The sequence below is a fragment of the Haliotis rubra genome, unplaced genomic scaffold (assembly GCF_003918875.1).
Source record: "Haliotis rubra isolate DU_JTF1 unplaced genomic scaffold, ASM391887v1 Scf525, whole genome shotgun sequence".
NCBI lineage: Eukaryota > Metazoa > Mollusca > Gastropoda > Lepetellida > Haliotidae > Haliotis > Haliotis rubra.
This window is the reverse complement of record NW_025767219.1, coordinates 388324-668882: the sequence shown is the minus strand read 5'-3', so window position 1 is coordinate 668882 and position 280559 is coordinate 388324. Positions and strand designations below refer to the sequence as shown.

At 39.2% G+C, this 280559-nt stretch overlaps 1 protein-coding gene across 1 annotated transcript; it reads left to right on the top strand.

Moving 5' to 3' along the window:
* The first annotated feature begins 79403 nt into the window (after positions 1-79403).
* LOC124252816 (calcitonin gene-related peptide type 1 receptor-like) lies at positions 79404-202755 on the top strand. Its single transcript, XM_046686494.1, has 13 exons — positions 79404-79812; positions 126038-126148; positions 127729-127835; positions 134383-134498; positions 171712-171838; positions 174537-174690; positions 192334-192400; positions 194437-194500; positions 195637-195716; positions 196172-196307; positions 196658-196699; positions 201957-202133; positions 202478-202755. The coding sequence occupies exons 1-13, from the start codon at positions 79689-79691 to the stop codon at positions 202535-202537; spliced, it is 1365 nt and encodes a 454-aa protein (XP_046542450.1). The 5' UTR covers positions 79404-79688; the 3' UTR covers positions 202538-202755.
* The last annotated feature ends 77804 nt before the right edge of the window (positions 202756-280559 follow it).

The following is a 280559-nucleotide window of genomic DNA, read 5'->3' as shown; positions in this document are numbered from 1 at the left end:
ATTGTTCTTCACACCAAATGGAAACTGAACAAAGTCCTCGAACTCACCACCCAATCCCGTTAGTCTCCTCTTTTGACAAATGTGAGTCAGAGAAGACCGATTCTAAACCAGATCATAGGTCATAGGTCTCGTTCCCGTTATTACTACGGGAGCGGTGGTGTAAAACGCTCGCTCGTCACAATGAAAACCCGGATCTCATATCCCACATGAGTAAACCATGCTTGTCGTAAGAGGCGACTAACGGGATCGGGTGGTCAGGCTCGCTGACTTGGTTGACACATGTCATCCTATCCCAACTGCGTAGATCGATGCTCATGCTGTTGACCACTGGATTGTCTGGTCAAAGACTCGATTATTTACAGACCGCCGCCATATACCAGGAATAATGCTGAGTGTGAAGTTAAACAACAAACCGACCAACCAACTCTGACACTGAGAATCCTCCCTCTGCACAATCGTGCCAGTAGCGTCTGTATATAATCAAATTTAGTTATCTGGAAAATGTCACAGAGACATCCGTGCGTTCAGTTCTGATGCTGTGAGACATGGGAACGGAGACAACGTTGTAGCTCGAGTGAGAGTGCCGCGGTTTGCTGGTTACAGATAAAAGATAATTCTTTATATTGATTTAAATCTATGTTTTGATTAAGGTTAGTACATATCCACTTTAGTTTCAAGCTTGTGATGAATAATGTAAAAAGGATATATGCAGATATGCATCAGCTAAACAATGCGAGAATTTCTTGACCTGCAGTGATGGAAGCAACTCCCTGACCCACAAACACAAACAGCATCATAGTGCGTATTTGCTTACGCACTGATGGACATTTCATCGAACCAACCTTGACTTTTTGAATAGAGGCAGGCAGTAGATCTCGTTACCAAAAACTGGCTCCGATAGATGATTTCGCGTGGGACGTGACCTTTCTTTTTTTTGGCGTTATAGGGAACATGCCCACTTCCATAAACTAGCGGCATCTCCCAACAGATTACACTCTTGACAAATTTACCATTGCGCACAGAAGAACAACATTCGATTCAACTTGATTTTTGAAATATGAGCCCATGAATGTATTCCTAGCAATAAAGCTTACATGATGTGCTATAACTGCAATAGTGCCTGAAGTGGAAAGAATAATTCACGCACTCTGTCAGAACATATAGGTGAGTGCCTCATAAGGAACATTTTAAAACAACAATTTCCAAGAGAGAATGATGGCACCAGATTTCCGCCGAGAATCGACTGATCGTGTCCAGTCTGTTCTCACAGGTAATATATGCAATTCTGATACTGACTCATGAAGATCCGGTTTTAAATGGTCTATTGGAACCCATACTTGTCGTGCTTGGTTAGTTTTGTGCTATCGACTCCTGATCGATTAGGGCAAAATTGATGATGCCATTCACTGGATTGTCAGATTTAGTATCCATTATTTACAAATAATTTTTATGTAGTTCAAATGCCATTGCGTGCAATTTAAAACAACAAATAATAGCCCTTGTCTCAAGACAAGAGTGCCAAAACTAACTCGACGCAAGTTATGCACACTTTATATAGCCATTCAGCACGTATACAGACTGCATACTCGTCTATGACGACATAGCTCTATTCGTCCTGCTTACCTTTGTAGACATTTCAGCACCACACCCATACGAAAGTGGTAAATGTCTCTCGGGCCTGCCGCCCACATTATGCTGAGAAACCGTGAGATAACTGAAATTTTGTTGAAAGTGGCATTAAATCCACGTCATTCACACATTCACTTAACAGATTAGATTTCGACTCCGACAGATCGATGCGGGTGCTAGTGCTTCCAATGATTCGGCAGTCCGACCATAGGTTGTTGATTATGTTTTTTTTTAAATTTCGCAGTATTTAGGAAACGTCAATTTGATATTCTAGGCAGGGACTGGCAAACATTATTTGTCTTCAGCATTTTCTGAAACTACCAATCCCCGAACATTATATGGTGGGTCTCTTGCTTGCTTTATGTAGAACAGACATAGAAAAAAATGAATAATCACGTAGTCTGTGGAGCCAAATAAGTTTATTCGTCCAGCTATGTATTGTTAGCGCTATGAGCATACCTGGTTTGGAGTTTGGCGCTGTGTAAATGGACACAATATTAGTATCATTGCATTGGCAAAGATATTCTGCATTTTGTATCAATTGTAGATTCTAGATTCGAATTATGTGTTTATCGTAATGACAATACTGAAAAATGAAAGTCTCCTTCTCTGATGATACGTCATTGTGTTCATTTCATTTTACAAACAAGCCAATAGTTAGATGATGGAAATGCAATCTATGCATTCTGGGCACAGTACTGGCAAACATTATTTGCCTTCAGCAAGTTCCGAAACTACAAATCCCCCCAAATTATATAGTGGGTCCCTTGCTTACTTAATGTAGAACAGACATAGAAAAACATGAATAATGTATCACGTAGTGTGTGTAGGCGAGTAAGTCTATTCATCCAGCTAATTATTGTTTTTTGCATAAAAAACACCGTGAACACGTAATCCATATAGTGCAGCTAGACGCTAGAACCGTACGTAAATAATCAGACATATTGTTGCGTTCGTGAAACATATCAGTGAGCTAAAAATCCAACCAAATTCTACCCTGGAAAATAACAATGAATGCTCTGATACTATCACCTTTTGTGTGAGAGGGCATGTATGTTAACATGGATTAACAATATGATAGCAAACAATACAATGTTAGCATCTCCCGTTACCAAAATAAAACTGCTTATCTCATTGTGGTTGCTAAGTATTTGATGTATCACACAAATAGACTAACACTGGAAAGATCAGTTTTACTGTAGCCCCATGAGGTAATCAACTGTTAGTATCAAAGTCTCCTAGTTGTCGGTGAGGCCATAGACATGTTAATCTGGCTCCCACCATCTAATGGCGGTCTTTGGAGTTTGACACAGATAATTTAATTGTGTCGATACCTAAAAATAGTACTAGTGGAATCATTTTTGAATGACAGTTGAAGGTTTTTGTTCGTATAATCCATCTTTTTATCTTTTCTTTTATTCCGGTCAGTTCTCTACGTTGCTGTGGTCTCAGACCACAGTTACCCCCCCTTAACTTGACCCGGAAGGAAAATAGGAGAATATAGTGCCTTGTTTAAATGGGCTGTTCTGTGTGTGCTATTTTTTTCAGAGTGACTTGTGATAGCAGGCCCATATTTTGCCAGTTAAGTGACAAGTGGCAGGTTGGTCAGCATGCGACAGGAGAACAGCCTACGACCGATATTAATTATGGTAGACTGGCATGTCTCTGTAGATAGCAAAGAAGGAAAATAATTGTGGTCTGAGGCCTTGTGTTGTTTCTTTGAAGGTTGTAATTGTCATTTTTCAATAAAACAGCTATGGCATGAATATGCGTGCTGCCACTGTGACATATTGTGCTTATGAAGACAAGAATTACATTCTATTATTACAAGATGTATTCATGTCAATAATGGTTGTCACCCCAGCCTATTAATAAAATTGAAGTGGGTGACAACCATAATTGGCATGAGTATAGTGTACATTTTGTATCAATTGTACTAGATTCGGATTGTTTTTCTATCGTAAAAATGGCAATACTGATAAAAAAATCTCTTTCTCTGATGATGCGTTAGATATTGTGTTCACTTCATGTTTTTAACAAGCCAATAATTAAAATAGTGAAAATGCTGTCTGCGCAGCCTGTGGAGCCGTCCGTAGGTATTACCTGTAATTTGCTCTTTGTGTTTGACATTAAACATCTCCATTGTTGTAGGCGAACTGTTACAATGGAGAAAATAACAATCTATAGTTTTATATTTCCAACCAAACATGCAGCCACAGTATATACTCATATTATACACTGAAAAATTATGGTATTTACTGGAATCCAAATAGAGTTACTCTATGTAATTATAGGAAGCAACAAATTTCCCATTAAATAACTACAAGTGGATTGCAATTTCAGTTGCATGTTTCCGTAAACATACTTGTAATAAAACTTTATCTGGTTTCATTATATTTCTATGAACGCTAGCAATTAAGACAAAGTCACCAATTCTTACAGTGTACCAGTCCTTCCTTATTCTTTAGGTGTTGATGATTGAACGAAAAAATTAAGGCCAACATTGTATTGTGCACCTTTGCACGTGTTTGTTTGTCTTATGATCCTCTACGGACGGAGGGAGGGAGGGAGGGACGGACGGATGGACGGACGGACGGACGGACGGAGGGAGGGACGGACGGACGGAGGGACGGACGGACGGACGGACAGACAGACAGACAGACAGACAGACAGACAGACAGACAGTAGCCTAGTAACATTTCCCACATAATTAATTTTTGACGCAATCCCTTTCTTTTGTTCATTTCTCGTATACTTGACGGTACAACGGAAAGGAGAATCCGGTTTGTTCTCAATGTCGGCACACATGCATTCTACGGCCTGAAGGGGAGAATGGAATATTCCGAAAACAGAACATGAATATAGTCGCTTTAAAGTTTGTTTGTATTTTTAATAATGTGCTGCTTATAAAAATTGGCGATACTTTCCAAAGGGAATCCAAATACTTTTGAGGAAGTATTGAACTTTTTTAAAACTTTGTTTTTGTTTTGAACAGACAGGTTCCCATACCAACAGACAAAGTTGAAACTAAGAACACTCTGAATAAAACTTCTATAAAAGAGCAGAATGGTTTGAGACACCAGTAATGGGTTTCACACACTGTACCCATGTGGGGAATGGAACCAAAGACGAGCGAACGCTTTAACCTACAGACTACCCCACCGTCCCCACAAATCAGAGTATGTAGAGGGCGTCTTAGAAAATGATAATTATGGAATCTTTGGTATTTTCCTTTTGACACGAGAGAGATTGGCAAGAATGAGGAAAGACAAGGAACAGCTGGTTTAGAAAATCTCACGCTTGCATCCCCATTGTTCCTAGTGCCTTAGGTGTGGCACCTTCCAATCTATTGAGGGACATTAAGAGAGTCCACTGAGTCCCTCTGAAACTGAATAATGCAGGAGGCTTAAGTTATTCACAGAAAGAAACTGCTTTGAGATACGTATGAAATGAATGAAGATCCAGCACCTTCAAAACAGACAAATGTTCAAAGGCTCAGTTTGGTAGTTCAGCGATATCGTTGTGACTCAGCAAGATGGCTGTGGTGTTCCTCGGTAGGCATGCTGGTACCTTTGTCAGGCCCTGGTATCACCATGGATCGGTTCAATGGATATAATTCAGCATCTCTTTCCTGGTGGTGTCACGATCAGAATTGTGTTGTTTGACAAGGAAGTTGATGCCACGAGGAAAATATAAAATTACCGGGGTCATGAGGTTTAGACTAACATACAAAGATTGAAAACATGAACACATTTAAAACATAACAAGCAAATTAAAATACCTTCGTAGTATCCGATCTTCATTCATTTCGATGAGGTTCAGCCAATATTTTACAGGATGACGCATGGATTTTACAAGAACTGAACGTTGACAGCACTCCACACACTAGTACTACAACCTTGTGCATCTGTCTAATAGCCTTTATTTATCTACATACAAAATTATATAATGAATGTGAGTTTCGAATATGTAAAAGAGAGCGAAAGTGTCATCAAAACCAATCTTTAGTCGAAGAACAATTTTATCAAAACTCGTCAGAGAATACCTTTGAGCATACAACCCAAATATATCAGCCAGAGATCATGCTTTACCGTAAGGGTTGATTTATATGATTGGCATTCGCTGGCAGAAGTCTGTGCTGTAATATTTCGCTCTTGTTCACAACAGTATAAGTCAGTGTGTGAGTTCAGTTTTACGCCGCGTTTGTCAAGAGTTCAGCAATATAACGGCTAGGGTCACCAGAAATGCGCTTCGCATATTGTACCCATGCATGTGGGTAATCAAACCCGAGTCTTCGGCGTGACGAGCGAACGCTTTAACCACTAGGCTACCCCACCGCCCACAACAGTATAACGATATATACCGACATGTATGATATATACACGAAGTTGTCATCCATCAATCATCTTCACTTTAAAGTGTAACTGCTACAGGATTGGTATCCTCATGTGTTGTAACTTTATCAATTGTACTGTGTACACAATAAAATGAATATATGGGCCGAGACAATAAAACTACTCCTAGCTCTGTGTTAAAAACGTATATTTCTGACGAATGTCAGCACTTATACATTTATTTTTAGTCTGTTGACTAATTGTATCTTGTACTATTAGCAGCTTGTTTCAGACTGTTACTGTTACTCTTTTAAAGACGATGACATTCTTAGTGCTGTAGGGGCGGTGGGGTAGCGTAGTGGTTAAAGCGTCCGCTCGTCAAGACCCGGGTTCGATTCCTACATGGATAGAGTATGTGAAACTCATTTTTGGTGTCCCCAGTAATGATATTGCTTGAATATTGATAAAGGCGGCTAAAAACCATACTCACTCACTTGTTCATGTATGTAATGTGTTGCATGTTTATATATGTTCATGCTTGGTGTTCATTCAAGATGTATCCAAATTGTACCAATGGAAAATATAGTATTATCTTATCTTATTCATACAATTTTACAACAATAAAGGCAACTAATTATTTCCTTTCTTATTTTCGATAATCCGGTTTAGTCAATTGCATTTAAATTGAATATGTTAACAGTGGTAGAATATCTCTGTCTGAAGCGTACTTGTGTCTTTTTCGTTAATCGTTCATATTTCCTAAGTTTTAAGGACTGGAGTTGAAGATACCTTGGTAACTGTATCAAATAGAGAACCCCTTTAAGGTTATCTGGATTACATGTGTGACCTTTCGCCCAGCTGCCGGAAACAACCCAGAATCAAATAGCCAGTGGAGCAAGTCTTGTAGGAAAGGAGGTGCTAGTTTAAAAAAAAATACACATTTCATTGATCATGGCGTCGTCGCCATGCTATATGCCATGAAACTTTGAATAAGTAATTACTTCAGAAATGGTAAACGGTGTCCTCAAATACAATGGTCAAGCTTATTTGTAAAATTCTAAATAATACTGAAATATGGCAACAGAATGTTATACATTTGCACACAAAGAGACTTTTGGGAAACGCCATATTAACTTTGACCCTAACCCTAAGTAATATGCACAGAATGCTAAATACCGCTTCCATGTTTGAAATATTCTTTGTATTGGTTTTAATATGAATCAGTACATAGGTCGCGCTACATGTATAAATATACCAGGTCCTGTTTGTTTAAAATGTGTTTCAGTAATTAACTACAATAATGTACGCTATCGAATCCCTCATGTATTCACAATCCTCATGAATTATTCGTTGCTCATGATGTCAGTCACTGGATTGACCTGTCTAGACTCAATCACATAGCTGGACTATTGCTTAGTGCGGCGTTGAAAAACAACAAACACTTTGTTTGAATACCGTTTTCTATACAGTGCATATTATTAATATATGATTGGAGATAATTTCGTATGCTGTATAATAGGTTGCAGTTGATATATGATCACTACCTTTCACTGTTATTTATATTTGTAGTTATGGTCATTAAAGGTTTTGCCCCTTAACTTGTTTTGAGTAGTATATATCAGCTGAAGAGTTACACAAAACAGTTTGAGTTTAAAAGCTCAGTCAAAACGTACTTCACCCTATTGACGGACAGAAAATGCCACAACCTGTTGATAAAACTGAGACAGGTGTTGTCATGTAATAAGTTTACAAGTTAACGAAGAGAGATGGTTTTGGATTGTTTTCAAGTTATCCTTGTAATCTAGGGATATAAAGCGAACATCATTTTACCTTTATATATACTGCCTGTAAGACTGACTGACTGACTGACTGAGTTTGGTTTTACGCTGCTTTTAGCAATATTTCAGCAACATCACGGCAGGGGACACCAGAAATGGGCTTCACACATTGTACCCATGTGGGGATTCGAACCCGGGTCTTCGGCGTGACGAGCGAACGCTTTAACCACTAGGCTACCCCACCGCCCCCTGCCTGTAAGAACACATGATACTCCTATTTAAAACTAAAGGTATCCCGAAAGAAAATCAGACTCATTTATATTCATTTAGATCTACAGCGTTATTGAAATACCTCGCATTATTATTTGCGTAAATAATATTTACTCTTGCTCAAAACTCATGTTCAGAGGTCTGCAAATGCATAAAAGTATGTTTACATCTATCATCACATAAGGTGCTACTTATTTTATCTTATGGTTTGTGTTTCTAACAGATCTCGGCCTCGGCGAACACATCATGGTCTCTGGCAGAGATCTAGAAGTTTTACATTTGCTCACATCACATGTTCAAATATGTTGAAACACCTGAAGGGATTATCTTAATCCAGACGCGGTCTTATAAATCGATAGTGCTAATAGATAATCTAGACTGTCTGTTCTGCTTTCCAGGGCAACAGATAAGATGAACAGAACCAGATCATCCGATCTTGTTCCTTCGTCGGCCTTTTTGACTGATGCAAATCTCTATCAACACGACTTTTACCAACCTTCATGGGACTGTTTTTACCGATCCCATCGGACATTGTAATTGTCTCCTCATCTCATAGTTCACATTTCTCAAACTGATAAATCCTTTAACTGATGAGGGACCACCTTAAGATCTCCAGTCAGCGTGTAATCTTACTTTACAAGTGTTGTGGTCACCTAAGGAATGGTAACAGCAAAGGTCAGCAACTCTCTCAGGAGGAAGGATGTCTTTTTTAAACAAAGAGACATTCCCACTCGTTAAATGAGAAACACAGGCAAGTATTAGCAGGCATTAGCACCGTTTCTCCGGGGACAGTAGAACAAGATGCTCAGTAGTCAGCATGTTTTATTGTGAGCTGTTGCTTGTAATTAGTCTTATTTTGGTCCGATTATACTATTAAAAAGGACCATGCGATTCATCGATAATATACTCAAAGGCAAAAGTTATTGTGCCACACAAATAACGAAATGAATCAGTGTTGAGCTAGTACAGCCGCGAATGAAATGTTATTACATGGAAAGACAAATCTTCCTAGGTTGATAAGGAACAGAGTTCCTTAAAACTGCAAACCTGGCATATACAAATGAACCACAACACAAGAGGTAGTTCACCAGCAAGTTCATAAGGACAGTCAGTAACGAGCGTGTCCACCTCGTGCAGTCACTTTCGCCTCATTGAGGCCACTAAACGTCAATTAAAAGTCCGGGGGAAGATCATTACATCTCCGAGGAAGGGCTTGGCGGAGTTTATGCAGCGCTGTTGAAGAATTGGGATGACATCGTAAACGTAAATTTAATCCAAGACGTGTTAATTGGGTGGCAAATCAGGGAATCTTACGAGCCAGGGTATCATAATGACGTTGTTCTGATTAAGATACTGCTGTACAGCACCAACAATGTCTGGTCTGGCGTTATCATGTTGACACGTCACTCCAGGGCCATTGTATTTTTAAAATATCGCTTAAGTGTCCATTTGCAAAATCTCGTCTCTGTGCCTCACAGCATTCAAGGTCCCCTCAATCACAATGATGTGATTCTTATCCCACCCCAGGTGATGTCGCCACCGCCTCCAAGACCATCTCCTTCAAGAACACATGGCCATAGTGTAACGTTCACCTGTATGCCTGTTGACAGGTGTTTTGCCGTAAGCTCAGTATAGAAATAAACGTGGGGGCTCATCGGTTAACAGGGCTCTTCTTCACTCACGTGTACATGTTGTCTGATCCACTGGAGACGTCGACGTCGATGTTATGGTGTCAAAATGGAAGTCAGGCACACGTCTTGCACGGGTACCGCAGACGCGTCGCCGAACCGGTCTTGCAGAGACATCTCTTCTGACAAGTGTGGGAGGTGCATGGTTCGAATCCATCGGTCTTGACGCTGGGTCGTAACTGTTGTACGACCACTATGGGGACCATCTATATCTTGAACGCTTTGCAGAAAACGTCCCCATAGATCTCCACTGGTGTGTTCTATGGACGTTGAATCTACTAGCAAATGCGAGGTACCTTACTTAAGAATACCATTAAATCCTCACCTGTCATTTTCCCCGAGACATGGCATGGCACAAATTCCGTGCTTATGTACGTTTCTTCGACCACATTAAGAGCCTCCCTGGGTCACTCTACCTAAGGTGATACAAGCATCCCAACATGGCGGCAGGTAAGATCGCTTGGCGATTATTCTCCTCGAATTAGCAGTCTTCCACCTGTATACAATCAACATTATTTAGCACACTGATCAAGACAATCAACAACTCTCCGGGGCACAAAAAAAGTTCCTCATACTGTTAATGTAGCAGCAGTACACATCTGTGTAAAACATAAGAACTGATATTAGTATCTCCTTTGGATTTAAACATTAATCGACAATTTCTGTTTACCGAATTAAGCAGGACAGTATGAGTTACCAGCATCATTCACAGCCTGTTACCGACATCCTCGATTATAAACATGCTTATTCTTCAACACATAGACGTTAATAAGCAAATTCAGTGCATTCAATGTATTTATACCATCAAAGTTTATCAGTGTGCTAAATACTGTTGATTGGATACGGTACCTTAGGTACAGTGTGGGTGGGTCAAACATTCATTCACAAGTTTAAGAATAAAAACCTTCCATTTCACAATAACTTTTGCCTTTGAGTACATATATCCTCAAAGTGTTATACAAGCGGTTCTTCTTTAAGTATGAGAAAATACTCTACTGTGTTACAACATAAAATTACCCCTAACCATTATGCTACTCCTACGACCCTATTCATGACTGGATTGGTAGAAATCAGTTGCAATCAATCAATCAATCATCCTTTTATATTACCATAAGTTTACAAATACATGCAAAGCATCATGGGGGTATTTAAAAAAAATATATCACTTTTAGACTTTGGATTGAAACAAATCCAGCAATTCTGTACAGATAGACTAATCATGTCATGTTGACAGACATTATGATGGAGAGAAATTTACATAGATTTCTTAATTGCTTTACATTATGAGTTTCAAATAGGGCTGACATTTTATAATAGTTAGGATTGTTTACAAAATAATTCTTTAAATACATATTTCTGGAGGCAGTTAATTTATTACATTGAAATAAGTAATGAAATTCACCTCCAATTTGGGAGGGACATGATGGACAAAATCGATTTCCCAGCGACCTGTTTCAAAAGGTACTTTATGGTTGGCGGTTTTAAATTTGATCAAAATATTACAGTGCTTTGTTCCTAATTTACGTTCCAGTAAAGATATATCATGAGATAATGAGATTTCCTACATTCATAGAAATTGTAAGTTTGACAGCATTTTTGAACCAAGAAAAGGAAACTGTATCTTAAGAATGCCATATATTGGACATACCAATGTTATCTAATATGGTTTTAATGTAGTTAAGCCATTTATAGGTGTGATTGTATTTCACTGAATTTGTTAATGATCGATATTTGATATAATGCTGTTTAGGTAGAATTACATTTTCCTGATACTATTCTGGACCAGAAACACAACATGCGCAGTTTGAGTTTATCAACAAGAGGTGATCTCCCTGTTTCACGATATAACATATATGTTGGGTTACTGCGTAATATTTTCTAAAGGCTCAGTTTCATCTGTAGAACAGTAGTATAATTATGAAATCAGTTGGTTTAAGTCACTGGCTCCTCTGAGATTTACAGATTAGCAGAGTAGCTAAAACCTAAACAAACAGCATCCAACTAACAACTAATATTTATACTTCAACTAGTAAAAAATTCGAAGGCATGAGATGCAAATGTTTTGAGAACACAAGACAGGCTGCAATAAAGTAAGCGTAAATGTACATTTACACTAAACGACTTAACAACAAATCACGTAAAAGACGAGAGAGAACCACATAAGACCAGACATATATTATGGTAAAATGGCACCCGACCGATGAACGAGTAGCTGATCCCGATGTATGTTGTAATTAAGTTTAATGTTGTGTCTTAACAACCGGTTAGTTTATTTTAAAAAGTATTTTATTGACACACGTGACTGGATTGGCCAACTGTCATCCATTTACGAGATGCTGTTGTGAGACAGTAACGCTACAAGGACAAGCGAGGAGAGGCAAGCTATTCCCGCAACATTTACAGGAGAATGTGGTCCTTTGATATATCAAGTTTTAGAAAACAACATATTTCGTAAAGCGAAAATCTGATGCAAAACACTAGTTTTAGCTTCATTTGACCCGTTGGTTTCTGAGGTGTATGTTGACGTCACCGATATTGCCAACACTGACGACTCTGCACAAAGGACGCCATTGACCTCATTCCTACACCTAAAACTTTGTCCGAAGTGACTTTCTTATGTTCCAGTGTGACTGTAAAACCCGTTAAGGAAACGTCAATAATCCTCTATATGGGTGATGAGGGTCATTATTAGGATTTAATGTTTGCTCCAACTCCAATAATACACTATTATTGACAATGACTTTAACTACAGAGGCCCCACGAGAGATGAATTTAAATCACTTTTTCATTAGTGGCCCTAATCCAGATCTTTTCAATTTTCTTCTAATTGCGCCTTTATCTTATGCTCATTATTTGTGTAGAACCTACAGCGACGTTGAGGCTGCTGATGTGAGGTGAAGACATCCCCGAGGAGTAGACTAATACTTGCTAATATTTCCATCTTTCACATTTAACCAGTGGAGATGCATCTTTGGTCTGGAGGGAGTAACTGACCTTTGCAGTGACCACTCGCTGAGTGACCACAAGCCTTGTGAAGTAGGATTACAGGTTGAATCGACATCTTGAAGCCGTTCCTTATCATGAGTCATTATTTAAGGGATTTCTCAATATAGGAAATTTGAACTGTAAGATGAGGATTTGCACTGTCCGGTGGGTGGTGTAAAATAGTTGGTGAACGGCGTTTTAAAAGTCTCACATGTGTTGATAGAGACTGGCATTAGTTTGGTCCAAATGGCTGGTTAAGGAGCAGGATCGGAGGGACTGGTTCGGTTCATCTTACCTATAGATCTGGATAGAACATTACCTTACACCTTACACGTACCGCTTCATGGCTGTGAGGGATTAACTTGGCGAACAGTCATGAGCGTATAAACAGATTTAATCTGGGTCGGTGGAATTGGCAAAACACAATTGCCTGATGACGGTTATCAAAAGTTTCTTAAAAGCCACCACATGTGTTGATGAAGCATCTGTGTGGTCCTTTAAGGCAGAAAAACCATTAAACGCACAAATATCAGTACTATCCCTTTTTCCCAATAATATTGATGATCAACCGTTTAATTCACCAGGGGAAAGAGCTCGGTGTAGTGGTTTTATGAAATAAGGACACTTTAATTCTTCAGAACAAGTTCTCAGGAGAGCAGCTAAATTTACAATTTCTACCGCCACGGATATTGCTTAAATAAAACAATACGAAACTTGCTCAAATAGTGTGCAGGGTAGGTTTCCTTTTATGAAGCTGTTTTTTGTGTGGTTTGATTTAAAACTGTCTTTCAACAAGACTGTGATGTGTGTGTACACATCTTTGAAAATGTCAACGTTTTCGCAATGAAGTTTCTGTTTTTTTATTTAAAAATCGAATGTTCTGTCACAACAAAGCGAAACGAATTAATACTATCATCTCGAAATGAAGTTAGATATGACTTATTGCTGATATGAGACAGTGGTATTTAGGTTTTGATCAGTTAAGTTATTTACTTGTCCGATTCCATGGAAGATATGTACATGCAAATATTCATTGTTGGTTAAATACCATATGACTATATACACTTGTCAAAATAAGTTTGAAAACGCCCCATGTTTTTATATCACTATAGTTACTACATGACATTAACCACAGCAATATGAAAAACATCGGATGTTATTTAATGGGACATAAGAAATGGTAAATTAAACCCGGTAGGAAGATAGTATATACATACACGTACTTGCTTGGGGTCAAGGCCAGTGACTCAAGGTCATGGGGCGCGTAAAAGTGTTCTGGAAACACTGGAAGACACTATATGAACAGTCAGTTGGTTCATTCACGGGCCACCTGCTCAGCTTCACATATCAACATCATTTTCAGCATCTATCTTGGATCATACGGAACAGGACTGCTGCCGAGTGGTCCGTGATTTTGTATTATGTCTACATCTACTCTTATAAACCTGGGCACCAGTTGTCTGAATTACATGACGCATTGAGGGCGCAAAGGGCACTGACTCTTAGTCTGAATACAAATATTTAATTCTACAGTTCTGTTGTAAGAACTCATTCTTACCAGACGTAATTACTGAATCGTTCCATTCGGTCACTGGAATAACTCGCGCCAGGAAATTAGAGGCTCGTCCGAGATCGCTTTTGGGAGTCATCTCGGAAACTGACAATGTAGAACAACAAGGTTAATTATGAGTCAACAGATAAAAGTAATTCCCATGCTCGATTGAAAGGGATCAAGCTTAAGGTGTAGGTCGTCCCAGAGTAGGAAAATCTATCTATAGTTTTCACGTCATCTTACATAGGTTTCTTGAAACCATCTTCCAAGCCCATTGAGCGTGGATCCTGTCCAACAAATATATATCGAAAGATCCAAGATGAATTATATGTGTGAGATTACAAATATTCAAAATATTCAAGAATAAAATGACACCTGTCAGTCTGTAATATGTACAGGAAGATAGGGTTATAACGACCTCACACGGACAACACTTTCAGTTCGTTATAACCGAAGTTCAATATTCGCATTTTGTCTTTGATGTAAAGTAAGTGACCTCGACCAAAAGCACCCAGTCCGTTTTATCATGCATAAGGATGTTCAATATAAACGTATTTTACTGAATATATGAACATGGCTGTTTAATCCACTTTTTTACAATTGTGAAAACTACAATGTATTTTAAACTAAACTAGAGCCACTACTTACTGACACTTAATTCAAACCTCAATAGAACCGGTCATTTTCTCTGAAATCTTCTGATGCCAAAACCACTCGAGTAGAACCGAACGAATGAAAATATGTTAAGTATGCAGATTATGTTTTTAGATGTTCATCTGTAATAGTCAATTAAATCCTATGTATGCGCGGACATTCTATTTGGAACCGACGGTGTTTGTCAGACTTATCAAGTCTGTAATTAAAATCCACAAGCATATCTTTTTTAAGGACATTATAAAAATTAATGCAAATGTGAACAAGGCATTTATCTTTAGCGCTATGCTATCATGAAGGGTGTATGCCATCTTGTGTTTCCGCCAGCTGGATCCCGATCGTCAAGCGTTAGACATGTTACGAGCTATCTGTATAGTTTGTCATCGGCTCAAGCATGACGTGGAGCTGCGAACGCTTGGTGGATCGCGCCCCTGGATAATAGAACGTAAAATACCTAACTCAATCGAAGTTTGCTGATACTGAACAAATTGAATTAATTTGAGATTGAACAAAATAAGATATTTATCCAGCAAGCCATAAGCAGTGATTGGCCTAGAAGATGCGGTGGTGGTGGAATAGCTTAATGGTTAAAGCGTTCGCTCGACCCAGGTTCGATTTCCCACATGGGTACAATGTGTGAAGCCAATTTCTGGTGCCGCAGGTGCCTACCTATCAGTGCATATCCGAAGCGAAGCAAGACATGGGATATCATAGGCGCAAAGGTTGCAACTGATGATAATACATTCTACAGGTGTTTCAAAGCAACATTTATTTTATTATATGATATTTATATAGCGCACATATCCAGGCAACTATTGCTTGCTCAAGGCGCTGGTATTTTTCCCCCCCCTTCGATCATTGGATGTCAGTCTCAACGGCACATCGTGTTATCAATCTCAACTCCCTGGGGAGCATACAACTGTTGCAGCCACTAGGCGCACCAAGTTATTGTGGCCTTCTCATCCTAACGAGGTACCCATTCATGGGATCCCAGCACTTTGTCAATGTTCACTGCACGTTGCTGTACCCGCAAGATGGTGTTTGCACGTATTCATGTGGCCACCATCTGGTCATATACCAACTGTACACTAGGGGTTGTGACAACACTGAAAGAGTCTGCACACAAAGTTGACTCCGAGGTTTTTTACACCCGGTCACAGGTGGGCTCGATCCCGACACCTAAAGCTCGCTGGATCACTAGCCTGGCACCTTAGCCAGCTCGCCCACCGCGCCCCACATTTCTGTATCGAGTGTCAACTGGCTACCATTACACAATAATCATCATGTTGGTAAGAAAACATAGTGTTACATAAAACGTTAGTGCAAAGGAACCACAAGGTTGGATTATCCTCAGAGACCATTTGTGTAAAAGCTGTGAAATTTGTATGAATGGATTACTGAAAATCAGTAGTTAGCTTTTGCAGTGGTTGGAAATTCAGTAATTTGCTTTTGAAGTGGTTGAAAAATCAGTAATCTGCTTTTGCAGTGGTTGGAAAATCAGTAATTTGCATTAGGAGTGGTGGAAAAATCAGTAATGTGCTTTTGTAGAGGGTGGTTGTTCAAACAAATCACATTTGTTTATTCAAGTTTTTATTAATTAAAGTAATGTTCCAGGTGTATGTTATCATTAATTTCCTGAACCAAACGGAATTGTCTCACTTCCTCTATTCTGACCATGAGTGGTCATCAATGGTACTCCGCTACGAAGTCATTTGGGAGGTCAGTGCTAGTTAATTGGGACAGACATAACTATTAGCACAACCCCTGGAGACAAGCTCAGTTGAGATCAGCAGTTTATCTGTCTCTTGTCTCGTGTCGTTAGAAGCCGAACGTTGTAAATTAAGATCATGAAGCGAACAGAAGTTGGATTTGGGAGGAGGGGGGCGTGGGAAGGGTTTGGTTTTAGCAATATTCCAGCAATGTCATGGCGGGGGACACCAGAAATGGGCTTCACAAAGTACACTGTGCCCATGTTGCAAATCGAACTCGGGCGTGATGAGGGAATGCTTGAACCATTAGGCTACCCAACCGCCCCTGACCTGTTAGAAATACGTGTATAACCATCAAACGTTAACGTTTATAAACATTGATCCATCACACTCAGCAACCGAGGCTTTATACGTAATACCTGACAACTGGTAGCTCAGAGCACTCACTCGTATTGTAACGTTTTGATTCTCAAGTTGAAACTAAATATCTAACCGGGAATCTGTCCAAAAGACAATTATGTGAAACCATCAAACTAACAAAAATGCGTTGCAACTACAACTTGTATTCCAGAATTAATTAGCTTCAAATAGAAATCAATACAGAGGTATCGATATGGCAGTACCAAATAGTTTGGCATTACACATTCCTAGATGGGACTCTTACAAGTTATAGAATCTGTGTCTTCATGAGAATGCGTAATCCCAAATGTAACTTATCGCGAGTTAAAGGTGAGGTGAGGTGAAATTGGATTTAACGTCGTGCTTGATAATATTTCGCTCATATGACGATGTGCATGCGTGTGTGTGTGTATGTGCGGCTGCTTGTACTAGCCCAGACTTAAGCTGGTTTTATAGTGCTAGCCCACTGAGATACCATGCCGCAGTGAAGCATGGATTCCCCAATCAGACACATTATACTGACTCCAAAGTCCTTGTTGTACCCATTAATGCCGAGCGCCAGGCAGGGACCAACAAGTACCATATTTTAACGTCTTTTGGTATGACTCAGTCGGGGATCGAACCCGCGACCTTCCGCTCTCCGGGCGGACGCTCTAACCACTTCACCACGGAGGCGGTCCGCGAGTGAAAGAGTGACTCTGACCATTAGCTATAATTCACAGAGTGAGTCTGTGAATCAGCTACAACATTATCATAGGACCGACAAACAGTGCGAGAAACTGCATTTTAATCAGAATGTTTAATCGCAATTGTAACTTATCTCGAGTGAAAGAGTGAGTCTGTCCACTAGCTATAACACTTTCATAGGACTCACACAAAGTACTTAATGAGAATGTGTAATCCCAATTGTAACTTAGCACGAGTGAAAGAGTGAGTCTGTGAATTAGCTATAACACAACCAGTCACTACAAATAAATTTACAACAATTTCTACAGCACACTCCAAAATTAAACTTAGCTTTCTTTCAAGCACATGCTTTACTACGGGTGACACTAAGACAAGGCTTCATACGTTATACTTATTTTACGGATTCGAACGCTGTCTTTTAATATGACGATTTAAGCACTTGGTGGGCTGGTACAAAGCAGCACCTACGTACTTAACGAAACCAAGTGTAATCTACCATGTTGTCAAGGCACCTGTACCGCCGAGGAACAAAGAGGAATATCTCTCTCATCTAGATGTTTCACGTCTTTCATAATACCTAAGTGTGATTTGAAAGTGGCATAATTTTTCTTTGAACATGACAATAACAGAGGACATGTTTTTATCCGATGTCAGCTCTGTAAAAACATACCATGTTTGATTTGCAAACTGGAATGTTTCAGAACTCCTTAACACGGTGCACGTACACATGAACCAAGGGTTTTAATTGCTTTGACCACGCCTCCGGCCAATATTACACAGTCTGCTAGAAGTTGACTTTGCAGTAAAAAAAAAGACGATTCCTGCTTGATTTAATTGGCAATTAGAGAATTCCGTTGAAAGATGGTGTGCTGATCCACATGGAAAGAAAAATATTATAACTTTAGAGTGGAATGTTTTTCTCAGGGTTCTTTCAAAATGGATACTAACATTTTGGTCACGTATTTTCACTACGCGTTTGAGGACAACGTAAGGACCGTTAGAATAGGTCTTCAGCATCCCATGCTTGTCGTAAGAGGCGACTTACGGCATCGGGTGGTCAGGCTCGCTGACTTGGCTGACACATGTCATCGTATCCCATTTGCGTAGATCGATGCTAATGCTGTTGATCACTGGATTGTCTGGTCCAGACTCGATTAATTACACACCGCTGAGACATAGCTTGAATATTGCTGAGTGCGACGTTAAACAACAAACAAGCAAGGCGAATACTGGATCGAAATGTGGCCGATCAAAACATTATCCAATTAAAATGGCGTGTGGAGTGGTTGAGTATGATTTTACGCCACTGCAATGTTTCTTCAATAGGGGAAAAGGAAAGATGTTTTACATATTGAACCATTAAGGGAACCAAACCCGGCGTGACGAGCAAATACTTTAACAACCTGGCTACCGTACATCCAAGCTGTTATACTTTAAATGTGACATTATCTACAGCTTGGTATGTATCGTGACGTTGCTTTGAAAGCCTGAATGCGTTGAAGTCACAAAAAACACTTCAATGAAATAGAATTTGATGTAAACGGAGGGGCAAAATACAATAAGAAAAGTACTAGACCTTTACTTTGATGTATGTTTAAACTTAAGGTTGCCATTTTTGACTTAACCTTACTCCACATCTGTGTCCGTGTATGTCTGTACCCTCCTGTGTCTATATTAGTGTACTCGACATCTGTGTCCGTGTATGTCTGTACCCTCCTGTGTCTATATTAGTGTATTCCACATCTGTGTCCGTGTATATCTGTACCCTCCTGTGTCTGTATTAGTGTACTCCACATCTGTGTCCGCGTATGTCTGTACCCTCCTGTGTCTATATTAGTGTACTCGACATCTGTGTCCGTGTATGTCTGTACCCTCCTGTGTCTATATTAGTGTATTCCACATCTGTGTCCGTGTATGTCTGTACCCTCCTGTGTCTGTATTAGTGTATTCCACATCTGTGTCCGTGTATGTCTGTACCCTCCTGTGTCTATATTAGTGTACATCTCCACATCTGTGTCCGTGTATGTCTGTACCCTCCTGTGTCTATATTAGTGTACTCCACATCTGTGTCCGTGTATGTGTCTGTACCCTCCTGTGTCTGTATTAGTGTACTCCACATCTGTGTCCGTGTATGTCTGTACCCTCCTGTGTCTGTATTAGTGTACTCCACATCTGTGTCCGTGTATGTCTGTACCCTCCTGTGTCTATATTAGTGTGTATATCTCCACATCTGTGTCCGTGTATGTCTGTACCCTCCTGTGTCTATATTAGTGTACTCCACATCTGTGTCCGTGTATGTCTGTACCCTCCTGTGTCTATATTAGTGTACTCCACATCTGTGTCCGTGTATGTCTGTACCCTCCTGTGTCTATATTAGTGTACTCCACATCTGTGTCCGTGTATGTCTGTACCCTCCTGTGTCTATATTAGTGTACTCCACATCTGTGTCCGTGTATGTCTGTACCCTCCTGTGTCTGTATTAGTGTACTCCACATCTGTGTCCGTGTATGTCTGTACCCTCCTGTGTCTATATTAGTGTACTCCACATCTGTGTCCGTGTATGTCTGTACCCTCCTGTGTCTATATTAGTGTACTCCACATCTGTGTCCGTGTATGTCTGTACCCTCCTGTGTCTATATTAGTGTACCCCACATCTGTGTCCGTGTGTCTGTACCCTCCTGTGTCTATATTAGTGTACTCCACATCTGTGTCCGTGTATGTCTGTACCACTCCACATCTGTGTCCGTGTATGTCTGTACCCTCCTGTGTCTATATTAGTGTACTCCACATCTGTGTCCGTGTATGTCTGTACCCTCCTGTGTCTCCACATTAGTGTACTCCACATCTGTGTCCGTGTATTAGTGTCTATATAGTGTACTCCCACATCTGTGTCCGTGTATGTCTGTACCCTCCTGTGTCTGTATTAGTGTACTCCACATCTGTGTCCGTGTATGTCTGTACCCTCCTGTGTCTGTATTAGTGTACTCCACATCTGTGTCCGTGTATGTCTGTACCCTCCTGTGTCTGTATTAGTGTACTCCACATCTGTGTCCGTGTATGTCTGTACCCTCCTGTGTCTATATTAGTGTACTCCACATCTGTGTCCGTGTATGTCTGTACCCTCCTGTGTCCGTGTATGTTGTAGTGTGTCTGTCCACATCTGTGTCCGTGTATGTCTGTACCCTCCTGTGTCTATATTAGTGTACTCCACATCTGTGTCCGTGTATGTCTGTACCCTCCTGTGTCTATATTAGTGTACTCCACATCTGTGTCAGTGTATGTCTGTACCCCCCTGTGTCTATATTAGTATACTCCACATCTGTGTCCGTCTACTTGCATCTGTATGCCTTTGTGTCTGCCACTTGCTCAGCATCTGGTTTCTGTACAAGCCTGTGTCTTTATGTTTGTGCCTGAATCTGTTTGTATCTGTCTGTCTTTGTATTTGTCTCCTGTTTTGTGTCTATGCCAGACAGTGTTATTTGCTCCTTTGATTGAAGTAATTGAACACTTACTGCACCGAGTGAATATTAGTAATAATGATAAAAAACACTCAAAAGATACATTCCTTTTTTCGATATCTGATGACACTGAATTCAGAATCCCATGTATATCGTTACGAATTCAGGAAAAAAGACCTACAACACTGTGGCTGCATGACCGGTTCCAGTTATTCACGTTGCAGCAGTTTATAGCAGATTTCAAACACAATATACAACGACGGTCATCATTACGGAATTGACGTGCTCAGAGAGGACAGCCGTGAAATGGTTAACGCCAGACAACCGTGAAATAGCCCTAGGTAACCAACAGAGGGAGAAATTACCGCAAGAAATGTTCGACCCATAAGCAGAGATATGACGGCTCAGAGAACACAGACAGTCCCGTCTATACCAGATGTACGATCGTCTACATATATATTTACCAATTATCGTAGGACTTTAGGAACCTCTATGGAACGCGTATTTGCATTGCAAGATATATGCAGTCAACTGTCAGTTTACGTATCTGAGTTATTGGAGCCAGTGTCCGGACCGGTTAAGTTGATAGCAATGCCACGCAAGTTTACAGTTCAGTATATTATTTGTAAGTGAAGTATTTTATTTGGTTTCATGTTGATAAACAACCCCCGCCCTGAACTTTGATTTAGTTTAGATGACGTCCTTGATCTTTGACATTGGTGACGTGTGTAAAGCGTTTGGGTGAACGGTATGTCTCAGAATTACGGAGTTTTATATCATATATGAGAAAAGTGGGCGTGCACAGGTTGTAGACATTTACCCCTTGGTGAAACAAGGAGCATGGATAGGATATTGAAAACATCTAAGATAATGATAATCAACCTGGGAATTCGAACCCTAAATCCTTGGAGACAACTGAGCACCACGTACTGTGTATATACTAGCTTCAATAAAAAGTTGTGAATGGATAATTATCAGTTAGTAAAGCACACAATTTCGTACAAAATGTTAACATACATTTTGTGATTAAATAATTTATCTATTTCATTTATTTGGATCCGTTTCGAAATATAGTCCACGAGGAAAAACATACAATCTGTCCGGTGAACAGGCTACTGGTTGCTGAAATATATTCTGTATACATCTAGAATCAAGGATCACCTGCACCGGCAATTGACTTGCCTTTTCGTGTGTTTGTGACGAAAGTGACGCTGAAGATGGGGCATACTATTTATCACAAAATGCATCTTTCCCATAAAGTCAATCACGAGTACGGGCGTCACGCTGTGTTACATGGCGAAGGTTGAAGTAAAGGCAAGGCAACATAATGCACAAATCACGTGTATCGTAAACTCTTTATGTTCACACATATCAGGAAATATAACCTATCAACACTGTATAAATAACTGCACTTATTTCACACTGAATGAAGGTAATCGGAATAGTAAACTGGACGTGAATGTGAAACAATGTGTTACATATAGGATTAACAAATGCTATTAGATATGGGTTAGTGAGTTTCGTTTTATAGCAATATTCCAGCTATATGGCGGCGGTCAGTAAATATTCGGATCTGGACCAGACGATCAACAGCATGAGCATCGATCTACGCAAATGGGATACGATGACATGTGTCAACCAAGTCAGCGAGCCTGACCGACCCTGTTAGTCGCCTCTTACAACAAGCATGAGTCACTGAAGATCAATTCTTGCCCGGATCTTCACGGGTATTATTTAATATGGTATATCAGACTACGGTTATAACGAACTGAAAGGAACATTTTAGTTCGTTATAACCGTCGTTCGTTATATGCATTTGGACTACAATATACAGCAATTACCGGGACTAGTATAGACAGTTCGGTATATCCGTCAGTTCGTTATAAACGTGATCGTAATAAGTGTAGTTCGTTATATGCATTTGGACTACCATATACAGCAATTGCCGGGACTAATATAGACAGTTCGGTATATCAGTCAGTTCGTTATATACGTGATCGTAATAAGTGTAGTTCGTTATACACATTTGGACTACCATATACAGCAATTGCCGGGACTAATATAGACAGTTGAGTATATCAGTCAGTTCGTTATATACGTGTTCGTAATAAGTGTAGTTCGTTATACACATTTGGACTACCATATATAGCAATTGTCCGGGACTAATATAGACAGTTGAGTATATCAGTCAGTTCGTTATAAACGTGTTCGTAATAAGTGTAGTTCGTTATACACATTTGGACTACCATATACAGCAATTGCCCGGGACTAATATAGACAGTTGAGTATATCAGTCAGTTCGTTATAAACGTGTTCGTAATAAGTGTAGTTCGTTATACACATTTGGACTACAATATACAGCAATTGCCCGGGACTAATATAGACAGTTGAGTATATCAGTCAGTTCGTTACAAACGTGATCGTAATAAGTGTAGTTCGTTATACACATTTGGACTACCATATACAGCAATTGCCCGGGACTAATATAGACAGTTGAGTATATCCGTCAGTTCGTTATAAACGTGATCGTAATAAGTGTAGTTCGTTATACACATTTGGACTACCATATACAGCTATTGCCGGGACTAATATAGACAGTTGAGTATATCAGTCAGTTCGTTATAAACGTGTTCGTAATAAGTGTAGTTCGTTATACACATTTGGACTACAATGTACAGCAATTGCCGGGACTAATATAGACAGTTGAGTATATCAGTCAGTTCGCTATATACGTGATAGTAATAAGTGTAGTTCGTTATACACATTTGGACTACAATATACAGCAATTGCCCGGGACTAATATAGACAGTTGAGTATATCAGTCTGTTTGCTATATACGTGATAGTAATAAGTGTAGTTCGTTATATGCATTTTGACTACAATATACAGCAATTGCCGGGACTAATATAGACAGTTGAGTATATCAGTCAGTTCGTTATAAACGTGATCGTAATAAGTGTAGTTCGTTATATGCATTTGGACTACCATATACAGCAATTGCCGGGACTAATATAGACAGTTGAGTATATCAGTCAGTTCGCTATATACGTGATCGTAATAAGTGTAGTTCGTTATACACATTTGGACTACCATATACAGCAATTGCCGGGACTAATATAGACAGTTGAGTATATCTGTCAGTTCGCTATATACGTGATCGTAATAAGTGTAGTTCGTTATATGCATTTGGACTACAATATCCAGCAATTGCCGGGACTAATAAAGACAGTTCGGCATATCCGTCAGTTCGTTATAAACGTGTTCTTAATAAGTGTAGTTCGTTATACGCATTTGGACTACAATATACAGCAATTGCCCGGGACTAATAAAGACAGTTGAGTATATCAGTCAGTTCGCGTTCTTAATAAGCGTTGTTTATTGAATAATGTAAGCGGTGTTTCACTTTCTTTCAGGTGGATATGTTTACAATGTTGAAGCTGTGAATCTGCGCGGTTTAAAAATTTTGAAGTAAACACTCAACTGCCACAGGAACAGATATGATTCAGAAATGACCTATTATTCCATCGGTCAATGCGCTGATTAATCACGCACATACTCGACAACTGACCTTATTTAAGCATAAAAGCTCGAGGAGCGAATATTGTCTCGGTGCATAAAGAAATCAAACGTGTTGATCATCTTTGGAATGCAAGAATATAGGACCGAGGTCTTCATTTCATTTAGAAGTGATATTTATAGATGCTGACCAATCGGAAGTGTATAATTTTACTCCCTTGACCAAATATGTCCATCTTGCAGCCCTGGAAGACACTTCCAAGCCTGAACCTAATCAACACTCTTTTGTCGCCAGCAAATTCGATCAAGCAAACATGAGTTACCTCCCTTTGCTTAATAACCCAACCATCCGCTCTGAATGACGGCATATGAAGAGGTTGAAGCTATCTAGGCCCAATTACATTTGCACTGAGTAACGTATACTTTTCTATACAAGGGACACATGTGATGGACCTTGACGGATATAGACAGGGGGATTTATCGATCAGGTTTTCCTATATTACTTTGATTGATATGTTGGTGCAGCAACAGGGATGATGGTAAATGGATTTGATAAGATCTGATCGGATTTACCGCTGAATATATTTCGTACAGATATGAGATTTTTCACGTAAACACATCCGACGAAATATTAAAACAGGGCTTATTGAATAAACTTATTATTTTGTTACGAAATATGTAATTTGATACTAACGCCATGTTTTATCTTTGTTAATACTGTTGGAATGTTGGACTCGGGGATGCCGTGTCTGAAACCAGTGGCCGAAGGTTCGAGTCCGTGATACATTCTGACTGCGTTTCAAGGTTTGTTATTACCCATTTTCGGGGTTTTCACCATTGGGTTTTGTGCGACCTGCATGACGTCGACCGTTCCCCGTATGGCTGATAGGCCAAAATACAACTGAAATACAGTTGAAAGTGGAGCAAACTGATTATAAGATAAATAATTCTGAATTTTCTTTACAATTTTAAGGATTAGGTTTTACTGTAGCGTATTTAGTTTATTTTGATATTCAAATCCTTTAATCATGCTACAAAGGTACATATATGTGCACTAAAACTTTAGGGGCGGTGGGGTAGCCTGGTGGTCAAAGCTATGGCTCGTCACGCCAAAGACCGGGGTTCGATTCCCCACATGGGTACAATGCGTGAAGCCCATTTCTGGTGTCCAGCGCCGTGATATTGCTTGAATATTGTTGAAACCATGCTCACACACTACTAAAGCTTAATACCATTGACATTTAAAGAAATGACTTTCATCGGGTGTAATGACATCGAACGAATGTCGTGCCAGGACACCGTGGGGCGTTGCCAACAATAATCATTGGTGTGTCTCTCATTAATTTACAGTGCGTTCGCCATGAACCTTAAATTCGTCTTTAATCAAAAAAATACAACCTCATTATGGGCTATGTTTCATGGCAGCGAGCACGACCGCTGAGACTTTGAAATTCTGTCATCTTACTGCACAAAGCGTTAACCTGTTTTGTTAAAGTCACGAGTAAGAAGCAGTTGAAAGGTGACTCATCTCGGATGACCTTCCATCTCTACCGACGTGTTAAAATGAACAATTTGTACAGATGTTATGAGCGAGAAATTCCTCGAAATGTCATGGTGATGATTGTGGGTGTGATGTTTGAATGTGATGGTGTGTATCGTTAGTGTCTGTCTAAATATATATATATATATATATATATGTGTATATATAGAGAGAGATATATATAGAGAGAGATATAGAGAGAGAAGATATAGAGAGAGGAATGAGAGAAGAATGAGAATGAGAGAAGAATGAGTGATTGAGTGCGTCCAAATTGTTGATCTCAGCAGATTGAGATAAGAGACCTAAAATGGCCGGGAGTATATGTTCCCACCCACAGCCATGAGAGATGTCCATGTTTACGTTCAATAGCTACATGCGAGTGAGAGTTCTATTCTAACGTCAGTGGTTCATTCATTGGGATCATCAATCTGTCTTTTAGATTAATCTACAAGCTGCGAGCGTGATCTATGTGCAAACCCGCCATCATCATAAACCTCAGCCTTTGAGGCCGAGTCAGTGTGTATGTACGGCAGAATATCCCGGAATTTCAACTGCCTGGATTTTAACCAATAGGCAACACAACCACCCAATGAGATTACGCAACTATAATTCATAATTCTATCTAAATTATATTTTGTGTTCCATTCCTGTTTCATTGAAAATATAATTCTGAGTATCTCGATGACAATTAAAATTACAGAAAATGTAGTAATGAGTGAGTGAGTGAGTTTAGTGTTACGCCGCCTATAGCAATATTCCAGCATTACAGTACGGACGCCAGAAATGGGCTTCATACGTTGTACTCATGGGGGAAATCGAAGCTTTGCTTTCGGAGTGATGACCACTAGGCTACCCCTCCACCCTAGAAAATTGAATAATAAAACTCCGACATCAATGCTCTCAGTATAGATTATGATCTTCTGGCAATGGCTATCAGCTGTGACGTAATGATTTTGACGTTATAACAGAAAATGATTCAAATCAATTTAAAAAGTTCACAAAATTAATATGGAATCAGCAAACATTCGTAACTGCAAAAATCCGAATTAACTTTATCTCGTCGCTGTATGGCTGAAATAATGCATATGAGACGTAAAATCTTAGCTCACCTAATAAACTTTATTTGTATTCTGATTTCATATAGGTGTTCTCGTCTTAACATCGGTCTGCCCAACGGGAATTATATACATTAAGATCATACAGATAATACCAGATACAGTACTTACAGGAAGTGAAGAGCATATCCTGTTCAAGTATGGCATTGTAGATCGAACTTTGCCACTTTCAATGAAATATTCACACGATCTAGGTTCGTACGTCTAGTGTTAACCATATTGAGTATACTTATTAGAACATTTCTTATTAGTTATTAGACAGGAAATTTGAATTGAATGTATTAACTGTATCGTTGGTAAGGTGAATAACTAAACTCACTCACTCACTCAAGGTGAATATATGCTGAGGATGTACAAGTCATGTATCTACTATTTTGTAGAAATGTTTTTCGAGAAATAAGTGTTTTACGCCGCATTTAGCAATATTGATCAACATCACACACTCGGCTACTACATATAAAATAAAACACAAACTAATATTGCAGCTCCTTAAAACACATGAATTTACGTAAACGTGCGTTTTTTAGGAAAATTTCTCTGATTTTAGCAGACATCCCTCATGATTATAAAAATGGTTGTGCTTCTTTTAGCTATTAGTACAAGCCTCTGTTTCGTGTACATATGACTTGTCCCTTAACAGGTTTGTCATATTTTCACCTCCTTGCGAACCTATGTTATGACCATTGTTGAATTGTGTTTTGTTTGTTTGTTGTTTGACGCCGCACTATTCCAGCTATATGGCGGCGGTCTGTAAACAATCGAATCTGGACCAGACAATCCAGTGATCAACAGTATGAGCATCGATGTACGCAGCTGAGAAACAATGGCATGTGTCAACCAAGTCAGTGAGCCTGACAACCCCGATCCAGTTAGTCGCCTTTTACGACAAGCATGGGTTACTGAAGACCAATTCAAACCCGGATCTTCACGGGTATATTTGATAGTGATTCACTTGCGCATGGTACAGCCAGAATCGTACAACATACTCTGCTCTGAACATTAATGGATAAGGAAAGGGATTAATAGCTTTTACTTCTGACTCGTATACACCATCGGTATTCCTTGGATTCACAGGATGTTGGTGGCAGGAGGATTAAGGTACTTGATAGAGCATTTTAACCGTTTTACAGTCATAATTGTCTAGTTGATACTAAGCATGATTAATTGTGAATTCAAAACGACTTTATTCCATCAACTTGTCATAACGTCACACTCAGTTTGTTGTGTAACATGTGATAATGACGTCACTATTTCCATGTAGTTGTTTTACACTTCATCTTCTATGTTTCATCTGTGGCAAATGCCAAGTGATATTATTGATTATTGATATTAAGATACGCTGCCCCATGGAGTACCATGGTGATAGCACAAAGTTACACGTAGAACATGACTGGACTGTCGTGTTGTTGAAGGACATCAAACGACTTCAACAAATTTTACGGATGGATGAGTCTACTCAAGACAACAAAATAAAGTATCGACTGGAGAGAAAAGTTCGTGACACTACATGTACTTTTCAGTGATCCATTCTTAAAAGTTTCACAACTATTTTCTCTTTAAAACAAACTTTACACTACCTGAGGAACGTTAAGCCTGGGACTTCTTAGCACTGACATTCAAGATTTGAAATGTCTGTCCAAGCCAGAAGCAGATTCTACTAAATGTGAAAATGGTAAGTGCTACTAAAAATGTATCTAACAGTATCATACAAGGATCAGTTACGCTAAATGTCCCACACAGTTTCAAATTTCAGGACCACCACAGTTTCGTCTTTCTCTCGTCTTCTCCAAGTCATTCTGTAAGCGACACGTTGCAAGAAACGTGGGTGGCAGATCACAATGAAACTTGAACTTTACGGAAGACTATAGCCAACTTTAGCATCATATTAATTAGCTTCTGGGCCAGGTTACACCAAATGATCACAGTGAGTGAGTGAGTTTAGTTTTACGCCGCACTCAGCAATATTCCACCTATATGGCAGCAGTCTGTAAATAATCGAGTCTGGACCAGACAATCTAGTGATCAACAGCATGAGCATCGACCTGCGCAATTGGGAACCGATGACATGCGTCAACCGAGTCAGCGAACCTGACCACCCGATCCCGTTAGTCGCCTCTTACGACAAGCATGGGTTACTGAAGGTTCATTCTAACCCGGACCTTCACGGGTCCAAAATGATCATAGTGTTAGTCCATGTTAGATCACCTCAGAGCCATGAACGGGACACTGTGGTACACAACATGTTCCGGAAACAGGACATTATGTTGAAGTAAAAGTCTTTTAGAAAGCAGGAAATGGTTGTTTTGGGTGGAAATCACGCTGCTTATTTCCTTCCTTATTTTGCTAAATGTGTAGTCCTGAACAGAGAAAATCCCGTACATTTAACGGTACATTTACACAAGGCTATGGATGATGTTGAAGTTTGTTGTCATTATTATCTCCATTATTTCATGTGCAATACATCGTAAATTACATCATGCCCAGCGGCAGCGGCATAATATAACCGTAAATGACAAGTTCGATTAACTGACAAATATTGCTGCTAGGCTTCCACTTTCTTCCATAATGAAATCATGGCGTTTATTTCACAATGTTGCCGTTTGTCAAAAGGAGGCGGATACCATTTTCTAACCGTTAATTTCACAGGCACATTTAAAGACTAACACAAAACAACACAATTGAAATGGGGGAAGCTAATACAGCTTATACAGTATAAGTAAATAAATAAATATGAATATAAATATTATACCAGTGGGATAGTGAGTGAGTGAGTTATTATGTACAGTCAAATCGGCATTATTTCAGCCATATCGTGACTAAAATATGTTTTAATTTTACCATAAATAATGTAAATTATAAAAAGCATATCAACGAAGGACAGTAAAACAACTAGAATATCACAGTTATGAATACAAAACTAGTATGTAAATATAAAATGATTTAACTACAAAAGACAATAGAATATAAAAACAGGCTATATAGATTGCCAACAGCTGAAGGTAGATCAGACAGACAGACAGACAGTTTTATTCAGTAAAAGGCCACTGGCCCATAATACAGTCAAATGCATGATCACACATCACATGAATGGTACACAATGATTTATAAAAATGTTCTGCTCTTAATTCTAATTTGTACATAATATAAAAATAAAGAAACATTCTTAATCACATCGACATTAGCAGATTGCATAATATGTATAAAGTTGTTTATCGTCGGCGGCTTACTTAAATATTTCACAATATATTTCTCTCGAACATCAGAGAAACATTCACAAATATACAAAATATGCCACTCATCTTCAACAACATTCATACCTTTGGATTTACAAAATAAACAAAATCTTACATTAGAAGCAATATTTTCATATCTCCCAGTCTCTATTGCTAAATGAAAGTTTCAACATCTAAATTTTGAAAGGGCAGATCTCAAATTTAGATAAATATTACAATTTAAGTATTTTTCTACATCTAACAGAGTTTTATACTGACAATAATAAACAGTTTTATGTGAATTTTCAATGGAAGAATACCAGGATTGCTTTAAATTATCGGTCAGTCTTTGTTTAAAAAGAAACAAAAAATACTTAACATTGCCAATATCCTGACTGACCCATGCATTGCCAAAACCATAAGTAAATAAAATATGTTTAACATTAGTTGCCCAAGTTACACGTCCAACATCATCTAATGATTTCAGCATTTTGTAACAGTGTTTTGGGAGTCTGTTTGGAGGTAAGTACAATAAATGACACCAATATTTGATAACCTTAGTCATATATACAATTTGTAATGGGAGGTTACCACATTCTCCAAGTACCACATTATTACAAGTTGATTTACCAACTTTTAAGAAATACTTACAAAATTAAATTTGTACAGACTCTATGAGTTTACAATAACTGGTGCCCCAAACTTCAGCTTCATAACATAATATAGGTGAGATCATACAATCAAATATTTTAAACAAATCTTTACAATTGACACCACCCAGTTTTCTTTGGAAGTTATTTACAGGAAATAATGCCTTATTGGCCTGAGAAACTAGATATGTCTGGGCTTTACTCCATACAAGTTTTGGTGTAAATACAAGTACTAAATATTTATAAAAAGATACAGATTCAATTTGTTTACCATTGTAACACCATTTTTCATAATCTCTTAGAGGCCTACCATTTCTAAAATCAAGAATCTTAGTCTTTTTAAGATTTACTGACATACCAGTGAATGTAAAAGATTTCTCAAGAACATTAATCTTTTTCTGTAATTGGTTACATGTATCAGACAGTGCCGAGACATCATCAGCAAACATAAGTCAACATACATTATTAAAATCTGATGAAACAGTTACACCTGAACCACCCTCCAGTTCCATTAAAGTACATAACTTGTTAATGAAGATAATAAATAATTGAGGGCTTAAAACACATCCCTGACGGGTACCAATATTGCAAAAAAAACAATGTTTAGACCAACCTTTTGATGTTCTAACACAAGCTGATAAATTCTGATACATTGGTTTTACAACATTAACAATTTTACCACATATACCAACTTCAGAGAGGGACTGAAGTAAAACATCATGCTTAATAGAGTCAAAGGCTTTGGAAAAATCAATAAAAAGACAGTAAAACCTACCCTTCTTTTTACAAGAATATTTCTGAATTAAAGCCTGGAGTGAAAATATATGATCAGTTGTAGAATAATTAGCTCTAAAACCTGCTTGGGACTCACGAATAATTTCATTAATATCGCACCATTTCTGAAGGCGTTTATTCAAAATAGAAGTAAATATTTTACAAATAGAGTCAATGAGGGATATACCTCTATAATTATTAGGGTCGCCATACTAGGGACCATGTAGACTTACAGTGTCTTTGTTCCTTCATGTACCCTAGCTGGATTTACACCATCCCATCAGATGTTAGCAATTTAGACAAATGTAGACATACATTAAAACACACATATTCTACGATGAAAAAAGTGGTCAGTTTAAATTTACTTTGAATGTTTTAGGACTTACGTACCCTCTGAGGAGGACACTAATTTTACAGTACATTTACCCCCTTTGAGGAACCATTGGAATAATAACAAGTGGATACAATTCACACCCATTAACTTCGTAGCTGTCTGAAACATATATATTTCATATCGAAACGGACTGGCAGACAATACCGTGGCTTATCTTTATGACGCTCCTGTACAAAGACACGAAAATACATCGCTTGACATACCAGCACAGGTATTTATATGATGAAATGTTTGCTATCATGAGATACAAATTTAATACTGCCAGGTAAAAAGAAATGTGATCATTAGATTACATGGTGATAAATAGAGTATAAGACGATGTTTGTCAATTGCATCTACCGGAATCTAATATGAGTAAGCAGTTGCGCATATACTTTTAATTCCGAAAACAAGTCATTTACGTACCATGTTCTACACTGACCGTTATATGAATTGTTGTGAACAATTCCGACCTCGATCCTCGAAATTCTGGTAATTGTTTCTTTTCAAAATTGGATACTTTTCCAAATGCCTTCAATACTGTTTGGAAAGGGGTCGAATTAAAATCAGCTGTATCAGATTCCAGATTCCCAATGTCGTTTTCCATACATTGTAAAATATCATCTTTACTGGATACTTTTTTGCTGTTTTAAACCTTTCTGGATTTTGCCAATGTCAGTGTAAATGACGTCAGTTAGTTTACTGTGTCAGGTTTAGTTGCACATTTGCAGATTGGTGTCCCACCTAACCAGTTTGATATGTATTATCTTTACTGTGAACATCAGAGTCAAGAAAAGATAGAGGAATGTTGTCACGTACCGGAAATGGAAAAACGTTGACATAGAGTCTCTCGGTGAAGATATATCAACAGCATGTGTCAGTTAAAAAGGCATGTCTGTTTCTGACGCTGTGGACATGTACGATTCACTGCTCCGACAGCTAGCGGACCAACATGCACCTGTCAAAACCTGTACCATCACAACCCATCCTGAGTCTCCGTGGTATAATGATAACATCCATGCATGCTGCAAAGAGGAAGCAAGCTGGAACGTCAGTATAGGAGAACTAAATTGACCATCCACAAACAGATGCATAGTGAACAGTGTAATGCATTAGCATCACTGATTGAGGCTGCAAAATCAGACTTCTATAAAGATGCCAGTAATACAGCTACTGGACAGAAGGAAGTGTTCAGAATTGCCAACAGCTTGTTGTTTAAACGGAACTCTCTTGTTCTCCCATCTCACACATCCATTGATGAAATGGCTAATCGGTTTTCGGGCTTCTTCACTGACAAGATCAACATCATACGCCAATCCTTCAAATATCACCATGATGCCGCGAAAGTTCCAGTAATCACGAACTCCCTTCCTTTGTCCTCATTTGGATCTGTGACGGAAGATGAAATGTCCAAACTTGTCTCCAAATGTCCAGCGAAATCATGTTTGCTTGACCCATTATCAACGTGGCTCTTGAAACAAACCATTCAATCTCTTCTTCCTATCTGGACGTATATCACCAACAGTTCGCTAAGCCAAGGTGTAATGCCTGCTCAACGGAAGACAGCAATTATCACTCTTCTCATAAAGAAGAAGAATCTCGATCACGAATTGTTAAAAAACTACAGACCAATATCCAATTTGACATTCATTTCTAAGCTGATTGAGCGCATTGTTGCTTCTCAATTCAGAGACCATATGAGCAGAAACAGCTTCTATGAAGAGTGCCAATCTGCCTACCGATCCTTCCACAGCACGGAAACTGCATTGCTGAAGGTTCAGAACGACATCCTAAGAGGCATAGACACCGATGGAGCGGTCATTCTTGTATTGCTGGATCTCTCAGCTGCTTTTGACACTGTCGACCATTCTGTGCTACTCTCTTCCCTTGAAAACAGGTTTAATGTCAAAGATCTTGCATTAAGGTGGTTTGTCTCCTACTTAACAGACCGGAAGCAGGCAGTTGTCATTCAGGGTGAAGGGTCAGAGGCAACGTACTTGAAGTTTGGAGTGCCTCAGGGCTCCGTCCTAGGGCCCCTACCTTTCACATGCTACACATCTTCCCTCGGTGATATTGTAAGGTCCTACAACTTAAGTATGCACCTCTATGCCGATGACACACAAGTCTAGTTATCCTTCAAGCCATCTGACGCATCTTTAACCAAGTTCTCCTTTTCAAGAGTAGAGAATGTGTTGATTGTATCAAGAATGGATGCCATCGAACTATCTTAAATTAAATGATGATAAAACTGAGCTCATTGTGTTCCACCCTCTTCGACTTCAGAAAACGCTTCTGCTTCCACAGTTTTGCATCGGTGAATCTGCAATAAAAATGCGCCCACATGTTCGCAATCTTGGTGTAATCTTTGACTCTGCCCTCAGCATGGACCCCCATGTTCGCAATGTCTGTCGCCAATGTTATTTCCATCTGCATCTATGATCCGTCGATACCTGGATGTGGAATCTGCACAAGCTCTAGTTCAAGCATATGAAACATACCGCTTGAACTATTGTAACTCTTTGCTGTCTGGTGTGCCAAAACAAGTCCTCTACAGGCTACAGAAGGCACACAATTCAGCCGCACGATTGATCTGTCAAATTAAAAGGACTGAACACATCTCTCCTGCCCTCAAAACTCTACATTGGCTTCCAATTCGCTTCAGAATCGACTACAAAATCCTGCTCTTTGTTTTCAAGTGTTTAAACGGTCTAGCTCCAAAATACCTCTCGGATCCCCTGACACCATATCACCTAACTAGATCACTCCGCTCAAGGGACCAGTCTCTCCTTGAAATACCACAAACTAGTACTAAGTCATATGGGGACAGGTCTTTCGCTAGAGCAGGACCCTTCCTCTGGAACAGTTTAACATCCATCTTTCGTTCCGAAACAGAACTGTCAAATTTTAAAAGTGGACTCAAGACGCACCTATTTACCTCTGCACATGGATAAAGTGGACTCAGATAGCGCTTTTGAGCAATTACATTGATAAAAAGCGCTTTACAAATATGTATGCATGTATGTATGTATGTATGTATGTATGTATGTATGTATGTATGTATGTATGTATGTATGTATGTATGTATGTATGTATGTATGTATGTATGTATGTATGTATGTATGTATGTATGTATGTATGTATGTATGTATGTATGTATGTATGTATGATTTTAAAACCGAAACGTCCAGATTAATGCATCAACCTTTGAGAACTATTAACATATTTCCCAGAAATATGTTATTTCCACTACATTATTTACATGACACTGTAACAGAATAACAGATACGAGGTATTTGAAAATAAAATGAAACCTGCTAATACGGACCTTTGGTTACCAGACAAGAAGTCGGATAACAAAATGTCTGGATTAACGGATTTGAGAGATGGCATTTCAGTGAAATTACCATCTGGGGAAAGACCTCGGGGAATAGTCAAGACTAACGAGGTTGTAATATACACACAACAACACCAATGACCACTGAATATATGCCCATCCCGATGCCACTCCTACTGGTGTAAGATAAATAACAGCGATTAGACATCTACACGCGCATGGTTCGAGAGTGCTGTGGACGGGGTCATCTTACTTCTGCTGCCATCTTGTTTGATTCGGTGAAAACATCCTGATTACTTTGCCATTTTAACTCACAACTAAATGTTAAACTTCATCATGAAACCATGTATCTGATAACCATCATCTGACAAGGGATTGAAATGGAACCACCTTCTCGCCTACATATCGTGATATAATCCAACAACATTAAAGGCTAAAATTTAAGACAAGACAGCTAGCACACCTGAGGAAATCTGCACCATGTGGTCTGATTACTATGGGGATCTGCTGTCACCTCTCGACAAGCCTGAGTTCGACAAGGACTTTTATGAGGAAACGAAATCAAAAGTGAGTGATATAGCAAAAAGTGGCATACTTGAGAACGATCCAAACAGATATTACATCCAATGAAGTGAAAGCAATTATTAAGAAGCTGAAAAAAAATGTCTCCGGGACCTGACTGTATTACTGCGGAGCATCTCCATTATGCCGGCACTCTTCTGTTTAAACACCTGGCGCACCTCTATAATATCATCGTCAGCTCCTGTCACACGCCTGTCATGATGAGAACTGGAACTATTATTCCAATACATAAAGGAAATAACAAAGACAAACGCAACCCAGCTAATTATCGCGGTATCACTCTCATATCAGTGATTGGAAAGGTGTTTGATAGACTGTTGCTTGACAGACTGGAATCCTACATCAAAATTGTAAATCCTGATTTCCCACATCGCCTCCAGTGTGGATTCCGGAAAGAGCATGGAGCCAGTGTAACCACATATGTATTAAAGGAGGCAATTTCATATTATCGAGATAGACACAGGCCATGCGCAGTAGTACTGGCAACAGTAGTATCATCAGCCAATAATACTGAGGGGATGTGCTCCTTACCAACGATTAGCCCGTATTGTAAATCATCAAGTTGGGATATCAGGTCATTGATATAGACTAGGAACATCCATGCTGAGAGCACACGACCTTGACCTACTCCTTCATGTCCCTTGCTGCTATCCACCAATATGCCCTCCGCTGGAGACTGACATATAACGCCAGTAAGAGCTGTGTCTTGTCTTTCATCAACGACAGAAGACAATGTAATAGATCTGTCTTCAAAATTGGAGCCGTGACATTGCCGATCCATACTAGCACGATTTATGCTGGCTCCCTGATACACACAGAGAAAGCAACTGGACGAACTACTCGAGCTTGTACTAAAGCAAGACAGAAAATCAACTCCCTAAGAGAAATTGGCCTCAGAGCTGGAGGATTTAGCCCAATATCTTCTTCGAATATCTGGCAAAGAGTAATCTTCCCATCTGCTTTCTATGCATGTGAACTCTGGCCAAATATCAGCAATTGTGAAATCAACGAAATGGAAACTTTGCAACGGTACTTTGCGCGGCGAGTCCAGAATCTCCACAAGAGGTCGTCTACAGGTGCTACAATCCAGGTCCTTGGATTATGGACAATGCTGGGCAGAATAGACAAGATGAAGCTTCTCTTCCTAGGACGACTCTGTAGAGCAGCCGGCACAACCATTGTGAAGCCGATCTTCTATCTGAGACTGTGCCAGTATGCCACCACTACCACACATAGTACCAGATCCATAACACATGATCTATTAAACGTAGCCAAGAAGTATTGGTTATCAGGCGTACTAGACAAATTTATCAAAACCGGAGAAATCCCATGTAAAAGTATATGGGAAAGCACAGTCCAACGAACCTTGAGTAGATTTGAAAATATTAAATGGAGAAACACTTTGCAACAACGTCCTGATATGCATAGGTTTAGTGATATTCACACCCAGCTTGCTCCACATCGTCTCTGGAATCTGTGTGTATGGTATGGTATCGCATCTCCTCCTGTTTATGCCCTGGTTAAGCTCGGCATATTACCTGTAACACCGGGACAATGTCTGCTCTGTGACTGCGAAAGTGAAGACATTGTTAAGCATCAATTGCTTTACTGTGAAAGCCTCATTGAACACAGAAATGTGCTAGGCGAGACGTTGTTTGATAACCTCAACCTTGACACCTATCTCAGACTCGAGGACACTGCTAGTGATGAAGTTAAGGTCCTGACATACCTCGGTGCCATTACGGATGTGGTCCATGATATGACACTTGACAGCTGGGCAACATTCATGAGCATCGTGGCTAAAAATGTCAGCTCATGGAACTTAAGGTGTATATTATATCTGTGAGATTATGTCACACACCATGTAAATACAGCTCTTTATATTTCTCTTTTGTTGTGGAAACCCTGTTGAATTGAATTGTAATATGTATTCTCTATTGTCAGTGCGACTGACAAGTAATATAATCTAATGTACTCTCCAAATCATTGGGGGAAATAAAGTGTATTCATTCATTAAAGAGTATTCATTCATGGCTCGAGAGTGCTGTGGACGGAGTCATCTTACTTCAGCTGCCATCTTGTTTGATTCGGTGAAAACATCCTGATTACTTTGCCATTTTAACTCACAACTAAATGTTAAACTTCATCATGAAACCATGTATCTGATAACCATCATCTGACAAGGGATTGAAATGGAACCACCTTCTCGCCTACATATCGTGATATAATCCAACAACATTAAAGGCTCAAATTTAAGGTGACAATGATTCGACATTCTTCGCTGTCACTACTTGAGATGATTCATCATTTCCACAATGTGTTGAGTGTTTCACTGAGTTACAAACTTTGGACGAAACAGCTATGTTATAACATGAACCCATTATGATTAAGACACGGAAGGCTATCAACAAAAGTAATCTACCTAAACCTTCTCAAGTAAAATTTACACCTGATCGGCTGACATACAGATGATCCGAATAATTGCGTGTTTAGGAGAGTTCTGTTTGCATCATTTAACACATTACTGATTTGTCATCTGAGAATATCCGAAAAGGAAACCAGAGATAGCGGGAATGCTACTGTGTGTATATTTACAAGACAATGCCTAAGTGGGTGGAATGACCTGTGATACGTGATGACTCCTTTAGATGTGTTATTTCTCCTAAGGAATTTTTATAAGCTCATCCTCCGCGTTGTTCTCAAACTGAGGATAACTCCCGATACTGACGACGCCATCATTGTCGTCATTGTCATATCACTATGGCTATCAGCAATTCGTGATTTCGTCATAACGTCACAATGACGTTTAGCTGTAGTTATTGCTACGTGTTCGTCGTAACGTCAGTATGATTTTATCAGTGTCGCGTAATTCAGGATATAGTTGTAGTATCACTATACGATCCTCGGACCCGTGAAGGTCCGGGTTAGAATGAACCTTTAGTAACCCACGCTTGTCGTAAGAGGCGACTAACGTGATCGGGTGGTCAGGTGGTCAGACACATGTCATCGGTTCCCAATTGCGCAGGTCGATGCTCATGCTGTTGATCACTGGATTGTCTGGTCCAGACTCGATTATTTACAGACCGCCGCCATAAAGCTGGAATACTGCTGAGTGCGGCGTAAAACTAAACTCACTCACTCACTATAAGATCCTCGTTATTACGTCACTGATGTATTATCATTGCCAAGGCACGGTGGCGTTTAGCTGTAGTTCGTGAATGTCCCTGTATTGAAATACTAATAAAATGTATGAATTTGTCAACTGCACGCCCAACGTATACGATTAATATTGTTACTAAACTGTGTATTAATGGGACTTATATAACGAACAGTAATCAAACGTGTTAATGCCCACGAAAAAAACGCTAACACAATAATGATATCAATTTTCTTTGAATGCTCCACTGCTCCTCTAAGTCTGAATATCTTGGATTTTGATGTTCTTAACATAAAATTAGGAACTTTAATATTGAAATTTGAAATCACAATGATGTGCTCAGTTAGGATCATCATATGCCAACGGCTTTAACAGTTTCAATTTTCCCAAATGGAAGATGAATTAATCCAACATTAAAAAGCAAAGGAAAGCGGAATCAACATTACCCTTCACTGTAAACTCATACTCTTTCACTCATGGTTAATCTTTCAGATATCCCGTACCACAGCGTTTATTCGATTCCTGACGTTTCATTGAGGAAATACGGTAGTAACAGCATTTAATTTAAAGTTTAGTTTTTTAAATAATTTATAGCTACAATAATGTCAAAATGAACATGTGAGAACGAGTGAGTATGTGGGTGGATGGGTGTGTTGGAATGTGGGTGACGGAATACGTTTAATAGTACAATGTGAATGACAAAAAGTAATCTAATGCCAAGGTGATAGAATGTTCCCAATGTTCATTGTTTGCCTCAGTGGGAAAATTGGATCCTGACGAGACTAGGATACTTAAATGAAAAAAATAACGCATTTAAATTGGGCTGTACTTTTACTCAGAAGCTGACATTTAGCGGGGATGTATCCATTTGAATATTTCCGATTTGTGACTCTTGTACATTCGTGCCAACATTGGCAATAGCTATTAATGGACAATGGACACTAAATTGGGGTAGGTGGTATTATTCACTCATTGAATTACTGTGAATATATTGTGCAATGCTATGTGCAAATGATGTTGATATTAGGATATGTGCTTCTTAATACAATTAGAGTGGATTTTCCAATTTGTAAACGAGTGATACATTCTCTGTGAAGCGTTCAACTGTTTTTTTTTACAATAATACTTGATATAGGTATTGGTTTGTTCTTCAGAAACCATTTTACAACATCACAACAAATATGAGCATGGTATCAACTTGCACTTGCAAAATATAGATTTAGGGTATCTGTTATCATCAGTATTTAAATTATCTATCTTTATAGAATACACATATGCATATATTTTTCCTGAAACTCAATATTCTGTGCTTCTTTAAATATTATATGTAAATGATTATGTGTAAATGTATCCGTTCACCCGAAGCTGTCTTTCAATTGTCTTCATCATTTTACGTGTAGTAAATTGCCTGTTTTATAAAAGGTATTTGAAACTTTACACCTCCGTTACTTTGGTTCCATGTTAACAGGAGTGGCAGACATGCTCTTGGCACACCAGTATCATAGGGATTGCTATTGTGGGCAATGTAGGAATCGTCATAAAAAATGTTTAATCTGCGAATTACATTTAATATTATTGTTGTCCTTACACAATCGGATATTAATTTATTTATTATAATTTAAGGCTTGGATACGACCAGATACCACAAGGAGTTCAGGGATGTGTGGAAGGGGTGCATTAACCTTTTTGCAACCAGTTAGGATAAAAAAACCTATCTATCTATTCTGCTCAGTGCTTTGGTTGTCCAGGGAACTGATTCGGAATCCGGAAGCATCTTCTCTCTTGACCCATGACCAGGAAGAATTAGTGAATGACATCCAAATATGTCAGAATAAGCTGATCTGATTTGATACTGCGCGTAACGGAAGTGACGAAAAACCCAACTCATTAAATTGAAACTCAAAATGATACTGAGTCCGTCTCAATCAACTACAACAAATTATGTTCAAATGTATATGTGTATACCCAACTATATAAATTACAGATTGAAATACTGGTCAAGTGACCTGAAACCCAACTCACCCAATTTCAAAACCGAAATAATGAACAATGTAAAGTTAACTACAATTCACGACAAAACCCTCGTAATACTGGTCAATGCGACTAACTGGTTCTAATATAAGAATGTCTTGCCATATGCCTGTGTTCTCTATACATGTACATGAAACCGGGAACTCGGTGTATATTTCCACCAATATACACGCTCAATAACTGTACATCCTGCGCCACATTTTACTTACCCATAAACAGGTTGACAGAAGACCACCTTCATCATGTTAGAGGAAAAGTCTCTAAATGAATTATATCTGTCAAGCAGGTTATTTTATATGAGAAAAAGTCCTGCATCACTAAGCTTTTATTTCACAGTGTGGTTAAGAGATTCTTAAATGTTTCCTTTCAATTTCTTTAAATTCAGTTCCAGAGTTCCACAGCGTAACTAAGGAAATCTTGGACATTTTACTTCTCGAATATTTAAGGCTACGGATGATGTTGTATCCTCATTGTCCTCTGTAAATAATACCCCATGTGCAATACATAGTAAATCAAATCATGCCCTACAGCAACAGCAGCATATAACCGTAAATGACAAGTTCCATTAACCGACAAACCTTGCTTCTAGGCTTCTACTTTCTTCCATTGTGAGTGTTTGTGTTTGTCAAAGAGAGAAGGAGGCCGAATTACTTTACAAACCGTCAGTCACACTGACAAAACAGAACGCAATTGAAATCAGGGAAGCTAATGAAGAAAGTGCATGAAATTCACAGCCATTTGCAGAATGCGTAGTTATTCATACACGTGTACGTGCTATTCTGCAACATTCTGGCACGTATTCAAATATCAAACGTAACATATCCTATTGTCAATCGTTTTACATATCCCTTCTTTGTTAAGACCTTTGTAACCATATCTTTTCAAAATTGTGTGCATATTTATCACCTTTCTTCAAATGCTGTTTTGAAAGGGGACTGATTTAAAATCAGCTGGTTGAATGTATCGATGACATCTTTCATGCCATTTTAATACCAAACCTGAACGCGATGCACTGGTAAATTTCAAAAGCATTATTGATTGAAAATATTTTGCAACGTGACGAACACTGCTGACAATATTGTTCACGTGACGTTGGACATACGTCAATGTGGCTTTATGTCAAAGAGAGACGGAGACAATCATAGCCGTCAGTTCTACAGAGACACAGTTCCAGAATGGGAAACGAGGAGAATCCACTCGAACGTCATTACGTAGGCATATGACATCAACAGATATGTTACCCTCAGAATAATTCTACATATGCGGACAGATCAGATGCAGTCATACTTCATTAATACTTTTAGTTACTTTGAACGCATTGTCTTGACTTTTTATTGATGCTATGACATTTTGTTACGATGCTTATACAGGTAACATAAGTAAACTATTATAACATCAGAAAAGGTTTAAATGTGTATTTTTGCTGTATAAAAAGATGTTTGTGCACATTATTATAGACACTAGTTATAATTATATTGGTGTGGGTGTGTGCTGAAGAAACTTCATGTGAGATGTGATACTTATATCTTATCTTAAATAGCCTATAACGTTGGAGGCGGTGTCATTACATCACAAAGACATCACTCGTTATCGCATATATCTGTAAGAAATATCAAAGTGTAAAGGTCCTTCGTTAGGAGTGGTTAGGTAGGAAAGTGGTGTTTCAGAATTGTACACATATCTGGATTTATGCAAAATTCAAGCGTACCTTGTCAATTATGTGAACTGTTTTGAACAATTGTGACAGGTCCTTTTCCTTGTATTATTCATTGCTTAAATTTTAATTTATTCTTAAATTATTCCAAATTTCGGCCCAGTCATTCCTGTAATCGAGGCGACTTGTTAAGATAGGGGATCAAGTTAAATTCAGTTGGATTCTTGAAACTTCCGCTGCTTATTACTGGGGTAACCCGATTGTATTACATAATTTATTCATATGAAGATTTGAACAGCAACAGCGTCTACAAAAGCATTGTAGACTCAAAAGAGTCACCACATGTGGACCCCCTAGTCCAGCTCGTGTTGTGTCTAGTGAAGCAATCCGAATACCAAAATGTTAGGTTTATTGAATAACGGTTTTGAGAAATGCTACTCCAATAAAAGACCGTTCGTCCACAGTAATGAGCGTCTACTATGTAGTAGACTAATGTCCCTCCTGATGCTCCCAGAATGACTCCACTGACCCAGCCCTGGAACCAACCCTGGCAGTACCATGATCTTTGAATCTGGTGATCTTAACGTTCATGCAGTCATCCTGTTTAATTCAGACAAATATAAATGATAACAATTAAAAAATCGAAATATCATCAACTACCCTCCTTCTCTCCCATTTTCCCCTCCTTCTCCTTTCGTCATAACCCTCACCATCCAGATCATCATGCACCTCCTTCACCGGCACCTCCTCAAAATCATTATCAAACACCCCTCCCCTCTCTCTCTCTCTCTCTCTCTCTCTCTCTCTCTCTCTCTCTCTCTCTCTCTCTCTCTCTCTCTCTCACACACACACACACACATACACAATGCTCATGATATCAGTCAATGGGTTGTGTATTCAAGTTTCCTCCAGAAACCATTTTATAAAATCACAACAGATATGAGCTTGGTATCGACTTTCACATGCAAATTGGATAAAATGCATTTGTTATCATCGAAGTGGTACATTAACAATAATGGTTCAGATACAGTTTTGACAAAAGTTATAGCTATAAATGGACAATGGACGTTTCGGTATATGGCAATATACTCCCACCAACCGTTAGTATATTATGCAGTGCTAACTGTTTGTAATCAAGATATCTATATGATTTCTTCATAAAATTACAGTTGATATTATGTCATTTGTGAACGGATATTAAATATCCCATGAAGCATTCAACATATGTTTTTTATAATTATACTTGATATATGTATTGTTTTTTGCTGACGGTGATATCTGATGCGATATTTCATATTTCCTGGAGAATAAGATGGGGATACAAAATCATGCAAAGCCATGAAGCTTCAAGCTTGCCTTGAATGTACAGGTTCAATTAGTGTTCACGTTTCTCCAGAAACCGTTTTAAATCACCACAACTATGAACACGGTATCAACTTTCACATGCGGATTTAGCTAAAGACCAACACGTGTGATCAACATGTTTTATTTCATATATGTTTTAAAATAAACTTGTGCATAGATGTACCCTGAAGTCAATTACCCTATACATGTTGTGATTCTTTACGTTACATATTGATTATATGGAAAGGTATCCGTTCAATCCAAACTCTCTATCAACTGTCTTCATCATTTTACTTGTCGTGAATTAGCAGTTTTAATCAAGATACCATAAACCTTTGTTTTAATAAAGATAAAATAAACTCCGCGACTCGCTCCAAGGGATTGCTACTGTGGGCATTTTTCATTTAATGTCATCAGTGGAGGAATCTTCATAGTTGTCCAGATATTCATGGAAACATTTCCAGTACATTTTACTAAATTCCATTTCATGAAGTCGGAATATTTATTCATAAATCATAGAGGCTCAAGAAGTCTTTCATCTAAACCATATACGTCAGATATTTCATGCTTACATGTACTTTAGGTCCCTGCCCGATTACGTCACAACGTCAGTCCACATTGGCGTATTGGACAAGAAAATGCTTATAATGTGCTCTTTCTTTAGATATGTGAACTGAAAAGTACGATATTTCAGGATCATTAAAACATTTAGATCTATCATCCTAAAGCCATCTTCTTTATTTGGCTGAATGAAATTAGTCCTCTTTATCTTTTAAGGTTTATTATTCCAAATTAAGTTATAAAAACAAGGATTTGATAAAGGCATGCACTATTGTTAACAATGCCTTTTTTATTATTATTTCAATTTAACCAATTAATGTAAAATTTCTTTCTTCTGATCGCCCACATTCTTTTCACATCTCAAAGTAAGTTTTATAGGCATTAATGAGCCAAGGCCTTCAGGGAGATTGAAGATATCCATAGTGCACCAAAATAACAATCTGTTTATCGAGGCACACGGCCATTTTTAAATCGTAATAATACGGTATATACAAAAACATCAGAAATATCAGCTTCAACACCATCCATCATATTAGAGAGAAACACAGTCTTGATAACCAGTTTTGTTAACACACAATGTTACAGAATCTTCTCAGAAACAAATAAATACAATTATACCATTTTGTGACAATCCATTACATTATCGTGTAACAATTATTCACATAAGTCAAGACTATGTCAGCTTTGAGGCTTGATTCTTTTCTAGTTAAGAATCAATTTGGTAGTTAGGATTCAGACTACTTTTGAAGTATATGTTCTGTATTATCTACCTTTTCTAATCATATTTCCAATAATTGTAATTATAGACTTGGAGATGTCAACCAAAATGTGAACTTCTAATACACGCATCACAAAAGATGTTCCCGTACATGAAACTGACACGTCGTTTTATGACTAATTCCGATGAAATATATTGTATTACAGCATCGAAATACTCTGCCAAGTAACGAAAACCCCACGTCACTAAACTGAATACCCAGCTATGTCTATTACAGATCTGAAATACTTTGCCAAATGACTTGAAATCCAACTCACCCAATGACAACACCGAAATAACTTTGAAAGTGAAGTTAATCCTAAGCCACACAAAACCCCGTAATACTGTTCAAAGAGATTCACTGGTTGTAATGTAATGTTATGTCTTGCCATATGCCTATGTTCAGTAGATAGAACACGGAACTTGGTATACGTTTCCACCAATATACGCACTCAGTAACCGACCCTTTGGTCTTCAGGTTGTTTTATCACAGCTGGATTAGTAACTTGATGTGTTCAACGTCTCCTCTTCCGCGCCCACACTAAGATTAGTCCTTTTGGCTTCTTCTACAAGACTCTGAGTCCATTTCTCTACGAATCATGCTACAATACACACGCACATGTACTAACCGTTTTTAATAATACCATCAAAATCCAAAGAATTGGGCCAACCATTAATAGACCCTTTGTATCCGGTTTAATAACATCAATTCGAAGTTATGTTTTCATTGATTTGGAACAAACGTTGGTGGTTCATTGACTGGGAATTTATGAATCTGTCTTTTAGATTAAGCTAATAGTTGAGAGCGTGATCTATGTGCAAGCCGCGCCATCATCATAAACCTCAGCCTTTGAGGCTCAGTCAGTGGTACTTCAGGTGAGAGGGTTTTAACCACCAGCCTACCCCGCCGTCCAATGAGAATACACAGCTACAATTATATCTTTCTGTTTGTTTAAAAGAATGATTGTGACTATCTTGATGATATTGACAAAGTACAGTCAATTTGATAAATAAATTCCGACACTGATGTGCTCAGTATGGATCCTGATCCTCTGACAATGGCTGTTAATTGTATCATTTTGACTTGATAATACAACATGACTTTATCCAAAATTAAAAGTTAAAACACAAAAAGAATGTGGACTCAGCCTTACCCTTCCATGCGAACAGCCTATAAACTTTATCTCGTCGATACATGGCTGAATTAATGCTAATGCGACGTAAAATTTGAACTCAAATAAAATGCATCTTATTTTTGATCTGATTTTATATACGTGGGCTCGTCTTTACATCGGTCTGCGCTATTGGGATATTTCTACTAACATGAAACAGATGATAACGGAGAGTTTGAGTAAAGCAAATGAAGAACCTATCCTGTTAAAAAATGACACTGAGGATAGAATTTTGCTACTTTCAATGAAATGTTCACACAATCCAGATTTGTACTTCTAGTATATTAAACGTATTGAGAATTATCATTGAAATATTTCTTGTTAGTATCAGAAGTAAAACTTGAAATGCATCCAAATACTGTGTCATTTGTAACGTGTATCACTGGTAAGAATAGGTGTTGATGTAGCTAATAGTTAGGGGGAAATGTTCTATGTCTGAGCATATGTTACGCCACATTTAGCAATCACACACACAGCTACTGCATATAAAATAAAACACAAAACATTACATTACAAAATATGAATTTACATATACGTGTCTGTTTAAGATATATATAGGTTATCACGCGAGTGTGTTTTGGGATGGTTAATATCCTGCATTAGGAATAATCATTGTATTTAGCGAGCCTTGGCGAGAGTTTATTCCTAATGCAGGATATTAACCATCCCAAAACACACGAGTGTGATAACCTATTTATCATACAATGTCATTTTTGCTTTATAATTTAAAAAAAATGCGATTTCAAATGCCACAAATCATGAAACTAAACTTCGTAGAATGTCTATGACGTCACAAATATGTGCGGAGTAATACGTTACGTCACAAGCCCGGTGACATAATTTTCATCTAGTTCCCAGTAAGCTTTTATGCTAAAGCACGTATTGTTGTCAACAAATCTTAGCTTACGTTTGAAAAATAACAACAAACTCACGCGGAACTTCAGAAACCTTCAATTAACCTTTTGAACAACCATATACGCTTTAATGTTAGCGTGACACTGTGCACCGTTCTCTCGCTAACACTGACAGTCAGTCGGGGAATTGATGTTGGTATCTTCGTAAGCCTAAGAATTTCTATCTTCCCTTTGTAATCTACTCCATCTATCAAAACCAGGCATGAATTTTCTGGGATCAAAGCACTGACAGTACCGTAACCACGGCCGTTAATCCGGACACGACCGCCGACCCTTGACGCCATGTTTGTTTACACTGTGAAAGTAGTCCCTGAAAATTGCATATGACCTCTCTAATTTGCATCGATATCGTATATGACCCAACGGATACCGACAATATCCGTTGGCTTTATCCTGCCGAGAACACTATCCATTGTGTGATAAAGGTTGATATTATAATAATAATATTATTAATTACATTTATCTGATTTTGTTGCTTTTATTTCATTAGTACATTAGTGTTCGTGACCTGTACCCTGAACAGGCTCTTCATCTTTTCACTTCTTAGAGAACGTCTGGTATACGTATCACCCCTTCTTGATAGTGATTGACTGACAAATAGTATAGTCGAAATTGTATAATCGAGTATGCTCTGAGATGTCTTACTGATAAGGAAAGCGTTTATTTGCTATATTTCCAACTAATATACATCATCAGTATTCACCCTTTGATATAGAGAATGATGATGGAAGCGGTACTAATTTACTTCATTGAACATTTTTAGCGTTTCACAATCCTGATTGTCTGGTTGAAGGTATGCATGCTTAATTGTTGACGTCAACACGACTTGATTCCATTAATTTCTCATGACGTCACATATTGTTAACTTAACGTCGCAGGACAGTAAGCTGTGATGATGATGATTCTTTAGTATTTTCACATAGTTTTGACATTTCATAGTTTATTCTTCAACTGTGATGAATGCCAAATGTCACAATTGATTTGGATATTTCACAGCCTCTTTCAGCACCATTACAATTGCGTTCAGTTAGAACGTTATCTGACTTCAGCAACGTTTGCTCTTTAAAAAGTCAACAAACAGTAACAGCAAAGATGAGTATCGACAGGAGGGTGTTTGTTCGTGACATAACTATCGCAATTATTGGTACTTTTGTCATTATTGTCATTATTGAGACTTTTTCCAGCTATTTTCCCTTTACAACAAAGTTTATACCATCTGAGGATAGTCACGACTGAGTATTCCTTTGCACTGATGTTTAACATTTGTGATGTTTGTCGAAGCCAGAAGCAGATTCCACTAAATGTGAAACTGGGAAGCGTTGCTTTAGATGCAAGTAACATTCTCATACAAAAATGAGTTGGGCTGAATGGGGTATTGTTATACTTACCATTTTGCCAGAACCAAAGAGAACATGCACAGCTACATACATACATACATACATACATACATACATACATACATACATACATACATACATACATACATACATACATACATACATACATACATACATACATACATACATACATACATACATACATACATACATACATACATACATACATACATACATACATACATACATACATACATACATACATACATACATACATACATACATACATACATACATACATACATACATACATACATACATACATACATACATACATACATACATACATACATACATACATCCGATATCCAACTCAGCTCAGCTGCTCAAAGGCGCTTTTGTTTTTCCCTCGTTCACTGGATGTCAATCTCAACGGCACATCGTATTGTCAATCTCAACTCCCTAGGGAGCATACAACTCTTGCAGCCACTAGGCGCACCGAGTTATTGTGGCATTCCCATCCTCACGAGGTGTTTGCACGTATTCATGTGGCCACCATCTGGTCATATACCAACGGATTCGTGGGTTCTTTTAAGTGCACAGGGTTGTGTACTGTACACTAGGGGTTGTGACAACACTGAAAGAGTCTACACACAAAGTTGACTCCAAGGTTTTTACACCCGGACACAGGTGGGGTCGATCCCGTCACCTCAAGCTCGCTGGATCACTAGCCTGGCGCTTAAGCCAGTTCGCCCACAGCTGCGTTTATGTTTATGTCAAAAATGTCCACAAAGGAGATATTAGGTTTGGGTGAAAATCACGTTTTTAAGATCCTTCCCTCTTCGCTAAATTTGAATTTGTGAACAGAGAAAATCATGTACAATTAACGTAACATTTACTCAAGGCTACGGATGATGTTGAAGATTGTAGTCATCATCTCTATTACTCAATGTGCAATACATAGTAAATCAAATCATGCCCTACAGCAGCAGCATCACATAACCGTAAATGACAAGTTGTATTAACTGACAAACATTGCTTCTAGGCTTCTACTTTCTTCCATAATGAAATCATAAGGTTTGTTTCACCATGTTGCCGTTTGTCAAAAAGAGAAGGGGGTAGAATTGATTCCTTACCGTCGTAACGTTTCAGGACGAACACTAAAACACACAGTTGAAAATAGGGAAACTAAGACACTGCACATATAACAACATTGGGATAATTACAGGAGTATAAACTTCACAGCCATGACCTCAGCAGGTGTTCGAAACATATTTATTTGATTGGATTAGCATACCACCCCTGGCGCATCTTAATGCCGTCCCAATACATAGGCATGAAAATAGATTGCATGACATACCAAATACATGAATTTATATTATGAAATATTTAATACAAATTAAATACTGCCAGTTAAGAAGAACTGTGATCATTCGATTTCAAGGTGATAAGTAAAATACTATAGTACAAGGCTGGTCAATTACATCTACCGGATACTAATGTGAATAAGCAGTTGTGCGTTTACTTGCACGTTACAATTTGAAAGCATGCCATTAACATGTCATATTTTACACTGTGACCGTTCTGTTAATTGATGTGAAAAATTCCGACCTACTTTCCTGTATTTTGTCCTCGAAATCATGGTAATTTCTTTTTTTGGACACTTTTTCAAATGACTCCAATCATTTGTCATCGAAATTCTATTTGAAAAGGGGTCGAGTTGTTACGCGATGACGGTTACCACACATTGTAAAATAACACATTGCTTGAAACCGGCATGCATACATATCTACACTAAAAAATGTCGTTATTGTACAATAAAGAAGTTGATAATCCATAAAGACTTGCCGTTCCTATTACTTACAACTTCTAGAATGCCTCTCAGACAGTTCCTTGTAAAATAGGATACATATTGTAATTTTGATGCTTTATTGATTATGACCATGTAAGTGAAAATAACGTCAGTTACTTTAGTTGATCAGGTTTATTTGCAAATTTGGATATGTTCGCCTTTACATATCAATATAATTCCAGAAACGTGTTAATACCTTCAGTTCAACACTTTCATTCACTTGGCAATGTGACAGAATAATTGAAATAACTCCATAGATACGAGGTACTTTAAAGTACAATGCAACCTGTTAATACAGACCTTTGATTACGAGGCAAATAGCCGGACAACAAAATGTCTGGATTATCTGGATATTTTTGGGTGGTGCAACTGTAATCTGTAGGAAGGCTGCAGGGAATAACCTGGTCCAGACTAACGAAGTTTTGGCACACAGACAACAACACTAATGTCCACTAAGTATGTCCTTCCTGATGTTACTCATACACGTGTAAGATATCTATCCCATAGGGGATATCTCATCTAATGTATATTTTATACGTGTAAATATTGTATATATGTTATTCTTGTATGAGGTGAGACTGTAATAAAACATATGTCTGTCTGTCTGTCTGTCTGTCTGTCTAACAGCGATCGCGACATCTACATGGAAATATACCCGAGGAAAAGCTTACTTCTGCTGCCATCTTGATTGATTCGGTAAAAACATCCTGATGACTTTTGCCATTGAAACTCATAACTAATGTTAAATTCATCACCAAACCAAGTATCTGATAATCAACGCCATCTAACAAGGGATTGAAATGGTACATTCTCGGCTATATATTTTAATTTTAATCCAAGAACATTAAAGGTTACAAAGACAAGGGAACACCGATTCAACATTCTCTATCGCTGAGACGACTTAACCAAAGATGAGTCATCATTACCACCATTTGCTGAGTGCTTCACGATGTCCAAAACTATGGACAAATCAGATATATTATAACAAGAGCCTGTTGAGATTAATAACACTAGGGTATTAACATTAACGTAATCTATATACTCGTGATCGGCTAACACCGATGGTCCGATTTGTGTGGTTAGGAGGGTAATCCTTGCATAATTTAACACAGTACTGATTTGTCATCCGTGGATAACAGAACTTGAAACCAGAATTATCGGAATGACATTGGATGTGTATTTAGAGTGAGTGAGTGAGTTAAGTTTTAAGCCGCACTCAGTAATATTCCAGCTATATGGCGGGGGTCTGTAAATAATCGAGTCTAGACTAGACAATTCAGTGATCAACAGCATGAGCATCGATCTGCGCAATTGGGAACCGATGACATGTGTCAACCAAGTCAGCGAGCCTGACCACCGGATCCCGTTAGTCGCCTCTTACGACAAGCATGGATTACTGAAGATCAATTCTACCCCTTTGTATATAGAAGATAAAAGCCTAATTGGGAGGATTCGATTACGATTTTTGATGACACCATCAGATTGTTATTACTCCTGTGGGTGTTTGATAAGCTCATCCTCCTCATAGTTCTCCAGGGATGACAACTCTTGATTCTGACGACGTCATCATTGACATGTCACTATAGCCATCAGCTGTAATCCGCAATTTCGTTATGACATCACAATGACGTTTAGCTGTATGTTATTTCTTCTTATTCGTCATAACATCAGTATGATTTCATCAATGCCGCATATCAGTGGCGTTAAGATGTAAATCGGGATGTCGTATAACATAACTATAGTATCCTCATTTAAACCTCATTGATGTATTATCATGATGCCGCTTAGCAGCAGTTTGCAAATTCGTGAATATGCCTTGAAGTGACAATGAAATCATATAATTCGACGAAGAATACTCCCAACAGTACTAGTTTCTTAACAGTACTAACATAACGAACAGTAATCAAATGCGTTATTGCCCACGAAGACAACACTAAACGAATAAAGACCTCAAATTTCTTTGACTTCTCTATTCCTCTTCTAAGTCGAAATATCTTGGATCTTGATAACCTTAATATAAAGTTACAGGAAGTGTAATAATGAAATAATTAGATATCGCAACGGCGTGCTTAATCAGGATCAACATCTATCGATAGCTTTAACAGTCTCAATTTTCTCCAACAGAAGATGACTTAATCGAATGTCAAAGGTTAACAAGAGTCATACCCCGTCCCTCACAAATTTGATTGTGGTAAACATCAAGTCCAACAAGAGTCATATGTGCAATTTCATGAGAATATGAAATATGTATGAATATGTCTGTATACAGGGTATTGAGCTATTGAAAAAACGGAATAGATATAATGTACGTTGTATGTCACGTTTTATTGCGTAAAGTTCCTCGTAAAACGAAAACTAAAAATTCTACAAATCCCTATGTATCAATAGGCACCAACTGACAAGAATGTGTTTGAATATTTCGCAGAATTTACTAGTTTGATATTTACCGTGGCTGGCTTTATACCTTTCCGTGTTGAGAACTGCACCGTAGTCAAGAGGGAACTCGGTGAAACCAGTCGTAAGTCTTGAAGTACTATTCTACAGTAGTGTTGAAAAATACACCAGCCTCCGTTATGCATCTGACATGCTTAATCATTATAATCATTTGCCTCAGAAACAACATGTCTCAGTCTATAGCCACGTTTATAAAGAATGGAACTCATGAAACCCCTGATCATGAGCCTTTGGTGAGTACGTTGTTCTTTCACAACAACATTGAAGCAAATTCTCTTACAAACTCCCAAATTTGCAACATCTCAACATGGCAAAATGCTGGAACCTCGAGTCACCACAGGACCAGTGCCACATTCAACTTACACATACACCGGGACGATGGAAGACCTCCTTCATTGTGTTCCAGGCAAAGTGTCTGAATTAAATATGCCTACCAAACAATGAGCAGATGCTATGCATCACAAAGCTTTCATTCCACTGGCTGAAACGGCGTGGCTTTAATTTTCAAAATAGCTGTCTTGATTATTTCCTTTTATTTTCTTCAAATTCAGTTCAAAACATTTTACTTACACATACACGGAAACGGCTTAAGACCACCTTCATCATGTTCCAGGAAAAGTCTCTGATTCAATTATATCTACAAAGCAGGATATTTTGTATGAGCAGATGCCCTGAATCACTGAGCTTTCATTCCACAAACTGACAAAGCCTGGTTAAGTTTTTTTTAGTGGTCTTATTCATTTCCTTTCAATTTATTGGAATTCAGTTCAGAACTGCAATTTAGTAACTGGGACATTTTACTTCACATATACTTAAGGCTGTGGATGATGGTATCCTCCTTATCCTGTGTATTACTACATGTGAGTTACATCGCAGATCAAATCATGCCCTACAGCAGAAGCATTATATAACTGTAAAGGGCAAATTCACAAACATTGCTACCTGACATCCACGTTCTTCCAAAATAAAATCGCGACTTTGTTTCACTATGTTGTCGTTTGTGAAAGAGAGACGGTTTCCTAACCTTCAGTGTCACAGAGTCATTCAAAGACTAACACAACAGAACACAATTGCAGTAAGGGAAACTGATGCAGAAGGAGTAGAAAACGGTGTGGTTTACATTTTCAAAATAGCTGTCTTAATTATTTCTTCAATTTCTTCAAATTCAGTTTAAAACGTTTTACTTACCCATACAAGGGGACGATTGATGACCACCTTCAACATGTTCCAGGAAACGACTATGAATGCATTCCATCTACCAAGCAGGATTTTTTGCATGCGCAGATGCCCTGAATCATTGAGCTTTGACAAGCTGGCAAAGTGTGGTTTAAGGTTTCTTTGTAGTCTCAAGTTTTCCCTTTTCATTTCCTTTAAATACATTTCAAAACGTCAGTTTCGTAACTGGGGAAATCGTGGACATTTTACTTCACATAGATTTAAGGCTGTGGATGATGTTGTATTTTTTATTATTTTCTGTATTTCTCCATGTGCAATACCTTGTAAATCAAATCATGCCCTACAACAGAAGCCTTTTATTACAGTAAATGAGAAGTTCGATTAACCCACAAATATTGCTGCTGGGCTTTCACTTTCTTCCATGATGAAATTGTGAGGTTTGTTTCACCATGTTGCCGTTTGTCAAAGAGAGATGACGACACAATCAGTTTCCTAACCATCAGTGTCACAAAGGCATTTAGGGACTAACAGAGAAGAACGCAATTGGAATAAAGGGAACTAAAGAAAAAAGTGTATGAAATTCAAAGCCATGTACAGAGTATTTAGTTGTTCAAACGATTGTACTTCACAATCTGCAACATTCTTGTCCGTATTCAAATTCTAAACAATATTCTGTCTTATTGTGAATAATTTCCCACAGTTCCGAAAAACTTTCCTTTGGTTAGATCTTTGCAACTGTCGCTTTTTCAAAATTGTACATCATTTTCTGAATAAAACGTGTATTTTCTTTCATCAAATGCTGTTTGAAAAGGGGACCGATACATATTCAGTTGGCTGAATGTGCCGATGACATTTTTCATGTGATGTAAATTTTAACCTTAATGCATTTTGACATTTCTAAAGCACCGTTGGTATATATATTGCAACGTGATGTTCACTGCTGACAATCTTATTCACGTGACGTTGAACACATTTAACACGTTGCCCTTTGTCAAAGAGAGAGGAGATCATTAGTTTCATAGCCACCAGGTCCACAGGAACAACTTAGGATGTTTCTTTGTTCAGCATGATTGAACACGGTTCCAGAATGGGAAACGAATACAATCCACACAAATGTCATTACGTACAAATGTAGGAAAATGACATCAACAGACATTTAATAATTCTACATATGTAGACAGAAGAGATGCATTCGTGCGATATTAAGAATTTTAGATATTTTGAACGCGAATGACTTCGTTTGCATTGATGAAATGACATTATGGTACAGGTGACATAAGTATGGTAATTTGACGTCACAAACGGTTTAACTTGGTAATATCTTGCAGTCAAAGATGTTGGTGCACAAAAATACACACGTTAATTATACTGGCGTGGGTGTGCACTGAATAAACTGTAAGTGAAATATGATTTTAAATAGAATGTCAGAGAAATATTCTTTACATCACAATGTAATCCATCGTTCTCGTATATATCTGTTAGAAATATCAAAATATAAATGTCGTTCGTCAGGACTGATTAGGTTTAGAATTGTACAGTCAGACTTTATGAAAAAAAAACCATACCATGTCATTTATGTGAACTGTTACTACAAGTTTTACAGGTGATTTTTTCCGTTGCTCAAATTCGAATTATTCTGAAAGAACATCATCAATATAGACTCATCAATATTTATATTTTGGCCCTGGTCAAAAAAGCAATCTTGGTGGCTTGCAGAAACTTACTCTAATAGTTTATGCATTCAACTTGTTATTGTTTTATAATTTTATTACTTATTACTTATATTATTCAAATGACGATTTGAACAATAAAAGCATCTTCCAAAGCACGACAGATGCGAGTCATGACATATGGCCTGTGTTGTTTCAAGTGAAACAGTTTGAAGAACGAAATGTCAGAATTAGTGAATAATGGTTTTGAGAAATATCACTTGAATGCTTTTGGAAACAACGGTGTCCACAATAACGAATTGTTGAGAGGCAGTCAAAAAGGGTTAAGATCCCCGAGTATGTCCCTCCTCATACTCCACTGACGTACTCCTGGGACCATCCCGTTGATGATTTGGTCATCTTTATGTTGTTTAATACCGTATTGTTTAATTCAGAAAATTGAATGATGCAAATTTGACATCATCTCCATCAGCCATCATCAATCATCCATCTCCTCCCTATCATCATCCTCACGTTCCTCACCATCCAGCCCAGGATGGGCCTCATCCATCTCCTCCCCCTTCATCATCATCAACATCCCTCTCTTTATAGTCCTCATCTTCATGTCCATCCTCTTCCTCAGTATCATCATCACATTACAACTATCTTAGTTCTCTTGACTCAACCCAAATGACTTGAAATGTTTCAAACCATAGGAAACAACGACATGATAAAATGCAATCTGGCTCATCCCTTTCGCTGTGTGTTGAATGCCTCACAGCGTTCTAGCCTAACAATACTAGATCAGATACAATTATGACATTAAACCAATTTGACTCAGAGCCATAAGAGGCTATCAACTACAGAAATAAAAGTTCAATGCGTTCATCTTTCGCTAACACATGCTATAATGGTCATGTATTACTGATTCATGAACACCTTTTCACGATCTACTCGGAACTGGACAATGGATTCATGCAGGCAGAGACTTGTGATTGAGAAAACAGGTTTTGTCGCTTTTAGTCACTTGCTCAAGTCAGATTGTTTTACTTTCGCAATCAGATAGCACACTGACTGATCCGAATATAATGTGTTAAATATGATTTTCGTGCTTGATTTGACACACTACTGATTTGTCATCGGAGGAATCGCCGAAGATAGGTTATGATTCATAAGTGTGATATTTCTTCCCAAGTTTGATAAGGTCATCATCGTCCGAGAAGGTAAATGTATACTGACGTCTAATTTTCTCGTCGATAATGGGACCAATGTTGGAATTTAATTTGTGTTTGTCGTTGTTGGCGACAAACGGGTGGTCTGACTTGCTTGCTTAGTTGATGCATGTCATCGTATCGCAACTGCGAATATCGGTGAATATCGGTGATGTCAGTCGTTAACAAACAAACAAACAAACAAACAAACCAAAAGATACATCATGGGGGTCATTAGATGAAGAAAATCATGATTGTATGGTTGAATGTTTGTATAATCGACTGGTGATGATCAATTCACAAGGAATACGGGAAGGAATTAGATTTGGTCTGCAATATGAGAGCTGTCCCATTACCGTGATATATGATCTTAATGACTGGAAAGTTGAAGTTCGCCGCAATCCTCATTATTCTGTCCAGACCAGGAAGACGTGTAGCCCTAAATAGGAGCAGAGATCGGAGTATCATTCTATGTAAGTCAGAAAACAATTTGTAACAACCAAATAGGCAGATTTCACAAAACGGTTAGATGGTTTGAAGCAATTCTACTCAAAGAGATGTTTTTGTTTTCTAAACATCATTCTTGGAAGACATAAAAAGTGTTGTGTTCCTTTTAACTCTGTCGTTGTACTGGCGATTATGCTATAAATAGAGTTTGAAAAGTGAACACAATTTTTACCACAATCACATGTATAAGCAAAACACAGATGACATTTGTGTCAAGTGGTTTAGTTCTGCAGTGTCTGACACTTGCCACACATAAGTACGCACTTGATGAATTTCGGTCTTCCCCCACACTGAAAAACATGGTTTATACGTGTCCTCAGCTGTGCCACCACGAAACAATCTGTACCTTTTAGAAATATACCAAGCCTCAATACGTAATTTGTCATCCATTTTGTGACATTATTTCAAAATCATATCATGATCAAAGACAAATTGTCTTTTGAGGGTTCTTCCCACCTGCCGTTTTGCAGGCAAGTTTTTGTCAAATGTGTATCTGTGAATGTACATTCATGATGCAGGGTTCTTTTTTGTGGTTGTTATAAAAATGAAGCCAGCCATCTTCATACTGCATCACGGAAACGTCTCTAACGATCAAGTTTGCTATGTTTATAACCAGGGGGGAAAGGTGTAATAACATTCCCTGTTAACAACTAATCATTACTGAAATCATAGTTTATACATGTAACGACTGCTTAAGTTTCAAAACAAATATTCACGTCCCAAAAGGGTTTGTGGTGTAGCTTTGTTGTTAAAATGCAACAATTCAACAGGCCTATGGCATCAGCATCAGCTTGACGTCGTCGGGGAACTGACTGTGACAATTTCTGAACAGTATCGTCACATGAATGATTTCTTGCATGAATTAAACCTTTAACAAATGAGAGGTCCGACCAGTACATGGACTTCGGGGTCCTACATATCGCTGTAATGTAACAGTTCACTGCTTCTTTGAAGAAAACAATCTGCTTGACCTTCGGACTTTATGGTTCTGCTACCACTGGGACATCTGTCAAATAAAACAACAGTTCCGATATCCGATACCACGTGTGATGAATTCCCGGATGTCCACCTCTGAATGCCACACTTGGAAGGAAATGGCCACAGATTAGACCGATTTCAGATTTCCATAAAACGACGCTAGCGAAGACTTAGGTAAGTCCTTTGATTCAAGATCAAAGGTTCCATGAGAATACATCACATGAAAAAAGAGAGACAAAGACAGGGATTTGTACGCCTGACACAGGTTCCGTTGTACAGAACACCTTACAGCTACGCGCATGGGACATAAAAGAGATTCGCGGTCAGTCCTAATTACGTTCAGTCTGTTTGAACATCCACAGTCATTTACCATTAGGTGACATGTCCTTTCACTCATATGCAAGGTTTAGGTATCCGCCGATTTGGCTGAGCAATGAAAAATGGCATCGAAGAATATATTTTACACTTTTATATATCCATGTACGTGTGACAATAGAAAAAAACATCATGGGTGAATAGATAGAAAACAAACTTGAATATTGTGAAATTTAGACTAGATATGTCTGACACTCACTTGAAAGCCCAGCAAACAAAAGTTAAATGACTTTCAGTTATGATAACACACATTCTATTCTTCTATTTATAATTTAACATTGGATGATTATTTTCTGACACCGACTCTAAATTTAATGTCTGCTAGAATCCGTTAATTTAAACATGTGAATACCTGTGCTGTACTTGTACTACTGGTGCAACTATTGGAACAGCCATCGGTGGATTTCTGTGACGTGAAAACATGCATTTTCAAAGTTCGCGCTAATTGTTTGATTAGAGCTTTGCATATTTTCAGGAACTCAAGTGACTTACTCCTGCCCGCAGAAGGCTCGCCTTTCGTTTTGCCAGATTGCAAAATATTTTGTTCATGGTTCTATAAGTAAGGACCTGGACCTGGTTATTGGTGGACATATGACCATTAACATGGAGAATGACACTCAATTTGACTACGTATGATTTAGGTGGTACGTGTTCCTATTTGGTAACCAATAACGAATTCCTGTGAAATACACTTTATGAGTCTGTTTTGTTGGAAGCTGAGGAATCTGTAGTTGTAAATGTGTCTCTGCAAATGTCCTTTTAATGATTCGATATTGCCTTCTTGCTACATTGATCCCTGAGCTGTCCGATCGTGTTTCCCAAATATATTCCTAACGCAAATTTGCATCGCATTTCACATGTTCTCTTCCGGTTCAAATCTGCATCTCTCTAAAAGTTCCACCGTTTCGAAGCGACCAAACCGTAAAGATCCGGGTTAGAATTGATCTTTGGTAACCCATGCATGTCGTAAGAGGCGTGTAACTGGATCTGGTGGTCAGGCTCGCTGACTTGGTTGACAATCATGTCATCGTCTCCAAATTGAGTAGATCGATGCTCATGCTATTGGTCACTGGTTTGTCTGGTCCAGACTCGATTATTTACAGACCGCTGCCATATAGCTGGAATATTACTGAGTGTGGCGTAAAACTAAACCCACTCACTCCAAGTGACGAATTTGGGATGTTTCTTCCTGCTTCACTGCGTGTCCGTATGGGTTTGCTATTGTGCAATCACAAACATCTCACAAAGATAACAATACGTAAAGGTAAAAGAGACCGCAAATTCCCTGCATGTTAATAAGCTCACTAGTCACGTTTTGGGGTGCATTTTCACGATTGAAATGTACATTTTGACTTAGCATTCCTGTATTACTGAGTGTAAAATTATCAGCTATATTAAAGCTTCAGTGCACATTGGGTATCTTAACAATCGTTAGGTATCTTGTGTTGAGTTTGATCTGTCACCTTCTTCGTCTTGGGTCCCTCAATGATGATGAACCATAATGAGAGACTCGAACGCTATATTCGAGGTGTTTATGATTCTTGGTTTGTATACTTGTAGATGTCAACCAAACTGCGATCTAGCACACGCATCATCAGGTTTTCTCCCCACATACAACACGTCGTAATATGACTGGCATTCAGATGAAAGCAACGTGAAATTTATTATATTGCAACACTCAAATACTTTCCCAAGTGATGGAAAACCAAACTCATTGAATTGAAACTCTGAAAACTGTTCAAAAAGACGTCAAAATCAACTCACTCAAATACAACACAGAAATACTACGAGGTATACCATACTATCTGAATTACACCTCTGAAATACATTTCAGAATAACACGAAACCCAACTTGCCCAATTAAAACACATAAATAAAGGAACTCACTGGGTGTAACAGAAGAATGTCTGGAACGTATGTCTGCGTTCAGTACATTTCAAACTGGGAACTCTGTAAACGTTTCCACTTAAATACACGCTCAGTAACTGACCCACTGATCTGTAGGTTGAGTATTGCAGCAGAACGTATTTATTCGATATATTCAACATCTACTCTTCCATGTCTACCTAACGTTAGTCCTTTGGTTTTCTAAATGACTGCTCACATATACTCACTTCAATTTTGCTGAATTTTCGGGAAACTTTTACAGTACCATAGCAGTATAATGCGTTCGCTTGGCAAATGAACCGTTATGACCTCATGTTGCTAAGTTATCTGGCTTTATTTTATCTGGATATACCATTCTACATGTATTTTGAGTGCTGTGCCACAATAAAGAGGTTACCAGTTGTGAGGAGTTGTGTGTTTGTGGTACTATTCTGCGGTAGTGTTTCATCTACGTAAAAATACATCATCTGCGTTTATGCATCTGACATGCTCAACCATCATAATCATTTGACTCAGAAACACCCCCTGATCATGCAAACTTCTACAGCGTTTAAGCAAATTCTCTCACCAACGGGAACAACCTAAGACCACCTTCATTGTGTTCCAGGAGAAGGGTCTAAATATAATATGTCTACAAAACAGTGAGCAGATGCCCTGCATCACTGAGCTCTCATTCCACAAGCTGAGACGGCATGTTTTGATTTTTCTTTTTCTTCATGATTAACCTTTAAATTTCTGCAAATTCAGTTCGAAACATTTTACTTACACATACACGGAAACGATTGAAGACCATGTTCCAGGAAAAGTCTCTGATTCAATTCTCTCTACAATGCAGGATATTTTGTATGAGCAGATGCACTTAATCACTGAGGTTTCATTCCACAAACTCACAAAGCCTGGTTAGGATTTTTTAGTAGCCTTAATTATTTCCTGTCAGTTTATTTAAATTCAGTTCAAAACGTCAGTTTCGTAACTGGGACATTTTACTTCACATATTCTTAAGGTTGTGGATGATGGTATCCTCATTATCTTGTGTATTACTACATGTGCGTTGCATCACAAATCCAATCGTGCCCTACAGCAGAAGCATTATTTAACTGTAAAGGGCAGGTTCGATTAACCCACAAACATTGCTGCTTGACCTCCACTTTCTTCCAAAATTAAATCGCGACTTTGTTTCACTATGTTGTCGTTTGTGAAAGAGAGACGGTTTCTTAAACCTTCAGTGTCACAGAGTCATTCAAAGACTAACAAAACAGAACACATATATATTGCAACGTGACGTTCACTGCCAACAATCTTATTCACGTGACGTTGAACATATTTAACACGTAGCCCTTTGTCAAAGAGAGAGGAGATACTTAGTTTCATAGCCATCAGTTCCACAGAAACAAATTAAGATGTTTCTTTGTTCAGCATGATTGAACACGGTTCCAGAATGGGAAACGAATACAATCCACACAAATGTCATTACGTACAAATGTAGGAAAATGACATCAACAGACATTTAATAATTCTAGATATGAGGACAGAAGAGATGCATTCGTGCGATATTAATAATGTTAGATATTTTGAACGCGAATGACTTCGTTTGCATTGATGCAATGACATTATGGTACAGGTGACATAAGTATGGTAATTTGACGTCACAAACGGTTTAACTTGGTAATATCGTGCAGTCAAAGATGTTGGTGCAAAAAAGTACACACGTTAATTATACTGGCGTGGGTGTGCACTGAATAAACTGTAAGTGAAATATGATTTTAAATAGAATGTCAGAGAAATATTCTTTACATCACAATGTAATCCATCGTTCTCGTATATATCTGTTAGAAATATCAAAATGTAAATGTCGTTCGTCAGGAGTGATTAGGTTTAGAATTGTACACAGTCAGACTTTATGAAAAAAAAACCATACCATGTCATTTATGTGAACTGTTAGTACAAGTTTTACAGGTGAGTTTCTTCGTTGCTCAAATTCGAATTATTCTGAAAGAATATCATCAATATAGACTCATCAATATTTATATTTTGGCCCTGGTCAAAAAAGCAATCTTGGTGGCTTGCAGAAACTTACTCTTATAGTTTATGCATTCAACTTGTTATTGTTTTATAATTTTATTACTTATTACTTATATTATTCAAATGACGATTTGAACAATAAAAGCATCTTCCAAAGCACGACAGATGCGAGTCATGACATATGGCCTGTGATGTTTCAAGTGAAACAGTTTGAAGAACGAAATGTCAGAATTAATGAATAACGGTTTTGAGAAATATCACTTGAATGCTTTTGGAAACAACGGTGTCCACAATAACGAATTGTTGAGAGGCAGTCAAAAGCGTTAAGATCCCCGAGTATGTCCTTCCTCATACTCCACTGACTTACTCCCGGGACCATCCCGTTGATGATTTGGTCATCTTTATGTTGTTTAATACCGTATTGTTTAATTCAGAAAATTGAATGATGCAAATTTGACATCATCAACATCCCTCTCTTTATAGTCCTCATCTTCATGTCCATCCTCTTCCTCAGTATCATCATCACATCACAACTATCTTAGTTCTCTTGACTCAACCCAAATGACTTAAAATGTTTCAAACCATAGGAAACAAGGACATGATAAAATGCAATCTGACTCATCCCTTTCGCTGTGTGTTGAATGCCTCACAGCGTTGTAGCCTAACTATACTAGATCAGATACAATTATGACAATATGAAACCGATTTGACTCAGAGCCATAAGAGGCTATCAACTACAGAAATAAAAGTTTAATGCGTCCATCCTTCGGTAAAACATGCTATAATCGCCATTCAGTTCTGATTCATAAACACCTTTTCACGATCTACTCGGAACTGGACAATGGATTCATGCAGGCAGAGACTATGACTGAGAAAACAGGTTTTGTTGCATTTAATCACTTGCTCAAGTCAGATTGTTTTACTTTCGCAATCAGATAGCACACTGACTGATCCGAATATAATGTGTTAAATATGATTTTCGTGCTTGATTTAAGACATTACTGATTTGTCATCGGAGGAATCGCCAAAGATAGGTTATGATTCATAAGTTTGAGCTTTTTTTCCCAAGTTTGATAAGGTCACCATCGTCCGAGAAGGTAACTGTATACTGACGTCTAATTTTCTCGTCGATAATGGGTCTAGTGTTTGAATTGAACTAGTGTGTGTCGTTGTGGCGACAAACGGGTGGTCACACTTGCTGGCTGAGTTGATGCATGCATGTCATCGTGTCGCAACTGCGGATATCATGATGCTCATGATGTCAGCCTCCTGGAGTGACCGAGTGCATCGTTAACAAACAAACCAACCAAAATATACATCATGGTGGGTCATTAGATGGAGAAATCATGAAGACATGATTGTATTTTTGAATTTTTGTATAATCGACTGGTGATGATCAATTCACAAGGAATACGGGAAGGAATTAGATTTGGTCTGAAATATGAGAGCTGTCCCATTACCGTGATAGATGATCCTAATGACTGGAAAGTTGAAGTTCGCCGCAATCCTCATTATTCTGTCCAGGCCAGGAAGACGTGTGGTCCTAAATAGGAGCAGAGATCGGAGTATAATTCTGTATAATAAGTCAGAAAACAATTTGTAACAACCAAATAGTCAGGTATCACAAAACGGTTAGATGGTTTGGAGCAATTCTACTCCAAGAGATGTTTTTGGTTTTCTAAACATCATCCTTGGAAGACATAAAAAGTGTTGTGTTTCTTTTAACTCCGTCGTTGTACTGGCGATTATGCTATAAACAGAGTTTGAAAAGTGAACATCCTTTTAACAGAGTCACACGTATAAGCAAGACACAGATGACAATTGTGTCCAGTGGTTTATTTCCGCAGTGCCTGACACTTGCCACACATAACTACGCACTTGATGAGTTTCGGTCCTCCCCCACACTGAAAAACATGGTATATACAGTGTCTCCTCAGCTGTGCCATCACGAAACAACCTGTCCCTTATAGAAGTATACCAAGCATTAACATGTTCATATAATATTTCTCATCCATTTTGTGACATGATTTAAAAAACATATCATGATCAAAGGCAAATGGTCTTTTGTGGGTTCTTCCCGCCTGCCATGTTGCAGGCAAGTTTGTTTTATCAAATGTGTATCTGTGAACGTACGTTCATGATGCAGGGTTTTTGTAGCATGGATATTGCTTGTGTGCGGTAACGCTTGCTAGCACAACATCATAATTACGAGGAATTTTTCTAAATTAAACTTAAAAGTGAATCAAGAAATCGGTAACCGATTATAATTACACATTCCACAAATTATGGAGAATAAACAAAGCGCCTTTGAGCAGCTGAGCTGGATATCGGGAGAGCTGGATATCGGCGCTATACAAATGTTAGCATAATAATAAAAAAGGGACGTGTTAGGTTTACTATCAAAGAAAGATAGACAATGCAATAGATAAATATAGTGAGAACAGCAAAAATAACGAGCCCTAGACTATGTGCCCGGACTATGTAAAAGAAGCCAGCCCTCTGTATACTGCCATCACAGAAACTTCTCTAACGATGAAGTTTCTAATGTTTATAACCAGGGGAGATAACTGGAATAACAGTCCCTGTTAACAACTAATCATTACTGAAGTCATGGTTTATACATACAAGGACTGCTTAAGTAGCATCATAGCCGACGTTGTCGGGGTACTGACTGTGACGTCTTTTGAACAGTATGTTCACATGAAATATTTCTTGCATGAATTGAACAACGTTAACAAATGAGAGATCCGACAGTACATGAAGTCGGAGTCGATGTAATGCAACATATCGCTGTAATGTACGAATTCACTGCTTCTTTAAAAAAAACCAATCTGCTTGACCTTCGGACTTTATGGTTCTGCTACCACTGGGACATCTGTCAAATAAAACAACAGTTCCGATATCCGATACCACGTGTGATGAATTCCCGGATGTCCGCCTTTGAATGCCACACTTGGAAGGAAATGGCCACAGATTAGACCGATTTCAGATTTCCATAAAACGACGCTAGCGAAGACTTAGGTAAGTCCTTTGATTCAAGATCAAAGGTACCATGAGAATAGATCACATGAATAAAAAGAGACAAAGTCAGGGATTTGTACGCCTGACACAGGTTCCGTTGTACAGAACACCTTACAGCTACGTCCATGGAACATAAAAGAAATTCGCGGTCAGTCCTAATTACGTTCAGTCTGTTTGAACCTCCACAGTCATTTACCATTAGGTGACATGTCCTTTCACTCATATGCAAGGTTTAGGTATCCACCGATTTGGCTGAGCAATGAAAAATGGCATCGAAGAATAGATTTTATACTCTCCTTCATATCCATGTACGTGTGACAATAGAACAGCAACATCATGGGTAAATAAAATGAAAACAAACTTGAATGTTCTGAAATTTAGAACATACATGTCTGAAACTCATTTGAAAGCACAGCAAATGTTAAACGCCTTTCAGTTATGATAACACACATTCTATTCTTCTATTTATAAATGAATATTAGATGATTATTTTCTGACACCGACTTTAAATGTAATATCTGCTAAAATCCGTTAATTTAAACATGTGAATACCTGTACTGTACTTGTACTTTGTACTGCTGATACTACTATTGGAACAGCCATGGGTGGATTTCTGTGACATGAATACATGCGTATTCAAAGTTCGCGCTAATTTCTTTAATTGCACATTTTCAGCCAATCAAGTGACTTAGTCATACCCGCGGTTGAAATTTACTTCCGCCCGCCTTTCGTGGTATTTTTGCCAGATTGCAACTGTCAATAGTTCTATAGGTAAGGGTCATGTTTTACTTTTGGTGTCTTTTAGGTTATTAAAATGTGATACCTCTCGATCTACGCCGACGTAATGTCTCTGAAAATAAGCTTTTAATAAGCAAATCAACCTAGATATATGTGTATTTCTCTACGTATTATTTAGAGATAACGTGTTTCTATTTAGTAACCAATAACGAGATCCTGTGACAGACATTTTACGAGTTTGTTTTGTTGGAAGCTGGGGAATCTGTAGTTGTAACTGTGTCTCTACAAATGTCCGTTTTAACGATTTGATATCGACTTCTCGCTTCACAGGGCTACGGGTTGCCCCAGTGTGTGTCCCAAATACATTCCCGACGTATATCTGCATCGCATTTCACAATCTTTATTCCGGTTCAGTTCCGCACCTCTCTCTAAGTTCCACCGTTTCCATGGCGATGTTTTCCTTGCTTCAATGCGTCTCCATTTGTTGTTGTGCAATCAAAGGGATAAGAAGATAAAAAGGTACTCGTGACCACACATTCCCTGCATTATAATCGCTCACTAAAGTACTGTCGGAAATCGAAAAACATGTTTTTTTACATTTATCTCTACAATTTATGTAGTTAATAGGTGAAAGTGTGAAATATCTGTTAAACTAAGTTCAACCTAACTACAGTCTCAGTGGTGGGGAGATAGGAAACGTCAAAAAATGACTTTACTGGGGAAAGTTTCGTGCAGAAATGAGCAATGCGTTTTTTAAGTCCAACGCGACTTATTTAGAACAGACCGTGGCTTTAGGCAAATTAGTGTGCGATGGTATTGTATTACAAAGGACACTTTTTAATGCCCATTTAGCTTTGTTATAAACGATAGCTGGCGTAAAAAATAATGACTTTAATGCTGAATCTATTAAGGATGCAGCTAGCATGACGTCTCACTGTCACTATAAACACAAACAGGTAAGAGGAGTCCTCTCAACAGCAAAACCAGGATGGGTGACACAGACGGTGGTTGGGGTCGGGCGAGGGGGTAGAGATATCAACTAAGACATGATAATGTATATGGGGAATTAAACTGGGGTAGTAAACGGTAGTAACAATTTACAAATAATATCCGGTCCTGTCGATCTTCGTGTGGTCATGCAACCTATATATTTTGAGACATTTAATACGATGGCTGATTTAAGCTTTTCTATTGGTGTCATACTCTTTTACATATCACAACAGAAACTTTATAAAAGAAAGACACGTGAGATGTTATTCAATAGATGATATATATTCAACGCACATGAAAAACATAAAATATCTTTGAGATGATCTCTTGTGCTTGAAGGCAGCACATGCATTTCACGCCAGGTGAGTCGATGGTCCGTCATGATACCTGGCTGAGCGAGCTAACTGCCATGTATAGTTTGATCTATTGTTTTCATCAGCTATTCGTATTGCCCGATTTTACGAGTAAACATGCCTTTCTGGATATCCTATTACGCGTCCCACTGAACGCAGTTAGGGCGATATTGGTTATTTCGACATATGCTATTTGCAGTTGTGTAAATTTTAAGGATACAGAGTAAAAGCTTAAAGACAGTTTTTTTTCTATTTCCGACAGTACTTTAGTCGTTGTGCATGAGTGGTGGACACGTTTTGGGTTGCATTTGAGAGCATTTGCACGATGCAAATCAACATTTTGCCTTAGCATTCCTGTATTACTTAGCGTAAATTATCAGCTATACTAAAGCTTCAGTTACATCAGATATCTGATACCAAACAATAGGTATATTGTGTCGAGCTGTGATCTGTTTAAGCTGTGGTCATCATTTATCGGTTGTATCAAACCCTTGATAACTCGAATCATTTATGTAGGTTCCTTCAACTTCGACTTATACATTTCTAAGATAGAAAGCATTGAGTTAAAATGAATATTTACACAGTTGTAACATTTTACTTGCGCTTCAAGTGGTTCCGATTCCGCACGCGGACCTACGATTGTGGGTTTGAATCCAAACTTCGTCCTGGCTGCTTGGCTTGGTAGCATCGTACCCGCTTCCAGATAGACGTCTAGTACCTTCATCAGTACCTGTCTATCCTCAACATCAGTCCCTCAGAGATGTGACTGAAACCATTTTGCATAACATCATATTATAGTTCGTTAACGGAAAATGAGAACAAAATCGGACTTACAATGCATGCTTGTCGTAGTCCTATAGGGCAGTCAAAATAAGCTTTCACCGGTCTATTAACAACAAATAATGAATCCACCCTACATAATGTAACTCTCTGTGTTAAATATGCATTTATTCGTCGTAACGAGCACTTACAATTAACAATGCCCTTATGTACATCCCTACAGCATGTATTGCAGCTCTGTATGTAACTCTCTTGAATAAGGGCCGATGGCCTAAAATACAATAAGAGATTGTCATTGTCACTGACTGAAACACTTCAAACAAAACTCACTCATTCACTGGAATAAATCATATTCAAACCATTAGTTTCTCGCCCAACTGTATCTAACTCTATTACCAGACCTTATACCCATACCAACATACGCTCTGTCATTATAACGCATTACCGCCTTCCTTTAGCACGTCAAACATGTGTTAATCATGGCCTAGCGTAACAATATCCAGTTGATTAAATCCAAATGCTTTTCGGCCTAAAATATTAGCAGGGGGGTAAGCAAATGTCATCGTGAGCAAACACTCTCTTGTTCTATTCTGTTGTAACTGACAGGAGTAGTGGACCAAGAAATGTATTTACTCGGGTAAGTAGGCAGAAAACATAGAATTGTATGGGGCTTAAAGACATCGTAATTTCTTAATCTCTTAATGGATGGAAATGTGTAAATATTTGCATAGCAGATTTTGTATTACTGACGCGGGTTTTGAAAGACCTCGAGGGGAAACAAATTTTCTTTGCACGGCGTGATTTTGAGATTATTAATATATGTTTAGGGTGATGGATGATGTTGGTGCTACTTTGTTTAATATTGTAACGTACGTCACGAAGTGTCACCTTAATAACCAGAGTAAATGTCAACAGTATATGCCACTTTTAAAAACAGTTAAGATATGTACATGTAGAGTTAACCCAACTCACGATTGTGAGTGAGTAAAATGGGTTCATCGCCACCCTGAACAATTTTCCAAGTTTATTTGTGCGCTGTTTAACACCTCATTAAGCAATCTCAAGCTATATGGTGTTGGCCTGTAAATAATCGATTCTGGACCAGTCAGTTCATTGATCAACATCATGAGCATCGATCTAGGCAATTGGGATATGATGCCATGTGTCAACCAAGACAGCGAGCCTGACCACCCGATCCCGTTAGTCGCCTCTTACGATAAGTATGGGTTGCTGAAGATCAATTCTAACCCGGGCATTTTCGAGTAATATAATTACGACATGTAAGTTTAATGTGGGAGGTTACCTGCGGTCTTACACGTTCTCCACTTTGGTGAAACCCTGAAAATAGATGCGTGCTGTTCGTATGAATCGGGATTCGAATCCACTAAAATGTAAAACAGATCACTGTCTGCAGTAGTTAGCATTGACATAACCATGTCGCTTTACTTGAATGGACACAAATACCGCTGTGCAAATTTAAAGAGATGCCGTAAACATTAACCTCAGCACCATTTCACAAGTTAAATAAACAAATGCAGCAGCGAGGGCCGTTGTCACCTTCACACACTGACCACAGAGCTAATGGGCTTCTAACAGAAAGCGCTGTCGAGTCGAACTTACTTAGATGTTTTCCCCAAACTGGCTGATTGCCTTGTTGTTTAACGCTGAACACAGCATCTTTATGGTTGCGGTCTGTAAATAATCGAGTCAGGAACCGACAATCCAGTGATCAGTATCACGAGCATCGATCGAGGCAAATGGGATACGATGTGTCCACCAAGTCAGCCAGTTTGACCACTGAATCGTCTCGTACGATAAGCATGGGTTGCTGAAGACAATTCCAGCCTGAATTCTTCACGGATTAATTCCTACAACTATTGCCATTAGCATTACGGAGATACCCGTGAAGATCCGGGTTAGAATATTGATCTTCAGTAACCCATGTTTGTCGTAAGAGGCGACTAACGGGATGGGGTGGTCAGGCACGCTGGCTTGGTTGACACATGTCATCGGTTCCCAATTGCGCAGATCGATGCTCATGCTGTTGATCACTGGATTGTCTGGTCCAGACTCGGTTATTTCCAGACCGCCGCCATATAGCTGGAATATTGCCGGCGGAAAACTGCGGCGGAAAACTAAACTCACTCACTCATTATGGAGATATTCATAAAGGTTCAGTTCTTTGAAGCAAAACCAGGAATTCAATCGTTAGTTGGTATTTTGTCCACTCAACCCAGATACAATTGTTTATACGCCAGTGTAATATAGCTGGGATAATGCTGTTATAAGAAACTACACTCACCAAACATCGGCAACGGTCGTATAACCATTGCCCATCTATCACGGTATTGGGACAACGATCGAGATACAATATAACGCCTTGATGCCAAAGGTCAGTACAGATCACTGTCAGGTTGTACGCTATGGTCAGATTATGCAAGGATTCAAGCCCGCTATGTCTCCCATGATTGACCTATGTAATCTCTGTGTCTATGTGTACTAAACCAGTCCGGCCTTTCATTTAGAAATCAATATGCGCCATCTATTCACAGAACAGAAGGCTGACAGGGTCCCAGTGCAACATTCAAAGCCTATGTAAAAGGATTAAATGGTTGCTCCCATGAAATAAATGATTTATGTTTTATCAAAGTTTCGGACCCAGTCGTGCCTGCTATTGACAAAGGGGTTGGAAGCGATTGATCATTCACGAATACAGCTATTGCTGAGGGTATTCTGTGGCTACAGAGGGATGAGGAGGGATGTTTTTCAACTTTCAGCTGCTTTAACTACGTATACTGTATTTACTATTGCGATCACTCATTTCTCAACTCTCAGATGTGGATATCAATAATACTCTCATGATTTATCATTATAATAAATCATTTCTCAATGGTATCTCTTACTTTAGTTATGATAACTCATGTCTGTACAACTATACTTACAGTTGTATTATTACTTTCAAAACTTTAAAATCTCTGATGTTACCATACCTTTTAAATTTATAATTGTGATAACACTTAAACTTTCACGTGTCGAATGTAACCGTATCGTTTACAGTTATCGTTATGATAACTCGTTTACAACTTTCAGGTCTGCAATGTAACGATACCTTTTGCAATTATCATTATGATAACACTTTTTAAACTTTCAGGTATCGAATGTAACCGTATCGTTTACATTTATCGTTATGATAACTCGTTTGAAAACTTTCAGGTCTACAATGTAACCGTGTCTTACACATGTATCATTATAACACTATTTAAATTCAAGTTTCTAATGTAACCATACCTTTTACATTATTTTATTTTTAATAATAATATCAACTCTTTTTATCAACTTTCAACTGTGTGATTTAGCCATTTATTCTAAATTTATCTTTATAGCGCCTTTCTAAAAATAGCAGAGCCAAGTGAAACAGCCAATCTGTATAAGTTTGGCTAGGTCTGTGCATAGTAAGAGTGACAAAAGTATGTCAACAAAGCTTGAATGACGCCAATTGTCAATAGTCTACAGTGAACAGCGGTGAACATTGACTCTGCTTGCATGTGTGTTTGAAGGTTGCGGTCGGTTGGACATAGGATGCCCTGTGGGAACACCTGACATCATCACCATGTGATAGGAGATAAACATACTGTCTTTGAAAATCAGAGGTATATAATAATAATAATAATAGCTCTAAATTTGATTTAAGAACCGAACGCGTAGCTTGAGGTTTTAAATAAAAAAATTAGAGCTATTATAATTTCGCTATATACCTCTGATTTTCCAACACAGTACGGTTATCTCCATTCTACCATAACCATACGATTTAAGAAAATACATGCTGTGTTGGAAAATCAGAGGTATGTAACGTGATTATATACCTCTGAATGTCTTTGATAAACCAATCACAGTCCAGTATTTACTGAAGTCATGGTATAATGATTCACAAACCTGTGCTTTTACAGTAATTTAGTAGTGTGCTAAGACATTTAATCAAAATTTATTGTATTGTTTTTTTCCTATCACACAATATTTTCAGGGACATACAACGACTTTTCTTAAACTATAATCATCTCCAGGGAAAATGCCCTTGTTGTACCTTATCCTTCAACCTAGTGTCCTTACTGTGTAGTTTAACGCCGTACTTAGCACGAGCCCGGCTATTTGTCGCAAGATAAGCCGTTGATTGGTATCAGAGAGACCGCCGTTGAAGTAGAACCACCCGCAGTCAACCATGACGTTGAGCCACAGCACTCCACCAATTTATCGCCTCTTTCGACCACCCTTGTAGAAGGGATCCCGCATGAAAATGTATTCTTTTCCAAGTGACCTGGTACGCTGACTCGCTGATTTCGATTTGAAATAAATACACGAAACTACGGTTATAACGAACTGAAAGGGACCCCTAAGTTTAGTTCATTATAACCGTAGCTCGTTATATACAATATAAGATAAATGATATGCAATATACAAATGATGGGGGACCAAGAAGGAAAGTTCGTTAGATCCATCTTTTCGTAATAAGCAGGTTCGATATAAGCATAGTTTACTGTATATATAGCAGCATTAAGCATCATGAAGTGTTTGCCAAATATAATTTAGATAGCATATCTTCATCATTGCTGAATCATAGGATGTGTGTTAACGTTTGTGTAATATATCATGTCGCTGAACCCGTGAAGATCCGGGTTAAAATTGATATTCAGTAACCCATGATTGTCGTAAAAGGTGACTAATGGGATCGGGTGGTCAGGTTCACTGACTTGGTTGACACATGTCATCGTATCCCACTCTCGTAGATCGTTGCTCATACTGTTGTAACTCACTCATGTCATCTACGAGTAATACAACTGAATGGAAATATGAATACACAGTGCCATTTAGTAAAGTACAGATTGCAGTAATTCGGGATTCGAACCCACACCCTCAGAGTCAGGCACCTAATTGCCAGCGCACAAAGTCAGCCGCCCACCCCGCTCAGCCATTCACTGTTGTTCTGCATGCACAATATGTTAGTGACTATAGAAAGTCTGAAGCCATATCATGGTTTCTTTCATGTTTTATAACCTCAAGCTTCAACTTGTTTCAACCAAATGTTTCAACTGACATTTGTATTCAACGAAAGCATATCACAAATGTTCAAAACGCTTGAACTATTTTGGTATTTGTACGTATTCGTAGGTAACATAATACATTTGTTCTGACGATCACCCCTTTAGGTCCTCGACGCGGCTGGTCACCTTATCAAGTTGAAGTGAGATTCTACCATGACTTCAGTAAATACTGGATTGTGGTTAATCAAAGTCATTCAGAGGTATATAATCACATCGTATACCTCTGATTTTCCAATACAGTATGTATTTTGTTTAATCTTAATAACACGGCTATGGTAAAATGGAGATAAAATTATAATAGCTCTACATTTTGTATTTAAAACCTACACGTAGGGTTTTTAATTCAAATTTAGAGCAATTATAATTTCGTTATAAACCTAATTTTCCAACACAGTATGTTTATCTCCTTAGTGGACATCTGCACAAGTTAACTTCCTTAATACTAATGTGATATGATGTGAATTTGTGATATGATGTGAATATCATTGTGATCGGGAAATGACAAATAACAGAGTAAATAAATAACTTACAAATAACAGAAATAAATTCTTTTTCAATCCTTCAACTTCTTCACGGTAACTAGAAGAGTTCACTTTTTAGATCATAGGGTCCAATTTATGACACTAGCTTAAATCATTGCGCAATCAACAGTCAACAAACCATGAAATGTTGTTTTAAGACTGTAGGCGAATTGAGATGTAGGCGAAATGAGAACATGCCTCCACAACAGAATATTAAATAACAACCAAACATCTCATTCGGGGAAAAATACACTTAAACATGAAGTGGCGTGCACGATCCATACGAACATGGATATGAAGATTTCCTTGAACAACGAGTATGACGTGAAGTGGATATGAAGATTTCCTTGAACAACGAGGTATGACGTGAAGTGGATATGAAGATTTCCTTGAACAACGAGTTATGACGTGAAGTGGATATGAAGATTTCCTTGAACAACGTGTGATGACGATATGAAGATTTCCTTGAACATATGATTTGGAATGTGAAGAAATTATCCTTGAACAACGATTATGACGTGAAGTGGATATGAATTTCCTTGAACGACTCGTGACGTGAAGTGGATTGAAATTCCTTGAACAACGAGTATGACGTGAAGTGGATATGAAGATTTCCTTGAACAACGAGTATGACGTGAAGTGGATATGAAGATTTCCTTGAACAACGAGTATGACGAAGTGTATGAATGAAGATTTCCTTGAACGATGACGTGAGTGGATATGAAGATTTCCTTGAACAACGAGTATGACGTGAAGTGGATATGAAGATTTCCTTGATTTCCTGAACAACGAGTGACGTGAAGTGGATATGAAGATTTCCTTGAACAACGAGTATGACGTGAAGTGGATATGAAGATTTCCTTGAACAACGAGTATGACGTGAAGTGGATATGAAGATTTCCTTGAACAACGAGTATGACGTGAAGTGGATATGAAGATTTCCTTGAACAACGAGTATGACGTGAAGTGGATATGAAGATTTCCTTGAACAACGAGTATGACGTGAAGTGGATATGAAGATTTCCTTGAACAACGATTTGACGTGACGTGAAGTGGATATGAAAGATTTCCTTGAACAACGAGTATGACGTGAAGTGGATATGAAGATTTCCTTGAACAACGATTATGACGTGAAGTGGATGATGAAGATTTTCCTTGAACAACGAGTATGATTATGGATGTGAAGTGGATATGAAGATTTCCTTGAACAACGATGACGTGGATATGACGATTTCCTTGAACAACGAGTATGAAGTGGATATGAAGATTTCCTTGAACAACGAGTATGACGTGAAGTGGATATGAAGATTTCCTGAACAACGAGTATGACGTGAAGTGGATATGAAGATTTCCTTGAACAACGAGTATGACGTGAAGTGGATATGAAGATTTCCTTGAACAACGAGTATGACGTGAAGTGGATATGAAGATTTCCTTGAACAACGAGTATGACGTGAAGTGGATATGAAGATTTCCTTGAACAACGAGTATGACGTGAAGTGGATATGAAGATTTCCTTGAACAACGAGTATGACGTGAAGTGGATATGAAGATTTCCTTGAACAACGATTATGACGTGAAGTGGATATGAAGATTTCCTTGAACAACGAGTATGACGTGAAGTGGATATGAAGATTTCCTTATGACGTGAAGTGGATATGAACCTTGAACGAGTATGACGTGAAGTGGATATGAAAAGTGGATTGAAGATTTCCTTGAACAACGAGTATGACGTGAAGTGGATATGAAGATTTCCAACAACGAGTATGACGTGAAGTGGATATGAAGATTTCCTTGAACAACGAGTTATGACGTGAAGTGGATATATGAAGATTTCCTTGAACAACGAGTTATGACGTGAAGTGGATATGAAGATTTCCTTGAACAACGAGTATGACGTGAAGTGGATATGAAGATTTCCTTGAACAACGAGTATGACGTGAAGTGGATATGAAGATTTCCTTGAACAACGATATGACGTGAAGTGGATATGAAGAACAACGATTATGACGTGAAGTGGATATGAAGATTTCCTTGAACAACGAGTATGACGTGAAGTGGATATGAAGATTTCCTTGAACAACGAGTATGACGTGAAGTGGATATGAAGATTTCCTTGAACAACGAGTATGACGTGAAGTGGATATGAAGATTTCCTGAACAACGATTATGACGTGAAGTGGATATGAAGATTTCCTTGAACAACGAGTATGATGACGTGAAAGTGGATATGAAGATTTCCTTGAACAACGAGTATGACGTGAAAGTGGATATGAAGATTTCCTTGAACAACGATATGACGTGAAGTGGATATGAAAGATTTCCTGAACAACGAGTGAAAGTGGATATGAAGATTTCCTTGAACAACGATATGAAGATTTCCTTTGAACAACGATGACGTGAAGTGATTTCCTTGAACAACGAGTATGACGTGAAGTGGAATGAAGATGGATATGAAGATTTCCTTGAACTTGAACAACAACGAGTATGACGTGAAGTGGATATGAAGATTTCCTTGAACAACGAGTATGACGTGAAGTGGATATGACGTGAAGTGGATATGAAGATTTCCTTGAACAACGAGTATGACGTGAAGTGGATATGAAGATTTCCTTGAACAACGAGTTTTTCCTTGAACAACGAGTATGACGTGAAGTGGATATGAAAGATTTCCTTGAACAACGAGTATGACGTGAAGTGGATATGAAGATTTCCTTGAACAACGAGTATGACGTGGAAGAAGATTTCCTTGAACAACGAGTATGACGAAGTGGATATGAAGATTTCCTTGAACAACGAGTATGACGTGAAGTGGATATGAAGATTTCCTTGAACAACGAGACGTGAAGTGGATATGAAGATTTCGAACAACGAGTGAAGTGGATATGAAGATTTCCTTGAACAACGAGTATGACGTGAAGTGGATATGAAGATTTCCTTGAACAACGAGTATGACGTGAAGTGGATATGAAGATTTCCTTGAACAACGAGTATGACGTGAAGTGGATATGAAGATTTCCTTGAACAACGAGTATGACGTGAAGTGGATATGAAGATTTCCTTGAACAACGAGTATGACGTGAAGTGGATATGAAGATTTCCTTGAACAACGAGTTATGACGTGAAGTGGATATGAAGATTTCCTTGAACAACGAGTATGAAGATTTGAAGTGATATGAAGATTTCGAACAACGATTATGAAAGTGGATATGAAGATTTCCTCAACGAGTGAAAAGTGGATATGAAGATTTCCTTGAACAACGAGTATGACGTGAAGTGGATATTTAGATTTCCTTGAACAACGAGTGTGACGTGAAGTGGATATGAAGATTTCCTGAACAACGATTATGACGTGAAGTGGAGATGAAGATTTCCTTGAACAACGAGTATGACGTGAAGTGGATATGAAGATTTCCTTGAACAATGAATACGACGTGAAGTATATATGACGATTTTACGGAACAATGATTATGACGACGTCGTGAAGTGGATATTGGGGTTGTCAGGAGATGTTCGAATGTCGGTCAACACTGACAGTATACGTGTCAAACATGTTACCTGCGCTCGTCAAACACAAATCTGGCCACGGATCGATTCATATATTCATATTGATTCAATACGAATATACTCAAGCGAATTAAATCGCGAAAAACGGATGCCAAAAGTAATAGAAGCATGTACATACGGGGCACATCTGTACGTTTCATTATGTCGTAGGAAAACATGCCGCAATATAATAACGTCAGACCTCACATGGACTAATATCACATGTGTTTTGAGCACACACTGTGGTTTCAATTTGAAAATATATTTTATCTTTTCTGTTCAATTTCCAATCTTCAGCGATTAAGTGATACCTTTAACTCCCACATTTCCATATGTCCTCACTTGCGTGTTAATGGCGTTAGAATCTAGACCAAAACGTCGCATACATTGGAATTAAAAAGTTCTATATCCATAGATCTGTCTCCCTTATTCATCACACCAACTTCTAAATGCCACTTACATACGTTATTTCCGTTGATATCAAATTGTAAACAGTAACGGAGACGGGACTGAGACTATATTACGAACCCGAATCCATGAAATAACTTTCAAAATTAATTTATTTCACTTACCGACAGAAAGTATTTTATTAAGCTACATTAAACATCTTTACGACAATACTAGTAATATCAAAGTAACTTAAGAGAGAACTGTGTCAGTAGATTGACCATTAACCGATTCTGTTGACATGGTCACCTCCGAGGGCCAAGGGTCGCTATGGTGGCCTTTTATGATTTATTAGCATTGCTCCATCTGTCGATACGTATTGACCAGATATCAGTCCCGGTGCCGTGAACGGCCAAAGTCTTTACGACTTTCGAGTTGCGAAGGAAGAGAAACTATTTGGTCATCAAGAACGTTCGGCCTGCCCATAGAACCTCCAGCGCTATGGCACTGCATCCAGTCCGGGAATTAAAAGGCAAACAATTGTAGTCTATCCTATGCCAAATCATGGAGAAGGAAGCCTTAAGACCAAGCCACGAGCCGCGAGGTTTTATAGAACGTGTAATTATTATTGAAGAGCTAAAGGATTGCACGTATTGGCTAAATTGAAACGGCAGAGGAAAGCTACGACGATTGACGTTGCCTTCAATGCTCCGAGTCGCGTTTAATGGTTGCGTATCGGCACAACTTTCTGATTGAATTACAAGCTATCCTACTGCCCCAAGCAAACCTTGTCTGTCCAGCGGAAGGCGAATGGAGACGCCTATATAATGCGAACGAGCTACAAGCACAGATGGCTAGTCGTTTGTGAGTGCAACAGATGACTGTACTACAACGCGGAGTTCGCGCGTTCTAAATATCCCTGCCTACTTACAACAGGTGTGTGTGTGTGTGTTTGTGACTACCTGTCATTTGGGAAAGTATGTCTCTGGAAGATGAAGGCGCTGGAAAGCTTAACATCATCAAAGGACACTTTTTACATCCAACTTTGATTGCAAAAACGAACTGCGAATTAGAAGTGTTGTCCAAGTCGGCTCCGAATGATGGTGAGGAAACTTCATTTCATTATATTGATGTCGCGATCGATAGTTTTGTTATTTCTTTCTTTCAGCTTGGTTTGCGAAAAGTTGAATGAAGTTTATAATTTGATTTTACGTTCAGGGAGGTCACGCTGAGAAATACTAATATATATCCACATGTTACAATTATTTCTGTCATCCAATTAGTATCGTTTTAATTTTCCTGTACTTATATTAAACGGGATAGTCAGATATACTTTGCATGATATATAAAATGAAATACTTGTTTGATTTAAAATAACGCTCATGTTTGGCAAGAACAATGTACGGATATATCTATTTGAATTAACATGACGTACTGAATACGTACATGTAGTTTTCGTCATCTCGTACTACGTACTTGACATATGTGCTTGTACATGAACACTATAAACAGGTTAAAGTAATGTACGATAATGCCTATATCTAGCAATACATAAGCCAGTCTTCTTGTCTACATTTAATGGCAAACCCCGTTATTCTGGACATTTTGCTATGTGGACTATGACTGTCAATAACGTCTTTATATTGGGACATTTACTCTTGATATGATATGGATAAATGTGTCGATTAAAAAGGTACTGTATCGCACGTCCGACCTTCAAGAAACTCACACCATAGTCAGAACATTGGATGCAGCTCGTCAGCTTTCTACTTAACCATATAACTACCATCCTAGTAACTGACGTGCATGTGTTGTGCGTGTGAGTGTGTCTCAGGTTTCTTCTACATGGAGGCGATTCTATTTTCGCTGTCTATTCTCTCCATGCCATCTCTCGATAATAATGACCCGTGATGGCCTGGGCTAGAATTGGTCTTCAGCAATCTTTGCTTGTCGTAAGAGACTTAGTTTACAGGTGTATTCGTATCCCAACTACGTAGATCGATGCTCATGATGTTGATCACTTGATTGTCTGGTCCAGATTCGATAATTACAAATTGCTTTCATATTGCTGATTATTGCTGAGTGTGGCGTTAAAAAGTGACACATGCGTGTGCACGTGGGTGTGTGCGTGTGGGTGGATGCATGTGTATGTGTTTATCTCAAGAATCATCTTTTGCAAATAGACAATTCTAGTTATCCCCGTTTATTCTCCACGTGTCCTCTCCCAATATATCCCAAGATGTCATTTCCTCCATAAGCCACTCTCCAATAAATATTGATCCGAAAAACAGGTGTCTGTAAAGGGGAATTTTTCACACAAACTGAACAAAGGGCGATATATTTATTCAAGACAACATGTAACCAGATCTGTATTGGAGAATTCAATCTCATTGAACTACTCGTACGGTTATTCAGAACTTTAATTTAGTTCGTTATAACCGAAGTTCGTTATATTTATTGCGACTAAAATGTACAGTAAGAAGCCGACACCGGAAAGGAAACAACACGTTGTTACATCTGCCACTTCGTTAACGTCGTGTTCGTTGATCGGGGAAGGAAATGGCAGGGGAGTGTTATCCAGGAAAATGACCCAGGTATGCGCGCGTGCATGCGTGCGTATGTGTATTGCCAGTGTGTGTGTGTGTGTGTCTGTGTGTGTGTGTGTAACACTGTGCGTATGTGTATGTATGTATCAGTGAGTGTGTGTGTGTGTGTGAGTGGGCGTGCGTGTATGTAATGATGGATGGGTATTAAGGTTGCGGTAGTGAATGAGTGAGTTTAGTTTTACGCCACACTCAGCAATATTCCAGCTATATGGCGGCGGTCTGGAAATAATCGAGTCTGGACCAGACAATCCAGTGATCAACAGCATGAGCATCGATCTGCGCAATTGACCGATGACGTGTATCAACGAAGTCAGCGAGCCTGACCACCCGATCCCGTTAGTCGCCTCTTACGACAAGCATGGGTTACTGAAGATCAATATTCTAACCCGGACCTTCACGAGTCGCTGCGGTAGAGTTGGTGAAATGACGTGACGGGATGGATGAAAACTCGGTGGCGGGGGATGGGATGGGGAGGGAAAGGATAAAGGGGGAACATCAGATGAAATATGCCATGATACCCATGCAGGACGCATGTAGTCATTGATTAGCGAAAAACGTTAAACGTAAGTTGTTACGTAATACGTAACGAATTTGTAATACCACCCGTGACAAATAGGTACGTATTGAGACTGTAACACACTTTATATCATGGTATGATTTCTAAACCAAATAACTGTACCCGACTGATTCACATTCACCTTCAGGCACACATTCATTTATGGATTTACAACTTTCTTGCAATAGAGTGGACGTTTCCATGTAGATGTTAACACCGTTATCAAGCAAATGTTACTATCTGTATCGACACATCGCATCTATTGCAACTTGCTTGATAACGTCGTTAGAACCTACACCGAAACGTCGCTCTCACAGCAATAAAGAAGCTGTTCATCCATATATTGCCATCCTTCTTTATTGCAATAAAGACGTTGTCAATCCTTAAAACTTGTTCATTGTCACCATACCCTCTTCTAAATGCTACTTAAAGAAGGTTCACATTCACCTATGGACATGCACAGTGGGTTACGGGAATAAATACATATTCAAACAAAGTACCGCTTTAGGACAAGTATGTATGTATATATGTAAACAAACCTTGCCCCTGTGACTATAAAACTGTAAATATAAATATACATTACATGATCATACAGAGCATAACGGATGAATTGAAAATTAATTTACATTTGGTCGGTATAATTGTCTGCTGAAAACTCCAATAGGACAACGAAAATAGAATGTCATGAGTTCAAGCCTATGCGAGGTACGTCTCCAGCCATTGAATTGATTCCTGATTTAATCAGAGCGATATAAATATTTATTGTGAAACTGCAGAGGGTCTGTAAACATCGGATCTTATTGATGTACTGATATCTATTGTATTAGGACAATGGAAAGACACACCGCACCTTGTCAAAGTGACAGACCCATTCAAGCGCACATATGCCGGCACTCTCAATTTACTATATCGGGAATTCTGTATTAGGCTTGTAGGCATGAATCTCATTCAATTAGTTTAATCCCACCTGTGACTCTATATGAATTCTCCACATCTCGACACCATTGCTATTCCGACATTCAGCAAGTCATTTGGAAGTCATTTGTCGTAGCCTGTTGTGCAGAGGGAGTTTTAATGTCAACATATAATTTGTAAATAGGCGTTTTTGCACCGGTTGTGTGGTCTGATTATTTGATAAAGCTTGTCAGGCTTGAGTTGGGACGTGCTAATGGAGACAAACAGCTGGTTTTTCGGGAATCTGCCTATTTGATTGCCGTTGATTAGATCGATATCTTTCATCCGATCGATATTTTTACATCAAACCTGGCATGCTTCGTTGTAAAGATATTTTCACATTGGGCTTTCTGATTAAACATGTTTTATACTTCGTGGGATCTTTCAAAGTTTTATTAAAATGTGGATCGTTAGAAAGTCTGGAGACCTTCCTCTCAGCTTTATTATCTCATTGGGTGTTTAGTAATCGTAGTATTGCATTCATTGATGAACGACATGGGTAAGTAGTTCGCTTGCCACAACAAAGAAACAGTCACAAGGAGCTTTACAAGTTTTGATTATACAAGCAGATGAAGCTCATTTTTGATATTGATTTCTATTGGGCTATTGTCTACATCAGACATATTTCCGTATTTCGCAAGTTTTATAATTATGATGATCATGGCGATGACGACGACGATGATGGTAAACAACGACAAAGACAACACATTATCTTTCAGATGACAAGCATAATAGGTCAACGGAGTTATAGTCATCTGTTTCATAGAAGTGTTCTGTATGTTTAGTACAATGGACCCCCGATGAGCACTGTCGGGGAGCTTGTACATAGCGGCCGGATCTTTCCCGTTTACGTAGTCTTCTTTACAATGAGCGTTCTGCTTTGATGCTCTTTTTGTTAAGGACTACCCGTGCTTGGCCTGCCTGCAGTCTTGGTGAAGAAGCTGGGTTGATCATGTCTCGAGTAACCCGTGCTTGGCCTCCATGCAGTCTTTGTGAAGATATTTGGGATGATCATGTCTCGAGCACCCCGTTCTTGGCCTGTGTGATGTCTTTATGTAGATGCTGAATTGATCATGTCTCGCGTAACCCGTGCTTGGCCTCCATGCAGTCGTTGTGAAGATACTTGGGTTGATCATGTCTCGATCACCCCGTTCTTGGCCTGTGTGATGTCTTTATGTAGATGCTGAGCTGATCATGTCTCGAGTAACCCGTGCTTGGCCTCCATGCAGTCTTTGTGAAGATACTTGGGTTGATCATGTCTCGATCACCCTGTACTAGACCTGTGTGATGTCTTGATGTAGATGCTGGGCTGATCATGTCCAGAGTACCCCGTGCTTGGCCTGCGTGAGAAGCGGCTGAAATGTGGAACGTGTGGTGCTGCAATCTGTCCGTTGTTTCATTGAAACTATGAGCATTGATACTAACTTATTTCTGTTAATCTGGATAAGTACCAAAGTATTCTCAAAGAGCTAACAATACTTCTGTTCAGGGAATGTCATATCGACTAAACCGATGGGTCTTGAGCCCTGATGAAATGTCCAGGAGACTGTCCGCGTTCTTTGACTGTTCTTCCTGTTTTTGTCGCAGTTGTAACATTGCATTTATTAAGCGAGAGAGTGAGTGAGTTTAATTTTACGCCGCACTCAACAATATTCCAGCTATATGGCGGCGGTCTGTAAATAATCGAGTCTGGACCAGACAATCCAGTGATCAACAGCATGGGCATCGATCTGCGCAATGTGTCAACCAAGTCAGCGTGCCTGACCACCCGATCCCGTTAGTCGCCTCTTACGACAAGTATGGGTTACTGAGGATCAATATTCTAACCAGGACCTTCACGGGTATCATTTATTAAGAGACGGAGGGCAAGCCAAAGGGTTATGTGTTCTCTCGTCATGACGACGAAACGCGTCCCAATTGCCACATAGCCTTTGTGTTGTTAGAATAATTGCTGCTAGGCACTCACTCACTCACTCACTCACTCGCATAGGCTTCGGTCTATGCAGTTGGGATACGATGACATGTGTCAACCAAGTCATCGGGTATGACCACCCAATCCCGTTAGTCGCCTCCTACGACAAGAATGGCTTGCTGAAGACCAATTCTAAGCCAGATCTTCATGAGTTTCCAGAAATCAGTCCTTGTGGTTTTCACATTGCTTGTACAAAAAGCTCAACCTTTCTGACTTGACTCCCACAAGACGAGTAATTAGTCATTTTGTCGAACATTCACTGACCTAGGTCTTGATTATCGTCCTTCTGTACAACCACAACTCCTTTTGAAACGTATGCCGTATGATCAAGACACGACGACGTACGTTATTGTCTGGATCCAAGCCGTTTCTGTGGTCCTTTAGAGCAAGATTACACATATCTGCTTGTGTATAATCTATCTTTGTGATCTCAGGGATTGATAACCTATAGCCCCAGGAGAAAAATTAATAAGTCTGACACGGATGTTTGCCCTTTTCTCGTGGCATTATTTGCCATCTCTCTCAATGATTGTCACACAGATAGACCTACGGTTTGACACCCTCACTAATCTGTTGGGAAGTCTCATATTTGCCATCCTGTTAATACTTTAAGCTGATATGCACGAAAATGGCAAATATTGCTGAATATGATATCTCATTGTACCTTTATTTTGAAGCTATTGAATCAGTTGTGATATATGTGAATGTATCTGTGACTGTGAATGTGGAGTAATGCAGATAATGCTTTGATCTAAACTTAAATACAATTTGTACATATACGTGGATAGAGAGAGAATGAGAGTGAGAGAGAGAGAGAGGAGAGAGAATAGAGAGAGGAGAGAGAGGGGAGGGAGGAGGGGAGAGAAGAGAGAGAGAGAGAGAGAGAGAGAGAGAGAGAGAGAGAGAGAGAGAGAGAGAGAGAGAGAGAGAGAGAGAGAAAGAGAGAGAGAGAGAGGGGGGGGAGTCAATGAAATGATTGATGGCAGCGTTAGTAACACAAACCACAAGAAAATAGCAGCACAAAATTGAGCACTGAATGAAAATAAACACAACTAGATCAAGAAGACAACAAACAGACAACGGATGAGTGAAGTAAAGCGTAGAACAGGACAAAACTGCCTAATCAATATTTCCTTGATCAGTTCACCACAGTCAAACCTCTAATTCCATAGCCATTATTATCGCGACCTCCAACTAGTCTCTTAAAGCATGATACAACACGCTGTTCCGTTCTGGCGGCGTTTACCAAATCCACACGCAAAGCTTCTAATCCCACAACAAAAAACGTGATGAATGAAAGCTATTTTGGGCCAGGCAATTATGCTTTTATTTCCTTTGATTTTAACAAGTATACCCGATGATGTAACTGTTATAACAACGGATTCTCCGAAGACATCGACTTTTGGCGAGACGAATTTTTGTACGCGTCAACGAGGTGATTGTTTCCACGTTAGGCTTTCGCTGTTTCATCAATACAGTCAATGCCAGGAAGCAGTTCTGTAATTGTCCATTGCTTCCAAAATAATAACCACAATTCCGGAAACCTTGTCATTATCTTTGCATCCATTATTACATTCTCTGAATAACTCATTTAAGCATTAATGCTATGGCATTTCCGTAGCTAATTGACTGTCTGTTTTTGCTGAGGATTCCCTGATAAACATTTAATGGTTTAACGAGGGAGCAATAACATGAGGTAGATATTTGTAGAGCATTTCCTTGTCGTGTATGTACAACGATGAAATAATTCTAGTATGGATTACATTTTGTGTAAGAAAGAAGGAACTGTTTATGCAATCTGTTCCTTTTGATGAGAACTTGAAGATGCCAGTACGGTTTTAACAGCTTGATGACATCCTTCTTACAAACACCTGTTACATCACTGATTTTCGTGATGTTTTTTTTATCTTAACCATTTCATTTTTTACACCAAATGTAATATGTTTCGTCAGATAATCCAGACTAGTCATTATCTGGAGTTTATTCATGGATGAAAACATGTTCGTGTCCTCCCATATACTGTTCGTGTACTTCATTGTCTGTTTGATTGGCATTTTAGAAGTTGATGAATAATAAGAAAGGTGTGATAGTTAATGGATGGTATCTTCTGTGTTATATTATAATGCGACGTTTCAGTATAGATTCTTAAACCGTTGTCAATCTCTTACTTGACGAGATTGACATCCAGTGCGCGAGGGAAAAAATACCAGCGCCTTGAGCAAGCACTAGTTGCCTGGATATGTGCGCTATATAAATACATTACAACCAGAAATTATTGAGAATTTAAAGATTGTAATTTCTTTTTTTTTTCACTCATTACTCACGTATTCAATGTGAATATTAGCAGAACATAACTCCAGATTCAAAGACAGGTGAAACGTTAGTATTTTGTCAAGTCACCATGGGCAGCAATGCAGGCTTCAATGCGGCGGGGCATGCTACTGATCAAAGAAGTTAGAAAGTCGTGGTCCATGCTGTCCCATTATGGGAACACCTCTTCTTTCATTTCAGCAATATTTGTCAGATTTTTCTTATTGACACTTCCCTTCATAAGTCCCCAAACATTTTCTATTGGATTAAGGTCAGGGCTATAGCTTGGCCAATCTAATAATGTCATATTTTGGGTCCGAAACCAGGCCTGTGAATGCTTTGAACGACGTTTTGGGTCGTTGTCCTGCTGGAAAATAAAAAACTGTCCATAGAACACGTGAGCAGGTGGAAGTAAATGTCCCTCGAGGATATGTGTGTACCGCTCACTGTCCATATTCCCTTCAAATACACAGAGGGGCGTTGCCCCTAACACAGATATGCCACCCCACATGTTACATTTCGGACTGTACTTTGGGCGCTGATACAAAGGTTTTTTCAGTTTGTTTGGTCAAGAATTTCAGTGTATTAGGAAACAGCTACACATAACTTTCATCTGAGAAAATCACACTGTCCCAGTTAAAATTTCTATGCTGTAAGCACCAGTTCAACCTTCGCTCCTTTTGTTTAGGTTTCATGATCGGTGATGGAATTCCTCGACTTTTCTGCCAACTCATTGCATGCAGCTCAGTTCTAATTGTCTCCTTACAGACCTCCTTATATCTAGTTGCAATATTTTTCAAAACTCGATAAACAGTGGACAAAGGGATGCCTGTTCTACTTGAAATCACTTTAGCTGATCTGATATCCTTGTTATAATACTCTAAAATCAACTTCCTCTTCTCTAAATCATCCATACTGAGGATCACTGAAAATGTCGTCTGCTAGCAAGTAAACAAAGGGGGGTAACTCTTCACAAACTAATGAAAAAAGGATTAACGGAGTTGTCTCTCTTGAATGAAACCAAGCAGTTGATAGCTGGTCAAGGTTGTTTATACTAGAAATCCAATTAAACATATTCCTAAAATTCTCAATAATTTCTGGTGATACTATATCCGATACATGTAATCAAATGTTGAGCCCATTTCTGGTGTTTAGTGCCGTGATACTACTGGAATATTGCTTAAAGCATCGTAAACCTCATTCAAACACTGGTAATGATTTTTATACAGTTCCTATAAGGCATGCATACTTAGAACGAACCAAAGCCCTAATAATAACAGAATATATTTTGTCCTGCTAGTAACGTCCTTCCCTATTACTTGTTAGAAACAAAATGTAAAGCCAGACAAATAGCATCTGACATTCTATACTTCACAATAAATTAATATCATTGATTTTTTTAGAAATACTGTCCATTATACAACAGATGTTCATTTATGTTTTGTTGATATTTGATCCCGATATAAAACATATGTTGAAGTATGTGATGAACGACAACACCATATTGTCTGGTTTATTAACATCGACGCAAAGGAATCATGTTAATGTACAACAAAGGTATTAGTGGAACATATTTCTGGCGATGGACCGTGAAGTGGTTGACATGAATTGAACATTCTGGATACCGAGATAATTCAGCGTGCCTGGTTAATGTAGTTCAACTCGACACCTGTGTGGATGGTGTACCAGCTGCATGTCGACAGGTGTCGAGAGAGTTTGTGTGGAAGAGTTGTGAAAACGTGACATTGGTAATCCGGTTAATACGAAATGTGTGGCTATTTGGCAAATCTGAACGGAGATAAATGTTTAGTACAAAATCTGTGTAGTATTACTAATTGCACATAAAATGTGACGAAGCTTCACTAACTCGGACTTTACTATCCCTAGTGTTTGTTTGTTTGTTTGTTTGTTTGTTTCAATGTTCCATGCTGCATTATGTGTGAAGCCCATTTCTGGTTTCCCCCCACAATGATATTGCTTGAATATTGCTAAAAGCGGCAATAAATTAAAGTCACTCACTCACTCACTTCAGCTGTAATAAAGTGGTCTGCGAGTAATCGAGTCTGGATAATACGACCCAGTGACGAGCATCGAATCACGTAACTGGGATACGATATGCTTGAACCAAGTCAGCGAGCCTGACCACCCGATCCCGTTAGTCGCCTCTTAAGACAAGCATGGGTTACTCAAGATTAATTCTAACCCGGATCTTCACGGGTCTCCAGATCACAGATCACTGTACAATAAGCCTCATACATACTGATGGTGGGTACAGTTTTAGTGAAATCATCGCCATCAACAAAATACACGAAATCGCATCCTGACACTGAGTGGGTAAGTGAGTGAGTGAATAAATGAAGAGAGTAGTGAATGAGTGAGTGAATGATTTGGGTGAGCGAAGGAGTGGAACGAATGAATGGAGTGAGCGAAGGAGTGGCCAAGGAGCGGCCAAGGAGTGGGTGAAGGAAGGCGTAAAGGCGTGAGTGAGTGAGTGCGTGGAAGGAGTGATAATACATGTATATGCTATCTATTTAAAGCAACTAAGAACAAAGCAGCCCTTAAATTAAGGACGATCTTTCACGTTTGAGTTAGATTTGTATGTTACTACCCTTGGGTATATGATCCGCAGTTCCGAGTAGCGAATAGGTCATTTTTATTTTACCCTAGTCATTTGCCTGTTGGGATCCTGGTCTCAAATATAGATAAAAGGTCAGTTATTATTTTGTTAAAACGACGTCACCTAAAATCGTCGCATCGTCACGGATGTCGTCAATTTTCATATGACGCCACATTCTCGTTGGCCTCGTGCAAGACAGTGGAATAATTGTTGTAATGCTATGAGCATTGCGACCTATTCCTGTACCCTTGGAAGTATATTGTGGTTATGATGTGGAAGAGTTGTCTTTGGCACTGAAAATCGCTGTGCAGAGTTGCGTCCCTTGGACACGCCAGGAACCGGTGATTGTTAGTTCGAATCCATTTTCACCTCGACTGTAATTCCATGTTTGTCAGGACTATACATGAAAGAATGAGGACTATTTTTATAGATATACAACTTCTTTATTTTGTATGGGCGACGTTTCGACATAGATTCTATACATGCTCATGGGTTTTACTAAACTCACTCACTCACCAAATTTGTGAACGTGTAAGACCAGCATCACTTCGAGCTTTCCTCCCGCATCAGCTGAAGCACCGAGATATATCTGCAAATCGGCTCAAAGCGGAGTTACACCCAACTAACTACTGCTGTATTTCACAATCTCCATCCATCATACGTAAAAGGTTACTCTAGAGTACACGTGTGCGAGGAAAAGGCGACCCCATGAGTGTAATTTGGCGTCATGTTTGCATGAACGCTACATCAGTTTCCCTCAGAAATAAGAAACATGAAGAGGCAATGTCCAGACATGATAAATGTGGAACGCTGTTTTACAAGGTCAACGGGAGTGAAGGGTGCTTCAGCTAGCATAGTCACAGCTCTTCTTCATCTTTCCCATCACTGGATCCCGACTACTGAACATATGTGTTTCAGAGGTTGGATAAAAATGTTTTGACAGATGCAAGCTTTTATGACACATCAGTTGCAAAAAGCCTTGTCAGAGTATTGCGTTTGTAACTGCTGGCATATTGGGGTCGGACGGTTACAAATGTGTGACGCAGCTGAACGTGGACGTCATCATGCCCCGACGGCGACGGTCATTGCTGATAGTATCAAACATTGGTCTGAGCAATGTATTAGTGAGTGAGTTTAGTTTTACGCCATTGTTATCAATATTCAAGCGGGGGACACCAGATATGGGCTTCACACACTGTACCCACATAGGGAATGGAACCCGTGTCTTCGGTGTGAGGAGCGAACGCTTTAACCATCTGGTTACTCCACGGCCTGACCAATATATTAAGAACAACGGCACAAAACAACTTTCATTTCACTTGTTGAAAGCCTTTTTTTCAGAATGGACGATTTAGCAATATTTTACTATACGTTAACGGTTTCCAAAGGTGATACACAAAGATGGATATGTCAATACAGGAACAGTTGTGGCATGGTCGTTTTTCATCGTCTATCACCCCTTAACAGCCCATTTGATATAAACGTTAGTCTGACGCTTAGATAATCAATCCAAGAAGAAATTATCAAATGCCAGGTTTTAAATCGACATACACTATCGTCTTGTTAGCGATAATTCTGACGCTGTATAATGTCAACGTTACACTCCGAGGTCCAAAAGAAACGTCACCACAAGGCATTATTCCGCAACAGGTAAACTCTTATTCAATTTCATTTTCTACAAGGACAGATTTTTTAATGTTTAAAAACAAGCTATAACCACGTTTCTAATACAATATTTGAGTTTAATAAAACCATCGATTTAGCACCTATTACAAACGTCCTAAAACAATGGTTTTAGCAGCAAATGTTTGCAGTCAAATACAACAAGCATAGACACTTCTTATGCCATGGCCTTTCTTTCGCGAGTGAGTGTGATCTGGCACACAAACCTATATACGGAAGCGATGAAACAATTTGATTGTCATACTTCTTTCATCTGTTGTCTGTTTGTTACTAGATGTTTGTTTAATTTTATTCGTGGTGTTTAATCTTATTCATATCTCAATTTGCTCTCACCTTCTCTTGTGTTTATTCTTTTATTAACGTTACTATAGTTCCATCGTTTATTTCCCTTCTTTTCATTAACTCCCCGTGTCTTGTCTATTTCCGCTGCTAATACAGTAATCTCTCTCTCAATACAAATGTATTTCTGAATCTATGTGTGTGTGTGTGTGTGTGTGTGTGTGTGTGTTAATAACAACAGCTAACGTTACTATCGTTCTATCGTTAATTTCCCGGAAACTCTTTAATGACGCTCAAATAAGGTCTTGTCTCATTCTGAGGCAGTTGCAGTGCCTCTCTCTCTCTCTCTCTGTGTGTGTGTTCTAATAACAACAGCTTACGTTACTATCGTTCTATCTTTAATTTCCCGGAAACTCTTTAATGACGCTCAATTAAGGTATTGTCTCATTCTGAGGCAGTTGCAGTGCCTCTCACTATCTCCCGCTCTCTCTCTCCCACTCTCTCTCCTTCCCTCCCTCTCTGTCTCCCTCGTTCTCTCTCTCTTCTCTCGCACTCCCTCTCTCTCTATCTCCTTCGTTCTCTCTCTAGCTCTCTCTTCTCTCGCTCTCCTCTTTCCCTCTCTCTCTCTCTCTCTCTCAGACAGGCAACACGGATGTAAATACATACGAGTTAGTGCGCCTGGAATATCTCTCCGGACCACCAGAAATACCCAGACGCTTTGACAAAGGATAATGGGGATACATGATTCTGAAGACCACAGCTACTATGGAGTATTTTCTTTCACACGCAAGAACTGTGTAACGGTAATGGATGAGATTTTCTGTGAGTGTTCATGCTGGCACGACGGTTCCTGGAAATGACCCAGGGGTATACTTGCCAACTTCGTTTGCATGATAAATTGGCGGAGCCATGGGTTCGCTCAGAGTCAAATTTCTTTTCTCACTCCAGTGAGAGTAAAGAAATGGCGCGGGAAAGTAACATATCTGCAAGGGGTGTCGTAAAATAAACCACAGGAAAACTACTTCTAGAAATGGGCATGAGGCTACATTGGCATCTTTGGTTAACCCTCGCCATGGTGCCGTTTGCCTTCCAAGAATTATCGAAACGGTTTTCTTTTTCTATTTCTGGCTCTTTGTAACTGGTATCATCAGCTTTAGAGTGCATTTGTCATGGACGTAGGTATAAAGAGTGAGTGAGTGAGTGGGTTTGATCTTGGGTGAGTGAGAGTGAGTATTCGCATGCCTAAGAGTGAAAAGAGTGAGCGAGTGAGTGAATATCTGTAATATCCAATACATCGCCCATACTTAACTAACTAACTGTGTCGCAGACTTCCCAAGAAAGGAATTTCAATGTTAAACAGTAACTATTACATTTCAATATATTCTCTAGCATGTTTAACCTATCACTTCAGTATACTGAACTCAACATATCCTCAATGTGGCATATAATCGATTATCAATAGAAGTGTTTTATCAGAACATCGCGAACAAAGATAAACTGTCCGTGCCGTTTGCAGGAGACAATATCAAGTGAGTGAGATCCACAGAACTGTTGGTTGACTTTAATATCGGCATGTTGCTGAAGGCTGTCACTGAAGTCACATAATAAAATGACAGATATCGCAAATCGGCAATATTCAAAGTTCAACGTCGATGTATCGTATCGGGATATACGACAATATAAAACTTTGTATCGATTCACTGTATCGGCGGCCCATGGATCGATGTATTGATGCGTATCGATGAATCGTCACACCACCAATGCTTCAGAACTGAAAATATGAGTACAACGTTACCTCATTTATGATATACCTACGATGTCCTTCTTGAATTGTGTGAATCCACAGCTGTGAAGCGAACACTTAACTTGCCTTTGCTTGTTTTTCTAAGAATGCCACCATTTGGCAGGATGTGTCTGTTGTCTCTCAAACACTTGGTACAGCATTATTTGATAGTGATTTGCAAACACATGATTACATATATACTTACAGCAAAAAGTAACGGCATAACATAAAATTGCATGGCACGTGTACAGTGAAAATTTATTACCGTCGGGAAATAATTGATTTTAGTACATATTTTGTATGAATATAGGGAGGATGTTTAGTTTTGAATTGTCATGGACAGTAAGTGCTCTTACCATACAAACGAGAGGAGTTGCATTTTCTTTTGAAACCATACACTGGGTAAATATTGTTTATCTGATTCTATCACTTTTAAACATGACCTGTTTTTAGGATTTTTACATCATTCTTCTTCCAAACCCCTGCAGGGCTTAGAGAAGAAGCTTTTGATGTTGGTCCCTAAGGTTTAGCTTTGACAGCTGCGGAGAAAATATGAGTCCTTGACAGGAAAAACCAACAGAAAACCCACAACAAATCTATGAATGAGGAATTATGCCAAGGACAGCTTCAAATTGTAAAAAAACCCTCCTTAAAGTGCAAGCTGCATTATTGATTTGAAAGACACAACCTTAAAGGAGGCCGCGTTTACTGTGTTAGATCTCGTTTGAAGTAGGAAACCCTGTATTTTTTTGCCAACGAAGTATTTATTTCTCAGTAAGGAACATGTGAAAAACTCGTAATTGAGTCTAATTTCCAGTTGCACAGAATAAGAAGATGCGCAAAAAAGGGTAATTTGCTTTCATTCATGTATTAATGCAACGAGTTTCTGATCTTATAGAGCTTATTGATAAATGAATTTCCTCTTACTTGTCCACGTCAGATTGACTCGTAAAGATACGGGTTAGAATTGGTCTTCACCAAGCCATGCTTGTCAGAGGCGCCTAACGGGATCGGGTGGTCACGCTCGCTGATTTGGTTGACACTTGTCATCGTATCCAGTTGCGTAGATCGATGCTCATGATGTTAATCACTGGATCTTCTGATTTAGGCTCGAGTGTTTACAGATCGTCGTCATATACCTGAAACATTTCTTATTGTGGCGTTGAACAACAAACAAACAAACAATTTACAGTTAATTTGAGTATATTGAAGATCATTAATGCAAGACACATGACGTCGTATCCCACGTGCGCAGCTAGATGCGCATGAGGTCAGTGAATGGATTGTCTGGTCCAGGTTCAATTATTTTTAGACCTCCACCGTAGAGATGGAATATTGCTGAGTGTGGCTTTAAACAGCAAACAAACAAATACCACGTTAAATTAATATTTGCAAAATATAGATCATCACTACTGAAGAGTCCTCTACGTATGTGGGTGTCCAACATGAGCGTATGCCAGCAATGTAGGCCTTAGTATGCTGACTGTCTGGTTACTTGTTGAAGAAGATGTTGCTAATGCCTTTGTCCAACTAATTGAATGTTTTTTTATGAAATAGGGAAAAGGACATCGATTACAAAAGAACCGAAACGAATTATTGGTTTACATTTGCAGGTGATTGAAAGCTTCTTAACACATACGCCTGTATACAGCCAGTGGTACGCGTGCAATACATGACGAGAAAGAACCACTTTGATTTTAAAATGTTCATAGCAGAACTAACTAACCTGCACTGATGGAAGTTAATTGTAAGATGGTTACTTTTTATCATCTGCGTGACCTTACTGCAACCGAGAATAATGCAGATCTGCTCAGTAAATGGTGTACATCTTTTGCAAGGTTTTGCAAGGTAAGGGAATTAAGAGTATTTCTTTATGAAACATACTGAAGACTGCCATCATGCTGACCCATGGTGTGACGTTTACACCAAAACTTCTTTTTGACATTTGTTTGTGTCAGATGTTAGTCTGTTCGAGAACAGTCGTGTTATCGCTGAATTTCAACCGTCTATACATTGATGTTCATTATTATTTTATGCTTTGGGATAATTTTGTAATCTGTTTGGATAGATGTTCGAGGTATGTCAGTATTCTAATAATAAAACCCAATAACATTGCATAATAACAGTTTGTAACATAGAAATCAATTATTTAAAATGTGTTGAATTTGTAGGGTAAAATTGTAACCCAATCTAGCGTGGCGTAAACTGTTCTCTGTAACATTACAGGCCTAACTACCGATGGCCATAATGGAGAATAGCTTCATGATGATAATGGGATGAAGCTCAATATATTGATAATAGTAGCAGCGAAAACACGATCTTTCCATTGGAAAAACAAGTCACTACTTTTAAACATAAAACTGAACATAAACACTAATCATTATCTTCATCCTCACAACAAAGTCATCAAATAGCATCATCGATCTGCAACACATACCGTACTACCAACTTGGTTATCACACCTTAACAGAGCTAATGTCTCGTTCCACTTCCCGTAGGAAACCTTCATGGTCTGAAAGTAGAATTATAACGGATTAGATTAGACCTAGTCAATATTTGAAACAGAAAATCCCTTATTGCATTTGAGCCGAGTGTCAGGAAGAACACTTTGTATACGAACTGGAAAACACATTCTAAATGGATAAATGAACTCGAAAATACATATTTTAATGTGGGCCACGTTGTTTCAGCTGTAAAGATACATCAATTAGATATAATTCAGTGATGTTTTTCATGACCATGTTGCACTCGAGTTGAGGACGATATATGTCATCTTGATAACCCTGGGAACCTTCCGCAAAACAGTTGTTCGTGGCTTTTCATCCAGCTAGGATAATGTAAAAGTCCCTCTGTATTGAATGTTGTTATGTTATCGAGAAAGATTTGCCTTTGTTACTGTGTTTATACAGCATGTTACATATTATTATCTTGTCTCCAGATCACAGAAATACTTTCACATAACGCTTGTTCTGCAGAGATTACACTGGCTTCCCATATCAGACAAAGTCCAATACAAAGTCAACCTTTCTGTTTTCAAATGTCTCAAAGTACATTTGTATCTGTTTTACCTGATCACCAGATATTAGCCCATCCGAAGTCTCCGATCTAAAAATCTTGGCTTTCTTATTGTCCCACACTTTAGGTCAAGTACCAGGTTTGGGGACCAATCATTTCAGGCGGCCTACTCTCTGGAATTATCTTCCGCTGAAGTTAAGGACAATTAACAACCTGAAAATGTTCAAATCTAAACTGACGAACATTTCTATTAATCTAAATACCAAACGCAGTAAAAAGAAACCAAATAGAACGGTTCGTTCATTGCTAGATCTTATGTGAATTGAAAATATGTAAGTATCATATTTTGAACAGTCGTGTAAACTGTTTGTCTTTCCTGAGGTGACTGAATGTTATTGAAGCTTGCATCTACCAATAACATGTAAATATGCTAATCGGACTTAAGCCTGTAATCATTAGCGATGCTCAAATGATGTCGTCGATTCCTATACACGTGTGCGATAAGGCATTCCAAAGAAAGTAAGTTCTATTGGCTATTATCTGAATAAACTGTTTTCAAAATGGGGAGAAATGCAAAGGCATGTTTTCTAGATCTGTTTTGATAGACACTTACGAATAAGTGCAAAAACATGATTATTGTTTTAAAAAATACCGTAATCCTAGGACCTAACATAAGAAGGATCTCGCACAATACCACCAACAGGCACAACATCAAGCAACTGTTATTCACTACTTGTAGTCATTACTATTAACATTAAATATATTCATTGAATATTGAAAATATATAGAAATGTGTGCAGGTTTTAAGAATTGCAATCATGCTTATGTGTGCCTTTACATTACGAGCTGATAAAAAGCGCTCACTCACACACTCACTATTCAAAAGCACTGGAACAAATATGTCATGCTACCAATTCGAAAGCATTGTCTTTTAGTCATTTCACTGGACAACATTTCAAAAGTATTTCGGTTATTTCCGATTTACAGACAGTGTCAATTATCAGACACATCGAACTTTGACTATAAAAGCCTTAACGTACAAACATTATCAACTGAGGAAACATCTTCTGGATGGTTCCCCTTTCTGGAACATCATTTGTCTGGACCAGGTTTGTTTTAATCCCATAATGCATAAAATGTCAAGCAAATGAAGTAATACAATCCTGGTTGGCTATTCTTGGAAGACCACATATAGAGGAAGGTCTATTAAATATTTTGTCTTTCACTGGAAGCAATCAGACGACATGTACAAACGGCCACCGTCTCAGAATAGATGGAAATTAAGTATCACAACTCATAAGAACGAGCTTGGGAGCCACATGCAGTTTCGTCGACTGACGATGATATGTCAAAGCTTCCACTATCTAAGATCATAGAACATTGTAAGTATTACCAGGTGCTATATAGGGTCGTGTGGCATGGACTCGTGAAACACAGACTTTCTTATTTGGTTCATAAATGACAATCCATGTCTTATTTCCCTTGAGATCTCTTACACTAGAAAGATGAGACTAACGATTTAATATTGTGTCTTTATTGATACCATTTTAGCCCAAGATGACTCGCAAATGGCTATCCTATGTTAGGGGTCTTCAATATGTCTTATAGCAATGGTTGAAATATCAATATGCCCTTGTAAACCGATCCCCAACAAAGAACACACTGACGTGAAATTTCATCTTGTATATAAAGTTACGAATGCAATAGGACTTCGTTGTGTCGAACTCATTGATCTCGAGATGTCATTTAAGACCACTGTCTCCGTGATCTGGTGAATATAAAGCGTCTATCCTGGAGAATGAAAGGTCAGGTGCTCGATCATCTGCTCCAATCAACCCAAAGATCTAGAAAGATGGTAATTGTTGTTACCCTGCCTGCCGCCCGGCATTAGAGGATAAAACAGGGACTGGTCAGCTCGTGGTCAGCATACTGGGTCAAGGGCATCCATGTGAAACCTGTAGCATGGTATTAGAGGATAAAACAGGGACTGGTCAGCTCGTGGTCAGCATACTGGGCCAATGGCATCCATGTGAAACCTGTAGCATGGTATTAGAGGATACAACAGGGACTGGTCAGCTCGTGGTCAGCATACTGGGCCAAGGGGATCACTGTGAAACCTGTAGCATGGTAGTAGAGGATAAAACAGGGACTGGTCAGCTCGTGGTCAGCATACTAGGCCAAGGGGATCACTGTGAACCCTGTAGCATGGTATTAGAGGATAAAACAGGGACTGGTCAGCTCGTGGTCAGCATACTGGGCCAAGGGGATCACTGTGAAACCTGTAGCATGGTGTTAGAGGATAAAACAGGGACTGGTCAGCTCGTGGTCAGCATACTGGGCCAAGGGGATCACTGTGAAACCTGTAGCATGGTATTAGAGGATAAAACAGTGACTGGTCAGCTCGTGGTCAGCATACTGGGTCAAGGGCATCCATGTGAAACCTGTAGCATGGTATTAGAGGATAAAACAGGCACTGGTCAGCTCGTGGTCAGCATACTAGGCCAAGGGGATCACTGTGAACCCTGTAGCATGGTGTTAGAGGATAAAACAGGGACTGGTCAGCTCGTGGTCAGCATACTAGGCCAAGGGGATCACTGTGAAACCTGTAGCATGGTGTTAGAGGATAAAACAGGGACTGGTCAGCTCGTGGTCAGCATACTGGGCCAAGGGGATCACTGTGAAACCTGTAGCATGGTATTAGAGGACAAAACAGGGACTGGTCAGCTCGTGGTCAGCATACTAGGCCAAGGGGATCACTGTGAACCCTGTAGCATGGTGTCAGAGGATAAAACAGGGACTGGTCAGCTCGTGGTCAGCATACTGGGCCAAGGGGATCACTGTGAAACCTGTAGCATGGTATTAGAGGATAAAACAGGGACTGGTCAGCTCGTGGTCAGCATACTGGGCCAAGGGGATCACTGTGAAACCTGTAGCATGGTATTAGAGGATAAAACAGGGACTGGTCAGCTCGTGGTCAGCATACTGGGCCAAGGGGATCACTGTGAAACCTGTAGCATGGTATTAGAGGATAAAACAGTGACTAGTCAGCTCGTGGTCAGCATACTAGGCCAAGGGGATCACTGTGAAACATGTAGCATGGTGTTTCACTCTCTTACCCAGAGTTCCATGCGGCCAGAAAGATGTGACGATTCGTCACATCTTACACAGTATATTCAATATAAAGTACATATTTCTTAACTCTTTTATTTTTGATGAGTCTACACATCTAATTAAACATCATTGTTAGAATGGTTTAGTTTCACTGAGAAAATATCCTAAAACGTGTAACACTATTTCGATTTGCGTAGCGATCCTTTCTTTACATGGGTTGTACGGCACCACGTGCTGTCATCGAAGCCGACGGAGAGAAAACGATCCCCCCCTTTGATTTAAAAATATGTATTGTCATAAACATTACTGTCGCAGTTGTAGAAGAATAATTATGTAAAAATGTAAAACATTATGAAGACCGCGCCGAATCGCTTGCGTTAGGCCAGTCTCTTCTTATTTACGAATATGCGCGTTTGTTTACAAAAAGACAAAAGTCCGGCCACGTGATATGCAAATTAGCCTGTGGCAGTGATGTTATGCTAAGTCATCATTGCGCAGGAGTGTGGGTATTTCATTCGGAGAACCAGAACTACTTTTATCCAGATACGTATAAGCAGATACCACTAAAAATCCAGTTACAATTCATCTTCCGCAACCCATGCTGGGTAAGAGGCGACAGGGGTGTCGGGTGGTCAGGCTCGCTGACTTGACTGACATATGTCATCGTATCACATTTGCGTAGAACGATGCTCAAGTCAAACTCTGGATTGTCTGGTCCTAACTCGATTATTTAAAGAACGCCGCCATATAGCTGAAACATTGCTGAGTGCGGAATTAAACAACATCCATACAAAAACTAAACTATGAATTTGATATTACTACAGCTGTAGGACAGTGTACGTTAGTCATGCATTTTGAACATGATAGAAGTGTGAACTGTTGGTGTAGAAAGATGTGACTTCTGCAACTCGTCCTGACGCATGTATTTAGACACGACCGCCATACAGCTGCAACAAACGAATATACAAGCAAGTAAGGAGTGAGTGAGTTTAGTTTTACGCCACACTCAGCAATATTCTAGCGATATGGCGGCGGTCTGTAAATAATCGAATCTGGACCAGACAATCCAGTGATCAACAGCACGAGCATCGATCTACGAATTGGGAATCGATGACATGTGTCAACTAAGTCAGCGAGCCTGACCACCCGATCCCGTTAGTCGCCTCTTACGACAAGGATAGCAAGTGAGGAGGGAAGCAAGCAAGAAAAAACACTTGTGCATACATGTATCTTTATATGTGTATCAATCTTAAAAGCGAATCCCATTTCCCCTTACATTCAAGACTATGTAACTTCATCGGCCCCGGAGAATATTCATCCCACATTAACACATGGAAATACGGTAAACTGGCCACATAGTGGGTGGTACACATGAAGAGTTTCTCCATTATTGCTTTCATATTCATTTCTTAACTACACTTACCTCAAACATTAAACCTTACAGCTTACATACTCTGTAAGCGGCGTTAAACTCAATTCACTCCTTCACATGGGACAACTACCAGCCCGTTACTCATTCCTGGAGTCCAAACAATTTCCAAATGTCAAAGTTCACACTGAAAACCCCTCAACATTCACATGAAAGTGAAACATGGTCTACGACACCCGGTGGTCAAAGAGATCCATATCAATACCCGTTGCTAAATTACCGTCTTTTTTGACACCAGGTGTTCCAGTAATGTCTATTCCAACGTTAGGTTTTCTTCGTCGTTATCAGAATATAGATGTTCCGGGGTTACCAGGTGTTCGTGAAGGCTTCACCCAATGAGAATACATCTAAAAATATATACATGTACCCGTTTCAAATTTAATTAAAAGTATTTCATTTTAATATAGAAACTGAAGAAGACGTACTCTGTTTTGTTTTACTGACCTGACGTGTTTCATGAAAGAATATTAACAGACGTGATATGTGTCCAATCTGAGAACAAATGTCTCACATAATGGCAAACATAACCTTTTCTATGTCTGTGTGTGTAAACAACGTTATGGTATTTCACACTGTCATAAAAATCATGTGTTAGAAAATAAATGATGGAGATATTTATAGTAGCGAACCGATCAGTGTTACTTACATTACAATGTTGTTCGTAGGGAAGCTATTAACGTAAGATCTGACTCATTGCAATCTCTATTATAACCCAATTACGCCTACGGCAGATGTTTTATTGCAATTCCGGGCCGTGAAATATGAACACATTCTACTGAACTTTGGTTATTTTTGCAAGACTTAATATGCTATAAGGGCTAGTATAGTTTCTGAAATAATCAAACAATTATAGTTGATAAACACCGTAGTATCCGATGACGGAATTAATGACTCTGGATGTCGTCAAGAACAACATAGAATGAGAAATTATTCTGGCAGGGTAAAATGTCCAATTTGATAACTTTGACGTGTTGTCGTGAAGGTTGTCGACAATGTTCATGTTACTTTATGCTCGTGTCCTAAGAAAGTCATCTGTCAAGGACTTTCTTCAGTTCAAGTTTCAGAAAAACGCAACACGAAAATCCCACGAAATGAACCTTTCAAGTCGGACCATATTGTCACAAATAAAATGCTTTCAAATATTGGAAAACGGTACTTCTGAAGAATTTTAACACAACGTTAATTACAGCCTTGTTTTATAAATTATAAGTAACTATAAAATGTATAGACACGAGAAGGAGCAAATTTGCCCATACCGTACCTGGTTCTTTACCAAAATCATTTATGGTCCCTTAAATGGAGACAAATAAGCCTTATGAGCTGGCGGCTATTTCTAGGCGAGATCTAGACGTTGTAATTGGTGGCTAATGCCGAATTCCAACATTTTGGCTGTGAACTTAGTGTGGTCGTTTATCATTTATGGATATAGATAACAAACCACGAGTCGCTAGACGGGTGAAGTGTTACACCAATTACCTCTTCACTGTAGACTGTCAATTGGTTTGAGCTATGGCCTCTTTAAGAATTATATAAGGTGCACCGAAACGACTTTGCTGATACTGTCTCTAGAGAAGGACTAAGGGTAGTACTATCTTAGTTATGCCGGGGTTTGAACATTCGTAGCATACACATATTCGGTGCATCATATATTCGGTGGATCATATATTCACTTTACATTGTTTGTTTGTTGTTTAACGCAGTATTCCAGTTAAATGGTGGCGGTCTGTAAATAATTGGGTTTGGACCACACTTTCCAGTGATCAACAGAATGAGCATCGATCTACGCCATTACGAGATCCGGGTTAGAATTGGTCTTCATAAGCCCATGCTTGTAAGAGGAGACTAACGGGTTGACATATGTCATCGTATCGCAATTGCGTAGATCGATGTTTATGATATTGAGCACTGGATTGTCTGGTAGAGACTTTTCCGACCGCCGCCATAAAGCTGAAATATGGCGGCGTTAACGAAAAAAAACCCCGATCACTTGTACAAATTTTGACACGACTGCATAATCACGGAACGCACAGCGGGTGATATGACTGTATATGACAGGCACGACAGGTTTTGCTATGCGAACATGACAGTTACTACTCAAAACATAATAAAACATGATACATTTTCATGAATAAAACAATACTTGTTTAATATTACTTTAGGGAATACGTTTCTGAGGATAGTTTAGAGCGGGTATTCTTTTGAACTGACGTTATATTCATCTTTTTGAGTTATAATGTCGAATAATTTTATTGTACCTGTCCATATCTACTTAAACACAGTTTCAGAAAAACTGCATTGAGTCATTTCAGTTTACAGGAAGGTCAGTGAGTGAAATGCCAATTAAGTGAAAAGTGAGTGAGTGAGTGAGTTGGGTTTCATGTCGCTTTTAGAAATATTCCAGCAATATCACGGCGAGGGACACCAGAAATGGGCTTCACACATTGAACCCATGTGGAGAATCGAACCCGGGTCTTTAGCGTGACGATCGAAGCCCCTGCCCACTAGGCTACCCCACCGCCACTTAAGTGAAGAGACTAAAACCTTAGATGAACATATAATTGAAATCGACATATTATTATTAAGTAAAACTAAATCTTGAAGCACCATCTCTTCCGGATTAACAAATCTCCAGAGCAGGAAGGTTACGTTCAACCGTTATGTACTTTGTGCGTTCTCAAGACAAATCATGCATAAATCAGGGTGTCTGGACTACGGAGGTCTAGAATAAGTTTCACTGCATTTTCAGAACCCGTCATTGTTTGATGCCGAAGACCATATGCCTCTATGCTTTTGTACGCACAAGAAATCTCGAATTCAGTATGTATGCTGAATCCTACAGTGATGGTAAATTCGCGTGTGATGTCTTTACACTGCAACTTTCCCTATTGACAACAGTTCCTGGACAAGAATGTCAATGAAAACCACACAAGTTCAATTTGGGCTGTAACAACCGTATTTCGCCATAAAGATGAAGAAAGTTGTAAATACAAGAATCATTAACTCGTTAAATACATTCGTCCCAATATCCCGCCAAGGGCATCAAGGGGACAAGATAATTGCAACAATTCATCCTCGGCTCTTATGTTCGTCAGAGCTGATAATGAAGAGCCGTTAAACCTGGAATTATCGGAGTGTATTCCAGCGCCATCCCACTTCCTATATTGGAGGTCACGGCGAAAGGGCATAGTAATAACGGCCAGCCAGACATGCCAGTGCTGCATAGGGCTAACACCGTGGGGCAAACAAATGGAGACAATTACATCTTGGTACGTAGCAAATACAATTATGATGGTCTTTACTGTCTTTGTCCATCTGTATGTAACAAGGCTTGTTCCAGAAATTAAGGCTAATAGGCCGTAATAACAGCATCCCATTAGCCGGCTACGAAGATTGGAAATTGTATTTGAACTTGTTTTTTGTTTTTCATTAAGTTACGGTTTGCTCGGAAGGGAAACATTTACTTTCTGATAAATGTTTGTGTTACTACACTAAGGCACCTTGCTCTATACTGTCATAGACTTTCATGTACGTCAATCTCAGAGTGAATGGAGTGAGTGAGTTAAGCAATGCTCATATTTGTTTAGGGCTATGATTGGTTTGTTTTTCTAACAAGCATGGGAACAGTTTCACATAGTGATCTCAGTGTAACAACTGTCATATGCAGTTGTGGGGTTACGGTATTGGCTAAGAACAGGCCGACAAAGTTTTCCGAGAGCTATAACTTTCATGTGTAAACGTATGGCAGCGTTTGCTTTAAAGAACATTGCATTGGCTGAGAACAGTCCTACAAAGTAATCTTAGCTCTATACCTGCCACATGTAACCGTAGGGCTACGGTTTTGTAGAGCGCTGTGTTTGGCTGAGAACAGTCCTACAAAATGTTCTTAGAGCTAGAACTGTCACATGTAATCGTAGAGCTAAGGTTTGTAGAGCTCTGCCTTTAGCTAAGGACAATCCTAAAAGTGTTCTTAGAGCTAGAACTGTCACATGTAGTCGTTGGGCTTAGGTATTACAGAGGTATTACAGAGCGCTTACAGCTATAAGTTTGGCTGAGAACAGTCCTACAACGTGTTCTTACAGCTATAACTGTCACATGTAGTCGTGGGGCTTAGGTATTACAGAGCGCTGTGTTTGGCTGAGAACAGTCCTACAACGTGTTCTTAGAGCTATAACTTTCACATGCAGTCGTGGAACATTTCATTGGCAGAACAGTCCAAACAACGTGATCTTAGTGCTAGAACTGTCACATGTAATCGTAGGGCTAAAGTTTTGTGGAACGTTGTGTTTGTCAGTAAAAACGAGCGAACAAAACTGATTTTAGCTCTTTAACTGTCATATAATAGTTAGGGCTAAGATTGGTACTTATCATCGCTTCGAATGTTTTAACTAATCTACTAGTCATTGGGTATTACTTCACTACCAGTCATCTATTCCTGGACTACTTAGCAATGCCTATAAGCATCCTACAAATAATTGTTAATGGCTACGCTTCTTATCAATATACATTACTGAGTTCCTAATCATTGTCCATTACTACGCCACTAATCATTGCTTATTTCAAATGTGCTAATTACTGCACATTCCTACAAAGATAACACGGGTCATTTGTCTGCATCTTCTTCATTGTTTATCAACGTTTATTACCTTATTCAATCTAATGTAACCAATGGTAATCACACGGCTAGACGGAGAGTAGCGTCATCTATGTATCTGCTACCATCCCTGTGCAGGAACACTTGCGTTCTTTCTCGACAAACCCACTAAATGAGTGTTATTAAAATAACTGTCTGACTAGACCATGTACGACTGAACTATGGGTTCCCACGAAGGAAACTGCAGCGGAAAGGTAGTCACCGATCGCTTAATTCCCAAGGCTGCTTAATCCTTAACGAAAATGTATATTTTTCATATCATCGTGATATTTCATCGTTACTTTAATTAGAAATGTCTCCAGCTGTTTAAGTCCAGTGTTTGGTGAATGCTTTGGGATCAACGCTGTTGTGAACAGTATCTCGGTTGTGTCATAGTGTGTCAATTTGATATGACCAGGGTATTGGAATAAAACATGTTGTTGCCCTCACGTTATTCAAGTAGGTTCGAAACAAGGACACATACGCCTGTATCACAGCTCAGGGATGCAAGTCTGTGTTGTAAAATGGGGCAAAATGAGATTTCCTGCGACTTTAATCTTATATAATAATAATTGTTTTTTATTTGTAATTCAAATGGATAATTTCACGCCTCTACAGGATTTGTGAACATCACTACATTAATCGTTCTGTACAATGATTTTTACAAAATTACATTTCCTACGAATTCTATTTTCGTATCGTTCTCGCAATTTCAATCTTTTCATATGCTTGGCAGTGGCAGAACCCCATTATGTGTCAATCCAAGGGATCTTGTATTCAACATGCTTTGGGGGCATATTAAATTAAAATAATCTGTCCCTAACATTATCTTTATAAGAAACCGAACCACTTCGTGCTTTTGTCTCAATTCATCGCATCTAGTTTACATGTCTGCGTAAAATTCCTGGCAATTTAAAATAAAACTGATGGTCCATGTGACCTTGAATTGATCCGAATTCCATGTCAGATTATCAGATCAGTGACGACTAGAACAATAATAAAGGGACCTTATCCTAAGGATCATTACGCTGATCATTTATCGAAAATCTCGTATGAGAAAAGCTTAGCGTGATATTAATGAGAACGGCCATTATACCTCTTGTTTTATTGCGTTTGTGTCCTCTCCAGCTGACTCGAACTGCGTGTTCGTGATGTGGGCTGTAACCACAAAACAAGCCGCCATCTTTCCCAGCGGTCTAATAGCGAACGCAGCAAAAAGCAAGAGATCCAATTACTAACCGAGTCGCGCTCCGCCGACTTGCTGTACATTCACAGGGTAACACTGGAATCATTGGTTTGGTTGTACATTTCAAATAAGCTCCACGTGTATCCCAGTGTTTCCAATTACGACAAATTGTGTTTTCATTTGTAAGTTTTTCTTCTTCCCGGGAACCGTAAAAACTGTGAATTAACTTCCAATAAAGCAGCAGCGCTGGTCATAAACTCTAAGAGTCTACGTCTAAACCGTATCAGGATTTATCCAGGATTTATTCTCCGTAATGGCGTATTAATTACGTCGAAACGCCACCCTGTCTTCTTTCAAGATGGTGTTCTGGATCGTGTTGAAAGATTCATTAATTCCCAGTCGTCAGTGGGTCTGCAGACTCTACCTGCTGGAGACCTGTTTCAGATCCCCAGATCAGCCGGGTCTGGCTATTAAACCCGCAATGTTGCCTGAATGAAATATTGGCGTTTGATGTTTGCCGTTTTTCTCATTATAAAACTCAAAAAGTGGATCCTTTCAGTTACCTCTCAGAGCTGTTTGTTATTAGAGATGGCGTTTATGAAAGCGCTTGCTGGAGATGTGGCCCATAGGGAGTCCTAAAAGAAAATAGGTCCCGATCCACAAAGCGTTCGTAAAGTTACGACATGTCTTAACTCTGTAGTTTACCATAGTATTACGAAAGTATTAGCGCGAAACGAACGTTTTGTGGATCGGGACCCCGGAAACCTATGGTGACCGTAACATATGACCTAATGATCGAGTGGTCAGGCTCTGCTCTGCGTCATCTTGAACTTGTTGTTCATAATATCAATCACTTGTTTGTCCGATTCAGCCATACGTATATGCTCTACCGTAGGTAGATTACATGAGCGCTGCACTAACACTTATTGGCTTCACTTACAACTCGGGTACCGTGAACAATTTGTCTGACAAATTGTCTTGATCATGTTCATGGCGGCACCATTTTAAGTGTTGTGAAAACAATTATTGACGATTCAGCAAGACTCAACATTGAACCGAGAGATTAATAAGAATGTATCATGAGGACAGGTAACGGAAACGTGACATTTGTATCTGATATTGATGAGTTGTAAGTGCCAGATTGCAACACGGACGACATTTACAGGTGTCATCGACATTAGACTGAATAATACGTCCATGACACACTGATACACTGGTACACCCACGTCTTCAGAAACTGCAACCTCCTGACTCAACAAGAAGGTTTAACTTGGCATCATAATTTTTCATCATCATCATCACCCCCCATTTTTGCTGATTTACATGAGCATTTCAACCTCCTGAATCAACAAGAAGGTTTAACTTGGCATCATCATTTTTCATCATCATCATCATTTTTGCTGATTTACATGAGCATTTGCAACCTTCTGAACCACCAAGTCAGGCATCATCGTATCATCATCATCATCATCCCGACTTTTGCTGATTTCGATGTGTGGGCCGTCTTGAATATCTCGTTGTTAACGACATTTAAGGTGTCATTACATGGAACTGAATAGCTTTACCCTATAGCCATCTCACGAGCGCATTGACACTCTGATTAACTATAACTGACTGGTGTTCGACACTGACACCCGATGAAAATCTAGTTTTCACTTCTTGAGTTGGAATCACACTTATACGTCTCCAAATCACATTGCCTGATGGTTTGTTGTAGAGCCATATACAGTATCCCAGCTGTAAATAATCGAGTCTGGACTGGACAGTAAAGTGATCAACATCATTTGCATCGATTCGGTGGCATGTGTCAACCAAGTCAGCGAGCCTGACCACCCGATCCCGTTAGACGCCTCTTACGACAAGCATGGATTAATGAAGATCAAGTCCGGATCCGGATCTTCACGGGGTTTAATTCATATACAATTGATAATATCCAATAGCACCTAATAGTATCCAGACAGTACCAATCATGTAACTCTCCACCATGCTAAATGCCTTTTAGAATTGGTTCCAAGAAAGCTGTACTTGTGAGAGGTGCCTCAGTGAATCAGGTGATCAGACTTGGTTGACACCATTTCATCATACCCCGTCATCATATCAATCACTGAATTGTCTGCTAGATATTTAGCCACTGTCTAATTTTGAAACACATGAGGCGGTCTCACTTGTTTCATTTGTTGCAAGTTTAGGTAAATAAGTGGAACGGAATTGGCCTTTGGACGCAGGAATATCCTGGAATGTGACGTTAAAAAATCAAATAAACGAACATCGTACTCAGCGCAAGTTAAGTTCCGTTTTATCAATATTAGCAAAATAGCTTTGACGTAGCGTGGACCAGGTTATTAGTTTGGAAATGTAGGTGAGATTATATTTCATGATCTTCATCAACCAGTTCCCTTCGTATCACATCGGTCGCATATATGTGAGGCTTCACCACCACTGCAATCATGGTTTGCACTGGATTTACCACACATCAAAGCTCATCATGCTGAGATTTCACACGTAGCATCTGTATCTTCCTGCGTATCTTCTGCAATATACCATCATGGCGCTGGCACCCCAGAATATAAATAAACTGTGATATGGTTAATAGCTTTAAGTTCTAACACACATAGAGAATTCCCAATAGCCATGTATTTTCATTTTACACACTTTCGTCGATTTTTAAAAATTTGATTATGCTAATCTATTTTAAACGTGATAAGGTACTGTCATAGTAGTGATATCAATGGTAGTACCGTAAGTCACACTGAATGTATTGTAAAATTGTATGGCATATAAATAATCACTAATCATATAAACAGATCACTTAGCATTGCAACGAATGTTTCATGAGATAAGTAGACTATCTTGATCAAAATAAATATATACTGAGTCAAAAAAGAAACTTCACAAAATGTAATTTGAAAAATAATGAATAATTTTTCTCTGATGATACATCTATGTATCCGAAATGGGATCCCTATCTTTCGACTCTAGAAAAACGTTGGCAAAACCCACTCAAACCCATCCATTCGTCGTGCAAATGACGTTAGTGCCAAATCAGTTTTTGCACGTGCAGTCGATCACGTGATCTTCGCATCGAAGTTTTCTTCATATGCACGTGTTTGCATTGGCCTCAAGAATTGAAAAAACACTTTTAAACCACAGTTCTAACGGTACTTGAAATGCCACGATAGTCAAATGTGCAACGTGAACGTGCCGTTGGCATGTTGCAAGCGTGAAGATCAGTTATTGACGTCGCAAGAGCAATGGGATGCAGCCGTCGTACTGTGTATGCCTTGCGAGGTCGTCTACAACAAACTTGCACCACTTCTGATCGCCCAAGGTCGTGTCGTCCACGTGTGACGTCACGAGCAGAAGACCGTCAAATCGTCCTACGTCACCTACGTGACAGATTTCTGCCGGCTACACGAACCAGGGCTGAGATGTTTAGAGGTCGACTGTCCTCACAGACCATTCGAAATCGGTTGCGGGCTGCCAATCTCCATTCTCGACGTCCATATCGTGGGCCAATATTGACGCCGTTTCATCAACGTCAACGTCTGCTGTGTGCCCAACGTCCCCTCCGATCGACCCAGAGAGACTGGAATCGAGTCGTCTTTAGCGATGAATCCAGGTTTACCCTCAGATTCGCGGACGGCAGGCATAGAGTCTGGAGACGACGTCGTGAACGGTATGCCCAATGTTGTGTACAGGAAGTCGACAGATTCGGGGGCGGAAGTTGCATGGTGTGGGGTGCTTTCTATGGGAACAACCGTTCCCGACTTCTGGTCATCCGTTGAAACCTCACAGCTGCTGCTTACCGCGACCAGGTGCTCATCCCTGAACTCGTTCCTTTCATGGCGGCTCATGGCCCTGGTGTACAGTTCCAGCATGATAATGCTCGGCCGCATACCGCGATGTTGACACGAAATTTCCTTCAAAACACTGGAATCAACGTCATGGACTGGCCAACGAGGTCCCCTGACCTTAATCCAATAGAGCACGTTTGGGATGCACTTGGGAGAAGGCTTCGTGGTCTTAGGAACCAACCTCAGAATTTGCAGGAACTTGGCGCTGCCTGGCAAGAGCAATGGCGCAGAATCCCCAACCACGTGTTCACAAGCATCAGTCAGTCGATGAGGAGACGGTGTTTGGCAGTGGTGAATGCGCGGGGCGGCCATACACGATATTGAACTGAGAAATTTCGCATTTTTATTCTTGTGACTTGACATTCTGTATACCCATGTTTTGGAACGGCGGTGTAGCCTAATGGAACTGATTATGGCACTGTCAGTGTATCGAGTACATCACACAGATCTCAGCAATGAAATAATAACAATTTAAATATCTTACCATCTCTTGTTCTTTTATAGTGCCCTGAAGAAAGAATGTGAAGTTTCTTTTTTGACTCAGTATATTATGCCTATGCAGATTCCCCTGACAATGAAAATAAAAACTGAAAAAGTTAATTTGGAACTTGAGAATGAGTTGCGGGCAGATGTTAGCGAGAGTTATCTTGCACCTTCTGAATGACTTCACAGCTATTATGCAATGGTGTTTATGACGTCTTACGGATGCTCTGTGTATTATCTTAGTGAGTCAGTGCTCCCGATGAGATACAAATGCCTTGAAAGTCAACCCAGCTTGGCTATGTAAATTTCTTTCCATCATAATGACATGATTAGTTTATCTGTACATAATTGCTGGATTTGTTTCAAGCCATAGCCTAAAAATGATATATTTTTGAAAAATACCCCCCACGATGCTTTGCATGTATTTGTAAACTTATGGTAATGAAAAGGATGATTGATTGTCTGTATACACGTCTGGACGATATTGTCAGTGTGGGGTCGGTGTGGGTAGCCACGGTTTACTTCCACTGTGCCCACTTTTGGAAATGGGCAGTGTTGAAACAACAGAGGGATTAGGGTATAGTCTGTATCAGGATAGAGGGCAGTGGTATATCGTCTCGTCTACTTAACTCTTACATACTTAATTTATGAACTAAGATGTAATTGGCATTAACTCAGCAAGACATAAGTGTAATGAATTTGAAAATATAATTTATTAAAATACAAGTGAAATACATCTTAAGAAACATCAGTATGAGGAACATGAATAACAGGTCATCAACATATCTGGAATCACCAGGTTTTTTTTCAGCTGTTTGCATGTTCATTTTCTGACACGGCCATTAACTGTCAATTCACAGTGCAGTTAATTGAAAGACACAATCAAGGTATTGCAGATAGATTTCTTCCATGCCTGAGATCATCTTTCAGGGTGAGAAATCTAGTGTTAACATCGCTTTACTTCTTCCTTCATATCCGGTGTCGCTCGGCAGTCTTTGGCACGGCATCTCCACTCCATCGTTCACCCTGTGCATTATCAATGTACTGAACGTCAACTTGAGCATCAGCAATGATGATGAATGATGAAGGGGGGCTTCGTTTTATCACATATATACATGACTGAGACATATGTTAGTGCTCACCAATTTGTTCTGAAATGTGCTCACCAATTTGTTCAGACTTGTGGTCACGGAGTCACCAGACTTACCTTGCAAAAACTATAACTAATCCCCCTATTGTTCTACGGGTGACTGCATTTTGTTGTTTTAAGAAAAGTGGACACAGTGGGGGTACACCGTAGCCACACTGAATGCGCCTTCTCGTGACGCTGAAGGCCCGTGTTCGATTTCCCTCATGGGTACAATGTGTGAAGCCCATTCTGGTGTCCCCCATCTTGGTATTGCTGGAATATTGCTAAAAGCGGCGTAAAACCATACTCACTCACTGTTAGTGTGTCTGTGTATAACGCGCAGACAGCCGTGTGATGGCCTTCAACGAATGTATCTTACCACCATCATTTACCGTCATTGAAAACTAACAAAGACTTTGTCGCCATATTGATGCCAATTGACCTCCCAAAATCAAGCACTTCAAGTCAATATGCAATAATCAATTCTGTGTCGGTGTAAGGAGCTGTTGACAAAACGTCTTTGGACTTGATTGTTTGTTGTTTAACGCAGCACGCAGCAATATTCCAGCTATATGGCAACGGCCTGTAAATAAATCAAGCCTCGACCAGACAATCCTGTGATCAACAGCATGAACATCTTTCAACGCACATGGGATACAATAACATGTGTCAACCAAGTCAGCGAGCCTGACCACCCGATCATGTTAGTCGCCTCTTACGACAAGCATGGGTCACTGAAGATCATTTCTAACCCGGATCTTCACGAGTTATGACAGCGTAGTATATTGTAAATATCTTATATGAAACAGTATATACTTATGGTGCTTATTTAATTCCCTTGAGTAATCTCAGGAAAATATTAGTAAAGACTAACAACACCAAGAACAGTAAAACACCATAGTGATAAACTTCGTTGTGTCAAACTTATGAAGTAAATTATGGTTCCTTTCTGTTTCCGTTGTATCGAAGTGTTATGTATTACCCCTTCACTTTAGACATACCCTGCGTGATTCTGTTTGACACGCACGATGATGATTACTATTATTTTCATCAGGTGTTTAGCACATCGGTTACAATTGTCAAACACGATGACTGTACAATTATCTGACAGTCATCCATTTGAGAACAAGATTTTCAAACGACTAACCGTCGAGACCTGTAACAATCTTATCCCCGCAATTCACATCAGACATCGTCGTTCAGACCAAAGCATCAGCGAGGACCCTAACCTCTCCAATCCCTTTAATTCCGATCAATGCTCATCGGCGGGGGATGGTCTGTCAGAGAATGATCAAAGGGCTTTCCTACTATCGATAGATCGGAAACATGCAATTAACACGAACGTATGCGAGTAAATCGCGACCAATTGAAGAAGATAGGCAGATGTATGGACCATTGATCGCTTTCACAACCCTGATTGTTTCATACGGATGATTTCAATTTGCAGGGCTAGACACCCAGAACGCTTTATTTGCCAATGATTAGCTGGTGTTGACTCTACGATGACATTTACCGTTGTGTAGAATCCTGTGTACATGTATGTTGATGGTTGATAGTCTTGTCTGGGATATGGATGAACTTTTGAATTGATGTCATTCGAGACGGACAGAGAGATGTTTAGGAACCAACCTTTTAACAAACGTCCAAACGTACATGTTTTGTAGCAGAAAAAGCGCAAATGTCAGCTACACGTCTGTTGATGGTTTGGTGTCGTATTTACCACGAGTAAATATTACAGGAATATATATTGGTTAATCCGACATTTTGGTCGAAAGTAGCTATAGTATTCTGAAGCGAAGAGTGCACTCGGGAAATGAAGTCGGTTGTGAACAGCAACTGACTTTTGTTGACAAAATGTTAATGCTGAGTAAATATCTTTCCTGCATGTATAGAACCGAGTTAACGTGTTACTAGGTATCTGATATGTCATTTATTAACAAATGCAATCAATCACGGTTGTGTCGGAGGAGAAGTCAAACAGTTCCACTTTACCATGGTTCGACAAAACCGTATGTAGAATGATGACTAAACGACGACGCATGGACCAGGGCCCCTATTCTCGAAACGTTCGTAGCCCTACGAATTCATACCTTTGATAATAGACAATGTTAAGAATGGGCTTAAGAGGTTCGTAGGGCTACGAACGTTTCGAGAATAGCTAGCCTAGCTTTTAATTCGAGCCAAGTGTAAGTTCGACACATCAAAGGTTCGAGACAACAGTGTTTGACTACCTGTATTTGGTTTCTGGTGTTTCACAAGTAGGTTGGAGATACATAGTTATCTGATGTTATATTTACTCTATCTCTCTCAGGGTCATGTACATATTCTAGTACCTTTGGGGTTGTGTCTCATCCGGGATTCGAACCCACGCTCTCGGAGTGATGAACTAATCGCAAGCAAACCAAGGATCCAACCCACACCACACGCTCGGCTTCTGACAACTGGTAGTCCTGATCACGTACTTTGTGTACCCCTTTGACAAGTGTAAATTGCCACGATCTAACTTATTCAACCATCCAGACTTCCACAGAAATAATGATGTTGCATTTATCTGTCACGTGCAATGAAAAGACTAAATCATTTAACTCACGACACGTTAACATCTGTTACTGCTTATGATTAACGCTTAGTGGCGAAAAGATACTCGTGAACAAATCTCTACGGGTTACCCTATCACGCATATGCTGCAATTTCATTGATTACAAGACACTTTTAAAGGCATTTGGACCCTGAAATCTATTAAGCTTTCATGACCCTATTACAAGCATATTTATATTTAGGTCCTAAATAGAAAAACATTCGAAGTGAGCACCATATTAATTTCATGTTAAAGCTGATCAATATTTATAAAAGAAAACACAAATTGGAATTGGTGTACATCACATTTTGCAGCTTAGCCTTCATAAATTATGTGACGTCATTTACTTTATCATATAGAGACAGCGGTTGGTAAATATAGTTTAGAATTTCCTTTCGTATACTACTCCAAAGAAGGTAAAGAACAACAATTAAAAGAAGTTTTAACATTAAGGATGTCAATTTGTCACGACATGTTCCTGCCAACCTTCTGGGTTTCTGCTGGACATTATGCTCTGTTTAAGTTACACGAGTTTACCTTAAATGTGGGACAGATCAATTATATCAACGATAGCAAGGTCACTCCGATGCAGACAGGATCGTTTATACAATCGCAATAAGCAAATGATACAAAGGCAGAGTTGATTGTACAATTCAAATCATATCATGAGCATGTGGCACAAAATCACCATTAGTTATGAAACCGGGTGTTTGCGAATAGGACAGCCCATTCTTTTCCTCCAACGGCACTCTCTACGAGCACATGCAAAAGCAAAGCACTCGTTCACCAGAAATCGCATGGGTACATATAGTACACGGCAGACTAGAGAGGTCCGTCCCTCTTCATGTTTGTCACTGACTCGACAAAATTGGGAGATGTCCTTCACGTCTACCACAAAACAGTTTAACAGCTTTGCCGCGACCACATCGATCAAGGAATGTATTTGTTTCCGGAGTTTGTTATGTTGGTTACTTGTCACAGAGTCGATGTCGAGGTTTTTGTAATCCACACTACGTTAGTTTCACGTGTCTGAAATATTTTCTATGGACACAAAGATAGGTCTTCCTTCATAATATTTAAGCTTATGGTTAATCATCGGTACAGGGTTTGGGTGATACATCAGGATCCAGCGATGTATCTCACTTTGTACGGGTTCATACACAGCTTGGAATAGGCGTTGTGAACAGGTCTTCAGATACCTGAGTCAACACAAAACCTGATAGTATTGATTCATAACTTTTGAATGTTTCTTCATCAGTCAACATACACGCCTTTTATGTTTCACTGTTTGACATGTGACCTTTACCACGTTCCCTGATCAAATAATTCATTTGTTATGTCATTATTTGACACATCACTTATGCCAAGATGTTTGATCAAATAATCAATATATTACGCCACCATTCGACATGTCGCCTATAACAAGTTGTTTGGTCTAACAATTACTGTATCAACGCTTACATGTAATGGGTACGTCGTTTTAGACATTGGCATTGGAAACAAGTGCAAGCGTTTTGTGGGGAACCAGGACTTTGAGTGACAGAGGGCTGAGGCAGAATGAGTTAATTCCAATTCTGTTTCCTCTTGTTTAATTTGAGTTGTCTGTGATGACAACATCACGCAATGCCTAAATCCACTCTGAAAGACATAACCAGTTTAAGTAGGCAAACGTTTATGAAACATGCATCAATGAACATAGATTTGCAATTTTTGCAGCTTCAGAATGAATTTGCAAATCCTGTCTGGATGCTAATGTTAAAAGGGAAATGCTATTCACTATGTTTTCTAAGGGAGTAATCGTGTTTACTTGAAAAACATGTTCTCGTCGTTCAACAAATGGTAAGGAAACACTTTGTAATTGTGTTGTCTCTGATCTTTCAACCTTCTCAGTATGTAAATGTTGAAATGTCAGGCGACGTGTAAATGCTGACGTGTGTCACTGTGACTGACAACATCCTGCTATTTACTCAATTTAACACAAATATTTGGTTTCGGTCAAATGCTTTAAGTGTGACTTGAAATTAGATTTTTGACACGTGGGGAAAATGCTTTCTTTGGAGTCACCACATTACTACAGGAATTGACAACTAAGGGGAGGAATGCAAGATTCAAGTATAAATGTTTAATGCTTTCAATGACCTGACTCAGTTAAATATCCCAGGAGCTCTTCTCTTCCTACCAGCCTCCTTCTCTATTTTGTATGCCAATGTGCCACCCACACAGATTCTACGATCGATATCTGTTGTAAATGCACCAGTACAACCCACACAGACACTACGATCCTAGTCCACCAGGTATGTTACTGTACCAGCCTACACAGACACTACAATCCGTGTCCACCATGTATGTTACTATACGAGTCCACACAGACACTAAGATCCTAGTCTACCAGGTATGTTACTGTACCAGTCTACACAGACACTACGATCCGTGTCCATCATGTATGTTACTGTACCAGCCTACAAAGACACTACGATCCATGTCCATCATCTATGTTACTGTACCAGCCTACACAGACACTACGATCCATGTCCACCGTGTATGTTACTGTACCAGCCTACAAAGACTACGATCCATGTCCATCATGCATGTTACTGTACCAGCCTCCAAAGACACTACAATCCATGTCCATCATGCATGTTACTGTATCAGCGTACACAGACACTACCATCCATGTCCTTCGTGTATGTTACTGAACCAGCCTACACAGACACAACGATCCATGTCCATCATGTATGTATTACTGTACCAGCCTACACAGACACTAAGATCCATGTCCACCATGTATGTATTACTGTACCAGCCTACACAGACACAACGATCCGTGTCCATCATGTATGTTACTGTACCAGCCTACACAGACACTACGATCCATGTCCACCGTGTATGTTACTGTACCAGCCTACAAAGACTACGATCAACATCCATCATGTATGTTACTGTACCAGCCTACACAGACACTACAATCCATGTCCACCATGCATGTTACTGTACCAGCCTACACAGACACTACAATCCATGTCCACCATGTATGTTACTGTACCAGCCTACACAGACACTACAATCCATGTCCACCATGTATGTTACTGTACCAGCCTACAAAGACACTACGATCCGTGTCCATCATGTATGTTACTGTACCAGCCTACAAAGATTACGATCCATGTCCATCATGTATGTTACTGTACCAGCCTACACAGACACTACGATCCATGTCCACCGTGTATGTTACTGTACCAGCCTACAAAGACTACGATCCATGTCCATCATGCATGTTACTGTACCAGCCTACAAAGACACTACAATCCATGTCCATCATGCATGTTACTGTATCAGCCTCCAAAGACACTACGATCCATGTCCTTCGTGTATGTTACTGTACCAGTCTACACAGACACTACAATCCATGTCCTTCGTGTATGTTACTGTACCAGCCTACAAAGACACTACGATCCATGTCCTTCGTGTATGTTACTGTACCAGCCTACACAGACACAACGATCCGTGTCCATCATGTATGTATTACTGTACCAGCCTAGACAGACACTACGATCCATGTCCACCATGTATGTATTACTGTACCAGCCTACACAGACACTACGATCCATGTCCACCGTGTATGTTACTGTACCAGCCTACACAGACACTACGATCCATGTCCGCCGTGTATGTTACTGTACCAGCCTACAAAGACTACGATCAACATCCATCATGTATGTTACTGTACCAGCCTACACAGACACTACAATCCATGTCCACCATGCATGTTACTGTACCAGCCTACACAGACACTACAATCCATGTCCACCATGTATGTTACTGTACCAGCCCACATAGACACTACAATCCATGTTCAGCATGCATGTTACTGAACCAGCCTACACAGACACTACAATCCATGTCCACCGTGTATGTTACTGTACCAGCCTACACAGACACTACAATCCATGTCCACCATGCATGTTACTGTACCAGCCTATACAGACACTACAATCCATGTCCATCATGTATGTTACTGTACCAGCCTACACAGACACTACAATCCATGTCCATCATGTATGTTACTGTACCAGCCCACACAGACACTACGATCCATGTCCACCGTGTATGTTACTGTACCAGCCTACAAAGACTACGATCCATGTCCATCATGCATGTTACTGTACCAGCCTACAAAGACACTACAATCCATGTCCATCATGCATGTTACTGTATCAGCCTCCAAAGACACTACGATCCATGTCCTTCGTGTATGTTACTGTACCAGTCTACACAGACACTACAATCCATGTCCTTCGTGTATGTTACTGTACCAGCCTACAAAGACACTACGATCCATGTCCTTCGTGTATGTTACTGTACCAGCCTACACAGACACAACGATCCGTGTCCATCATGTATGTATTACTGTACCAGCCTAGACAGACACTACGATCCATGTCCACCATGTATGTATTACTGTACCAGCCTACACAGACACTACGATCCATGTCCACCGTGTATGTTACTGTACCAGCCTACACAGACACTACGATCCATGTCCGCCGTGTATGTTACTGTACCAGCCTACAAAGACTACGATCAACATCCATCATGTATGTTACTGTACCAGCCTAGACAGACACTACAATCCATGTCCACCATGCATGTTACTGTACCAGCCTACACAGACACTACAATCCATGTCCACCATGTATGTTACTGTACCAGCCCACATAGACACTACAATCCATGTTCAGCATGCATGTTACTGAACCAGCCTACACAGACACTACAATCCATGTCCACCGTGTATGTTACTGTACCAGCCTACACAGACACTACAATCCATGTCCACCATGCATGTTACTGTACCAGCCTATACAGACACTACAATCCATGTCCATCATGTATGTTACTGTACCAGCCTACACAGACACTACAATCCATGTCCATCATGTATGTTACTGTACCAGCCCACACAGACACTACAATCCATGTCCATCATGTATGTTACTGTACCAGCCTACACAGACACTTCAATCCATGTCCACCATGCATGTTACTGTATCAGCCTACACAGACACTACAATCCATGTCCACCATGTATGTTACTGTACCAGCCTACACAGACACTACAATCCATGTCCACCATGCTTGTTACTGTACCAGCCTACACAGACACTACAATCCATGTCCACCATGCTTGTTACTGTACCAGCCTAGACAGACACTACGATCCATGTCCACCATGTATGTTACTGTACCAGCCCACACAGACATTATATACTATATACACCACCATACTCACCCACGGCTATTATTTGCTTCTTCATACAGATCTAAAAGCCCCAGGAAATTTGTGTACTTCTATTTAGGTTTAATACCGACTTGAAGATAATTTCAGCTGTGTCGTGGCGCACAGGTTACTGAAATAAGAAACCAGAAGATGTCTAACTCTTAGACGTTAAATAGTTTCATTTGAAACCTCGAGCACTGGTGCCGTAACAAACCCAGAAACTTTAGACAGTATCTGGGATTCGCACCCACTAGGTTTCATGGCACGTCCATCACAGGTTTCTAAGGGTTGCGTCTATGCACAGAAATTGCACAACCCTGCGTTTTCCTAATTCCTGTAAGGCTAAGAACACGTACTTTAACAATGTGAATGCGTAGCTGTTGAATAAAAGTTTCTTTTCTGAAGAACATCAACAGGACTCTGAATGGATCCCTACTAAGGCTGTTATATCCCGTTACATATTAAAGTAAGACTCATCTTGACTTTCATTCTGTATTCTGAAGAAAGAGTTGTATTTGATGGGATGCAATGTTAGCATTTGCAACACGAGTGATAACACCAGTTTCATCTGAACTTCTCTGGCTAACGAGCCCAGTGTCACAACTAATAACGTTTACAGACCTATAATTCTATGGTCGTCATTTTATCATTATCTCTTCATTATCTCTTAAAAGTCACGCCCTTTACAGCCATGGACAATGGATAAGTAACTTGCTTCTGCGATGACTGAACCCTCAGTTTAAAGGATGTTTTTAAACTCAGTTGAAAAAAATGAAATGAAATGTATAATTGATAACTACTGAAATAAAGGCCATTTGGGAAAAAGAAAAATATGAACGTTTCAAAACTGACTGAAACTGATAAAATGACCATGGACATAATTTCATACCAAGATCCGCATTAGAACTGGTCTTCAACAATCCATGTTTGTCGTACGAGGTAGACACAAGTCAGCGTATCCCACTTGCGTAGATCGATACTCATGAAGTTGAACATTGTTTATCTCGTGCAGACTTGATTATTTACAGACCGCCGCCATGTATCTGGAATATTGCTGAGTGGTTAAAGCGTTTGCTCGTCACGCTGAAGACCCGGGTTCCATTCCTCACGTGGAAACTATTTATGAAGCCCATTTCTGGTGTCCCCCTTCACGATATTGATTGAATACTGCTAAACGCGACGCAAACCTAAACTCACTCACTCACCCACTTACTCACTCAAAGTGTCTACGTGCAATAATCTTGAATCTTAAATCCTTTGTTTTACCTCACTATATCATGTTATGATGCTGGGGATTAAATCTGTAAATCTGTCTAGCATATTTTTAGCATTATATTATTGTAAAAAGACATTGACGTCAATGCATGTATAGCTGTACAATAAAGCAACAACCATACAGTATCAAATCAGTCTTGATGATTACTTCAAAGACATTGATTACTTAACTACATGAAACCCTCAAGGATCTAAATATATGAATGTACCTCCGCGGTTACATGTACATGGAGGTTCATTAAAATCAGCATCGATTTCGCTATATATAAACATCGCAGTTTGCACCAGTCATGCTTATCCATTTAAAAAAGGTGTAATTACCTTTAATGCAACATCATCAGTTTCCGTAATTGAGAGTGATTGAGTGAGTATGTTTTTATGCCTCTTTTAGCAATATTCCAGCGATATCACGGCAGGGACATAACAAATGAGCATCACATGTTGTATGCATGTGGGGAATCGAACCCGGGTCTTCAGCGTGTCGAGCGGACGCTTTAACCATTAGGCCCTCCCACCGTCCCCCGTAATTATAGAGGTCAAAGAGTTAGATAATTATAATGAGCAGAAAGGGAATTTCATATGTAACAAAATCCTTACAGTATGGAAATTAACATGATGACAAGGGAAGTATGAAATAGAGTGGCCTTTCAATAACTTTTATGCTTAATGAAATTAAATAACGTCATAATTAAGTCAGCGCAGTTGTATCGAGAAACCAAATTATTTGTGAAAATAAATCATTGTTTTAAAAGTAACAATGCAACAATCGTGAGGATGTTTTTTTAATTGTAGTAATTATATATGGTATCCCAAAAGTAAATTTAGGTTCCCGCTGTCCTGCAAACATACTTGAAGATTAGTTGTCAGATGATTTGGAAAACAAGAACTTCTAAATGCCCTTCAAAGACACTAAACGGAAAAAACAGTCATTATTTGCCGGCTGTTACATTGTTGAATTACTGTGTTTTTCGTAAGGATTTTGTATTACTTAAATTCCTCAATCGCGGTCCGTATTTTAATATTCTTACTTTTGAGAGCCTTCATCGAGAACAGTGGTAAATCATGCTATGTTGCCAACACGTTGCGAAGTCAAATAAAATCAAACAAACCGAATCCATACATACACATAATTTTCCTTCTAAGATGCCTAGCGGTTAGAACAATCGAAAAAAACAAACATTATCAGACAATAAAGGTATAGTTTTTTGATGACGTAACAATTGAATGACGTTATCCCGTCACTGCGCCATTCTAGTGTGCCCCCTCGTAATCGAACCATTTTACATTACGTCACAATGTAAGCGACGTCACGATGCATGTCAGTTGTCATCGCCTCGTACGGACCCCTACAGTAAACTACACCGTTGCATCCAGTTTCTTGGTTTGCTGTTGCTTCACGCAGCTAGCATCACTGGTGGAAACATTACGTTTATGTTTTACGACGGTTAAAATGTGTCATTTCGACTCACAAGTTTTCAGCGACACGGTAACGTTCGTAATGTTTACATTCCCACAATGCAATTGTGGAACGTCGCTTGACTACTCAACTTCCTCTGGATGTACTGATCTAAACTTACGCTGGTAGTAGAAATACAACGTTCATATTGCCCCATATGGTTTACGTTAATGACATGTGTAATTAAAATAATTCAGAGAAGATATTTAATCCGAACGTAAACCGTCATCAAACTGTTATCATTTGTTTTTTTCTGGTAACGTTCGTCTTAACGTAGGGGGCAGACACATCAATAAAACAGCGCACCAGTTAGCCCTGTGCGAGGATTCTTAATTTAGGTCACCGACACCGTCGTTTGTTTTCTAGTGATCACAATCTAGTGATCAACATTATGAGCATAGATCGTCGTCACTAGGATACGATGACATGTGCCAACCAAGTCAGCGAGCCTGACCACCCGATCCCGTTAGTTCGCCTCTTAAGACAAGCATGGATTGCTGAAGATCAATTCTAACTCGGATCTTTACGGGTCCGAAATCGAATGAACTTGATAAAGTCACAAATAGCTGTAAAGTTATAGTGACGACACCGGGTGTGCGCGAAGTATCACGTGATTGAAGGTCGAGGTCACCATGAAGTCTTGACTTACTTGACTTATGCTTTCTCGCTCTTTTAGAGCATAGGCCACAGACTATCGACCGTCATCTGAGTCGGGTCTGGGCGTGTTGTACAATGGTGCTCCAGGAGTAACCAGCTTAGTCAACTCTTCCATGGTTGATCTTCACCATGAGTTTCCGGGACGTCCCCTCTCTCGCCTGCCTTATGGGTTCCACTGTAGGGCTTCGTGGGTGGTGTTTCTGGGTCTTTTCGTAAGGTGTGCCCAATCCATGTCCATTTTCTTTTGATGACTAGCACCAGACGTGGTAGCTGCTCTGTTCTTTGCCAAGGTTCTTGGTTGCTGATCTTCTCTGGCCACCAGATTCTGAGGATCTTGCGCAGTGACTTGTTGATGAAGGACTGGATCACCATGAAGTCTACTTCTAGAAAATTATAAAGCCACGTGTCTTTAAATTAGAAATAATATACCGACGTTCAATCTGGCGTAAAACTCAACTCTCCCAATCTAAAGCAAACCGACAAAGGTATCCTAGTCAGAAAATAACATCATACATATCATGTACACAGGCGGTTGAATCAAGATCACCGATAAGGTTCCTTAATGTCAGATTGCCATGCAGCACATGTATATAGTCATTGAACTCCCGTTTGAGTGTTTTTCCTACGAAATATATTATTGACCCATTGGGGGCGAAATTAACACCTTCGGCAAGTAACGTTACCATTCAATACTAGTGACAAGCAGGTTAGCATGTTTCTTTATAAACATGCCACGAAACCACTGCAGCACTGACAGGTTTGGTACATTTCAGGATAAATCGAATTACGGGCTCATGGTACTATCGCTAAAATTATACGTTAATATTCCAAACAGGGATTATCTCAAAAGAGGGTCACTCTATCTCTATTTATGTGACATGATTGATTAGGTTACTAGCTGTATGCGTCTATTCAATTCCTTATTCCGTTAGTGTAGGCCATCGGCCCAAAACTACATACGTGTATGTACATGTCATAGACACGTGTTATAATTTAGATGTTGACTTTAAGTGTTTCGAGTGTTTCTACGGAATGGCTTTGCATGGTAAATAAACATTGCAAGATTCTTGGGGTACAATCGTTGGTCGACATAAGGATATTAAACGTAGCATTAGAAGGATATAAGTAATACTTTGTGAGTGTATGTGTTGCATATGTAATAATCTACGTTCCATGTGAAGATCCGATTTAGAGGTCGTATGTTTCAGCAAACAGTTGCCGTAAAGGCCAACATGGACCAGGGTGCCACAAAGGGATCTTAGCGCTAAGATGGTCCCAACCCCCTTAACATAGACTTACGACAGTTGAAGGAGTAAGGCTACTGTGTGCAACGGCACCGGGATTTTGAGGCTCATGGACTAGGTTGATGCATGTAATCTCAATTGCGTAGAGTGATGTCACGACAGTCAATAGTCACTGTGTTGGGTGTTGTTTAACGCTGCACTCAGCAATACTCCAGCTCTACGACGTCGGTCGGTAAATAATCGAGTCTGAACCAGACAATCCAGTGATCAACAGCATTAGCGTCGATTTACGCAAGTGGGATATGATGACATGTGTCAACCAAGTCAGCGAGCCTGACCACTCGATCCCGTTAGTCGGCACTTACGACAAGCATGGGTTACTGAAGACCAATTCTAATCCGGATCTTCACGGGTCCACTAGTCACTGAAGTCTAACTACGACGTTCACGTTTCTGGTGATGTTTCTACAACATGGAGAAAATGGACAAAGTTGTACCAATATTTTATGACATTATATTTTATCGGAAATCTAAATGTCGAAGACTAGCTATAGTGAGCACGTTCTTCTATCTTAAACCTGCAAAGGGCCATATTGATAGAGAGCATCGGACATAATCCGGACAGATCCGGGAACCGTATCTCTCAAGCTAACAGAGCCAAGTTGCAATACATTTGGTACAATTGGTCATCCATTGTACATATGTATCATCGATGCTTTGGTCAAAATGAATGATATAATCTCAGGTTCACAATAACAAGTCGTAAGTCAAATCAATAAATGCGATTATCAACAGCTGGAAAAAAGTCTATAATACGGATGACATTCACAAGTCATCCGGTGGCTGTCTACTAAACACACGTTTATTCACTCAGGTTCTGTGTGCTGTTGTGTGGATTGGTTGTGCTCATTGGTACAGTGGTACCTCCTGCCAAGTGAGCTGATTCCCCAAACACTCGCGTTTTAACATTACTGTACAAGCAGATAAGGTACATTGCGTTCTGATGGATAGTCAAGCTATCATTGCTGTAACTATCACACGGACATGTGTTTGCGATGCGCATAGCACATAGTTGCGTTTATTTGAATTGGCCTCATAAAATGAAAAGTGTAAATTTCCTTTGAAGTCATAAAAAAGCAAGTATTTTGTGTTTATGGTTGTAGTGAATTAATAACGCTTTATTTCCAGCAGTAGGTATATGCTGCCGTTCCGACTACTCTTCAATGCTGGCTTGTTTGTTACAGGACGGTCCTACTGCAATGCAACGTTTGATGGGTGGGGCTGCTGGAACCACACACTTGCGGGGGAGACAGCCTTCATTACCTGCCCCGCCTTCATCACCTTTAACCCAAATGGTACGTAGTCTTCATCACTTTAACCAAAAATGTGAGTAGTCTTCATCGCCTCTAGCCCGAATGGTGTCGTTATCACCTTTAATCCCAATGGTGAGTAATCGCCATCACCTTTAAACAAAAGGATGAATAGCCTGCATCACCTCTAACTCAAAGAGAGAGTAGCCTGCATCACCTTTAACCCACAAGATGAATAGCCTCTATCCCCTTTAACCCAAATAGTGAGTAGCCGTCATCACATTTAACCAAAATGGTGTGTAGCCGTCATCACGTATTAATTGTGTGAAGCCCATTTCCGGTGTCCCCCGCCGTGATATTGCTGGAATATTGCTAAATGCGGCGTAAAACAAAACTCACTCACTCACTCATCACGTATTATCCAAATAGTTAACCCAGCCATGTCATGTCTGGAGACTTCTCAAATGTAGCCACGTGGGAAATAAAACTGGGGTCTTCGGCAGAGTACGTGGACGCTTTAGCCACTGGGCTGCACCAACATTCTAAAACAAAACCACTATACATGCTGTCTTAGAAATATTAAACTGGTGTTATTAATCACATCATTAAACAGCTTCGTATAAATGGGCCACAAGAAGGGAGATAACTTTCTAAATTACACAACTTTTATAGCATTCATGGGTTCGCTCAATCACGAAAACTTTTAGATGTTTATAGGTTTTATATAACTTCAAACACGACGCATAAAGGAGTGATAGGAAAGCTATTCCAGCTCAAAAAAATCACAAATTATGTGCTGATTCTGATCTTAAGTAGATGCTACTCTCTGAAGCTTTTTGCTTTTAGACCAAATTATGTCCTTGATTATGGAGAACATGTTAAAATGATGTAGTCATGTCGCCATAAAAGAACCAGGAGACCTTTTATTAGTTGATTCCACTCTGATTCGTTTCATCATGAGAAAACCCAAATATAAGTTCTTTTTGCGTTGATGATGTTCTAAATTGACTCCATATTAAATAATGGAACAGTACGTAAGATATGTTTTTACGTATCTGAGGCTGTTTCTGCCGTGAATGCAAAGGCCCTTTTCAATAAAATGCAGGCACTGCATTATCAGAGAGTAGTTATTCTGTGCCACTCACATGATGTTTTTCTGAACATTGTGAATTGCGTTATGGTACGAACAAGTCCATCTGAAAAGGTTTTTCAGCATTTCAATTAGCTTGTGTCTATTTACGAAACTTATCGTTTATCGTAACTTTAAGAAGAATGGTCGCCTATGCTGCAATTTGATTGTCTGATTGGTTAAAAACGTTCTCATCTGGGAATCGACGTCCGAAAATCTTGAGGATTTTTCCCAGCGTGTGAATACATTTCTTGACAAGAACCATATCAGAGTGTGAGACGTGGATGGTGATAATGCCGCATTTTTTAAAGCAATACTCATCAGAAGAATATTAAATGAGTTGATATCTGTGCTAGAAGAATCACATATCAACGTCAATTGCATCATTACTATAAGCTATTACCTGATGTTGCTGAAACGTTGATGAGTGGATAATTGGGCTCCAGATTTTCAATAAAATCTGAAATACAAGTTCTCATTTATTGATCTGTTTCAGCGACTGCCTTCAGGGAATGCGGAGATAACGGTACATGGAAGGACCATCCGTTGTCTGGTCGACCGTGGAGCAACTACACAGCATGCCGGCAGAGAACGACCAAACAGGTCAGAGACACTTTCCCCAGGCTCGAACCACAGAGGATCATTTCCACATAACACGGGTCCCATTTTGCTGTTTAGTGACTGACTGAGTGCGGGGTTACGCCGCTTTTAGCAATATGTAAGCAATGTCACGGCAGGGGACAACAGAAATGGGCTTCACACAGTGTACCCATGTGGGGAATCGACCTCGGGTCTTCGGCGTGACGAGCGGACGCTTTAACCATTAGGCTACGCCACCGCCCCTTTGCTGTTTACCGTATCCATACTTGTAGGAATAAGGATATTGTAACAATGTGAGTATGCTTTCACGCCGTATCTAGCAAATTGCAACAATATCAAGGAAGGAGAAAAGGGTACCAATGTCGGGAATCGAACCCGGGCCTGTATCCACTTGGCTACCCCACCGCACCCTTTACCTGTGTAAACGTTCCTAATACTAACAGTACCTAGTGGCTGGACTGTCCAAACTCATCGCTATATGACGTATTGTCTATTTGACGTCATGTAGATATTGACGTCATTTCATCTGTGACGTCAGTCTGATATGTTACGTGTAAAATTGTTATTAAGTTTTACCATTTAGTCCCAATGGCACGATATAGTACATAGTTTCAAATCATGTACTAAAAGATAACTAAAGAATCTCCGTTATTCATTATGTTTGTGGAAAATTTATAGGTCGGGTGTAATCCTCAGAATCCTTTCTAATGTTTAAGTGAATGTTAAAGTATTATCGAATATAATTTGGAAAAATATATTTACAGAAAATAATTGTCCTAGTTTGTTATCTTCATAAAGAAGGGGTAAGTTTCAATCAGTTTCAAACGAAAATGTGAGAAAGTGTGATGTCGATGATGCAGTTATTGCTCTTTGTGTCACAGAAAGATTTGACCTACATACAATAAAATGATGTAATTTGAAACATTTTCTCCATCCACATTTTCCTAAGAAATTGGAATACCAGGTGACTGCTAGGATCTGGGTCGGTTCTGTGTCTATCACAAACACTTCCTGCCAACTGCTATGACGCAGCCGTTACAGCTGAAGCGAGCTAGGACTAGAGTTCTAATCCTGTTTGAAAACAGATGGTCCAAGACGTGAAAATCCCAAGATGGGAGCTGTCTTTATGACTCTCCCTGTCACACTTACCCTCACCTGCACCACCCCCATCCCACCCCATCCTACTCCCATTCTTTATGTCTGAGACCCGTGAAGATCCGGGTTAGAATTGGTCCTCATCAACCTATGCTCGTCGTGAAAGGCAACTGACGGGATCAGGTGGTCAGGCTCGCTGACTTGGTTGACAAACGTCATCGTATCCAAATTGCGTAGACCGTTTTTCTTGCTGTTGAAAAATGAGCTGTCTGGTTAAGACCCGATATTTACAGACAAACGCCATATGCCTGGAACATTGCTGAGTGTGGTGTTAAACAAACAAACAAACAAACAATACTTTATGGCTGAACAGGAAGTGACAGCTTTGCCTACTCTTATTTTTGTTCATGACTTTTGGTGTCCAACCTGTTTGCTACCAGTTCTTGATCACTGCACGTTCAGCAAGTTTCAGGTTCAATCACCTGGCCCACCTCACCTGCCCCACCCCACCCCACCCCACCCCACCCCACCCCACCCCACCCCACCCCACTGCATCCTTCTCCCATTTTTTATGTTTGAGACCCGTGAAGATCCGCGTTGGAATTGGTCTTCAGTAACCCATGCTTGTCGTAAAAGGCGACAAACGGGATCGGGTGGTCAGGCTCGCTGACTTGGTCGATGCATTTCATTGTATCCCAATTGTGTAGATCGATGGTCATGCTGTTGATCACCGGATTGTTTGGTCAAGACTCGATTATTTACATGTTGCCGCCATATAGCTGGAATATTGCTGAGCTTGACAAAATGTAACTCTCTAGTCACACCTCACCACACTCGATTTTGGACCATTTTGTTCGATATATTTAAAAGGTAATATTTGCAAAGCGCGTTAAATTCATATGACAAAAAACCCCACAGAGGTAAAGTCATGATGTTAATCATTATACACGTTTTATTCAATCCTGTTCACATTTGTAGTGTACCTGGAAAAATAACACTAACGGAATGCCGCGATATTTCGCCCAGATTAGATGGTAATACGAAACTAAACAAACCATTTCTATGCAAGTAAAACACCTTGGTGTTTGGCAGCAGGATAAAATGACAAATGCTAAAACAGTAAGCACATATTTATTATACACTGTGTCAAACAGCGCGTTATTGAAAACACCATTTGATAATGAATGAAATTCTGATGTACTTTAAATTAGAGATTGAATATCCTGTATTATTCTTCGATAATACTTTTCCAAAAATGCTTTTACTGTTTCCATGAGAATGATCCTATCTGAAGAGCGATCAAATGTTTCACGCAAATGTAGGTCGACATCTTTCAACAGCAGTGTCAAATCATGAATTTATGGAAGGACATTTCATTGATTAAGTAATCCTCGTGTTGGATATCGTATCACCATGGACGATAATTCACGTCCCCCGCGCTCAGTAATGAGTCTTGATCGGGAGCGATTTGCGTATGATATAAATTGGTACAATGGTGACGTGGTTTTCACCGTTACTCTCCTAATTGTTTTCTTTAGTAGGGAGTTTTACTCGTAATACCCTTCAGGTCAAATGCGTCCTTGGGGGCACGTATGACTTAGTGGTCTAGGTTTTGTCAATTATGGTAAAAACGTAGATCATATTTAGTACATTTACAGTCCCTTTCACGAACATACACATACTGTAGTGGTTAGCTTGCCAGAACCAAAGGTCTGAAGGAGCTTCTGGGTCTTTATGGCATGGCACATTGTGGCCATCTCCTTTGAACTGAGTGTGTGATCCTAAAACTAGCTTATCACCAAAATGGGATTCATCTGTGAACGAACGTTATAAAGAAAAATATAACGTATTTAATAAATTCTAATTAATTGTGAAGAGTCATAAACATCTTCAATAATCCTCTTCTCAGGCAACACACTGAGTTATCTGAAACATTGTTATATGTGACATCCCAAATGGATGAAGAATGAATCATAATCGTGTCAAAGAAATACCGAAATATCGTTTCTTTTTGTGGTAAAAGTGATAAAAAATTACAAAATGCAAACTTTTGAAACTTCTTCTCCGAAACAAGAAGACTTTAAACAGAATTATCATTAGGTAGAGTAGAAGCTGTGTGCTACATAAATCTGCTTATGACCACGATATTGTTTCTTTGAGAAAGTATACACTACAGTGATAAAATATGTTGGTTGACAATGTTGCTACTTTGACGTTCAGAAGTAATCACGGTATTCGGCGTAAAAAGTATAATAATAAGCGTGACATTTAACAAGGAGTTACTGTGCTGGAAATATGTTGAAAGCATAACGAAGATATATATTTCTTAGGCACCATAAATCATTATCTAAGCTGAACTGTGGTCATTCATGACTATGTTTCCAAAAGAGAAACCTATCTCACGTCTAAGAATTGTTGGAAAGAAATGGCATTATATGGCCATAAACAATGTCTCCTCCAATCACATTAAATAGCACACAATAATTGATAGTAAGGCATTTCCCGACAGTGAGATTAACTTATTATATCTGTTTCATCATCATCAGATCTTATATATGGAGGCCATAATCTCATATACATATATATATTAATATACATTTTCCAAACAGGTATTAAAGCGTGAACGAAAAAGGAAACAATTTCTCAAAATGGATACCATTTACCTGTCTACCTGCATAAATTATCTTACACCTCATTAAGATATATTCATGACATATATACGTATAGCTGGAATGAAATCTATATAATTTTAATACCTATTTTCTATTATTCTAACTTTATTCTCATGTCGTATGCATATAGATAAAGAAACTTCAGTCTTCAATTTTGTTCTGTTTGATTGGCATTTTAGAAGTTTGTTGGATAATAGAAAAGTATAATACTTTATGGATAACAACTTCTTTATTTATTATGATGCGACGTTTCGGTAATGCTTCTTATCACTCTTGCTTGACAACGGTATAAGAAGCTATACCGAAACGTCGCATCATAATGAAGAAAGAAGTTGTTATCCATAACGTATGATACTTTTCTATTCAATTTTGTTTTGCTTAAGGATATTGCTGACAGATATCATATTAACTTGCGAAGTGTTAGGCGAAAACCTACCCGGAAGTTCTTTATAAGCTGGGCATTTCAACCAAATGTCATATTCATAGATTTCTGAATCTACTTTACATACAGGACAATTTCTTTGAGATACATATGTTGCCATCTTCCTACGTTATCGTTTAAACGTAAGCCACCAGCTCTGAGTTTAATATACCAAATTGGAAGATAGATACCCCTCTGGCTCAAGAAGATTGTTATATTCTGTATATAACAGTTTATATCGTGACCTTTTTAAAGAGTAAATGTCCAATTTGGTAAAACATGTTAAACGACATTACCAAAAATAAGAACATCTCTTGTTCTGTATTCACTTGAGTCTTGCATCGGTTCTTTGATTCCTTACACCTGAATTCCCAGCTAATATTGAAAATGGACAACATTCAAAACAGCGTTCACCCAAACTCCTACACCCTCTTCATTTCATGACATTCAAGCCCACGTATGCCCACTAGCTTCGCAGTGATTCATTGATGCATAGTTAAGGAAGTAAAGAGCATCGATATTTCATAGGAAGGGTTATGATAAAATGTGTGAAAAAATATATTTTAAATTTTAGTTAAAGCGTGGGTGTACAAGAATTTTCTTCACATAGTAACACTTGAACCTCTATGTCGTTCTGTGGGCAGGGGAAAGCTGGGCGTATTAGCATGATCAAAGACATATTTTTGACATTTTCAAATGTGGGTGTGAAAAAATGGTGTCTTTCTACGCCTCTGCATTATCTTTTTATTTCCGTTTTCTGGACAATTAGCGTGATGATTGCTTAACCCTTATCAGCAGTCTTGCAGCTATTCGTGGCGATTTTGAAAATTATAGTCAGCTAAAGATAGAGGGATGAAACGTTTCCTGTAGTTAGTGTCTTTGTATCCGTGGAAACACATCCTACTGTGTTTTGTACATGTGCTGTTTTTTGTTGTTTACTGGTTAACGCCGTGGTACAGCTATATGGGACCGCCTCCGTGGTGTAGTGGTTAGAGCGTCCGCCCGGAGAGCGGAGGTCGCAGGTTCGATCCCCGACCGCGTCATACCAAAAGACGTTAAAATATGGTACTTGTTGGTCCCTGCCTGGCGCTCAGCATTTATGGGTACAACAAGGACTGGTCGGCTCGGAGTCAGTATAATGTGTCTGAGTGGGGTATTCATGCTTCACTGCAGCATGGTATCTCAGTGGGCTAGCACTATAAAACCAATAAAAGTCTGGGCTAGTACAAGCAGCCGCACATACACATACACACGCATGCACGTCGTCAATTTATGAGCGAAATATTCTCAAGCACGAAGTTAAACCCAATTTCACCTCACCTACAGATATATGGATGCGCTTGGACCTTGCCCCAAACCTTCGGACACTATGATTTGTACGTTCACAAGCCTGATCACCAGATACGTTACGAAGCCCCTTACCTTCCCTACCTAATCTAATGCAGGTTACGATGAATACATTCCTACTCGGTTTTAGGTTGTAAACTGTTAATTATTGGTCCACTATATATCGCTGTATATACTGTAAATCTTGACACATACGGCATCCTGACACAGGTAGTGGTGTTCAGTCTTGTGCATAGAGCCCAGGTCACAAATCAGTCGCAGTTAAGCATAGTCAGTCACGGAGAGTCTTGAATGGTTGACTGCGCTTAGCAGCTTGACTTCTTGGACTTCTGTCCTGCCCCAAAACGTTGTACACGTGACACATGTGGTTTCACCTTAGGGTGCCTCTGTTCACCCTGCAATGAATGGGTAGCTGCTGGGGTGAATCTTGTGTCTTAAATCTATCTGTCGCCAACTTCCGTTAACAGGGGTATTAACGCTTGGAGCATGTACAGGCGCTTTATAAATGTCCACGCCAGAGGCCTTTTTCAAAAATGATTGTTACTATAAGTGTACCTCTTCTGATAGCGGAAATACCAACTAAAACTCCACATCCCTGTGTATTGTGCAGCAGTTTTAACAAGACTATATACCAGTTACACTATATCATTCAAACGCTAGAATTTGCATAATGAACTTCTGCTGAGTTGTCATTGCTATGGTCAAGAGCTCTACTCCATCACAGCTATGACAATTCGCCGAGCAGCGAAACTGAAACTAACAACTACTTTAAAACGTAGAATGTAAATGTTGACATTGAGAAACATGCGCACATTCAAGTACTATTGTAATGACTGTCTTCATGCCAACTTCCTAAAGACGCAGACATTTGAAAAAGGTCTCAAAGTACCCTACATCCCCTTCGGTGTCTTTTCCTTCGGAAGTGAAGGATGACCGGAAATGCTGTGAAGTGGTTGGTGCGATATCTTAAGATGTTTCAAGAGGCAATTAGAACTCGTGCACTTTATCGTTTCAGCTGCTACAACTTGACTCATCGGACGACGATCGCCGTTTCATCTATATCTTCATTGGTGGATTTGCTTTTTCCATCGTGATGCTTTTCATCTCTTTGATAATCTTCTTTTCATTCAGGTAAGTGAACCAATCTTCATCATCTAGAAGCGTAAGGTGCTCTGTCGTTCGCAGATTAGGACCCGTGAAAATCCTTTTTAGAAGTGGTCTTCAGCAACCCATGCTTGTCGTAGCGGGACCGGGTGGTCCGGTTTGGTTGACACATGTCATCGTTTCCCAATTGCTTAGGTCGATACTCATGATGCTGATCACTGGAGTGTCTGGCAGATACATTTCAGACCACCGCCATATAGCTGCTGGGTGTACGTAAAGATAAAACAAAGGATGGCTTGGCGTGCAATATTTGACACGACTACATAATCACTGAATGTACAGCAGATGATATGACTGTATATGATGTGTACAAGCACATCAGGGTTTGTTATGCGGACATTGAGCAGGATTACAGCTGTACAACGCGGTCTGAAAACAATCGAGTCTGGACCGGACAGTCCAGTGAATGACACTGTGAGATGCGATGCCTGGACATGTGTTTATGAATAAAGTAATGATGCTACCAGGTGTTCTCGAAAAGTATATGTACAAGGGATTGTCTTGCCAGATATTCACACTCACCCACATGTATGCCCGTTCCTCATTAACATGTCAATATCTTCCATTTATTCCTTGAAACAGAACAAACATAAAATGATGTAAAACATAAAAAAAATAGTGAATTACCCAACATCCTTCCTGCTATCATTTGATCTAGAAATACCAATATAAATTACTTGCTATAGCTAATAAATCTGATACTTTTTTAATTAACGGCAATGACAAACAGAGTAAGTGGATTAAGCAACGCCCCTAAGCGTTCCGCTAATAATGGATCTCATCTTATGAAGTGAAATTGATGTCGGCCACGATTGTTGTATGGTAATGGTTGTCTTATGAAGAGTAATGATCAAGAAATAGGCCTTAGGGGATGGAACGGAAATATAACTCTTGTGGAATTTGTTTGTTTTGAAATTGATTATGACATGTGCGTTATCGATATGAAATCTGTACGTTTTATCTCTTCTATTTGCATGGACAGTCTCATATAAATATGAGATGCAGCGACAGCCTTGAAATTGAAGTGATCTAATTTGGCTTCTAAAGTGCCGTTAAGTACGGACTGATATGCATATCAGCTTCAGGTTGATTTCGAAATTCCTTTCCGAGGGTTGGATTTCATTTTGCTGGTAAACACTTGTTCTTGAAGTTAATGTGGAAATGTCGACGGGCTGAATATATCACTCTCAGCAGCCTAACCTAGCCATCAAGTTCTTGATTTGTTCTACGATGGATTTCAGGGAAGCCACAAGAGCCATAAAAAACGGAAACTGCAGTGAAGTGTTTCAGATGAAATCCCTCGCAAAATTCGTGGTTTTGAGTGAGTGAGTCTCGTTTCACGCCGCACTCAACAATATTCCAGCAATATATAGCGGCGGTCTGTGAATAATCTAGTCTCGACCAAACAATCCAGTGATCAACAGCATGAGCATCGATCTACGCAACTGGGATACGATGGCGTGTGTCAACAAAGTCAGCAAGAGTGACTACCCGATCCCGTCAGTCACCTCGTACGACAAGCAGGTGTTGCTGAAGATCGATTGTAACCCTGGTTTGAATCCTGGTTCGCCTGGTTCACCCCGAATTTGGTTCCAGGTTTGTCAGAACAATTCTCGTGCTCGCGGGTGTCACTAAGGTGGTTAATATCTGGGAAGGGCATTGCTCCGGGTGTTTCTCCCACATTAAGCAGGCACACAGTGATATAACCGGAACACTGTTCCAAATGGCGTGAAAATCTTACAGTGCTCCTTCAGTTATTCTCTAGTTGTGAGATAGACATGACGTGAATCAGATATAGTATGACGTCACAAACGAATGCTATGGCCTCATCAACCAATGCCAGCACATACTTCCTAACTGGACTGCTTTGTGTAGCAGAATCCGGACGTGAAACCATTTTTATTGATAAATAATATTAAAACGTATGTTTTACTTACATAATATTTATTCCGATTGCTGATTTTTCAAACTTGGAAAAACAAAACATTATCATCAAGAAACGCATTCACACTCAGCTAAAACTTACGAAAAATGTCCAGGGTTCGAATTCCGTCAAGAAGTACTTTCAAATATTTACTACAGCAAACATACTATCATTCAGTTGTCGTTCTCTTTGTAATTGATCACACGATGGTCCAAACATTTCCTTTCATTCTGGGTTCGAACCCCAAATACTCGTGAAGATCCCGGTTAGAATTGGTCTTCAGCAAGCCATGCTTGTCGTAAGAGGTAATTAACGGGATCTGGTGGTCAGATTCGCTGACTTGGTTGACACCTGTTATCGTATCCCAATTGCGTAGATCGATGTTCATGCTGTTGATCACTGGATTGTCTGTTCCAGACTCGAATATCTACAGACCGACGCCATATAGTTGACATGTTTGCTGAGTGCGGCCTAAAACTAAACCACTGATTATTGTGCTAGCACTATGCCCATCCCGATGGGTTTCACCGTGACGGTAAACGTTGGAATCCTACAACAGTTCCATATCATGGCAAGACGTGATATAACCGAAAAATCGGTTAATTGGGTTGAAGTATACGACAGATAGGAATGAGATGAAAAAATGTTAAGAGATGACGTTTCTGGCGTATTGATATACAGAACTGGGCGTTTGATGGGCATTGGATTTCATGTAGTCATTTGATAATATGAATCTGGCGTTCAATCTAGTGACCTGCTGGTATATATATATATCACTAACGAGACACAGGTAGAGATCTGGAAGAATTGGATGTTCTTTAATTTATTATTTTGAGTAATATATATTTGTAAACTAGTGACAGCATCAATCAATTTGTGTTAAGGATGACCATCCATATGCATTCCATCTTCAACGAGGGGCGGTAGGGTAGCCCAGTGGCTGAAGCGTTCACTCGTCACGCCGAAGACCCGGGTTCGATTCCCCACATGAGTACAATGTGTGAAGTCCATTTCTGGTGTCCCCCCACCGTGATAGTGCTGGAATATTGCTAAAAGCGGCGTAAAACCATACTCACTCACTCACCCCTCGTATCTGCCACCATCTGGAAAACAGCAGACTGTGGTAGAAAAGACAATACAAACGCCAACTTATCTCTAAGCATCCATAAACAATATGAAAAGTATGGATTTCGTTGTCGATTTAATCGCGTTTTGGGGGGCAGAGATCGCGAGTGGAGTCTGATAGGAGCGTGACTGCATAGCAAGCAATCGCCACAGGACCACAATGGCGAGTACGGTAGTGTTTAAGCACACCTACAACGCAGCCGTGACATTTGAAGTAATTCGCAAATGTTAATGTCAGAAAAATTCCTTCTTACATGTTCAAATATATCCTCACGCCGAGTTGTATCAGCAGTCGTACTTGCCCGATGTCACACGCCATGAAGATCCATTATGGTTTGCAGATGTAAACACACCCTTTCCATCAAGCAAATTGGTCAGTCTATAAGGTAAAGTAATTACGCCAGCACCGGTATTCTCTTGGGTATTAAACTGCCATGTATTCTTCATTCCACGGCACCGACCTCTTTAATACCTCTGTCTCATTGGCGAGTGATGGTGTTTAAACAGACCTACACGTCAGTTGTCTGGTATATTAGGAGAGCTATATGTCATAGTTTACACAGTAATAATATCAAATAATCATATTGCAGCTATGTAGAAGTAATTGAGACCAAACATACATGAGGTTGATAGAACGAATAACAATCACACAGAACCAACAAAAGCTCGCAGTGTAAAGGTACCACATCTTAAGCTTCTTTGGTAGGCATCTAGAAGTTGGAGCAGTAAGGAAGGATAACAATATATGGATGAACAACTTCGTTATTACAGTGAGAGCAACGTTTCGGTGTAGGTTTTAACACTGTTATCAAGCATATGATGAACTGAAAAAAGGAATTGATACTCTCTGAAGAATATATACATCTGTATACTGTGAGAGCAACGTTGCGGTGTAGTTGTAACGCCGTTATCAAGCAACTGATGAATAGAATAAGGAACTGAGAGGCATATATGCATCTGCATACTGTGAGAGCGACGTTTCGGTGTAGTTCTAAGGCATTGGGTGGCATACAATTGTAGGGAAGCGTTTTTACAGTACAATTACACATCTGAAGCCTTGATATGATGGGCATACAGTTCAAGAGGTGTTACACCGTATTCAATCACTTACCACGTCTTAACTTAGCAGGTGCCGGGAGTAGAACGTTCTTCTCTTCTTGTACCCGATAAAAGCTACTGTATATGGAATGTGGGGGAATTCCTGGTTACAATGGGCTTCTATATGCATGGTGGTTGAAAGAAGCGACTGGGGTCAGACTCTATGACTTGATGGTGTGGACATACCATTTCCTACATAATATTGTTTATTTGTGTTTTTTTTGTTTAACGCTGCATTTAACGATATGACGCTGGTCTGTAAATAATATTAGTCTGGACCAGATAATCATGTGATTGACATCATAATCATCGATCTATGCTTTGGAATACGATAACACACGACTGTGTCTGACCTTTCAATCCCGTTAGTCACTTCCTACGACAAGCATGGGTTGCTGAAGATCAATTCTAGCTGATCTAGTCTTGTTTTCTACTTATGCAGGAGATATATGAATATATTTGTCGTACTACGACGCTTGCTTATAAATTGGGTTTGGATGTAAAAAGACACTTCTTAAAACATTTTTCTTCTTCTACGATAAAATCCTTTCATTATTCAAAGGAATCGATTGTTCGATTTTCGACTATTTCGCGAGCATGGGTTATATACGCTATATAAGATAGTTTACTTTACCAGAGTTATTAGCCAAATAAATGCCAAACATACAAGACATTTATATCATTATAACGTGTACATTGACCATGTACATTGAAATTCGATTCTCAACTCCCTGGGGAGGATGCATTTGTAGTTGCTATTCACATCAAACTCTCATGAGTGTCATAAGGCCATTGGCTGGGTGATCTGGGAGATCTAATTACGAAGCTAATCTATCATCAGTTTGCAATTACTTGTAGTTAACACAATTTCACACGTCTCACAAGTCATATTCCACTGAAACCTGTGCTCACATAGTACAATTATATTCATCATTTGAAACAAAATTTATTTATTATTGTTTTTTTATTATAATTGGATAATTTTATAGCGCACATATCCATGCACTAGTGCATGCTCAAGGCGCTGGTATTCCCCCCCCCCCCCGATCATTGGATGTCAATCTCAACGACAAATCTTATTATCAATCTTAACTACCTGGGGAGTATACAACTCTTGCTGCCACAAGACGCACCGAGTTATTGCGGCTTTCCCATTATTACGAGGTACCAATTCACAGCTGGGTGGACACATAGTCACAGTACTTTGTCCAAGTTCACTGCACGTTGCTGTACCCGCAACTAGGTGTTTGCACGTATTCATGTGGCCACCATCTGGTCATATACCAACCGATTCGTGGTTTCTTTTAAGTGCACATGGTAGTGTACTGTACACTAGGGGTTGTGACAACACGGAAAGAGTCTGCACACAGTTGACTCCAAGGTTTTTACACCCGGTCACAGGTGGGCTCGATCCCGGCACCTCATGCTCGCTGGATCACTAGTATTTAAAAATGCGAAACACACAGCGCATCCACTCCGTTCCTCCTGCCAGTAACGGGTTAAACGAATATATCCTGTTCCGGATGTTCTAACTAAAGTAGAGTAGCTTAATATGGAAATATACTGCAGTGACGTTTTCCTCTCACTACTTCCCAGTTGTCGCAAGGTTGTAGATTGGTAACGTCATGACACAACGTTGTCACATGACACAGCGTTAGTTTTACGTCTTTTAATAACGTTATTTCACACCGTTACATCAACGTTACATGAATAAACATTGGAGTGAAGATTCTGCTTTGTTTCTTATGTACTGTTCACTAATTGGAAAACTATTCAAATTTAAACGTTAAATAGAACGTTAAGCAAACGTAAAATACCTTAGCATAAAAAAATATTAACAATGTGACGACGTGAAAATGACTTATCACAACGTCATGTCACAGCGTAAATGAGAGTCCTCAGAACGACATTATAATAACTACAGCATAACGTTGTGACAACGTTGCGAAAACGTGAAATTGTTAGCTGGGTTACACAAAGCACGCACCCTGTCAACCACTAGTCTGATTGGCTCTTTGTATAGACATCATAATAGGTTTGGCTGTGTTCATTTGCTACATGCTGTAACATTCATAAATCCCTCAAGTTCTTTGCTCCTTACAGAAATTTGACCGGGTTCACTGTCTTTTTAGGAGCAGTTTATCTTGTAATCCCTTTTGGATCACCAGAATTCTTTCGATTATTGTTCGGGGCCGTCAGTTTGGTAATTTGGAGTGGGTAGTGTTTATCGCACTCCGCAATATTCCCGCTATGTGATGTCCGTCTGTACATAATCGTGAGTGGGCCAGACAAGCTAGTGATCGACATCATGACCATCGATCTACGCATTTGAATTGGGGAGAGTAGAGGATGAGGCTAGGTCTACGGAGTATGGAGACTTGATCCTTTTGCAGCTGGAGCTGCGAAACCACATATCATTTAATTAAAACTATAAGCCAAACTGTGTTTTAAAGACATCTTGTATCAGTGTAATTGGGGGAAGACAATTTTCTCACTTTGTCAACAGTCTGCAGCAAACGTGTGTCTGTGCGTGTGCGTGCGTGTGAGTGCGTGTGTGTTTGAACGAACCCACTCTACCTCACCTGGCATCTATATAGTTAGGGTGAAATCCATGTTCCCAAGGTACATGCCAGGTTTATCAAGTAATAACGACGCACACACTTTCCAGACATATTTCCATTTCCTTATATAATTGAATAAAGTAGGTTTTACAGCAAAGTCATATCGGGGACCATCAGAAATATGTTTCACATTCTCTACTCACGTCAAAAATCGAACCACGGCCAAAGAGAACGCTTCAAGCATCACAAAAAACTCAAACCGCCCCCGAAGCCCTTACAAAAAATAATAGAAAGCAGCATATTCACCCGATAAAATGACAAAAATAAAACCATTAAGCTTATAAGAATGATAAGAGTAATTACGAAAGGCTCTAGTCGAAACGCCTGAAACGCACATTTGATGCACTGTTAAAAGTTGCAATGTGCAATTCCTCTCAAGACATGACGGCATTAAGCCTGTCTGCATCTGATAATGAAACACGCTAAAATTACATTACTTGTATCTTCGTGATTGCATTCTTGCTCTCATGAGCTTTTAACCTAAATAGTGTTATTGTTTCTAGTAATCAAGCACATCTTTAAGGGATCGCTCTTGGAATTTTGTTTTTCTGGTGATTAATGGAATAACGGTTGTACTTCAATTGTCTGATATGGCTCCAAAAGATGGAATCTACAAAATACTGAAACACATTTACGCGATGAAATAAAGTTTGTTTTTTTTTTGTTTTTTTCAAAAATTAATTCTAGAGACAGGTAATCATACAGTGATTGTATTCTGATATTTTTACCAAACGGAGAAGACGAGGTTTGGCTTCCCCACTTTGGAAGAGTGAGTGGCACAAATGCTTTGCGTCCTCGCAAGTTCAGCAAGCATCAGAGTGACAAGGTATTCTCTGTTGATAAAAATGGTACCGTGTAACAACTGAAGGTTCTTGGTCCAACAGCCATCTGTTGTGATATGGCGTACAATTTCGGGGATCGCATTACTTCCTTTGTCACACTAAAGATTTGGGCAGCGGAGTTAGAGAGTGGACGATAGTGTCTCTAAGATCTCCAAGTGCCACCTTTAACTGTTAAAAAATGCAATATGGTTATGACTGATAGACAACTCACAACACACTGCGACGGGAGAGTTTACAACATTCTGAGGCGTGAACTGGCTGTGACAAAGCTTTCGAAGTGCAGGTTTAAATGAAGCTGACTGTGCCGATGTGTGGCCATTGCTTATTGTTATGTACCCCGGTAATAACCAGAGACTGATCAATAACAGTCAAAGCAGTGGAAACAAATCTCCCCTTCCGCCGAAAGAACGTGTGTTCGAATTCGATCAGCTGGCAAGGTGATGGCTTCAGATTTCTGGTACTCAAAAGAAATTCTGAAAGTGGATTATCTCACCAAAGGTCAGGCCATTATTGGTTAAAATTACACTAATTTGCTCTCACAAGTGCGTAGGATATCAAGGCCAAACATCGAGGAAACCCACACAAAATGCGTTGTTCCACCAGGTCAATGCACCTGTCATAGCTGCAACACATGACTGGGGCTTTGATTCATCATCATCTGTAGCGCTCGGATTCCACACCTCTTTACAACACCAAGGAACTGTCCAGCAAGCTTTGTGCAAATTATAATGACGTCAGAACTGTCCACACCACAAGGTGGCCTGGGACCCTTCTCCACCAGTAAATAACCAATCTCCATTATCTGCCGAAGCAGGTTGTGTGAGGCATCAAAGGCAAATAGCAGTGAAAATGTTTATGTTTGCTGGAAATAATTGACACCAGAAATTGCCTCGACTCCATCACCCGCCCTTGTAAGTCTAAGGCTAAAACCATTTCTTCACAGTTATTCCATAACTCAGTTCACAGTATTAGGTAGGCTATTTTGTAAGGCTTAATATTATGCAGGCGCATGTTGTGTACATCAAAGTGTGTCCTTGATAGATAGTTTTCCTGCACGCGTGAAGATCGGAGTTTGATTTCAGCAACCCATGCTTGTCGTAAGGCCGACGGGATCAGGTGGTCAGGCTCGCTGACTTGGTTGACACATGTCATCGCATCCCAACCGCTTCGATCGATGGCCATGCAGTTTATCACTTGATTGTCTGTTCCAAACCCGATTATTTACTGACCGCCGGAATAAAGCTGAATGTTGCTGATTGCGGCGTTAAACAGAAAATAAACATACCATTAGTATTCCTGCTAGACTAACAACTAGTCTCTCAAATGAACATATTTTACTGAAAACGAATTCATAGTTAAAAAAAAATATATATTGAAAAGAAGCCCCGAGACTTTAGAAAATCTAGACTTGCCACATTTTCTACACTTGCGTGGGCTTTCTTGGATATATTTGCTTCAGTGTCTGTATGACAGACTATATTCCTGCAAGACACTAACACATTCAGTGATTGTATGAATAAATTAAGGTGTACGCTGTCTGAACACAATTTGGATATATTTCCGTTTACAGACCAACACCAAAGGGATATCTTCTGCAAATTAAGGCCACCATTTACACTGAATTCATTTCCCATTGGGTACAAAACAACCTCATCATGATCTGTACCCAAGAGAACAAATCAACATGACTCGAAAGAAGATCAAAAGAAACTGAACCTCTAGTAAATGAATTTGTTCTTATGGACCCGTTTCAAAGCATTTTGACACAAAGCAGCACCGTGGAGACATTTCTGTAGATAGTTGTCATTTCCAATTAGCGGAGGAGGATGGCCATGCTGGGAGTATCAATCCCATGTTTACGTTAAATGGGTTCATCTTAAAGTCCATTAGTGTACTAGTGTCACTGTTATCTGTACGCTACTGATGAAAAGGTCGTACGGAAATACATTACTATGGATTACAATGAGTAAAAATTAAGAAAGGCAGTGAATAGAATTACTTCCTATTTATTGTAACCTTAATTGTTTGTTATTTGTTACTATTTTGCCTTAATGTCTTCTGAGTTCCCATCGTGATATTGCTGGAATATTGCAAAAAGCACTCACTCACTCGTAGTGTTTGTTGATACAGCGCCTGAGAGGAGGAAGGATATTGGGAATACCTAGGACGTATCTTGTGTAAGATGTGACAAGATTGGGCGTGCTGTTACATTGTCAGGGTTACAGGAATAAAAAGAGTTGATCTTCTTGGAGTCAATAGTCGATGTGTGAGTTGAAATGATTCTGAACAGCATGGAATCCTGGTGGGTTAGGGTGGGCCCGTACACACGGACACACGCATACACGCACACAGAGAATCAATACACCAAAGCACGCACCCATGAACTCGGAGATCAAATCAGATATTATGTAATGTTTAGAGGTTAGGGTTTGACGGATTCCACAGAAACTGAAATGCTGTAAGTAATAATTGTCGCAATATTCTGTTATGTATTTACATAACGGGAATGGCCCCAACAGGCCAAATGATAACTATATGCGCTGAATCTCAAAACATGCTTTCGGTTCGAATCCCGATTTTGAATTTAGATTTTCCGTATCAGTGTCGTGGGTTTTCCAGCCAGGGATCTCATGGGGCGAAGGTTTTAGAACTTACAGGTACCTTTTGCAGTGGGTGAGTGAGTGAGTGGGTGAGTGGGTGAGTGAGTGAGTGAGTGAGTGAGTGAGTGAGTGAGTGAGTGGGTGCTTGTTTGTTGTTTATGAGTGAGTGAGTGAGTTAGTCTAACGCAGCGTTTAATAGTGTATCCGTTATATTGGTGCGTGTCCATACCTATAAACATCATCGGGGCTTACAAAGGTTCCTTGCACGCCCAAGGGATGCAACTCTGCATAGCGTAAGATATGATAAAATGGGGTAGGGTGACAGGACCGATGTCTTTGTAACTTTAGTGTCTTCCCTGATGATTCATATATTGTCTAGCCAAGACTATTATTATTCTCAGGCTGTTGTGATAAGTTGATAGATTGCTGAACAAACAGACAAACAAAGAAGAATGTCGTCAATCGTCACCTTTGACGACATCTCAAGATAGCATGAGAATAATCCCAGAGCTTGAAATACAACACCCACACAAGGTTCATTGGGCCTTATCTATGCCTGTATGTCAAATAAGTCTTTGCCGTAGGATTGATACATTAAATACACCTCATATCTGATAACCCAATATGCAAGTTCTATAACACCAATGTGATGACGGTGATTTAAGTTTATGACTCATAGCAAACTTTTCCCATTATATGTCTTTCCGCCAAAGATGTATAAAGTGAGAATGAGAGGTATAGTGTGTGAAGACTAATGCCTAAATGAGACTGGTTTGTTTCCTAATTGCCTTTGGCCAAATCTTTGAACAAGAAGAGTTAGGTGCCCTTTCATTGTACAGTATGCCTAAAGCCTCTAACTAATTCCTTTGTCAGTCACTTATCAAGAATAGAGAACCGCTACCAGGCTGATTAAGAATAACTGGAACAAGCAATGTATTGTGATCTCAACAGACACGTTGCAGAAACTCCAAGCACTGAGGACTTTATTCGTGACACATACATCCAATGGTTAGGAAATCCAAGTGCGCATTCCTGTTGTCTTTTAATCTACTTTCTAAAACGTATCCATATATACCTACTCGTTGACAGAAAAGTAACTGAAAAAATTAAATCTTTTTCAATCTGGCAGTTAATCGAATTCAGTTAGTCATGCACATGTTGCCCTCTTGAGAACTCTCAGACTGAAGGGTCATTTAATACGGTGTTCAATTATTTGGTTAATGCTTCTTTCGAATCTGTATGATTTCTATATTGTTTGTTGCGCTTTATGCCTGGGAATGATATTTTAGTGGAATTGCATCAACTGAAAAGAAATATTCCGAACAAGCAGCGATGTTGAAGGGTAACAATAGTATTTCACGGAAGCGGTGATCTTTATATTGACACATTATATTGTTTTTATCAGTGCTTTATCTGTACACTGCTTCCTCTGTACTCGATATCACATTGATAATTTAATTCAAGAAACTCGAATATGTGAAGCCAACTAAAATAATAGCAATATGGCCACATATAGCCCTCAACTGCACGCAGCACGGGCATGCTCCACGCGTAATCAACATAATGTACATTACTACCCGTATAACCCCAGCTACCTGTGCCATAAGGGTTAATAGTCATATTTATTATCCCACGTACCCGTGAAGGTCCGGGTTAGAATGAACCTTCAGTAACCCGTGCTTGTCGTAAGAGGCGACTACCGGGATCAGGTGGTCAGGCTCTCTGGCATGGTTGACATATGTCATTGGTTCCCAGTTGTGCAGGTCGATGCTCATGCTGTTGATCACTGGATTGTCTGGTCCAGACTCGATTATTTACAGACCGCCGCCATATAGCTGGAATATTGCTGAGTGCGGCGTAAAACTCAACTCACTCACTCACTCACTATTATCCCACGGGTACCCATTTTATGCTAGGTGAACAGAGACAAAGTTGAACAAACTTACTTGCCTAAGGTGAGACCGATGAGATTTAGTGATTTAAGACTCATAACTCTGCAACAACAGTGACGACGTCCATCATCTCCTTCTGCAACATAAAAGTATAAGTTGAAAAAATAAACAAGCTCAACATTAATATCAACACGTCCACCGAGCGTTATCGATGCATGTGAGTCAAATTTAAATTATGGGGCGTAAGGGACGTTCAATCATCTTATGTTATTATCAAATATGTGACTTGTACAAGAGAAATGAGATGAAGGTTGCTTAAAAGTCATGGCAATTTTCCCCTGGTATGTGTCTTGTCACGAATGATCGATAAAGTGAGCAAGGGACAGAACACTACATCTAATATCCATGCTTTGCCGATGAATTTCTACAATTATTAATTCCACAGTCATTGTTAATTGCGCCAAATTAACCCGGTAATTTTATAACCAAACTGTTTTAATTCGGCAAACATAAATCAGTAATTATGCTAGTGGACTCCTAAACGTACTGTAGTAATATCCCTAGGGTGTGGTTTCATTCTGCAAACATAACGCGGTAATCTCGTAAGCGTATTGTGTTAAAAACGCAAACATAACGCGGTGATGTCGTAAGCATATTGTGTTAAAACACAAACATAACGCGGTAATGTCGTAAGCGTATTGTGTTAGTAACGCAAACATAACGCGGTAATCTCGTAAGCGTATTGTGTTAAAAACGCAAACATAACGCGGTAATCTCGTAAGTGTATTGTGTTAAAAACGCAAACATAACGCGGTAATCTCGTAGGCGTATAGTGTTAAAAACGCAAACATAACGCGGCAATCTCGTAGGCGTATTGTGTTAAAAACGCAAACATAACGCGGTGATACCACGATTAGTTACAGCATCTGTGATACAATTCTATATATGGTGTCAAACTAACAAGCAAGCAAAATATATAACGTCGAGGATCACCTTTGGTGAGAGAATAATAAATGAGCTAAATATCAATATCAACACTACGTCATTTGATTGTTATCTGTGCCTGTATGTCAAATATAAGTCCGAAGTTGGTAAGAGACATCCAGTCCTCTTATAATGTAATTACTAAATATGCTAGTGTTATAAGACAAATCAGATGAAAATGATCTAAGAATCATGGCAATGCACGGTAAATTCGCTAGCATGCGGTTTAATTCCGCAATCATAACGCAATAATCTGGTAAGTGAAGGGTGTTGAATCCGTAAACATAACGCTGTATCCCGTACAAATCCCGTACAAATCGAGGAACGTTTACAAGCACACTGTGTTAAATCCGCCGACATAACGCGATAATTATGCGTGAGGAATGAGTTAATTCCGTAGAGGTACCGGGGCAATCAGGCAAGTGTACAGTGTTAATTCCGCAAACACAGCGCGGTAATACCGCTCGCGCACTTTCATCGGCAAACAAATGTTTTGAAAGCATACTGTTGTGTTAATTCCGCAAGCGTGCAGCAAATAAAAATATTTAAATATAATTTTATTGTTTTTAGAGATGTTTTACAGTCTATTCTGAAAACTCAACAAAGAACATTCAGGTTACAATACAACAAGCATATGATGTACAAATTATGTGAACAGTTCATGACATGAAGACCAAAACTTATAAAAGACGCTGATATTACACACCATTAAAGAAGAGCACTTTGTTATCATATAATAATGTCTAATTTCATTCCGGAAAACATGGAAAGGTGGCACAATGTTTTTTAATCTGCTTCCAAAAATTAGGGTTTTAAAGATAATAATAATAATATTGAGAGCGTCATTGTTTTTGTCTGGGAAACCGAGCAATACCCATTTTCTTGATATTTTGATATTGACAAGAGCTTTATGATTTAGCCAGATTTCAAGGTTTTACCAGAAATGGTTGACTTTACTGCAAGACCAGAAAACGTGATCGAGTGTCTCAATTTCGTCTTGGCAGAAGTTGCATTTTGAATTATTTATATACCCAATCTTAAATAACTTATATTTGTCGGTAAGATGTGATGTAATATTCTCTATTGGAACCATTGTAGTTTACTGTCATTGGTGCATCTAAATGGCATTTTGTTATAATTTTTCCAGTCGTCAGATAGGACTTCGTTGTTTAAGATAGTTTGCTCCCATTTTTGGCAATGTAATTTTTTTTGGTAGTGACATCTGACAATAAGGTTCTGTAAAACCGTTGTGACCCTTTTGCATCCTTGAGGAGCTGTTTTGTATTTGCTGGTAAAGTTGGGTATGGTATTTTTGACAAAGTCTTAAAATCTATGTTAAGTGTTTTCAAACATGACTTTACTGATCTAATAAGGCCAGTAAATGTTAGAAAATCAGTTTTTAGATTATAATGTTTTACAAAGCTTTCAAAGCAGTATATATCCTTTTAGTCAAGTAAATCATTGATACACCGAACTCCTTTATCATACCATTGTTTGAATTTTTTTTGTTTACATCCTACACATATATTTTTGTTATACCAGAGATTTTCGGCAAATATATCATTTACGTCATAGTCAGTTTCATTCCGAGATATAAATTGCCACCAGGCACATAAAACATCCCTATAATGTTTATTGTGGATCAGTGGGAGACATTCTTCTGCCAGATATTGGCAGTGATAATGGAATACATAACCAGCGCCAAACTTTGGGAAATTTGAAATAAATAGATAGCACCAACTGGACTTCTGACCATTGATAGTTTCTGAGCATGCATTAATGTCTTTATATTTGGCATGTTAAAGCTTCCATCGTGTTTGTCACAGAAAATTTGGCTTCTCTTAAGTTTGTCAGGTTTATTGTTCCAGATAAATTTAAAACATTTCTGTTGAAATTTATTTGTAGTTTCATTATCTGGGTCAGGAAGTACACTAAATAAATGATATTACTTTGGGATGATCAAAGATTTAAAACAATATTTCTTCCAAAGGGAGTGAGATTACGTGTGGACCATATGGACATTAACGTTTCACAACTTCTTATTTTTTCTTATCTCTACCATATCATCTAAGTCTTGAGTAAATGTGATTCTAAGAAGACTAAAGTCACCCTGGTCCCAATTAAGATTTAGCTCCGAACATAGTTTCATTTTCGATCTTTTCTTTGATCCTATCCAAATGGGACGTGTTTTGTCGATGTTAACCTTTACACCTGAAAATCTGGCGAAGAAACTAAGCACATTAAATTCTGCATAGACACAACGTTCTGAACCATCCAGGGTACATGTTGTGTCGTCAGCGAATTGATTCAGTAACTATTCAATGCTTCCAATTGAAATACCCTTGATATTTTTTTTGTTTCGTATCATTATTGCTAATATTACCGCACATAAGATAAAGATATATGGGGAGAGTGGATCCCCTTGGCGACAACCTCTTTGAATATCAAACATATCCGTTCCATACCCATTAACAAGAACATTCGATTCAATACCTTGATATAGAATTCTGAACCATCTTCGAATTCACCAAAGTTGAAATAGGATAATGTTTTTGTCAATAAATGACCAGTCTACCGTATCGAAAGCTTTTTCAAAATCAATAAGTAATAGACGACCAGGGATTTGATGGGTTTCTGTATATTCCATTAGGTCGTAAATTAGTCTTGTAATTTCCCCGATATATCTGCCTGACACGAAGCCTTTTTGATCACCATTTATCAATTGAACAAGAACTGATTTTATCCTTTTAGATATTGACACTGAGGCCAGTTTGTAGAAAACAGACAAAAAGGAGATAGGTCTCAAGTTTTTTAAGTGCAATTTTGATTTGCTACCTTTAGGTATACACGTTATAAGTCCACGTTTCATCAAAATAGATAATTCTCCTTTCAGGTAAGACTTATTTAAAGATCTGATGAAATATTTATTTATATCAGTCCAAAAGAATTTAAGGAATTTAGCGGTAAAACCGTCTGGTCCAGGACTTTTATCATTTTTAAACATTTAAGTGCAGCAAGTAGTTCTTCATATTGTAGTTCTCCTTCCAATGCTGCTGAAGTAGCTTCGTCTAGTTTTGGAACGTTGAAGTTTCCTAGTAAGTCATGAAGGTCTATGTCTCTTACATCGTGGTTTTTGCTATATAACTTAGAATAGAAAGATTGATTTCACCTTGTATCTCTTGTTGCTTTGTAAGAGTTTTGCCATCATTTCTTTCTAGACGAGTGAAGGACTTGTTTAAGAAGTTCCTTGTTTCAAGGCCTAAAAAATATTGAGTGGGTTTTGCGCCCTTTTCAGTCCAAACTGCCTTTGATCTAACTATAAGGCCCTGCGTTTTTGTTTTATTTAGATTTTCTAATTGTTCATTATAGTCATTGATTTGTTTTAATAAGGTAGATTTTGTGTGAGTGTCATTTGTTCTGTCCATAGCTTCTGTCGTTTCCTCAATATGATGTATTAAGTCTCTTTCTTCCTTTTCTCTCTGGCGTTTCTTATTTGAAGAATATTTAATAGTTTCTCCCCGAATAATTAACAGCAACGTTTAAAAAAAGTGTTGATCGTCTATAACAAATTCGCTGTCATTTTCAGCTGTGTTTTTGTATCTGAGGCAGGTTTCTGACACAATTTTCTTAACTAATTCAACATATTTTATATCTTTTAAAAGGGAATGATTAAATTTCCAAAATCCTCTACCTCTACCTAGAGCGTTCAAAGTAAAGGATATCGATATAGAAGAGTGGTCAGTTTTGACGCTAGCTTCTATTTTTGTATCGGTTATAGAGTGAATCATATTGTGAGATACTAAGAAATAATCAAGTCCTGCTTGTTTCAAAGGGGATGGTTGTCTCCAAGTATATCTTTTTTCATTAGGATATCTTTCTCGCCAGGGGTTTAGAAGGTAAAGTTCATCTTTCAGGTGTAGGATTCTATCTCTAGCCTCTACATTATTTTTATGTTTGTAATTATACGTATCGATAGAGTAATTTTGCACTACGTTCCAATCCCCACAGACAATTAAATGGTCACTTTGAAGGGACCGTATTATTGAATCAAGATTGTCATAGATGCTAGGGTTGTCAGTGTTTGGACCATACAGATTGATGATGGCTAATTTATAATTATCAATATTCAGTTCTACGGTCAAGTGAATAGTCTACATACTTGGATAAGAAGATTAATACGCCTCGAGAATTGCTCTTGAATGAGCTGAAATAGCAGTTTTTACAACCCCAATCATCCATAACTATCTTTTCCAATTCCTTAGTAAAATGAACATCTTGTAGACAGTAGATTGAAGCACGCTTTGTTTTTAGAAATCTAAACATTTAATTTCTCTTTAATTTATCATGTAACCCTCTACAATTTAATGATGTTATTTTTAAATTAGTCATTTGTCATGATAATGATTTCCGTCCAAGGAGTAAACAAGGATGTATAAGCAGCACAATTCATGTAACATTTTGCAAAGCCATATACTGTTATTGGAGTGTAATATTCATTATGGTTTACAGAAGCGGCATGTCTATACTTAGACGAAAAAAGCTGTGAAGAATGTATGGTGTAAAATAGTAAAATTAAAACTAAAACGAGACCCTGACGGTTTGCACTCATATTTCGGGTACCCACGGTTGATATATAATAACTGAAAGGAAAATATACATGTTAAACTAAACTCACATTATCGTGTCCAGAATGAAAAAAATTCCTCCAACGCAAAATAGTGACAAGTCCAATGGGAGTCCACGGACAAAACATGGATACAGATCTCACAAAAACACAGAAGAACTGAACATAGTCATCCACAATTAGTAGACCACGTATACAGAGATCATAAAATGCACGGGCTGGCGTGTAGCCAGACATGTTGCCACACAACTTACATTGTTCATTTGTCTATTGGCGTCCATATCGTATACCTGTATATTAATGTTTATATGCATATATGGAGAGAACAACTTGTCTCCCACAAAAGTAAGGAGGTTATACCGCTCTTTTGGCGGGAAAGTAAAAGGGCTGGAGAGCGTTTCAGCGAGAAAACAAGAAGTGCGGTTAAGCTCATTTAACAGTTGTTTGAAAGTACAGTGAAAAATGTAAACATTTTCCCCATGTGATGAGGACGGTTTTTATCAGCAATACAATAATATTTCAGTCATATTTTTTCCACATCGAAGTCGGGATGTTAGGATTACGTGTTTCCAAGACAATGTCAGCACCACCCTAACACCACCCTAACACCACCCTAACACGTGTCCACAGCTTTTGTTGCTCTCGGATTCTCGTCGCTTGTCGTCCAAGGATTGCCCTACGTTTTTTTTCATGAATGCGGGTAGGTCAGTTTGGATACTTGATGGCGTTCCTTTCAAGAATTTACGAGCGACGTATATTGCTTCGCGGTCCATCATATGAATAAAGGTAGCAATTATTGGGAGCGGGGCGGATGGCTTGTGTTGTCTTTGATACTCAGACTTGGGTAGTCTGTGAACGATTTTGAAGTATATATTAACTACTTGGTCCTCAGTAAACCTGAGTGACTTCACCATGAAATTTCTCAATGTTCTTTCAGTATTTTCTTGTGGTTGTTCTATTATACCGTAGAACAAGAGGTTTGGTTTCCAGTCATGGATATCCTTAAGGATAACTTGTTTCTCCAGAACTGATTTGGCTTCTCCTAACTCGGCTATTTCCTTGTGAAGAGATTCCAAGTCGTCGCCATGTTGTGAAAATACGTGCTCCATTCCACTAACAGTTTGCTTAATGTCTGATGTCTCATTTTTAATAGTCAATAGAGGCTTGTAAGTCCGTTTTACAACTTGAAATAAGAGCAGCTAACCCTTTGTCCGAGTTTTGGACAATATCCTCCATCATGCTTGCCGAAGCACGTATTGCCCTCGCCGAGTCGGACATCGATGGTTGGTTCACACTTATTGGGGAAAGTGAAAATTTAATTCATATATTGTCCAAAGATTATAGAATCTTCCAAAATATTGTGTAGGCGGTTTGTTGAAGATTCAATACAAAATTTACAAACTGCGGTTTAGCCAAATCATCTGTGGTTTGGGAGAGCTATTCCAGCACACGTCCTCACGGGTTTCATGCACAACCGCATGCAGCAATAATTCATCAAGTGTACTTTGAAGTCATCTGAGATACCCATTTGATGATAAATGAGAATTTTTATGAAAAGTCATTTTGAAGTAACATGAATATGCCTTTGTGAAATTACGAGGCTCTTTATGGATATTTTTGCATTTAAAGTTATATCTTCAGTGTACGTTGCTAATAGGGGATGTTGGGTAGCCATATTGGTTGAAGCGTCCGTTCATCACGCTGAAGACACGGGTTCGACTCCCCAAAAGGGAATAATGTGTGAAGCCCATTTCTGGTGTTCCGCACCATGATATTGCTGGACTATTGCTAAAAGCAGCGTAAAACTAAACTCACTCATTCATTTTGCTAATAACGAACGTAGATCTGAAGTTGCACTTATGTAAGGGAATTACACACTTTCACGTAGCCTTTTATATCATTATTATCGGCCACCAAAACAACATTGCCCCCTAGGGTGTCCTATATGCAGAAATATATCTCCTATAAAAATACAGTTCGTGAATAGATCTACTTGATGTGGTGCTTCTTTTCTTATAATTCAAAATCGATTTCCCTTTATGACGCATATTGTTAAACGGTAGCCTGGTATATAACTCTAATCAGTTTCACAATGCGTGAAATGCGTGTCACGCTGACATTGTCTCAACACATTCCGCTTGCGTTCCCAGCTTGAGTTTCGGTGTAATCTATAGCTGTTTGTTACTGTCAAGATTAAGTCCTACGACTGCAAAGAACTACACTTTAGGGACCCATCGACAGTAAGTATTACGCTTTTCCTGCTCGTCTGGTTAGCGTCAACTGACTGTCCACATTAATCTTTCGGTCTACACACCGACGTGTAGCAACTGTCATTTTACCCCTTTTCTTTCCAAACGTAAATATAACACTGCATCAGGTCCAATGAGGGCACCACTGATATTTATTTTATCTTTGAATGAAAAATATCCATAACATGATTCGATTTCCCTTCGGGCCTTCTGCCAGTATTGGCTGATAAAAGCATGTACAATACAGAGGTAAAGGGGTTCATCCAAGGAGCTTGTTTGTTTGTCGTTTAATGCTGCGCTCAGCAGTATTCCAGCCTTATAGTGGCGGTCTGTTGATAATAGAGTCTTGACCAGCCAATCCAGTGAGTTATTGACTGGTTTTTAAAAAAGCGAAACTCACAACGCATGCCTTTTGAAACAACATCGATCTACCTCAACTCCATTCCACTTAGTTAGTAATAGGTTAAAGGAACATGTGCTGTTCCTGCTGTTCCAACTAAAATGGAGTAGCTCATATGGAAATACACTGCAGTGGCGTGATCGTAGAACGCCACACTCAGCAATATTCCCGCTATATGATGGCAGTCTGTAAATAGTCATGAGTGGGCCAGACAATCTAATGATCAACACCATGAGCATCGATCTACACATTTGAAGTGGGAGAGAATAGGAGGGGGCTAGGTCTACGGAGTATGGAGACTGGATCCTTTTGTAACTCAAGCTGTGAAACCACATATCATTTACTAATTACAACTATCAGCCTAAATGTGTTTTAAAGACATCAATGTAATCGGGGGTAGACAATTTTCTCACTTTGTCAACAGTCTGCAGCAAACGTGTGTGTGTATGTGTGCGTGTGAGTGCGTGCATGTGTGTTTGTACAAACCCACCCTATCTCACCTGGCATCTATATAGTTAGAGTGAAATCCATTTTACAAGGTAAATGCCAGGTTTATCAAGTAATAACGTAACGACGCACAACTTTCCAGACACATGTCCATTCCTTATATAATTGAATGAGCAAATTCATATAGGGGACCATCAGAAATAACTTTCACATTCTCTACTCACGTCGAAAATCGAACCACGGACGTAGAGAATGCTTCAAGCATCACAAAAAAAAAAAAAAAAAAAGGAAGAAAAGAAAACCAACAACCTCAAACCGCCCCTGAAGCCCTTGCAATAAATAATAGAAAGCAGCATATTCATCCGATAAACTGACAAAAATAAAACTATCAAGCTTATACAAATGATAAGAGAAATTACGAAAGGCTCGAGTAGAAAATCCTGAAACACAAATTTGATGCACTGTTAAAAGCTGCAATGTGCAATTCCTCTCAAGCCATGACGGCATTAAGCCTTTCTGCATCTGATAATGAAACATGCTAAAAGTACATTACTTGTATCTTCCTAATTGCATTCCTGCTCTCATGACCGTTTAACCGAAATAGTGCTATTGCTGCTAGTAATCTAGCACATCTTTAAGGGATCGCTCTTGGAATTACGTGTTCTGGTGATTAATAGAATAACGGTTGTGCTTCACTTGTCTGATATGGCTCCAAAAGATGGAAACTATCAAATACTTAGACACGTTAACCCGATGAGATGATATTTTCGTCTTTTCAAAAATTAATTGCAGAGACAAGTAATCATGTAGGAGAGGTAATTGTGTTCTGATGTTTTTACAAAACGTCAATGTTCTGAAGGACGAGGGTTCGATTCCCCACTTTGGAAGAGTGAGTGACACCAATTCTTTGCGTCCTCACGGCGATATTGATAACGGATCTTGTCCCTTGCGTATAACCATAGGCGATGAGGCTGTAAAGTTCTAAGCTCAACTTAGAAGGATGAACAGTTCATCTAAGTACAACAAATTACAAGTAAACATACTATGAAACCACAATTAAGCAAGCACCAAAGTGACCAGGTATTCTCTTTTGAAAAAAATGGTTCCATGCTGTATGTACAACCCTACAATGCATGTACCCGTGAAGATCTGGGTTACCTTTGGTCTTCAGCAACCCATGCTTGTCGTAAGGCTGACGGGATCGGGTGGTGAGGCTCGCTGACTTGGTTAACAAATGGCATGGCATCCCAACCGCTTCGATCGATGTCCATGCAGTTTATCACTCGATTGTCTGTTCCGAACCCATTTATTACAAACTGCCGGAATAAAGCTGGAATGTTGCTGAGTGTGGCGTTAAACCAAAAAATATTCTAACCATTAGTATTCCTGCAAGATATTAACATATTCAGTGAATGTGCGAATAAGGCTGTACGCTATTTGTTCTTATGGACCCGTTTCAAAGCATTTTGACACAAAGCAGCACCGTGGAGACATTTCTGTAGATAGTTGTCATTTCCAGTTAGCGGAGGAGCATGGCCATGTTGGGAGTATCAATACCATGTTAACGTTAAATGGGTTAATCTTAAAGTCCATTAGTGTACTAGTGTCACTGTTATCTGTACGCTACTGATGAAAAGGTTGTACGGAAATACATTACTATGGATTAATTCAGATAGGCATTGAATAGAAATATTTCACTTCCTACTTATTGTAACCTTAATTGTCTGTTATTTGTTATTTTGCCTGAACGTGTTTTCAGTTCCCATCGTGATATTGCTGGAATATTGCTAAAAGCAGCGTGGTGAAATCCACGACCACAGGTATAGTTATAACATACCTACAAATATCTTAAGGGCTTTCAAAGGTTCCTTGCACGCCCAAGGGACGGAACTCTGCATAGCCTAAGATATGATAAAATGGGGTAGGGTGACAGGATCGATGTCTTTGTAAATTTAGTGTCTTCCCTGATGATTCATATATTGTCTAGCCAAGACTATTATTATTCTCAGGCTGTTGTGATAAGCTGATAGATTGCTGAACAAACAGACAAACAGTCAATCGTCACCTTTGACGACATCTCAAGATAGCATGAGAATAATCCCAGAGCTTGAAATACAACACCCACACAAGGTTCACTTGGCTTTATCTATGCCTGTATGTCAAATACGTCTTTGCCGTAGGATTGATACATTAAATACACCTCATATCTGAGAATCCAATATGCAATATCTATAACACCAATGTGATGACGGTGATTTAAGTTTATGACTCATAGCAAACTTTTCCCATTATATGTCTTTCTGCCAAAGATGTATAAAGTGAGAAGGAGAGGTATAGTGTGTGAAGACTAATGCTTAAATGAGACTGGTTTGTTTCCTAATTGCCTCCAATCAAATCTTTGAACAAGAAGAATGAGTTGCCCTTTCATTGTACAGTATGCCCAAAACCTCTAACTAATTCCTTTGTCAGTCACTTATCAAGAATAGAGAACCGCTACCAGGCTGATTAAGAATAACTGGAACAAGCACTGTATTGTGATCTCAACAGACACGTTGCAGAAACTCCAAGCTCTGAGGACTTCATTCGTGACACATACATCCAATGGTTAGGAAATCCAAGTGCGCATTCCTGTTGTCTTTTAATCTACTTTCTAAAACGTATCCCTATATACCTACTCCTTGACAAAAGAGTAACTAAAAAAATTAAATCTTTTTCAATCTGGCAGTTAATCGAATTCAGTTAGTCATGCACATGCTGCCCTCTGAAGAACTCTCAGACTCAAGGGTCATTTAATACGGTGTTCAATTATTTGGTTAATGCTTCTTTCGAATCTGTATGATTTCTATATTATTTGTTGCGCTTTGTGCCTGAATGATATTTAAGGGGAATTGCATCAACTGTAAAGAAATATTCCGAACAAGCAGCTCGAATATGTGAAGCCAACTAATTAATAACAATATGGCCACATATAGCCCTCAACTGCACGCAGCAGAGGCATGCTCCATGCGTAATCAACATAATGGACATTACTACCCGCTGCCTGTGCCATAAGGGTTAATAGTCATATTTATTATCCCACGTACCCGTGAAGGTCCGGGTTGGAATGAACCTTCACTAACCCGTACTTGTCGTAAGAGGCGACTACCGGGATCAGGTGGTCAGGCTCTCTGGCATGGTTGACACATGTCATTGGTTCCCAGTTGCGCAGGTCGATGCTCATGCTGTTGATCACTGGATTGTCTGGTCCAGACTCGATTATTTACAGACCGCCGCCATATAGCTGGAATATTGCTGACTGCGGCGTAAATGTGAGTCAAATTTAAATTATAGGGCGTAAGAGACGTTCAATCATCTAATGTTATTATCAAATATGCGACTTCTACAAGAGAAATGAGATGAAGGTTGTTTAAAAGTCATGGCAATTTTCCCCAGGTATGTGTCTTGTCACGAATGATCGATAAAGTGAGCAAGGGACAGAACACTACATCTAATATCCATGCTTTGCCGATGAATTTCAACAATTATTAATTCCACAGTCATTGTTAATTGCGCCAAATTAACCCGGTAATTTTATAACCAAACTGTTTTAATTCGGCAAACATAAATCAGTAATTATGCTAGTGGACTCCTAAACGTACTGTAGTAATATCCCAAGCGTGTGGTTTCATTCTGCAAACATAACGCGGTAATCTCGTAAGCGTATTGTGTTAAAAACGCAAACATAACGCAATGATCCCTCGATTAGTTACAGCATCTGTGATACAATTCTATACTCTCCCAATAAAGAAACGCATATAGGAATTTCAACTGTATTTTTATGTTTATTTTGAAACATCTTGTAGGCTTTATGAGTCGATGAAATTTAGAGAAATTGCACACTGGGAATGCAGACTTATCCGCCTTTGGCACCAACTCGAGGAAAGTCAGTTTGAGTGTTACATGGAGACGTGTGGTGGCGCTGAAGTCAATACCTAGTGTGACCACCGTGGGCATCCACAACTGCACGGCATCGCCTCGGCATCGAACGAATAAGTCTCAGAATCCCGTGTTGCCCAATCGCAGCCCACTCTGCCTGTAGAGCCTGTGTGAGTTGCTGAAGTGTCTGGGGCTGAGGGTTACGGCGTCGCACCCGTCTGTCCAGGTCATCCCACAGATGTTCGATCGGGTTTAAGTCCGGTGATCATTGATGTTGTGGTTCTGCTACCGCATTCTGCCGGCGATATCTCTCCCAGAGCCGTGAAATGGTGCTTTGGTGAACATTCATGCGTCTGGCAACTGCACGTTGAGACTGGCCAGCTTCAAGCAAACCAATGGTGATATGACGGTTGGCTTCACTTAGACGTGGCATTGTGCGTTCGTCAACAATATTCCAAATACAGCGAATAATCGACAGACAACAATCAACCTTTTATACCCATCATTGAGACTTTCTGATCCCCAACTTTCACGTGCATATTCTGTGACACTACACGCCGAAATTGAAAATCATGCTGTGAAATACGGGTATTTTACGGATGGTGCGTTTTGTTGTGATGTTTCAAAACATAAACACCATAGGACTCATAAACAGAGTAAAACCTTTTGTAAAATGAATCATGTTGCCATTTTCATGATGCGTTTCTTTTGTGGGAGAGTATATTTATGGTGTCAAACTAACAAGCAAGCAAAATATATAACGTCGAGGATCACCTTTGGTGAGAGAATAATAAATGAGCTAAATATCAATATCAACACTACGTCATTTGATTGTTATCTGTGCCTGTATGTCAAATATAAGTCTGAAGTTGGTAAGAGACATCCAGTCCTCTTATAATGTAATTACTAAATATGCTAGTGTTATAAGACAAATTAGATGAAAATGATCTAAGAATCATGGCAGTGCACGGTAAATTCGCTAGCATGCGGTTTAATTCCGCAAACATAACGCAATAATCTGGTAAGTGAAGGTTGTTGATTCCGTAAACATAACGCTGTATCCCGTACTTGTACCGTTAACAAATCGAGGAACGTTTACAAGCACACTGTGTTAAATCCGCCGACATAACGCGATAATTATGCGTGAGGAATGAGTTCATTCCGTAACACCTGTTTTCATGATATTTTGATATTGACAAGAGCTTTATGATTTAGCCAGATTTCAAGGTTTTGCCAGATATGGTTGACTTTACTGCAAGACCAGAAAACGTGATCGAGTGTCTCAATTTCGTCTTGGCAGCAGTTGCATTTTGAATTATTTATATACCCAATCTTAAATAACTTTATATTTGTCGGTAAGATGTGATGTAATATTCTCTATTGGAACCATTGTAGTTTACTGTCATTGGTGCATCTAAATGGCATTTTGTTATAATTTTTCCAGTCGTCAGATAAGACTTCGTTGTTTAAGATAGTTTGCTCCCATTTTTTGGCAATGTAATTTTTTTTGGTAGTGACATCTGACAATAATGTTCTGTAAAACCGTTGTGTCCCTTTTGCATCCTTGAGGAGCTGTTTTATATTTGCTGGTAAAGTTGGGTATGGTATTTTTGACAAAGTCTTAAAATCTATGTTAAGTGTTTTCAAACATGACTTTACTGATCTAATGAGGCCAGTAAATGTTAGAAAATCAGTCTTTAGATGATAATGTTTTACAAAGCATTCAAAGCAGTATATGTTATCATTTAAGTCAAGTAAATCGTTGATACACCGAACTCCTTTATCATACCATTGTTTGAAAAATAATTGGTTTACATCCTACACATATATTTTTTTGTACCAGAGATTTTCGGCAAGTATATCATTTACAAATTTATTGTGGATCAGTGGGAGACATTCTTCTGCCAGATATTGGCAGTTATAATCGAATACATAACCAGCGCCAAACTTTGGGAAATTTGAAATAGATAGATAGCTTCAACTGAACCTTCTGACCATTGGTAGTTTCTGAGCATGCATTAATGTCTTTATATTTGGCATGTTAAAGCCTCCATCTTGTTTGTCACAGAAAATTTGGCTTCTCTTAATTTTGTCAGGTTTATTGTTCCAGATAAATGTAAAACACTTCTGTTGAAATTTATTTGTAGTTCCATTATCTGGGTCAGGAAGTACACTAAATAAATGATTTAACTTTGGAATGATCAAAGATTTAAAACAATATTTCTTCCAAAGGGAGTGAGATTACGTGTGGACTATATGGACATTAACATTTCACAACTTTTTCTTTTTTCTTTGTAATTATCTCTACCATATCATCTAAGTCTTGAGTAAATGTGATCCCAAGAATACTAAAGTCACCCTGGTCCCAATTAAGATTTAGCTCCGAACATAGTTTCATTTTCGATCTTTTCTTTGATCCTATCCAAATGAGACGTGTTTTGTCGATGTTAACCTTTAAACCTGAAAATCTAGCGAAGAAACTAAGCACATTAAATACTGCATAGAGACGTTGTGTCGTCAGCGAATTGATTCTGTACATATTCAATGATTCCAATTGAAAAACCCTTGATATTTTTATTGTTTCGTATCATTATTGCTAATATTTCCGCACATAAGATAAAGATATAGGGGGAGAGTGGATCCCCTTGGCGACAACCTCTTTGAATATCAAACATATCCGTTCCGTAACCATTAACAAGAACATTCGATTCAATACCTTGATATAGAATTCTGAACCATCTTCGAATTCACCAAAGTTGAAATAGGATAATGTTTTGTCAATAAATGACCAGTCTACCACACATGTTGCCACACCACTTATATTGTTCATTTTTCTAGTGGCGTCCATATCGTATATATTAATGTTTATATGCATATATGGAGAGGACAACTTGTCTCCCACAAAAGTAAGTAGGTTATACCGCTCTTTTGGCGGAAAAGAAATCGGCAAGGGAAAGTTTTTGCGAGAAAAGAGGAGTACTGTAGTTAGGCTCCATTAACAGTTGTTTGAAAGTACAATGAAATATGAAAACAGTATTCCCCATGTGATCACAAAAAAGGCATATATACTCACATTATGGTGTCCAGAAAGAGAAAAAAAGAAGTAGTGTGGTTAAGCTCATTGAACAGTTGTTTGAAAGTACAGTGAAAAATGTAAACATTTTTCCCATGTGATGAGGACGGTTTTTATTAGTAATACAATAATATTTCAGTCATATTTTTTCCACATCGAAGTCGGGATGTTAGGATCACGTGTTTCCAAGACAATGTCAGCACCCACCACCCTAACACGTGTCCACAGCTTTTGTTGCTCGCCGATTGTCGTCGCTTGTCGTCCAAGGATTACCCTACGTTTTTTTATGAATGCGGGTAGGTCAGTTTGGATACTTGCTGGCGTTCCTTTCAAGAATTTACGAGCGACGTATACTGCTTCGCGGTCAATCATATGAATAAAGGTAGCAGTTATTGGGGGCGGGGCGGATGGCTTGTGTTGTCTTTGATACTCAGACTTGCGTAGTCTGTGAACGATTTTGAAGCATATATTGTCTACTTGGTCCTCAGTAAACCTGAGTGAATTCACCATGAAATTTCTCAATGTTCTTTCAGTATTTTCTTGTGGTTGTTCTATAATACCGTAGAACAAGATGTTTGGTTTCCAGTCATGGATATCCTTAAGGATAACTTGTTTCTCCAGAACTGATTTGGCTTCTCTTAACTCGGCTATTTCCTTTTGAAGGGATTTCAAGTCGTCGCCATGTTGTGAAACCACGTGCTCCATTCCACTAACAGTTTGCTTAATGTCTGATATGTCATTTTTAATAGTCAATAGGGGCTTGTAAGTCCATTTTACAACTTGAAATACGAGCAGCTAACCTTTTGTCCGAGTTTTGGACAATTTCCTCCATCATTCTTGCCGAAGCACGTGTTGCCCTCGTCGAGTCGGACATCGATTGTTGGTTCTCACTTATTGGGGAAAGTGAAAAATTAATTCCTATATTGTCCAAAGATTATAGAATCTTCCAAAATATTGTGTAGGCGGTTTGTTGAAGATTCAATACAAAATTTACAAACTGCGGTTTAGCCAAATCATCTGTGGTTTGGGAGAGCTCTTCCAGCACACGTCCTCTCGGGTTTCATGCACAACCGCATGCAGCAATAATTCATCAAGTGTACTTTGAAGTCATCTGAGATACCCATTTGATGATAAAGTTTGAGAATGTTTATGAAAAGTCATTTTGAAGTAACATGAATATGCCTTTGTGAAATTACGAGGCTCTTTATGGATATTTTTGCATTTAAAGTTACATCTTCAGTGTACTTTGCTAATAGGGGATGTTGGGTAGCCATATTGGTTGAAGCGTCCGTTCATCACGCTGAAGACACGGGTTCGACTCCCCAAAAGGGAATAATGTGTGAAGCCCATTTCTGGTGTTCCGCACCGTGATATTGCTGGACTATTGCTAAAAGCAGCGTAAAACTAAACTCACTCATTCATTTTGCTAATAACGAACGTAGATCTGAAGTAGCCCTTGTGTAAGGGAATGACACACTCACTCACACACACTGTGTTTTGTTCCTGTAGATCTGAAGTTGCCCTTCACACTCTCACGTAGCCTTTTATATCATTATTTTGGGCCACCAAAACAACATTGCCCCCTAGGGTGTCCTATATGCAGAAATGTATCTCCTCTAAAAATACAGTTCGTGAATAGATCTACTTGATGTGGTGCTTCTTTTCTAATAATACAAAATCGATTTCCCTTTATGACACATATTGTTAACCGGTAGCCTGATATATAACTCTAATCAGTTCCACAATGCGTGAAATGCGTGTCACGCTGACATTGTCTCAACACACATTCCGTTCGCGTTCCCAGCTTGAGTTTTGGTGTAATCGAAAGCTGTTTGTTACTGTCAAGATTAAGTCCTACGACTGCAAAGAACTACACTTTAGGGACCCATCGACAGTATTACGCTTTTCCTGCTCGTCTGGTTAGCGTCAACTGACTGTCCACATTAATCTTCCGGTCTACACACCGACGTGTAGCAACTGTTACTTTAATCCTTTTCTTTCCAAACGTAAATATAACACTGGAGCAAGTCCAATGAGGGCACCACTGATATTTATTTTATCTTTGAATGAAAAATCTCCATAACATGATTCGATTTCCCCTTCGGGCCTTCTGCCAGTATTGGCTGATAAAAGCACGTACAATACAGAGGTAAAGGGGTTCATCCAAGGAGCTTGTTTGTTTGTCGTTTAATGCTGCACTCAGCAGTATTCCAGCCTTATGGCGGCGGTCTGTTGATAATAGAGTCTTGACCAGCCAATCCAGTGAGCGATTGACTGGTATTTCTAAAATGCGAAACTCACAATGCATACTATTTGGAACAATATCGATGTACCACAACTATACTACCCATCAAAAGTGTAAATGTAGCCATTTACTTCAGTCAACGGCTCTAAACTAGATTTTGCAAAATATTCCATACTGTTTAAAGGTACTGTTTACACATGAACTGATGTATTGTAAAACAAAGTCGTAACGTTGAAAAGATTATTGTCATGATTTCAATAATTGATGAAACTCAGTGAAAATTTGGCGAATCCTTAACGCAACTTTACATCAAAACACAGCTGTTCACATGCCCGATGTTTGCAATGCTTTTCCGCGATTTGATGCATGATCCTCGTGCAATTCATCTGCATAAGGTTTGCAGTTGGTTCCCCCAAGTTAGTGGTGAAATTCATCTTTGATGTAACCTTATATGCATGCATAACATAAAGTGAGTGCTTTAAGTGAGTCTAAACTTTTGATGGGTAGTATATTTTCCACTGTCAGTAACAGGTTAGATGAACATGCGCTGTTCCAGCTGTTCTAACTCAGGTGGAGTAGCTTATATAAAAATGTACTGCAGTGGCGTGATCGTAGAACGGTTTCCTCTCACAAGGATTTCTTACACAAAGCACACATCCTGTCAACTACAGGCCCAACTTACAATTTCACGTCGTCACAACGTTATGCTTTCGTTGTTCTAATGTTTGTCTGTGGAGTCCCATTTACAATGTCACAGTGTTGTGGCCTGACGTTGTGATACGTCATTTTTACGCTGCCACAATGTTAAAATTATTCGTTGTTAACGCATTTAACGTTATCTAACGTTCTATTCAACGTAAATAGCAGAAATTCAGTTCAATGTTTATTCATCAATTTGCATGTTGTGTTGTTCATGTGTTTTCAGAAGCCACAGCTGAATAATGAATAATAAAGTGAAAAGTATTACAGAAATCTCTATGGTGACAAGTTATAAGAAACATTGTGAGGAGCCCAAGCATAACGTCTCCTCAACGTACATTTCTTTTGATTATTGTTGGGGGCTGTCAGTTTGGTTATGTGGTGTTGCGGGATAAGGTTTTGTTTGTATAATTATTGTTCTACGCCACACTCAGCAGTATTCCAGATATATGATGGTAGTCTGTAAATGATCCTGAGAGGACCAAACAATCCAGTGACTGACATCATAATCCTCGATCTACCCATTTAAAGTAGGGAGAGTAGAAGAGTGACTGGACGCTTTTGCAGCTGTAGATACGAAACCACACATATTTAAATTAAGACTATAAGCCTACATGTGTTTTAATGAAATATTACAACTTGTATCAATGTAATTGGGGAAGGCAATATTCTCACTTTGTCAACAGTCTGCAGCAAACGTGTATGTGCGTGTGCCTGTGCGTGTGAGTTCGTGTGTGTTTGTACGAGCCCACCCTATCTCGCTTGGCATCTATATAGTTTCCCAAGGTAAATGACAGTTTTATCAAGTAATAACGTAACCACACACACACTTTCCAGACATATTTCCATTTCCTTACATAATTGAATGAGTTAGGTTTTACAGCGATGTCATATCGGGGAAAATCAGAAATAAGTTTCACATTCTCTACTCAGGTCAAAAATCGAATCACTGCCTTCCATGTTCGAAGCGAACGCTTCAAGCACCACAAAATACTCAAAACGCCCCCGAAACCCTTGCAAAAATAATAGAAAACAGCATATTCAACCCGATAAAATGACAGAAATAAAGCCATTAAGCGTATAAGAATGATAAGAGTAATAACGAAAGACTGGAGTCGAAACGCCTGAAACGCACATTTGATGCACTGTTAACAGCCTCAATGTGCAATTCCTCTCAAATCATGACGGCATGGAGCCTGTCTGCATCTGATAACGAAACATGCTAAAATTATATTACTTAAATCTTCGTGATTGCATTCTTGCTCTCATGACCGTTTAACCGAAATGTTATTGCTGTTAATAATCAAGCAAATCTTTGAAGGATCGCTCTTGGAATTTTGTTTTCTGGTGATTAATGGAATAACGGTTGTACTTCATTTGTCTGATATGGCTCCAAAAGATGGAAACTACAAATGCCTCATCCCATGAAATGAAGTTTTGGGTTTTTAAAGTTTTTCGCCTTCTTAGAAATTGATCCTCGAGACAGGTAATCATGTAGCAGGGGTGATTGTATTCTGATTCTTTTTACCAAGCGTCGATGTTCCAAAGGCTGAGGGTTCGATTCCGCATTTTGTGAGTGACATCAATATTTTCGTCCTCTGCCGCGATATTGATAACGCACCTTGTCCAGCCTCATGTAAGAATGTCGAGTTTTGATTGGTTCACGTGACTCTGATAAAATACCGAAGGATGAATCTCATGTATTCAGTACAACAATATCCAAGCTGACAGATTATGAAACCATAATTCAGCAAGCACCAAAGTGACCAGGTGTTCACTGTTGATAAAAACTGTACCATGCTGTAATCTACAACTGAAGGGTCTTGGTATTGTGTCAACTTTAAGGGATGAAATTACTTCATTTGTCACACTAAAAAGTTGAGAAGCGGAATTAGAGCGAAGAAGAGGGTGTCTCGAAGGTGACTGAAGATCTGTCAAACCTTTAGCTGTTGAAATATGCAAAATGGTTATGGTTGGTTGGTTGGTTGGCTGTTTAACGCCGTACTCGGCATTATTCCAGGTATTCCAATCTGTAAATGATCGTCTGGACCAAACAATCTAGTGATCAATATGATAAGCATCACTCTGTGCAATTGGGATACGATGACATGTGTCAACCAGGTTAGCGTGCTTGACCACCAGATCCCGTTAGTCGCCCCTTACGACAAGCATGGGTTACTGAAGACCAATTATGCAAGTTCTCTGACACAACTGTGATTACGGTGATTTAAGTTTATGACTCATGGCAAACCTTTTCCATTATATGTCTTTCCGCCAAAGATCTATAAAGTGAGAAGGAGAGGTATAGCGTGTGAAGACTGATACTTAAATAGGACCGTTTTTTCCTAATTGCCTTTGGCCAAATCTTTGAACAAGAAGAATGAGTTGCCCTTTCATTGTACAGTATGCCCAAAGCCTCTTACTAATTCCTTTGTCAGTCACTTATCAAGAATAGAGAACCGCTACCAGGCTGATTAAGATTAACTGGAACAAGCACTGTATTGTGATTTTACGAGACACGTTGCAAAAACTCCAAGCACTGAGGACTTTATTCGTGACACAAACATCCAATGGTTAGGATATCCAAGTGCGCATTCCTGTTGTCTTTTAATCTACTTTCTAAAACGTATCCCTATACACCTACTCGTTGACAGAAGAGCAACTGAATAATTTAAAACCTTTTCCCATCTGGCAGTCAGTCGAATTCAGTTAGCCATGCAGATGTTGCCCTTTCGAGAACTCAAAGACTGACGGGGCATTTAAAAGGTGCTCAATTATTTGGTTAATGCTTTTTTCGGCTCGTGTGGTTTCTATATTGTTTGTTGCGTTTTATGCCTGGAAATGATATTTAAGCGGATTTGAGTGAATTGAAAAGAAATATTATGAACAAGCCACGATACATAAACACAATTGTATTGTTTCTATCAGTACTTAATCTGTACATTGCTTCCTCTAATTTCGATATCACATCGGTACGATAATGTAATTCCGGAAACCTAATTCACTAGTCGAACATGTGAAGCCAACTAAAATAATAACAGTAAGGCCACTTACATGGGGCTCAACCCCACGCAGCAGAGGCATGTTTTAAGATCAATCAACATAACGGACATTATCACCCCGGATAATCCAGGCGGCCTGGGCCTAGAACGTTAATAAGCATATAAATGATCCCACCTGGTACCCATTTTCTGCTGGGTGAACAGAGACAATTTTGAACAAACTCACTTACCCCAGGTGAGTCCACATGTGTCACGTATGCTTCGTTGTGGGCAAGGACAGAAGTTCTAGAAACTCTCATTTCTGACCTGCACAAAATCACACACCACCGAAATAGACAGAATAGACATTCATCAGTTCTTAATTTCAAGGTCGTAACGTGTTCAGTCCACAGAAATAACGCGGTAATTTCGCGCTTATGTAGAGTCATCTATGATATAGTTATATAATGTCATGTGGCGTAATACTAACAAACAAACAATGACCTGGATCATCACCTTCGGCGAGCGAATATTAAATGAGCTGAATATCAATATCAACACTACGTCATTTGATCGTTATCTATGCCTGTATGTCAAATATAAGTCCGAAGTCGGTAAGAGACATCCTATCCTCTTATATAATAACCTATTGCGGGTGTTATAAGAAAAATCAGATGAAAGTGATTTAAGAATCATGGCAATCCACGGTAAATTCGCAAGCGTGCTGCTTAATTCCGCAAACATAGCGCAATAATCTGGTAAGTGAAGGGTGTTGATTCCGCAAACATAGGCTGTATCCCGTACTTGTACTGTTAACTAATCGAGGAACGTTTACGAGCACACTGTGTTAAATCCTCCGACATGACGCGATAATTATGAGTGAGGAATGAATTAATTCGATGAAGGTACCGCGGTAAGTCCACCAGGGCACAGTGTTAATTCCATAAAGGTACCGAGGTAAGTCCGCCGGGCACAGTGTTAATTCCATGAAGGTACCGCGGTAAGTCCGCCAGGGCACAGTGTTAATTCCATGAAGGTACCGCGGTAAGTCCGCCAGGGGCACAGTGTTAATTCCATTAAGGTACCGCGGTAAATCGGCCAGGGCACAGTGTTAATTCCATTAAGGTACCGCGGTAAATCGGCCAGGGCACAGTGTTAATTCCATTAAGGTACCGCGGTAAATCGGCCAGGGCACAGTGTTAATTCCATTTAGGTACCGCGGTAAGTCTGCCAGGGCACAGTGTTCATTCCATGAAGTTACCGCGGTAAGTCCGCAGGGGCACAGTGTTAATTCCATGAAGTTACCGCGGTAAGTCTGCCAGGGCACAGTGTTAATTCCATTAAGGTACCGCGGTAAGTCTGCCAGGGCACAGTGTTAATTCCATAAAGGTACCGCGGTGAGTCTGCCAGGACACAGTGTTAATTCCATAAAGGTACCGCGGTAAGTCCGCCGGGGCACAGTGTTAATTCCGCAAACATAAGACGGTAACCCGTCTTACTCAACACACAGTAATCAGCAAACTAAATCGTGGAATGATTTGAGAGCACACTGTGTTTATTCCGCCATATAGCATAATTCAACAAGTGTACTTTGAAGTCACCTGAGAGACACATTCAAATTTTTATGGTAAATGGTAAAGCTTGAGAATGTCATGAAAAGGCATTTTGAAGTTACATAAATATTCCATGTGAAATTAAGGGGCTCTTTATTGATATTATTGAGTTTAAAGTTACATCTTTAGTTAGATAAATTTACTTTGATAATAGGGATAGGGGCGGTGGGGTAGCCTAGTGGTTAAAGCGTCCGTTCGTCACGCCAAAGACACGGGTTCGACTCCCCAAATGGTTACAATGTGTGAAGCCCATTTCTGTTGCCCTCCGCCGTGATATTGCTGGAATATTGCTAAAAGCAGCGTAAAACTAAAATCACTCCCTTTGCTAATAACGAACGTATGTTTTGTTTCTGTAGATCTGAAGTTGCCCTTCACACTCTCACGTAGCCTTTTATATCATTATTGTTGGCCCACCAAAACAACATTGCCCCCTAGGGTATCCTATATGCAGAAAAATCTCCGATAGAAATACAGTTCGTGAATAGATCTACTTGATATGGTGCTTCTTTTCATATAATACAAAATCGATTTCCCTTTATGACGCATATTGTTAAACGCTAGTCTGATATATAACTCTAATCAGTTTCACAATGCGTGAAATGCGTGTCACGCTGACATTGTCTCAACACATTCCCCTAGCGTTCCCAGCTTGAGTTTCGATGTAATCTATATAGCTGTTTGTTACTGTCAAGATTAAGGCCTACGACTGCAAAGAACTACACTTTAGGGACCAATCGACTTCATTTTGATCCGTCAACGTTGGCAACGTGACATATTACGCTTTTCCTGCTCGTCTGGTTAGCGGCAAATGAAGGTCTATATAAATCTTCTGGTCTACACACCCACATGTAGCAACTGTTATTTCAATATCTTTCTTTCAAACGTAAATGTAACACTGGAGCAAGTCCGATGAGGTCACCGCTGACCTCGAAAATATTTATGTTATGTCCGATTGAAAAATCTCCAGAACATGATTCTATTTCCCTTCGGGTCTTCTGTAAGTATCCTCGATAAAAGCACGACAATGGAAAGGTTAAGGGGGTTCATCAAAGGCGCATATTTGTTGTTTAATGCTGCACTCACCAATATTCCAACTATACTGGACAAAAACATTTAGGGATATATGCAATTTTGGAAATTATGAATAATTATCTATTTATTCATTGTCACACTGATAAAATATCAATAAAAAAGTACCAATATCCCTAACTTATTTTGTCCAGTATATATTGATAATAGAGTCTGGACCAACCAATCCAGTGATTGACACCATAAGAATCGAACTAAGCAAATGGCAAATGATGACAACGATGTGTCAACCAAGTCAGCGAGCCTGACCACCCGATCCCGTTAGTCGCCTGTTACGACAAGCATGGGTTACGGAAGATCAATTCTAACCCGGATCTTCACGAAGGGCGTGAGGTAGATTAGTGGATGAAGCTTTCGCTTGTCACGCCGGAGCCCAGGGTTCGAATCTCCGCTTGAGCACTCCTCGCAGTTCATATCTGGTCATATCGTTGGAATACTGTTTAAACGGTGTAATACCACACTCACTCATTCGCTAACACTCCTGTCTAAACTTCACCTCAGAAATGGAAATGGAAAGTTGTCGAAGATGTTTTATTGGTTTGGGGCACGGGAGACTGACCGATGGTCACTGTATAAAGGCGTGCTAATTCCAGATGGGCTTTTGGGTAGGTTACTTTTGAAAGCGTTTGCTGATCACGCCAAAGACCAAGGCTCGATTCCCCCATATGGATACAATGTGTGAAGCAGATTGCTGGTATACCACGCTGTGACAATTGCTAAAAGCTGCATAAAACTAAACTCATTCACTCTTTCTTCCAGACAGCTGAGATGTGAACGCATTACCATCCACAAGAACATGTTCATCTCTTACCTGTTGACGGGGATAGCGTGGATCTTGTACTACACCCTGGTCACCCTGGACGGAACTGTGCTTGTGGAAAACCCGGTAAGTCTTTACAGCGATACCCGTGAAGATCCAGGTTAGAATACTGATCTTAAGTAACCCATGCTTGACGTAAGTGACGACTAACGGGATCGGGTGGTCAGGCACGCTGACTTGGTTGACACCTGTCATCGGTTCTCAGTTGCGTAGATCGATGCTCATGCTGTTGATCACTGGATTGTCTTGTCCAGACTCGATTATTCACAGACCGCCGCCATATAGCTGGAATATTGCTGAGTGCGGCGTAAAACTAAACTTATTCACTCACTTTACAGCGATACATGGGATCGATTGGGCGCTACATACCATTACATGCTTACATACCATTCCAACATACCATTCAAAAATGACAAAAAACATCTCTCTGGGACATTAGAGATAGTAAGTCACTATTTGATAAGTTTTTATCAACATTTTTTTGTCACAAAAGAGACGTGGAAAAATTTGAAATATGTATGTTAAACGGATGTTCTGAAAATATGTGCCGCAGATCTCCACAAGCAATATCCTGAAACTATTCGGTTGCTAACATAAATCCTTCAAATCCTTTAGTTCCCCCGCAGGACGATGTAGCTCCATTAATTTTCTTCTGCATTCCCCTTGTAAAGCTTACATCTTACTTAAATATTATACCACCTTATGGTATTACGGAAGAAAATGACACAGGCGTTGTCAGTAGTTCCGTTGTGAGTAAATATTATTCCACTTCCAGATGACTACAAAGTTTGTACAATTTGTGTGATGCATTAGGTTACACGAAACCAAAGGTTTTCCCACATAATTCCATTGTAACGTTTGTCGTTATCAGCCATTAGATGAATATATATACGCAGTATGGCCTTAAAGCCACAAAATATGGCTAGGTTAACCAATTCCATTTCCGAGTACAGGATGTTGAACACACCAGCCCCAGTTCCGCACCAAACGTCTCCAACTCGAAAAATCTCTTCACCCATTCAGCACAAGTCATTGTGTTAAAAAGGACAGCACTAAATATTGAAAAATGTTGTCAGTTGTAATTACTGGATGAATGTACATTAAAAAACCCGAAACATGTTTTACAAAATTATCAAATTTTCAGCTGTCAGATGATTCTGCCTGGACTGAAGTTTATGAAAGGCTACGAAAAGTGTTTCTTAAACTACAGAATATGATTTGCTGTAATATAACCTAAATGGATCATTATTCCTTGACTGGACACATTCCGCTTCCGACTCCTTCTAAATTATGTCTATCAGTGATGACACCAGGTGTTCGCGAATATCTACATAATTTCTGTGGAATATTGTTCACTCTTATTCCAATTAATGTTTCTAGGAGCTCAATGATTTCCTGGACACATTCTGGAACGCCAATTACGATGCTGCTTTGCATTTCTGGCTTGAGGCAGTGACAGCTCGTCCTCTAGGCACGATGGATCATAAATGCATTAATTTGAGTTATTTGAATGGGTATTTTCTGGTTTTTATTGAACACTATCAAAGAGCGATAATGTTCCATCTTAAACAAACTTTGCTAGTTATGAATGTTTGCGTTTTGTTTAAAAACATCTATTACTCACCCTTTGAAGAAATCATAATAACATCACGTACTGCCGGAACTATTTACACTCGGTCACATGACCAAAGGAAATGTGGTATTACACGGAAGATCGTTTAGTATTCTCTATATATCCGATTTGTTATCCATTCCAATCGTCCAAAGAGCAGGAATATGCTGTGCAAAGTTGCGTACCTTAGTTGTGTCAGGATTGGTAACTCATGGGTTTGAATCCTATATTCGCCCTGTTACAGTAGCATCATATTCGTAGGTGTCAACAAAGTAAAAACAAACGGGGAGCGTGGTGAGCGAGCTGTCTAAGGCGCCAGGCTAGTGATCCAGCGAGGTTGGTGGTGCCGAGATCGAGCCTACCTGTCAGTCAGTCTTGGAGTCAACTTTATGTGCAAACTCTAGTGTACAGTACACAACCCCTAGTGTACAGTACACAACCCCTAGTGTACAGTACACAACACGTAGTGTACAGAACACAACCCCTAGTGTACAGTACACAACCCCTAGTATACAGTACACAACCCGCAGTGTACAGTACACAACCCCTAGTGTACAGTACACAACCCCTAGTGTACAGTACACAACCCCTAGTGTACAGTACACAACCCTGTGCACTTAAAAGAACCCACGAATCCGTAGGTAAATGACCAGATGGTGGCCACATGAATGCGTGCAAACACCTAGTTGCGGGTACAGCAACGTGCCGTACAACTTGGACAAAGTTCTGTGACTATGTGTCCAAGGTTCCTAGTAAAGATGGGAAAGCAACATTACCTGGGTGCGCCTAGTGGCCGCACGAGTTGTATGGTCCCCAGGGAGTTGAGATTGAAAATACGATGTACCGTTGAGATTGACATCCAGTGCTCGAGGGAAAAAACAAAGCGTTTGAGCATGTATTTGGACTAAAGCACAATATACATAAATAATATATATATGTATATTGTGCTTTAGTCCATCCCATCTACATCGTATTTTCAATCTCAACTCCCTGGGGAGTATATAACTCGTGCAGCCACTAGGCGCACCCAGTTAATGTTGCTTTCCCATCTTGACCGTCTGTCACAAGAAACTAACGAGTCTGATGCACTTCAAAATATATTTATCGCTTAACATGGTGGTCATTTAATCACATATTAATTCTATGTTGCAGGCTTGGTGTAAAGTGTTACATGTCACTGCTCAGTACTGTACCGTGTCCAACTTTGCCTGGATGTTCTGTGAAGGACTGTACCTCCACACTATAATGGTGCAAGCCTTCAGGACCGGAAAAGCTCTGATGGTCGTCATTCTCATTATCGGATGGGGTAAGGCACTTAATAGTTCCGTATAAAATCATCATTGAAATAGAACCATAGGACTAATGACGGATATAGCTTTGGGATTCCGGCCGTTGACAATACTTTGAGTGGTCAGCTTCCTGATGGTGTTCTGTATTTAGCAGATGGCCGAGAAGTTGACCATCCCAGTACATCACGATCTTTGTAAACAAAAATTCCATTTCACTGGATTGCCTGGTCATCACGTGATTGTCTGGTTAAGCTAACATTGTTTACAGGCCTCCGTCGGATTGCAGGTAAAAGCAGATCGGGCTGGGGAGGGGAGGTGAAATGTGGTTTAACGTCGCTCATTTGATGACGTGCATGCGTGTGTATCAAGTGTATGGGCATGTGCGGCTGCTTGTACTAGCCCAGACTTATAGTGCTAGCTCACTGAGATACCATGCCACAGTTAAGCATGAATACCCCACTCACACACACTGAGCGCCAGGCGGGGACCAGCAAGTACCATATTTTAACGTCTTTTGGTGTGCGCGGCCGTGGATCGAACCCGCGACCTTCGCTTAGGAAACGAACACAACCCCCTTTATGCATACTGTTTGAATGGTGGTTGGTTACTCATTTCGTGAACACCTCGTCATCACTAATTTTCAGTGATCCATTTCCTTCACTATATTTCCCTTTTCGGCCTGAGGAATGTGTCTCGGCAGAAAATGGAGACTGATAATTCAGATGGCCGCCATAGAGCAACCGTGCTCCATTTTAAGGTTTAATTGTTCAGCAATATATTCCAGCTATTTTATGCCAGGGCAGGACCTGACAAATCAGTGATTAATAATATTATTAATAATAATACAGTTGATTTGTTATGCGCCAAAACCCAAGGCACTTGGTGCCTGCTCATGGCGCAACATAAAATTAAAATACACTGCAGTAGAGGTGCTGTATTTTCACTGGAATCAATCTTTATAGAACTTTTGGAAGGGATATGGAAGAGTGATTGATATGAGGAACGCAGGAGTAGGATGCTTCACTATCTGCAAGTCTCGCCAACAAAGATATACGTCGCATCGCACCACACCCAGTTTGATTTTGGAACCGTGCGACACTTTGCGGTTCAATTGTTCAGCAATATATTCCATCATATTATTACTCAGAGTAAGACCTCACAAACCAGTGATTGATGTAATGAACGCCCCAGTAGGATGCTACACTATCAGCAAGTCGCACCAACAGAGCCATACGTCGCATCCCACCACACCTAGTTTCATTCTGGAAAACCTCTTTTGCTTTACCAAGGTATCACAAAGGCCTCTTAACTCAACAACATGCAATGGTGTGATAGAATGGCCAAATTCCTCCTTATGATATGCGATGTTACATCTGGTGCAAACTATTTATTCAACCTTAAATGTAAATATTTTCGAATATAAGAGAGCTAAACTGTTCGCTTCAAGCGGAATTGAAGGCAAGCTTACATTTCAATTTAATACAAAATAGATGTGTGTTCTAGATTAATCAAGTCGCGAGAAGCATCGGATTAGAACTCCTATACCTCCGATTCGATCGACTTGGAAATTAAATCAATATACCTTTAATAGCTACGTATGCGACGTAAATGGCTGTACCATAGGTAGATGGAGATCGAATTTCTCAACATTACAAGCCGAATAGCCTCCAACCATGAACTTAATGACCCTCGTGTTATTCACGACAGTAAATCCACATCATAGCATCTCGAACGAACGCTATTAACTTCACAGTAATTAGGATTAAAGTACCAACTTTGATCCATGTTGCGCCCTTTTGAACTAACTTTATAAGTAGCATGACACAGATTATTTGAGGCTTAAGAGAGGTCGAGAGTAATGGCAATATCCAAAATGGCGGATTTAGATGCATTGCACTTGCACTAAAGGTGATTCCGTCTTCCTTGGCCCTATGATTACTCGCGCTGACATTTGCAAACCTTTGAAAAAAACTTTTCTGGGTAATGCATTGTGTGGGGATGTCTTTTAACACTGATCAGTGAGGGGTAGAGTTTTTTACGTCGATATACACGTATTTTCTCCGAAGACGTCCATCATTCTGTAATTGAATTCTTATGATCAATACGTAGAAGAGGCGGTCATTCCATCACGCTGAAATATAGCAGTTCTGTACATGCCTTGGTTTGGGTTCCGTTTCACTTTTTGCTCGTTATTTTGTCCTACACACGTTCAATCATAATCTTGACACCGTACTTATTAAATTTGGTAATTTAAAATAAATATTGATCATTATAAATATTTAGGTCACTATCTTATATTTCCGTCATCGGTCCATACATACAATGTATGCCTTCATTATCATTTAGGGACGTTGGGGTAGTCTATTGGTAAAAGCGTTCGCTCGTCACACCGAAGGATATTGCTCAATGCGGCGTAAAACCATACTCACTCACTCATTGTCATATAGCAGGACATTTATACTCAAGCGAGCGAGTTTGGTTTTACGCCGCTTTTAGCAATATTCCAGCAACATCATGGCGGGGGACACCAGAAATGGGCTTCACACATTGTACCCATGTGGGGAATCGAACCCGGGTCTTCGGCGTGACGAGCCAACGCTTTACCCACTTGGCTACCCCACCGCCCCATTTATACTCAAGGTTAATATTAGTTGATCACCTACGTATGTTTTATTTACTTGGTTGTTTGTTGTTTAACACAACGGTCAGCAATATTCAAGTTATATTGCGGCGGTCTGTACATAATCATGTCTGGACCAGACAATCCAGTTATCAACAGCAGCGTGCCATACTTAAACACATAGCAACAGTAGGCCTGGGAGGCCGACAACATGATAACAGTGAAAGAAACAATGTGGTCCCGTCACAATGATCCGTTGAAGCTGCTTAAATGGACAGCAACAACTGAAAACAATGGAACGTGCGATTTTGAAGGTGGTAAAAAAAAATACTCAACACACACAGAGCACAACATTCAGGTACCATATATGACAGGCAACAGACACGGTCGTGACGATCCGGGTTAGAATTGATCTTCAGCAACCCAATCTTGTCGTAAGAGGTGACTAGCGGGATCGGGTGGTCAGGCTCGCTGACTTGGTTGACAGATGTCATCGTATCCCAATTGCTTATGATGTCCATCACTGCAATGTCTGGTTCAGACTCGATTATTTACAGACCGCCGTCACATAGATGAACGATTTCTTAGTGTGACCTTAAACAACAAAGAAGCAAACCAATTAGCAAACCAAGGCTGTACATTTGGAAAGCCAGTCTGACTACTCGGAGGGTTTAGCAGTGTGATTTATTCACTTCTATCGACGACATGTCTTAGAGATTCCGATCGGATGTACTGAAATTGATCAGATGTTCACATCACCATACCGCCCACAATTAACGTGTTTTTTATTGAACAGTCGAGTTGGAGGTCGATGTCCTAGTTCCCGTTCATCGATAAATGTTTCGGCTTTTTTAACGTGTTTTTACATGATGACGTTTTATCATTACATTGTTCCGTCTACATCAAATGTAAGAAATGAGTAAAAAATGTTACAATCCCTTTGCTCAACGAAGTTGTTTTCACTGGTTTCAGTGATAAATAAAAACACAAACCAATGGGGTAAAGAAACTAACCCTATAATTTGTTACCGAATTTATCTTTGTTCACATTTTCTGTATTTCTCTGGACGGATAGGTTTTTTTAAAAAGTGGTAGCATTTCTTATTATTGTTTTCTCGAGTTCTTTTACAGCCGATGACATCGGTTTCGTCGGATAATCGAGTTTAGTGTTGCTCTAGTGTTTTCCAACTGGGTCCATCTGTAGGTTGCGGTCCCTTGCCTGGTTTGGCTTGTGTTTGGTCGTGAACAATTCACTTCTGTCAGTTTTGATAATTTTTATGTTTGCTTGCTTGTTAACACTGCAACCAGCAATATTCCAGTACTATATCGGCTGTCTGTAAATAAACGTGTCTGGACCAGAAGATCCAGTGACTCACATCATGTTCATCGGCCTACTCAACTGGAATAAGATGACTTGTACCAGACAAGTGAGCGGGGCTGACAACCCTATTCCGTTAGTCGCCTCTTACTACTGACATGGATTGCTGAAGACCAATTCTGACCCGGATCTTCACAGGCTGCTAAATCATAAAGTCCACTGTCAATAGTAGCCATTTTACAGACTATTGATTAAACGGACCATCCCCTCACAAATTCCCTGGCCCTCCGATATAATTGCTCCTGATATCCGCATAGTAATCAGCCTGTGTCTTCTCGACAGATTGTGAAGGTTTAAGTGATTGTATATACTCATACAACGTGCCTTTGTTTGCATTCGTATGCACCCTTTACAACAATTCCATGAGATGGCATGTAATATGCTCTTTGATCTTGTAAAACGGAACGAAATATGTCGCCTATCTGACCAAAATGCTTTCAGACAAAATGTTGTCTATTCACATATTCCTCAACCCTGTCATAAATTTCCGAAGATTAAAGGTAGCTTTATTCCGATATAGTTCGACTCATCAGTGTATATCAACTCTTACAAATATTCAGAAGATGTGTGGCGTGTGTTAGAGTGATTTCCGATAGTAATATATTCCAGATCCATATCGAATACTCGTCAATCCGTTTGAAGAATTAGTCGACTGTCAACCTCTGTGAAGCTGTGTTATGCATCATCTTTCAGAATCCATGTTGTGGAAACGTATGGACGTGTCGCACGTCATCTTACTATATCGAGGGAAATTTATTCTCATTGCGTTCCATTAATATCCCTGGGCCTGTTACCATTTCGAGCACTGGAATGAATTAGTGAGAACGTACTGTTTTTACTGCAGCAGTTAGCAATATTGTAACAAAAATACTTCTAAAATAACCATATCTGTATGCACTTAGGGCTGGTACGAAGACGGTGGTGATTTAGCATATGCTGTGACGCATGGCCAAGGTAGAGTCTTATTTAATTTTAGATGAGACGAATGCTTGATTGGTTGAAATTAGTGTCTGCCTCTGTTAACCAAACTGAATGTAATTAGGGGCATTCATTTGAGCTAACTTGGCACGCTTATTTCATAGCACATTAGACAGACCTAACATGTTCTACCCTCGTGTATTTGTTTTAGAACCGAAGGAAAACATTTTTGCCTTTTTGTCTGGAACAAGACTTCAAGACTGCAAATTATGCCCCGACTCATTTAGAACACTAAATAGCCATACGCCCCTTGAAAGGCCATCACTGAGCCATACGCCCCTTGCAAGGGCACCACTATGTCGTACGCCCCTTTCAAGCTTATCGCCGACCCACACGCCCCTTGAGAGGCCATCACTGAGCCTTCTCCTCACACAAGGCCATCACTGAGCCATTCGCCTCCCACAAGGCCATCACTGAGCCTTTTTCCTCACACAAGGCCATCACTGAGCCATTCGCCTCCCACAAGGCCATCACTGAGCCTTCTCCTCACACAAGGCCATCATTGAGCCATTCGCCTCCCACAAGGCCATCACGGAGCATTTTTCCTCACACAAGGCCATCATTGAGCCATTCGCCTCCCACAAGGCAATCACTAAGCCTTTTTCCTCACACAAGGCCACCACTGAGCCATTTTCCTCACACAAGGCCATCGCGAGCCTTTCTCTTCACACAAGGCCATCACGAACGTTTCTCCTCACACAAGGCCATCGCGAGCCTTTCTCTTCACACAAGGCCATGAAACTGTAACAGAAATGTAAAACAGACCATAAACACTTTGATAAATGCTATGAGAAAAATGAAAAATGAGACTTAAAAGACAGCTTAATAGGTGGCATTTTTGAGTGACCTTGTGAGTTAATGAAGTCGGGGACTGTTTATGTATTCTTTCTATGCGATGTTTCCTTACAGATGCTAGTGATTTTATCAAACTTGATGTTTTGTCTCAATCTTCATTGATGCTGCAGCATCTAAAAGGCCTTTTGGAGGATTTACTTACATTTTTGTAAGCTCCTCAAAGAAAAAAATATTCTCATTCAGTGGATGCATTACCATAATTATCCAAACTACAAACACGTTAACAGTTGGTAAGCAAAGTGAGGGAGAGGCCAATTGATGTAGAATCAGCGGGAAGTTGTTGCTTTCAGAAAGAGACGAGAACGTCACAATGGGCTTTCAGGGTACAAAGAGAGTGTACATCAAACATATGCGTTCTAGAGATTAAAGAAACCCATCTCTGAGATTAGTGAACTGACATACTTACCTCGATATAACTACATGAATATATTGGCTTTGTTATGTTAACGCCCCGAATTCACACTGGACGAAAAGACATATTTCCACAAAAAGAAAGCATAAGTAATAAAGGATCGTTGAAATTCAATTCTTTTCATTTGTGTGAAAACGAATATTTTCAGATTTGAATAGCTTGGGTTAAACGTGGCTTGGAAAATTATTACGGTTTCATGGGATCAGGAGCCCAAAGTGATACAGTGTTTCGACTTTATTTACCACTTTGGCGAAACTCATGTTCGCGATAACCAATCATAAAATGAGCAGATACCCGTTATTTCTTCTGGGGAGGAAGGGGGGTCATCGATTATGTACACATGTACTAGGGGGTTAGGTGTCAGCAGCTTTGTACATGAAAATATTTTTTAAATATGCTTAGAAAGGGGGGTTACTTTGTACATACATTTTAGGGGGGTGTCATTCACATAGTACATGTTTCTCCATAATCATCCGCCCCCCCTCTCCTAGCCATAAATTATGAACGGTTTCTGAGAATGGTCACAGTTCTATTATTAGAGTTCAGCAGGGTAGAACAGATCTTGGGATGACAGATTAACTTTAGTTATATCTGGATTCGGATGGTCCTTAATCTCTTTTGAGTAATGTACAGCTCATAATGTGATGAAGTATGCATATATTCCTGATTTAGTCAGGGCTTAAATTCTATAAATCCATTCCACTGAGCAAACATCCCTGGTGTTCGCCGCTGACATCCGTCAGAAAAAAAACAAAAAAAACCCCTAAAAGCATGGAAAGGCAAGTCAGCCGTTCATTAAAAAAAGACGCCTACTGCAGGTACAAGTCAAAATAGGGACTTGTGTCCGACATCATATCGATAAGTCAAATGGGCATATGTTTAGGATGGGTGCGCCGGCGAGGCACAATTCGCTCACAACTGGCTGCATCACTATTTGATAGTTGTTCTTAAACACAATGTCATGCCTACGGTAATTGGATTCGTACGACTTTGCTTTGTATAGTTTCGTATGATCAATATTTGTTTATAAAACAACGGGCCGACGGGAGTGGTCGTAATTCTTACGGTTCTTCTCTTCCATCGACGCGAATCCGATTTTGACATTTCCGAGAACACAAATAAAATACTGTACTATAGATATCTACTTAGAAATACTCACGATCATACTTTGTTTGGAGCCTGCTTAGAATTGCATGTTTGTGATACGTGTTTTGGTTTGTTTCGTTGCTTGTTGCTTCACACCGCTATATGACGGCGGTCTGTGAATATTCTGGACCAGACAATCCAGTGATTGATATCATGAGCACCGATCAACGTATTCAGGATACAATGACTTGCATCAACGTTAACGAACTTGACCACCTGTCACGTTAGTCACCTCTTACGACAAGCATAGGTTGCTAAAGAGTAAGATTCTTTCCCAGATCTTCCAGGGTGTGACACGTGTAGGAGATTCAGTCTCAAAACACACGGACGATAGCGAACTATTTTTTATCGTAATAAAATGAAGATTTAATACACGCATTACACATGTCAATATCTTTTAAGGCATTTATGGAACATTTGCCAGCAACAACAACAATTCTTTCTCACGCAAAGTTTGAGAGTGTCGGATGCTACCCGAAGAGAGGTTCATGTTTATTCGTTCGCAGGCACCTGGTGTCTTCACTGAATTTCAGTGATCTGTTCATGTAATTCTGACCACTGTTTTGCCACGTCCTAGTAGCCTAGTGGTTACAGCGTTAGCTCGTGACGCAGATGTTCGATTCCCCACATGGATACAATTTCATTTCATACAGCCCATTTCTGGAGTCATCTGCCGTGATATTGCTGGAATATTGATAATTGCGTTGTAAAACCACACTCACTCACTCACCCCTAAGTCCAAGGGAATCTTTACGTCATCCATCGTTGATGAAATCGGTTTGACATCAGCTTCGAAATATTTTAATCCCATGCTACCACCCTATCGACCGATATCATATAATATGTCTGTGCGATCAGCACAGTCGATCTCCATGTTGACAAGAGCTACTGATTGGGGTCATAAATCACAGAATCCTTCACATTGTTCCTAAGTGCCAAATATTTCCCATACGATCTAAGAAAGCATTGAACGGTTGATTAAAGCCATTCAATACGGTCCCCAGCCTGCAGAGCTCGACAGCGTTTGCTAGGGACGAACTATGACCCTTGCTGGTCACTAAAGAAATGCCATAACATCTCGAGGTCCCCAGGAAACCTAGATGATTATATCCGTCACTCGTAACATTGTTGTCATTTGTTTGTGGATGTGTCTACATCCGACCCCACGGCTCCATAACTCTCTGAAAGGTCCTTCTCGAGAATACGAATTATTTTAGTGATCTATCAAATTTGTAATCTACGTTTGAAAATGTTGGCGTTGGATATTTTCAGGACAAATCATGAACATTAATCGTCCCAGTAATATTATTGATGAAGCAGGTTTTGCGTAAAAAACACGAATTGCAATTTGACTTTTATGATTTATGATGGCTTGTTTTAATCATCTCAGGCGCCGATTGTGTTGGTCATCAAAACAAGTTTTCATCAAACTTTCGATACAAATATAAACAGCCTTGATTTATTCATTGTTTACTTGATGCTTGCCTTTATACGCTCATGTTTATATCAGACCTGATGTAGGACTGTCCATGAAGTATACGACAGGAATCAATACCAGGCGCCATCCTGTAGATTGCATCTTTGACTGATGCTAAAATGATGAATATGATCCGTGTTCTGATGCTCGTAGCCGTCTATCATGATACATAACAATGTCCACAGCTCGTAAGCAGATACCATCGGGAGTCTACGAACGTTGCCCACTATAATGACGTTGATATGGTGCAACAATTACACCAGGAGTTTGGAATATATATCAGCTATGGAAGAAAAACACGGTTCGACAATTCGGTCGTCTCGAACATACGTTTTTCTCGAGTCTCTGCTGATATGGTAATTTTGTTAATTGCTTCCCAAATACATTTCCCCATTTCTTTTTTAAACATGGTAGATTTGTAAAATTGTTCCTCACAAAGTATTTTAGTATGTGAAAGGTGATTCATTTGTCGAGTGGATCCTAAATGCACTTTCTATTGTGTGGTGTTGGAATAAACCTGTTCCTATTTGCCTCTGGGAAGCGTTATTCATGGAACACTGGGCATAGGGTCTTATGAGAGATTGGTAAGGATGTTTTGCCCCGTGGTGTGACTTGATTTATTGAAAGGGTCATTGCTCGAATATGGCTCCTTTCATCTTGACTGATATGATCTTGCGTGGAATATTTATGTAAAACTTGTTGAAGCACATGTTGAAGGCCATGTTTATTGCATGTCTGTCTTCAATTCAGAGATGTCAGGGTTTCTTCTTGTGTAGTTACATCTCCAACAAATCGCCAATAAATTGATTAAGATATTATTATCACATTATAATTATAATAATTAATATGATCATTATCATTACAGCGGATATCTGGGTCAAATGGGTATTTATTTTAATGATTGTTTGTTAAAAGGGGACTAAAACCTGAGCCTTTGTACAGTACAATAATCATCATATCAGATAGTTGTCATAAGAATGAAAGCGCTAAGTGTAGTTAATTAGTTGGTATTAACGACCATATAATGTGTGTCAGAGAGAGCATTACCGTTCCAGAATACCATTTAATTAATTAAAATCCCGATCTGCTCTCCACTGTCACACGTAGATTATTTATTGCATGTTGACCTGATGTTATCCTATACATTAGATGCGATTAGCTTTGAGATAAGCACCGCATTGGAAAAGGTTCTGAGTCTTTGTTAAGTATACTGCGTGGGACAGCTTATTTCTGTAAGTTACTGCTCTTCCCCCAGTGAAGAAAAGATAAAGTTTCTGAGCCTTTGTTAAGTATACTGCGTGGGACACCTTATTTCACTAGGTTACTGCTCTGTCCCCAGTGAAGAAATGATAAAGGTTCTAGGCCTTTGTTAAGGGACAGCTTATTGTAAGGCCTTGAGCTTTATTCCAAGTATACCGTGGCTAGTAAGCTTAATTTCAGTGAAAATCCCAAAGTGCTGAAGGTCTCCGACTTTAACGGCTTTACAGAAACCCAGAAGCACAGTTCTAATGCTGATGCACCTAGAAACATAACTGGTGCAAAACGGAAATTCCAACCCACGATCAAAGATCATTCGTAACTACTCGCCTCTTTCCGTGACCAACAAGAGGACTCGTAGCTGTAAAGTACGCCATTATTGCCGAGAATCGTGGCAAACCAGTCAAATGTTATATGAGTCAAATAGTTTCTTTGCGATTATCGATTATCTTTATAATTGCCGTGATTATATAATTATCTTGTCACTGATACTTGCTAACCACATAAGAAACTTACTTAAAGTGACTTTCGTGTTGCACTATAACTTTCTGTAGCGCCTGAAACAAATCGGTCACCGGTGTCCCCTTGTGATCATTTTAAGGATAAAAATGGAGAGATGCATTTTAAATGACATCCTTGCTGAGACACTGACGTCATCCTGTTGTTTGGTCAGATAACTGATGACTATTACCTTCCGAGATTAGTCTGATGCTGTAGATATCGACAAGTCTTAACGACAACTCTTGCTCATCTTACTGGAGAAGTTGACTCCTCAAATGTGTTTGGATTCAGATGTCGAAACGTGTGTCTAGAGCCTTGAAGAATCTGTATTTGATCTGAACTAATTAATGAGGTACTACTGCAATGTTATTCAATATCGTGACGTCATATGAATGACGTCATATTGCAGTATTATCAACAAATGGATGACCAAATGGATTTAAGATCAGCTCAAATGCACTCAATCATTTCTACCTGTGTTGGTAATATTGAGAACTGCGATTATGATTATTAATAAGAAATATTATCTCATCTCGTTTAACCTGACCATAGACTATAATGACGATATTGTTATTCTGAAACGAATAATTTGGATCAGTGGCATTTTAAAAGTGCAGCCGTAAACAGATTTCCCATTTCTTTAACTGTACTGAAATATTTTAGAAAACCATTAAAGGCACAATGTCACACATTTTTGACACTATTTGACCTATATTATATATAATGGGGGGATATATACTCACCTTAGCTTCCTATTGATGCAATAAAAACACCTTAATTATCACTTACGACTTCGAAATCGATAATTGAAACTTCGAGTCGAACGGCTTTCAAACAAAACACTTGCCATATATGGAATGTAAACAATTGCTCCGTTCACCGAAAACTGTCCCACACGGTGTTGTGGGTGTTTGTCGAACTGGTTTTAATCACACGTTGTGCGTAGGACTTTCGTAAACTGCTAAAATAATCGGGCGCTGGGGTATCCTAGAGTTTAATGGGGCACTGATCCAGAGCAATTTCCGTGGAATGGTTGTTGCTTTTGTTGTTGTTTTTTTACAGTGAGTACCCGGATGATATCCTAGAATTCATGACTGGTTCGTTACCTCTGCTGCGCCATCCTCATGCACAATTGATACTATGAGTATAGACTGATCAACAACGATGAGATCTTTTTTACTCGATAATATTCCCATCTTCATTAATTTGATAACAAATGAAAACATTTTGAATTTAACCATCTGCCAGTGGTACAAAAATGTTAGGACTGAAATAACGAGGTCAATGTACGGCTTTATACTTTGTCGTATAGCCCTAAAGAGTTTATTATCATATTTGTATGCATTTTGACACTCAATAAAATGCACACGACCTGCTTACACTTAGTGAATTTATAACATGACTGTAATATCTAGACATTTTATGGACTGCCAACATAAATCATATTTCACACACACGCCCTAAGTGCGACCTAGTGTATGTTGTCTGTCTAATTACACTTCACGGCAAAAAACCTGATACTGTTGAATGCTATAACACATTAATAAAAACAAAATGCAAACATTAAAATTAAAACAGACTAAAGTTATAGGAACAATATCAGGATATTACCTTTTTCCGGGAATGTATCCATCAATATACACATAAAGGAATGAGATGCCATTCATCTGCAGCTGACAAAGAATGTCAGTCATGTGTCTTTTAACAATCTAATATGCGAAAAAGTGATCTATCACCCAAGATAGCACACCTGGCAACTATTTGCATGATGTCCGCCATTTTGTAAAACAGTAATTTAGTTAGCAATTAATGAGCAATCAATCAATGTATTGGTTGTTAATCCTTTGAAGGAAGGATGTTGTTTTCACATGGACACTTTACGACAGGGTGTATTCATTATAGATTAGTAAATCTACATACATAAACACTTTCTTTTGACAAATCCGCTGTGCAGGATAAAAGCAATTAATCAATCAGCGTGTTATCAGTTAATCATTTGATCGATGTTTGTTTTGTAACTCAGCTGATAATTCCTCTTGCACTTCCTGCTTCACTTCCATGCGCATATTACATAAGATGTAATACATTTGCCACATCAGACCTCAATTTATTATGATGAATATTTACTCCAGACACAAGAAATGCTAAATGGTAACCTTTGTCGGGTAATCTGAGTGGTGTTAGCAATAATTATACCTGTTATAAATTCATTAACTGACCATGAAGTGAATGATGACAAATAACAGGTGTAGGTTTACGACCAAAAAAGGGTTGCAGCAAAAGAGTAGTAATCACTGTATTGCATGCAAGTTTGATTGCTAGAAACCCCCAAAAAAAAGAGGAAAAAAGAAACAAACAAACAAAAATCAACTACGAGGATACGAGCATAACGTCATTGTTGCATAAGAAATACATATAAGCATTTGCTGTGTACTTAGTTAAAAACTGTATATACCTATGTGCCTAAGTAAAATTTCAGATTCTTTTAGCAATGGAAAAGTGGGGTTGTTTAGTTTACATGATATCGAGGTAAAACACAGAAATTGGATCAGTCACTATACCATCCAAGCATCAGAAAATCTGAAAAAGCCTACACTGCTGGGATACCTTATCACGAGCAGACAAGAACTACCGGGGATATTTTCAAATAACGGCATCTGATGGGCATCCACCCTTCCTCATGTCCCACTGTTAAGGTTGAAGAAATTCTGCCAAGGTGGACAGTAGCCCAGTCCGCGTGTCCGTCACGGTCGAGGGAGCAGGGGCTGACCAGTTTGCAGCTAGGTTTCGTAATTAGACTGTTGGCTGGAAACATTAATAGCTCTGAATCAGTGCCACTTTAAAGCGTACGGTCGCCTCGCCGAAGACCTGGTTTGGAATACCCACATGAATACAATGTGTAAAGTCCATATCTGGTGTCCCCTATTGATGGAATATTGCTGCGGAATCCTTAACTCACTCACTCTAAAAGGTTCAAACAGATTTGGAATATGACACATCAATATGGATAACTTCACTTCGAAACATCCTCTTTATCTGTATCCCGTCGCAAGGATCGTTCGATCCTGTCGCGATCAGATACCGATGCGCTCGCGACAAGAAAAACCTTCTGTTGCAATCAGATTGCATCTGGGTCTGTTTCACGTCGCGGCCAGATCGCGGTCACGATAACATCGCGATGAAGAGCGTGACGTCCATTTTATAAATTCCAGATTAAATCATGGAATCAATATGTCTCATGAAAATCTAGTATTTATTGAAATATATCTGAATAAAAATAGCTCATACAAATGTGGGTGTTCTTTCTGAACAAAATGCAAAATGTGATGTTTTGTTCTCCACTACTGATTGTCCATGTAATCCCTAACATGTCCCCAAGGTTAATCCCCTGTTATCCTAAATGGATATGAGTGTTAAGTCAAATGTGTTCTTCAGACAACATTGCATATCGTCAACTAGTAAGGAAATACCCAATCTTCCTAACGACGCATCTCGAACTTCCATCACAAACGCCCTGTGCATCCCTAAACGATTTCATATAAAAAAGAAGTAATTCACACAATGCATTTGCTAAATGAGGCACACAATCATTGGTGATGCCCAGTTCATCAGACAATGTTAACCGTTTTAGCCTGGAGATCACCCGCTAATTCCTCCATTGAGCGACACCGCCTTAAACGTTCTGCGAAGCAAGCATGCCCATTCTATTGTGCTGATGGATATCACTTCTGATTCTTTCTCAGGTCAATCTACTGATGTAGTTATCGGCAAATCTAAGCGACGTTTCTTGCTCACGGTGCTGGAGAAATTGACTCCTTGAATGCTTCTGGATTCAGATGGTTTCAGTTTTGTCTGGAGGCAGGAGAAGTCTGTACCTAATTAATGATGTCTTATTGCATTACTGAAAATGCCCCCTCGAAGTACTGGACCATGACTTGTTGTACTCATATCTGTTCAGCTAATTTGGTTTATGAAATCATTTGTTTGCCAGGGATTGATGCGCACGTAGACACTTATGGTCGTGTGGTCAAATCCGAGACCTATTGTGTTTCTTGGTTTGTTAGCACTACACCCGCCTCAAGGTTGAGCCTAAGTAGTAAATGTTTGAGAACTGTATCACTGCGCTCTTTCCCCCCTCACCAGTCTGAAACAAACTAATTCAGCTAATTTGTTTCATGCAAATAATTGTTTATGAAAGATTGAAGAGCACACTGGACACTTAAGGTCGAATCGGAATCCCGGTCAGAACCCATTGTGTTTATAGGTTTGCTACCACCAAACCTTTACTCTGGGTCAAGCTATTCTGAGACCTGCATCAGCACGTACTCTCCTCCCACACCAAGATGAAGCAGCTTCAAATAAAGTCACCTTAGATGTAAACCCTGTCCAGCCAATAGTTGTAAAAAGACTTAAAGTCTAGGATTTTCGTTGTAGATAAGAACATTCTTGCTTAACTAAATTATATCACCATTCTGATACTCTTGACAGCATTCTGACACTCTTGACCGAAAACCTCAAACTCAATTCAAATCAAATACAATTCTGGAAATAAAACCAATTCCCTTAGCACAACGTCAACAGATGTCCAGAATTAATTGCCCAGTGAATTCCACTGACGTTTTGTTCGTAACACACCAGGATCAACGTACCAGTATCGTTAATCATTTCCTGCGTTTTGGGGAGGTTTAAACTCCAAAAAGCCATACAATAGGCCTGGTTGATTGGTGTCTCAGATTAGGCTTATTGGATACTAATATTGAACGTCGATGAGACTTATTGAAGCACGCGGTTAGAAGACTAATCGATATCGATATCGTATTTGTTTCAGCACATGCATCACGTCAGACACGTGTAGGATTTGTCACTGACCACTTGATGCTTCTGCTGGTCGGTGATTACATGTCAGAGTAAGCAAGAAAACAAATGGGAACTTTCAAGGACTTTTCCATCACGCATTAGCAAGATAGTTTTCCCCAAGGATGTATTTTGAAGGAGCGGGGGTTTCGTTTTTACATGTATAGATTTAACACTATTCCTGTACGCCAACATTCCTCAGGGCGTACCTTTAATATAACAGTTTGGATAAAAGTAATGTTATAAATTGGTTCGGAATAGGACTTCATCATGTTTGTGATTTGATCTATCTTGTTTTTTTCGGTTCGATTGAACTTTCGAGAACTTTGAATAATATTTTATGAATGTATTCTTCTTCAAACTGTAAATGTGCTGAGCAGTTCAATCTCCAGGATAAATTTGTTGGTGGGTGTTTTTCAAATAGTATTTCTGATTACATATTTAGCTAAATGATTTTGTGGTATAGTGTGGTATATTTTTTTTGTAAACTCTTCTCATGTTTTTCTTGAATGTGTAGTTCAGTAGTTTTTATGATTTTTAGTTTCTTCAAATTATATTAGCAGTTTTATCCTTCTTCTCATTGTATTTTTTGTTTGATAATTTGTGTAATTCTTTTTGTTTTGAGATTGTTGTTCTTAAAACGACCATTTACTGACGTTGTTCAAGAAAGTTTGTGAAGCTCTTTATGTTCTCATCTACAGCTGCACCGGAAAATGTTGAACATTGGTCTTTTCACTATGTGATTGAACAATTGACATGCCTTTGAATGTTACTGTGTTAGATGCGGCCGGTGTCGCTCCTAGCTGATTTCATCACTATTTGATAGTGATTCATGCCTACATAGTTATGATGGAGTCGGATGCTAAGTTTTGCTTTATGGTCCATGCTGTATTTCGGCGACTGCATTGACGGAATGGGTTTAAGTCACAATGCTAAGACGGTTCGTTGTACCTCGAAAAGGAGTAACACATATTTCACACTGAACAACACTGGTAACAATAAATATGCTTTTTGTAAATGTAAGCCTTTTCAATGTCAATGGAATGGATCATCGTCCTGGATTGGATTTCCTTCCGCAAGAAGCATTCCCAAGGCTGACTCATCTATCGAACTGCTTGAAGGGCGAGTCAGTGACAAGATGAGTGTGTCCTCAATCGAGATTGCTTTGATATCCAGCGTGTGTTACTCTGATAACCACGTGGACTAAAGTCGGACCTTTAGCAGGATATACGCAGAAGCAATTTGGGAATAACATCAGTTACTTGAGGATAGCTTTCTGTCTGGATGGGTGTTTAATGGGGCTGTCTCCACGGTCTAGCGATTACAGTCAGTTTAGGTCAAGGCTTTCTAAAAACTGCTTGCTTGACTTTTGGAAGTTTCTGTATAGTAACAACCCTTTGTGGGAAGATCTAAGCTTGAGGTTCGTGATAAGTGTGCAATACAATGTAGGTTCACCGGTTACAGAAGTGCGTGACTTATATGTGACGCCACTTTGAACAGTATTTCAGTGTATAGCTTAGTGTGGTTGGCAGGCGAAGCTGACATTAGAAGTTCACAGCATTGTTTGTTTGGTTGTTGTTAAACGCCTCACTCATCAGTGTTCCAGCTATGGCCTGTGCCTTGGTTGTGATAGTATGACGTTTGCTTTATCAGCACCATGTCATGCGTTCAGGTTGCATCACAGACTTCTGTGATCTGGGGTTCGAAAACATCTAATAGAATCCCAGTTGCAAAGAGTGATGCTGATGCTGTTGATCGCTGGATTGTCTGGTCCAGATTTGATTAATTACAGACTGCCGTCATATAGCGGGAAAATTGTTGAGTGAAAAAAACAAAAATAAAAACCAAACCCAACCATCCAAAACATCATGCTCGGATGAGATAGGGGTTATTGGTGAACATGAAATGTTCTTTAGTTGTTATCGATCAGACTCAAATTGGATGATTATGAGGAATGGGGCAACAGAGAGAGGCAAATTGTGCAAGATTCATTTTTCATAAATTCATAGAAAATCAAGTACACCCGCTTTTCAGCCCTCTTTTGTCTAGTTTCACTGTTTCGACGAAGATTCTATCTACCATGTCTAACAATGGGCGAAACAGTGAACAAAAGATCACACTCATCCTGGATGTCAATATATATGAATGTCTAATTGTTATTTACAATCGTTTCTATATTTCAGGTATACCTGCTCTATTAACCATAATCTACACTGCAGTAAAGGCAACTCGGGGACATTATAATGACAGGTTGGTTTACTTAAACCATGCATGGATTTACTGTTTTACCTGTAATATTTGTTTTGCTTGATATATTCTTTTTCTTGTTTTTTTGTTTTACCTGGTATGTCTAATTTACTTGTTTTACTTCGTATATCCGATTTACTTGTAAGCTTCTTTTACTTATATTTTCTTTTACCTTACTTGTGTTTACTTGGTGTATTAGTTTTGCTTATATACTTGGCATATTTCCTTGTTTACTTGCTTTTACTTGGTGTATTCATTTTACTTGTTTAGTTGTTAAACTTGTTTTACATGTTTACTTGTTTTCTGTGGTTTGTTTTCTTCTATTTATGTACGTTTATGCTTGGTAAATTCGTTTAAGTCTTTAAACACTTAACCGAATTTACATATGTGCACATGTGTGTATCATACCAAGAGAATCGAACAAGGAATTAGATGGTCAGTTAACGAAATAAATAGACAATTTCTAACAATACCACTACGTTGTAAAATATAGAAAATGTTAATTGGACTTTTGTAATATCATTTTAGGGGCATCATTGTAGATGCCAATTGGTGCCCTACGAAATCTGTTTGATCTGTACAAATCAGGCGGTTCAGGCGTAGTCTCGACGTAAAAAGACACAACTCTCTGACAATCTAGTTTCATATTTGTACATATAATCTATTCACGAAGTGCTTCCTTGAACACGCTTGTTAAATATCACAAAGATGCTAAGTGGGGACGTTATTTAAATGACATTGATATCTGACATTTGAGACTTTGAGACATCCCCTGCAAGGTTTATGGCGCCATCTAGTGAGCCATCCGAAACATTAGGAAAGAAGGACAAGGAGTGGTTATTCGTTAAGGTTAATCCTCGTTACAAGACTGAGGGTTATAAAGACAGACGGCGGGCTATCTCTGATCATGGCTGGTGCCTCAAGAAACATCAGTGATTACAACTCTGACACACAGAGGGCATTTTCCATCAGCATAGCGCCGCAGATGCAGACAGATTTCACTTTGTCATATTGAATGGACGAAAAAGATCATCATTATTTCAGATTGATAAATCTTCTTTAGCAAACTGTGATGATTAAGTATTAACAGTTCTTTGAGATTTCTCTCAAACTTACGTTTAATGTCATAAATGTAAGACACACTTTACTACTTGTAGCTATTTCGTAGCAAAAACAGCTATCTTGGCATTTATTCTGCATAAGAATGACAGGATCCAATACTTTTTCAGTGAAATTGATGTTCTCAAAATGAAGTTTGTTTCTTTGCCTATTCTGCTCTACACGTAATGTGCACGTCATGACTTGTTCGCTGTGGAGTGACTTGTATTCTGTGTCTTGTACGCCATAACTTGAGTTCTGTGTTTTATACGGAATGACTTGTGACCTGCCTCTTCTACGTCATGACGTGTCTTCTTTGTCTTGTACGCCATGGCTTGTGTTTGGTGTCTTGTACGCCATGGCTTGTGTTTGCTGTCTTGTACGCCATGGCTTGTGTTTGCTGTCTTGTACGCCATGGCTTGTGTTTGTAGTCTTGTACGCCATGGCTTGTGTTTGTAGTCTTGTACGCCATGGCTTGTGTTTGTAGTCTTGTACGCCATGGCTTGTGTTTGCTGTCTTGTACGCCATGGCTTGTGTTTGTAGTCTTGTACGCAATGGCTAGTGTTCTGTCTCTTGTATGCCAGACATATGTTCTGAGTCTTGTACCCCATGACTTGTGTTCTATGTCATGAACTCCATCACTTGTGTTCTGAGTCTTGCACGCCATGACTTGTGTTCTGTGCCTTGTACCTCATGACTTGTGTTCTATGCCTTGTACGCTATGGCGTGTGAGCTGTGTCTTGTACGCTATGACTTGTGAGCTGTGCCCTGTACACTATGGCTTGTGAGCTGTGTCTTGTACCCCATGACTTGTGCTCTGTGCTTTGTATGCTATGGCTTGTGAGCTGTGTCTTGTATGGTTTATGGTACATAGTACGTGTATGATGCTTCCTCCTTGATTTTAATAGGTAATTCAGTAACAACATGTCTTTGTCTTTCAGCTGCTGGGTATTTCCCGACTCTTACCAGTGGATTCTCTACGGTCCTGTAATATTCTCAGTGCTCGTAAGTAGAACAGTTGTGTCAGAAAGTGGGAGGAGCCGTAGCATCATATTGTAGTGAAGCACGGGGTTTGGTGGTGGCAGACCAATGCATGTTCTGTAAACGTGGGCTGGAATGCCAGATTCATCCATTTTCTGGATCTAGTGTAGTTAGCACGAAGTGGATTTAGCCAAAGTGATAAACGTCGAAGATTAGTTTCAAACATCAAGTTGTTTGTTTTAAACTCACACTTTGCTGTAATAAAGTCCTTTCTGTCATATTAATAACGCGAAAACCGTTTCATTTGATTTGTTGTCATACAGTATAGACGTTTCTTCTAATGAAAAGCTACAAGGAGTCGCCTGTAATTTATAAACCTGATTCTTGTGGGTGTAGGTTTTAGGATAGACAAAAAATCATCAAAACTTTCAGATGATTTTCAAGTGCAGTCATCATATTAAAAACACTGTGGATGGATGTGTTAGTGGGGGCGGCAGGTGGTGTTTACACCAGAAGTAAACTGCCTGTAATGTTTGTGTCAATGCTGTGAGATCCTTTATTGTCTTGATATGGTGTACGTGATGGTCACTGCCTGGCGCTCGGCATTAATGGGTACAACAAGAACTGGTTGGCTCGGAGTCAGTATAATATAGTCTGAGTGGGGTATTCATGCTTCACTTCGGTATGGTATCTCAGTGGGCTAGCACTATAAAACCAATAAAAGTCTGGGCTAGTACAAGCAGCCGCACATACACATACACACGCATATGCAAGTCGTCATATGAGCGAAATATTCTCAAGCACGACGTAAAACCCAATTTCACCTCACCTCACCTCACCTCACCTCACCTCACCTCACCTCACCTCACCTCACCTCACCTCACCTCACCTCACCTCACCTCACCTCACCTCACCTCACCTCACCTCACCTCACCTCACCTCTTAATATGGTGATCATGATAGTGTGACTTACAGTTAGTTTTTATCAACCTCTGTAACGTTTGATCCACTTCATGTCAACTTCTGTATCTTGTGATCTGAATCAAGTCTGCTTCTGTATCTTTGAATCCAGTACAGGTCAAAATCCGTGTCTAATAAGGCCCTACGTATGTACCTTTTGATACTTTCATGTCATCATCAATATCTTTTTCTCGATTCAGGTCAACATCTGTATCCTGATCAACATCATCCGTTTGCTTGTCACAAAGCTACGACAAATTCCAGAAGCGTCACAAAGCAAGTAAGTGCTTTGAGTGAGTGGGCAAGTGTATAGAGTGAGTGTGTGAGTGTATAGAGTGAGTAAGTCGTTGAATGCATAGAGTGGGCGTGTGGGTGTGTGAGTGACTAAATGAGTGAGTGGGTGTATTATTGGGCTTAGTAAGTTTTTGGTTGCATTGAGTGGATGAGAAATAGCGCAGTGCACAGAGTGAGTTAGTATGAACAAATAATATGTAATTGCATTGCAAGAGCGTGCAGTAGCAGGAGCAGCAGCAGCAACAGTAGAAGTAACAGTAGTAGTATAATCCCTACTACCCTCAACATCACCAGCACCAGCAGAAGCAGAAGCAGCAGCAGTAAGAGTAGGAGTAACCGTAGCAGTATCACCATCATCACCACCACCACCACCATCATCATCATCATCACCATCATCATCACCAGTAGTAGTAGTAGTTACAATATGTGTCCCTCTTCCAGAAAGGCGGCTCGGGCCACGTTGATCCTGGTTCCACTGTTTGGCCTTCAGTATCTGGTATTCCCAGTCCGCCCTGACAAGGACTCTCCACTCTACGAGTTCTACCATTACTTCATTGCGCTACTGACGTCACTGCAGGTGTGTTGAATACTGAATCATAATTGACGTTTTGTGCCACAAACAGTCTATTTTCATTCACATACGTATGCAAAGTTAGTTTCCGAAATTGCACATTAAGTTTGTTACAGTAATGTAGAACATGTACGAGTGAAGGGGATGGGCACATTATTATACCACAAAAATATATGTGTTCTTATCAGTCTTTTGAGAAAGACTTAACTTCACTCTTTAACTTCATGATGCAATATGGTTCGTGAGTGGGTGAATGAGCTAGTGTATTGTGCTAAAATGCCTCTTTGAATAAATCTTCTTGGGAGGACATCCCAAATGACACAGGTCTTAACCTCATTTTTGTTCTCTGGTTGCAGGGAGCCCTAGTCTCGATCATGTATTGCTTTTGTAACGGAGAAGTAAGTACAAGTCTTTTATGTATTTGTTATAAGAACATACAGTAAGCGGTGCTTTTGTTTTCATTAAGTGAACCAGTCCACTGACGGGATCGGGTGGTCAGATTCGCTGACTTGGTTGACAGAAGTCATTGTATCCCAATTGCCTAGATCGATGCTCATGCTGTTGATCACTGGACTGTCTGGCCAAGACTTTATTATATACAGACTGCTGCCATATAGCTGGAATATTGCTGATTGTGGCGTTAAACAACAAACAAACAAAAACAAAACTAAATGAACAATTACATGCGTGTGTTCATTGGAGGCCAAAACCTTTCTTACACAAAGCAAACATCCAAAGAATAAGGTCCATGTGCCCTCCCTTAAGGATATCCCACGGTCCGTCCATGACCTCTGAGCATAAGGACTTGACTTATGCTTTTAAAAGCAAGTGCCATACTAGACGTATGTTAAAGATGAATATCACTTTTTGACTTGATTGTGATAATGTATAATACATTGAGATGATTGTGTATTCCAGGCATTTAATCGTACTCTTAAAAGGACATAAAATCCTCTCTGGTCAAACGAAACCAAATTCATACTGAAATAATTATTGTTATATAAGTCAATGCTTTGGTGCTTTTGAAACCTGGGAATTTATCCTGTATTGCGTGACAAATAGCCCATCTGATTTCCCTTGGCTTTCCTACGGTAACTAGACATACGTACGACACACTACAGGTATACAGGCTCATCTCTGATCATTAAGTCAGATCAAGGAAGTTATCTTTTACATCAATTCAAACTGTTTATGATATCTCTCAATTGTAATGATGACAGCTACATAGTGGAACTCTTTGTGGAAATTTAAGAATAATTAGTACCTCCATGAACTCTACATGGATTTACATAATTTTGCTGTCAGTGTCATTGGACGCGTTTTAAAGTCCATGCGTCTTGCTTTATCCCATATGGAGATGCATGTATATTACATAAACATAAACTGTCAAAGGAAAGTCAAGGCGTGAAAATGGGATTATAAGGAACAAGTACAAGTATTTCCAAAGTAGTTGAAGAAGAAACACAAGACACTGTTACAGTCAAAGGAATTCAAACAATCTTCAGTTCCTAAAACACAACGATGATTCTTATCTTAAACATTACCAGCAAATACCCCTTTCTTGTTGGTTTCATGTGCACATGGATGAATGTTTCTGCAAGGCAGTTAATATAGCTTAATGTCACAGTATCCTGACTAACATGCATTGGTCCTTATTGATTCACCAAAAATCCAAACGCTTTAGTTAAACCTTATAAAATAAATCTTCCTGACACCTGTACACGTATGGGTTAATATCTGAACATTAACTAAAACGTCAAATACTCACATGTTGAAAGCAAACGTAATTATAATCAACACACCACTTAATTAAAATAACCATAATTACTCATTCATAAAGAACTGAATAGTTGGTTGTGCTTATTGTGTGCTATCAAAGTGTTATTTACAGTTGACAGGATAACATACATAGGGTTGGAAATAGTAGAAGCAAACCTTAAGGATTTCCACTTATAAAAATCAACAGTTTATTCCAAAAATATACTTAGCCTTTGTTTAACATTAAGGACGAGTTGTCTCGTTTAAAGCTAAGCTTCCATGTAACCTTTTGATTATTTGCGGATTCTCATACAAATTTAGTAGACAGTTGCCTCTGGAGTTTCTGTATCGCTGTTTAGTAGTGAGTCATAAACACAGGCTCACGATACAGTCGTAATCGTACACTAGATTCCGCTTTTAGTAGAAATGTGTTATGGTTTTGGAAAGATGTTTGTCGCTTATGGTAACACAAACAGGCACAATTGCTATCTTGAATTGGTCACTATGTACAGTTCACACGCGGGTCAGATGCTGCTACCGGGAGGCGTGCTGCCAATGTAAATAAGGATATGATGCTGAAGGGGTGAATGCATGAAGCGATTAAGTCAACACATAACGTTTGGGGTGATGAATTGAAGTGTTTATCACATGGCAGGAACATTATCCCTCCCCATGGAGTATAGCTATATAGTATAATGGCTTATGTAATTATGTGTTTATATATGGTGTGAAATAGGTCAACGGGAATGAGATGACCTAGATGACTCAGTTATTCATTGTTGCTTTAGTGCTGAATTATTAGACTATTATAAATCATAATGAAATGCTTCACCTAGTGGTTTAAAGTTACATGGATGTATGGATAATAGCAGTCAAGTATGATTCATACCTAAAATGAACAAATAGATGCAGTCAGTTACTATCTATCTACATGTATGTATGTATCTATCTATCTACGGAGTGTGGAGGTATGGTTTTCAGCCGCTTTTAACAACGAACTATCCAGGTATCTCATCATGGGTCTCACACATTGTGCCATGTGAACAATGTATTTCCTTCGTCTTACTGTGATAAAACATGATTTTCTCCAGCCAATTTTGGAAACAGTAACCAACACCTTGGAAGGAATTTTGTAACGAGTAGTCTAAAATAGAGTTTTATTCACGGCGTTATCCAATACAGAAATTCAACATCATCCAATCACAATTTTAAGGCTGTATTTACAGAAGATCGGTACAATAGACTTATTTCGAGTCTCCAAGGATGTTCTCAGTTCCATTTGAGCATTCACGTTTCATCACAGACCCCAGAAACGAGGTTGTCCACTTCGTATAATGAAAGTACCTTATCCTCAAGACAAGTGGAGAGCATATCTGATTGCATTTGGACAGTGCGTGACTTGCAACCAATTGTCAGAGGTACTGCACACTCGCTCAGTATGGACTCACCTTACAGCTACTGGCACGAAACCTGCCAATTGGTGAAACCTTATCGACTGAAAGTTTCAGGTGTCCTCGCTGGCTTAAACTGGAAATATTGTGATAAACCTCTGAAGTGTTTGCGTGCTGTGTCTGTTACACTTGAGGACAATTTGAATTAGAGTTGCTGCAAATGGCAAAGAGTCCCTCTTAAGATTCATGACTGGCGTTCCACTTCGAACAAATTGCCAAGTGACGTGCTGAATTAAAATGGCCATTTATTAATGCGTCTATTTTTGAGTTTTACTCATACAAAGTGCGTGATCATTGGCGTATACAGGGAAATAACGTTATTAAATTTCTAGAGTAACATGTCAGGTTTTATATGAATTAATCTACTACTAGTTGTCCTAAATAGAACAGACAACCGTATAACTAAGTTACAACCTTGTTCTTACATCCTACCAAAGTGGTCCTTGATTCAAAATCACTTTTAACCCAGTGAGGAATCTTGTGAAAAGAACAAATGTTTTCGTTCCCATTGTTCAGAGGTGACATTTAAAAAATTCATATCGACGTATCATTGCATTCTGTGAAAAAAGTAAACGCTCACAGGGAGAATAAAATTACAAGTTGAGTGAGTGAGTTAAAATTTAACGTCACCTCGGCAATATTTCAGCCATATAGTGACGAGAAATTGTTGTACATACACAATAAATACAATTAGTTAAATAACCAGTCATCGACGGACTGTAACATAACTAGAGTATCACAAAATTAGTTAAAACTAGCTAGCATGTATCTTTAAAAATAGAAAACTATTTTAGACAATAAATAAACGGGGTATTGATCGCCAACAACTGAAGGTAGATCACCATACTAGGGACCATGGGGACTTACAGTGCCTTTGCTACCTGCATGGATCTTAGCTGGATTTACACCATACCTTTAGCTGCTGGCGATTGTAGGCAAAATTAGCCACAAATTAAAATGACAATAATACTACGAGTAGATACGGAAGATTAAATTTTACTTCGAATGTTTTGGGACTTACGTATCCTCTCAGGAAGACAATAATTTTACGGTACTTCAACCTCCCTTGAGGAAATTTCAAGTTGAACGGGTTTCTTTTTGGTATTCCCTATGTTTCAAAAGGCTAATGCCCTGATGTAATTTCACAATTATCTCTGTGAAACGTTAGATATTTGTGACACCGCATCCATGGACGTTTTTATATTACTTGATCTCTTCATGTAGAATCCAGTCAAACGTTCTATAATGGAACTTATTTTGCGTGCATGAGCACAACTATCGCCGATGAAAATCTTTCTTTCCAGACGTTTGACAATCTATAACATTATTAAGATAACTTGTTTTAATCGCCATTTGTTTTCGTTGCTGGACGCCATAGTCGATATTCTAGCTTTATGACAACAGTCTGGAAATAATCGAATCTAGACCAGAAAATGCAGTCATCGTGAGCATTGATCTACGTAAATGGGATACAATGACCGGCATCAAGTGCGCCATCGAGCTTGACCACCGATCTGTTGTCTCTTGAACATAAACTTTCGGGTCCAGCATTCGGGCCTGCGTGGAATGCCTACTGGTAATCAAGATTAAACTTGAATCCAGACAAAGGTTTCTTCATGTTTGTAACCAAAATAAAATACATCATTTCAACAAAACATGATTATTGATGCTCTCTTATCTTCATTTGGTTCACGGGGCGGTGGGGTAGCCTCATGGTTAAAGCGTTGGCTTGTCACGCCGAAGACCCGGGGTTCGAATCCCCACATGGGTACAATGTGTGAAGCCCATTTCTGGTGTCCCCCGCCGTGATGTTGCTGGAATATTGCTAGAAGCGGCGTAAAACCGAACTCAGTCAGTCAGTCAGTCATTTGGTTCACTCTGATTTTGGCCGAATTTCCTCACAAAAATAGAAAACGTTTTGTCCAGTTTAGTTTATATATACACTCAGTGATAACACAACACATATGTGTGTGAGGTCTGCTGGGGTGGGCTTTTTTCACCATCAGCTTTGAACAAGAGGCATCGTATTGATGCTGATGGTTTGTATGGGTATTCGGACATCACTAGATTCCGACATCCCTGAGGAACCCAAGTCTGTATTTAGCGCCGCTGGTGGGGCTCGACAGCAGTGCGTCCATAGACACACACACACACACACACACACACACACACACACACACACACACCCCCCGACTCTTCGTTCGTCTTTCTGAAAAAGAAAACACAATTGATGGCATCTGCGATCAAAGCCCTTCAAAAGTTGCTTACTTTCGTCAGTTCCGTTGGGGCCATATTGTGATGGGTTGTTTTTGTATAAAAAATGTATGACACACGAGATAGTTGAACCATTCCCTTGAGCAAACATGGGTCGTTATTATTGTGATGCTTCTTCAACGTTGACGTATGTCACTGACAGAACACTCATTATTTTTATCTGTTTTGGCAGGTGACGTCAATAGTCCGCCGGAAGTGGCACCAACATCGACTAATGACTGGGCATGTCCGGAAGAACACGACCTCTGCCACCATGTATACAGAAGCCTACTCTGTCATGCAGTCCTCCAACAAAGATCTTTCGGGACAAAAGTCAAAGGTCGCTTCCGATTTTCACAGTAAGGCGTTGGTAAGTAAAGTAAGTATAACATTAGTTGTATTTAGATATTCAGAAATGCAAGTTCCGTAAATAGCTACACCAAATTGCAAACCATGAACCAGAAATAAGACACTAATGTTTTTAAGTATAGGTAGTAAAGAATTGTAATAATTTAATTGATCAAATACATGCGTTCCAATTGTTTCAGTCCCACCCAGTCTCATCAGTTTACATATCCTGGCACAGGAAAGTCGAACAAAACTCAATCGATGATTAATTAATCATGGCTTGATATCATACTTTGTGTTCCCAAGGAACATAATTTATTTCGTCTCCAAGATCAAATATTGAGTCTTCATTTTCAATTTCTTTAGGATTCTGTCCAAATGAAGCCTTTGAAGATAGAGACAGCATCTACAACCACCCTAACGTGATAACGTCAACACCGACGTTCAGAGGTTAATGCTTGCCCCTCGGGAGATGCAGTGGTTTGACACCGACTAAGCCAAAGAAGGCGTCTTCGATTGGAAAGTCTCACTCACATTCCTGTGCACTTGGTCCAACTCGCGCCTGTTGTCGTGGCATGTTCGTTTGGGAATGCAAAACACTGTTACCGTGATTCCACACACCATCGGTAAATACAGAGCACGCTGTTTCTTGCAAGAAATTATGAAAATGCTCTTGTTAATAGTTGTTTTTCATTAACCGATATTATTTGGTTAGATTAGTTTATTGTTTTGGTAGGATTTTCAACCCAAGTATCCGACATCTGTACATTATTTGGTCTTCATATCCATCCTCAACCAGGAAGGTTATTGTGTACCTTATATTCCTAACTCCTAAAATTCAGATAACTTGAAATCAATATATTTCCAGATCGAGTAGTTTTGTTTGGAAAACATTTTTAATACATGTATATTACGAAAGATCAAGACGATCTGGTCTTTGAGAGTACAATGGTAAGAGTATATATTTTGTCACATCACATACATTTTCCCAGCCCCCGGGAGAACTCAGATATGAATACTTTCAATTATTACACGTAGAAGCGAAAATGAAGAGCAGGCTGGAGATGGGGAACACAGACGAAAATATCGAGTTCCTTATATGTAGTTTACGAACATAACATATATTCACAGTAATCGTAGGCAGATAGTATTTTATTTTTTTTTCTGAATATGCGACACTATGCTGTTTGTGGAGATGGCCATTTTGACATTTTGATGTATTCAAGTACAACTGTGGACAGTAACGGTAACGGTCCGAATAGAGTTTTTTCCCCGCTGTATACAATATAAACCCAATGCATATACTTCTGTTGAGGCTTGATCTTGATTTGACTTAACATGTAATGATCACATGGCGTTTTCTGAAAACATTGGTGGCTTTGGAGGTTGGGTGGTTGTTGAGTCGTTAACAGAGTCCACGGAAAGCTTTCTAACAAAGATGCCTTTATGTTTACAGTTGATACGAACATGCTATTTGTACACATATTACTGCAGGTTTCAATTTACGGTAATTGGGGCCAACAATCATACATGTATCTGTCCATATCTACCAGCTAAAATGTATATATCTGTTTCTGCTCTTTTACAAGTAACATATTTTAAAAAATATATACTCTGAATATATTCGAAGGTACAAATATCAAACATTCATAAGAAATGACAAAAAACAATCAGAAGAAATTATAAATCAGTTTTGGGAGCTGTTTAAACGTAGTTATTAAAAATGTATGTTATTATATTGTTTATATAAAATGAACCCATTTTGCGACATGTATTTTTTGGCATTTGTATATGTTTAGTTTATTTATACTTTCCATATTGTTTTAGAGAAAAATTGAAAGAATTGTTTTTCACGTAAATCACATCTACATAAAGGCCGGTTTAGGAAACAAATACTTCTTAACATGTGCATTTGTTTGGGATAAAGAGTAAATAATACCTGGATATATAATTAGTACAAGCTAAATTTGTTGTCCACAGAGTCACGATGAGATCGTCTACCAACATTTCAGTCTTCCAGAAATGTACATATTTTGCAGACACTCAGAACGAGGGTTTCAATAAGAAGCTGGTCAGCTCAAGCACGGACTGATCACTAACAGAATAATGATGACGACTGCATACAGTTTTTAAAAAGTGATCTCAACATTCACATTTCAGTCATAGCCAGGGTTATGTGTACTTCCACAGCTGACTAATGGGACGATCCAAGGACAGATTTGCTGATTTTATTGTGTCTCTCTGGAGTCCATGTAAATTGTTTCAGTTTTAAAATGATCGCATTTGAACGAAATTCAGAGGTGATACACATAAAGGCGAGAATTAATGGAAGCCAACTTCTTCATTTTGAGCAACACGACATTTCAGATTATACTCTTAGTTCCTCGTCAGTTGAATAATAAAACTAGGAAACATATAACTCTACAAGGACATGTGAAGCAATCATGTTTGGCCATGTCAGCGACACATCCATTTCTCATATCATGCTTCCATGGTGTATCGATGATGTCATAATCTGGCATATAGCTCCCGAAAGACTTTCAAGGCAACAAAATTGCGACCTCCACATGGCGGTGCTTCAGCAAATTACTTCTTTATCAAGTAGAGGTCGAAGGAAAAACTCACAAACATCACTGCCCCTGTAACATCTTTATCTGTGTAGATGTGTTTTTGGTCATTCATTTCCGTGAGTCACACCTATTAATAATTTATTAACTTAGAATGCGCATAGCTTCATTTAATACCGTGTAACATGGTTTTTGGTGAGTTGCTTGGACATGTAGAATGTTTTGTTGACATATGGAGATAATATCAGTTATTCAGATCTCTTCTTGTTCACTGTTAGCATCAGTTCGATGGTGCTGTTTACTCTTTATTTGCTATGTTGTCTGAGATAATATATATGTATATATATATGCTTATTTAAGAAAGGAATACACATTTAAAGCCATATATTAGTCTTCATCATGTAAAACATATAAAAGGATGCCGATCGCGCTCAACAGCGTCGCATTAGCCTTTTAAGACATTAGCATCAAGCAGTGTGATAATAGTTTCCATATAAACATATTATGTTGTATTCATACCTGTACATGGACGCCAATATAGTGTCACTGGAATAAGGTATTTGTTTTTCTACTATAATGTATATCTCTCTTCTCTTTTTGTTGTAAAAACTCATCACCAACAATATTCAGCTCATGATTACATTCTACTGAACCTATTAACCATATATGCCATTTGTATAAGCTTATTAATACGATGGAAAAGATAGACGCACACATTTAACCATTTACCAAAGTAATCATACTAATGTTCACCATGTGAATGTAAGTGTTAGTGAGTATTTTACAGTTTACATAGAAACGTGTTGTAATATAGCAGTCTATATTTGTATTGTTATGTTATCGTCAACATGATTTAAGTTTTCACCGAATCATAGTGCTATCGTTATCTATAAATATTTTCAATAAACATGTTGCTTGTTCTCTGAAGGATGTATTTTTTTCAAAATTAGGAGATGTACATGTATTTTTAGGGTGTGCGGGTGTTAATGAAAAGTTTATATCTAAATATGAAAACACATAATTTTACCGATATTATGAAATGTCACAGTTACTTTCAGTAGCATTTTTCCTTCACATAAACTCTCAAGGAATGAGAAGACTTTAATCAGAGAAACTTCTGCTCTGTTCCATTCAATGTCATGCCTCTCGAATGCCCCTAAGGGATCAAAACGTAGTCTTTGTTTTTCGTCTTGGAGGTATTTTTGAAATACATGTTACCTGACCCTGCCTGAAGAACTTGAACATCAATTTAGGTCAACTCTGGGAGTGGTCAGATGTCGGAATGAGATGTCCATGTTCGTTTGAGGCACTGAACGTTTCTCTGGAAATATATGGTTGGTACAACAATGACATCTGAAGACAGATGTGCTGAATACTTTGTCCTCCCTACACAAAATGTGTATCTTTGTTTGGTTGTAATACATTGTAACATTAATAGTGACACGTGTTCATTTTTCACTAAGTGAACACCACGTATGAACACTGCTGTAATGCTAGGCTGAATGTTTCAATATTTGTTCTTAGATTTGTTTTTACTTCAGTCAGTGTTCCACATATGCCAGAGTATATTCCAGGTGAGAGGTTATTACTTATTACTCGTTAGATATCAATAAAAAACGGTCAGACCTCTATGTGATACTATTCGCTTTGCTTCAACTGAACTGTTAATTGTTATATAATGTTAATGGAGTGTTAATAAATTTTATGTTGATGAAAGTTTGCCTTTGTAATGTCTCGTTTTCACGTATACGTGGGCATCGAAAATCTGTACTCAGTGAAAGCGTCAGAAACAATGTCTTAATGACAAATATCTGCAATAGTATATGTGGCCATCGTGACATTGAAAACCAAACACACAAACTGCACAATCTAGGGAAACAGTTATTATCCAGCAAAACTTTATCTCAAACAGAATGTTAATGCACAGCTGTACACTGTTCACTGATCAAGTTGAACAATCTCATTACAATCCTGTTCTGTTACAATACCTCTCTAGAAATGACAGGTCTAGAGTAGGAAACTAGGTGTCTTCATAGCCATGCACAACCGTATCTGGAAAGTGACTTCAAGCAGTTGGATACCGGTGGGGATTATGGTAATGAAACAGTAGCAAAAGTTCTTGAAACTTTTGAACTGTTGGTTCACATACATTTTCTATTGATTCCTCAAGGAACCGTAAAACGTAATAAATACCCAGTACAATTATACATCACTGCGTCAAATGGCGCGTCAATCGCGTCAACACCATTTGAAAGGTAGTTTGATTATTGTTTGAAAAAATGACCCTGGCACTCAAGTGAAGTAACACCTTATGCAAAACTATTTAAAAGTTGCTTCAGGGATACCGTGGTGAATCATTCAGAAAGAAAATACATTCGTGTTAAATGTCGTGTTGTTCTGACCTGAGAAAGTACAACCCGTGAACATTTCATTTGTCACATCACGCGATGAATAATACAAAACACTAGTGACTTGGCAAAAATATATTCGCCCATTTGTTTAGTTTTATCCGCGGAAAAGGTCAGTGAATTTGGTTTCATGCTGATCCAAAGGGTGTATGAATTGATTCTATGGGTGTCAGCTAACTATACAATTCAAAGCAACGCGTCTGCCAAGAGGTTACTGTTGGATTTGAACCCAGTATACCTTGCCACAAATATACACGAAACAATATTTAAGATGATACACCTATGACGAGAATTGGTTTTCAAGAACCCATGCTTATCGTAAGAGACGACTGACAGTATCGGATGGTCAGTCTCGCTGACTTGGGTGACACATGGCATCTTATCCCAATTGCCTAGATCGATGCTAACGATGTTGATCACTGGATGGATTGGTCCAGACGCGACTTTTCACAACCCGCAGCCATATAGCTGGAATATTGCTGTGTACAGCGTTAAACAACAAACACACAACAATCAATGAAGCAACGTGACAACTCAAGGTAGGGAAATAAACCCACAGGGAATAGTGACGTACATGAAACCTTACATAAAAATCAGCAAGCTGATACAACCTGGAAACCAAATGTTTCATCATGCACTACTGCAATGAATAGAATGAGGATAAAGGCTCATACACATTTTCATTTCAGAATTGGGTTCAACATCTTTGTTAAATATGTAGAAAGCTTCTTCCAACTGAGAGACCTAACCATCTTCAATAACACCACACTTACCGAACGTAAGTCTGATGCCATCAACGTGATTCTTTCTGGAGCCCATTCCTTCATTTCTGCACTTGTAGACCACGATGAAATATGAAAAATGAACAAGACCACATGACTTTATGTTATCAATCCCGTCACAAAATACATTTAAAATATCGTGCTAAGCCTTTCTCGGATGAGGATTTAGACATGCAATGACAATGTTTTTGGCCCCTCAAGCTCTTAAGTATCCCATCAATTTATTTGAATTCACACAGCAAATCCCTATCGCTCTGTTGCTCTTTATATCTGTAGCCTTGGGGAAACTTCCCCATTGTAGGCTACTAAATTCCAGGCGAAAAGTAGCATTTGCGCCCTGTCCTGATTCTTCTTTTTTCTATAAATGAATCAAACTATCTTAATGATTAACATTCTCCTCCATGTTTCAATTTTCATGCTGCAAATTGCTCTTTCCGATTCCAGGTTTTCACCGAAATGCGAGCGCCTGATTTGTTTCGAATGATTGTCCTTAAAATACCATACGTTCAGGACATTTATACAGAATTCATTGAGATAAATTGAGGTTTTTACAGGTTGACAATACATATATCCTAAGGGAATTATGTGTAACTGAACATGAAACTGGTCATTTTGAGAACACAAACAAGAATAGAGTATGAGAGCAACCTCATTTTACAAAAGTAATCTTGCAATCTATCATAAGGCTTGACGCTTAATGTTTTTGACTGTGTAACACATGCAATTTCGATCTGCAGTAATAATCATAAGATTAATATATATATTTAATAGCCAAAACATTAATCTGTACCAAATACAGTAATGGTCCTGGGTTGTGGAATAAATACACGCCTTTGTAAAACTATTTTCTTGTTGTTACCATGCTTGAGGAAGGAATTAATTGGATAGATCACAGGCTGGTCGGCTAATAACCAGTGTGATAAGCCTGGATAGGATATCCATGTTAAACAGTCAGTGAGCAACAATCATCTTCTGGCATTTTAGTCCAGATTACGGTACATGCAGCTTCACACATATCTTTACATCGCGATATATGTGTTAAAATCTTGAAATCCAAATAAATCCCATTTCACTTCACGTTTCATTAAATTAGTGATCCCCTTCGGGATTTTCCCCCTCACAAGCCGACTGTCAAATGATATTCAGATCATTCTTACTCTAAAATAAATTAATGTGAATGACAATACACTTCCGTGTCACTTAAAGTCTTCACAGGGTTTCTTTGCAGTTCATTCGGAGCCCTCACAGGGAGAAAAAACTTACAAATTGAGTGAGTGAGTTAAAAATTAACGTCACCTCGGCAATATTTCAGCCATATAGTGACGAGAAATTGTTGTACATACACAATAAATACAAGTAGTTAAATAACCAGTCATCGACGGACTGTAACATAACTAGAGTATCACAAAATTAGTTAAAACTAGCTAGCATGTATCTTATAAAAATAGAAAACTATTTTAGACAATAAAAAAACGGGGTATTGAACAACTGAAGGTATATCACCATACTAGGGACCATGGGGACTTACAGTGTCTTTGCTACCTGCATGGACCCTAGCTGGATTTACACCATCCCTTCAGCTGCTGGCGATTGTAGGCAAAATTAGCCACAAATTAAAATGACAATAATACTACGAGTAAAAACGGAAGATTAAATTTTACTTCGAATGTTTTGGGACTTACGTATCCTCTCAGGAAGACAATAATTTTACGGTACTTCAACCGCCCTTGAGGAAATTACAAGCTGAACGGGTTTCTTATTGGTATTCCCTATGTTTCAAAAGGCTAATGTCCTGATGTAATTTCACAATTATCTCTGTGAAACGTTAGATATTTGTGACACCGCATCCATGGACGTTTTTATATTACTTGATCTCTTCATGTAGAATCCAGTCAAACGTTCTATAATGGAACTTATTTTGCGTGCATGAGCACAACTATCGCCGATGAAAATCTTTCTTTCCAGACGTTTGACAATCCATAACATTATTAAGATAACTTGTTTTAATCGCCGTTTGTTTTCGTTGCTGGACGCCATAGTCAATATTCTAGCTTTATGACAACAGTCTGGAAATAATCGAATCTAGACCAGAAAATGCAGTCATCGTGAGCATTGATCTACGTAAATGGGATACAATGACCGGCATCAAGTGCCCCATCGAGCTTGACCACCGATCTGTTGTCTCTTGAACATAAACTTTCGGGTCCAGCATTCGGGCCTGCGTGGAATGTCTATTGGTAATCAAGATTAAACTTGAATCCAGACAAAGGTTTCTTTATGTTTGTAACCAAAATAAAATACATCATTTCAACAAAACATGATTATTGATGCTCTCTTATCTTCATTTGGTTCACGGGGCGGTGGGGTAGCCTCATGGTTAAAGCGTTGGCTTGTCACGCCGAAGACCCGGGTTCGAATCCCCACATGGGTACAATGTGTGAAGCCCATTTCTGGTGTCCCCCCGCCGTGATGTTGCTGGAATATTGCTAAAAGCGGCGTAAAACCGAACTCAGTCAGTCAGTCAGTCATTTGGTTCACTCTGATTTTGGCCGAATTTCCTCACAAAAATAGAAAACGTTTTGTCCAGTTTATTTTATAAATACACACAGTGATAACACAACACATATGTATGTGAGGTCTGCCGGGGTGGGCTTTTTTTCACCATCAGCTTTGAACCAGAGGTATCGTATTGATGCTGATGGTTTGTATGGGTATTCGGACATCACTAGATTCCGACATCCCTGAGGGACCCAAGTCTGTATTTAGCGCCTCTGGTGGGGCTCGACAGCAGCGCGTCCATAGAAACAACACCACCCCCGACTCTTCTGTCGTCTTTCTGAAAAGAAAACACAATTGATGGCATCTGCGATCAAAGCCCTTCAAACGTTGCTTACTTTCGTCAGTTCAGTTGGGGCCATATTGTGATGGGTTGTTTTTGTATAAAAATGTATGACACACGAGATAGCTGAACCATTCCCTTGAGCAAACATGGGTCGTTATTCTTGTGATGCTTCTTCAACGTTGACTTATGCCACTGACAGAACAGTCATTATTTGTATCTGTTTTGGCAGGTGACGTCAATAGTCCGCCGGAAGTGGCACCAACATCGACTAATGACTGGGCATGTCCGGAAGAACACGACCTCTGCCACCATGTATACAGAAGCCTACTCTGTCATGCAGTCCTCCAACAAAGATCTCTCGGGACAAAAGTCAAAGGTCGCTTCCGATCTTCACAGTAAGGCGTTGGTAAGTAAAGTAAGTATAACATTAGTTCTATTTAGATATTCACTTACAGTTCCAATGTTTTATTAAGATTTCCCCATTAAAGAACCGGATGAGTACATTGTAATTGGAGAAATGCAAGTTCCGTAAATAGCTACACCAGATTCCAAACCATGAACCAGAAATAAGACACTAATGTTTTTAAGTATAGGTAGTAAAGAATTGCAATAATTTGATTGATCAAATACATGCGTTCCCATTGTTTCAGTCCCACCCAGTCTTATGAGTTTACATATCCTGGCACAGGAAAGTCGAACAAAACTCAATCGATCGTGATTAATAAATCATGGCTTGATATCATAATTTTCAATTTGTTTAGGATTCTGTCCAAATGAAGCCTTTGAAGATAGAGACAGCATCTACAACCACCCTAACGTGATAACGTCAATACCGACGTTCAGAGGTTAATGCTTGCCCCTCGGGAGATGCAGTGGTTTGACACCGACTAAGCCAAAGAAGGCGTCTTCGATTGGAAAGTCTCACTCACATTCCTGTGCACTTGGTCCAACTCGCGCCTGTTGTCGTGGCATGTTCGTTTGGGAATGCAAAACACTGTTACCGTGATTCCACACACCATCGGTAAATACAGAGCACGCTGTTTCTTGCAAGAAATTATGAAAATGCTCTTGTTAATAGTTGTTTTTCCCTTACCAATATTATTTGGTTAGATTAGTTTATTGTTTTGGTAGGATTTTCAACCCAAGTATCCGACATCTGTACATTATTTAGTCTTCATATCCATCCTCAACCAGGAAGGTTATTGTGTACCTTATATTCCTAACTCCTAAAATTCAGATAACTTGAAATCAATATATTTCCAGATCGAGTAGTTTTTAATACATGTATATTACGAAAGATCAAGACGATCTGGTCTTTGAGAGTACAATGGTAAGAGTATATATTTTGTCACATCACATACATTTTCCCAGCCCCCGGGAGAACTCAGATATGAATACTTTCAATTATTACATGTAAAAGGGAAAATGAAGAGCAGGCTGGAGATGGGGAACACAGAGGAAAATATCGAGTTCCTTATATGTAGTTTACGTACATAACATATATTCACAGTAATCGTAGGCAGATAGTATTTCATTTTTTTTTTCTGAATATGCGACACTATGCTGTTTGTGGAGATGGCCATTTTGACATTTTGATGTATTCAAGTACAACTGTGGACAGTAACGGTATCGGTCCGAATAGAGTTTTTTCCCCGCTGTATACAATATAAACCCAATGCATATACTTCGGTTGAGGCTTGATCTTGATTTGACTTAACATGTAATGATCACATGGCGTTTTCTCAAAACATTGGTGGCTTTGGAGGTTGGGTGGTTGTTGAGTAGTTAACAGAGTCCACGGAAAGCTTTCTAACAAAGATGCCTTTATGTTTACAGTTGATACGAACATGCTATTTGTACACATATTACTGCAGGTTTCAATTTACGGTAATTGGGGCCAACAATCATACATGTATCTGTCCATATCTACCAGCTAAAATATATATATCTGTTTCTGCTCTTTTACAAGTAACATATTTTAAAAACTATATACTCTGAATATATTCGAAGGTACAAATATCAAACATTCATAAGAAATGACAAAAAACAATCAGAAGAAATTATAAATCAGTTTTGGGAGCTGTTTAAACGTAGTTATTAAAAATGTATGTTATTATATTGTTTACATAAAATGAACCCATTTTGCGACATGTATTTTTTGGCATTTGTATATGTTTAGTTTATTTATACTTTCCATATTGTTTTAGAGAACAATTGAAAGAATTGTTTTTCACGTAAATCACATCTACATAAAGGCCGGTTTAGGAAACAAATACTTCTTAACATGTGCATTTGTTTGGGATAAAGAGTAAATAATACCTGGATATATAATTAGTACAAGCTAAATTTGTTGTCCACAGAGTCACGATGAGATCGTCTACCAACATTTCAGTCTTCCAGAAATGTACATATTTTGCAGACACTCAGAACGAGGGTTTCAATAAGAAGCTGGTCAGCTCAAGCACGGACTGATCACTAACAGAATAATGATGACGACTGCATACAGTTTTTAAAAAGTGATCTCAACATTCACATTTCAGTCATAGCCAGGGTTATGTGTACTTCCACAGCTGACTAATGGGACGATCCAAGGACAGATTTGCTGATTTTATTGTGTCTCTCTGGAGTCCATGTAAATTGTTTCAGTTTTAAAATGATCGCATTTGAACGAAATTCAGAGGTGATACACATAAAGGAGAGAATTAATGGAAGCCAACTTCTTCATTTTGAGCAACACGACATTTCGGAGTATACTCTTAGTTCCTCTTCAGTTGAATAATAAAACTAGGAAACATATAACTCTACAAGGACATGTGAAGCAATCATGTTTGGCCATGTCAGCGACACATCCATTTCTCATATCATGCTTCCATGGTGTATCGATGATGTCATAATCTGGCATATAGCTCCCGAAAGACTTTCAAGGCAACAAAATTGCGACCTCCACATGGCGGTGCTTCAGCAAATTACTTCTTTATCAAGTAGAGGTCGAAGGAAAAACTCACAAACATCACTGCCCCTGTGACATCTTTATCTGTGTAGATGTGTTTTTGGTCATTCATTTCCGTGAGTCACACCTATTAATAATTTATTAACTTAGAATGCGCATAGCTTCATTTAATACCGTGTAACATGGTTTTTGGTGAGTTGCTTGGACATGTAGAATGTTTTGTTGACATATGGAGATAATATCAGTTATTCAGATCTCTTCTTGTTCACTGTTAGCATCAGTTCGATGGTGCTGTTTACTCTTTATTTGCTATGTTGTCTGAGAATATATATGTATATATATATGCTTATTTAAGAAAGGAATACACATTTAAAGCCATATATTAGTCTTCATCATGTAAAACATATAAAAGGATGCCGATCGCGCTCAACAGCGTCGCATTAGCCTTTCAAGACATTAGCATCAAGCAGTTTGATAATATTTTCCATATAAACATATTATGTTGTATTCATACCTGTACATGGACGTCAATATAGTGTCACTGGAATAAGGTATTTGTTTTTCTACTATAATGTATATCTCTCTTCTCTTTTTGTTGTAAAAACTCATCACCAACAATATTCAGCTCATGATTACATTCTACTGAACCTATTAACCATATATGCCATTTGTATAAGCTTATTAATACGATGGAAAAGATAGACGCACACATTTAACCATTTACCAAAGTAATCATACTAATGTTCACCATGTGAATGTAAGTGTTAGTGAGTATTTTACAGTTTACATAGAAACGTGTTGTAATATAGCAGTCTATATCTGTATTGTTATGTTATCGTCAACATGATTTAAGTTTTCACCGAATCATAGTGCTATCGTTATCTATAAATATTTTCAATAAACATGTTGCTTGTTCTCTGAAGGATGTATTTTTTTCAAAATTAGGAGATGTACATGTATTTTTAGGGTGTGCGGGTGTTAATGAAAAGTTTATATCTAAATATGAAAACACATAATTTTACCGACATTATGAAATGTCACAGTTACTTTCAGTAGCATTTTTCCTTCACATAAACTCTCAAGGAATGAGAAGACTTTAATCAGAGAAACTTCTGCTCTGTTCCATTCAATGCCATGCCTCTCGAATGCCCCTAAGGGATCAAAACGTAGTCTTTGTTTTTCGTCTTGGAGGTATTTTTGAAATACATGTTACCTGACCCTGCCTGAAGAACTTGAACATCAATTTAGGTCAACTCTGGGAGTGGTCAGATGTCGGAATGAGATGTCCATGTTCGTTTGAGGCACTGAACGTTTCTCTGGAAATATATGGTTGGTACAACAATGACATCTGAAGACAGATGTGCTGAATACTTTGTCCTCCCTACACAAAATGTGTATCTTTGTTTGGTTGTAATACATTGTAACATTAATAGTGACACGTGTTCATTTTTCACTAAGTGAACACCACGTATGAACACTGCTGTAATGCTAGGCTGAATGTTTCAATATTTGTTCTTAGATTTGTTTTTACTTCAGTCAGTGTTCCACATATGCCAGAGTATATTCCAGGTGAGAGGTTATTGCTTATTACTTGTTAGATATCAATAAAAAACGGTCAGACCTCTATGTGATACTATTCGCTTTGCTTCAACTGAACTGTTAATTGTTATATAATGTTAATGGAGTGTTAATAAATTTTATGTTGATGAAAGTTTGCCTTTGTAATGTCTCGTTTTCACGTATACGTGGGCATCGAAAATCTGTACTCAGTGAAAGCGTCAGAAACAATGTCTTAATGACAAATATCTGCAATAGTATATGTGGCCATCGTTACATTGAAAACCAAACACACAAACTGCACAATCTAGGGAAACAGTTATTATCCAGCAAAACTTTATCTCAAACAGAATGTTAATGCACAGCTGTACACTGTTCACTGATCAAGTTGAACAATCTCATTACAATCCTGTTCTGTTACAATACCTCTCTAGAAATGACAGGTCTAGAGTAGGAAACTAGGTGTCTTCATAGCCATGCACAACCGTATCTGGAAAGTGACTTCAAGCAGTTGGATACCGGTGGGGATTATGGTAATGAAACATCAGCAAAAGTTTTTGAAACTTTTGAACTGTTGGTTCACATACATTTTCTATTGATTCCTCAAGGAACCGTAAAACGTAATAAATACCCAGTACAATTATACATCACTGCGTCAAATGGCGCGTCAATCGCGTCAACACCATTTGAAAGGTAGTTTGATTATTGTTTGAAAAAATGACCCTGGCACTCAAGTGAAGTAACACCTTATGCAAAACTATTTAAAAGTTGCTTCAGGGATACCGTGGTGAATCATTCAGAAAGAAAATACATTCGTGTTAAATGTCGTGTTGTTCTGACCTGAGAAAGTACAACCCGTGAACATTTCATTTGTCACATCACGCGATGAATAATACAAAACACTAGTGACTTGGCAAAAATATATTCGCCCATTTGTTTAGTTTTATCCGCGGAAAAGGTCAGTGAATTTGGTTTCATGCTGATCCAAAGGGTGTATGAATTGATTCTATGGGTGTCAGCTAACTATACAATTCAAAGCAACGCGTCTGCCAAGAGGTTACTGTTGGATTTGAACCCAGTATACCTTGCCACAAATATACACGAAACAATATTTAAGATGATACAACTATGACGAGAATTGGTTTTCAAGAACCCATGCTTGTCGTAAGAGACGACTGACGGTATCGGATGGTCAGGCTCGCTGACTTGGATGACACATGGCATCTTATCCCAATTGCCTAGATCGATGCTAACGATGTTGATCACTGGATGGATTGGTCCAGACGCGACTTTTCACAACCCGCAGCCATATAGCTGGAATATTGCTGTGTACAGCGTTAAACAACAAACACACAACAATCAATGAAGCAACGTGACAACTCAAGGTAGGGAAATAAACCCACAGGGAATAGTGACATACATGAAACCTTACATTAAAATCAGCAAGCTGATACAACCTGGAAACCAAATGTTTCATCATGCACTACTGCAATGAAAAGAATGAGGATAAAGGCTCATACACATTTTCATTTCAGAATTGGGTTCAACATCTTTGTTAGTATCGGTTAAATATGGAGAAAGCTTCTTCCAGCTGAGAGACTAAACCATCTTCATCTGATGCCTTCAACGCGATTCTTCCTGGAGCCAATTCCTTCATTTCTGCACTTGTAGACCACAGTGAAATATGAAAAATGAACAAGACCACATGACTTTATGTTATAAATCCCGTCACAAAATACATTTAAAATATCGTGCTAAGCCTTTCTCGGATGAGGATTTAGACATGCAATGACAATGTTTTTGGCCCCTCAAGCTCTTAAGTATCCCATCAATTTATTTGAATTCACACAGCAAATCCCTATCGCTCTGTTGCTCTTTACATCTGTAGCCTTGGGGAAACTTCCCCATTGTAGGCTACTAAATTCCAGGCGAAAAGTAGCATTTGCGCCCTGTCCTGATTTTTCTTTTTTCTATAAATGAATCAAACTATCTTAATGATTAACATTCTCCTCCATGTTTCAATTTTCATGCTGCAAATTGCTCTTTCCGACTCCAGGTTTTCACCGAAATGCAAGCGCCCGATTTGTTTCGAATGATTGTCCTTAAAATACCATACGTTCAGGACATTTATACAGAATTCATTGAAATAAATTCAGGTTTTTAAAGGTTGACAATACATATATCCTCAGGCTATTATGTGTAACTGAACATGAAGCTGGTTATTTTGAGAACACCAACAAGAATAGAGTATGAGAGCAACCTCATATTCAAAATTTAATCTTCCAATCTATCATGAGGCTTGACGCCTAATGTTTTTGACTGCGTAACATATGCAATTTCGAACTGCAGTAATAATCATAAGATACATACATATATATATGGTCCTGGGTTGTGGAATAAATACACGCCTTTGTAAAATTATTTTCTTGTTGTTACCATGCTTGAGGAAGGAATTACTTGGATAGATCAATGACTGGTCGGCTAATAACCAGTGTGATAAGCCTGAATAAGATATCCATGTTAAACAGTCAGTGAGCAACAATCATCTTCTGGCATTTTAATCCAGATTACGGTACATGCAGCTACACACATATCTTTACATCGCGATATATGTGTTAAAATCTTGAAATCCAAATAAATCCCATTTCACTTCACGTTTCATTAAATTAGTGATCCACTTCGGGATTTTCCCCCTCACAAGCCGACTGTCAAATGATATTCAGATCATTCTCACTCTAAAATAAATTAATTTGAATGACAATACACTTCCGTGTCACTTAAAGTCTTCACAGGGTTCCTTTGCAGTTCATTCGGAGCCCTAATTTGCAATGTGAGTACAAGGCAGAATATTTAAGATTACTGATTGCTGTGCTGACATGCTTCGAATTGATTGACCCGGCGTTTCAAACATTCAAATCACAGTGTTCAATTCTAACTACCATTTTAATGTCCGTCTGAAATTAGAAGCTAAGTTAATCAAGTCCAGGCGAACAGACGTGGCTGAGGACAAAAAGTAGATCACCCTATTCAATGCTGATTTTAATTTAGTCGTATATCTAAAATATCCGCCAATGGGTCTCAAAACAAATATCAAAGACAATATATTTACACCAGCTATTAAGACTTTTTAAACCTGGAGATCACCCGCTAATTCCTCCACTGAGCGACATGCACTTCTGATTCTTTCTCATGTGTCTAGAGTCACAGGAAGCCTGTACCTAATTAATGACTCTATTTTCAGTTTTATTACTGAAAATGCCCCCTCGAAGCATTGGTGCATGACTTGTACTCATATTTGTTCAGCTAATTTGTTTCATGTAAAAAATTGTTTATGAAAGATTGAAGGGCCCACTGGACACTAAAGGTCGCATCGGAATCCCGGTTTGAACCCATTGTGTTTATAGGTTTGTTACCACCAAACCTTTACTCTGTTGTCAAGCTATTCTGAGACCTGCATCAGTACGTACTCTCCTCCCACACCAAGATGAAGCAGCTTCCAACTAAAGTCACCTTAGATGTAAACCCTGATCAACCTATAGTTGTAATATGACGTAAAGTCTAGGGATTTCGATGTAGATAAGAACATTCTTAGATAACCAAATTCTATCACTATTCTGACACTCTTGACAACATTCTGACACTCAACATTCTGACTGAAAACCTCAAACTGAATTCCAGTCAAATGTAATACAATTCTGGAAATAAAACCACTTCCTTGACACAACTTCAACAGATGTCGAGAATTAATTGCCCAGTGAATCCCACTGACGTTTTTCTCTTAACAGTTCAGGATCAACGTACCAGTATGTTTAATCATTTCCTGCGTGTTGGGGAGGTTTAAACTCCAAAAAAGCTATACAATAGGCCTGGTTGATTGGTGTCTCAGATTAGGCTTATTGGAGACTAATATTGAACCTAGTTGAGACTTATTGAAGCACGCGATGGACACCTGGTTACAAGACTAATCGATATCGATAATTTTATTTGCTTCTATCATGTATCACGCCAGACGCGTGTGGGATCTGTCACTGACCACTTGATGCTTCTGCAGGTCGATGATTTGTGTCAGAGTAAGCAAGAAAACAAATGGGAACTTTCAAGAACTTCTCCATCACAACACATTCTTAGGAAAAAATGGGTTTAGTGTGTATGAGTACAGATGTGTTCCTGTACGCTTACATTCCCCAGGGCGTATCTTAACATAGAAACAGTTTGGATAAAAGTAGGGTTACTTTAGGGTTATAATTTGGTGCGGAATAGGACGAACTGCTCTTTGCTTTTTGGGATTTGATCCTTCTTTTTCTTAGATGTTGAGGACTTTGAATAATATTTAAAGATTGTATTCTTCTTCAAATTGAGTATGTGGTGAGGAGTTCAATCTCCAAGATGATGTTGTTTGTGGGAATTTTCAAATAGTATTTCTGATTAAATATTTAGTTACATCATTCTGTGGTACATTTCTTGAAATTCGTTTTGAAATATTTTTTGTATCATTGATTTCGTCGTGTTTTCTTGAAAGTATTTTTCATTAATTTGTATGACTTTCTGTTTCTTCAAATTGTACTAGCAGTTGTATTATTTTTCTAATTGTTTCTATTGATATTTTGTTTAATTCTATTTTGAGATTGTAGTCCCCTTTAAATCATGTTTTTGTTTGTATAAATCCCTTGTCTTTTTATGTCTACAAGTCTTCTAAACGGTGGTTGAGTACATACGTCTGACGTATTGTTAAATACGCAAATGAGAAAGTTTCAGTAATTTTGAGAGCCAAACATTGTTGTTCTCTTAAAATCCTTTATTTTTGTTTTAAATCCCTTGTTTTGGATAGCAACTGTAGTTGTGTGTGTTTTGTCTGTTCCCGCATTAAATTGTGTATGAAAACGACCATTTACTAAGGTTGTTCACGAACATACGTGGAAGGCCATTATGTTCTCACCTTCAGCTGCGCCAGGAAATGTTGAACATTGGTCTTTTCCCTGAGTTACTGAACAATTGACTTGCCTTTGAATGTGTTTGTGTCGCATTCCACCAGTGGGGCACCAAGGTAACATCATCACTATTTGACCGCTGGTTGGAATATTGCTGAGCTGGGCGCTCAACAACAAACCAACCAATGAACTAACCAAATCATCATTACTTGATTGTGAGTCATACCTATGTGCTCATGATGTAGTCGGATTGTACAAATTTGTCGCTTTCATAATCCATGCCATATTTCGGCATTGAAGGGATGGGTTTCAGTCACAAAGCCAAGTCTGTTCGTTGCACCACGAAAAGAAGTAAGATACATTTCACACTGGACAACACTGGTAACAATAGAAATGCTTTTATAAATATTAGCCTTTACAATGTCAATGGAAGGGATTATTTTCCTGTAATGGATTTCCTTCCGCAAGAAGCATTCCCAATGCTGACTCATCTATGGAACTGCTTGAAGGACGAGTCAGTGACAAGATGAGTGTGCCTTCGATCAAGATTGCTTTGATATCCAGTGTGTGTTACTCTGATAACCACGTGGACTAAATTCGGACCTTTAGCAGGATATACGCAGAAGCAATTTGGAAATAACATCAGTCACTTGAGGATAGCTTTCTGTCTGGATGGGTGTTAAATGGGGCTGTCTCCACGGTCTAGCGATTACAGTCAGTTTAGGTCAAGGCTTTCTAAAAACTGCTCGCTTGACCTTTGGAAGTTTCCGTAGAATAACAACCCTTTGTGGGAAGATCTAAGGAGATTCTACGCTTGAGGTTCGTGATAAGTGTGCAGTACAATGTAGGTTCGCCGGTTACAGAATAAGCTTGACTTATATGTGACGCCACATTGAACAGTATTTCTGTGTATAGCTTAGTGTGGTTGGAAGGCGAAGCTGACATTGGTAGTTAACAGCATTGTTTGTTTGGTTTATGTTTAACGCCTCACTCATCAGTGTTCCAGCTATGACCTGTGCCTTGGTTGTGATAGTATGGCGTTTGCTTTATCAGCACCATGTCATGCGTTCAGGTTGAATGACAGACTTCTGTGATCTGGGGTTCGAAAATCAACCTGACTGTGTGTCCAAGGTTGTCAACATAATACCCGTGCTTTTGGGTTTCACCAATGCTGAGATCCGTGAAGATCCGGGTTGAAAGTGGTCTTCATTAACCCATGCCTGTCGTAAGAGGCGACTAAGGGGTCAGGCTCTATTAACTATAATATATACGGCAGTGAAGGCAACTTGAGGACATTATAATGACAGGTTAGTTTACTTGAATCATGCTTAGATTTACTGTTTCACTTGGATATTTGTTTTACTTAGAATATTTGTTTTACTTGGTATATGTATATTCGCTTTATTGTTTACTTGTTTTACTTGAAATGTCTAATTTATTTGTTCATACTTCGTATATCCGTTTTACCTGTTAACGCTTTGCATGGATATTTTCTTTTATTTGTTTACTTTTTTTACTGGGCGTATTTTCTTTTCGTTATTTATAGGGAATTATAGGGACGAAATATTGTGAATTTCTAATAATACCGTTACTTTCTAAAATGTAGCAAATGCTAATTGGATTTTTGTAATATGCTTTTATGCTTTTAGGCAAGAATGTAGATGACAATTGTTACATGACAATAATGTATGATCTGTCCAAATCAGGCGCTGCAGGCGTATTTCTGATGGGGAGGAAACTGCCCTCTGACAATCTAGTTTCATATCTGTACATGTAATGTATTCAGGAAGTGCTTCCCTGAACACGTTTGTTAAAACATAATAAAGATCCTAAATGGGGACGTTATTTAAATGACATTGATATCTGACACTTGAGACTCTGAGACATCCCCTGCACAGATTATGGCGCCATCTAGTGAGCCATCCGAAGCATTACGAAAGAAGGACAAGCAGTGGTAATTCCTTGAGGTTAATCCTCATTTCAAGACTGAAGGTTCTAAAAACAGACGGCGGGCTAACTCTTATCATGTTCGGTGCATCAGTGATTACACCTCTGACACACAGAGGGCATTTTCCATCAGCATAGCGCCGCAGATGCAGGTTTCCTCTCAAACTTACGTTTAATGTCATAAATGTAAATCACGCTTTACTACTTGTAGCTATTTCGTTGCAAGAACAGTTATCTTAGCACTTATTCAGCCCAAGAATGACAGGATCTATTACTTTTGTAAGTGTGAATTGTGTGCTGTCTCTTGTACGCCATGACGTGTGTTCTGTGTCGTGTACGTCATGATCTGTGTTCTGTGTCTTGTACGTCATGATCTGTGTGCTGCGTCTTGTACGTCATGACTTTGTGAATTCTATCTTGTACGTCATGATCTGTGTGCTGCGTCTTGTACGTCATGACTCGTGAGCTGTATCGTGTACGTCATGACTTGTAAACTGTGTCTTGTACGTCATGATCTGTGTGGCGCGTCTTGTACGCCATGACGTGTGTTCTGTGTCTTGTACGTCATGATCTGTGTTCTGTGTCTTGTACGTCATGATCTGTGTGCTGCGTCTTGTACGTCATGACTCGTGAGCTGTATCTTGTACGCCATCCCCTGAGACATGTGTCCTCTGTGGTTTGTGTGCTGGGTCATGACAGCGTGTCGCATGTTGTGTGTCATGACTGAGAGTTGTTCTGTGCCTTGTACGTCATGACGCGTGTGCTTTGTCTTGTATGGTTCTTGTGTTGGGTCTGGAGTGGAATGTCATAGAACTGCGGCATGTACGTCACAGTTTGTATGCTGCGCCTTGTATGTCACGGCGTGATGTGTCTTATACATCTTGTAAGGTGTCTTATATGCAATGTTTGTATGCTGCGTCCTGTACCTTTTTATCTGTGTCTTTACTGTTTGTCGGGTGAGTTCTGGCATGTACTTTCAACACAGTGCATTTTCTTCTTTTCCTAATGAAATCTCTTAATCATTGTACGTCATGTAGTGGACGATGCGTGGATTGTATTGTTCGTCAGTCGCATGTCTTCTACATGCGTGTACGGCATGCCAGGTACATCAAATTTGGTACATAGTGAATGTATGATGTACACCCTTGAGTTTAATAGGTACTGCAGTTACAACATAATCTTCCTCTTTCTTCTGCTGGGTATTTCCCGACTCTTACCAGTGGATTCTCTACGGTCCTGTAATATTCTCAGTGCGCGTAAGTAGAACAATTGTGTCAGAACGGGCGACAGTATCCCAGTTTCCTTCGCCAACATGACATTTTGATATTAGCTTGCACCTCAAAACATTTTACATTGCCAATATAAGGGCGGTGGGACAAAGTCTCCAGTGCAGCTTTGAACCATTTGGTGAGTGAGTGAGTTAGCAAAGTTTAACACCCTTTTGAAAAGTATTTCAGTTGGTATTGAACGAGTTTTTCATAGTAGGAGTAGTCGTAGCATCATATTGTGGTGAAGCACGGGGTTTGGTGTTGGCAGGCCAATGCATACTTTATAACGTATGCTGGAATCTCATTTTTCATTTCCATTTTCTGAATCTCGTCTAGCGGATTTAGGCAAAGTGATAATCGCCATAGATTTGTTTCCAACACCTAGTTGACATAAGTTGATGTGCCTGAAATACTGCTCCAACTGTCACAAACTGATTCACTCACTCACCTGCTCTATTCAAATCATACCAAGACAGTATTCACGTACCCACATTTATACATGTGTTTTGGTCTGAAACGTAAACGGTTGATTTTACAGTATTTGTTACCTAATATTTGAACTGAGTATTAAATGTCTGACAATTTGCTGTAATGACGGTTAAGTCCTTTCTGTCTTATTAACAACACGAAAATAGTTAAATTGTTTCATTTGATCGGTTGGTATATTCATTCATATAGCATTGCCAACCGCCCTTCTACTACACCATGGACGTTGCTTCAGATGAAAAACTACACGCAGTCCTCTGTAATGTATAAACCTCATCCTCGTGAGTGTAGAGTTCAGGACGGACAAAAGTACATCAGAACTTTCAGATGATTTTCAAGTCCACTCCATCACATTAAGGACAGAGTGGACGGATGTGTAAGTGGGGGCGGCAGGTGGTATCACTGACGAGAAATAAACAGCGAATAATGTCTGCGCCAGTGCGGAGAGATCGTTTATTGTCTTGATATGTTTATCATGATGGTGTGACGTACAGTTAGTGTGTATCTTTGGATTCGTTACAGGTCAACATATGTGTATTGTGGTTTAATTACGTCATGGTCTGTATATGTCAGTGTCTTCACCTTTAGATGTGAATGAGGTCTTATCCTTTCACCCATTTCAGATCAACATCTGTATCTTTTGATCCACTTCAGGTCACGTCTGTATATTGTGATCTGAATCAGGCCAACGTCTGCATGCGTTTATCCACTTCAGGTCAACGTCTGTATCTTGTTATCTGAATCAGGTCTGCTTTTGTATCTTTGGATCCAGTCCAGATCAAAATCCGTGTTTTGTGGCGTCTGCACCTTTGATACTTTCAGGTCAGCATCAACATATTTTTATTCGTTTCATGTCAACATCTGTATCCTGATCAACATCCTCCGTTTGCTTGTCACAAAGTTATGACAAATTCCAGAAACGTCACAAAGCAAGTAAGTCTTTTGAGTGAGTGTGTGAGCGTATAGAGAGACAAAGGCGATTGGTACATAGAGTGGGTGAGTGACTGAGATGAGAGAGTGGATGTGTTTTTGGGCAGATTAAGTGTTTGGATGTAGAGAGTCCGTGAGTTGCTGAGTGAATAGAGTGAGTTGGAAACGGCGCAGAGTAATTGAGAGATAGGGCAAGGCACAACGTAAGATAGTACGAGCAAAACATATGTAATTGCATTGCAAGAGCGTGTAGTAGCAGTAGCAGCAGCATCAACATTAACATCACCGCCACCACCACCACCATCATCATCAGCAGCAGTAGCAGCAGTAGCAGCAGCAGCAGTAGCTGTAGTAGTTACAGTATGTGTCCCTCTTCCAGAAAGGCGGCTCGAACCACGTTGATCCTGGTTCCACTGTTCGGCCTCCAGTATCTGGTATTCCCAGTCCGCCCGGACAAGGACTTTCCACTCTACGAGTTCTACCATTACTTCATTGCGCTACTGACGTCACTGCAGGTGTGTTGAATACTGCCTCATAATTGACGTTTTGTGCCGCAAACAGTCCATTTTCATTCACATATAAAGTTAGTTTCCGAAATTGTACATTGATGTTGTTACAGTAATGTAGGGCATGTACGTGTGAAGGATATTAACATGTAATATATTTGTTTTCATCAGTATTTTGAGAAAGACTTAACGCAACTTTATGATGCAATGTGCTTAGTGAGTGAGTGAGTGAGTTCATGCTTGCGCGAGTTAGTGTGCTCAAATGCCTCTTAAGTCAGCTTAGGAGGAAAGCCCGAACTGATGCGGGTCCTAAGGAACCCTATATCGTGGATACAAGCCCAGAAACACAATCTGGTCCCCAAATTATAGGTATCTGGAGCCCCCATTAATGTATTTGTTCTCTGATTGCAGTGAGCCCTAGTCTCGATCACGCACTGCCTTTGTAATGGGGAGCTAATGTTGTATTTATTGGTATAAACCTAACACATTATTCATTTTTCAAAAAAGGGGCTATTTCATACCAAACTATATAGTAAGCGGTGCTTTTGTTTTCAAGACATCAGGTGAACATTTACGTTTGTGTGAACGTGAGGCAAAATCAATAATGTCCAGAGCCGTCTTGCAAAAAACGATCTAAGGACTAGATCCAGTGGTCTTGGGATCCAAGTTCGTGCCCCCAAAATATCACATGGTCCGTCTATGATGTCTGAACATAGCGACTTGACAAGGTCATCCACATAGCGACTTGACAAGGTCATCCATTACCGATGCGTTATACTGGAACTAACTTAAGCATTTGAATAAAACAGTGCGTAAGATGAATATCACCTTTTGACTTGATTGTGTTATGTATAATGCAGTGAGATTATTGTCTATTCCAGGCAATTATTCGTATTCTCAAAAGGACACAAAGAGTCTTCTCAGGTCAACTGAAACTGAATCCATAATGAAATAATTATCGTAATATGTATACCAACCAATGTTGTTGTAACTCCACACGAAAGATGATGCTTTTGAAACGTATGACTTTGTCCTGTAGTGCGTGACGAATAACATATTCGATTTACATTTTCTGGCTTTCTGTACAGGTACGTGTTGACTTTAAGACTATGACTCTTGCATATCCGTGTATCACTAGACCGGCAAGTGGACATGCGTCCTTCTCGTGTTATAGGTGTACACGTTCATTTCTGGTCATCAAGTCAAATCAAGGAAGTTATCTTATACATAAATGAAACGCTTTCCGGATTTTGCTCATTTGGGAAAACAGCATCTACACTGTGGCTCCCCTGGTCATACAATCTAAGGATCAGTAGAACTACCATGAATCTCTCCATATAATAAGATTTGGTCTCAGTAGATCTTTTGCTTCATCCCATATGGATCTGTCTTGAGACACATGTACATTGTATAAATAGGAAACACATAACGTACCGTATATTACACAAACACTCACACAAAGGAAAGTATAGACGTGAATATTTGAGTATATCGAACAATTACAAGCATTTCCAAACTTGTCGATGAAGAAACAGAAAACAGTCAAAAGAATTCAAGCAATCGTCAATTCAGCTATGATAGTTTAATCATAAACATCAACATCAAATAACAATTTCTTGTTTGTTTCATGTGCAGGAGCTATCACACATGGGCAGTGCATATAGCTTATTATCTTACCTCACAGACACATGTCGTTCACTGATATTCTGAGCCAATCAATATGTCCCGTTTACAAGCGAGTAACATTTTCCCGGGCTCAAGGAACATAAACAAAGAGCGTACATCAACCCATACCCCCCTCGTGACCAGTGAACATCTTATAATGTCACAGTATACTTACTAACATGCATTGGTCCTTATTGATTCACCAAAAACCCAAACGCTTTAGTTAAACTTTATAACATAATCTTACTGACACATGTACATGTATGCCTTAATATCTCAACATTAACTAAAACTTCAAATACTCACATGCTGAAAGCAAACGTAAGTATAATAAACACATTACTTAATTAAAACATCCATATTACTAATTCATAAAGAACTGACTAGTTGGTTGTGCTTATCTAGTGCTGTCAAAGTGTTATGTACAGTTAACAGGATAATATAGAAGTGGAAATGGTAGAAGCAGAGTTTCAGAATTCCCACTGATAAAAAACAACAATCTATTCCAAAAATAGTCTTCGCTGGACGCAGCATGTTTTAGTATTTAGGACCGAGTTTTATCGTTTGAAGCTGATCGTCAATATCATCTTCTGACTATTTGCGGATTCTCATACAAATACAGTAACCAGTTGCCTCTCGAGTTTCTGTATAATTCCACGTTTTCATTCGTTCATCTTCTCGCGAACAATATATCGTCGCTGTTTAGTAGTGAGTCTTAAACACGTGATCATGAAACAGTCGGAATCGTACAATAGACTCCATTTTTAGTAGAAATGTGTTATGATTATGGAAAATAGTTTGTCGCTTTTAGTAACATAAACATGCACTGATGCTGGCTTGAATTGGTCACCATGTACAGTTTACACGCGGGTCAGATGCTGTGCGGTGAAGCCTCGTGCTAATGTAAATAAGGACATGATCCCAAGGGGCTAAATGCATGAAGAGTTAAGGGCAACACATAACGATGTGGGTGATGAATTGAAGTGTTTCTGACATGGAACATTATCCCCCAGAGAGTATAGCTATATAGTATATTGACATATGTAATTAAGTGTTTATACACGGTGTGAAATAGGTCAACGGGAATGCGATGAATTGAATAAGTTATTCCTTGTTCCTTTAGTGCTATCTATCGTTCCCCACGGGAGTGTGGTGGGTGAGCTGGCTAACGCGCCAGGCTAGTAATTCAGCGAGCTTGAGGTGCCGGGATCGAGCCCACCTGTGACCGGGTGTAAAAACCTTGGCGGCAACTTTGTGCGCAGACTCTCTCAGTGTTGTCACAACCCCTAGTGTACAGTACACAACCCTGTGCACTTAAAAGAACCCACGAATCCGTTGGTATATGACCAGATGGTGGCCACAATAACATACTCATGCCAATAATGGTTGTCATCTACTTTAATTTTATTAATTGGAAAGGGGGTGGGGGTGTGAGGTGTGTGTGGGGTTGGGTTGGGTTGGGGTGGGGAGGGGGGTGACAACTATTATTGGCATGAGTATACGTGCAAACACCTAGTTGCGGGTACAGCAACGTGCCGTAAACTTGGACAAAGTACTGTAACTATGTGTCCCAGTCCACCCAGCAGTAAATGGGTACCTCGTAAGGATGGGAAAGCCACATTACCTCGGTGCGCCTAGTGGCTGCAAGAGTTGTATGCTCCCCAAGGGAGTTGAGAGTTATAATATGAAGTGCCGTTGAGATTGACATCCTTTGATCGAGGGAAAAACACACCGCATGTGAGCAGCCTAGCTAGAACTCGGCGCTATATAAATAGATAATGATAATTATAATTATATCTATATATCCATCAAATCCATCCATCTATCAAGGAAGTGTGGAGGTATCTTGCTTTTAGCAACGATCCATCAAGCTATATCATCAGATTAGAAGACATCGGGAACGGGACTCACACAGTGTACCATTTGGCGAATGGATCAAGGGTCTTTGGTGAAAAGAGCACAATATATTTTCTTCTTACTTTGATAAATCATGATGTAGTTTCAGCTAATTTGTGAAACTGTAATCGATACCTTTCAAGGATCTTTGAAACGAGTAGTATAAAATCGAATGTTATTCACGGGGTTATCCAATACAGCAATTCAACATCATCTAACCACATTTACAATTTAAAGTTTAAAATTGAATATGCAGAAGATCGGTACAACAGATTTATTTCGACTCTCTAAGGATATTCTCGATTCCATTAAGACATTCGTGTTTAATCTCAGACCCCAGAAACGAGGTTGACCACTTCATATAATTAAAGTACCTTATTTTCAAAACATGTGGAAAGCATATCAGATTCCATTTGGACAGTGCGTGACTTGCAACCAATTGCCAGAGATACAGCAGACTCGCTCAGTATAGACCCGACCTTACAGCAACTGGCACGAGATCTGCCAATTGTTGAAACCTTATCGACTGAATGCTTCAGGTGTCCTCTCTGGCTTAAACTGGAAATATCGTGATAAACCTCTGAGGTGTTTGCGTGCTGTGTCTGTTACACTTGAGGACAATTTGATTTAGTGTAGCTGCAAATGGCAAATAGTCACTCTTAAGATTCATGACTCGCGTTCCACCTCCAATGAATTTGCCATGCTGATTAATAATAGCCACTTTTCGTGAGTTTTACTCACACAGAGTGTGTGACCATCACTGGTGTATGCAGGGAAATAACATTATTACATTTCTAGAATAACATGTCAGGTTTTATATGAATTAATCGAACACTAAGAGTTCTAAATAGAACAGACAACCGTATAACTAAGTTACAACCTTGTTCTTACATCCTACCAAAGTGGTCCTTGATTCAATATCAATTTTAATCGAGTGAGTAACCTCGTAAAAAGTAAAATGATTTCCTTTCCATTGTTCAGTGATGAATTTTGTGTAATGCATATCGACGTATCATTGCATATTGTGAAAAAAAGTAAAGCCTCAAACAGAGAAGAAAATTACAAGTTGAATGTTTTTTTTATTGGTATTCCCTATGTTTCAAATTTCTAATGCCCTAACGTAACTTCATAAATATTCTGTGAAACATCACACGTTTGTGACTCCACGTGGACGTTTTTTTATTACTAGATGTCTTCATGTTGAATGCAGCCAAACGTACTATAGTGAAGCTTGTACAAATATAGTGAAACAAATATGTAAAGCATATTATTCGACTTAATATAAAAGTATGCCGATATCGCGCTCAACGGAATTACATTAACCTTTTGCGACATAAGCATCAAGCACTATTATTATATTTTCCATAAACATATTCTGTTGTATTTGTTCACGGACGTCAATATAGTGTCATTGGAATGAGGTATGCGTTTTTCTGCCATAATGTATAGACCCCTTCTTTTGTTTGATGTAAACTTATCAACAAAAATATTCGGCACATGATTACATTATACTGAACATGTTAACCATATATGCCATTTGTATAAGCTTATTAATACGCTGGAAAAGATAGACGCACACATCTAACCGTTTACAGAACTAATCATATTAATGTCCACATTGTGAGTGTAAGTGTTAGTGAGTATTATAGAAACGTGTTGAAATATATCAGTCTATATTTGTAATGTTATGTTATTGTTAACATGATTTAGTTTTTAAAAGAATCATAGTGCTATTGTTATTTATAAATGTTTTCAATAAACATGTAGATTGTTCTCTGAAGGATGTTTTGTACAAGGATGTGAACACATGTATGTTTGGGGTGTGCGAGTGTTGATGAAATGTTTCCGTCTCAATATGAAAACACATACTAGTAATTTTACCGACAATATTATATACATGTCACAGTTACTTTTAGTAGCATCCTCTCTTTACGTACATTCGACAGGAATGAGCAAACCTCAATCAGAGAAACGAGAATACAGTGTCTTGTATTCTGGAATTGAGCGAATGGAGATTCTTTCATTTGAATGTATTATAGCGTGTTATTGGCAGAATTAAACCACGTTATGTCTGTTTCCATAACGATATATAGAGAATCTCACCCGAGTGTCTTTTGATAAAGTTGCAAATAACCGGGGCTTGCCCGAGGATATTTTTACTTTTATAAACGAGTGTTTATATATTTGATATCGGAAGACACGAGGGTGAGATTCTATTTGTCATCCAAAATCACTCTTCAATAGTTTTCAATGAAAAATGTACATCTCTGCCATTAGACTGCAGCGCAGCGATGTCATAGCATTGTGACGTCACCAAGTTCATGACACCATAGCATTGTCAGGCCACTGTACAAAATCTACTGTGAAAACGATATCTCCTAGGAGATATCGTTTGATCTCACACAAGAAATATCTCTCCTCTGGATTACAGTTTTGGATGATAAGTTACATACTCATTTCTTTAAACGCAAACATGTTCAGTTTCAGTACATGTGGATAGAATTGAAGGTATCTAAGAATGAAAATCACGTGGTCTTTGAACTCAGACGCTATTATTTCAATATTTCTCAACTAGACATTTTCTCCATTCTGATTGACAAAACAAGTACAGTTCGTACTGGAACAATAACTGATTAACAGATATTTGTATAAGAAGAGAAGAGCAGAGAATCGCCATGTTCCAAGCTAATGTCATGCATCTCGAATGCCCCCTCAGGGATGAAAAAGTTGTTTTTCGTCTGGGAGACATTTGTTAAATATATGTTACCTGACCCTAAACTGTGAACAATAACCGACTCTACCGTCATTGATGTCATCGGTATGAGTTGTCAGATGACGGAATGGGGTGTCCATGTCCATGTTTCTCCGGAAAGACATGTTCGATACAACAATGACATCTGAAGACAGATGTGCTGAAGTAGTTTGTCCTTCCTCCACAAATTTGTATAGTTTATTTGGTTTTTAAGATATTGTAACATCAATAGTTACACGTGTTCATTCACTAAGTGAACTCAAAGTATGAATACTGCTTTGAAGCTGGGCTGAGTGTTTCAATATTGGTTCTTAGATTTGTTTTTACTTCATCCAGTGTACGACATATGCCATAGGAGAGATTATTACTTATTACTTGTTACAAATCAATACAAATTGTTCTTTGTTCCTCTTTAGTGATGCTATTCAACTTGTACAGTGTTAATAAATTTTATGTTGATGAAACTTTGCCTTTGTATTGTCTCGTTTTCCATCTACGTGGACATCAAGGATTTGTTGTCAGTGGAAGCTTCAGAAACAATGTCTCAATCTCAACAATCTTGCGACAGTGTTTGTGGCCATCGTGACATTTCACAATACTTTTCGGCAATGCTTGTAGCAAGAGGTGTCTAACGGGGGGAGGATGGTCAGGCACGATGGCCTCGAGATGTATGTCACTGAGTCCTAATTGCATACATCAATGCTCATGATGTCAATCTCTAGATTGTAAGATCAAGAATCTATTATTTTCAGACCGCCGTCATGTCGACACATTGCTAGGTGTGGCTTAAACCCATGACACAGATTGGACAATCTAGGGAAACTGATGGCATTCAACAATCCATCCATCCATAAACCCAACCACCCACCCACTCACTCACTCACTCATTGGGGTAGCAGCCTAATGGTTAAAGCGTCCGCTCGTCACGCCGAAGAGGGTTCGTTTCCCCTAATGGGTACAATATGTGAAGCTCATTTCTGGTGTCCCCCCGCCGTGGTGCTGCTGTGATATTACTAAAAGCGACGTGATACTAAACCCGCGCAATTGTTCTATGATCTAATTGCATTAATGGCATTAAAACCCTATTTCCAATTCATTTACGATACCTCTCTGCGTGGAAATTTGAGGACAACTCCAGAGACGAATCCCGGTGTCTTCATTGCCATAACCGTATCTTCATAGTGACTTCAAGCAGTTGGATACAGATGGAGATTATGATAATGGAACATCAGTAAAAAACCAAAACCTAATGAACTGTTCGTGTACACACGTTTCCTTCAGTCATACCCCAAGGAACCGTAAAATGATTAAATCCCCAATACAATGGAGATGGCGTCACAACTGGAAGAACTGTTTTGATTATTGTTTGAAAATATGAAACCGGCAGTCAACTGAAGTGACGCTTTATGTAAACATATTTCAAAACTGCTTCAGTGAATCCGTGGTTACAGATTAGATCATGGTATAAGAAATAAAATACATTTGTGTTAAATAGCATATTGTTCTCATCTCGTGACCTGAGAAAGTGCAACCCGTGAAAATTGCATTTGCCACATGCCAATACATAAACACAAAACACGAGTGACTTGACCTTCAGGGAAAATTTAACCCAACAAGACCTTAACAATAACCCTACAAGAGCTATGCTGAAAGGTGAGTCAGTTGTACGATTCTGAAGACGATTAAGATTTCTTCAGGACTAGTTTCACCAGGTGTCATCCCTATGTGTTAGCGATTCATCAAACCATGCACAGCTTCATGCAGAGTGTTTAACAATAACAGAAAGTAGTCCCGAATCCTTATCTTTATGTGAATCAATATCGTGATTTTTGTTTACCGCCGACACAGCAACAATTCAACAATATGGCGGCGGTCTGTAAATAATCAAGACTACGAGGGGCGTTCAAAAAGTAGTCGGCCTAACTATATTCTCGATGTCCAATGTTTGAAAAGCTCCCACATTATTTTGAAGGAATCATTAGCACAGCCATATCCAAGATTTCACCTATGTGGGCAATGTGGTTAAGGAGATATTAGTCATCGCAACACATTATTGCATAATATGTCTTTAAAAATGGCTTTTTTGCACTTTAATATCTAAGTTTGATTTTAGCGGACTTCCGCCTAACTCAAACACAAAATGTTTCTTGCATATTTTATTTCCTGAAATTTGACATGCATTTGTTGCAAATTTTGCGGACCTTTAGGGTACTAAAATAAAAAAATCAGACAAAATGGGGATCGTGAGGATGGAAAATAGCAAAAGCAATTTGCAGGAGGTTGACAGATTATATGTACAAAAATAAAACATAAAAACAGCTGCATTTGTATTATTTTCTAAATGGGGCTTAGAACGTTTTGAACGCCCCTCATAGTCAGGAAAATCCAGTGATTGACATCCTGTGAATCGCTCTGGTATGGGACAACAAGCATCCATCAAGTTGGCGTGCCTGATCATCAGACCACGTTAGTTGTATCTATCAAGCAAGGGTTGCTGGACCTAAATACTAACCTAGATCACCACAGTCACCAATAGTGATGATACAGGTATCCGGGATGAGATGGGGCAGTACTACAACAGGTTACTCTTTCTGGCCTTTATGGTATTTTCAGCGTAAATATATGTGTCTGGTACTAACAGTAAAACCGTACCTATACATCACTGTCAGAATATCCTATTTGTCGCGGATCCGTCTGGCGCTGTTCCTCCACGCCGAGTGCATTTGTGGTAATCTCCCGGTTAGATGATGTACGGTGCACCTGATGTGTCAGTAATGTATGAGGTATTTGGTGATGAAACATTGTAGGTATTTGGGTTCAAAATTCTAGTAGTATGACATATGTTGGTAAAAAACACGTAAATCAAAAACTATAATAATATAACTACCTCATTGGCGGTGTGGCTTCCAGATCGAAATACGGAAGTCAGACGACATATTATTAATTGAAGAGTTGCCTTTTTCTCAAATGACAGCTGGGTCTTGTGAACAAAAACAACCCCCCCCCCAAAAAAAACCCCAAAACGTTTCGCCAATCAGAAACCTTCATCCGTCATATCGCTTGTTGAGATAAAGAAACGATCACTTAGGATATTAGGATAATACCGCTTCGAACAGCTTAAAATTAACACAAGGTCTCAGACATAAACTCTCTGGTTAAATCCACGACCACGGTATGCTGCTGACAAACGTAAAACCGTAAATGTTGTAAACTGGGATTCGAACCGATAATCGTGCATTTCTGACGTGCCCAAACCATGACATGGCGATTGAGCGAATTGCAGTCGCTTAAATAACTGTGCCACCCATGAACAAAGAGTGACTTGGAAATATGTCTTTCTGACATTGTTATGAAATGCACTCAGCAATATTCCACCTGTATGGCGGCATAATGTAAGTTATCCAATGATTGAAGCCATGAGCATCGATCTACGTCACTGTTATGCAGATGACAGTAGCAGCCAGCATGTGCCAATTCTAACTCGGATCTTCACAGGAATGATCTCACCTTGAACAACCATAGTATAACTGACATACTTGCATCATAGGTCTTTGAACAGTATGCCAGCATCGCAGCGTCTAATATTTACATGTGCGGACCACCCGAAGTGATTAAAGTTTTAAATGTGGAACACTTAGGCACAATCCACGAGTAAGTGTATGATGCTGAGCAAGCAGCAAAACAGCCTTTATGAAGCAGGATTTGATCATGCATATGAACACACAATCATTGCCTCTCGGTACGCCTGTTAACGACGCAAGTCTGACAAGAAGAAGCTCCATTTTCAAACTTGGAAATTATGAAAAGAGACTGTGTGAATGATTATTGCTTTATATTGTACATCCATGGCACAGACAGACAGACGGGGAGAGAGTGTCAGAAAGGGTGTTTATCCTTGAATATCTTAAATTTATAGGGTATTTGACTTATTATTTGTTTTGTAAGACAAAATATCCGAAAGCTGTCACCCCGCTGAACAGAAATGGCAACTCTTTGACGGGTCATATGTTGATCAATAAAACACACTTTAAGATCCTGGGTAGAAACGCTCGTCAGATTCTCAGCGGTTATTCCGGCTTGCTGACATGTCATCGCATAGCAATTGCCTGGATCGATGCTCATGATGTTGCTCACTGGATTGTCTGGTGGAATCTTAATTATTACCAGACCTGGCCATACACTTGGAATATTGCCGCCATATACCTGGAATATTGCCGCCATATACCTTGCCGCCATATACCTTGTATATTGCCGCCATATACCTGGAATATTGCCGCCATATACCTGGGATATTGCTGTGTGGCGTGAACTAGAAACAAACAAGCCACAATATCAGTAAAACAGCATGAAAATCCATGGTGGTGAAAGAACATAACACGGCATAATGACATATGTGAAACGCAATCAGCTGATACTTGCTGAACACAAAATGATTCATCGTGAACTACTGCAATGATAAGAATAAGAATTAAAGCTCAGTACAATTCTTCATTTTTAGAATTAGGTTCAACGTAATTTTCAAAACCAGTTAAATATGTAAAAAGCTATACCCAACTGTGAGACTATACCATCTTCAATAATACCACACGTCCCGCACGCAAGTCTGATGCCATCAACGTGATTCTTCCTGGAGCCAATTCCTTCATTTCCGCACTTGTAGACCGCAGTGACAAATGAATTTCAACAAGAGCACTTGGCATTATGTTATCAATCACGTCACAAAGTACATAAAAAGTCGTGCTAAGCGTTCTTCCAAATGGAGGATTTAGACAGGGAATAACAAAGTTTTTGACCCCCTCAATCTCTCACATACCCCATCGATTTCTTTTAATTCACACAGCAAATCCGTATAGCTCTGTTTTTCTTTATATCTGTAGCCTTGGGCAAACCGTCTCATTGTACGCTACTAAATTCCAGGCGAAGAGAAGCATTTGCGCTCTGTCCTGATTCTAATTCTCCTTCCTATAAATGAATCAAAATTACTCGATGATTAAAATTCCCATTCGTGTTTGTTTTTTTATCTTGCAAATTGCTCTTTCCAACTCCAGGTTAAAAAATAATCGAGCACCTGATTTGTTCCGAACTATTGTCCCTAAATACCATACGTTCAGGAAATGGCAATAGCATTTCAGACGAATTCATTGAAATTAATTAAGGTGTTTAAAGGTTAACACTAAATGTATCTTCAGGCCATAACGCTTAACTCATCATGAAACTGGTCATTTCGAGATCACAAACAAGAATTGAGTATGAGAGCAACCTGATTTTTCAAATACAATCCTTATGGATATTGATTAAGTAACCCTTCTAATTTCGAACTGAATCGTAATATCATTTTGTATTTAACAGCTGGAACTTTAATTCGTATCAAACGCAATAACGATACCAGGCTGCAGTTGGCTTGAATATGCATCTCTCATTTATTTTTTAATTTGTTTGCTTGCTTACAAATTGTTCTGCCAGTCTTCCCACCTGCCATTTTGTGGGTACCTGGTGGTCGGTGGTTTGAGCAGTTTAAGAAAAGATGTTAAAACGTGGTACTTGTTGTTACCATGCCTGGGGAAGGCATTTATTTGATGGATCAAAGACTGGTCAGTTTGGAGTTAATGTTTCTGAATGGGACATCCACGAAACAGGTGCAGTCAGTGAGCAACAACCCTCTTCTGGCATTAGTCCATATTATGGCACATGTGGCCATACACTAGAATCTAGAAACCACAAGAAATCCCATTTCATATCAGGTTTAATAAATTGGCAAGCCAGTAGGACTGGCTTCACTTCGATATGTTTCCCCAAACAAGAGAACCGATAAATGATATTCAAATCACTCACACTCTAGGACAAATTGTATTGAAGGACGATAGACCTTATCTCAAGATGTTTTAACACGAGTCCTTTGCGTGAATACACGTTTTGAAATTAGGATTACTGATTGCTGTGCTGACACTCTTCGAACTCAATAACCCGTCATTTTAAACATGCAGAATGCACATTACTTAATTTGAATTTGACCACTTAAATAGGTGTCCTCTCACTTAGCCAGATTCTGTCAAAACAAGTCTCTCACATAGCCAGAGTGGGATTTGGCTGACTAGGGTTAGTGCTTTGATAAGACTTAGTCCAGATGAGCGTAAGAACTTTTAATTGTAGTGCGCTCGTTTATAATTTCAACAGGAAGATTTGATCGAAAATAATTTGTTTATATGACATATACTGTTTAACAATGACTGGCGTTATGTTGCATTCTTGCAACATTTAAATATCATTCACATTGTACATTCATCATGACATGTTTACTCTTCCTTCCATTGTATCCCGGAGCAGTATTCATATAAGCATGGTAGATATAGACTATAGCCCTGGAACTAAGGCTCACGCGTCAGTGCATTTTGCTAATTACCTGGCTCGCATCTCTCACCTAGCCATAGTGCAATGTTGTCTTAACAAGACCTTTTTGGGAGATTCTGGCTAAGTGAGAGTGAACCCTTAAATAGCCGTCTGAAATTAGAAGCCGATTTAATCAAATCCTGACGAACAAACGTAACTGTGGTAAAAAGGTAGAACATCCCGGGGAGTTTAGTGCGGATGTTAACTTTGTCGGATATAAAAATAACATTTCTGCGATTGGATCTCATAGCAAATATCAAAGACTTAGTATATGTACACCATGTTTTCAAAATTTCTAATCCTAAATCGCAGCTTTGTTTTCTATATGGCAAAATGAATCTTTTATCAGAGTCACTGTGCATTTTACAATGTTCATTTAACATTTTGCATTTCATGTCCCTTGCCTGGGCATATGAAATGACGGTGTTACTTGTAACTGCACATATTGAGACGTTGACTTAATTCACATTTAGTTTATGTTATTCAGACTGAAATAGAAAAACACTCAAAGCGTATTTAATGTGATACTAGCTTACCATGCCTTACGCTATATTGACTTTGTGATATCAGTCTACTATTTGGAACAGCACAGTCGACAATCAAAAGTCATACAGACAAACTTATGTTTTCGTTTTCGTCAACTTGTCATACAATGATGAATTCTAAGTAACATTCAATGCAAGGAAAATGGAATCAAAGCATGATGTTGGTCGCAAGTATCTCCAGTTGCCTCTCAAGGCATTTCTGGACCCGTGAAGATCCGGCTTAGATTTGATCTTCAGTAACCCATGCTTGTCGTAAGAGGCGAGGATTGGATGGTCAGGCTCACTGACTTGGGTGACACATGTATCCCATTTGCGTAGATGGATGCTCGTGCTGTTGATGACTGAATTTTCTGGTCCAAACTCGATTATTTACAGACCGCCGCCATATATGGAAACGCTTACATTAGCGGAGATACTATAACCATTTTGGTTGTACGAGTCAGACTTAAAATCAACGCGATAATTTCGAAAGTCTGGAAGAGACAAGGAAGCATAACACTAACTCCTATCATCTAAACGAAATCTGGTAGTGTCTGTGTCTGTGGGATCGGTTGTCTACTACAATGATTATTTCCAATTTAGAAATGGGCACCGCTACTAATCTATTGCAAATGAAACGCCCTATTAATCCCTCACTCACTACTTTGACTGCTGCAGACTTCACCCTGGCGTTCTGTTAATGTACATATTGCAACAACACGTGCATTACATGTGTCATCTAGTTGTTGAAATGGCTGGAAAGACAAAATGCTGGCTGAAAACCGTTTCCAGTCCCTAGAGAAATCTTTAATGTAACCCGCATACATGATATTCACTTCAACAGGCATAGACCTATTAGGATTTGGTGATACATCTCTGTGAACGGTCGATAGTCTGTGATATAGATGTTGTTCCTGTGATGAGGAAAACAGATGTGGATGATTATGTTACTGTGAATGCACAGGTGGTGGAGTACCTTAGGAAGCTTCAAAACGTGGACCATGTTTAGAGGCGCGATTGTACAGTAATACCATGAACTTGCCAGTAGATTTCAAGACAAGATATATGGACAAGCGTAAGCGTCTATCCTATCAAATTACATTAAGACCAGCGGCAGTGTAATGGTTATATTTTCACCCTGGATATTCAGCCTTCCTCCTTTTGGAAGCTTGATAATTTAGGTTGTAGGGGGAATATTATTATCACCGATTTTATTGCTCTTACCACTGTCTTCCTTACTGACATTGTTAATGTACTTTTCACTCTGTTGTGTACTGCAATTTTACTGATTTGTAAATCCATTCATATGTAGCACAAACTTTTTAATGTCTGTCACATTCCTTTTTTACACTGGATGTCTTCAGACAGATTTCTTGGTAAACTCATTGTTGAATTCGACCCGTGAAGATCCGGGATAGCATAGGTCTTCAGCAACCCATGTGCTTGCCATAAAAGGCAACTATGCTTGTCGTAAGAGGCGACTAACGGGATCGGGTGGTCAGTTTCGCTGACTTGGTGGACACAAGTCATCGGTTCCCAATTGCGCAGATCGATGCTCATGCTGTTGATCACTTGATTGTCTGGTCCAAACTCAATTATTTACAGACCGCCGCCATATAGCTGGGATATTGCGGAGTGCGGCGTAAAACTATAAACTCAATCACTCACTCACATTGTTGAATTCGGAAATTGGCAAGAATTTTTTCACAAGTCCCAGACATGCAAAAATACACCAACCAATGTGCACTCTGGAAATAGAGTAAGCCCGTTTCCATGGGGTTTGAAGGAATGGTTGGGAGGGAGTGTTGGCTTGAGATAAGCTTTTTGATGTCTTGGAGCTCAACAAATCTGTGCAAGCATAAATATGTACTCAATATGCTCCAAGATGATGCACAATAATGTGCACACTTATGCAAATTAAGAGTATTTAGTGCACACATTATCGACAACTTTGAAGTATCCCAAATTTGTGTTGATAGTCATTTGAGGAACAAAATCACATAGAAATTGAACATAATCAAATTTTAGTTTGATAACGATGTAAGAATATGCTTTGAAACCTCGCTCTATGCACAAAACAAGACGTTCTTATCCATAAAACACATGCTTTATCATTTACTCACCAGCATCCACAATGCCGATCAAACAATTACAATATGTTGATTAGAAGTTTACTCTCTGTATAAAATAGCCTTGAAATGGGATCCTTGTCAAACCAAATGTACTTCATCACATGTAAACAACTTAAAGAACTACAAATAATTTCAATTATTGAAATCTGCTCTTATTTTTATTCTACTGATGAAACAAAACAAATAGTTTAGAAATTATGTTGTCTGACTCATTTCACCCTTAGTCCATATCTTGATGGCGATTTTCTATCGTCTAGCCGTATTGTGTCAAGCAGTACGTTCAATCTGTCATCACAACTAAACTGTCCCTCTCTCATATCTTGAACACCGCCTCACATCAGTTTTTGGCAGAGAGACAACTCGGATCAGCGGGTCATCCAACACACCCAGAGAAAAAGGTCTAAGGGGGTTTGGTTGCGTGTATGTAAACTTATCAGCTGAGGAGAAATCGACTAAGGGCATAACGACCCAATGGCGCCCCACGAAAGAATTACAGGGAAAGAGAATCAAATCCAAGATAAGTAGAACCCTACTGGAAGATTCTCCACGAAGGTCGTATATGTCAATGATAGGTCCACCATGCAGCGAACTACCACGAGGAGAGGTTTTAAGAGCGTATGGTTTGTGTCCATCATTGTTGCAGAGGATACTTATGTGTGTTTTGCTGCCGGCTTGTTGCAGTTGGTGATGTTGTCTTCTGTAAATTGTGAAGTCCGTTAAGTGCTAATAATGCACGAATGCTCATTTGACAACACTTTGTTTCATACACTCGTATTGAGCATCGTGTACAAACATGTTGAATTCAGCATGAAAAGAATGGTAGGTTCGACTGGTGTGCAAACCTTCCTTTAAATTTTAGCTTGTCAGGCTTTCCTTTGCGGGCTTAGACCTGATGACCTGCGTCGAGTTGGTTTACATCCCAAATTAACCTGATACGCCGTGATTTCACTGAGTCTGTTCACACGGAGAGAGATGGACTTTGATATTAGATAGCTAAATGTAGACATCATACACAGAAATAGAGCGTGCAGGTCGATAGTCCTGCTGAGGAGACTTCCTGATTCTAAGAGCATCATTTCAGCGTGGACAAAGTCATGACCCGGTTTCCACTCTAACTCGACCACAACTAAAGAGGAGAAAGACTAAGTGAACTCTGTAATGAAGCCTTTGTTATGCATTCGTTCAGCATCAGAGGACCATGGATTTTAGGATTTTCTGATCAAAACATCATCGTTCTTTCAGTCATAAATTTGGATCAGCGGTTGTAGCAGCCACTGTGTCCAGGTCACAGGAAGATCGCCTGAAAAATAATTTTGGAATAACTATTCACAGACAAAAGCAACTTTTTTTCTTGTATACATCGATGTCTTGTTCATAGGTGTGCAGGTACTTCAATTTTATCGAGCATGTTTAAAGATTTAACGAAGGGTACATTGGTAGCAATTCTGTGGTACATGTTTGGTGATTTCCTGTATCTTACAATGAAACAATTACCCACATATTTTGCCCCAATGTACCCGAGCATACAAACAAAGAAGTTAGTTAAAACGTATATGTTACCAACAAAATAAACATAATTAAAACACAATTATCATTGATGGCATAATATATACATTGCTGGTTATGAAAAAAACCCAAATAATGATAGGATATCAAACGAACTTCCCCTTTCATGTCAACTGCTTCACTCCAGGAACATGTATGCTGCGTAGAGGCAATGTAGTTCCTTGAACTAGTCAAGAACATAAACAAATAAAGACAGAATCTGGTCGAAATCGAAATTGGATTCACCTAGTTTACAATTGAGGATTTGGTTTCAAATGCAATAATGTAGTTCATCAAAACACTTGTAAATTGTAAACATGTCGAACTCAACTACGTGACCTAAATCTCGCCTGAACGTCAGTCGGCCATCACTGGCTAGTCGTCATATTGAGAACTGTTCACAAACAAGCAGATACAAGGAAGCAGGAGCGGCACACACAACAGCAGAAGCCGAATGTGAATAACAGGGAACTGTATGTCTCAAATAGTTGTGGTTAATGTTCTTCATCGGAGCACGAGTCACTGTAAATAATACGGCGACGCTTGGCGGAGGACGCCAGTGACGCCTGCTCATCTCGGCTTGGAATTCCCACTTGTTTGTGTTGAAGACTCCACCGTAAATTGGGCCTGAAAACACACTGCCTACAACCTCGAATGAAGACGATTTCAAGCCAACTGTGTTCTGACTCTGAGAAGTGTTTTACCCCTACATGAGAAACCACGGGATACATGGCAGTGGCAGTAGAAAACATCTTTTGTGCGGGAGGACAAGTGGACGTGGCTGACAATGACAGTGATCGAGATACAAGAGCGCCGCTCATGTTGTGAGTTAGAAACAGCCTGTGCAGTCCTGACAACATACACGCCGAAGGTATTCAATGGCCTAAAAATATTCACAACTCGTCCAACCGGTTGTCCGTTAATTTTGACCAAATCATATTTGTTAACACTCACGATAGACATAGTGGACGCATTTGCTTACTTATTTAGATTGTTTTCTTTTTTTTATGTACAGGAACTTGAGTTACTAAAGAATGGAAAACCTATGCTTGTAACCACACCAAACAATAAATTTTATTTCGCGGGATTATTTTCGTCGCGTTATTTTTCAACTTTATAAGTTGAATTTGCATTTTTGATAATGTATTACTATAAGTCCATACCGAAAGGTATCAGAATCTGCAAAGTTGCGTTTTGCGTTGCATGTAAGCTTTAAGGAATGGCAACATGCAATGCTGATCGTGGTGATGACAAGCAGGACTTGCACTGAGATAGAGACCTACACTTTGAGAACATGTGAGCTTATGTCTTTGCTTATTACTTAGTTTTGACTGACGAGAATAGTTTCCTTGTTTATAATGTCAAAATGTTCCTTGTGAATGTACTAATGCTAATGATAATGCAACTTAATTCACTTTGGTTTCACCAAATGGTAATCGTTCAAGCCCTGCATCACTTCGGGCTTCCATCCCTAGTGATGCGCCGTGTTATAACTGGAATACCTTCAAAAGTGGCAATATACCCAATCCATTCGCTTACTTCAAGGCACCCTCGTTTGCTTTTCTCGTAAAGTGATCGTTTCTGTATCTCATCGAATGATCTGTCAAACGAATGTTTCATGATTGGCTCAACCATCTCTTCTCTCCACAAGATGAGACTCACCTGTTTTTTGACAAGAATAGACAAGCGTTCTGTTAGTAATGCATCGTCTTACTGAGTGTCGTTAATCTAATCTGAAAGTCCTAGTGAGTTAGAATTGAAATGGTTGATGCACTAAGTGTTATTACATTCAAACGATATATATGTTTCGCTCGTCACGCCGAAGGCCCGGGTTCGATTCCCCACATGGGTACAATTTGTGAAGCCCATTTCTGGTGTGACCCGCCGTAATATTGCTGGAATATTGCTAAAAACGGCGTAAAACCATACTCAGTCAGTCAGTGATATTTATGTAATAACACTTAATGTTAGTTATATGCATTAAGTGTTATTACATTATTGCTTTCAATGAATATCTATCTATCTATCTATTTATCTATCTATCTACCTCTGTCTGTGTGTTTTCATGGTTTTGGTTGAGTATAATGCCACTTTGATCACTATTCCAGTTATAACACGGCGCATCACCTTGATGTGGAATGGAAGCTCGAAGTGATGCAGGGCTTGAACCATTACCATTTGGTGAAACTTACGATCAAGGGAATAGTGTCGACAAACGTAGATTTAGAAACATTATTGTGAGCATACTGGGATTCGAAAACAACCCTTCTATTGTTCTCGGGCGTTTCAAGGTACACAACAGTACACCGTGTATATTTGGCGACTTAGAAGACTGGATCATCTGTAGCTTTAGTGTAACACGGTGATTACTGCAAACTATATTACAAATGTTCAAAATACGCATTCAAACACGAATTCAACTTCCGCTATGGCACTATAACTTTACGACTACGTCTTGTGTCCGCAATGGTGATACATACCTGACTAAAGGTTTTCCTTGTACCTATTATCTCCTTCGTAGTAGATTGATAAACAACATGAAAATTAAAGGTGGCAAAATAATATCACAGAGAGGGAAGAGTGAAATATATGACACTTAATGTTAAAAGCATCAACTGATACGACCTTGAAACAATACGTTACATAACACACCATCCTAAAGAGAGAAACCCATTTATTTCAGATTTATGTCACAGGTGTTTTCATTGTACTGGTTGACGAAGACGAAGCACGACTATTCCATCTTCAAAAATACCACATTCAGGAAAGTCTGAACCAGTTCATTCATTTTCTAGACCGCAGTGAAAAATGAATTTCAGCAATAGCAGATGCTATCAATCACATCCTTAAATACATAAGAAATCGTGCGAAGCGTTCCTTTTAAGAGGATTTGAAAAGGAATGACAAAGTTATTTATCCCCTCAAGCTCTCATGTACCCTATCAATATCTTTGAATTCCGTATGCCATGCTGTTGTATGTATATCTATAGCCTTGGGTAAACCTTCTGAGTGTTGGTTAAATTCAAACGCTCTCTTGGAGAAATGATTTCATTCATGAACTGTTGGCGATATGTCCTATTTCATATTTGATTTTGTGTGATACATATCGCAAAGTTTTAATTGTTTTCTCTTCATCACTTAAGGCACCCATGAAGGGCCACCTCCTCGTGGTGGGTGCTGGGTCACGCCAAGCGCCCTTCGACCCCCGTTGTGGACCCGGGGGGATATTAGGTCCACCAACCCGTTTGCCGTGGGTTGCGCCCCTGTGTCGGTGGAGGACGGGATTCTGGTGGTTGAGGGCACTGGGTCCAGGAACAGTGTTCCTTTGCCCAACACACCACTTCGGCCCTTACTTCACCTAGACGGGTGGTAGAACTGGCCCGGTTCTATCAATCGGCTGGTCATGCCAAGCCCTGTGTATGTATATTTTGATACACACGTTTTAAACACTTTGGAACATGTTTTCTGAAATGACTTGGCTTATATGTTTATGTTTTGAATTTGAAAATATTTCACATTTGTAATTTGCCTAGAGTACTATACCCAGAAGGCGGTGGCTCATGGGCCAATCTGGTGGAATTATTAATCTTTTAATTTTTCTGCTGGAGTATATCATCCGAGTATCCTTGGTGCTGCAAGTCGGAGACCCGCTTGTTTTAGCATTGTCCTTGTGATACTCCATGGTGGGTGGGGAGCTCGGATGATGAACCATATAAACATTAACCATGGATTACCAAACCCCCAACAAAAACAAAACGTCCACTTGACATTGATCCTGATGAAACAGACCACAGATCTACCAAATCGATTGATTACTGGCCACGCTTTGTCGTCATTGAGACACTGGATAAGACGCCACTGAAATTAAACCCTTTTGCGGTATCTAAGGGAATACAAGGAATTGCGGGCGAAGTCAAAAACATCAAACGCTTGCGTTCGGGTGCTCTACTTGTTGAATGTAGCAAAAACACCAAGCCGCGAACCTGATGGCGACTGACTCGTTTGTTAACATTCCTGTGTCGGTCTCAGCACACAGAACCCTTAACACCAGTAAAGGAATAGTGCGAGACCGTGATCACTTGTTTGCTGACATGACAGAATTCGATATTGTGTCAGAGATGAAGGATCAAGGTGTCACTTATGTTAAGCGATTCACAACTCGTAGAAACAATGAAACCCTTCAAACAAACACGTACCTGTTTTCCTTTTCCCGTCCTACTGCTCCAAAATCAATAAAGGCTGGCTACTGTAACATCAGTGTGGCTACTTACATCCCAAATCCTTTAAGATGCTTTAAATGCCAAAGATACGGCCATGGTGTCAATACATGCAAATTATCTGTTACGTGTGCTCACTGTGGTGAGAAAACTCACACGACAGATGACTGTAATAGCAATTTCAAAAATGCACCAACTGCCAAGGAAATCACTCCTCTTTCTCAAAGACTGTCCCATTTGGAAACAGCAAATGGCAATTAATAAAATTAAATTTACGCAAGACATTAGTTTTGCAGAAGCCAAAAAACTAGTACAAACATCTGAACTACCTGAAACTTATGCTTCCAAATCTAGACCTCCTTCTGATACAGTCAATGTAACTACAACATCTGCAAGCTGTCAAACCAATTTGACATGGCTTAAAACTGATTCCCCTCAGACTCTCTCACCTGAAATATCCACTCAAACTGCAGAAGTTCTTCCGGAGTCAACCCGTGTTCAGGATGCATCTTTATGTAAGTCAACTCAATCTAAATCCATATCTGATTCTCAAACAAATGTCAAAGAAATCGCACATCCCAAAGTGAAATCAAGAAGTGAATCTTCACAAAAATGTCAAAGTGGCAGAGCCCCAAAAGGATCTACAAACAAAATTCAGCTTTTCAATAAATATGGATCGTTGGAGGACATGGATGTGTCCGAAAACATCCCAAATAGGACACATAGCGTGTCGCCCTCTAGAAAGGCAAGGGGTAGATCCCCAATAAACCCCCCGAAGAAATAGTTTCTTCGAACATTATTCAGTGGAATTGTAGAGGCCTTAAAACTAATCTACATGAACTACATCTATTGGACCAGGAGTTTCAACCGTCAGCGATCTGCTTACAAGAAACGTATTTGAAGCAGACAGATTCTTTAAATTTTCGTCATTTCAACACATATCATTATTATTCTCCTACAGGCGATAGGGCCACTGGAGGATCATCCATTCTTGTAAGACGTGGTGTTATCCACAGCCCCGTGACACTCAAAACAAATCTCCAAGCAGTTGCAGTGCGAATTACCTTGAACGTTGCACTTACTCTGTGTTCATTGTACATTCCGCCATCATCAACTCTTATGCAGGCTGATCTTCAAACACTTTATGATGATCTTCCCAAACCATGTGTACTCATGGGTGATTTGAATGGCCACAACCCACTCTGGGGCAGTCCGACCGCAAACACTAAAGGTAAAATTCTGGAGGAATTTATTTCAAATAATAATTTATGTATATATAATGATGGTACAGATACATATTTACATCCTGGTACAGGAACATATTCAGCCCTTGATTTGTCAATAACTGACTCCAACTTACTAAATGAATTTGAATGGTCAGTCCACGATGACCTTTGTGGAAGTGACCATTTTCCTACTATACTCAAACGTGTAAGCCCATCTGATGCTCCTCCATCCTCAAGATGGAATTTTAATAAAGCTAACTGGCCTTTATATGAAACGTTGTGTGCTGACAAACTTAAACCTGAATGTTTTATTGATGTTCCTGATGCTATCACATGTTTTCTGATGAACTGACTACCATAGCTGAGGAGTGTATTCCAAAGTCCTCTGCAATTCCACACATTCGAAAACCATGGTTCAATGATGAGTGCAAACAAGCTCGGAAGGCACGGAAAAAAGCAGAACATTATTTCCGTCGCCACCCTATGGTGCATAATTTGAATAAATTTAAAATTTTAAATGCTAAAGCGCGGCGTGTCTTTAAACAGAATAAACGCCAATCTTGGCAAAAGTATGTATCAAAAATAAATTCTCGAACTCCCATGTCCAAAGTATGGAACATGGTCCAGAAAATTAAAGGTAAAGGTTCTAAATCTAGTGTCCATCATCTTAAAAATGGAGATCAATTACTTACCAATAAATCAGATATTGCGAATAAACTTGGTGAAACTCTCGCTAAACACTCTTCCTCTTCTAATTATGTGCCCAAATTCCAACAATATCAAAAACAACAAGAAAAGAAAACTATTAACTTCAATTCAGATAATGGGGAAGATTATAATGAAACATTTTCTATTTATGAACTCCATACTGCTCTTGAGCAAGCTCATGATACTGCTACAGGTGCTGATAACATACATTATCAACTCCTGAAGCACTTACCAGAACCCTGCCTAGAAACTCTTTTAAATATTTTTGATGAAATTTGGACATTAGGTAAATTTCCTCCCTCATGGCGTGACGCTATAGTAGTACCAATACCTAAACCTGGACGTGATCATACTGATCCGTCCAATTATCGACCTATTTCACTAACTAGCTGTGTTTGCAAAACCATGGAACGAATGATCAATAATCGACTTGTTTGGTACTTGGAAACAAATAACCTCATAACAGATATACAATGTGGTTTCCGTAAAAACAGAAGTACTGTCGATCACTTAGTGCGTTTGGAATCGTTTGTTAAAAACGCTCTAATTAATAAACAACACGCTGTGTCTATCTTTTTTGATCTTGAGAAGGCATATGACACAACGTGGAAATATGGCATTTTAGAGATTTACATGATTTGGGATTACGAGGCCGTTTGCCTCTATTTATATCCAACTTTTTAAATGATAGACAATTTCAAGTCCGAGTGGGTTCAACCCTGTCTGATCATTATAATCAGGATCAGGGTGTCCCACAAGGCAGTATTTTGTCTGTCACCCTGTTTAGTATTAAAATCAACAGTTTATCCAAGGTTTTAACTGATTCAATCGATGGATCATTATTTGTGGATGATTTTAATATTTCTTGTCGTGGGAAAAATATGCATACTATTGAACGGCAACTGCAGTTGTGTTTAAACAAAATACATAAATGGTGTCTGGAAAACGGATTTAAATTCTCTAAATCCAAAACTAATTGTATTCATTTCTGCCGTAAATACAAACCCCATAACGACCCAGAACTATCTTTAAATGGCACTCCCATCAAAGTTGTTAAGGAGGCCAAGTTCTTGGGTCTAATTTTTGACTCTCATTTAACATTTCTGCCGCATATTAAATCCCTAAAAACTAAATGCCTGAAGGCACTTGACTTGATGAAAGTCGTTTCAAATTCTAAGTGGGGAGGGGGATCAAGCTACCCTCTTACATCTGTATCGATCATTGGTACGTTCCAAACTTGATTATGGCTCCATCATATATGGTGGAGCCTGCAAAAGCAACCTACAACTTTTAGATTCTGTCCACCACCAAGGTCTGAGACTTTGTCTTGGGTCCTTTCGAACTTCTCCTGTTGACAGTCTCTACGTCGAGGCAGATGAGCCATCTCTTGCACAACGCCGTATCAAATTATCTTTACAATATATTACTAAACTATTTTCTAATGAGTCTAACCCTGCATATAACTGTGTCTTTCATCCCCTCTATGAGGATTTCTACAACAAAAAAAACCTTCTCTTGTTCCGCCTCTTGGGCACAGAATTAAGCCCTTCCTGTCTGCTGCCGGCATTGAGCTTGAAAAGATAGCTCCTTCCCGTCTTCTTTCTTCTCCTCCTTGGCAACTGGTTAGGCCCCAAGTTGACCTAACTTTGACCACATTTAAAAAATCAGAAACTTATGAGTTACAGTATAAACAAGAATTTAGTCAGTTAAGAAATAAATATACTACATATAAATCCTTATATACAGATGGATCCAAGGATGGTGGCGCTGTAGCTTGTGCCACTGTCATTGGGTCCAAAACAATATCATCTCGATTGCCTGATAACAGCTCTATTTTCACGGCGGAAGCTAACGCCATATTAACAGCTTTAAAATATATTAACTCACACCGTAAATATCAACAATATATCATCTTTTCTGACTCTCTTTCTTGCCTTCAGGCGATTAGAAATCTTTCTTGCAAACATCCACTTTTATTAGAAATTCTTGAATTGTACAATGAACTTGCTACTGGCCAATGCGACATCGTCTTTTGTTGGTTACCCAGCCACGTTGGCATATCTATTTCAAATCCAAAACTCTGAAGGATCTTTTTAATAATATCAGTTCTCATTTAGTTATTGCATTTTTAAAAGAATTAGATTTGTTGAATGAATTGTAAATAGCTAAATATTTTATGATTGGTAGTTTAATTGAGCACCTGGGATTGTTAGTGGCTGTATCCTCACAGGGGGTTGAAGCACTGTAAAAGTATTGTCCTCCTGAGGGGGTACGTAAGTCCCAAAACATTCAAACTAAATTTAAACATACCATTAGTTTTAATCGTAGAATATGTGTTATTTTAACTTATGGCTAATTTGTCTAAACTTGCTGACGGCTGAAGGGATGGTGTAAATCCAGCTAGGGTCCATGCAGGAAGCAAATGTACTGTAAGTCCCCATGGTCCCTAGTATGGTGATCTACCTTCAGTCGTTAGCAATCTACAGCCTGTTTTTATATTGTATTGTCATTTCTAGTTCCAATATTTTATATTTCATTGCTAGTTTTAAATGGATATCTGTGATACACTAGTAGTTTTACTGTTCTTCGTCGGCAGGTTTTTCTAATATCTGTATATATACTCTATTTAAAGGTCAAATGTTCTCGTCACGATATGGCTGAAATATTGCCGATGTGACGTTAAATATTAACTCACTCACTCACTCATCACTTAATTTCCTTGAGAGGCATTTTAGAAGATGAAAGAAAACCAAGTTCTGGGATAGTCAACTGCTTTATTGCAAAGAATGCGACGTTTCGGTGGAGATACTAACACAATTATCAAGGAAGTGATCCAGAATTTGTTTTTCCTTAATCACTTAATTGTTTTCTAATCACTGTCCTTTTAAATACCATACGTTCAGAATATGAATGTTCCACTGCAGGCAAATTTATAGAACAGTAATTAAGTCTTTTAAAGGTCATCAGTAAGTTTATCTTCAGACCATTAGGCTCATTTAAACATGAAACTGGTCATTACGGGAACACAAGCAATGATATTGGATTTTAGCAACCTCATTTTTCAATTGTAATTTTGCAGTCTATCAGTTGACTTGAAACCTAATGGTTCTGGTTTGGGTAACAGATGTAAATACGAAGTAGAGTAGGAATCATGACATCGGTATTTATGGTTCGAGCACCTAGTTGAGTCATTCCTTATGACGTTAAAATATGGCACTTATTACACTGTATAGAGTGAGTGAGGGAGTTAAATGTTACAGTCACATCGGCAATATTTCAGTCATATCGTGACTAAGACAAGTATTAAATTCATCATATATACATGTAAATTATAAAAAACTGTCAACGAAGGACAATAAAAACAACTAGAATATACTCTGTATAGGGAATTAAAAAGGGACTGGTCGGTCAGGAATCAAATTTAATGTGTCCATCTAAGGTGTTCATGCTAAACTGGTATTTCAGTGGGCAAGCCTGAAGAAATGGCATTAGTCCGAATTAGAACAAGCAGCCACATATATATAGTTATTTCGTAACATGATCTTGAAACCCTAAGAAAAAAGTATGTTTTCACTGTAATTACCAAGACTTGTACTAGAGTTGGTGCCCAGTGCCCGTCTAAACCAATCAAGGGTTCGAACCCCACATTCCTGCTCATAACGTCCCTGGGTATGTTGGCACAATACCCGTGCTCGTTATTATCATTAAATAAGTAAACCACATGGAAACACAAGAAACAGAATCAGTGTTAAACCTTTACTGCCGCAAATTATATGTAAGGACAAATGTTTCAAGGTTCGGTATAGACCAGCAGTCTATAAGAACATCCCGCCAAACACATGAGTCATTAATTCGGATCAAATCCAGTAATGGTACTGGGTTGTTGTTGTTATTTTTTGGATTACAAATATTTTATCGTATTTATGAGCCTGATTAAAGGTAGTCTCTCCACCTTTCCACCTTCTATTTCATGGTGTAGCTCTGACACTCTATACCCAGAGACTGGATGGTCGATGGTTGCATCATTCCTAAAGATGTTCTAATACGGTACTTGTTGTTACCCTGGTTTGGGGCATCACTAACGGTATAAAACAAAGACAGGTCGGCTTTGAGTTTAATGTGTCTGAACGGGGTATCCATGTTAAACTGTGGTATTGTGTGTCAGTGGGCAAGCCTGGAAAACTGGATAAGAACATGATGATGAATAGAAGTGTCTATTCAGTGGAAATGACAAACGTCTTGTTGTCTGGCCTTTAACAGCCATATTTCTCGAATATGTCATAGTTTTATTACAAGTTCCGAGCAATTCGAACAACAAATACTTGCGTTTACCACAACGATTCATCATTTTGTCTCCAGCCTCGTCAAATGATATACATGTGTCACTTGTAACATCACTTTTTGCGACAGGCATTTCTACATTTTTCATGCTTAGTATTTCAAGGAGGTGTAACTCATATTTGCTTTAAATCAGTGAGTATGACACACTAATACATTATGAGATACTGTTGTCGAAATAAAAGACCATTCCAAAATCGTCATTACGAAATTAACATCTTCAACAATTTATTGGTTTCATCAAGGTATATTTGCTAGGAAATAAATTTCGTTCAGATTGTTCTGCAAGGACATTCAGTGGGCATTCACTGTGATACTAGCTTGCCATGCCTAACGCCATATTGACGTTGTGATATCAGCTTACAATTTGGAAAAAACACAGTCGAGAATTCAAAATAATCCATACAAATTTATATCTTTGTTGACGTTAACTTTACATCCAATGATTAATTTACAACAGATTATTTCAGATCAATATGTCCTACATACAAAGGAGAAATCAAAGATAGATGCTGCTCGATAGAGCCTCTGGGAGTGAGAATGATATATTGAAATAGTTACATTAGCGAAGACACTAAAACAATTTGGTTGTACGACTCAAAGTCAGGGCAATAATTTCGAATGTGTGGAAGAGACAAGGAGGAATTACTAAAACGTCCATCATCTAAACGAAATCAGGTAATGTATGCTGGATCAGTTCCCAACGAATGTGATAAGGTTCACTTTTGAAATTCGCACCGCTACTAATCTATTGGAAATAAATAAAGGCCCAATTAATTGAACGCTCACTGCTTGCACAGTACATCCCGGGGCCTATCTTGGTGTCAATGTACAGATTTTGTCAATACATGCATCAGGTTTGTTATCGATTTGTTGAGTTATCAACACGAAATGCTGACTCGACTTAAATCCCTATCCAACACCAAGAAAAAAATTGATAAAATCTGTTTTCATAATATCTTCGTCAAATGGTGTTTCATTAGCATAACATGACACAATGACTTTTCGCGTGGACCCTCAGATTTTTGTGATATCTCATTGTGAAGGTTCCATCGTATGTGGCATAGATGGTGCTGCTGATGGTGATAAAGGCAGACAGATATGATTTCGTTACTGTAAATTAACATCTAGCTGAACGGGGTCCCCTGGGACATCATGGACCATGTTCAGATGCGTGTTGTACAGCATTTGCTTTGGGTTTAAAACTGTTTAGTTTTTTCTTTTCTTTTTTCAGGAACGAATGTTAGAAACAGAACCTTTGAAACAAGATCATGAGATACGGGAGATAAGCCTATTATTCAATAGTGTTGAGAAATCAACGAGGGAATATATCTTATGTTAGTGGCTGGAGCTGAAAAACGAGGTTTGCTTCTCGCTGGCGTGGGGCTCAGTGCGATCACAGTTGACTAAATTGGTTGCTATATTGCAGTGTATGTAATATTTCAAACAATATTTTAAATATATGACTTTGTTTCCGTGATGTTTCAGTAGAAGTTAATTACACTTTGTTTTAACAATAATTATATTGTAAGAAAAGCATTACGAGCTGAGTTACGTCAATGAACTATCGACTTCAACAACTGATAACACAAAGTAAATACTTCGACATTACATTGACTGACGTACAACTTCTAATTCCATTCCAGATCCAGTTCATGTAGGACGACTTTCTATCGTCTCGCCGTATTGTGTCATACAGTATGTCCAGTCTGTCATCGCAAACAAACTGTCCCCCTGACATACATTTATATATAACAGCACCTCACATCCGTCTTTGGCAGACAGACATTCGGATCAGAGGGTCACCCAACATACCCGGATATAGAGGTCTTTGGGAGTCGCTTGCGTGTCAGTAAACTTATCAGTTGAGGATATATCGACCAAGGGATTTTCTGAACCAGTGTCGCCCCACTAAAGAACAACGGAACAGCTCCCCTCTAAAGGCAATGGAGAAAGGGAATCGAAATTAGTATTAGAGGTTATCAATGGAGGTCATACATGTCAGTGTGAGGTCCACCATATAACGAGATGAAGCGATGAGATTTTTTAAGAGAGTATGATATGTGTTGATCTGTGATGCTGAAGAAACTTGTTTACTTCTCATGTAAATGCCGCTGAGATGTTGCAGTTTGCGATATTGCCTTCTGTAAATTATTGAAGTCTGTGAAGTCAATTCTTAAATGATACGCAAATGTTCTTTTGACACAAATCAAAGCGTAACAAAAATAGAAGATATGAGGACATGTCCTTATACAATCCTGCCTCCTCCTTTTGTCATTGTAGATGTTTTATCCACTCTGTTGTTTGAGAGCAGCTAGTCATCTACATCCAAACGCGTTCGAATACATTATGTTCATACATGAGTTTACAGCTACAGGTCCAAGTATGATGAATATTCCATTCCATTCCACCAGATCACTCGATGATATAACGAAAGAAGCACCTTATGAGAAAGACAAATGAGGGTACCCTTAGAACGAGTGCATGAATTTTGAAGTAATGCCAGTTTATTGTACGTTATACCTTATTCCAGCTGCAATACGACATTTTAGCTTGATGTGGGACACCGACGAAAGCTCACAGTAAGGCGGGTGTTGGACGTTTACCAGTTTAATGAAACCTACGATCATCCGTATAGTGCCGAAAAACATAGATTTAGAATCATGAAACACTGCAACGTGAATATTCGGCACCTTAGACGACACTACCCCAAGAGTGACTTTGTGATCACGTTTAGTTACAGGATATCTTTAAATATATTAATTTCACATTGAATTTTCACTTTATCACTAAAACCTTTCATTTGAAGTACATATTATCTCCTTCGTGGTGCTGACTATCGGAAATTGTCACACTGCGCAAAATGAATAATCACTCGCAGGTCATGTGACCAATTCAGTGAATTGTATCTATTGTAGACGAATAATGAAACAACATAAGAATTCAAGGTGGTGGAATGCAACGCAACGACAGGGAACAATGGCATACACGAACCATAGTCTAATACTCAATAATTTGATACGCCCTGGAGTGAGTGAATTAATACATAACGTCACATAGGCAATATCTCAGCCGTATCGTGACGAAGGTACGCTTTGGAAACAAAATATGTATTTACTGACTATATCAGATTGAATGAGTGTAAAGTTCAATACAATTCTTCTTTTCAAAATTATGATTAGTGTCTTTTTATACCAGTTGAATATGTAAAAAGCTACACACAACCGTGACACTATATTTTCTTCAATAATACCGCCTCACGCAAGACTGATGCAGTCAGTGTGATTCTTCCTGGAGCCAATTCTTTCATTTCCGCACTTGCAGACCACACTGAAAAATACATTTCAACGAGAGCACATGACTTTATGTTATCAATCACGTCATAAAATACATAAAAAGTCGCCCTAAGCCTTTCTCGAGGGAGGATATAGAGAGGGAATGACAAAGGTTTTGACCCCCTCAATCTCTGAAGTACCCCATCAATTTCTTTGAATTAAAACAGCAAATCCCAGTAGCTATGTTGCTTTTACATCTGTAGCCTTGGGCAAACCTCCTGATTGTTCGCTCAATTCCAAGAGAAAGGAATGCTCTGTCCTGATACCTCTTTTACTTGAATCAAAATTACTTCCTGATTAAACTTCTACACTATGTTTGAATTTGTGTGTTGAAAATGGCACGGTTTTAAAATGATCGATCGCCTGGATAGGTTCTCATTATTATCCTTAAACTACCATACTTTCAGGGCATGAATATTGTGTTCCACACGAATCCATAATCAAGTAATTTATTTTTTCTAAGGGTTAGCAATAAGTTTATCGCCAGGCCATTAGGCTTAACTGAACATGAAACTGGTCATTTCGAGAATACAAACAAGAATATAGGCTGGGATCAACCTCATTTTTCAAATGTAATCTTGCAATTTATCAGCAAACCTAAAGCTTAATGGACACGGATTGAGTAACACGTGTGAGTACGAACTACAGAACTAATCTTAATATCAATTTGTATTTAATAGCTAAAGCATTAATTCGTAACAAAGACGGTAATGGTCCCAGGTTGTGGTTTTGAATACGTCTAATTTTACCATTCTGTTCTATATGTGCCTGCTTACACAGTCTTTTTGTTGTTGTCCTGCTTTCTATTTTGTGGGATAAAACAAAGACTGTTCGGTTTGGAATCCGAGTAATGTGTCTAAATGGGGCATCAGCGTTATATTGCAGGGTGGTAATTCAGTGAGCTAAGTCCTTGCAACTGGCAGTAGTCCAGATTGGTACAAGAACATTCTACTTTGTTTTATATGTGGGGACGGTGAGGTAGCCTCGTGGTTACAGCGTTCGCTCGTCACGCCAAAGACCCGGATTCGATTCCCCACAAGGGTAAAATGTGTGATGCCCATCTCTGGTGTATCCCGCCTTGATATTGCTGGAATATTGCTAAAAGCGGCCTAAAACTAAACTCACTCTCTCACTTTATATATATGTGCAATAATCGTGAATTTAATAAGTCCCATTTCACTTCAGTCACACCACCCTATTCATTGTGATTACCCAGCATCACACAAGGAGGAAGAGTCATGTAGGCCAATCAAGTCATTCTACTCATTATGGTTCTGAGTAACTTTGTGCAAAACCCGCGCACGTTGGTTTAATTAAATTGCTAAACGGCGATGAGAAAGTAGAACATATTAGTAAGTGTTTATTGCTATACTTTATTTTCTTGATTTTCGATTTGTAAAACCCGACAATGGGTTGCCAAACAATTATTTAAGACTTTGAATAGTTTAAACTCGCTTTTAAGCCAGAAATCGATACTTTTCGGAATGAAATTAATCATCTTATTCATTCCGTGTCCAGTTTACAGTCATAATTATCCATTCCACATTTCATGTGTCCTGTCTGGTTTAATGAGTTCGGGTTACGCGTGAATTTTACATTCTACCTGCGACATTCATTTCTACATGTAAATCACAAACTGGCTTCCATTAACGGGCAAATCATATTTAATGTATTTCATTCAGACAGAAAGACACTCATTCAAGGCATTAATTGGGATACCAGCTCAACATGTCTATTGATATACTGACGTTCTGATTAGCACAGTTAAGAAAAAATTATCAATCACACGAAATTGTATCTCTGTTCACATTTTTTACATACAATGATGAACTTACAAGGCAGACCTAGCTCAAATCAATATAACCTACATACAACGTGTACACAAATATCCAAATTCTGTCTAAATCCGAGTAATGTTCAATCCAAGAATCAAATCATGATACTAACCGCTGGAGTCTCTGTTTGCCTGTCAGTTGGAATGATTTTGGTTTACGACTGAGTTTGGTTCACAGAAGTCATGAAGTAATTTGGAATGTCTGGAAGAGACAAGAATACGTGACAACCATTTCCGCCATAGATACGGGATCTAGTAGCGTCTGTGAGATCGTCTGTCAAATGCATATGTATATTTTCAAATCAGAAATAGGCACCACTGCTAATCTATTGGAAATAAATAAAAACATTAATGGATCTCACTCACAAAACTGTCAGCTGCGGAGTACCCCCCTGGCGCTGTTCGTGGTGTTAATGTAGATATTTTGTCAACACGTGCATCAATATTGTTATCATGTTGTTGACTTGGCTGTTAACACGGAAAGATGACTCGACTTAAATCAATATATTACCCGTGAAGGTCCGGGTTAGAATATTGGCCTTCAGTAATCCATGCTTGTCGGAAGAGGCGACTAACGGGATCGGGTGGTCAGGCTCGCTGACTTGGTCGACACATGTCATCGGTTCCCAATTGCGCAGATCGATGCTCGTGTTGTTGATCACTGGATTGTCTGGTCCAGACTCGATTATTTACAGACTTACGCCATATAGGTGGAATATAGCTGAGTGCGGCTTAAAACTAAACTCACTCACTCACTAAATCTATATATAGCCCCATAAGAAAACTTTAATAAAGCCTGTGTTCATATTATCAACATCACCGGGCGTTCTATTAGAGAGCACAACGCGATGACCTTCCAGGATTTGCTGATACATCTCTGTGAAGGGTCGATCCTGTGTCACATAGAAGGGGGGTGTTGCTGGTGGCGGTAGTGGTGAAGAATACCCATGGGTTCAATGACACTGGATATGTTTGATTTTTATTCGGAGAGGATTTTAAAATCAGAAACTTTAAAACAAGATCGCGAGATATGGATAGGCATGTTGTATGATAGTGCTGGGACTTCAATGAGGGAATATGTCATGCGTGATGGCATGAAAAAAGTGTGAAATTAAGTGCAATCATGATTAGCTATATAGGTTGTTATATTGTACTTCATTCAGTAGAAGTTCACAACATTGTGTTTTGATCACAATTGGAATGTATTTGGAACTGTTTTAAACAGCGTTGTGGAAGATAATTACTATAATTTCAATTCAGTTACAGTCTGCAATCTGGGGGATATTGACATATCGGTACAATTCATTGTAAAACTGTGTTGTGGAAAAAATGACATCAGAGATCCATAGGAAAATTTACCAGTTTTAACATTGCTACCATGGTGACGATTAGAATGGTCAGACGTCGTTTCCTCTAAACAATGCCATTCAAACTTCACTTATATTATCTGTTTACTGTACAGGCAGGACTCTCACACATACATATACCATTTAAAGGGGAATTGGTGTCACTCTTTGTACCCATGTGAGACATTCAGGACTTTACTGAAGACACGTTTCGCCATGGTGACAGCAGATACTACGTCAATGCCACAGGAAGGTCGCCTGAACAGAAATACATTAGAATAACTACATACAAACTACTTACAAACAAGGGCCTGCACTGTGAGGTTCCGGATAGGAATACATGTCAGCCTATGTTTTTGCTTACTACCTGGTTTTGAGTGACGAGAATGGTTTCCTTGTTTATAGCACCAAAATGTTTCTGGTGAATGTATTTCTGTTATATTTACATGCATGATATTTAAGCAGACACTGAGTGTATATTCGTTCATAATTTAAGAAATGACATAAATATACTCGCCATTCAGACCCGTTTACATGGAATACCTTTAGGGGTACCATCAGCATTAATGTCATAACCAACCCTCTTTTATCCATAAGAAATATATACTAAAGCTAAGTCCAATGTTTCCGGCTACATCGTAAGCATGTCTTTATGGTTTATTGTAAATAATTATGAAACCATATGTTGGCAAAAAGGTGATCATTTCTGCATTTAGCAAAGGCTGTTATAACAGCTCCCTAAAGACACGATCGCCAAACGTTCAGAATGTGATCCCTTAGGCTGTCCTTGGGCTTATTAGCTTCACATCAAAGAATCACCTTGCTCCTAAATTTTAGCTGTGTCTCGCTCCTCTGTTTTTGCCATTATCGGAAACTGGATGACCTTGTCAAGTTGGTTGTCCCCCCAAATTAAGCTGAAACGTCTTGAATTAGATGAAAGCCTATTCACACATAGAGACCTTGAAGTTAGAAATCTAAATGCAGACTTCGCACAAAGCTTAAGAATATCCAGGTCAATAGTCCAACTAATGAGACTTCCGTGATTCTAAGAGCATCATTTCAATGTGAGCAACATCCTCCCCGGATCCTCATCTAACCCCACCACTGCTGAAGAGGGGGCAGAATCAACCAGATCTATGATGGCGTCTTTGTTCTGCCTTCGTTCAGTACAGCAACCATTGATTCTACATGCAGGGGCATGTTACTTGTTCAACGCCGCGCTCAGCAAGATCCTAGAGTCTCCAGCTGTATGGCGCCTGTCTGTACTTATAATCGAGTGTGGACAAGACAATTCAGGGATTGACTTCGGAGCAATTTGGATACCATGACATGCATCATACAGGTCGGGGAGCTGCCCATCCGATCCCTTAGTCGCCTCTTACTAAAAGCATGGGTACCTGGAAACTAGTTCTAACTCGAATCTTCAAGGGTGGAGTTAAAGTAATTTAATTCTTCTCGTGTCATATACATATTTTCATCACATGCTTTCTGAGGAACCCAGCATGGTTTCTCAACGAACGGGACAAATAGCTGTAATGTACATTTGTATATCCAGTTTAAGAGCATGAGTAACAGAAACACACACAAAAAAGACTTCAAGACACCTTAACTATATGTAAAGAAAACTTTGTCTGCAACAAGAACATTAACAAGAGATTAGGTAACGACCTCCAACCATAATATATATGCATATAATTTACATCAAAAGAACGCATAAAGAACATCTGCCCCTCCGTTCTGACTCTGACGGGTTTTCAGTTTTCTGCTCACTATTTGTATCTCAACACAGTATGTAATTTCATCAAAGATGGCTTGTTTTAAGGGTGAAACTTTGTAATGTTTTGGTGACCAAATTTGCGAAAAACCCATTTCGTGCTGTAACTTGTCTGGACCTAAAAACCCGAAATCTGTCGGTGGAGAAAAAATAATCACCACATCAAACGATCTTGGAAAACGATCACACAGTACTTAGATTGGATTTACCATCAAAGATAACACCATCTCTTGAGAAGATTTGAAATGGTTCTCCACGGAGAGATTCATTTCGCATAAAATGACAAGAGTCGTTTGCTACAAAGGAACCTGTTTCGCAGTAGTACTGTCGAGTATTTACATGATAGAGTAATAAATGCTATAATCTACAATAAAATCGGATAAAATTCACGAAACTGCAACTAAATTTCAGTCTCCGATTTTATGTTATGCCATCTTTGAGGATTATGGTGGTTAAATATCTTCATCCTTACCAAGACGTTTCATAGATGACTACCACCAGACAATAAAAATCGCTGCAATAATTTTGTTAGCGCTACGTTCACAGAATTTGTAATCATAGGAGCCGATCGCTGCAATCAACTTATATAAACTAGTTGTGACGAGGACTGTATTAATCAGCTTTTATGACACGTGATCAATGTTAAATCAACGCGTAGGAATTTCCCGTGACATGTAAAGTTGGGAGGAAGTCATGACCTAGTTACATTGATTGTATCAATCCGCCATCATAAAAACATAATCCTTATGATTCTGACGTCAAGGTCCCAATATATCACAGAAAAGACAATTAATTGCACGGAACGACTGTAATTGCAAGAGATGTTATATTCACAACGACAGGTTCGTATGCTTGGCTGCAAATATTACAGTTCAATTATTATTACAATTTCAGATGAAACGACTGTCTCATATTAACAGTGGTGATGCTCACATTGTCTGAAGTAGTTGATATGCTATTGTTAATCTCCTGGAAACACAGTTGATATGTTATGGTTTAGTGGCCATAATTTCATAGAAATACAGACGATGGCCATTGAGTATGCCTGTAAACACGAAACCTATAGTCATCTGTATTGTCTGTACACAGTAATATGTTTCGGACTACGTATATTGCGTCTAAGACAATTTCGTTTTGTTTGCTTGTTGTTTAAGTCTACATGTGACAACGGTATACGTATATCGAATCTGTACCAATATAATGAAATATATTGTAAACCCCGTCGGGGTACGATGACATACAATTAGCCAAACCACTGAATATAACCACCCAAACTAATTAGTGACCTTGTACAGCAAGCCAAATGTATATTCTAACTAGAAATTCCTATGTTGAATGAGGGAGTATGATTGTAAGGGGGGTTTAGAATTATTCCAGCGATATCACTGTAGGGGACACCAGAAATGGGCTTCACACATTGTACCCATATGTGGAATCGAACGCAGGTCTTCGGCGTGACGGGGCGGTGGGGTAGCCAAGTGGGTAAAGCGTTGGCTCGTCACGCCGAAGACCCGGGTTCGATTCCCCACATGGGTACAATGTGTGAAGCCCATTTCTGGTGTCCCCCCGCCGTGATGCTGCTGGAATATTGCTAAAAGCGGCGTAAAACCAAAACTCGCTTCGGCGTGGCGCACGAACCCTTTAGAAACTCCCAATCCCCTTCCTGTGGGAGGATTTTATATGATGTATTAGAGTACCCAGAGTCATATAGAAGGATGCGTAAATTTCCTGTCAACTGAAAAAGAAACATTCCTCGTGGTTACAATGATATGGTCACGATAGCATTATTGATTAATCTGTGAATTAACTTCATCACACAACAGGATACTGATCATGTCAATCTGAGTTAGGATAATTACCATTCCCTTCCACTACTGTACAGGTGTAATAAGGAATAAATATTTGCAGATATTTCACCATAAATTGTACAGATGTATATATTCACTTTTAATCTGAATTAAATACTGGTTTGTACAATTTGAATTGGGAATAAACAGTAACATCCTCAAGTGCGGTTCAATAGAATCCTGTCCTTACGTGTTATCAGCTTTTCTTCATTTAAAGGATTTCTAAAACATGACACCATGACATTTAGACAATAAACAAACCCAAGCTGGGAAGACTAATTTCTTTATTTCTACAACTATCAGATAAAATGAGCGTATATGTTGTAGAAAATAAAACGAAAACTGAAAATATACATTCTGATCTAGGCGTCATAAAGGCAAGGATCAGAATGAAATGCTTATAATTGAGGCAAAAGAAGAATGTGGAGTCGATATTTGTGAAATTAGTACAACTGTGAGGAAGCGGAGAAAAAATCACCTTTGATAAAAAAAAATATCTTAATGAATCTAAAAACCTCATCGTATTCTGATATTTGTAATATTCAGCCAGACTATTATTGGGATGTAAATCTGTTTCAAAAACCTGAATGTAATATGGTATTTTTGTAATCAGATGACCGTTATGAGATATCAAAGATTCCTGTACCACATACAAATCAAGTTCCATTTTCAAATAAAGTGATAAAAAAAAGAGAAAAAGTTCCATTTTCTTTTCAGTTAGAGAAGTGATAATAAACACGAACATAAAGGATATGGTTCTGTTTCAGGTCTATTTTGTATACATGATTTGTCAAACAAACTAGAAACATATATGATTTATTGACAACACAAGCAGCATATATGATCTGTTAAACAGACGAGCAGCATATATGATCTGTTAAACAGACGAGCAGTGAGTTATTTCAAGGTCCCCCGCTTCACAAATACTCGAAACCTGAAAACATGAATATATGTCGTGTTTGGCATCTGAGCAGAGCTCGTGTCTTGCATCAACATCTATGAAGTATGAGGTCTATTCCAGTGAGTTCTTTCAATGTCAACACGGTGTTGGCAAACCACGCTTTCTAAGCATGGATGTTTCTGATCTATTGGCGGTCTTGGAACTAACTGAGACTTGTTGTTGCAAATGAATATGTACCTACAGTATATTTTGCAGTTATACACCACTGGTAAGTTGTATGCTGTATGTTTCAAGTTGTCTCTTGACGTGTTTAACCAATCTGGTGCCTGTGATTAAATGCAAGGAGAAACATTTCATATCTACAGTCTGTCACATCGTCGAAGGGGTTGTTACGCTGAAACTCCACAGGAGTGCTACACAGAACACCATACATGTCTGTTCTCTAATGACAACACAGGAGGTGAGGCGGCGGTTTGGCCATTAGCTACAGCGAGCAACCCCATGGCTTTTCTTTGATATATTGAATAAAGTTCTGGTGGGTTAATCAACTGATACGGTGTATATAAAAATAGTATTAAATCGTTCTCCCAAGAGCTGTCTATGCTTATTGTAAAGCTTATTATCAACAGATCTCCTTTAATTTAATTAGAACTGCAGCAACGCTATTAGTACTTTGTCCACAAATCAACAGCTGATGTGGCTTCCAAGCCCCAGGTCTCTGGACAAACAAGCAATAGCTGACAAGGGTAAATTGGCCGACTTTGGCAGACCAGACATTGCATTAAAACCACACTGAGACAGTACCTAGACAGCAGTGTATAAGGTAATCTATTATCCATGGTCTAATATGAATTCCTGAGCAACATAATATATCTCATTTCAAAGAAACGTATCTCATTGCTTGATATTTCCCACCAAATGCACTATAGGGAGGTGTTGTTAATCCAAGAGTAACTTCACTTGAAAGGCAGAGATGGCCAGGTAATCTACTTTACTTGGAAGGATCACATGAATGACTTTCCACACAAATTGTTGAATACGTGACCTTTACAACATGAATAGCAGGTCAGTATATGATCTTGTTAAAACAGCTTGTATACATGACGTGGGAAGGAGAATGGGGCGATTTAGTACATCGTTATTCACTGAACTATAACTGTCAGTGGCCGAAAGAAATCTCCTTTCAGAAACTTTGTGACTTACAGTGCTTTAATCAATATCTGAAAACTGGCAAGGAATTCAGTTGTGATTCTACAATGTGGCACCCTGTATTTGTAGCAGAAAGGACATACTGATCAATTCATGTACTTATATTGCGCTGAAATCCACCCCGCACGGGTATGCTCTAAGTGCATACAACATGATGAACATTATTACCCTGGATAGCCAAAGCTGCCTGTGAGGTGCCAGAATGTTAATAGTCATATCATTTACCAGACCGGGTACCCATAGGCAATTATGAACCAACTCACTTGCCTAAAGGTAAAACCACGTTTATTACGCGTGTTTCGTTGTGGGGTAGGCCGAAGAACTCTCAGGAGTCATGCTTCCAAACACAATCGCAGAACGATCCGCTCCCAACGTGGCTCAACTTGAACTCATTTGTGACCTGAGCTCTATGCACAGGACCACATCACCAGACACTGTTTACAGGACCACACCACCAGACACTGTTTACAGGACCACACCACCAGACACTGTTTACAGGACCACACCACCAGACACTGTTTACAGGACCATGCACAAACCACATCATTTGCTCAGGTAAACACACGCATGAGCTAACAAATATTCTCCATCAGTGTAGGAGTTTCTGTTTGTAATCTCTACCAGCAACACAGCGTGTTGACTTAATTATTTATCATGCTTTTACCCTTGGAAACAAATGACAAAAATGAAGTTGAATATTCATTGTATGAGAGAAGAAATGTGAGAGAAAATTGAAGGTTTAAAGATGATAAGGAAAAAATGAAAATACATTATCTTCTGGTTCTTAACGTTTTTCTGTGAATTGGGAAATGTTTGGTTGCGTTTACAAAGCCACACACAACTTAGTTTACTTAGGGTCCGTTTATTACTGCCAAGTGCTTAACATGGAATCTCTGTGCTCACATGGGTACAACTAATGAAACCAATTCCACTGTAAGTGGTATATTTATATGATAACCCTGACTGTACAGGAAACAGACAATATAAACGAAGTTCGAATAGCAGTAGAGGCCACGACGTCTGGCCTTTCTGTTACCACAGAAACGATGCTAAAACTGACCAGTTCACCAGTTACTTCAGTCAAAGTATACCGTACTCCATTAATGGAATAGATAAGGGAACACAGTAGCGTGAGCAACAAGTACATGTGTATGGCTGAATGAAGGAAAATGTCTTTTTATCTGTTGATTATAAAAAACCATGATCATCCCATGCTGAACCAAGGCCGAACAAATACTTCATTACAGAGCTCGCTGATTCTGCCCTCGCTTCAGTTGTGGTACGGTTATAGTGGTTCAACATCACCTTAGCTAATTAGTTTACTAACACACAAGCAACGCCCAAAGACTCCTATATCCGATATGTCTCTCTGCCACACACTGATGTGAGGTGGTGTTCATGATATGAAAAGGGTGACAGACAGAACGTACTGCACTGACACAATACAGCGGGACGAACGAAATTCAACCAGCAAGATCTGGTGAAATTAGATCTCTAATGTCAGTCAATGTAATTTCGAAAGTATTTCCTTTATGTTTATTATCAGTTGAGGTACCGAGTAAACGATCATACGCTCAGGGGATACGATGTTTTGGACTAGGGGCTCATTTCAATTCCTTTTTTTTGGGTGTGGGGATTAAATTGTTACACTTATAGTAAGCGCTGTTGCTTTGAGCGAGGTTTAGATGGGGATCCTTACACCGTGTTCAAAGCTATTAGTTTAGTTAATGTAAGCCAAAAGATGCATACGCTGGCCCACTTTTATTGATTTTAAACCTTTAAACAAATTTCTTTTTCAGCTCCAGCGAGTCACATTACATATACTCTCGTTGACGTCCTAACACTGTGAAAGGATACGCTTTACCTACCTTTATGAATGACTGAAAAAGTATCAAAGACATTTTAGAAGGTTTTAGTTTACAAGAAAGCTTAACAAGACAGCTTTATGCAAATCAGGAAAAAACATTCGCAGATGCATTCATATTTGGGTGAAATGCATCTTTTTCAGAAGAGTTAAATTGTCCTATATTCGTCCTTGCCGAAATACACCAATAATAGTGATTTTGTATCCAAAAGAAAGGTTGAAATAAAATTCTGCTTTGGGACAATAATAAACCATTTAAACTCCCCATTTTCCAACTATTAAAATAAGACAACTGTTGTAGAGTGTGTAAAACTGTAAAATAATCATTGCTATGATTTCAGTCTTTTAAAATATTTTCTGCTGATTTGCATTAGTGAAAACAAATAAAACGTGTCTTTGATATTGTGGGAAAATGTTTAGGAACATCTACAATTATCTTTGTTAACATTTTTGCTTGCAAAGTAACATTTTTCCATTTCCATTTTATACATAGCAATATCAATCGCCAAAACGTAGCAATATTCAAACAGTACTTACATCCATTTCACATGCAGAATGATTCTATAGGGTATAAAGAGAGCCTAGAAGACATGATCTGACATGTACGAGAAATATGCCACGATTAACAGCTGAAGGGAGAGAAAGAGCCATTGGGATTGTGCAGATGGGGTCGACATACAATGCTGTTTCCAACGCCCATGGGTGCCACCGTAACACGGTTATAAGACTTATTCAGGGCTTCAGACAAACTGGGATCACCGTAGAGAGACCAAGAAGTGGACGTCCACGCATCACAACGCCAGCTGAAGATAGGTACCTCCGTCATAAAGGATGGAGGGTAACTCTTCTTTTGGCGTTTAGTGTATCTCACAATCTTGTTCCGGTGGTTCTGTTTTTAACATCCTCTTCCTATAAAAAAACCCCCAAACATGTCAAGTTTTAGTATTACAAAACCCAAAGCAATTACCGTTCCATGTGCATTCACAGTAACAAAATCATCCTCATCTGCTTTTCTTATCCCCGCAGCTTCATAATCTATACCACACACGGTCGACTCTTCACAGAGAGGTACCACCTAATCCTGGAAGGTCATGGCGTTATACTACAACAGTTCAAGACCAATTGATGTTGATACTATGAACCGGGATTTCTCCTGGGCCTGGATAGGGATTTCAGTCGAGTTAGTATTTTGTGTTAACATCCAAGTCAACATCTTGTAAACAATATTGATGTACGTGTTGACAAAATACTAGTGCCAAGGGATGCTCTGCAGGTGTATGTATACAGGTCCTCATTTTGTTTCTATTTCAGATTTGAAAATAATCATTGCCTTTGACAACCGATCCCACAGACACTACTAGATTCGTTAAGATGGCGGAACATATTGTAATGTTTCCTTGTCGCTTTCAGACATTTGAAATTACTTCATGACGTTTGTCCTCAGTCGTACATCAATTCCCCTCATGGGTACAATGTGTGTAGGCAATTTCTAGTGTACCCCGCCGTGATATTACTGGAATATTGCCCAAAGCGGCGTAAAACTAAACTCACGCAGTCGTACAACCGAAATTGATTCAGTGATTACCCTAATGGGACCCTTCAATATATCATTCTTACTGAGTGGGAAGCAGGTGCTTTAGCGTCCAGTATCATGATTTTGTATGACAATCTTGCATTGAACGTTACTCAGATTTCGACAGCATTATGATATCTGTTCACTACACTGTATTTACGACATGTTGATTTGATTGAGGTCTGACTTGTAGATTCATCGTTGTTTTTCAGAATTAACGTAAGCAACGATATGAATTTGTACGTATGATATCTGATTGTAAACAGTGGGTTTCCACTTCACAGGTTGATATCAATTATATCATATCAAAAGGCAGGGTAGATACGCATCTCATTAATTGCCTATTAAGTCTCCTTGCAGTACAACCTGAACGAAGCGGAAGCAGGCATATGGCCAGACATATTATTACCGGAAAAGACATTTGTGTCGATGAGTTATTTGACCAGGCAGAAGGCATGAACATGTCAGATGACTATGGTAAACTGCACAACACTCAAATTATAAATTGGATATCTTGGCTTCTAATGGTAGAAATGTCAATCAGCTTTCGTTACTTCGACACTTCACATTGACTCAAGTCTCTGTTTTATCCCTTAATGATGTTTAATGCTCTCATACGCAGTGTAAAAACAAATATCACATTTTAACGTTTTCTCAGTATGATACAACTAGGTGCTTGAGTGAGTGAGTGAGTGAGTGAGTGAGGTAACATTTAAAGTAACATCGGCAATATTTCAGACATATCGTGACTACAAATGCAGTCTAATAATAGTCAAATATCTTTTAAAAGCCAACGTGTATACACTATATACCTGTCAATGAAAGACAATAGCATTACTAGATTGTCACAGAATGTCACTTAAAACTAGTACATAGCTAGTAAATAACCATAAAATTATATTACCCAATACAATACAACTGATGTTAGATCACCACACTAGAGACCATGGGGACGTATATTACTTTCGCTACCTGAATGGATTCTAGCTGGATTTACACCATTCCCTCAGCCATTGGCGATTACAGACAAAGCTAGCCACAAATTAAAATGACATACATTCTATGATTAAAAGCATGGTAGCCTTAAATTTACTATGAAAGACGTGGTTTTACATACCATCTCAGAAGGACACTAGGTGCTTGAACCACCGACCGTCCGGCCTCTGGCTCTCTCAGGTACATCAGGATATAGGATATATAAGTCTAATAACAGATTGTGTGAGCAGGCACATATATATGGGAACGAACTGAAAAGAAGATGTGTATTTAATGGCACGACCTTGGACCATTTCTACATATAATACGAATTAATACCTTAGATGTTTAAAACGAATTGATATTACGATTAATTGACGCAGTGCATAATGATATGTTTTACCCAGTCCATATCCATTAAGCTTCAAGTCTGCTGATAGATTCCAAGATTTACATTTGAAAAACGAGTCTGTTCTCATCATTGTCTAGGTTCCCGAAGTGACCAGTCTCATGTTCAGCTAAGCCTAATGGTTTGATGATAAATGTACTGTTAACCCTTCAGAACCGTAAGTACTTTTCTGTCAATTCGTCTGCAGTACTAAATTCATGTCCTGAACCTCTAGTACTTTAAGGACAATAATTAGAAAGCAATCCTCTGATCGATTTTGTTTTAAACTGGGCTCATGATGACAATCACTGGATTGCCTGGTCCAAACTCGATTATTTACTGACAAAAGACATAAAGCTGGAATATTGCTGCACCCGGCGATGAACATCAAACAAACAACACATCACATTAAATCAACAAGAATTCCTTATTTAAGTACTTCAACGAACCCCATAATACATCGTATGTGGATATGAGTATTGTAAACAAGACAAAACTTTCTTCGTCACAACAATAATACATGGTACGATATTTAAAAAATGTCTCTTTATATGGAAACATAGAGTAAACTGTGTCAATATGTTTCTAGAAGTATGTCATAGTAACATAACTTCACGAGAATGATTTTCAAGCGATATTTGTCCATGGACAGTGCTTCTTGATAATCCTGTATCAGTTTAATGCTATCCCGGTTGAATTAATAGAATAGCAATCAGTGTCCTTTCATAGCCACACCATCTCTAATTTCTGACATCTGGAAAATTATCGGGATTTGCCACCAACACTAACCTCCCCCGCCTTCAAGACGACGCTCCAAACGATTTCCAACAAGAATACATCACCAAACTTTCACCAGGGAAGTATGTGCTGACAAGACCGACTTTCTCAATAACAAATGTGTCATTAAGCTGCACGACTTTCGTTCGTTCTATAAATCCCGCATTCCAGTCCAATAATTGCCCTCCATAAAACTCCTCTCACCCAGGCAAGTTGTCTGTGTACACAAAGATTGTTTTAACACGATAAGCGGCGATAATTTGTCCTTTATTCTTCACTAAAGTATAGGTTCTTAATGACCAGCAATTCAACGTTTGCTGTATATTTAACGCCAGTTGTGGTTTGGGGGTAATTTCGGAATATTCATAAAACACCCTTTTAGCTTGGAGTCAGGGATATGGCTAAGACAAGAAGCCGTTTCTTGGTTCAATTATTTTAAGAGACGGGAGTAATGAAGGATACTCTCCTGACCCTTATATTTCTCTCAAATTGCACCTTCCTTTGTCAGGGCGATGTACATCACCAATACTGTAGAATTATGCTTTTGTGTACCTATATCGGTGTCTGAGTGTATATCGTTCTGAGGTTTTATTAGCTGCTTTGTCTTCATTCACAGGAACCATCATTCTCAAAGATACATCGAAACCTACCTTTTAAGCACATAACATTTGAAACTATATACCTTGCTGCGTACATCTCTTCACATACAGACCTATTTTATGTTATATAGCAGTCGTCAGTCAGCATTCGTCCGCATTTCACATACGGTTTTCTCCACCAGTCATTATCGAGCTTCTGAATGGCATGTTGACATAATTGTACATACAGAGAGAAAAAAGGTAGCACGATTATATTCCTGACTGAGCCAAAAAGTGATAAACTGATGGTGTGGTGGTGGGGTACCCTGATGGTTAGAGTGTTCGTTCGTCACGGGTTCGATACTCCACATGGGTACAATGTGTGAAGCCCATTTCTGGTGTCCTCCGCCGTGACATTGCTGGAATATTGCCAAAGCTCCGTAAAACTAATCTCGCTCACTCATATTCGGTCTACCTTTCAGTCGGCATTACGTATTCTCAAAAAACACACTATTGTGCTCAAGAATTCTGAAAGCTGCTATATTGCTGATGCGACTGTTGCACGCACGCACTAACGCACGCACTAACGCACTCACTCACCCCCAGTCCTATTTTGGTCCTATCACTTATCTCGATTAACTACAAATCTTTATGTGGTAGAGTTTAGAGCAATGGTGGAATAATTCTACTTTTCCGACCGACATAACAGACCAGACCTTCAAGCAACACAGGCCAGTGTTCCTTTCCCTGACAAGCACAGTTATTTTTCATCTCCCTTTTCCTACAACCATCAACTTACAAAACAAATGTTGGATATAAGTGGATGAATATGGTTTCACGAATCTCATACCAATATTCCAACAATAGCACAGCTGGGAACACCAGAATGTGTTTCACATATTATACCCTTTTCGGAACTCGAACCCACGCCTCCGTCAGTGTGACGCGCAAACGCTTCAACCACTATGCTGCTCCACTGGCCCTTGGAGGAGGATAAGATGCAGTACCCGAATATTTATTTACATATTGTAAAAGTTCGTTACTTGAGGTTAAAAGAGAAGTGTGTGTATTGCTACATATTGTAAAAGTTCGTCACTTGAGGTTAAAAAAGAGAAGTGTGTGTATTGCTACACATTCTAAAAGTTCGTCACTTGAGGTTAAAAGAGAAGTGTGTGTTTGCTATATATTGTAAAACTTCGTCACTTGAGGTTAAACGAAAAGAGAAGTGTGTGTATTGCTATATATTGTAAAAGTTCGTCACTTGGTTAGGTTAAAAGAGAAGTGTGTGTATTGCTACATATTGTAAAAAGTTCGTCTACTTTGAGGTTAAAGAAGAAGTGTGTGTATTGCTATATTGCTATATTGTAAAAGTTCGTTACTTGAGGTTAAAAGAGAAGTGTGTGTATTGCTACATATTGTAAAAGTTCGTTACTTGAGGTTAAAAGAGAGAAGTGTGTGTATTGCTACATATTGTAAAAGTTCGTTACTTGAGGTTAAAAGAGAAGTGTGTGTATTGCTACATATTGTAAAAAGTTCGTTACTTGAGGTTAAAAGAGAGAGTGTGTGTGTATTGCTACATATTGTAAAAGTTCGTTACTTGAGGTTTAAAGAGAAGTGTGTGTGTATTGCTACATATTGTAAAAGTTCGTTACTTGAGGTTAAAAGAGAAGTGTGTGTATTGCTACATATTGTAAAAGTTCGTTACTTGAGGTTAAAAGAGAAGTGTGTGTATTGTTACTAAATACTGTAAAGTTCGTCACTTGAGGTTAAAAAAGAGAAGTGTGTATTGCTACATATTGTAAAAGTTCGTCACTTGAGGTTAAAAGAGAAGTGTGTGTATTGCTAAATATTGTAAAAGTTCGTCACTTGAGGTTAAAAGAGAAGTGTGTGTATTGCTACATATTGTAAAAGTTCGTTACTTGAGGTTAAAAGAGAAGTGTGTGTATTGCTACATATTGTAAAAGTTCGTCACTTGAGGTTAAAAGAGAAGTGTGTGTATTGCTACATATTGTAAAACTTCGTCACTTGAGGTTAAAAGAGAGGTGTGTGTATTGCTACATATTGTTAAAAATTCGTCACTTGAAAGTTCATGTGTGAGAAGTGTGTGTATTGCTAACATACTAAAGTTTGTCACTTGAGGTTTAAACGGAGAGAAGTGTGTGTGTGTATTGCTACATATTGAAGTTAAAAGTACTCGTCACTTGAGGTTTGATCACACGTCAGAAGTGTGTGTATTTTCTAGTTTACCTCGCTGTGATTTTACTGGAATGAAGCGTAATACAATATTCCCTCGCATCCATTCTATGGACAATTTTAAAACTACGAGCAGACAATGGGTAAAACTGAAATGATGTTCACAATGTGTATCTGTTATGGGCTACACGACACGTACGTGAAGAACAAGTCACATGAGCTCAGGGCAACAATATGTATGTTACACTAACAATGAGGACGATGAGCGCATAGATGCTACTGTGTTTGAGACTGGCGCTTTTAAGACTGACATCGTATTGAACTTTCCCTCAAAATCTGAATTTACCCGTGAAGATCCTGGTTAGAATTGGTCTTCAGTAACCCATGCTTGTTGTAAGAGGCGACTTACGGGATCGGGTGGTGAGACTCGCATACTTTTGTTCACACATGTTATCATATCCTATTTGCATAGATCGATGCTCATGATGTTGATCACTGGATTGTCTGGTCCAGACTCGATTATTAGGGACCGTCGTCATATAACTAGAATATTGCTGAGTGCGGCGTAAAACTAAACTCACTCACTCACTCACTCACTCACTCGTCTTTCGACAAGCCTTCATTTAGTTGTTGGGATCCAGATTCAAGCGACAAAAAAACAACAACAACAAAACAAAACAAACAAACAAACAAATCTGAACTTATCTGTGTTGCCGTGACAGTTTTGTTAACTCCGCTTTGAACTGTAAATTACTGCTTTGGTTAACCCACAAACAACGATAAGATGGGTAAAATTGGGTTTAAGCTACTTTTGGCAATATTCCAGCAATATCACAGAAGGGGACAGCAGAGATAGTCTTCACACATTGTACCCATGTTGGGATACATAATCAGGCAAACGGGGATTCAGATCACGATCACAAGTTTCTGGCGTGCCAAAGGGAGGCAACTCTGCCCAGCCTTAGACGAACGGCTCCCGTGCCCCTTGATATAACTAAGATACTGTTCAAACGGGGATTAAAATAAACTCACTCACTACAGAAAGGGAACATATTTCTCTCAGGTGCAACTTTTTAAGCTCGTTTTTTTAAAACACATCACTTCTACGACATTCAATTACAACACTTCAAATGTATACACTATCGATAGATCGATAGATCAAAGACCTCGCTATGGGGATCAATAAAACAAGCATGTGATAACGTATTTGTTTTAAATCAAAATCAATCGCTCACTTCATTTTCACTCATCTTATTAAGCCCTGAGGCATTGAACTATACACAAATACACAGGCGAAAACCCGGCAATTCAATTTTCCGTTTGAACGAGTCCTTTATACAACACACATAGACCCAATACAAAGTCTAAATGACATGGAATAAGAATGAGGTGGTTTATTCAAAGAGCGGATGAAAGGGTGCTAATTCGAATAGGAAAGTGACACGAAAAAACGATATGCTGATTTTTTCATGTTAAAATTTCATAAAGCGGGGAATTTCGTTCGACAGTGAACACAAATAAATTATTTTTCTAATCACATTGATGAATGCACATCCATAGAACATGAAATTGGCTATGATAATCAGTCTTGTAACAACATAATGAAAGCGTATGTCACAAGAAATGGAATGGTTTAAGAGTTGTGAGGACTACCATCTTGTGAACTGCCTTGGAAATGCTTTTCGTGGGGCTTTCTGTGCCGTTTCCGTCATTAAAGCGATATTTGTATTTGATTGCAATTAGTTCCGTGATGAACTGCATTGTATTCGCTTTAGCCGCTGTTGATTATCTGCTTCAAGAACTCATGCGTGAAACATTATTGACTTTGGCGACCATGAGCAGGTCCATGGGATAATACGAAAGAACGAGTTCAGCGTGCATATGCTTTTGAGTAGTAGAGGAAATGATTGTCCTGGACCAGTTCCAACAAAAGCCTCTGCAAAGCCTTATTCCCCAAATAAGGCTTTGGTCGGACCCTTAGCTCTTGCTACCATTACCCCTACTGCTTTCCCAACCTATAAAAATTTCAAGCAAAATGTCCCCGGCAGCCACAATTCCCAAAGGGAGAAATAGAAATGTATTGCGCTTCCTCCCTTGGGAATTGTGCCGGCTGCCTTTCTCTCACATCACACAAAGTTGCAGAGACAACAGCGGGATACGAACCCACATGCACAGCTTGCGCAGACTATACATAATGGGCCGCACCACTTAACCGACTGAGCTACCGCGGACTTAGCTGAAGTAGGCCAGTTTAACGGGTAGATCATGCGCACCCACACATCACGTGACACGTTGTCTGGAATCAATAATTCCTGTCTGCCTGGCCCATCCCTCAAGTAGTACAAGGTAGGTTCGTTTTATCTATGTCCACGTGCCGCTATGTCACATTGACCTCAACGAAACAGTTTTACGTGAATCGCCTATGATCTCTTTGGTGTTCGTAATGAAAGCTTGCTGGGCTTTTCGTACCCCCTGTTCTATGTACTTTTTTTTCTCGTCTTCGCTGATAGCAGACTTACGAGACTTGGACCGGATTTCTTGTTTCATCTTACGGTACTTGTCGAAGTTCCCCTATATCACGGGCCAGAAACGGTGGGTGTTGTTGTTTAAACGTCGCGTGGACGACGACTATACACAATCCATTGACATGTTGCACACCGACGTGAAGCTGGTTCCCAGGGCCAACTGGTGGTATCATCAGAAGTGACCTGTCTTTAACGGGTTCGAAGACGGGGCGCTTTTAAGCCCGATTTGACCCGATTTACGGCAGTATTTCACGCTGCAGATGCTTGTTATGTTTCGTACATCGACCACAGGGTTTTGTTGTTACTATGGATCGAAAGCCCGTGTCTTAGCTTTCACGTCATGTGCGACACGTGCGGGTGTCGTCACGTTTTCCACCCCTTAAAGCCCCCGAAGCTAAGCCCCGTGCGTGTGACGGGAGCCAAAACAGCTCAGATTTCATATCAAAGGGGTTTGATCTCTGCATCCCGCTTGCACTAATCGTCTCGCACCCGGAGAAAAAAACATATGCACGCATATCATATATGAAAATGTTGCCACGTGGACAAGGCACCTGGGATCGTCACGGGGTCGACGTGGGGCACCTGGTTGGACGTCCACGTCCATTTGGACGTGTGATATAGACATGTCTTTTTACCAAGAAAAGAGCCTTGCTCTGCGATCATCTTTTATACGTCGCGTGGACGACAAATATACGCAACCCATTGACATGTTGCACATCGACGTGAAGCTGGTTCCCAGGGCCAACTGGTGGTATCATCAGAAGTGACCTGTCTTTAACGGGTTCGAAGACGGGGCGCTTTTAAGCCCGATTTGACCCGATTTACGGCAGTATTTCACGCTGCAGATGCTTGTTATGTTTCGTACATCGACCACAGGGTTTTGTTGTTACTATGGATCGAAAGCCCGTGTCTTAGCTTTCACGTCATGTGCGACACGTGCGGGTGTCGTCACGTTTTCCCACCCTTAAAGCCCCCGAAGCTAAGCCCGTGCGTGTGACGGGAGCCAAAACAGCTCAGATTTCATATCAAAAGGGGTTTGATCTGTGCGTCCCGTTTGCACTGATTGTCTCACACACGGATCCCCTTTTGCTACTGCTGTATATAAACACAATGGGCCGAAACGACAATTATAGAGTTTTGGAATTACGATAAAATGATGATCTACCGGACAGGGCATGTGCGTTTAAACGTACCTACACATACACTTACGAATGGAAAGCCAGAACTGGGCATTGGCTTTTGACGTCAAGTGGACGCCATCCCTGCCTAACAGTGCAGGTCCCATCCTCATGTGCTGGCTGTGGTCCCAAAGGTGGCATCAGACGGCGTCGCAACATCCTCTTCAAGCGCCGATTCGTCTCCTCCACCTTCCGCTTGTAGGCAGAGACCGTCATGTTCCTTGGTTTTACCCTCGGGAACAGACTTCCTATCACTGCTCTGGAGCCCGGCCGTTTCCACCGAAGGTAGTCCAGAAGATCCAGCAAGTCCTCAACCAGGTTCTGAGGATCAGTTGACGCCGACACGTCGTTCTCTCCCACTTGAAAGAAAACAATGCCCTGGAAACCTGCATCAAGGGCATCCACCACTGCTTTCATCCGAGCGACAGTCGCCCCTCCTATCCACGCACGGAAGTGATGATGCCACGTGGAGGGGACAGATTTGATCAAGTCGCCGCACGAAGCTATGTCCCAGGATGGCAAAGTGGACGGGCTTTGAAACAGGACCTTTAAAAAGTGTGTAGGCCATGGCTTGAATGAAGTCTTCAACAATGAGTTGTGTCAAACAATGTTAGCACAAGTGCCGTGATGCTTGCATCTGACTGCTAGGTATATATAGCCCGGGCGATTGAAAAGTGTTTGTATTAAGCTCTGCATTGAGGTCACAGAGTCAATCAATCATTCATGGATTAAGGCCGGTTGGTAGCTTAAACCTGACACGACTCACTCATCCCATTCACTTATGCGATTAAACAACCGATCAACGATTGGCGCTTTCAGTCGTAATTCCCGCCACTCGGTTGGCTTCCATGTCTCACTCAGAAACTCTCGGATTAGGCATTACAATCAAAACATCAGAGCAGAGCCTGTGTGCCCCACCACAACAAGTGCCTCTGCAAACGTGACGCCAATCAAGGCTCATTTGAAGACAATGAGGTGAGTAAGAACTCACTATGAAGCTACTTAAGGGATGTAATTGTGTGAAGGTGACCTTTAGTAACAAACAATAAGAATTAAATATCACAAAAAACGTGTCTCCGTTTTCTCTTCACATGGAAATAAAGACAATACCAAGGCTAAACGTAGCAAAGAAATCGTTTTATTCATCCTTCCAGACAACATCAAACCAAGTGCAAACATAGCAAAAATTCAGTTCGCCATCACACCAGGTGGAATTAAAGACAATACCACGGCTAAGCGCAGCAATGAAAAACCAGACAACATCAAACCAAGTGCAAACATAGCAAAAATTCAGTTCGCCATCACACCAGGTGGAATTGAAGACAATACCACGGCTAAGCGCAGCAATGAAAAACGTTTTATTCATCCTTCCAGACAACATCAAACCAAGTGCAAACATAGCAAAAATTCACTTCGCCATCACACCAGGTGGAATTGAAGACAAATATCCGGGCTAGTTCGTAGACATTGAAAGCATGTTCCCCTCACCTGGAAACAATACTATCAATGCCTCGGCCGGCCTACCTACCGACTCAATTTATAGAACTTGAGCCAAGTGTAGAAAATCACTTGAGCCAAGGATTATATTTCAGTTTCACATGCCCGACTTTACCTCGATGTTTTTTCCCGTTTAATTTACTGGTATTATTAGTTCTTTGTTGTTATTGTTTTAAGTTTATGTCATTGCGGTTTGGGTTAGGGATTCAGCTTAAAGAGAAGGCCGTAGGCTTTTAGTTTTAATTTATGTTTTTTTTCGGTTTTGGTTTACGTTTTAACCTTCTTTGTTTTAAGTTTATGTCATTGCGGTTTGGGTTAGGGATTCAGCTTAAAGAGAAGGCCATAGGCTTTATGTTTTTTTATGTTGCGAGAGAGAAGGACTTATTATTGCCCACATCGATGTTTTTCGTCCCCTTTAATTTACCGGTATTATTAGTTCTTTGTTTCGTGTTGTTATTGTTATTTTACGTTTTAACCTTCTTTGTTTTAAGTTTATGTTACTGCGGTTTTGGTTAGGGATTCAGCTTAAAGAGAAGGCCGTAGGCTTTTAGTTTTAATTTATGTTTTTTTTTCGGTTTTGGTTTACGTTTTAACCTTTTTTGTTTTAAGTTTATGTCATTGCGGTTTGGGTTAGTGATTCAGCTGAAAGAAGGCCCGTAGGCTTTTAGTTTTAATTTATGTTTTTTTTTCGGTTTTAGGTTAGCGTTTTAGATTAGAGAGAAGGACTTATTGCCTTTTCACGCTAGTTTTATGTTACATCGGTTTGTGGTTAGTGTTAGTTTAGAGCGAGACAGTGTTAACTTGTACTTTTATTTTTGCATTCCCCATTTGTAAGACGAACATGATCATGACGAAGCATTTGTGCATCACAGTCATATACCCAGATGGATAACCATAGCTCACGCATTCAATACTCTAACAATTGCATAATGGACAAATGATTCAAACATGTCAGCACAAATATATAATACGAAACATTAAACCTGGAAGGATACAACTTTGATTTCAAAGTCCGATTGCTGTGATGGCGCAGTTGAGTCTACGCAGGAAGGTCGTCGTGGTAGATCAGATCTCTGTGAATTCTTCAGGTACTGTTGACAATGGCAGTGGAGCTGCTACACGTGATGAACAATACATACTACAATTTACATCAACATGCATAACAAACGTCAGAAAACGTCAATGTCCGTCTGGCGTGTAGTGCCATTACGCCTACCCATCAATTGGGTGACTCGCATACATAGCTGTAGACACTACAGCAATATACCTCTCCTTTCCCATATGCCACACCTTAGGGAATTGCAAAGATTTGACACGGCAAATCATGCACAGTTACCACCAAATCGCCTCTGAGCGCCTGCCTGGATTCGACCTGGTTTGCCTGCGCCAGCCAACGCTTCGCCACCATCGCCTCTCCTCTATGGGGCGACCCTTCACTCCCATGCAACACCATCATTTCGTCCTGCTTCCAGGAGAAATCAACCACCGTTTGCGCTTGCTTACTGCCAAGTCGCCTCTGAGCCCCTGCCGGGATTCGACCTGGTTTGCCTGCGCCAGCCAACGCTTCGCCACCATCGCCTCTCCTCTATGGGGCGACCCTTCACTCCCATGCAACACCAGCATTTCGTCCTGCTTCCAGGAGAAATCAACCACCGTTTGCGCTTGCTTACTGCCAAGTCGCCTCTGAGCGCCTGCCTGGATTCGACCTGGTTTGCCTGCGCCAGCCAACGCTTCGCCACCATCGCCTCTCCTCTCCTCTAAGGGTCGCCCCTTCACTCCCATGCAACACCATCATTTCGTCCTGCTTCCAGGAGAAATCAACCACCGTTCGCTTGCTTACTGCCAAATCGCCTCTGAGCGCCTGCCTGGATTCGACCTGGTTTGCCTGCGCCAGCCAACGCTTCGCCACCATCGCCTCTCCTCTATGGGGCGACCCTTCACTCCCATGCAACACCAGCATTTCGTCCTGCTTCCAGGAGAAATCAACCACCGTTTGCGCTTGCTTACTGTCAAGTCGCCTCTGAGCCCCTGCCGGGATTCGACCTGGTTTGCCTGCGCCAGCCAACGCTTCGCCACCATCGCCTCTCCTCTAA

Coding starts and splice junctions, on each gene's coding strand:
- LOC124252816 (XM_046686494.1), top strand. CDS start 79,689: ATGTCTCTGGAAGATGAAGGCGCTGGAAAGCTTAACATCATCAAAGGA. Junction 196,308..196,657: donor CGCTACTGACGTCACTGCAG/GTGTGTTGAATA, acceptor CTCTGGTTGCAG/GGAGCCCTAGTCTCGATCAT. Junction 196,700..201,956: donor ATTGCTTTTGTAACGGAGAA/GTAAGTACAAGT, acceptor CTGTTTTGGCAG/GTGACGTCAATAGTCCGCCG.